At 55.5% G+C, this 268,666-nt stretch overlaps 6 protein-coding genes and 1 non-coding gene across 39 annotated transcripts; 1 reads left to right on the plus strand and 6 right to left on the minus strand.

The window, feature by feature from the left end:
• Window positions 1-17,723: 17,723 nt before the first annotated feature.
• Window positions 17,724-25,720, minus strand: NOC4L (nucleolar complex associated 4 homolog). Of its 2 annotated transcripts, XR_005022635.1 has the most exons (16): window positions 25,567-25,720; window positions 25,118-25,238; window positions 24,541-24,647; window positions 24,137-24,244; window positions 23,821-23,970; window positions 23,641-23,740; window positions 23,518-23,552; window positions 23,136-23,186; window positions 22,942-23,053; window positions 22,721-22,781; window positions 22,477-22,587; window positions 22,148-22,308; window positions 21,976-22,058; window positions 21,575-21,688; window positions 19,064-21,486; window positions 17,724-18,475 (listed from the first exon to the last, which is right to left on the minus strand). XR_005022635.1 is itself a non-coding variant. In XM_036875057.1 (15 exons), exons 1-15 carry the CDS (start codon window positions 25,681-25,683, stop codon window positions 21,367-21,369), a joined length of 1,551 nt encoding a protein of 516 aa, XP_036730952.1. In that variant the 5' UTR covers window positions 25,684-25,720; the 3' UTR covers window positions 18,844-21,366. The 2 variants fall into 2 exon arrangements, 1 of the variants encoding a protein (XP_036730952.1); XM_036875057.1 differs by lacking the exon at window positions 17,724-18,475 and having other exon boundaries at window positions 18,844-21,486.
• A 20-nt stretch (window positions 25,721-25,740) lies between these two features.
• DDX51 (DEAD-box helicase 51) lies at window positions 25,741-31,554 on the plus strand. Of its 4 annotated transcripts, none has more exons than XM_036875056.1 (14): window positions 25,743-26,393; window positions 27,420-27,570; window positions 27,881-28,026; window positions 28,113-28,184; window positions 28,280-28,386; window positions 28,549-28,657; window positions 28,735-28,880; window positions 29,027-29,225; window positions 29,301-29,416; window positions 29,497-29,613; window positions 29,802-29,903; window positions 30,017-30,080; window positions 30,180-30,314; window positions 30,545-30,712. In XM_036875056.1, exons 1-14 carry the CDS (start codon window positions 25,836-25,838, stop codon window positions 30,569-30,571), a joined length of 2,049 nt encoding a protein of 682 aa, XP_036730951.1. In that variant the 5' UTR covers window positions 25,743-25,835; the 3' UTR covers window positions 30,572-30,712. The 4 variants fall into 4 exon arrangements, with proteins under 4 accessions (XP_036730949.1, XP_036730951.1, XP_036730948.1 ...); XM_036875055.1 differs by having other exon boundaries at window positions 25,748-26,154; window positions 26,242-26,393; window positions 29,802-30,080; window positions 30,545-31,553; XM_036875054.1 differs by having other exon boundaries at window positions 25,741-26,393; window positions 28,554-28,657; window positions 28,735-28,813; window positions 29,802-30,080; window positions 30,545-31,554.
• Window positions 31,555-45,612: 14,058 nt separating this feature from the next.
• EP400 (E1A binding protein p400) lies at window positions 45,613-157,394 on the minus strand. 16 transcript variants are annotated; one of them, XM_036874513.1, is made up of 55 exons: window positions 157,038-157,392; window positions 140,281-140,442; window positions 136,508-137,859; window positions 134,880-134,990; window positions 122,755-122,845; window positions 121,242-121,349; window positions 120,385-120,734; window positions 118,006-118,299; window positions 117,230-117,415; window positions 115,144-115,284; window positions 114,258-114,336; window positions 113,512-113,561; window positions 113,107-113,164; window positions 112,164-112,253; window positions 107,867-107,974; window positions 106,739-106,929; window positions 106,320-106,497; window positions 101,542-101,678; window positions 100,353-100,522; window positions 99,811-99,985; window positions 99,441-99,577; window positions 96,490-96,676; window positions 94,053-94,219; window positions 92,429-92,595; window positions 91,341-91,583; window positions 89,310-89,474; window positions 87,841-87,996; window positions 86,030-86,124; window positions 85,252-85,523; window positions 80,088-80,290; window positions 79,831-80,000; window positions 78,175-78,371; window positions 76,385-76,496; window positions 76,092-76,235; window positions 72,933-73,076; window positions 72,654-72,737; window positions 72,208-72,342; window positions 71,998-72,042; window positions 71,731-71,884; window positions 71,371-71,612; window positions 71,085-71,258; window positions 69,739-69,875; window positions 69,548-69,604; window positions 66,680-66,758; window positions 66,318-66,575; window positions 65,229-65,274; window positions 65,039-65,148; window positions 59,199-59,406; window positions 58,926-59,089; window positions 57,084-57,302; window positions 54,949-55,144; window positions 54,464-54,588; window positions 52,749-52,895; window positions 47,026-47,103; window positions 45,613-46,245 (listed from the first exon to the last, which is right to left on the minus strand). In XM_036874513.1, the coding sequence occupies exons 3-55, from the start codon at window positions 137,822-137,824 to the stop codon at window positions 45,973-45,975; spliced, it is 9,324 nt and encodes a 3,107-aa protein (XP_036730408.1). In that variant the 5' UTR covers window positions 137,825-137,859; window positions 140,281-140,442; window positions 157,038-157,392; the 3' UTR covers window positions 45,613-45,972. The 16 variants fall into 16 exon arrangements, with proteins under 16 accessions (XP_036730408.1, XP_036730410.1, XP_036730409.1 ...); XM_036874515.1 differs by lacking the exon at window positions 140,281-140,442 and having other exon boundaries at window positions 58,926-59,083; window positions 157,038-157,393; XM_036874514.1 differs by lacking the exon at window positions 140,281-140,442 and having other exon boundaries at window positions 122,755-122,842.
• LOC118880408 lies at window positions 78,658-78,785 on the minus strand. The gene has a single exon (XR_005016284.1). It is a non-coding gene; the product is annotated as a small nucleolar RNA SNORA49 (small nucleolar RNA).
• Window positions 157,395-157,695: 301 nt separating the features above from the next.
• On the minus strand, window positions 157,696-178,539 carry PUS1 (pseudouridine synthase 1). 3 transcript variants are annotated; one of them, XR_005022587.1, is made up of 8 exons: window positions 178,522-178,539; window positions 176,773-176,888; window positions 175,766-175,997; window positions 173,772-173,909; window positions 169,882-169,984; window positions 166,278-166,969; window positions 164,510-164,748; window positions 157,696-158,012 (listed from the first exon to the last, which is right to left on the minus strand). XR_005022587.1 is itself a non-coding variant. In XM_036874326.1 (7 exons), the coding sequence occupies exons 1-7, from the start codon at window positions 178,522-178,524 to the stop codon at window positions 164,701-164,703; spliced, it is 1,332 nt and encodes a 443-aa protein (XP_036730221.1). In that variant the 5' UTR covers window positions 178,525-178,539; the 3' UTR covers window positions 164,461-164,700. The 3 variants fall into 3 exon arrangements, 2 of the variants coding, with proteins under 2 accessions (XP_036730221.1, XP_036730222.1); XM_036874326.1 differs by lacking the exon at window positions 157,696-158,012 and having other exon boundaries at window positions 164,461-164,748; XM_036874327.1 differs by lacking the exons at window positions 157,696-158,012; window positions 176,773-176,888; window positions 178,522-178,539 and adding an exon at window positions 176,305-176,729 and having other exon boundaries at window positions 164,461-164,748.
• A 200-nt stretch (window positions 178,540-178,739) lies between these two features.
• On the minus strand, window positions 178,740-203,595 carry ULK1 (unc-51 like autophagy activating kinase 1). 9 transcript variants are annotated; one of them, XR_005022586.1, is made up of 29 exons: window positions 203,268-203,595; window positions 202,835-202,927; window positions 202,711-202,752; window positions 194,886-194,918; window positions 194,516-194,552; window positions 193,670-193,843; window positions 193,513-193,586; window positions 193,117-193,218; window positions 192,004-192,062; window positions 191,834-191,916; window positions 191,364-191,414; window positions 190,917-191,005; window positions 190,012-190,153; window positions 189,265-189,325; window positions 188,974-189,063; window positions 188,337-188,462; window positions 187,738-187,886; window positions 187,527-187,613; window positions 186,804-187,072; window positions 185,941-186,134; window positions 185,500-185,609; window positions 185,269-185,412; window positions 184,698-184,891; window positions 184,417-184,589; window positions 184,218-184,336; window positions 183,663-183,820; window positions 182,735-182,961; window positions 182,113-182,642; window positions 178,740-178,757 (listed from the first exon to the last, which is right to left on the minus strand). XR_005022586.1 is itself a non-coding variant. In XM_036874322.1 (28 exons), exons 1-28 carry the CDS (start codon window positions 203,376-203,378, stop codon window positions 182,333-182,335), a joined length of 3,447 nt encoding a protein of 1,148 aa, XP_036730217.1. In that variant the 5' UTR covers window positions 203,379-203,595; the 3' UTR covers window positions 180,899-182,332. The 9 variants fall into 9 exon arrangements, 5 of the variants coding, with proteins under 5 accessions (XP_036730217.1, XP_036730215.1, XP_036730219.1 ...); XR_005022584.1 differs by lacking the exon at window positions 178,740-178,757 and adding an exon at window positions 180,899-181,699; XR_005022583.1 differs by lacking the exon at window positions 178,740-178,757 and adding an exon at window positions 180,899-181,733.
• A 30,665-nt stretch (window positions 203,596-234,260) lies between these two features.
• MMP17 (matrix metallopeptidase 17) lies at window positions 234,261-255,913 on the minus strand. 4 transcript variants are annotated; one of them, XM_036824096.1, is made up of 12 exons: window positions 250,717-250,745; window positions 250,360-250,559; window positions 249,543-249,644; window positions 245,694-245,826; window positions 244,751-244,880; window positions 243,900-244,183; window positions 242,767-242,943; window positions 241,148-241,247; window positions 239,402-239,484; window positions 239,150-239,302; window positions 235,965-236,222; window positions 234,261-235,199 (listed from the first exon to the last, which is right to left on the minus strand). In XM_036824096.1, exons 2-12 carry the CDS (start codon window positions 250,531-250,533, stop codon window positions 234,886-234,888), a joined length of 1,908 nt encoding a protein of 635 aa, XP_036679991.1. In that variant the 5' UTR covers window positions 250,534-250,559; window positions 250,717-250,745; the 3' UTR covers window positions 234,261-234,885. The 4 variants fall into 4 exon arrangements, with proteins under 4 accessions (XP_036679991.1, XP_036679992.1, XP_036679993.1 ...); XM_036824097.1 differs by lacking the exons at window positions 249,543-249,644; window positions 250,360-250,559; window positions 250,717-250,745 and adding an exon at window positions 255,690-255,913; XM_036824098.1 differs by lacking the exons at window positions 250,360-250,559; window positions 250,717-250,745 and having other exon boundaries at window positions 249,548-249,644.
• Between the last annotated feature and the right edge of the window lie 12,753 nt (window positions 255,914-268,666).

Genomic DNA, 268,666 nt, shown 5'->3' on the forward strand with positions numbered 1-268,666 from the left:
ACACTCCTTTAGCGATAATTCCCGTCTCAGAGATGCGTGAGGTACCGTGCTCGCCACCCACGGCACCTAAAGGACAGAGCGGGGACCCGCAGCCTGGGCGCTCAGCTGACGCCTTTGTATCCCGGACGCTCCCCTCCCAACAACCCCTAACGCTCCCCACTCCCTGCCGGCATCTCAGGGCGGCTGGACCAGCACGCGTCCACCGCCTTCAGGGGCTGCAGGGCAGAGGTCAGATCTCCTGGTGGCCGAGGATGTCCACGTGGAGACTGCACAAGGATGAGGTCCACCCGGACTGACAAAAGACACGAGATTATAGAGGAAACCAGTTCTACTGGAATCCAGCCAGCTGTCAAAGTATTAAAAACAAACACGAGTGTGACAGACAGAATCGCCTGATTTATTTGAGCTTCAGCTACGAAGATGCAGCCGCGGGCGCGAGAGCTCCTCAGTGTCACAGCCGTGATGAGGCGGGAGATTTCTGCAGCGGCGGCAATGTTGAGGATTGAAACTCTGAGATTTCCGCTGACACGGCGCCACCCACAGGCTCCTAACAAAACCGAGGTTTGCCGCCGCGCAGCCGCCCGTGTCATTCGCGGATTCTGTATCTGTGATTCACCTGCTTGTAAAATCTCCCTGTAACCCCAACGTCAAGAGTTGGGTGCTTTCGTGGGTGCTCAGAGCGTGGCAGAGCAGGAGAGACGTGGCCGGCCCGACGTGCGTGTTCCCGGCGGGGGCGGAGCCAGGTGACGCTGTCTCGTGTCAGCTCTGGGGCCGGGAGCAGGTGCCCTTTGCATCTGTTTAGGGCTTTTCGCACTGTTGTGTTTTGTTGGTGGTTTTGCTGTTTAAATTGGCCCCAAGTTCGGAGCTGAAGTGCCATCCAGTGTCCTAAGGACAAGAAAGCTGTGCCGTGACACGGAGAAGGTGCATGTGAGACGGGCTTGGTTCCAGCGTGATCACAGCGCTGTGGGCCCGAGGTCCACGTTATGAGTCAACAACGTAGATTAAATGAGGTGTCTTTAAACAGAAACACATCGAATAAAGTTGTCTATCGATCGGTTGACAAAATATCGTGCCCAGAGGCTCCCAGGACCCTACCTAACCCCGCATTTTCCCTGGAGCAGGTTTGGTAACCACTAATTCCGCGTTCATGTGACTTCACAGCGCGGGACTCCTGCAGGTGATGAGAACCGAGCATGTCTATAACTGAAGGAAACACTGCTTTCCATTTAGAAGTTAGCGAGGACGAAGATGTGGTGTCTCCCCCTCACGGTCACAGGCCCTGGGAACGGCTGCCACGTGCTGGCACTGTCACCTCCCGCGACCGGGCTGGCCCTCTTCTGGCTCCTGTCACGCCCTGTGCGGCCATGGGAACTCGGGCCCAGGGGAGGGGGATGAGGAGCCCCTCGAACTGGCTGAGATGCGTGTCCCCCACTCCGAGGAGGGGCCTCCAGCGCACAGAGGTGTTTAGAGCGGCCACGTTCCATTCCTCGGGCGCCTGGACCCAGGGAGCGCAGTCAAGCTCGGACGCCCTCACGTGCATTGGGCTCCGGGAAGCAGGAGGAGGGACCAGCCCCAGGGGCTCGGGGTCTGAGGAGGGAAGAGGAGAGGGCGGCCAAGGGCTGCGTGCTGGAGATAGGGCCGATGGGGCGTGAGCCCCCCAAGCCGCTGGGCCCCAGAAGAGCCACAGCCGCAACGGAGAGGGACCTGCAGGGTCCGGCCCAGCCGTGCTACTCCCTCTTCTTGATAAGAACTGCTGCCCAGGCCGAAGTTAATTCAACTGACAGCCTTGATAAGCCGCAGGGGTAACTGCTCAGGGATAAATAAGAGGAGACGCCTTGTTTGTTATTCCTTCTTGCTCTTTTAAGCACCCAATAGACATTTTAAAATTAAATCAAATGGCTTATCTGGGCTAATGCAGGTGGCCGGGGTGATCTTCCTCCAGCGACTAAGTGGTGGCTGATAGTGTTCTCACCCCGCAGGCATCACTCATCTCAGCGCAGCTTCGCCTGGCCCCGAGCTTCCAAGTGATGAATCTCAAAACCAGTGCTGTTTTCTCCCTGAAGTTTACAGTTGAGTGGGCTCCAGGTTTTGTCCTTTCTCACCTGAGACCCCGCCTTCACGGGGTGTCCAGCGCGGGGTCCGGAAGCCACAGCAGTGGGATCTGCTCCCAACGTGCCCGCAGAAACAGGGACATCCTTGTGGCGGGCTCGCTCCTGTTTCTGGGCAGGGCTGTGGGGCTGCAGGAGGGAAGACCCCGTGCCCACCATCAGGACCGCACGGCGGTCCGGCTGCCCCTCGTCCTCCCCTCCTCCCACAAGTACAGCCAGAAACTCAGAACATTCCGGAGAGAGACCCTGGCGGGTGCAGAGAAGAGCAGGCTGGCCTGGGGCCTCGGGCCTGAGGAGTGACAGGTGAGGGGTGCTGCTGAAACTCGGCCTCTGTGCACCAGTGCCAAATAGAAATGCGGAGACAGAGTTCTGGGTGACAGAGAAAAGAAATAGCTTGATTGCTTTGCCAGGCAAAGGGGGCCACAGCGGGCTCCTGCCCTCAAGACTGTGTGTCCCGACCTGGAGGGGGTAGGGAGGAGCTTTATAGCTACGGTTCAAAGAGGAGGGCGTGGTCAGCTCGTGGACCTTCTTCTGATTGGTTGGTGGTGAGGTAATCGGGAGTCGGCACCATCGACCTTCTGGTTCCAGCCGGTCTGCGGTCTCCGTGCTTGTGGGCAGCAGACAGTTAACTTCTCCCACCTGGTGGGGATCTCAGTATCTGCAAAACAGCTCAAAGGACACGGCTCAGCATAGTATCTACAGCCCTTGAGGAGGAACGAAAGGTCCCTGACTTTGTTTAATGGCCAAAAGTATTATTATTTTGTCTCACTTGACTGTTTTCCTTTCTTTCTGCATCTTCTCACTTCTCTGATTAAATTTGTTATTTGACTAAAGTCTTTTCTACAGACCGAGGGCAGGCGGAGGAAACGGGCAGGGTCTATTCTGGGAAGGCCTCACGGGGTCCTGCGTGGGGACAGGAGTGGGTTTCTTCTTGCCGCGTCATCCCACGCTGACTGGGAGCCTCAGACGCCAGCAACTCAGAAACCACAACGCGCCCAGCAGACAAAGCCTGCTCCTTGCCAAAGGGCCAGGAAAGGGGCAGCTAGCAGGACAGAAAACTCCCAAACCCTGACTGCTCTCCTCCACCCAAATGCCGTGGAAGGTCTGGGCCTCACACCCACGCACGCTGGCCAAGGCCCGACCGTAGGCTCAGCGGAGGCCACGTGAGGAGCCAGCACCTCTGCCCCCACCTGCAGTACCAAGCCCTCCTGCTCCTGCCAGGGCCCTCGGCACAGAGGCCAGCGGGGGCTAGGATCCCCCGGATGGAGACGGAAACAAAACATCAAATGTGGGGGGCATTTGGGACGTGCAGCCCCCAACGCTCACAGGAAAGAGAAACGTATCAGATCCGTCATCCGAGCTTCCAGCCCAAGAAGCTGCGAAAGAAGATCAAAATGAGCCCAGAGCAAGCAGGCAGAGGAGAGAATAAACAGCAGAAATCAGTGACCCTGAGAAAAGGAAAACAGTACAGACCATCAGAGTGCTGGTTCCGCGAAGAGACCAGTAAAGCGGACAAATCTCTAGTGAGAATGACAGAAAGAAAAGGTGGAAGACAAATCACCAGAATCAGGAATGCAACCAAGACACCACTACCGACCCTACAGACGCTAAAAGCATCAGGGAGGCAGGGGACGGCTTGTACAGATGTGGGCTCCCCTTGGCACCTGGCCCCGTGGTGTCCTGCTCTACCTTCTGACCATTTTCTGCTGGCCAGGCTCCTGGTCAGTGTCGTGGAAGGGACAGTCTTCCCGGGAGGGGCCAGCGATGTCATCTGTCACCTGGAGTTCTCCAGTCCTGACACCCGGAGCTGAAGGTGTACTCCGGTGAGGCCTCACGCTCGATCAAGCCCCAAACCCCCTGGCGGGCTCCTGAGAGCAGACGTGGGGCCACTCCCAGAGCTTCTGACTCGGCAGATCTGGGCGGCCCTGAGAATTTGCACTTCTGGCAGGTTCTCAGTGGATGCCGATACTATGGGTCCAGGGTCCCCACCTGGACAACCTCTGACTAGATGAAAGCTGGAAATAGGATGTAGGTTCAAGGAAGATGGAGTCACGTCTCTTAGATGCCTCCATGGAGGATGGAAACCTGCACACACGTGGGAACGGAGAGCAGATAGCGATGGCAATGGTCACAGGGGGCACCTGTGAGCTCTCGCTGTGCACAGCACTTTCATACCTTAGTTCTTTAATCTTCACAAAGAGCCTGTGAGGGAGATGCCATATTAACTCCCATTTTGCAGACAGGGAAAGTGCAGTAGAGAGAGGCTCGGTAAATTGCCTGAAGTCACACTGCCAACAAGCGGTTATAAGAGTCAGGGTTCTCCAGAGAAGTCGAACCAATACGATAGATGGATAGGTGGATGGGTAGATGATAGATAGATGATAAATGGGTAGATAGATAGATAGATGGTAGATAGATAGATGATGGATAGATAGATAAATAGATGACAGATAGATGGATAAGCAGACAGATAGAAGAGACTTATGAGGGATTGGCGCACATGGCTATGGAAGCTGAGAAGTCCCAGGACCTGCAAGCTGGAGACCTAGGAAAGCAGGTGTCGTTCAGCCCAAGCCCCAAGGCTGAACTGAAGTCAGCGGAGCCACTGTGGGGGGGCAGGAGAACACGGCTGTCCCAGCTCACGCAGAAAAAGCAAATTAGCCCTTGTTCTCACTTTTGGCTCTATTCAGTCCTTCAGTGGATTGGATGATGCCCCCCCGCACTGGAGAAGGTGGGTCTCCTTATGCACTGATTCAAGGGAACACCCTCACAGGCCCTCCCAGAAACAGCATGTTACCAGCTCTCTGGGCGTCCCTGTGGCCCGGCTGAGCGGACACCTGAAACTAGCCATCTCAGTGGCCCAGCTGAGCTCCCTCAGAGCCCACACTCCCAGGGCGACAAGCGACACGTCCTGATCAGCGTTTGGACGCCCGATTCCCTGCTGAAAGCGGGCAGAGGGCGGGAAGGCCCAGACACATGGTGGTGTTCTCCTCGGAGCCCCCCAGCCCCTGCCCCTGAGACAAGAGGGCTGCTCAAGGCACTGACAACCCTGGGCCGCTCGCTCCTGAGCCGGCGGGTCCGAGGAGGGAAGCGGGGCGACGCAGAAGCTGCAGAGATCGCCTCGTCCGACACACACTCTGCCCGGAGGAGGCCTCCCGGATGGTGAGAGGGAGCTCCTGGGGACCGAGAAGTTAATTTTGTGGAGAAACAAATGAGAAGTGCTGAGGGGATAAACCTCACAGCTCCGGGGACATCTGCTGGGGACAGGCGTCTGTTCTCAGCCTGGGGGGCACGCCCGGGTCATCAGGCAAAGCCAGGACCCCCAGGCCCGCGGAGGGGCCTCCTGAACGTGGGGGACGGGGGCCCTTTGAGAGCCCTCTGCCCCAGCTGGGCCGGCAGGACGTGGCTCCTCGGCTCCGAGTGGCACAGACTCGCCGGTCGCCATCCCGCCCCTGCCTGGATCCCACCGTCAGGCTCGCTGTGGACGGGGAGGCCCAGAGCCGGCGTCAGGCAGCCCCCGCGAGAGGCACAGGCTGCAAATGGGACCCACGAGGAGCCCAGAGTGAGTTTAAGGAGAGAGTCATGTCTTAGATTTGCTTTTCTGCTCTATCTATAATAAGAAAACAATATTCTACCACTTCCCATAATTATAATTGTGGTTATAATTAATATCTATAGTAATTATATTAATAATTTTATTTAATTGTTAGTATAATAGAAATTATTTAAATGATTATTAATTACATAGTGATTACAACTAAAACTATATAATTTATAACTAATAATTAGTATCTATTAATTATATAGTTATAATTAATGATTATATAGTAATATAATTAATAACTATGTTATTCATTTAAAATAGTTGAGTTATAATTAGTTATAATTATAATTTCTATAGTTATTCTATAATAAGATAATATTCCGTGTCAAGAAATGATTATTTCTTTGTGCTTTTTAAAAATATTTATTTATTTTGGCTGCGCTGCGTCTTAGCTGCGGCATGCAGGATCTGAGTTGCCACGTGCAGGATCTCTTAGCTGCGGCATGCATGTGGGATCTCGTTCCCTGACCAGGGATCGAACCCTGTTCCCCTGCATTGGGCGCGCAGAGTCTTAACCACTGGACCCCCAGAGAAGTCCCAAAATGATTATTTCTTAAATCAGGGATGAGTTGGGTGAGGGCCCAGGGATCTCTGCTGGGCTGAAGGGACCTGAAAAGTCACCTTTGGGCCCATTGGCAGCTGTGCATCACCGAGACCACCTGCTGGGCAGGGGTCCAGGCAACCCATCCTGGGTCCCTGGCTGGTGCCCACCTGCGACTCCGTGCAGGGCCCACCTCGTCCCGGGGAAGCTCAGGCCTGCGGGACTGAGTGACGACATCCTCTGAGAGAGCCGCCGCCCCTGCAAGGGGGAATGGGCAGCAGGATCCTCCAGACCCAAGACCCCACCTTGCTGCTCAAAGGCAGACCTAAAAGCCTCGGGTCTGGCTAGCGGGGCCCTGACCCCGTCCTTACCGCCCGGCTGGCCGCCCCCCATCTCCAGCCGGACGTTTCCAGTCTTCCCGTCCCCAGCCCCCTCAGGACGTCCTCTCATTTAATTCCGGGTCCACCCCACAAAGCGAAGCGTAAGGGCTTTAGGCAACCTCGTGCCCCTTGCCGTAAGAGCAGGTCTACGTCTGCCCCACGCCAGCCGGTAGGCAAAGCGATGCCTCTTACCAAACTCTGCACCGCCCGAGACAGCACCCCCTGCCAGCCCGCGGCGGGAGGGCCCCAAGCACGCTGGCGCCTCTAAACTGGTGCCGCTCGCCCTGGGGGCCTGTGTGAGAGCGAGGCCACCCCACCCTTGGAGCTTCCAAGCCACGTGAGGCCAGAATTTGCATTTCTTTTCTTTGCTTTTAGGGCAAGAGATATTTTAATACATATAACGAAGAACCACAACCAAAATGTACACAAAGAACATCTACAAATCAGCAAAAGTTAAATAGAAAAATGGGCAGGATGCTTGACCAGACTTCTCAGCACTAAAGACACGTGTGAAGAGTGTAGATCTCACATTAAGAGTTCTTATCACAATAAAAAGTGCTTTAAAATACTCATACTAATAATTGGCGTTTCTAACAAGTACCCAAGGTGCTGCTGACGCGGCTCCAGGGACCCCACTTTGAGAACCAGGGGTGGGAAGCAGCCCCCGCTCCCTGAGAAGCTCAGGTGTGGCCTCGAGCCCAGGAAGACACTTCTCTTGTTACTGGGACCTCATTACAACGAGCGTAAAGGTGAGTTCATCAGATGTTCATTCTGAGACACGTCATCACGGTCTGGGCAACTTCTGTTCATTTCACTCTTCTGCACCCCCCTCCCCAGGTGTCCCCTCTCCAGCATGTCTGATATTTATCTTTAAATAGACACGTATCCTTGCAAAATGTGTAGGATTGTTTTGTGTGTGTTTTCCAGTCACACCAGTGGTATTGTGTTTCCACATCTCAGTCTATTTCCTCTCCGTTTTCTCATCAAACCCTGCCTTTCACCATCTTTCCACGTTGCTGTCTGCGTATCTGGTCCCCGCCACTGTGCCCACCACATTTCACTCATCCATCCCGTTGTTTTGAACGCTCAGCAGGCCCCCAGCTCTCGGTCCCTCAAACAACAACCAGCACATAACCTCATCCCTTCTTGGACGCGTACAAATTTACCCAGTGCCGCAAAGCCCAGACGTCTGAAAGTGTGTCCCTGTGGCCCAGCATCCTGCCCCACCTTCACACTCGTGAAGCAGCACATCCGCCCTTGCGCTGGCCGAGGATGGAGAGGCCGGCTACCGGCCCGGGACACCACGGGCGCCGGCAGCACCAGAGGCTGGGGCGGCAGGGGAGGCAGGGAGGCTCCTCCCCTAGAGCCTCAGGGTGACGCAGGAGATGGACGGGCCCCCGCGCTGGACAGCTGGGGTTCGCCCAGTGGAGGAGCACTAAGCTTGTTCTCACCCAGACGCCCCAAGGACAAAGCTGGTGGCAGAAGCTGAGCTCTGCTGGGATACAGAGATGAGACGACCCCTCCCGGGGTCCGGGAAGCTGCCCTGTCTGCACATGCGCAGGAAGGCTTCTTGGGGGTCAGAAAGGGAGGGGGCACCACCCACAAGCCTCTGCAGGGGGATCCATGTTGGAAAGAAGCTGCGCACGCGTGTTAGGGAGGGTCCTAGGGCAGGGCAGGCGTGGAGAAAGAAGCCCGATGATTGGCCAGAGGTGAACAGAGACCCGGAAGAACTGCCCTACATAAAGGCTTTAAATCACCTCTTTACCGGGGTCCTCCTCATTAGAGAGGACGCCCACACCCCTTCTCGCTGGGTCTTGCTTCTGTCTTAATAAACAGTTTCTCTGTGTGCTCTCCCATACGTTGCCCTGTGTCTCTAATAATGAACTTTGTACCTGTTTTTACAGTTTTTCCTCCTTGAAACATTCTTGCTTTCAAACGGGGAAAAGAGCCAGGGCCACCGTGCTTCTAGCCTCGAGCCCCTGGTAGTCTAGCGGCTAGGATTCCTGGTTTCCATCCAGGCTACCCAGGTTCAGTTCCTGACAGGGAACTAAGATCTCTCTCTTGTCCTGGGACTTTTGACGGGGCTGTCAGGGTCCATTAATAACCCAGACTTGTGGGCGAGGGGAAAGTTCAGGCATGAACGCTCGTTAATCACCAGTGTGCCCAGGGGAGCCCCGGCCAGGCCCTTGATGGGAGAGGGACGGAGACCCGTCCCGGAACTTGGCCCTTCCCTGCGGCTTCGTGGATGCCAGCCTGGACCCAGACCCAGGTCCCCCTCTCCCATCGCTGTCTGCTCCGCCATCTTCCACCTGGACCACTGCAGCGCCTCTAAGAGTTTTCTGGGGCAGCTGTGACAAAGCACCCCAGACTGTGGGCTTTAACCCAGAGCTGGGTCTGTGAGGGGCACCACGTCTTCCCCATCCAGGCCGCATGGGCAGGGCAGGCGGTGACTTCAGGGCCGCAGGGAGCGGGGAGGGGGGCAGAGAGGGGGTCCCTGTCTCTGCCAGGGCCTCTAAGCCCTGCTAAGGGACACCAGGTTCTCCTGGGACCGGGGCCCCTCACCTCCCTCGGCTGGTAGGGGTCAGGAGGGCCTGGGGGCAGGGGGCAGGTTCAGGAACGGAGACCCGGAGTTGGTGAAGACGTGGGGCAGGACCTGCAGCATGGGCTGAGGGACGGCTCAGGCCTCTGTGCAGGGAGGGAGCTGGGGAGAGGCACCCCTCACTCTCCCCCCACGCACACCGAGCCCCAGGTACAGCCCCTCGGGGGCTCCTGGGCGTAGAGCAGGCGTGAAGGGCGGCTGTGGAGGGGCAAACAGATGCTCTGATGCCCGTGAGGGGGAGAAGCCAGGGTGCCCGCCCTGCAGAGCCCAGTGCCCCGGCAGCTCAGCCCAGAGGCTGGAGGCGCTGAGGTCCTGGAGGACCAGGGCTGGAAAGGCAGGCCAGCCAGGGCCACCTGCAGGGCGGGGACCAGGCCGGGAGCCTGTGCGTGCTGAGCAAGCTCCCCAAACCCAGACGCACCTACCCTCGGCCCCGGCTGGGAAAACGCGTCGGGAGAAACTGCCCCCTGCTTCTCGCCTGCCCGGTGTCCCCTGACCTGGGCCACTCATCCCGCTCCTGGCTGGCTGCCGGCTTCGCACCCGAGGCTGCTGAGTCGCAGACGGTGAGAAGAACCCGAGAGGCAAGCCTCCACTGACCCGGGGAGCGGGGCTCAGCCTGGGAGCAGAGGCTCCCACCCTCTGCCTGTGCTGGGCCCCCCAGATGAAGCCTGTTTCCCAGGCTGTGAGCTGAGAGCACGCAGGGACCCGGCAGACTCACCCGACCTGGCTACTTGCCCGGGGAAAGCTGATCCTGGCACCTCAGCCTGGGAACCCCCCGGAGCCGCTGCTCTGGGGACCCTCCCCAAGACCCTCTGCTCCCTGCGCCCCCAAACAGAGGGAGACGCCCTGTGCTTCCGGTGGTCGCCCTGCCCCGCCCTGTGTTCAGGGCTCCAGCCCTCAGCCTCGCCTCCAGCCATGCACGGCTTTTCCTGTTGCCATTTTTAGTCTGTGCCTTTCACTGCAATAAATTTTGAGTGAATCATGAGTATACTGGCTTCACCGAGCAATGTCGAGCCCTTCTATCGAATTGTTGAACCTCAGTGTGGTCTTGGGGACCCCTAAGCTGCAGAACCAAAGCATTTTCACATGATTTCTTGGAAGGAGGGGTGGGTCCGGCTTCAGGCACAGCTGGATCCAGAAGCATGAATGAATGATCAGGTTTCCCCCCATGCACTGTCTCTGCTCTGCCCTGTGTCCCACCTGAGCCCCATGCACTGAAGAGGCTCCCTTTGCTCATGGTAGGTAGTACGGAGCCTCGGGGGCAGGGCAGGGATACCCCAGTCCTCCCACATCTCCCACCCCAGATGGTCTGCTGAGCCCTGTGGGGCAGAGATGGGCTGTGCAGTCCTCAGGAGGCTACAGTCCGGGGCTTACTCGCTGTGTGACCCTGGGATCCCTCAAAGGGTCCGTCCTTGATGGGATGGGTGCAGCCGGCCCCTGGCCATTTATCCATCAGAGATGGAACATCATCCAACTCCAGAGGCCTTGCTGCCCGTGCGAGCAGCCTCGGCAATGACTTCTGGCTCTGTGAGTGAGGCTGCGACACTCTGAGGCCTCAGGGCGGCGTCTTCTGGGGATGGCCCCGCGCTGTCCCCATCCCTCCGGGCGCCGGACAAACTCAGAGACTAGCCTCTGTGGTCGGTTCTGCACAGCACCGTGAGTAAGTTGTGGGTAAGTTGCTGGCATTTAAACTCAGGAGAGACCGCAGGCGTGTGGGGGGAGGCGAGGTGTGACGGTGGTGACAGCTCTGGAGCCTGGGGTCTTCCCGCAGCCCCTGCCCACCTCAGCCCAGGCAGCAGAAGACCCCTTCTGCCCACCCGAGCCCCCTGCCGTCTCCCGAGGGGCCCGAGCCCGTCAGTAACCCTGCGCGAGTCAAGTGCGTTTTCGGGAAAAGGAAACGTAAAGGCATCTAAGTGCTCCCACTTGCCAAGAGGTGCATCTGTCAGCACAGCGTCATTTAGGAGGCCCCGGGCTGGGTGGGTGCAGCGAAGTGGGCTGTCAGAGGGAGGAAGGGCCAGGGAAGGGGGGCTGGAGGGGGAGAACATGCAGAGGGAAACAGACACAGAGTGAGACGGAGAGATCACAGGAGCAGGAGAGAAAAGCAGTGAGCCAAACAGCAATGGAGCCGGAACCCCTGAGCAGACGCCCCTGGAGCCGCCACGTTACAGCAGGACAGGTAACGAGGGTCGGCCCTGAGGCCCAGACGGAATAAACAGCAAATTCAGAGATGATTTCCCGGTCTTCCCTGAAAAATTACTAACAAGGCCATTGCCCAACGGTGAGGAAACTGGGGGAAGGGATATCCCAGGAGCCACTTTGGAGACCAAGACCCGACGAGACGTGCCCCTGCCCCGCCCTGGGCCCTCGCGGGTGGGCCGCGTCCGCCGTCCGCCCGGTGCTGGAGAAGCAGGGCAGCGGCCGTGGAGGTAGTGAAGGAGCCCTGCCGGCCCCTACCTTCCCCTTTCCAGCCACCGCTGGCCGGGAAGACGGCCGTGCCGTTATTGCATTTTAAACGAAGCCCAGCTCGACTGTGGAGGCGGGGGAAATGTTTCATGACACAGTAATTTTTCCTCGGAGTGCAGTTGCTAATCCCATGAAAATAGCCAGCTCCGGAATCAGGCAGTGGTGCGGGGCCCGCCTGGAGGACCCCGCTTCTGGTCCTGGCCCCACAGACCACCTGGCCTCCTACCTTTTTCTTCCAGACCCTCCCACGCAGCTCTCCCCAGGGCTGGCGAGCTTCCTGGCGGCCTGGCATCACCCAGGGGTGAGTGATGGAGAGAGAGGACACCGCAGACCGAAGCCGTGGTCTTTCACGCCGAATCTTGGAAGCGACACACCATCTCCTCTGCCAGGTGCTTTTGGTGACGGTGACGCGGCTCCACCCCGGTCCAAGGCTGCTCGGGCAGGGATCACTGGGGCCACCTGCGGGCTGGCCCCTCACCCAGGAAACGCTGGAATGTAGACTCTAAGATGGCAGTGACCTCGTGGGAGCTGGGGTCAGCACAGGCAATGGCCATAGGTGTTGAACCGCAAGGGGCTGGCTCGCTCAGCCAGCCATGGACCGATGGCTGTGTAACAAAACATCCCCAGTCAAAGGTGCAGAACAATTGCTTCCTTACGCCATCGGTTCTGTGGGTCAGGACCCGACAGGACACAGCAGGGCTCTGACGCAGGACCGGTGGCCTCTGCTGGGAAGCTGACTCCATGTCTGGGGGCTAGAATCATCCAGAAGCTCGTACACTCAGGCACCCTCTCAGGACCCCCTCCCCTGGTTCCCAGGAGCAGGCAGAGCCCCCCGGGGGGTGGCCCCCTCTACCCCGATCACCACGGCCACCCTGGCAGGCCCAGAACTCTGCAGACCTGGAAGTGAGACCCGTCCCTGTGACCCGACACCCTTATCTCTTGATTACTTCTCTTGGCTCTCTGCCCGCGGTTTTCGTTCTCTTCCGCAGCTGAACCCGGATGGCATGGGGTCAGCTGGCCTGCCCACCCCCGGCTCAGCCCCCAGCCACACCGGCCTCACCCGACAGTCCTGTCAGCCGCCTCCATCGGGCCACGGTGACGACGCTTACAGCGGCTGCCCGTTGCTCATCCGCCGCGCCAGACCCAACGCCCAGGCCCCAGTGACAGCAGAGGGGCCCGCAGAGCCCACCTGAGCTGGGCCTTGGTGCCCAGTGCGGGGATTTCGGAGTGCCCTGGACTTCCGTGTGGACAATGCCTGGGTCCATGGGGGGCGGGGAGAAAAGCTGAGAGAAGGGGAGCCGTGCCCGCCCCCCGCCCAGCCCACCTGCCGTGTCCTAAACCCAGAAGCCTGTGCACATGTCGCCTCATGGGGCAAAAGGCACTTTGCAGATGAGATTAAGTTAAGGGTCTTGCGATGCGGAGATTGTCCTTGGAGACGGATCCGTGAGCCCAGGGTCATCCCAAGGACCCTGATAAGAGGGAGGTGGGCCTGAGGAAGCAAGCAGAGGCTGGAGTTGTGAGCTTTGAGATGAGGAAGGAGCTGGGAGCCCAGGAACACAGGCGCCTCCAGAGGCTGGAAAAGGCTGGGAGCGATTCTCCCTGGAGCCCCAGGGGGACCAGCCGTCCCACACTTCATTTCACCCAGCAAGACTAGTGTGGGATTTCTGACCTACAGACTATAAGATAGTAGGTTTGTGTTTACTTCAAGCCTTTAATTTCCCACAGCAGCCAGGAAGCTCTGATACTCTCTTCCCAGCGACTAGGCCTTGGCCTCCTGTGGATGTGAGCTGGCCCGAGGTGGCCGTCACTTGCCGTCAAAGGGTCCCGGCCAGTTCAGAAAGGGGGCCCGCAGTGCAGTGCTGAGCGGCAGGCCAGAGGCTGCCTAAGTCCAGGAAGGAGGTCAGCGGTGGGGACTGTCCGTCGGCAGCTGAAAAGCCACAGGCCTTGGGACAAAGGAGCCAAGCTGTCACCCCCCCCAAAGTGGGACTCAGACCACGAGCCACTGAAGCCAGAGGCCCCAGGCGCATGGTGACAGACGTCTAGGGGCCGTGGAGAGAGAGAGAGACCAGGGATGGCCGCTCTGTCGGGGGAGGGGCAGCGCAGTGGACAGCTTTGTGGAGGCCCTTCCTGCCCGGGACCCCGGTCCAAGGCTGCTGCCGCCAGAGAATCATTTACTGCAAAAACAGCTTCTCTGTCCCGCGAGGAACATCCCTCAAGCAAAGGCACAGAAGTGGGGGACACGGTGACCAGTGAGGTTGGGATGTAGGGGACCGGGGGGAGGGCCTGCCCTCCTCCCTCCCGATGGCAGGTGCCACAGCCTGTGCGTGAAAAGGCCCGTTCTGGTCTCACGGCCAGAAGCCCCACGGGCCCCCCGGGTGACGTGCAAGTTGGGCCACTGGCCCCCTGCCCCCTTCCTTTTCCAGCTTCTGGAGGCGCCCATGACCCTGGGCTCGCGGCCCCTTCCTCCATCCTCAAAGTGCCTCCCTCCAGCCTCTGCTAATGTCTCTTTGCCTCTGTATTCTGACTCTGTCCCGCCTCATCCTCCTCCTAGAAGTCATCCCCCCTGTGATGACACAGGGCCCCTGGACCATCCAGGGCAGGCCCCCATCTCAACATCCTTAACTTAATCCCATCTGCCCTGTGAGGTTCCATCTGCCCTGTGAGGTTCCAGGCTTAGGAGGTGGACACAGCTCTCTGGGGACACAGTTCAACTCACAGCGAGATCTGCAGAATGGCCCCAGCCCCTGTTAATGGTGGATGAGGGAGTCTTGTATCTTCCCCTCAGGGAGAATCTGCATGTCAGTAGGCGATCCTGTACCCTGATGACACCAACCACAGGCCAGGAGGACAATTTGGAAGATAGACGGTAGCGGCATTTTGGTGCCCACCAAGGCACACCTGCGGGGATGCTTGGCATTGCCGCCCCCCCCCCCGCCCATGCCGACCGTGACCCTGGTGGCTACTGCCCCCGGCAATCCTAAATCGTGGCCGACTTCACTTCCAGCCTGAAATTAAAGCTCTGCCTTGTTCTTCTATCGACCAACGAGCCCAGAGCAGAACAGCTGCAGGCCCAGCAGCCCATCACGGCCTCCTGGTGAAGTCAGGGCACCTTCCAGGCAGGCTGCCCAGCTGCCGCCGCCAGAGCTGCTGTCCCCTGGGGAAATCAAACCCCAGCCCCACGCCTCCCTCACCTGCGGGGCCCCGAGCTCACTCGTCACCTCTGCAGAGGTGCCCGAGAGCCAGATGGAATTCTAATCAAGCCACAGCCTGAGGACACTTTTTTGATGTCCAAAGCCTGGAAGTCAGTGGAACTGGCCTTCAACCAGATTTCTTAAGGGGCTAAAGCTGACCAGTCCAGGCGAGGAGAGGCTGCCCCAGCCAGGAAGCAGGGTGGAGAGAGGCCAGGCCCAGCCTCTGCTCACCCAGCGTGACCATCTCTGGGTCACCTCCCCACAGCACTGATTCCTTGAGCTGGACACTGGTTACCATCTAGTAAATGCCAGCTGGGTCAGGGTTTGCACTGCAGTGGGTTAAACAGAGTCTCCCAAAAATTCACGTCCACTTGGACATCAGAAGGCGACTTTATTTGGAAATAAGGCCTTTGAAGGTGTAAGTAGTTAAGATGAGATTACACTGGAGTAGGGTGGGCCGTGAATCCCATATAAGGTGCCCTTATAAAGAGAGACACAGACACACAGGGAGAAGCCATGTGAAGATGGACCCTCCTCTCCAAGAGACTGGGGGGATGTGGCCACAACCAAGGACCATCGGCCATCACCAGAGCTGGAAGAGGCAGGAGGGCCCTGCCCTAGAACCTGGGGGCGGGGCGGGCGTGGTCCCGTGACACCTTGATCTTGGACTTTTGGCCCCTAGAACCGTGAAAGAATAAATTCCTGTTGTTTTATTTTGTTTAATATTTATTTATTTATTAATTTGGCTGTGTCGGATCTTAGTTGCAGCGTGCAGGATCTCTGATGTGGCATGAGGGATCTCTTGTTGCGGCACGCAGGATCTCTTGTTGCGGCATGCGGGATCTCTTGTTGCGGCGTGTGGGCTCTCTTGTTGCGGCGTGCGGGATCTCTTGTTGCGGCACGCAGGATCTCTTGTTGCGGCATGCGGGATCTCTTGTGGCGTGCAGGCTTCTCTCTCTAGTTGTTGTGCTCTAGAGTGCATGGGCTCAATAGCTGCGGCGTGCGGGCTTAGTTGTCCTGTGGCAACTTACCTCCCTCACCAGGGACTGAACCCACGTCCCCTGCCTTGGAAGGTGGATTCTTAACCACTGGACCACCAGGGAAGTCCCAATTCCTGTTGTTTTAAGCCTTGAAGTTTGTGGTGTTTGTTACGCGGCCCCAGGACACTAATTCCCCCAGTTCTTCATGTACCCCTCGTCATCCCCCATGGGACGTGTGCTGTTCTTGTTCCCACTTTACAGGTGGGGACCCTGAGGCCCAGCCAGGCCAGGTCACTTGCCCACAGTGGCAGAGGCGGGTCAGCGTTTCCCTCCATGCACAGCCCTCCTCCCCATGCCTGTAAGAGGAAGGACCTTCCCTCCTCCCAGCCCGGGGCCAGCGGAGGCTCCGCGGTTTGACAGCCTTGCAGTTCAGAGCTGAGGTCCGTGTCCCCTCCCTCGAGTCTGGGAGCACAGCTGGTGGCCCTGGGTGACTTCTGAAGCAGGGTCATTAAAGGCCACGCAGCGTCCACCTGCCCTCAGAGCCCTGGCCGCTCCGTGGAATCCACAGGCCCGAGGCCCCCAGAGCCACAGAACCAGCCCTGGGAGTCCAGCTGCCTCCAAAAGACCCGGCCCTGCCATTGAATCACTGCCAGGCTCCCACCGTCCCGCTGGGGCCCAGACACTGTGGAGCGAAGTGAGCCATCCCAGGGGGCCCTGTCTCTGAATTCCTGACCCAGAGGACTTGGGAACATAGTAAAATGCTGTTTCTTGCCACCGAGTTTGGGGGCGGTTTGTTTCACAGGAACAGTAAGGGGAGGCATAGGAGGCCTGCGGGGAAATGCGCACATCGTCCCAGAGACTGTCAGGGCCGCACCCTGCTTGGGGAGGCTCGCCTGGAGGCCCCGATCACACAGCTTGCGATGGGCTTCCAGATCCCAGCCGGCATTATGCGGGGAGGGGAGCAGCGCTGAAGTGCTTCGCCCAAGAGGGAGGCCAGGCAGGGGGTGGTCCACAGGGTGGGGAGCGGGGGGCAGGGGCCCCTTCTTCTGGTAAGAGATTCAGATTTCCGGGCAAACGCTCACCTGTCTGCCTCCACCACATGGGGGTGGGCACCAAGGAGAGGCCCTGCCACTCGGGACCATCCCTCCCCTCTGCCCCCCAACTGAGATTGGTTCAGCAGCAGCCTCTGCAGCTTCTGGGGTGGCGAGGATGCAGAGGGAGGGATACAGAAGGTGTCACAGCACAGACACTGTCACGTTCTCCCGAGAGAACACCTGGTCACACGTTTAATATTTAATCCACTTCCCAGGAATCTGTTGTGCCCAGTAATACTAGAAATTAGTAACGGCCTCTCGGAAATTCAAAGAAATTCAAACAAATTCCTCACAGGTCAAGAAAGAAAGGGGGAATCAATACTTCAATGACAGACATTCGATGACAATTCAATACATCACAACTCAGGGGACATGCGGGGCGGCCAGTCGAGAATGCCACGTGCACACACTGTGTCGTCATGTTTCCGAGGCAGAGGGGTGGCCGGGGCACACGAGACCTGTGATGTGATGCTGGGATTTTTCATTAAAGGGGTGCTGGGGAGAGGGCAGATATGCACCAAGCTGGCAACCATGGTCGTGTCTGGGACTGGGGTCCCGGGGACTATTTTTTAAATATATATAAATTTATTTATTTATTTATTTTTGGCTGCGTCGGGTCTTCGTTGCTGCGCACAGGGTTTCTCTAGTTGCGGCGAGCGGGGGCTACTCTTCGTTGCGGTGCACGGACTTCTCATTGTGGTGGCTTCCCTTGTTGCGGAGCACGGGCTCTAGGCGCGCGGGCTCAGTAGTTGTGGCACGTGGGCTCAGTAGTTGCGGCTCGCAGGCTCTAGAGCACAGGCTCAGTAGTTGTGGCACACGGGCTTAGTTGCTCTGCGGCATGTGGGATCTTCCCGGACCAGGGCTCGAACCTGTGTCCCCTGCACTGGCAGACCTCAGGGGAGCTCAGCCCCGACGTTCCAGCCGCCCCAGCTCCTGCCGAGGAGAGGAGAGACCAGCTGTTCCCCGCAAGCCCTGCGCAGGCTGCAGACTCATGAGCGAAATCGATGTTGTAGTAGCTTCATGCCTCTAAGTTTTGGCTCCTACGCAGCCACGGCCCCTGGAACTGCCCACTTTGTGGGTGAGAGGACTGGGGCCTGGAGGGGCCGGGCAACTTTCCCGAGCGCAGAGCGGAGCACCAGCCGATGGGCACCGAGGCCGTGACCTCACCGGGCCATGATCAGCTGGGAGCAGGGGTGGGGCCCCGGGCGGCTTCCATTAACCGCCGATGCCCCACGGAGGAGGGCGGATCGGTGCCATGGGGCCAGCTGCTGCCCCCCACCCCGTGCCCCCAGCCCAGCGGGAAAGCCCTGAGGGGGGGTGCACATTCCCCAAGGTCTACGCCCTGACTGATGTTTCAGGAGATACCCCTCTGACATCCAGTTCTCTGCAGCTTGTTTGCTAAATGCCAATTAAATGCTTGAGCATTCCTATCGCTGGAGAGGGTTCTCCGCGTCTCGTGACACATTCCTTATTACGTGTGTGACTATGACTTAATCATCCAACGGCCCCATTCATCTCCTGGAGGGAGACAGAGAGACAGACAGGGAGAGGGAAAGACAGACAGGGAGACGGGACAGAGGGACAGAGGGACAGACAGGGAGAGTTTTGCTCCAGAGACAGGGCTGGCCTGTTTGTGCAGCAGGAACAGGGGACGGTGCCCCGGGCACACAGCAGGCAACCACCCCGACAATGGGCCACCCCCGCCCTCCCTCCAGGCTTTTCTGAAACTCTGGACCCGACAGCCCTGGAGCCCTGGCATCGTGCAGCGGGGCAGCCAGCGGGGGCCCGCCGCAGATGCAGGAAGGGCTCTAGGCGCACGGGCTTCAGTAGTTGTGGCACACAGGCTCAGTAGTTGTGGCCCGCGGGCTCTAGAGCACAGGCTCAGTAGTTGTGGCGCACAGGCTTAGTTGCTCCGTGGCATGTGGGATCTTCCCGGACCAGGGCTCGAACCCGTGTCCCCTGCGTTGGCAGGCGGATTCTTAACCACTGAGCCACCAGGGTAGTCCCTGAATCATGCATTTTACAGTGGTTAGCTTTATGTTTTGTGGATTTCACTTCAACTTTTAAAATTTAGTGCATCTCAAATATCAAGTGGGGCATACTTACGCTAAAAAGGTATTCATTCTGTGTCTGAAATCTTTTTTTAAGCAGTCTGTAAAAACTGGACCTAGGAAACAGCGTCCCCAGTGCCACAAACAAAACATCTACATGGGCAGGTGGAGGGAGGCTTTGGGCAGGTGTACCTGGCCTCTCCCCCGGCGCGGGCAGCATGAGGGTCTGTGTGGGCGACCAAGTGGCGGCAGAGGGGAGGGTGGGTTACGGGACTGGGGACCGAGCGGGCTTCCACGTCTCCCCACACGCCCACCCTTTCACTTGAGTTCCTAGTTCGGCTCATGCTGCTTTTGTAATTTACAAACGACAAAGAAACTGGGGCAGAGCTTCAGTTAAGCAAAAGGCGGCTGGCTTCCCCTTCCTCCTCCGAGGGAGCCGGCGGAGGCGTGAAGCTGCCAGCAGCCGGTTCACTGGTGCCTCTTTTTCTTCTTAAACATATAAACGTTTACTCTTTCTAAGCGCCTGCATTCTCGTCTCTGGGCTCAGAGGTGGGTCGCTCACAAGCGGCTCAGGACGGTCTCCTGGTACAGACCAGGGAGCCGCTATTTCCTCCACCCCCCTGTACACTTGCCCGAGGCCCTTCCCTCCGCCTGCCCACGTAGACATCTTATTTGATCCCAGGTGGTTCCAAAGCTCTTGAAAGTCTGAGCTCGTACCTCCTCCGGAGCCAGGAGCCCTGCAGTCAGACCCATGTGCCCCGGAGGCTGTCCCGGCCACCCCTCGGGCTCCTGAAGGACAGGCAGAGCCCCAGCGGTGCCCCAGCCCCCCTTCAGTTCTCGCCTCCAACCCACCACGCAGCCTCTCAGCCAACCTCACAGCCGCTGGGAAGGGCACGCTCACCGCTCTTCCCCCACGGCCAACCAGGGCCAGAGGACAGGAAATGGGGACCTGCCGGAGGTCAAACACGGCAGAGTGCAGCTGCCCAGGGACCAGAGTGGCTATGGGCCACAGCAAAGACCTACGGGAGCACAGGACGCCGAGTCCAGACACGACCTCGAGAACCTGTTCAAGTGTTTCGTAGTCTGTAATTTTTTTCACATAATGGTATTTTTCAAGAAAAGCGGGAGGCCTCAGGCCGTCCAGCACTGCCCCCTGGCATCCCCACACAAGGCCACGGCGGCCTCTGGCCCACTGGACACTCCTGGTGCCAGACGGCCCGGCTCTCTCAAGACTGCCCACCCCCACCCCCCGCTCCGGGCAAGCCCTGCGCCCCAGGGACCAGGCGGTTTCCAGGTCAGTAACGAGCATCCCCTGCTGCTCGTGGGAAGACGGCTGAAGGGCAGCGGGGCCACGTGGTGCGCTGCTGCCAGCAGGGCGTGCTGGGAAACCGGGCCGGCGGGGGTACCTGGACACCAGATTGGCGGAACCCTTCCCTGCTGGGACTCCCAGGGTGCCCGCCACGAGCTCCCACCCCGCTCCCCGGGGGGACGGGCGGGCTGTGGCCAGGAACGGGGCACAGACAGGAGGCGGCGGAGGGTAGCAAGGTATCTCCCTGTGGGCTGCCCCACCCCCGTGCCCCCGTCAGCCCCTGCCAAGCGCGGGCCGGCGCCAGGCGTGTGCCAGAGCGAGTGGGTTTTTTAAAGGAAACGGGATCACCGCCAGAGACAGAAAACCCGGCACCTTTGGTAGAAAAGAAACCACGAAAAGATAACCCTGCAAACACAACGGGGCTGCCGGCCCACTCCGCGCAGGGGGTGGAGGGACGGGCCGGCCCGCCTGCAACCCCTGCGCTGGGGCAGGCGCTCACCCCCGGACTCACTGCGCTTCTGGGGACAAAGGTGACCTCAGTAGGGCCTGGCCGGACACAGCGAGCTTGTGCCCCTCCCTGCGCTCCCCACTGAGACTGACCGGGGCACAGAGCCCCCCCGATACTCCCACGTCACAGTCTAACTGCAGCAGAGAGGCTCTCGCGGCTGCCCTGGCGGAAGCGAGGCCCGTCCCGTGTCAGGAAACACAGCGATGCAGAGGGCCTGGCGCGTCTGGTGGGGAATCGCGGGGGCCGACAGAAGCCACGACCCGGCGCGCTTGTAACTGAGGCCCCGGAAGCAGGGGCTGCCCTGCAGCGCCCCCCATACCCCACCTCGCCCCTCCCCACCAGGCCGCAGGGAAGGGAGGGCCCCGTGCAGCACCCTCCGGCGAGGCCAGCAGCAGGGGGGCGGGTGGAGGGGCGGCGGGTGGACGGGAGGGCACCCCAGGGGCACAGGTGAAGGACCTGCACCTCCCGAGACCCCCGCCCACCAGCGCCCCCAGCGGCTTTCCCACGAGACCACCCGTCGGGGGCAGCAGGGCGTGCAGGGTCAGCTCAGCGTGAAGTGCTGGGCACAGAGGTCGGCCCGCCGGCCCAGCAGGCCGCGGGCCGGGATGAACTCCAGCGGCACTGGCTCGGGCCCCTTCTTCTCCAGCTCCCGCTCGAAGATCTGCGGGGCGGGGACAGGCGGCCAGTCAGGCGCCCCATGCTGCATGGCCCTCACTGCCCCAGCCCCCCGGCCCGCCTCACAGCCTCACCTGGAAGGCGGTGAGCTCCAGAAGCGGCGCAATGCTGACCTCGGCCTCGGACAGCGCCTGGTTAATGGCGCTGGCGGCCTTGGACACCTCGGGGTGGTAATGCCGCTGGAGGGCCTGGAGGGGCACGTGGGATGTCACCGCCCCTCGTGGGCAAAGCGAGGGGCACAGGAAGCACTGAGCAGGGGAACATCCCACCGCCTCCGCAGGCCAGGGACGGGAGAGACGGACGCAAAGCCTCCCCTGGGTGACCGAAGTGACAGGGCAAGGTGGGATCCTTGGGGACCTGGCAGAGATGCTGGCAGGGGCGTGCAGGTGGGGCTGGGTGGGTGGCCGAGGGGGAGCACCCAGGTGGGGCGGCTCCAGGAAGCCCAGGGAGTGACCAGGAGGCAGGGCGTCCTCACCTGCAGCTCCCACAGGGAGCTCTCCAGGGCTCGGCTCTGGGCAGGGTCCTCCTCTCGGGGGTCATAGGGGTCGGCGTCCAGCTCTAGGAACGAGACCCAGACTCCAGTCTGCCACCTGCACCCACGTGCTGGGCTCTTGGCCAGGCCTCCCAGGGGCTCCGGCCGCACTCACCAGGGCCCCTGGGGCGGTGCACGAGGACGCGGCAGGCTGGGTGTCTGCGCAGCAGGTTGCAGATGAAGGGCAGGACCGTGAGCAGGGCCTCGGGGGGCGCCGTCAGGGCCAGGCGGGCCAGGCGCTTGGTGAAGGCGGCCACCAGGTAGGCCGGCAGATGCCTGGGGAGGCGGGGGTGGTGGTGGTGGTGGTGTGTAAGACTCCACCCCTCCGTGCCAGCCCCCAGCTCCCCGTCCTGGCCTGCGGCCGCAGCCCCACAGGGATGGGTGGGGCCCAGGCGGCCCGTGGCTCTGAGCCAGGCCTGGTGTCCCCAGCCCCGCCCCACTCACGAGGACGACAGGAAGAGGTCGGCCAGGTGGAAGAAGCGGGCCCGGTACTTGACGTGGAAGACAGACGGGTCGAGCAGGCCATACAGCTTCCGGTAGAAATCAGGGTACTCCCTGGCGGGGTGAGGGGAGTGACGGAGCACGTGTCGGGGTAGAGCCACAAACAGAACAGATCAGGAACCCCGGCCCAGGTCACGGCTGAACGGGCAGAGCTGAAAAGCCCTCAGACCCCGAGGTGGACACTCACAGGTTGTGCTTATGAATCAGGATGAAAAGTCCGTTCAAAGCCAGGAGGCTGACGGCTCCACCTGCAGACAGACGCGCAGCCGTGGAGCCCAAACCAACGGCACAGCCCGGCCCCGGGACGCTGGTCACAGCCCCGCCGGCTGCCTGGCCCGGGGCTGCAGAGCGCCCCTCCGCACCCCAGTCCCGCTCCGGCTCCGGGCCCGCCAGGCGGCCCCTGCTCACCGAGGTCACAGGCGCGGGCGAGGAAGTCGATCATGAGGCTGGGCTGTGCCAGGTGAGGCAGGATGGAGTCGTGCGTGATCACCAGCACCCTCTTGCAGATGCGGAGAGGCAGCTGCCGGAAGCAGCAGGTCAGGTCGGGTGCGGCCCGCCCCGCTCGCTGGAGCCGAGCCCCGGGGTCCCTCCCCCACCCCTACCTGGTGCTTGAGGAAGCCGAGCCACATCTGCTGGAAGGCCTTCCTGTGCTCCTGCGGGGAAGCGGCAGGGGTGGACGTCCCCCGCGCTCCCGATCCGCCCACCCTCCTCCTGCCTCCGGTAGGGAGCCAGGGCCTAGGAAACCCCAGCGAGAGAACGCCTCCCTCTCGGCCACAGGCCCTGTGTTCACAGCCACCCCGGCAACGACACTCAGCCCCAGGGAGGTCTGGGCAGGCCGCCTCTGACCTCCGGGAACCGTGCCTGGGCCCTCGGGGCCTCCTGTGACCCCGGTGGCTGACAAGGCCAGGAAGGGGGCGCTGGCCCAGGATTCCCAGGGAAACCAAGGATTCCCGGGGAAACCACCACCCACCCAGGGCGCCTCACCCTCAGATGCACGACCTTCCACTTGTCCGAGAGCTCTGCAAATAAAGCGAGGGGTCACCTGACACGGGAGCAGGCCAGGCCCCTGCTCTCCCGCCCTCCCGCCCTCCCAGCCCCGGCGCTTACCCGCGTGCTTCACGTAGAAGCTGGAGGGGGCGCGCTCCTGGCGGGGCAGGCTCACGGAGGACAGCAGCGTGAAGGCGTTGTTCCAAAAAGTGAGGGGCACCTGCCGCAGACCTGGCCTGAGCGCCCGGACGCCGCGTGCCCACCACCCCCCTCCACCCTTCCCGGACCCAGGCGGCTCACCTCAGGGCGCCCATCAGTGGCCCGGGCCACAGCGTCCGTGGCGGCCTGCATCGTGTGGTAGCGGATGTCGTCGTGTTCCAGGTACTCCCGGAACTGACAGAGCAGCAGGGAGTGGTCCTCGTCTGCAGAGAGCAGGCCTCCTACCACCGACTGCGGGGACGGGGAACAAGGCGGTGAGCGCCTCTGACCCCCAGGACAAGCGGCCCAGGCGTGCAGCTCACACAGCAGAGTCTAGGGGGGGGCTGCGAGAGTCCCCCCAAACCCCACAACCCACGGGCAGCCGGGGCGACCCCCAAGCGGGCAGCCGGGGCCTCACCTTGAAGAGCTGGTGGGGGAACAGGTAGTTGCCTTCCCACTTGGGCTTCTCCAGGGGGTGCTCGCCCTCCAGCTGCACGAACTTCATGAGCGTGCTGAGGGCCAGCTCCTAGAAAGAGGAGTGGCAAAGGGACCGCAAGGCTCCCGCCACACGTCACCCCTGCAGACAGGCCCACAGAGCTCCCCCGGCCCTCAGGCCTGAATACCCGCAAAATAAAGCTCCTGTGAGAATCAGGAAGCAGGACGGACGCAGCCACACCCAGAGGAACCAACCACAGAAAGAGACAGCACCCTCACCTAGACCGGCACCTGCAGCCACGGCCCCAGACCCCTCGCAGACCCCTGCTGTGCGGAGAGCCTGGGGTCGGGCTGCGCAGGCAAGCAAGGCCAGCCGCCCAGACTCACCTTGACCTGAAAGGAGGAGCGAGCCAAGAGCTCCCCAAGGCAGTTGCAGCAGCTGTGGTACCGGTGTCGCATCCACACCCTGTACTTGCGAGTGGCCCCCCGGGACCCTGCAGGTGGGGCAGGGCGGTCAGCCCACACCGACGCCAGACGGGACCCAGCCCCACCCTCCCCCTGCCCTCTACTCAGCCCCGCCGAGGAATGAGTGAAAACGAGTCACTGCGGCTCCAGACCTGGGGCAGGACCAGCACGTTCCCCCAGGCAGGATCCTTTCTCCTTTCACCCCAAGACCCAGAAGCGCCAAGGACTGAGACACGTAACTCTAAACTTCCATGGAATTAACAGTCAACGATACGCAACATCAAATCCCACAAGACACACAAAACAAGCAGTCACACCCCACCCAACCTTTCCTTACACCTGGCTTCAACGTCCCTATTACCCACCCCTTCTCCCAAACACAATCTCCCGATCCCACCGACCCGCATGGCCTGTGATGGAGTTTTGGGGGGGGCCTCATCCCATGTTAGCAAGATCCCCCTCTAACCTTATCAGAGACCAGGCCCTCCTGGACACTGACCTGCCATGACCATCTCCTCAGAGGGCAGCTGGCCCACAAACAGCTCTCCGCGGGCCAGCAGGGCCCCGAAAAGTCGGCTGCATGCGCGCACTGCTTCCTGGATCTCCTCCCGATCCTCAGACTGCGGGGAGATGCCGGTCGCGGGGTGCCCCGCCTGGAGCTGTGGCCCCTGCCCCCTTTCCCGACCAGGACCCCAGCCCCATCCCACCCCACCCCTGAGCCCGCGTGACCCTCCCATCCCACCTCTGCCAAACCCCGCACCAGATCCTCCCACCTGTGAGCCCTGCGAGATTGGAGAAGACCCGCAGTATAGTCCTGAACTCCGGTTTGCAATTATCTGCCCGCATCCGAACCCAAGTCCCATCTCGTCCGAGCCCGAGAAGGCCCCCATTCTGGTCTCCAACCCCGGGACCCGGCCGCGACCCCCGCCGCTCCCCACGGACCCCCACCTGCAGCACGGCCAGGATGTCGAACACGGCGTTGGCCTTGCCTCGGTTTGCCAGCACCGCCTCCACCAGGCGGCCCAGCGCCCGGCGCGCGCCCCCAGGGCCGGCTTCCCGTTCCATGCCGCCGCCCCACGCGGCAGAGACCAAACCAGCCGCCCCCCGGCTCCGCCGCCCGGCGCGCCACTGACGTCACCTCCGGCGCCTGATGACGTCAGCGCCCCGCCCGGCCGTCATCGCGGCGCGCCGGGCCGGAGTGGCGCGCGGCGGCCGGCATGGCGCTCTTCCACGTCACGCGGTACTCGGGCCCCGAGGCGGCCGGCGCGGAGGCCGAGGCCGAGGCGGACGGCCGGGCTCGCGCGCTGCTAGAGCGGCTGCGGTGCCGGGCCCGAGAGCGGCAGCTGCAGAAGCAGCCGCCGCAGCAAGAGCCCTCGGAGCCTGCGGAGGCCGCGCAGACAGCGCAGGCGGCGGGGAAGCGGCGACGGCGGCCGCGCAGAACGCGGAGGCGCAAGAGCGGCGGGGCGCCGGGGAGCCCGCACGCACCTCCCTGCAAGCGGCGGAAGGCGGACGACGAGGATGAGGACGCGGGCGCAGGTGGGGCCTCGCGGGGTGGGGCGGGGCACTGGGACTCGGGACCGCGTGGGGCTGACGCGCCGCCCCGCCCCCGCTTCTGCCGCGCAGAGAGCAGCGAGGAGGCGCCGGCGGGGAACAGCGTGGGAGCCGAAGCCGCGGGGTCGCCGGAGGGCCAGGGCGGACCGCCCCCCGAAGAGGCCTCTGGTCCCCCAGCCCACGCCCTGGTGCTCGGGGGCTTCGGGAGGAGCAAGGCGCCGAAGGTGAGCGGCCCGGGGGGAGGCTGCAGCGCTGGGGTGGCTGTCGTTACCGCGGCTTGTGTTCGTGGGACGGCTTGGAGGACGGTGCTTGCGCCTGGTGGGTGTATGGTTTGTGCTCGGTGAGTGAACACCTGAGCCGGCCAACTGTTGATGTCTTAGCAGCCTTGTTTACGGTTTGAATCTTGTGCGAAGTCGGCACTTCTACTTTCAATTTTAAGAGTCCTCTTTTTTTTCCGAAATTAGCGGGTTGATTTGGTTTCCGTGCTGCTGTCACAGAGATCTCTCTAAACAGCTTCGCTTCCTTGGTGCACATTTAAGGAGCTTCTAATCTAGCGTGCTCACCAATCTAGCAAACAAAATGGGAGATCCAACCAGGTCTACCAGGTTCCTGGGCGAGTTGCAGATTCACGTTAGCATAAGAGGTTTCAGTAGTCGAATACGTGAGCTAAAGGATGTGTGGAGGGTGAGCCTCATCACAAAGAATAAGAGAGGCTGGGCACAGGGCCCTTGGGGAGATCCACTCTGAGTTGGAATCAGAAGACAGGGATCAGCCTGGTTAAGGTGGGGTGGGGGCAGGGAAGTGTGTGCCAGGGAGAGGGCCGAGTTGGGGCAAAGGCCCCGAGGTAGCAATGAGCTTGGTGTGTAAAACGACAGAGGGTTTGTATGGTTGATGCAGAGCCAGTGATAGCAAACAAAAGCGCGGGCAGGAGAGTGCCAGGTCACGGGCACCTTGCAGGTGTAGTCTGGAGCACAGATGTCATTGAAGTACGGGTGTTATTAGGTGCGAAGGTGAGCCCCTGGGTGGTTTGGCTCAGGGAGTGGCGCTTTTCGGTAGGTATTTTTCACGCCCTCTAAAGGCTTCACGGAGAGTGAGACGAGGGCGGTCCAGGAGAAGCTAGAAAGCTTGTCTCTTTCTTGCAGCGTCTTCAGCTTGAGTGTTTTGAGTGCTTGGCTTCTGGGGCCTTGCTCTGCTGGCCTGGCGGGTTTTGGAGTATTCACCTCGTCTCTTTCTCTTTCCCTTTGTGGTAGGTCCAGCCTTTCCTGCCAGCGTGGCTGGCTGAGCCAAGCTGCGTTGGAAAGAATGTCACCGAAGGTCTGGTGTCTATCGAGGATATCCCGGAAGTCCACCCGGACCTGCAGAAGAGGCTGCGGGCTCAGGGCATCTCGTCCTACTTTCCAGGTGCCCCTGCCCTGCGCAGGTGGGGTGGGGGTGGGAGCAGCGTTTCCTTCCAGAGCATCTTCTCCCGGAGCCGTGCAAGGCCATCGCTCAGCAGCTGCCCACATAGGCAGCCTGTGCACACGTCCGGTGGCAGGTGTGGTCTTGGCCTCAGCACCTCCAGACTCTCAGCGCTCCGGGAGGCTCCGGTGCTGACCTTGAGCGAGAGCCCAGCCCAGAGGTCACAGACAGGGAGGCGGCCGTCTCCGGTGCCTGTGCTAGCACTGGGTGTCCCTGCACCGACGTGACGTGCGTCTCGCCGTTCCTTCTCCAGTGCAGGCAGCAGTGATTCCCGCTCTCCTGGAGAGCACAGCCAACGGGTTTCTGGTAAGCCGAGGCGGCTACCGGCCTAGCGACCTCTGTGTTTCTGCCCCAACGGGCAGTGGGAAGACCCTGGCCTTCGTCATCCCCGTGGTGCAGGTGAGCGCAGGGAGCCCTCGCCCTCCAGGCGGCTCTGCAGGCAGGGAGCGGCCCTGCTGACGCAGGTGGCGGTCCTCCCCCCGCAGGCCCTGCTGCGGCGAGCCGTGTGCCAGGTTCGTGCCCTGGTTGTGCTGCCGACCAAGGAGCTGGCCCAGCAGGTACGTGGACCCCACGCCTGGAGGTCAGAGCCAGGGTCTTCGTCACTGCGGCGTGGGGCCTCAGGTCACGCTGGTGATGACTGCTCTTCTTCCAGGTGAGCAGCGTGTTCAGCGTCTACGCAGACGCCACTCCTCTTCGGGTCGCCCTGCTCACCGGGCAGAAGTCGCTGGCCAAGGAGCAGGAGAGCCTCGTGCAGGACACGTAGGTCCCTCCCGTCTGTGGGCGCCTCCGAGAGGCGGGCCCGCTCTGTGCAGCCGCGTCGTAGCCATCTGGCCCCGGGGAGCGGAGCGCTGCCGTCCACAGGGTCCCCACGTCGGGGGCGTCAGTGCGGGCGGCCCTCCTGAGCCACTCTCCGCTCCGCAGAGCAGACGGCTTCCGCTGCCTGGCAGACATCGTGGTGGCCACCCCTGGCCGCCTGGTGGACCACGTCGAGCAGACCCCAGGATTCAGCCTCCAGCACCTCCGCTTCCTGGTAGGTCGCCCCCACGGAGGGAGGCCCGGGCCCAGACCCGAGGCTGACCTGCCCCCCCCCACCCCCCCGCCCCGCAGGTCATCGACGAGGCCGACCGCGTGATAGACAGCATGCACCAGTCCTGGCTGCCGCGGGTGCTGGCCGCGGCCTTTCCCAGTGAGGGCACTAGGGACCCCTTTGCTCTGCTCCAGAGAACGCAGCCCCGGGCTGTGACTGCAGCCAGGTACCGGGCCCTGCACTCTGCTCTGCGCCCAGTGGGGCCGCCCTGAGCTGGTCCCCTCCGCTGTCCCCCGTCTGAGACGCTCTCCCGCCAGGCTCGGGTGGGCTGGTTGGGCTGTGCTGCTTTCCCAGCATTCCCTCCCCTTTCAGCGTCTGCTGCCCCCAGATGCCACTGCAGAAACTACTCTTCTCGGCCACGCTGACCCAGAACCCCGAAAAGCTGCAGCAGCTCGGCCTCTACCGGCCCCGGCTCTTTTCCACGGGGTCGGTGCACGGGGGCCCCAGAGACGCCGACGTGGACGGGGACGGGGACTCGGGTGGGAAGTACACCTTCCCTGCGGGGCTCACGGTGAGCAGGGCGCTTGGAGGCGGGGGGGCGCGTCTAGGCACCGGGCCGTGGCCAACCCCGCACCGTCCCCCGCAGCATCGCTACGTGCCCTGCAGCCTCCGCCTCAAGCCCTTGGTCGTCCTGCACCTGATCCTGGAGATGAATCTCTCACGGGTTCTGTGTTTCACCAACTCCCGCGAGAACTCCCACAGGTGAGGCCGGCACGGTGCGGGGGCCGGAGGGGAGAGGAGGTGGTTCCCCCCGCCCACCGGCTCCGGCCTCTCCCGCCCAGGCTGTTCCTGCTGGTCCAGGCTTTCGGGGGCGTGCGCGTGGCTGAGTTCTCCTCCCGCTACGGGCCTGGCTCCAGGAAGCGGATCTTGAAGCGGTTTCAGCAGGGGAAGATCCAGCTGTGAGTACCTGGGGAGACGGGCCGGGGTCCTGCTCCGGGGAGGGCGCTCGCGCCGCGTCAGCCTGGGGTCCTGAAGGGCGCCTCGGGCCCTCCCCAGCTCCGTGGCGGCGTCCCCAGCAGGGCGGGAAGGGGCGTGTGTCCCCGCTCCCGGCCTCAGGCAGGGCCCGCAACCCCTCGTGTCCCGCCAGCCTCATCAGCACCGACGCCACGGCCCGCGGCATTGACGTGCAGGGCGTGCAGCTGGTGGTGAACTACGATGCCCCCCAGTACCTGCGGACCTACGTGCATCGGTGCGGGACTGGCCCTGGGTCTGGGGAGGGGGTGGCCTGGGGAGAAAGCCTGGTCCCAACAGCCCTCAGGGGCTGGGGGCCACCGCTCTGGAGGGGGCTGTGCTCTGTTTCAGGGTTGGAAGAACCGCCCGTGCCGGAAAATCCGGACAGGCCTTCACGCTGCTCCTCAAGGTGCAGGTCAGCCTGCGTGGTCTCAGCAGGAGGTGGGGCGCGGGCTCGCCCTGGGGGCCCCGGCGGGGCGGGAGCGTCTTCCCCTCACGTGCTCCTTCCGTGCAGGAGAGGAGGTTTGTCCGGATGCTCAGGGAAGGCGGGGTGCCCGGGCTGGAGCGCCACGACGCCCCCAGTGAGCTCCTGCAGCCGTTGGCCCCACGGTACCAGGAGGCCCTGTCCCAGCTGGAGAGCGCCGTCAGGGTGAGGCGCCGCGGGGGCTCGTCCCTGGACGACCGAGGTGGAGGGAGGAGACGGGCAGGCGAGGCCCGCGGCCCGGAGGGGCCCGGCGCCGCACTCGCTTTCCGAGCAGGAGCGGGCATGGGGTGTCTCTGCCCTCGGGGGTGGAGGGCAGGGCCAGCCGCAGGGAGTGAGGGGAGGGCGGCGCCTGCCAACCCCCATCCCCCCCCCCCACCCCCACCCCCCTGCTGCAGGAGGAGCGGAAGCAGAAGGCAGCCTAGGCCGGGGCTCGGGACAGCGGCGAGGGCTCCTCCCCTCCTGGCGGGGGGGCCGCCTCCTTTCCGGAAACATCCTGAGCACCGGTTGCCAGACGCACGAGCAGGAGACGGGGCTCCCTCAGCTGAGAGAGCCTCGGTCCCCAAGCGCGCCGCTGCCCTGGGCCCGGCCCCCTGGACACACGGCTCTGGCCCAGGCCTGAGACCTTCCAGGGGGCACGAGGTCAGCCCTGTCGGGTGGTCTTTCTGGAAACAAGGCTCCAGCGAAACTGTTCACACTCCCCCGGAACGGACGGCGTGGCGTCTGCCACGCATTAGGCTGTAAGTCGGGGATCAGCCTTGAGGTACCTTCAGGAATTCAGTTTTTCTAACAGCGTGAGCCACCACCCTGCGTGGCAGAGGTGGCCCTGGGTCCCTCGCTGTCGGGGTAAACCGCCGGCCGCTAAGTAGCCGTTCCCCGCGAGGCGTCGCAGAGACCGGAGGATCATCGCGGCTGTACTTCATGATTAGTCACCGCGCGTGTAAGACGAGCGTCCAGGAAACAGGCTTCAGAGTGCTGACCGCCGTCTCTGAGAAAGCCTCGTTTCCAAAACTCACGTGTTAACAGAGCCTTAATGGGAATGAACCGCGGCTCCTCGTGTCGGCAGAATAACCGCCCATGAGTCCTGGCGTCCCATGTGCTCGCTGTCGCCCGAGTGGGCGTCATGGGGCAGAGTGGGCAGCTTACGGGAGAGCACGCGGACCAGGGCTCGGGTCGCACCAGCCCGGACCTCTCGGGGCTGTAAATGCACTCTGCGTACCGAACCTACTCACATTTCAGTCCAGGCTTCGCACTGGACCCGGGGGGGTGGCACGGCCATGCACGGCCTCTGAGAGGCGGCTTCCCGGTCTGTGGATTGTATCTCAATAAAGCATCTGTTTGTTTAAAAACAAATATGGACTTCTTCCCTGGTGACGCAGTGGTTAGGAACCCGCCCACCAGTGCAGGGGACACGGGTTGGAGCCCTGGCCCAGGAAGATCCCACATGCCGCAGAGCAACGAAGCCCGTGTGCCACAACTACTGAGCCCGCGTGCCACAACTACTGAATCCTGCATGCCTAGAGTCCGTGCTCCGCAACAAGAGAAGCCACCGCAATGAGAAGCCCGCGCACTGCAATGAAGAGTAGCCCCCACTCGCCGCGACTAGAGAAAGCCCGCGTGCAGCAATGAAGACCCAACGCAGCCAAATAAATAAATAAATAAAATTATTAAAAAAAATAGTGAACACACACGTGCCCCTGGGTGATAGGATTGCTGGAAATACCAGATTGCCTCCTCAGCCTGCCTTTTTCTTTACATTCAGTCACGCTTGTGCCAGAAGACGGGAAGAGGCCCAGGCAGGTGACTAAAGACCACAGCTGAGCCTTTTGAAGTTTTGTAATATCGATAAATGCTAACAGAACAAAGAATTCCGATGTCACCTTTACTGAGTATTGCAGAGTGGCCAGGCGCGTGGGGACAGGAGAGAACCTGCAGCGCGTGCAGTGGCCCCGAGCCTGTCCACAAGTTCTGGGAAGAGGTTCAAGTGGAGGCTGGGGGCCGGGAGCATGCAGGCATTCACGCGGGGGCCCACAGGCGCTGTCTGCTGCCGAGGGAGACCGAGCCAAAGCACCTCGGCTGTGGCCTGTCCCGAGCCTTCCTGCGCCCTCACTTCTAAGGGGGGGGGGGGGCCTCAGGAGTAGCAAAATGACCACCAGGCAGAAACGACATTGCCTGCTTTAGCCCTTCACTTTGAACTTGGAGATACAGGGCCTACCCTGCACCTGCTGGGTCTCTGGGGCCTTGGGCATGTGGGAGACGGGCAGTAGTGGTGTCTTCAAGGCAGGCTGCGGTGTGCAGGTCACTTTGCTGTTGGGTTTCAACAGCGACTCGCTGGGCATTTATCTGGAAAAGAAGAAGACTTCAGAGAAGAGTGAAGTAGCAGGAATTAACAGCGTGTAAGCCAATCAATCAATCATACTGCAAAACAAACTCATAGAAAAAGAGATCAGGTTTGTCATTACCAGAAGCAGGGGGATTGGATGAGACGGTCAAAAGGTACAAACTTCCCTTTATTAGATAAATAAGTACTAGGAATGTAGTGTATAACATGACAAATATAATTAACACTGCTGTAGGTTATACATGACGTGTATGAGAGCTGTTAAGAGTAAATCCTGGGGCTTCCCTGGTGGCGCAGCGGTTGAGAATCTGCCTGCCAATGCAGGGGACACGGGTTCGAGCCCTGGTCTGGGAAGATCCCACATGCCGCAGAGCAACTGGGCCCGTGAGCCACAACTACTGAGCCTGCACGTCTGGAGCCTGTGCTCCACAACAAGAGAGGCCGCGATAGTGAGAGGCCCGCGCACCGCGATGAAGAGTGGCCCCCACTTGCCGCAACGAGAGGAAGCCCTCGCGCAGAAACGAAGACCCAACACAGACAAATAAATAAATAATAATTAAAGGTGCTAATAATTTAAAAAAAAAAAAATCCTGAGTTCTCACCACAAGGAAAACATTTTTTTTCTATTATTTAATGTTCCATCTGTGTGAGATGACGGACGTTCACTAAACTTATGGTGATAATCACTCCATGATGTGCAAGTCAGATCGTGACGCTGCACACCTTAAACATATGCAGTGCTGTATGTCAATTACATCTCAATAAAACTGGGAGGAAAAAGAAGGAAAGAGTGAAGGGGGTGCGAACGTGGCAGAGCAGCCTTGCTGGCATTCCTGCTGCCACCGCACAGCAGGGGGGGCACAGGTGCTCTGTGCTGGCAGGAACTGAGCTCGCAAAGGCTCCAGGGGGACCTCAGACCCCGGAACTGCATCCCCCCCGAGGGTCAGAACTGAGCAGGGTTAGGACTGAGCAGGGCCGGGCAGGGACCCACCGGTCCAGCAGCTGTGCTGGTCGTCTGACGGCCCTGGGCTGGTTGTTCGGCCCTCCTGGGGGGACCCCTCGGCCAGGCCGGCCCACGAGCACCGAGGCACGCAGATGACAGCGTGGCTTTGGTGTAACCATTCTGCCGCCCTCACCCCCCTGGGCGCGCGGGGCAAGGATGGGGAGCGAGGCACCCGCAGGTCTCGTCACCCAGGAAAGCCCCAGGTGCTGCCTCTCCGAAGGCTGGAGGGGAGGTGCCATTCTCTGGTGCAGCGAAGGCTCCCTCCTGCTGAAGAGCAGTCTAGAATGTGCCCACCGGTGCTCCTGGGAGCGTTCCCTGTCACGTGTGTGAAGGGGGTGCTGTGCCCTGCCAGCTTCTCCTCCCCCGGGCACATCGACGCCTTCTGGTACAAGAGACAGAGGAGGAGGATGGCGAGGCCATGGCCGCAGCTCTGGACACATGTGCCGTGTCTGCGAACCCGCACCCCCAGAGCATCACGACAGAGCCAGGCATGAAAAGGCAAATAAGGGGACTGCCAGGTACCATCCAATACTCCATCTACGACTGGACGCTGGCCATCACCCCACACTCCTCTCTGTGAATCCCTATTCCCGCTCCATCCCCCCCACAGATCTATGTATTTTATGCTTGGAATTATTTTATAGATCACCAATCATGCGTCTCTGCAATAGAAATGTGCTCCAGAATTGACCACAAGGCTCTAAGTGTTCAAAAATAATAATCTTCTGGATTGAGAAATCAGTACAATTATTATTGGTATGCAAGTAATCAAAATGACACAAGTGTATTACAGTTATGGTAAATAAATACTAAATATAAAAAGTAAAATTTAATAGATGGAGAGGGCTAATCTGTTTTCTTCAGTTAGTTCCTATGTCCACAAGGCTCAGCGTCAACTCTATTCTTATTATTTTTCCAATTCATAAATCAAAACACTGAAAAAATCCCATTCCCATAAATAAACTGATGGCACGAGAAAGAGCTTTGTTGTCGAAACGTCACTCGATCCTTTGGTCCCTTTCTGAGCTCTGTGAGGTCTGTTGCCAAAATCTACGTCCAGCGCTCTCTCAGCTGGAAGGATGGGTCCTCCAGGTCGTGCTGAGACACAAAGCAGAAGCTGCCACCTGGAAGCCGCTGCATCCCTGCCCCCAGCCTGCCTGAGCGCGTCCTGTCCTCAGACGTGTGCCCACGGCGGGCGGGCACAGTGGGTGGAGGGACACCCTGAAGAGGCGGCTCCCCTGAAGCCATCCGCACGGCACCCCACGGAGCCTCTGTTTAGCCCAACCCTCGGAAGAACTCTCCAGTTTCCGTAGTTACCACTGAGAAGTTAGCCATTGGTCTAACTGTCCTTCTGCAGGTGATCTGTGTGTTCCCTCCACTCCTGTGACCTCTCCTTGCCTCCCGAGTTTACCGTTGGCCTAAATGTGTCTGCGGGGAATCTTTTCTTTATCCTGTTTGAGACTTTCTGGCTTTCCTGAATCTCTGGATTGGTACCGTAAGCCGGTTCTCGAAAGTCCTCAGATATTACCTGTCACGCATTCTTTCTGGAACTCAACTCCGACATTAGACCTCTCACCCCTCTGCCATCTGTCTCTCCACACATCTTTCTTCCTGTTCTTTGTGTTGCAGTAGGCCAGACCTCTCTGTCACTAATTCTCAAATGTACTGTTTACTCTCCCATGAAGTTTTTAAAAACTGCAGTAGAATTTGCATACAGGGGACCTCCCTGGCAGTCCAGTAGTTAGGACTCCATGCTTCCACTGCAGGGGACACGGGTTCGATCCATGGTTGGAGAACTAAGATTCCGCGTGCCACACAGCTCGGCCAAAAAATAAAATTCAAAATGTTTTAAATTAAAAAAATTTTTAAATAATTTGCATTCAGTAAAAATCACCACCCCCCTTTTTTTTTCTGGCTGCACTGGGTCTTTGTTGCTGCACGCGGGCTTCTCATTGTGGTGGCTTCTCTTGTTGCGGAGCACGGGCTCTAGGCGCGCAGGCTTCAGTAGTTGCAGCACGTGGGCTCGGTAGTTGTGGCTCACGGGCCCTAGAGCGCAGGCTCAGTAGTTGTGGCGCACGGGCTTAGCTGCTCCACGGCATGTGGGATCTTCCCGGACCAGGGTTCGAACCCGTGTCCCCTGCATTGGCAGGCGGATTCTTAACCACCGCGCCACCAGGGAAGTCCCCCAAATCACCCTTTTTGATGTATAGTTTTATGAGTGTTGACAAAGGCCTGTGGTCATGTAACCACCAACGCAATCAAGAACAGGACATTTCCATCACCCCCCACATCCCCAATGGCTCTTTTGAGGTCAGTCCTTCCCCCACCCCCGTCCCCATCCCACCCCTGAGACCCCTGAGCTATAGTCTGACCCTATAGTTTTGCCGTCTCCAGGACGTCATGTAAGTGAAGCCATAGAGTATGCAGCCTTTTGTGTCTGGCCTCTTTTGCACAATACACTTGAGATTCCCCCTGCCCTCTGAGCACCAGCAGCCTGGTCCTGCTACCTGAGTGCCATGTCATCGTCCGGAGGGGCCATGGTTTGCTTCTCCATTTGCCAGCTGAATGACTCGGTTGCTTCCAGTTTGGGGAGATTACGAATAAAGCTGCTATAAACATTTGCATACAGGTTATTATGTGGATGTGTGTTTTCACTTCTGTGTAAACTGTGAGAAGTGAGATTGCTGGGTCGGAGAGTAAACGATTGTTTAAGTAAAACATATAAGAAACTGCCAAGCTGTTTCCAAAGGGGCTTTACCCTTCGGCATGCCTACCCACAGAGCGTGGGACCAGGCTGCTCCACACCCTCACCAGCCACGCTCTCCACTGTTTAGCCATCCTAACAGGTGTGTCCTTGCATCTCCTTGTGGTTTGTTGTTTTTTTTAAATATTTATTTATTTATGGCTGTGTTGGGTCTTCGTTTCTGTGCGAGGGCTTTCTCTAGTTGCGGCGAGCGGGGGCCACTCTTCATCACGGTGCACGGGCCTCTCACTATCGCGGCCCCTCCCGTTGTGGAGCACACGCTCCAGACGCGCAGGCTCAGTAGTTGTGGCTCACGGGCCCAGTTGCTCCACGGCATGTGGGATCTTCCCAGACCAGGGCTCGAACCCGTGTCCCCTGCATTGGCAGGCAGACTCTCAACCGCTGCGCCACCAGGGAAGCCCCTCCTTGTGGTCTTAATTTGTATTTCCCTAATGAAAGGATACTGACATCTTTTCATGTGCTTATTTGCCATTCTTAGAGCTTATTTGGTGAAGTGTCTGTTCAAATCTTTTGTCCACTTTTAAAAATGAGTCTTCTTTCTTTTGTAAAAAAAAAAAATATTTGGTTGCACCACGCTTTACTTGCAGCAGGTGGGTTCCTTAGTTGCAGCTCATGGGCTCCTTAGTCGCAGTTCGCCGGCTCCTTAGTTGTGGCATGCAAACTCCAAGTTGAGGCATGCAAACTCTAAGTTGAGGCACGCATGTGGGATCTAGTTCCCTGACCAGGGATTGAACCCGGGCCGCCTGCATTGGGAGTACAGAGTCTTAACCACTTTGCCACCAGGGAAGTTCCCAAAATGAGTTATTTTCTTGCTATGGAGATCTGACAATTTGTCAAAAAAATAAATTTATTTTATTTATTGTCATTTTTGGCTGCGTTGGGTCTCCGTTGCTGCGCGTGGGCTTTCTCCAGTTGCATTGATTGGGGATTACTCTTTGTTGCAGTGCACGGGCTTCTCATTGTGGTGGCTTCTCTTGTTGCGGAGCACGGGCTCTAGGCGCGCAGGCTCAGTAGTTGTGGTGCACGGGCTTAGTTGCTCTGCGGCATGTGGGATCTTCTCGGACCAGGGATCGAACCCGTGTCCCGTGCATTGGCAGGCGGATTTTTAACCACTGTGCCACCAGGGAAGCCCTCTGACAATTCTTTACTGTGAAATGACAAGAAATATATATTGTATATTGGTCTCTGCCCCCAGCTCCTGACACAGAGCTCCTAGAACCCTTGGAATCCCCTGAGTGGCAGGGGTGCCAGGAGGGTCTTTTGTTCCAATGAGGTGACTCGTGGTGGGCTCCTGGCTGGGGGCTGGTCACCAGAAAGACCAAACTATGATCAGACGCTTGGAACCTTCAGCCTCACCTCCCCCCCATCCTCTGGGGAGCAGAGAAGGGGTAGGCACTGAGGTAATCATCAATCCGGCCCATGCAATGGAGCCTCCACAAAACCCCAGAAGGACAGGTTTGGGGGAGCTTCCCGGTTGGTGAACACATGAAGATTCTGGGAGAGTGGTGCCCAGAGAGGGCAAGGAAGTTCCACTTCCATTCCCCACACTTTGCCCTATGAATCTCTTCCATCTGGCTGTTCCTGAGTTATATCCTTTTATCATAAACCACTAACCTAGTAAGTAAACTTTTCCTGAGTTCTGTGAGCCGTCCTAGTGAATGATCCAACCCAAGGAGGGGTTGTGGAATCCTCCAATTTATAGCCAGTTGGTCAAAAGGACAGGTGACAACCTGGCACTTGTAACTGGCATCTGAAGGGGGTCGTCTGTGGGGCTGGGTCCTTAGCCTGCAGGCTCTGTGCTAGCCTCGGGCAGTCAGCATCAGAACTGGGCTCTTGTAGGACAGCCGGTCCATGTCACGGAGACCTGGAGAACTGCTTGGTGTGGGAGACCCCCATGCAGCTGGTGTCAGAAGTGTCGTGAGTAAAGGAGATGCATTTTTTCTTTTATTTATATATCCTGATTACATGTGCTTCATTGGCTGCGTCTTTTGCAAATGTTTTCTCGCAGTGGCTCTTCATTCTCTCAATAATGTTCTTCACACAGCAAAAATGTTTTTAATTTTAATAAAGTTCCACTTTTCATTTTTATTGTTTTATAGATTGTGCTTTGGGTGTTGCAGCTAAGAAATCTTAATTTAACCCAAGGTTACAAAGATTTTTTCCTGTGCTTCAGAACTGTGAGTTTCACATTTAGGTCTCTGATCCATTTTGCATTAATTTTTGCATATGGTGTGAGGTAGGGATTGAGATCACTTCCACTAAGTTTTAAATTTCAATTGTTTTATGTTTAATTTCTAGAAGAACTATTTGGTTCATTTTTTTTTTTTTTAATCTGCTTGGTCTCTGGTGACCCCTTGTTTCTCCTCCATGCTTGTTATTTCCTCCTTTGTTTCTTTAACCATATGAAATACATTTTGCATTTCTTATTCCAGATCCAGCAATTCTGGCGTCTTAACGTCTCTACAGGTGTGAGTCTGACCCTCACTCCTGAGGCCTCTTCGCCGTGTACGCTGTGGTTTTCTGTCATGAGCAAACATTCTGGGGGCCGCTGGCTGGAGTTCCTTGAGGCCTGGAGTTGAGGGTTCCTCCAGCCAGGCTAACATTTTCCAAGGCCAGTGCTCTGGGCTCAGACATGTGCTAATGGCTTCCCATCCCTCACTCAGTGATTATCCATGAGAACACCACCAGACCAATCCCACCGTCTTCCTATCTGACACCGAGGGAACTGAGGACGAGAGGGGAGCACCCTGCCCGAGCCAAGAGGCAGCTGGTGTCTTCAGCCCCTCCGCTCCATCACAACTCGGGACTAAAGCCCAGAATACAGCTGATTCCCCATTTCCAAACATGTTTCTATAAAGTACGTGTATTCTACAGACAAATGTGTTTTATAAGAGGCTCAGATCTCATTGTTTTCCATCATAATACATCATATAAATTCAGGGGAAACAGTTAAAAGTTTTTCAAATCACATGATCCTATATAGAATTTCTATCCAGAAGAATTGTCAAACTCAGTTTGAAGAAAAACAATTTTTTTAAAGCATTTTTTAAAAATTAATTAATTAATTAATTTTTGGCTGCGTTGGGTCTTCGTTGCTGCGTGGGGGCTTTCTCTAGTTGCGGAGAGCGGGAGCCACTCTTCATTGTGGTGTGGGGGCTTCTCACTGTGTTGGCTTCTTTTGTTGCGGAGCGCGGGCTCTAGGTGCGCGGGCTTCAGTAGCTGCGGCATGCGGGCTCAGCAGTTGTGGCTCGTGGGCTCTAGAGCGCAGGCTCTAGAGCGCAGAATTCTAGTTGCTCCGCGGCTTGTGAGATCTTCCCAGGCCAGGGCTCGAACCCGTGTCCCCTGCATTGGCAGGCAGATTCTCAACCACTGCGCCACCAGGGAAGCCCCAGTATATGATGTTAAATTGTGAATTAGTGGGACTTATGATGGAACAGCATATCAATATTTGAAGATATTGGTACTTGCTATCCTGTTAAGGAAAATTTGCTTCCAAATTTTAAGGTGGAAAGTCACTGGAATAACTGTTCAGAAAAGAATCACAACTACATGATTTTTTCGATTTTTGGTATGTATGTTAAGAATTGTGTGCAGGGACTGCCCTGCTGGCACAGTGGTTAAGAATCCGCCTGCCAATGCAGGGGACACGTGTTCGAGCCCTGGTCCGGGAAGATCCCACGTGCCGCGGAGGAACTAAGCCCGTGCACCACAACTACTGAGCCTGCGCTCTAGAGCCCGTGAGCCACAACTACTGAAGCCCACGTGCCACAAGGACTGAAGCCCGCGCACCTAGAGACAGTGCTCCACAACAAGAGAAACCACTGCAATGAGAAGCCCGCGCACCGCAACGAAGAGTAGCCCCCGCTCGCCACAGCTAGAGAAAGCCCACACGCAGCAGCGAAGACCCAATGCAGCCATAAATAAATAAATATATAATTTAAAAAAAAAGCTACCCCCATCTATGGAATGTTCAGCTGACACCGAACACAGTCAAAGCCTCCCGTATTCAATATCCCACTATTTTCTGGTTGTACCAAAAAATAACCAGCCAATGATTTCACCTAAAAAAAAAAAATTTTTTTTTACACTTAAGAAATGGGATGAGGGGGGATTCCCTCCTTTAAAAAAATGTTTCTAGGGCTTCCCTGGTGGCGCAGTGGTTGAGAGTCTGCCTGCCAATGCAGGGGACACGGGTTCGAGCCCTGGTCCGGGAAGATCCCACATGCCGCAGAGCAGCTGGGCCCGTGAGCCACAACTACTGAGCCTGCGCGTCTGGAGCCTGTGCTCCGCAGCAAGAGAGGCCGCGACAGTGAGAGGCCCGCGCACCGCGATGAAGAGTGGACCCCGCTCGCTGCAACTAGAGAAAGCCTCGCACAGAAACGAAGACCCAACACAGCCAAAAATAAATAAATTAATTAAAAATGTTTCTAGAGCTACTAAAAAACTGTCATTTACAAAATAGTTGATAAAAATATTCCTCTGGATTGTGCAGGAAGAGAGACAGGGACCACTGATAGGACCAGGTGTGTGACACTAACCAGACTTGGCTTCTCTCTCTCCTACGTCAACAGAGGCTGGGCTGTCTTCGTTTTTAGTTTCTCCATTTTCTGCAGGTACACCTTCTTTAGTCTCTTGGTTAGCCGCTTCCGCCTGTTTTCCCTTTGCTCCCCTTTTCCCTTTTGTTTGCACCTTTTTTTGTCTGAAGATTTATTCTTTCCTGCCGCCTTTTTGGGCTTCGTTTCCACTTTTGCAGCCGGTTTAGCTGACAACCTTTAAAGGAGAAAGTCGTATTTCTCTTGCTACCTTGATGTGAACATTAAGTAGACGCTTTTATAAATAAACGAACATCCTGGTTACCTGCTTGGCAAAAGGTTACAGAAATGCGTGCGCAATACCTCTGTGTCACCGTGTAGGCGTTGGGCATCCCCACTCAACGCACGAAGCACCCAGGAATCGTCAAGACCCAACACCACAACTGGAAGCCAGTCACGTGGGCTGAGAGGTGCTCCACCTTCTCACGTGTCATTGGCGGACGCCGGCCCCGTGAAGCCCAGGGAACAGACCGGGGAGCTGGGGCTTGGCGCGCCAGCTGCGAGCTGCGCGTAGCCAAAGCCGTTTTCGGCGAGGAAGGGATCCTCACTCAGCTCTGGGGCCGGGTTGTGAAGTGTCTGCTAGGCCGCGCGGTCTTCGGGCTTGAGGGCAAAGCTGAGCGCCGTTCTCGCTCTCCGTCCTGGGAAAGGCCTCCGGGGGCAGGGGTGGCGAGGCGCCTCTCCCGACAGACGCCCCGGCGGGGCCGGCTGAGGAGACGCCGCAGCCCAGACTCCACTCCGCCTTCCGGGTGTGGGGCGGGGACACCCCGACCAGCGGCCCCTCCAGACACGCGGCGCCGGCGGCGTCAGCACCGCGGACAGCGGCCTCCCGGGGCCGGCGGGGCGGGAGTCAGCGGCGAGGGTCACAGGGGCGCGGGGGCGTTGAGGGGGAGGTGGACCGGGGGAACGCGGGGGCAACGGGCGGGCGGGGAGGCCGAAGGAGAGCCGCACGGCCCTGAGCGTCCGCCCCCGCCCCGGCGCGGACAGGCTGCGGGCCCTCACCGCGGCGGGCGGGCGACGCGGCGGAGAGTGCCAGAAGGGGACGAGAGCGGCGGCGGCCGAGGGCTGGCCCGACCCACCCGACCGGACCCGACCTAAGCCGGCGGCCAGCCTGGCCCCAGTGCGCAGGCGCGGCGCCGGCCGATCGGCGCGGGCAGGCGGGGCGAGGGCGGGAGGACCGGAAGCAGCGGCGGCTGAGGCGGGACCTGCGCCCGAGGCCTCCGGCCCGCGCCTGCGCACTCCCCCGGCTTCCTTCGCTGGCGGTCACCTGCGCGCAAGCCTCCGCTCGTTCCTCCCGTTCGCCTGCAACCTTCCGTCCACCCGTCCGTCCGCTCCTCCCCTGCCCGCCCACCCCCTCATCGCACACTTAACTGCCTGTTGCGTTGACCAAGCACGTCCTGTCCTTGCCCTGGCAGGACCTGCGGTCTAGGGAGAAGGGGGCACACGTCGGCAAATGGATGCCCGCTTAGAGGAAGTAGGGCCGAGCGGCTGAGAAAAGGAGGTGGAGGTTGAGTGCCCATTTTAGGTTGGGGGGCGGCAGTCAGAAAATGCCTCGTAGGCTGTCGAGCTGGGATCTGAAGACCCACAAGGATGGCTTTTCCCCCTGCTTGTGACCAGGGAGATGGTCCAGCGGGTCTGTCCCTGGTTTCACTCTGGCTACCTTCAACCACCACCTCCCCTGCAGACACGGGGAGCTTTCAAACTTGTGTCAAGCTGTCTTCCAGGCTTCTGCTTAGCATGAAGTCCAGATCGCCGGCCGTGACCTTGTCCCTGTTCCTTCATGGTGCTGACACCGTTCTGAATCATTTTATCGTCTGTCTGGACTACTAGAATGTAACCTCCTTTTCTACTTTGCTCGTAGCTATAGCTCCAGGGCCTAGACACACAGTATGCACTCAGTAAGCATCAGCTGAATAAACCAATAATTTACCCATCTATCTCTCATTAGTTTTGGTTTTCTTGAAGAGCCAAGTGTTGCTTTTTCTAAAAAACTTCCACCGTTAGTGATAAAGTTGGCATGTAATATGCTTCAATAAATACTCACTGCATAGGGACAGAACCACAGTGCAGCTGAGGAAGTGCTGCTGTCTTGTACAAGGTAGTACTGGAGAACAAGAACATTACGAAGAAAAATAAAACGCACCGGGTCCTTCCTCCTCGTGTGGCTTTGGAACACGGCGGCCAGGTGGACACGGTCTCTGCGGAGAGAAACGGTGATTTCACTGAAAAACTCCATCCCTTCTAGTTCTGCCTACCGTCTGGGGGAGGAGCGAGAAGAAAACCTCCGTTCGCAACACTACTTGGTTTCCCTGTGTCTTGTTTTCTCTTCACACAAATGAAATGAATACGACTGGTATCTTATTTTAACTTGAACAGTAGCTTTCTATGAAAGACAAAAGAAAAAAGCATATAAAAAGGTCAATTTATTATACCTTTTGTTTGGTGGGATATCAGTGCCCTTTAAAACCCTACTATTCAAGTACAAATGATTGTTTACAAAGTATTTACAATTTCGGTCTTCTTCCTTTATATTTTAAAACACAACAGCTATCTGGTTACAAGTTAACAGAAAGCCCTGAAGGTGGCCAAAGGGAAAGCCTCGGCCTCAGGAGGCTGACTCCAGCCTCGTGCTTCCCCCGCCCCTGATCCTCCAAACACCACCCGGCCTCCCTGGAACAAATGTCTCTGAATTAAAGAAAAACCGGCTGACTGCTTTCCATGGTGGCCAGTTCCAGTTTGACGGTGTTTTTGCCTGCTGTCTTTATATTTTATGTTCTGAAGATTTCTCTCCATCCTTACCATGCACTGGGTGCGAACCCTGTTCTACAAGGCAATGCGGGATTCTGACCACAGCAACAATCTGAGGAAGCCTGGAAAACATCGTCCTAAACTCACACTTATTCTTCAATATGGAAAGTTTAACCTTTAAAACAGAAGGCGAAGAAAACAATACACTGGACCCTTTACCTAAATGACACTGTAGAATACTATGAGGTCAGTGCTGACATCTAGATGTTACTAAATCGACTGATACCAGTAACACTATTTTCTGTCCCATATTTTGCAACAGGGAATTGCTGAAGAAAACACACTTCTTTCACTCACATAGTAAGACAGGGCAGGAGTCCCACACTGCAAATATTCAGACCCTAGTTCTGTTCTTAGAAAGCTTTTGAGAGATTTTTCTGAATTCTCTTCTAGTGTTCTAGATTAATAGAGGACTTCTACTCAGGCAGCTATGTCTAGGATATTCTAAACACTCAACACTTCACCATCATCTACAAAGAGACCGTCAACACCCCATGAAGGGTAAGAACAAAACCAACAGGCTGCACAAGTTAAAATAAGCTGAAAAGGGGAATTCCTTTTTAGTTCTGCACATTTGCGGATTTAAAAAGAAAAAAAGTAGGAACTCTCCTCAGTACCCAGATACGAAGCCCAGAAAGCCTCCTGCATGCCGTACTCTCTCATTACAGCACGTGCTGAACCCACAATGAACAAGTTAGAAGGCAAATTATAGTGTTCTGTTTTGATATGTTCAATTAACTAGAACGTTAAATCCCGTCCACTTTGAACAACTGGTCTTTACTTTTTTCCAAATTTCTCACCAGGAACTCAAAAATGAGCTGCCCGGTTGACTTCACTAAGGTATCAATCACCATATTATTGTCCACATATATTGATGGGAAACAAAAAAATTCGGGACAGGACACTTTCCTTTGTGTCATATAAAGTGATATAAAGCGGGGGGAAACAGATTGATTAAAATTAAAAATCTCTCAGTATGCCGGAACTGTTCCTAAGTACACACAAACCTAACACAACCTGATTTCCTGGACCAAAGCTGTAAAAGAGGCACAGAGACAGAGCAGAGAGGGTGTCATTAGACACGCGCCTTTTGCTTGGTGGACACTTCCAGGTAAGCAGACATCGTCAGCCAATCAAGCCCTTTGCAGTTGCCACAGTAAAAAAATAAAAACAGCAAATACAGGGCCTCATCTTTGCCCCTCAACCACGGGCCCCCCACCCCAAGTTGCCTGGACGGCTCTCTGCTTTACGCAGAACCCCAAGTGGGCGATCTACTCACGTACGAGACATGACAGTCTAGCATGAAGAGTTTACCACACCCATTTCTGTGGGTAATACTTGTAGGTGCATACACACACCACCTGTACAAGGAGGCTTCTCACCTCTGCACGTCACGCCTGGGCTGGGCACGAAAGCAAAGGGGTGATGGCAGGCCGCCCCCTTAGCAAGAGTCGCACCTCACCGAGCACTCAGCAGTGCCATCTGCAACGTGACAACACTTGCACAGCACTCTGGGCCCCGAACCATTCCCAGACAGGAGCCTCACAAAGTTTGCTGGCGCTGCTTCAGTAGTCTAAGTCCAATTACAAGTTTATCCGAAACCTGGGGAAATATCGTGGATGTGCTGGGATGGGGAGCAGTCCCAAAGGTTCCGTTTACATGGAAACCGGTCACTCTGAGGGACGCCGCACGGGATGCTCTTTGGAATGAAAATTCAGTCACAGATCATTCCCCTTCAACACAAGCTGGGAACGCGTCATGAATGCGCTTCAATGCATGTCAGTACTAAATCTCTCCTTTAAGAGTCCAAACGAGTCACATTTTAGGAGGGAGGGAAGAAAGCACCTTGGTTTTCCCTGATCTGAGATGACCTACCTTTGATATTAGACAGTCTTTCTCCTCTTGAGGGACCATACTGCGTTTTCAGTTAGGAATAAAGAACCAGGCAGAGACAGATGCTGTCAGACCACATTTTAGCCTCATAAGGTCTATTTTATGACTCACTGCACCTTCCAAATGGCTACTTGTGATGTGCAAAAAACACTGTACACTCACAGAGAAATTCTAAATGGCTTTCAAGACCCAGCACTACTGCTCTGGAGGAGAAATTAAAAGGTAAAACATCTAGGAAAAATTGCCACTGTCACGTTTTCAATCAGTCACATAACACATGAAAGGGGGGTGTTCGCTGAGGATCGCTGCTCCAGGTGCTGAACACCCTGCATGACACTGTCCTGGGGTTCAGTAGATAAAGTCTACCCCATCTTGGCGGGACGGTGGAAGGCACGGGTGGCCCGCCTGGGGCCGCCCCGCTCTCCCGACTAGGGGCACGGAGGCTTGGTGGGCGTCTTTAGCCTGACGGCAGGGACTCTCATCTGGAGCTTGGGCTGCTGGTTCGGGCTGTCGGAGCTGGCCGGCACCTGGGCTGGGCTGGGAACCCCGGGGGTCTGCAGCTGGGCCGCCGCCGTGGTCACAACTTGCTGCTGCATGAGCTTCTGCTGGACCACCTGTGCTGTCGCTGTCACTGCGGGGATCATCTGGACCTGCTGCCCGGCTGCTGTGGCCTGGGTGAGGGTCACGGTCTGCGGGGAAGCCTGAACCAAAACAGAAACACACCCCTAGAAAACGCAGATCAGGCGACACGAAAAATTAGACATCCTTGGGGGTGGGGGTGAGAAACTTAACTGGCGCGAATGCTTCCGTGAAATGTAAAAACTACCCGACCTATCAAAATAGGACCTCTGGTTTCTAACCAAACAAAAACAGAAAACGAAATTATTGCTGCTTTTAGCTACAAGTGGATGCCTGTGGGGAAATGATGACCGGGGACTGGTGCTGCTGGTGTTCGGCTTCTAATACTATCTGGTTTCTTGAAATCTACATGCCAGTGTGATTCTGAACAAACTACAATTATTTTAAAGCACTGCTTTTATACAGCCACATTTTTAGCAGTAAAAAAACCGGTAAGAACCGAAAGCTAGGCTCTGTTGGGAAGGTAAGTCCTGGCTGTCGCCAGTAGTATTTCTACGCTAAGACCCAAGGTCGATACGAACGGATTCTGTTTTCTTTCTTCGTTTCCCTAAAACGAAGGCGTGGTGGCTTCAGCAGGCACGAGGCACCTAAGGTTTACTGGCTGAAGGAAGGAGCCCAGAAATGAGCCCCTCAGCACGTGTGACACTGAGTCCAAACACGTTTGTTCAGGTTTTTTTCCTGCTAGTCTCAAGATATCAGGTGTTTTCCCCAAAGTTAATTTTCTTTTCTGTATTATGAAAATCACAAGCGGTTCTCTAGGAATTAAAATCCTATTTCCTCGGATGAAAAGCAAGAACTCTCTTCGTGGGAACCCCCGACAGCTGCGGGTCTCCAGGTCCTACCTGTTGGGAAGCAGAGGCAACCTGCTGGATGCTGGCCACGGGTGTCTGCTGCTGGACGACTTGAGGGAGTTTCGCAACCTTGGACAAAACAAAAAAGCCAAAGGGAGACGCCAAATGAACGTGTGCGCAAAAGAGACTTCTCGCCCTCTCTCCTTCTCAGTTCTTAATGCAAAAAAAAAAAAAAAAGACGACGGTGGTCAGACGACACAAAATAGCAGTTCTCAAAAGTGTGCTCGCCTGGAACCCCGAGAGAACCAGTTATTTCACCTTTGCACTGAGTAACGACTGCCTTCCTAATCTGTAATCACATGTAATTTGAAGCTTATTATCGGTCTCGTATTTCAGACAGTCACATTTTTCTTTTATAAAAATCGCTACAAGTCATATGACAGAGTGACATGGAAGATGGGAGTGCCTGGGCACCACCCCACGTGTGCCCCCACTGTCAGGGGACCCAGACCAACACCAAGGTTCAGCCCTAGTCCAGAGACATCTACGCCCAAACTCTAAAGTGGTTATTTCATCATTTTTCTACATTCTTCTTCATCATGATTGAGATCTTCCTGTTTATAAAACAAAGCCTTCCACCCAATGGTCACTTTTTGTAAACCTGCCTATCTTGCTGTCCTGCTGTAATAAGACGGTTCAGGCCACTCGTATCTACTCAGGGCTTCGGGGACACCAGATCACAGAAGCAGAAGGGGCTCCCGCGTGGGTAGCTGCTGGGGGCCGTGGAAAGCCCCCTCAGGTCTCTAACTGGCGGAACAGGGATGAAAATAAGTCTTGCCCAAGATAGTCCTGGAGGAAATGTGAAATTATATGATGTACTTGCAAATGACAAGCTCCCAAGTAAATATGAGTTCTCATGGAAATTAAAATGAATCACTGTGAACCGCATTCACTGACATCAAAGGAACCCCTGAGTGAGCCTGTGCGAAATTTCCTGACGGGAGAGACGTTCGGTCAGCTACCGCAGCGCACGGGCCACAGCTCAGATCGGCAGCCACGAAAATGCTGAGACGCCACGCATAACACCAAGGTGACGTCTTAAAATGCATCGATAAACTTGCAGAAAGTCCAGAGCTCCCAGTGCCAAAACTTAAGCGAATGGGGGACCCCCGAGCCGTGAGAAGGTGCTATGGTAGCTCGTGCCCGAGACCACATGCTGCAGGGGAAGCCTTGCACTGGGTTTTCATGGCCTCCCAGGTGCAGCAAAGAGACCAAGTCCAAACCCACTCAAAGGAGGAGCTAACAAGAGGGCCGCCCGATGCCCCCTGCAGCTGCGATCCTGGCACTCAAAGGGTCTGTGAGGAAGCCGCCTGCCTTAGGCCTCGGTGCTAGGCAGGGGAGGGGGAGACACAGGCTGGCAGACCAAACCCTCAAGCCACAGCTGAGGTGGTCCTGATGGCACCCATGGGAGCCCAGTACAAGGAAGAACCCACCTTCAACCCAGACCTCAAAGCCTTCCCACAAACAGAGCTTCAAGGGAAACTGGCTCACAAGAAGACAACTCCTATAATGACAAAAACCCCACAGTTCCTGAAGCAAGAACAGCAGAAACAAGTAAAATGAGATGCACACGGACTTCAAATAGAGGAATTATCAGGCACGCACAAAACAGTGTGCTGTCCTGTGCAGCCTGAAAGCACGTATGGGAACAAGAGACTACAAAGACCAAGCAGGTTTGAGACAAAAACAAACAGAACTTTGAAGAATAAAACACTTATAATCACCAAAATTAAAATTCAATGGACAAGCTTAACAGCAGATTAGATCTAATGAAAGGAAAACTCAGTGAAATGGGAGACAGGTTAGAGGACATTACTCAGAATGCAGCACAGAGAGACAATGAAAGGAAAGCACAGAGACTGAAGAGACACGGAGGGCAGGAAATGGGGCAGAGGTGGCATCTAAAGAAACAGCGGCTGCTCATTTCCTAAACTGACAAGAGAGATCAATGCCCAGATTCCAGACGATCAACAAATTCCAAGCTAGAGCATCACAGCATTTATAAAATGCCAAAGACAAAGAAAAGATCTCAAAAGGAAACAGAGGGAAAAAAGACAGGTTACCATCGAAGCAGCGACCCGCTGGACAGACATCTGACTTCTCATCAACAACAAAAGACCAGGAGCCAGGGAGTACTGTTAATGTGCTGAGAAAATAAATGTCCATCTAGAATTCCATACCAAGCAGAAGCATCCTTCAGGAACAAGAGTGAAATACAGGCATTTTCAAACACTATGGGAAACTCCAAAGGGTGTACTTCAAGCAAAAGACAAGTAATTTTACATGAAAAGTGAAAATGAAACAGGATAGAAGGAAACTGCGTGATTGCAGCAGCATGTGAGTTGGGAGGGCCAGGGAGCAACGGCGTTGACAGACCAGTGCTCGAGAGCAGAGCAGAGACGGTGGTTTGTGCTATACTTTTTTTTTTTTTTTTAATTTATTTATTTTTTGGCTGTGTTGGGTCTTCGTTTCTGTGCGAGGGCTTTCTCCAGTTGCGGCAAACAGGGGCCACTCTTCATCGCGGTGCGCGGGCCTCTCACTATCACGGCCTCTCTTGTTGCGGAGCACAGGCTCCAGACGTGCAGGCTCAGTAGCTGTGGCGCACGGGCCCAGTTGCTCCGCGGCATGTGGGATCTTCCCAGACCAAGGCTCGAACCCGTGTCCCCTGCATTGGCAGGCAGATTCTCAACCTCTGCGCCACCAGGGAAGCCCTGTGCTATACTTTAAAAAGGTAAATCTGCACATGGAGATTTTAGGATGACCACTTAGAGAACAGAAAGAAAACATGTAATTTTCAAACGAGTCAGAGGAGGAAAAAAACCCAGAATGACAGAAAATAAATACATAAGTGGAATAAGAGAAGGCAAGTAAGGCTGGAAAGAGAAAACAGAACAAGTTGAAAACCCAAACAACATGGAGGCTGAAGGCCGCCCCTCCCAGGCCTCACCATAAAGGGAGTGGACGCATCACAGGTAAAGGACCAGAACCAAGACGCGGCACGGTGAGAGTGAGGTGGCGTCCAGCCGACTGTTCCCGTGACGCACGGGTGGAGTTCTCGGTAGGAGGCACAACAGGCTGCCAGACCAAAACAGTACTTCAAAATAATAAAATTTAAAATTTCAATTTATGTGCAGCTAATAATAAAGCACCTAATATAAAAAGCAAAAATAGGAAGGAATATAAGGAAAAACGGATAAACCCATAACCAGAATGGGAGGGGTTTTTTTCCTCCATTTTTTGGCTGTGCCAGGCGGCATGTGGGATTCTCAGTTCCCCGACCAGGGATGGAAGCCGCGCCCCGGCAGCAGAAGCGTGGAGTCCCAGCCACTGGAGCGCCAGGGGAGGCCCAGAATGGGAGATTTTAACTCACCCCTCTCATAACTGACAGAAGCAGCCTACTAGTAGGCACAACACCCCGGATAAACCCGACCTGGAGGTGACAAAGGGACCCCACGCCGCCACAAAGCACGTCTCAGCGCACTTCACCGCGGGATCCGTGCTGGGCCGGGTCTGGAGCGTGAAGAACAGCGGAGGGTTTGGCCCAGGCAAGGCTGAAGCTCAGGGAAGACAGAACTGCTGTCCCAGAGCTGGAGGAGGAAGGGCTCAGGTACCAGAGGCACACACCTCCAGGGGGCCGTCCAAAGGCAGCCAGGGTTAAAACCCTGGGCGGGATGAGAGCTGGCTGCAGATGCGAATCTGGGCTCGTGGGCACAGGGATGGGCTCAAAGCCTCGAGACTGGAGGTGGGCACAGGGATGGGCTCAAAGCCTCGAGACTGGAGGTGGGCACAGGGATGGGCTCAAAGCCTCGAGACTGGAGGTGGGCACAGGGATGGGCTCAAAGCCTCGAGACTGGAGGTGGGCACAGGGATGGGCTCAAAGCCTCGAGACTGGAGGTGGGCACAGAGATGGGCTCAAAGCCTCGAGACTGGAGGTGGGCACAGGGATGGGCTCAAAGCCTCGAGACTGGAGGTGGGCACAGGGATGGGCTCAAAGCCTCGAGACTGGAGGTAGGCACAGAGATGGGCTCAAAGCCTCGAGACTGGAGGTGGGCACAGGGATGGGCTCAAAGCCTCGAGACTGGAGGGACCACGAGGCGAGGGGTGCAGACAGAGGGCTTTTAAAAAGACAAAACACCACAACCAAAGGAACAAAAGGTTGTAGCAATCTAGATAAAGAAGAGAATTTTCTTACTGTGCTGAAGGGTGATTTTAAAAACCCAACCCCGCAGAACGACCATCAGGAGAGCGATGTGGCCGAGCTTCCTGTCTGCACCTGTCACACTGCCTGGCGGGCGTCCCCGGCATGATGAGGCGGGAATAAGAAAGAGAAGGACGAAGGGGAAGATGCCGGCCGCCAGGACTCACAGGTGATGTGATCGACACAAAGGAAACGCAAACCAACTAGAACAGATTGAGGCTGCGGGATTCAAAAGTCAACATACAGTGTCCTAGAGACACAGACAAAAAGAGGGAACTTAGAGCAGAGTATCAGAAAATGCCCATTACTTAGGAATAAATCTAATACACGCAATAAGATCGTTACGGAAAAAAAACTCAGAAAACTTACTTAAAGGGCATTAAAGAAGATTTAAACAGCAAATGATGTATTATGTTGGTGAACCTGAAGTCAAGGCTGTAGAGATGTCCACTCTCCCCCAAACTGATCTACAGAGTCAACGCAGTTCTAACAAAAACCCCATCAGTTTTGACCACGGTGTGTATACTAAATAAGCTGACTCAAAATCGATACGGAAGTGCAAAGAACCGGGAAAGCAGGACGTTCCCGACAGCAGGAGGTGGATGCCGAGAATCATCATGCAGCAGAGTGACAAAGAGAGGGCAGTGTGGGCTCACAGGGACCGAGACCACGGTGCTGAAGAGGAGCCCCCGAGGAACCGCACGCCACGTGTGCCTGGTCACACGGTGGGTCGCGGGAGAGAAGGGACTCCTGAATGAGTAGTGTGAAAGTAACAGGGCATTGCGTTCACGTGGAAAAATTAAACTGAACCCCTATTTTTGGATCATCTCCAAAAACCAATTCCAGGAAGGTTAAAGACATAAATGTGAACAAAAAAATTATCAAGTTTTTAGAAGATGATCTAGGAAACAGCACCATGACCTCTGGGAAGGATTTCTTAAGCAAAGCACAAAAGGCACTATTCAGACACAAAGAGATTGATAAATTCCAATACACTCAAATTCAGAAGCTCTGTTCGTAAAGTGAGTGAGCAGATAAGGCACAAGCCGGGAGAAGTGTGACACACAGACCCAAAGGCAGATGCCCGGGACGTACAGCCCCACCGGGAAGCCCCCCAACAGGCTCGTCCCAAGGGAGGGGCCCCGACGGTCAGCAGATTCGCACCGCTGCCAGAGGAGGGCAGACGGCAGGCCGGCACGGGCCGCGGCTGAGGGACCACAGGAGCTCGGCGGGTGGGCGTGCCCACAGCCCCGCACCCCGTCCCAGGCGTCACGCGTGTGGCGGGACCCAGGAGGTGGGCGATGCCGGGCAGCCGGCGGCAGCGGAGGGACGACCACGAGCCCTGGAGGAGCCTCACAGCAGAGCCAGCCACCGCAGCAGGACCTGAGCGCGGCCCCCCGGCCACGCTGCAGGGCCCCACGATGCTCTCCATGGGGCGCTGGTTGGCGGCGTCCCCTGCTCTACCTCCGAGCGCCCGCCGCGTCTGCTCCCAGCCCTCGGGCTCCCCGCTGCTCACCTGGATCTGGGTCTGCACCTGCTGGGTCCCAGCCAGTTTCTGGGCCTGGGAGATGGGCGTGGTGAGAAACTGGGTTTTAAGGGCTGGCTGGGTGGCATAGGTGACCTTCTGTGGTTGGCCCTGAGCAGCAATCTGCTGTGCCGTGATCTGAGGAAAAAGAGGCCGCCCAGGGTTAGAGCAGGCAAGGCTCTGTGTCCCCTTCTCAGAGCCACCGGGCCTCCTCCGTGGGCCCCGACTGCCCCCAGACGCCCGCAGCGTGACCACCCCGGCTCCTGGCCCTGCCTGCCCGCTGCCCTGGTCTTGCTGCTGCCCCCGCGGGGTGCCTGGTCCTGGGTCACCTCCTCCCCTGCTGGGAGGTCCCCTCACAGCCAGGCTGGGCTTCATCTCCCATCTTCTGAGGCACCTGGTGCCACGTCTGCTCATCACGTAAGTTAAGCGAGTGAACTTGACGATACAGAAAACACACACAGTTTCCAAATCTAACTTTAAGAATTTGGCATATACTCAAAACTATTTAGCACAAACAGAAACAAACCTGTATGCACAATCTTTACACATCTAGTCTGATTTTCAGTTTTCCCTGCCAGGAGCATTTAAATACTATTCAGAAAGCCATGCGCGTATGTGGCCCATATATTCGGTTTACAAAGCCACAGCTCTGGACAGTTTTAACGTCTCAGAAGTCTTCTTTCAAGTTACGTGAACATACCAACTGGCACTTCGGCTACAGCCCTTCTCCTTCTCTCTTTCAGACGCTGGCTAAGCCTCCGTGATGACCCAGCCCGGTCTCCGTCCTGTCACACTGCCTCCCAGCCCGGCATGGCCCACCCCAGAAGTCACTTCACGTCTCTGCACGTCGGTCAGTCTCTGAGAATGGGCACCAGCCGCCTGCGAAGCCCTCAGCACACGGGGACGGTGCGCCGGCACGCTCCGGTTCAGAAAGCAGCGCAGATACAACACGGCGTTCAAGAGCCAAGACGTCATCACCTGTACGCCAGGCTTCGGGCCACCAGGGGGCAGACAAGGCAGAAGCCCCGGGAAACAGAGCGCCTTGCCTCTGCTCCTGCTCGTCAAGGCGGCCCCGAAGCCCCGCCTCCGAGGAGGACTCGCCTCTGGGGCCTGAATCAGCTCAGAGCTGCCGCCCCGCCTTCCGAGTCAGGGGGTCGCTGACGGCACTCCTCTCACAGTACCCTGTCCCCTCTCGCCCCTCCCTCCGTCCATCCTCTGATGGCGAGCGCATGTGTATACACGTACACACACACACGTACACACACACACACACACACACGTACACACACACACACACACGTACACACACACACACACGTACACACACACACACACACACACACATGGAGATGGTCCTCAGCTGGCTCCTGTGCACCCAGATGGGTCGCACACCAGGAGCTACACCTGCTTCCCCGAGTCCTTCCGGCCCCTCCCAGTCATGAAGTTCAACACCCTGCGTCCTTCACAGTTGCCCCCATGAGCCCGCAGTGCATGGGGGCTCCCCCTCTCATGAACTGTGCCCTCCCTCCAGGGCCAGCCCCAAGGCCGTCCTCTGTGCAGCCCAAGGCCACAACCACGGGGTCTCTGGTGCGTGGAGGCCAGGCAGCCAAGCAGGGCCGGTTCAGGACCCTCTCCACCTCCGTGCATCCCACGCTTGGCAGCGGGGCCCGACTCACGTAAAGAGGGGACAACCGGGAACCCAGTACCTTCTGCTGGACGGCGGCCGGGCCTGGGGCGGCTTGCGGCTGGATGGCCTTCTGCTGCTGGACGGCTTGCTGCTTGAGCTTCAGCAGCTGCTGGACGTGCACAGGCTGGGCCACGACAGTCTGCCCTGAGAACACCGATCAGGTCATTTAATCACAAGCGCCAAGGAGGGACAAGGTCTCAGGGCTCACGGTGAGTTCAGCTTCGGTGATTTCTGTGCAGAAAACTACACGCTGAAATAACGCTGAGCTAAATAAAGCCTCCCTTACATCTACTTAAAATGTTTCTAGGTTTACAACGACATTTGGACAAAGGCTGGGGAAGTTAAGAAAGTGAACGGTTAAATCGAGGGACACTTCTGCTAAAATAAACCGTGACACACCCGAGATGAGTGCGGGCCACAGCTACTAACTAGACAAGGCTTGTCAGCCCCACTCAAGGCTGCATGCAGAGCGGCGGGGGGCGAGGGGTGGCATGAGACAGGCACCTGCGGCTTTCTGCGGCTGCCCGATGGCCACACTGATCCCGGCGACGTTCACGGGCAGTGTCGTGACGCCCGGCGAGGAGACCACGGCTGCGGGCACCGACACCACCGGGGGCTTCGCCAGTGCCACCTGGGCTGGCTGGGGCGCCGGGGCCTGCATCTGCCCTTGAGCCTGCAGCTGTGAAGTGGGGACCCGGGTCTAGACAGTGAAAACAATGGGAGAGTCCAGAGACATTCAGCATTCCACACATCTGCAGACATTTCCCCACCAGCGGTCAGGTGGTGAGAAACTGACACATTCACAAAGGTGCCGCGTGGCGGTCAGCTAATGGAAAACAGCTCACTGTGGGTCGCCTACGTGCCCTGACCGTCACCAGCGGACACAGGGAGCGGGGCTCGGCAGCCCCCGGACGCCTGGGCGCACTGCTGCTCAGATGTGCTCCTGTCCCACAGCGAGCGTCTCTGCCTCCTGCATCTCAGAGCCTGACAGCATCCCGCTCCCGCCACACTTCCTACGCTCGTCTCCTATCCCTCAGCGGCCACGGAAGATCAGCCCGAAATTATGGCCTCAGCCTCCCACCAAGGGCCACCCTCGGTCTCCACCTCCTGCGACTTATCACTCGGCTACCAAGCACTTTTTTCCTTAAGTTATATTTTTTAAAAGGAAAATGGAAGTAGATCCGTTTTTATACATACAGAAACTCAGACTACCTAAGAAAATACGAGGAAGTAAAAATCAGCCATAACCCTAAGGTGCCCACATGTGAACGTGGAAATGATACCCAGCCCACCAGACCTTGTCCTTATCTGTGCGGCTTGCCAGGACAGTGTGTAAAATGGGATGAATTCTAGACATTTTGTAATCTGACTCTCCTCCTTTTGCAACAATCCTTTTCCAAAGCTGTGTACTATTCCACTGTGTGCATGCTGTACAGTCTATTTAGTCAACTCCTCAGTAACGGACAGTCAAGTCTCCCCTGATACAAGTTTGTACGTTTATTACTTTGTACTTGTTCTATTATTTCTTTAGGCTATAGCAGAAATAGAATCACTGGGTAAAATAACGGGCACATTTCTTAGCTCAACTGACTCTAAGCCTCTCCAGAGGGAGCCGGTTCCCGCTGGCAAGCCCCGCCCGAGGCGTGGGCTGCCCCAAGGCCATCGTGCGTGATTACTACTCTGCTCATTTGAATTGGCATTTTCTTGTGAACACAGGTAACACCAAGCTTGCTTTCACAGTTTTTATCCACTTCTAGCCCCTCTCTTACAGACTTAAAAGTGGAGTGAAGCACACGGGAAGCGGAGCCTGGGCCCCCAGAGCTCCAGATCACAGCTGTGTTGTGGGTGACAAGCTGTAAGATCTGGGTAAGTTACTGAAGGTGTGTGCCTTGGTTTCTGCACCTGCAAAATGGAGCTAGCATCAAAGCACCCACTCCTGCCTCAGCACCAATCAGGTGACAGGCGGAGAGCCTACGGCAGCACCTGACCCAGAGCAGGATCCCTAATGCTAGCTGTCGCCAGTGCCAGAAAGGGAGCCGCCCGCGCTGGGTACTGGCCTGCCTGATGTGACAGCATCTGGGCTCCAGGACACCGCCTCGACACGTGCCGAATGTAGTTGGCGTTCCCAGACACCCCTTTCACCACACCATCATCCCCTCCTTCAGAAACCTTCGATGCCTCTCCGGGCCCGCAGAGCACCGTGACCCCTGAGCCTGGCTCTGGGGCCTCGCTCGCCCCTCCACCTCCCCTCTGCTCTGACCACACGGGCCTCGTGCCTGGCCTCTGCCCCAGCAGCACCGGGACACCTTCCAGGGGCCACATCTCGCCCTCCCGTCGCCCCCCCCCCCCACGTAAAGCCTGCTCTCTCTCTCCGTGGTCGGGCTCGCTCCCCAACCCCCCAGCCTCTCAGGCCACCATAAGCTCTGCGACACCGACATTCTGGAAAGCGTGACTGTGTAAATGTCTCCCACGTGCTGTTTCGCCCTCTCCGAGGAGAACTTAAGTTCCTGGGGGAACGACCGTGCCTTTACTTGTCACTCCGCCATAATACCTGCAAGGGCCTGAGCGAGCAACAACGGTTCAGTTAAAACGGAAGGAGACGCTGCTCTGGAAAAACAAGCGTATCGACCGGAACTTACGAGCCGGGCCACCTGGAGGTTGGCCACGGTGGTGCCCGTGAGCAGGGCGCCGGGCCTCGGGGCCGTGACCGTGGTGAGCTGGGGGCTCTGCTGCTGCGTGGGCTGCGGGGGCTGCACCTGCACTTGTGCCGTTGGCTGCGGGGGCCCCGGCGGGGCCTGTGCTGGGGGCGCCTGCTGGGGCAGCTGCAGTTTCTGCTTCTGCATTTTGATCAGGTGTTCCTAAAACCCAGATAAAGTAATCTTTTCATCAACGTCAACCGTATTCCATTTCGTATATATCTTGGTTTTAAGTTACTGTTCTACTACCCGTTCAATGTCGAAGAAAACAGTTGCTGACGTGCAGTGTGCAAACCATCCTCCAGGCCTTGCCAACATTTTTGAAATGTTCCCTTACCACTGATGAAAACTAGCAACAGTGATTCTCACAGATTAGCAAATTCATAGCAAAATTTCTGGGTTCTTATCGCTTACAAGCAAGGCGATTCAAATCTGCAGCACCACCAAAAATTCTTTAAGTCTTAAAATCGTCGTCCCTCTTGAAATTTTAAAATGTGCTGTAAGATAAGCATTAGCTCTAAATTTTGTACTCCAACTGTCTCCAAATGAAAGTTTAATTGGTAAATAAACCCATGTCTTTAAAAGAAGTCAAAATATCAAGACAGAGATAGCTCAGGAAATATTTTAGGGAATAAAAATGTTTTAAGGAAATTTATATTGAGTTATTCACGACCGTCCGATCTCGTTCAAGGTGCTGAAAAAGAAAAGGACTTTGCCACTGGTTTAGGAGAGGGAAGGGAAGGGAGTAACAGAACCAGGCAAGTGAGCCGGTACGTGGGGCTCTGAGCAGCTGGAAGAGGGGAGCAGGGGCAGCTGAAGGCCCCGCTGCCTTAGAGCGGGAGGAGCGGGGAGGTGGGAAGGCAAGGCCGTGGGGCGGGAGCAGCGGAGACCAGCTCTGAGAGCTCGCCTCTGCCGGGCGGGGCAACCCTAACTCAGCGCTGTCTGCTGTCTGCCAGCTTCGGCGGCGACGGACACGTTCTGGAGCTGGGCTGTCCAATGTGGCAGTCACAGCCATGTGTGGCCTTGCGCCCTTGAGCTGTGGCTGGTGTGATGGAGGACGGAACGCCTCGTTTCCCTGGCGCGCGTTCGGGTGCCTCCGGGACGAAGAAGTCTCAGCTGGTGCTCGCACGTCCTCACCGCCCTCCAGCGCCCTCGTCCCCTCTGTCACCCGCAAGGGGCAGGCCCGAGGCCAGGTACTTACTGTGGCAGGCCTGACAGCTAGCTGGAATTCTGAAGTACCATCTTGCTTTTATTACACGTTTTTCTGGTTACTTTCTATGGTGAGTATGAATGCTTTTCCATTTGTGGCAGGAATATAGTATTTCCTTTTAAAATGAATGTGTTTACTTAGGTAACAGTACAGGTCGTACACAGATTGGCAAAATTCAGGAACATCAGCACTCAAATGAGAGAAACAATACTGCAAATGAACTATTCCTCAAGAAACCGAGTCTTCACCACCTCGTCTCTTAAAACTGCCGAGGAACACTTTTCACTGACACTTTCTCAGGTTGGGAAAAGGGTCCCTGGAGCCTGAGCACAGAGCACAAGCAAGCGAGTGGGAAGATCCATCCGGAAACAGGGATTAAGGCCTCAGAGAGCTGTGAACAAGCTGGTCGCGTGATCGTGGAAGCGGCCCTGTGTGCAAAGTGATTTCTAAAGACAACACAAACACACTTCCCACATAAAGACGATGGCAGATTGTGCAAAACACACTCTGAATCACATGGCACATCAAGGCATCATCAAACAGGGTGTGCATTCGGTTTTCTAGGGGACGCTCACCGGTGTCAACTTGCCCACTGCCTTGATCTGCGCCGGCGCCTGGGCCTGGCCCTGGATCTGCGGGACCTGCACCTGAGAGGCCGCCTGCTGCTGCTGCTGCTGCTGCCGCAGGAGCTGGAAGTGCGCGGGCGTGATGGTTTTCCCCGGCAGCTGGACCCCTGTGGCTGAAGAGGTCGCCTGGTGAGACTGCAGCCCCGCACACGCGTGCAAGCCTGAGCCCTAAGGAGCCTGAAGAGCAGGGCAGGTCACACAGGAAACCAACTCTGCCTTTACCTTGGGACACTTGAGTCACCAAAGACCGCGTCGGGGTCTGCACCGGGGTCAGGCTGGTAGTGACCACAGCCGAGGCCGTCACCGAGGTGACCGCTCGAACGCCCTGAGTCGGTGCCAGGGACACCATGTCGGACGTGGCCGTGGCCGGGGACCCAACTGCTCGAGGCTGGGCGTGGACCACCTGGGCAGGAGCAGAGCCTCCCGAGGTCTGGAAAAGGCGAAGAGAAGAAAACTGTCAGGCTGCTGCGCGACACGCAAGACTCTTTCCCGTCATCGGGTGCGGAGAAAAGGGCACCGAACTCTAAATCCTGGAAGACGAGGCACATTCCAGATGCTGGCCTTCTGACAGGGTGCTGAGGGACTGTTCCCCTTGTGAACTCCAAGCCTGTGCCTAGGGCTAGCGTGGATGGGTCGCCCGCAGAAGGGAAGATCGCGACGCTGCCACCCCCAGTCCAGAACACTGCCTGTCCCCGTCCCGCTGTCCTCACTCAAAAGACCTTGTGGTCCCAGGAACCATCTAGATGCCCGTGTTTATTCCCCGGAAACGTACAGGCCCCTAACCCCCCGCGGCCACCCCCAGCCAGGTGCGCAGGCTGCAGCCCTGGACCACGCGGCGTCGCGACCTGGCCTCGCCTGCAGCGCAGAGCAGCCTCGCCGTGTCCTCGTCCCCCGGGGCCACGGCTGCCGCAGCCCCTCCGCAGACTGGGCCCAGCTCCACCGAGTCCGCCTCTGAAAGCACCCTGAAACATGACGCGGGCCCCTGCTGGCCCCCAGGTGCGGCCGGTCATTATGTTTTCCTGTCTAGTTTGTCCCTAATCTTACATTTCATTACCTACGTATTTGAATCCAAATCCAGCATCTTATTCTGTGCTTCCTATTCAACTCACCCGTTCCGTATTTCTCTTAATCACCTTTCTTGCCTTCCTGCAGATTACTTTCTTCTCATCCCACTTTCCCCTCCCAAAGTTTGGAAGTTATACTCTATTCTTATTCTTTTGGTGGCTTGTCTAAAAATTGTATCAAGAACTTGCAAAAGTCTAATCCATAATTTCACACTTTTCCTGAACAATAAAGGGATTCTGGAATGTTTCAACATCCTGAGCCCTGCTCATGTCATTGTATCGTGTGTGTTATGTCTGCCTTTGTTGACCCTACAGTAAGTTACTGTTGTTTGTAAAGTCCGTTTTCACCTCAATTAGTTCATTTAGTCGAGATCTATAGGGAATTCTCTTAGGTTTTGTTTGGAAATGTTTGTTCTTCAAGGTATTTTCAGGGCTGGCAGTTATATTCTCTGACTACAATGAAGATGTCATTCCATTCCAGGAGCTGGTTCCTGGCTTCATTACTACCACCGAGAAGCAAGCAGCTGTACCTCTGAAGGCGACCTGACTTTCTCAGGCTGCTTTGCAGACCTCCTTGTCGTTGGCATCATGTGCGTGTGGAGTCCCTTTCATCACCCCTGACCGGGATTAGTTGAGCTTTGGTGTATATGGATCAGGGTCATCAATCAGTTCTGGGAAACTCTTACATCTTCACGTATTGTCTCTGCTCAACTTTCTCTCTGTCTGGAACTCTGATTACATCCTCTCACTCCATCTTCTGTGGCTTTCAATTCTCTTCCGCTCTCCCACCTGCTGTCTCCCAGTGCTGCATTCGGGAGAAAACTTCTTCTCATTTATCTTCCAGTTCACTAACTCTCTCTTCAGCCGTGTGGAAAGTGATATTAAGCCCAATTATAAGATATTTATTTTTCAATACTGGTAACCATACTTTTCATTTCTTAAAGTTCTCTGTATTCTTTTAAGTACAGTTTCCTGGTTTTTACAGACATTCGCAAGCTTCTTTTATTTCTTTAAAATAGAAAGTATCATTGTTTTCTAATCTACGCCTGATAACCCCACCATCTCAAGTCTTTGAGGATCTGCCCAGTGGCTGTTGTTTCTGTTGGTTCTCACTTGTGGTGCCTTCTTTCCGTGTGTGTTTGGTTATCTTCTATTATATGCGGCTCATTATACTTGAAAATCATTGTGGACATTCTAAGAAGTCCAGGATGAAGGCACATTCCTCCAGAAAATCTGCATTTTATTCTGGCCACTTACCCAGGAACACTGCTCATCCAGGTCTACGTCACAATCTGAGGGGCTTTGGGAGCCCTTTTGGGGAGCCATCAACGTGAGATGCAAACTGACAGCTGACTTGGGGCTAGAGCTCCACAGGAAGAGCCCCCGCCCCACCCTCTGCTCAGCATGATGGATTTTACTTCTATTTCACCCTGCCCTAAGGGCTTAGCCATTTGGGGGCCTGCCTCAAGGCATCAATGCCTCCTTTTAGACTCTCCACCTGGGTGAGTCGAGCCTTGGGCTTGAACGGGGGGGGTCCCCCTGCCTGAGAAGGTGAAGTGTACTCCAAGGCGGACACAAGGGCACCCTGTGTATCTCTCTGGGTTGCCTCTTCCCTTAGATTTTGGCCTAATAATTATTTACTCTTTTGTCAGCTCCTTGAAACTTTGAAGAGGATATTTAAAAATTTTATCCAATAATTTCAGTTCTTTTCATTAGGAGAGTGGTATAAATAACTTAACTCACCTTATCACCAGAAACAGAAGTCCTTTCCTGCACTACTGAAACAGCTTTCTCTCTAACCTTTTCTGCAATCATCTACTCTACACATAAAACATCACATGAATTTCCCTAAAACACACCTCTGCTCAAAGATTTTCAAGGGCTCCCCATCGCCTGGTGAATGAAACCCACATTCTTCAGCCTGAAATCCAAACCCCATGACAGCCTAGGCTCACTGTCACACAAGACCAATCACACGCAGCCGCTCAAGAGCCTCTGAGAGGTTGTGGGAACTATCGCTTCTCTGCTAATGCATCTTGTGCTCCGTCCAAACAGAACCGCTTGCTGTGCCCAGTATACACCATTCACTTTCCCACCACTAAACCTTTGCTTGTACGACTTGCCCTGCCTTCCAAAGAGCCGTTTTTCTGGATGACATCTTCCTATTCTGTGGAAGCCCAATGCTCCCTTCTCCAGAAAACCTCCCTGTTATCTTTACCTCCCTTTACCTCTTTTAGGTGCGGCCACAGGACTGACTGTAAGAACCCCATGAAAGCAAGCCGTGTGTTCGAGTCCTACTTCTAGCCCCACATCACCAGGGAGAGTATCTTGTCTGTAAGAGCTGTTCAAAAAATACATTGTGGATAAGTGGCTTTATCTTTTAAAAATATGACCACAGAAATAGGTCTTTTCAAAATAAAATACCAAGTGCAATGATGTGGGCTTGCCAACCTCACAGAAGGAGTGACACTGGTCATAGGAAATGATCCTAATGCCACAAGCCTAACTAATAGCTTCTGTATTCAGTGAAGCGGCTGAGTCTAAAGTGGTTTATTACAAAGTAGAAAGAAAAATAAATGAAATAATCCGGTCACATCCTAGAAAAACTGTTTTCATATTTACTCTACTGCTTAGAGTATTCTAATTTTTTAAACCCAATTTATTGAGGTGTCACTCACATACAGTAAAATTCACCTGTTTCAGGAATACAGTTCTATGAATCTTTATAAATGTATAAGGCCGAGTAGCCACCAGATACAGAACATATTCTGTTTTCTGTCCCTAAAGCCTTGCCTTTTCCACGTGGTTTAAATGGAATCACACACGTATGAAGGCTTTCAAAACTCCTGTCAGCCAGCACAACGCCACTGAGATCCGCCGTGCAGCCGCACGTGCCAGCAGTCTCCTGCACCGCCGGGCAGGGCCAGATGGGACGGGTGCACCATCTTCCCTTCTGCTCACCTGCTCAAGGACATTTGGGCTGTTCCCTTATATCGTAATTATGAACACAGCCACTAAGTACATTCATGCTCAGGTTTTTTGTGCAGATGTGTTTTCATTTCTCTTGGGAGAAAACCTAGGAGTGGAACTGATAGGTTGGAGAGTAGGTGTACGTTTAATTTTGTAAGAAATAAACTGTTTTCCAGAGTGACTGCTCAGGTTTTGCTTTCCCATCAGCAATGAGAGTTCCAGCTGCTCTGCATCCTCACCAGCATTTGATACTGCCAGGTTTTTCTTTTTTTACAGCCGTTCTCAGAGATGTGTAGTAGTAGTAGATCACTGTAGTTTTAATTTACATTTCCCTAATGACTAACAATGTTGAACATCTTTTCGTATTTATTTGCTATCCATACGCTGTATATATAAATATATATATCTCCGTATGTATCTTCCATGGTGAAGTAACTGCTCAAATCTTTTGTCCGGTAAAAAAAAATTTTTTTGTCCACTTTTAAAAGTTGTTTGTTTTCTTATTATTGATTGAAAAATCTTTGTATAATCTAAGTACCAGTCTTTTTATCAGATATGTTCTTCAAATATTTTCCATGCCTTGCTTTTCATTTTATTAACAATATCTTCCAAACAACAGAAGTTCTTGATTTGATGAAGCCTCATTTATTAATTTTTTTCATAATTTGTAGGCTTTTGGTATCCTAGGATATCTTTGCCTAAAACCAAGCAAAGACGTTCTGTGTTTTTTTCTAGAAATTTTATAGTTTTGGGTTTTACATATGGGCCCATGATCCACTTTGAGTGACTTTTCATATACAGTATTAGTAACAGTTCAAAGTTCATTCGGCTTTGAATGGCTCCCCAATTCCTCCAGCACCATTTGTTGAAAAGACTGCCCTTTCTCCATTTAAATCCCTCGGCACTCTTTTGTTTTTCTTTTTAAATTTTATTTATTTTTGGCTGCATTGGGTCTTCACTGCTGTGTGCGGGCTTTCTCTAGTTGTGGCGAGTGGGGGCTACTCTTTGTTGCCGTGCGGGGCTTCTCATTGTGGTGGCTTCTCTTGCTGCGGAGCAGGGGCTCTAGGGGCGCAGGCTCAGTAGCTGTGGCACATGGGCTTAGCTGCTCCGTGGCATGTGGGATCTTCCCGGACCAGGGCTCGAACCCGTGTCCCCTGCATTGGCAGGCGGATTCTTAACCACTGTGCCACCAGGGAAGTCCCTCCCCCGGCACTCTTAGTAAAAATTAATCAACTGTGTACACATGGGTTCATTTCTGGACTCTCTATCCTACTCCATGGATCTATGTGTCCATCCTTCTCCCAACACCACACTATCTAGTTCACTACCAACAACACCTTCATAGGAAAGACATTTCTCAGAACCCAACAGGGACGTCACTCTATTTGCCAAAGCACTGCTGACTTTGAAGCAGCTTCTCACTCAGGGCACACGCTGTCTTTAGATCTGTGACTAAACTGGAACTCAGGATGTAAATGTAAACTCCTTAATTTCAGTTGTTTATCGTTGTTTTCTATGGTGAAACACCACAGACGGGCAGGCGTGTCCTCTGGTAAGTGCCCTGCCTCCTTCTGGTCACGCGCTCAGAGGTCTCGTGGCTCTGCGTGGCTCTGCGTCTTTCCCTCTGCCCAGGTCTGGCCCCTTCCTGCTTCCCGCGCGTGGGCCTAGACACCCATAGACACACTGCCCTGCCTTGTGTCCCGTTGTGCGATGGCGCCACGTCCACACACACGGGCAAACCTGCCGCTACGGCACGTGGGCACCCTGTCCGTGGAGTTGGAGACGTGCCCTCGCACCCCCTCCCTCCTCCTGGAACCACGGTGGGGGACTTCAACACTCTCTCTCCCAGAAAGCACACGTGGAAACCATCCTCTGCACCCCTCAATGTCCTCGGTATTTTATGAAATGCAAACTAGATCAGGACTTTCTGTATCAATGGAACGGAATTTTTTTTAAGAAGCCAACGGCTACTGCAGCGTCCTGGGTCATGCATGCCACCAAAAGCGCCCAGGAGCAGGGGCAACTCACAGTCAAGGCTCCAGGTGCCACGGGTGAGGCGAGGCGCTTGTTAATGGACTGGAAGGTGGCGGCGGGGACGCCGGCGATGGTGTTCACGATCACGTTTCCGCTCACCGCGCCTGCGGGGAGAGGCCAGGAGGTAGGAGGACAGGAAAGAACGCACCTCCAATCGCGCCATCTCGCCCGTGTGACTTCTTACCCGTGGGCATGCTTGTCCCTGTGACGGATGTCTTGATGGTTCCCGCCTGCGGAAGAAAGAAAACCATTTGAATTTCAGGTCAAGCTCTGCCCCGTGTAAACACTCCAAAGCCTTCCACCTCATCAGGATCAAATCCAAACTCTTGGTCACGGTTACTCGGCCCGCAAGGCTGACTTGAGCCCCCTCTCCCCCCACCTCCTCCCACGGTGCTGAGTCCGTCCCTCGGTCACCAGGCTCCGGCCACACTGACCCTTCTGAGCCCCACGTCTGCCAAGTTCACGGCCTCTGTGCTGGCTGTTTTCCATTCTTTTCTGACTAATGTCACTTGGCCGCAGCCCAGGGGTCAGCCCTGCAGAAGGTCCCCTACTGACCGCCCACCGCTGTCCTCCTGGGCAGGCAGCAGCCCTCACGCCAGGCAGGTGCTTAGTTTCCTGAACGATGAAGCACGGAGCCGCCAAGTGCACACCGAATGCCACTGCGGCAAATGTAACAAAGAACATGGGGTGGAAATGACCCCATACGACAAGACCGTCCCGTGCCGGGCAGCAGTGCTTCCCCACGTGGGACTCCGACGTGTCACCAGGCACACGCAGAGAGGGGACGCGGCAGGGCACGGCGGCGACAGCGCAGGGTGCGTAAGATCGACACAGCGCCTTTCTTTTTTTATGCACTTTACCACCTTCCTCTCACGGGCACTGAAGACGCACACGCGCGTGCACAGCTCTGAGGGAAAGCGGGGCAGGGTCGGGAGAGGGCGGGCTGCACTAACAGTACCTGCTCTTCGAGTCTGCAGGGACAAGAGAGGGCGACCTCTCCACGCTTCACAAGACCCTAGTTCCACACCTCCCGCTCACCTCCACCTAGAAGAGTGGCCTCGTCTCCCACATCGCTGCCCAGTTAACCCAGCCCGGAGGGCGGAGCTGACCCAGCACGGGAGAGATGGGGTGAGACACGTGCTTCCTCGAGGGGGGAGACTGGGGGAGACTGGGCCGGCCTCCCACTTCCTCTGGGAGGAGGGTCCGCGGGCTGGAAGCCGCAGGACCCTGGACAGGGGCGCGCTGGAACCGACCGCTCCGTGTGCCTTCTCACCAGCACTGCAGCGCTGCCCACCGTCGTGATCGCGGGGGGCGCCTTCGGCGGGGGCGGCGGGGGCGGCGCCGGGGGCTGCGCCTGGGCCTGGGGCTGGACGGCAGGCGGCCCCGCGGGCTGCTGGCTGCCGGCCGACGGGGGCTGGGGCGGCGGCGGGGGCGGCTGCTGGGGCGGCGGCGGCTGCGGCTGTGGCGGTGGCGGTGGCGGTGGCGGCTGCGCCACGGGCGGCTGCTGCGCCTTCTGCTGGTCGGCCAGCGCCTGCGGGGCAGGAGGGAACGGAGCGTGTGGAGGAGCTGGCCCGGGGGGCCCCCGGCCCCCGGCCCCCCTCGCGGCCCTCCCGCCGCCCGCTGTACCACACACACCTTTTTCTCCTTGGCGATGCGCTCCGCCCGGAGTGATGCGACCTGAATAGGAGGCAGCGGTTTGTCGTAGTTGATTCCACTAAAGACAAAAGAAAAACGAGAAATAAATTGCAAGTTCTAAGTAGACAAACGTGCTAGAAAGCCAAAGCCCTCATTTCCCACGACGCCAGGTGCCCGGATGCCAAGGCCGGGGCCCAAGCGGCTCGGCCCTGGAGAGGAGAGGCTGCCACTCTGCCCCAGACCTCGGCGGCTCCCATTCCCTCACGACAAGGACCGCCTGCCAGAGGCGGGCCTGGGCCTGGTCCCCGCAGCAGCGGCACTCGGCACGGCGCCCGGATACCACGCGTCCCCGAACACGTGGGGCAAGAAAGCCCCTCGGCGCCGTGCTCCTCACCGCAAACCAGCCGCCCCCGCCCGCCAAAGCCAGGCCCGCCCCCGCCCGCACTGAGCGCCAGCCCTCACCCCGCGGAGAGCAGCCGGCCACCCGCCCAGCGCCGTGAGCGCCCCACAGCCCTCCGCACGCAGCCTCTCACAGAACCCTTGCTTCCAGGGGCTCCTGGGCTCCCACCCCCCGACGGTCACCTACCAGCCTTGAGTCCTGCCACGGGGAGGCTGGCTCTGCCCTCGTGCGCCGCCTCTGCATTTCAGGGCGGCCCAGGTGCCGGTGCTGCACCTGTCTGGCCCCTCTGGACACCAGCCCTCCCACGTCACGTGCCCCAGCTCGCGCAGTGCGTTCTCTCCCATTCTCTGACCTTGCCCACGTCAGTCCACTCAGCCCCCCGACCCCCTGAGGAAGTCGTGCAACCCGGCCTGCCGCCCGCATATTCGCATGCTGGCCCCCCTCACCCCGTGTCTCTCCATCACGCCTGGTGGCAAAGCCACAGCCTCAGCAGACTCCCCACTCCGCCTGCCCCAGGCCTCCACCACTGGGGGGAAATTCAATCGCTGGGCGTGGCGACGGTCCAGCCGCCCCAGCCCTTCCTGCTCCACACCCAGCTCCCTCCCGGGACACACGGCCTGGCCTCCCACCGCTTACAGACCCTGACCCTGGCCATTTCCTAGAGGCACCCCCACGGCACACGTGGCCTGCACGTGGCCAAGGCCAGCCCGGCTCCACCCGCATCCTGTCCCCCGACCTCTCCCACCGGCGCCAGACACGCAAGAACAAAACCGAGGCACCGAGACGCCCTGCAGGTCTGCACTCACCTTGCAGCCTCTCTCCAGCTCACTCTGGTCGGCCTCACACCGCCCCTGCTTCCGCCCAAACTGCGGGCCACCCCTGCGCTGCCCTGCTCCCCACTGCGGTGGTACCATCCCCAGACCTCCTCCCTCCCATCCTGCAGGCCAGCCTTCTATTCGCCCACCCTGCCCTCCATGCCCTCCCGCCCGCCCCGTTCTCCTCCGCTCGGCCAGGCTAGGTTCTGTCCCCTTCAGGACGAATCCTCGCCCTCCGTGAGGTTCACTCAGAGTCTGTCTCTCGTGCGAGAGAAACGGGAGGGCAGCACTGGGCCCGCCTCGTTCACTGCTGAACCCCGGCCCAGCGTGCTTTTCTTGTTAAGAAAACCAATTAATGAAATAATCATCAATTTGATCAATACGCACATATGGAACATGTGCTCTGCGCCTCTAGCCTCTAGAACCCCTACGTCCATGGAGCTCATGCAGACGCTGAAGGGGTCAAGTAAAAACACAAAGACGATCCGCTCCAGGAAGAAACACAGAGAGAGGCTGGGGCGCGAGTACCAACAAGGAGAAGGTGACGTGTGAGGGAGGGCCTGGTGGGGGGCCGACGGGTCCAGAGAGACAGTCCCAGACGGAGTGACCCGCAAGGCAGAGCCAGCCGCCAGGCGGAGGAGCAGGCCGTGGAGGCCAGGGTGCACGGAGCGGGCGGGCAGCGCAGGCCTTGGTCCTTGGTGCGGCCGGGAGGGGCCGGGGGCCCTCAGCAGGCACGGGCCCATGTCAGGCGTTATCTGCAAAACCTACCTGGTGACGAGGAAGGCTTGAGCCAGAGGAGCAACTGGGTTCCATCCGAACATGTGTTTTTTCCCGATATTTTATTACAAAAAGGCAAACACGCAGGAAGTTGCAGGGATTTTATAGCAAAAGTCAATGTGCCGAGCAACTCAGACCGTACAGTTCTCTTTCCCTCTGTCCGCTCTCTCACACCTACCCATCTCTCTACCCATCTACCCAGTCATTTTTCTTCCTTTGCAAAATTTCAAGGCAAGAACACTCACCCCAGGTCTTCCCTGGTGGCGCAGTGGTTGAGAATCCGCCTGCCAATGCAGGGGACACGGGTTCGAGCCCTGGTAAGGGAAGATCCCACATGCCACGGAGCAACTAAGCCCATGTGCCACAACTGCTGAACCTGTGCTCTAGAGCCCGCGAGCCACAACTTCTGAGCCCGTGAGCCACACCTACTGAAGCCCACGTGCCTAGAGCCCATGCTCCACAACAAGAGAAGCCACTGCAACGAGAAGCCCACGCACCGCAGCTAGAGAAAGCCCACGTGCAGCAACAAGACCCAACGGAGCTAAACATAAAGAAAGAAAGAAAGAAAGAAAGAAAGAACACTCACCAGCACCCCCCAACCCCGGTCAACTGGGTACATTTCTAGGGCGGGGCCGAGCAGACGTATGCCAGCTCAGAGGTGGCACAGCCGCTGTGACGCTGTCAGACTGCAGGCAGGACACCCCATCCCGTGAACGGGGACACAAGTGTGCCCGGCCCGCCTCACCTCGACACCACCCCCAGCTGATGCCGGGACACGCCATTTGCACAACAATTCACTGAACTTGTAGGGTTTAAGAAAACACTAAAATGAAATCATTTCAAATGATGAAAACCGTGTCACAAATACAGAAATACCTTTCTGCCAACACAGAAGCGTGCTTGGGGTTTTTCTGAAAGGGATTCATGCCAAGCCTGTAACACAGAGAGAGAGAGAATTACTGAAGAGAGGAAAATGCACTGAAGAAGGAAGGGAAGGCCAACGACAAACAGTGGAAACCAAGCCCCCCTGACTCCGCAGAGCCGGCGTAGGGGCACGGGACGCGTACAGAGGCTTGATGGGGGGGCTCCTCTTGCCCGCAGTCATCTTCATCAGGTCAAAGTGGCTTGTGTACAGCTGGGTGTGCGTGGCGTTCTCGTCCTGAGCGTACATCTGGCCCGTGCGCAGAGGACGGTTGTTCTTACTCTGAAACAGGATGGGGGTGGCACAGCAGGGTCAGACGCCGAGCCTGCCAACAGGGTCCCTGACTGGGAGGTCTAACGTGACATGCCCGGCTTACACAGTGAGTCCCTTCTTCCCGCCCTTCTCTCTGAGACCCAACACAGATGGAACAGCGACGACACAGCGGCCGTCGTCCACCGACCGCGAACACCCTCCCAGCCTGGGCAAGGCCTTCCCGCCCGCCCCGCCTCCAGCTCGGCAGGCAGCGGTGAGGCCGAGTGGCCGGGCTGACACAGCCAGCGGCCCGCAGCCAGCGCGCCTTCACCCTGGTCGGCCCCGGGGCACCAAGCGGCGGCTGGCCCCCAGTTTGGAGACAACTGTTTCTAGAAAATTGAAAACCGAGATTCGTTAAAGAGTGCTTATAGAAAGAAAGTTAAGTAACTTCCATGAATTAGAAACCCGGGAGCAAACTTCATCGAAGCCCAGGATGTCTGCCGCTGCCCCGCAGGCCCTGGCCCGTCCTAGGCAGGAGACGCGGTCATCGCTCCCACCCTACAACTGGGCGCCGGCCACAGGCACACGCCAGCCCGACGCCGCATGCACAGGCTTTCTGCATGGAGGCCACAGACACCCTCCAAGGACAGGCGAGGAGCTGAGAGGCAGCAAGGCGGGGACAGAGCAGACGGAGAAATGGCAAGATGCAGCTCAAGGGAGACAAGAAAAGGCAGCGCCCCGGAGACCTCCTCAGCAGCCACGCAGACTCGTGGGGCCTGGCCGCCCCACAGGTGGCCTCCTGATGACAGACACCACGTACCCGGCTGTTCTGCACTCAGAGTGTGTGACGCCCGCGGCTGGGACCAGAGTGTCTGGCGCCTGTCAAGCCGCCGCAGCGGCCAAGGCCCCGGGAAAGCACAGCGATGCAGGAAGGGGGAGGCACCGAGAGGCCCTCCTTCAGGGACGCTGAGAGCACAGAGCAGTGCCCGGCTACACACGCAAGCCGGGAGGCAGGACGAAGCGCCAGGACGGCGCCGGGCCACAGGCAGCACACAGGGTCTTGCGAATGACGCAGCAGCGCGGATGCTCTGTACCGGGCAAGATCTCGGCGCAGGGGCTCCGGCCGGCGGGAACCGGGACTGCGGCCGTGTCTGCCCCAGCCCAGGGCCGCGCCCAGCTCCCCGCGCCCCTCCCTCACCCTGGCCGAGCCGCGTGCCCCGCGGGAAGGGGGGGCCTCACCTTCCCCTCCTCCCTCGGGATGAGCACATTCTCGTAGCGGCTGCGGCACTGCTTGGAGGAGCGGTAGATGCGGCTGCAGGAGTTGACGACGTCGCTGACGAGGTCCCAGTTGGGCGTGTGGGCCGGGGACACGATCGTGAGGTTCAGCGGCAGCTCGAGGAGCTGCTTCACGGCCTGGAGGACCAATTTCAGGCGCCGCGGGTCAAGGCGCTGCGCAGCGGCGGGCTCCCCGCTCCCCAGAGGGCCCCGACGAGGCGGCCGGCCGCGCTCGAGGCCCAGGTCCCACCTGCAGCAGCGCCCAGTCCTCGCTGATGAGCCACTCCGGGTTGTCGGGAGCAGCCTCGGCGGCCGGCTTGGCGAAGGTCGGCAAAGGCTTGGCGAACTGTGTCTGCTGCTTCAGCAGGATGTTCTTCTTCTGCTCTTTCCCCTCCCGGCGAACCTTCAGCATGCCGGGCGTGGCGCGGTCAAACAGCGACCGCGGGGGCACCACGGCCTCCCCGTGACGCTGCTTCTTCTTCCTGCCTGCGGCTGCACGGAGAGGCGGCTTCAGCCAGCGGGTCGGCAGGGAAGGGGGGCAGCAGGGCCGTGGAGGAGGGTTACCGGGGCCACAGGGAGTGCCAAACCCTCTCCCGCCACAGGAACCCACCTGAGGGGTCCGTCTTGTGTCTCCGGCGCTCCTTCCTCACGTACACGGGCGGCAGCTTGGACTCCGGGATGGGAGTGGTTTCGTACATGAGACACATGACCGAGTCGATGTAGATGTCGTTGTCGTCCTGGGGGGGCGTGGGCGGCGTCCAAAGCTGCGTGCGGGAGGGAGAGCCCTGAGCCGTGTGGCCTCAGGAGCAGCCGCCCGGCAGGGCGGGAGGCGGGAGGCGGGAGACGCGCCCAGGGACACGGGGAGGCGGGCACTCACCGGCATGACCTCTGTCTGCCCGTCGGCGCCCTCACACACGAATTCCTGCAGGAGAACGGGAGCTTTTCAGGTCCACCCAGCCCTGGCTTCAAGCTGCAGCCGCCAAGCATCTACCCTGACGCCGGTTAAGCCTTGAAAACAAGCTGGCAGCGCGGCTGCGCAGAAGCCCCAGGAGGCGTGGGCGGCCCGCGCCCCTCCCGGCCCACGTACCGCGCCGCAGGCGTCCTCCCGGGTGTAGGTGAGCAGCTCCTCCTGCTCCAGCTCGCGCCGCGCCCTGGCCTCCCGCTCCCGCAGGCTCCGCGCGTTCCGGGCCTCCCACTCGCCCACGGCCGCCAGCACGGCGCCCTGGAGAGACAGCGGTTGTGCCCGTCGCCGCCCGCGCCCCCCACCCCCCGCACTGCCCCCGGCCCCCCCGGCCCGGGCCCTCCTCGTTGTTCCCAGTGCATGACCCTCTTTCGAGCACCAAGCTGCTTCAGGACCGAGGAGAACTGCACCTGCAGGTTCCTGAGGCTTCTCCCTTCCAATCAGCTTGTACACGGGTGGGTTCGGGATTATTCCTTTAATTCTAGGCAAGTCACACTTAGTTCCAACCCAGTTTAACCCGGAAGAATTTGAGATTCTCACATGTTAAGATGGTCAAAAGTTCATTCTCTTACCTCACTAGTTCTCTCCTTTTCTTGCTCAGTGGAAGTATGGAATAATTCCAGGTAATTCAAAGCGTATTTTTCAATTGGTGTGAGCTGTTCCAAGATGTATTTTTTGAACACGGTTAACAGCAAGTTCACAAGGATTTAGTTCCTCTTATAACCCCCACCAACACTTGAATCAAAACAGCGACTGTTCTTGGTCAAGATGAACAAGAAATATCTCCCAGAAGGGTCACATGTTTAAAATATTTAGGTGCCAAGAAGCAAACGAAGTAGAAAACGCCAAACCTGCCCCATGAAGTCCGCTAACTCCTCCAGCGGCGAGGGCTCCTCGTCCCACCGGGAACCGTCTGGGGGCCGAGACCCGGGCGCCAACTCCTCTGCCGGCTCGTGCGTGTCCTCCTCCTCCAGACGCTCGATGCTCCTGAGGGCCTGCGGGAAGTGTGCCCTTAGTGGACGTGACTCGGGTGCGCTTTGAGCACTTGAATTGAGGGGTACGGCCCACACAGCCGACTACATGCCCACACCGTACCGAGCCTCCCACGGTGACGCCTGCTCTCCTCGGCCCCCCCTCGCACGCCTGAGACGACGGCGCCGCGGGCACAGGGAAGACGGGCACGCCCTCGAGGAGAGCCACAGGCACGCAGGCGGACACGCACAGCCCGGCCCCCAGACTCAGAGAACCGAGCAGGACGGGGTGTCTGGCTCCATCTCACGGCCACCCGCCACCCGCCCCGGTCCTGACCGTGAGAACAATGCTTCGTCGTGCGCGAGATACAGGCCGTGGTCCGTGGTGAAGACAGAAACCAAGCCCCCAGAAAGCGTGCTGCAGACGGCGACAGACACGTAAGGGTCAGTGTCACCACAGTTCAAGAAAGGCCCATTAGACTAGCAGATGCCGCGTGCGCCTCTCCCAACACCCGACAGCCAGGGGCTGGCAAATTTAGACACACGTGCTCACATCGGGGCCGGGGTTGGGGGGACCACGCAGCTGAGAGGATGTCAGTTAAGAACCGGAACCTCTTTCCAGGGCAATCGGGCAACATCTGCAAAGTTTAAAATGTAACCCTGCCTCACACGATACCCAGAAAGTAGTTCCAGACAGACCGTACGTCTAAGTATGAAGAACAAAACACTGAAACACGTAGAAGAAAATAAAGAAGAACCTCTCGTAGAACGCAAAAGCACCAACCACGCGATGGAGATGGTCTGCTGGGTGGCACTAAGACCAAGAATTTCTGCTCGCTGAAAGACGGCATTAAAAAAGGCGAACCACAGGTTGGGAGAAGACATTTCACATGTACCCCACAAAGGCCTCGCATCCAGAATACAGAGGAAAAGCCAACAAGCCATTAAGGAAAAAAGACAATCCGGTTAAAAAAAAATAGGAAAAAGACACGAACGAGCACTTCGTAAAAAAGTATCCAGGCTGCCAATGAACACAAAGCTCACCAGCCAAGAGCAAACTGCAATTCAACCCGAGACGTGCCCACACTGTCCCCCACGCCTGTACCTCTGAACTGGCCCCCAGTCCAGTGTCAGCGTAGAGCCAGGTGATGGTCCTAACCTGCAGGTCCGCGGGCAACCCGTCTCCATCGCCCTCGTCCCCCGGCCACACCTGACCCCCACTGTCCGGACCCGGCGGTGCTGCCCTCCGGCCCTAACGCTCCTCCTGGACACCGCACGGCACACCATCTCCGCAGGGTGAGGGCGTGTCACCTCTCCTGTCACTAGAATAGAAGCTGTGTGGAGGGCGAGAGTTCTTTCTCTCAACGCTATACCCCTTCTGCCTACAGCAGTGCCCAACTCACAGTAAGATGTTCAGCCAGAACACTTCAAAGAACCTGTGTGTTGAAACACCACACTGTGCCAACATCTCAGAGACGCACTGAGAAAGAACAGCAAGGGTGTGTAACACACTCAAATCCCTCAAACACACGTGCCTTCAGGCCTCACGTTTCTTCCAGGATCCACGTAAGATACGTATTTTAAAAATTTATTTATTATTTATTTATTTTTGGCTGCGTTGGGTCTTCACTGCTGCACGCGGGTTTTCTCTAGTTGCGGCGAGCGGGGGCTACTCTTCGTTGCAGTGCGCGGGCTCCTTATTGCAGTGGCTCCTCTTGTTGCAGAGCGCGGACTCTAGGCGCACGGGCTTCAGTAGTTGTGGCACGTGGGCTCAGCAGTTGTGGCTCACAGGCTTCAGTAGTTGCGGCACGTGGGCTCAGTAGTTGCGGCACGCAGGCTCAGCTGCTCCGCAGCATGTGGGATCCTCCCGGACCAGGGCTGGAACCCGGGTCCCCCACACTGGCAGGCGAGTTCTAGGCCACTGCGCCACCAGGGACACCCCATAAGACTTTTAATAATGGTTGAGTGGTCACCTCCAGGACAGGTAACCTACTGTTTCCCTATTATCATTTCTGTTATGAGGTTTCTACAATCATTTCTGTTATGAGGTTTAGGTCATGCTGTTTGACGTTTTTTTTTTTTTTAAAAAAACAAACCTGATGCAGGTTTGTTATCTAAAAGAAAACGGTACATCTATCTGTCCCTCCTGATACCGAAACAGCTGTAAGGTATTTCTGTGCAAGCGGCATTATACACAGACAACTCCTGGAAGAAAACGTGAGAGAGAGCGGACAGCGGTTGTCTCTGAGAGGGCAGTGAGGGCCTGGTGCAGAACATTTACTTCTCCTTATAAATTCTTGAAGGTTTTTACCACATGCATTTCTCACTTCTCAATCACTGGACGGTCAAGCTCCAAACACAGGGGAGGAGGTGTCCCGCAGCCAAAGGCCCCCAGGAGGCAGGACGGGAGCAGGGCCTCGGGGGGGAAGCGAGGGGCCTGACAGGCAAGCGTGTGCCAGGCCTGCCCAGCAGCACTGCCCCAGAGCAGCAGCACGCGAGCCAAGCGCGCAGTCTGCAATCTCGAGTGTCCAGGCCGGAAACGCAGGAGGCAAGATTTCAGTTAGAATCCAAGGCACCATCACCTCAGCGGGTAAGCAACGCAGGAAGGCTGAGTGAGACAGCTGCTGTTCTTTTTGGTTCTGTCCTGAGTGGGACGCGTATCTCACACTCACGCCGGGGTTCCCTGCAGAGCGGGGCGTCCTCCCCAGCAACGCTGTGACAGAGGAGGTGCTGACACAGCAGGGTCGAGGGGTCGGGGCACAGAGTCACACAGGACGGCGAGGGGTGGCCCGAGAAGCGTGGGTGAAAACGGCGACGGTGGCAGGGTGGGCAGCAGGCACGCGAGGCCCACACCGCTCTCTCGCGCGTCCTTCGCCTCTTTTTACAGCGAAAATCCCCCAAACCCAAAGCAGGGAGGGAGGGGCTGACAGTCAGGCTCGAGCGACTGGAGCCTGGGGAGGGGGCAGCGGTGCCGCAGAAGCAGCGGGCAGACCCAAAGCTCCGGACCCGACGCTGCAGGCCGGCGCCGGCCACCCTCACCTCTATGAAAGGTCTGGCAATTTTGGGTGCGATGGTTTCTGTGACAGAAGGTTCCTGAGAAAGGACGACAAACTCCTCGGCTTTCACTGGGAAGCCAGTGTCATCCATGGGTGGATAAACCTCAAACAGCTCCTGGATCGTCCGCTGAAACAAAAACGAGTACCACTGAGCTTGAGACCTCCGCGCGCGGAACACCGCCAGCGGCCGCCCCCTCGACCGTGACACCCGCCCGGCTCCCGTCACCGTGTGGCAACCCCGCCCCCGGCCCCAGGCCTCCTCGTGGACGAAGGTACCTGCGTGAGGAACGCCATGGAGTAGTCGTTTCCCTGCGCAGCCACTTCTCGGATCAAATCTTTGGTTCCATTTTTCAACAACTTCTCTTCAATAGAATTGCCGCTCACGAGCCTACAAACCAAATACGCGACAGCTAAGTCCCCGGGAGCCCAGGACAGCACGAGTGCCACGGTGCCTGGACCACCCGGCAGAACGGCGCCTGCGTGGCGTGGCTTGTGAGCCCCACTCTGCGCTGCTTCCTTCCTTCGTGTGGTGCCCAGAGGTGACCATGCCTGTCCCGCCTCCCACATGGCAGGAGGGCGGGCCCCGGAGGCCCGCAGGCCACCCACGCTGGCCGTCCACGTACCCCACCGGCCTCCGCCTGGAAGGGCCCCCGGGGGCCTCCGGGCCCTCGAGCCCCGTCTCCTTCAGTGCTGACGGTGGCGGGCGGGCGCCCCCGCGTCACTGTGCACCTCTCTGCACTGCGCCCCCAAACGAACCCGTGTCCAGTGGCTGCGGCCCAAGGATGCGCGTCCCCTGGCTCCTGCTTTGTGCCCCCGGAAAGCTGCAGTGACCACTCCCACGCCCATGATCAGCGCTTTCACTAAAAAACGATGTTAAACTTTACTAGCGCTTTGGGGAAACTTCACAGTTTTATGAACCAGGTCTTCCTGTCTAAGAACAGAGCACATCCTCCCGCTGGGGACATCTCTCAGCTTATGCCCTTTCACGATTTTACACTCTACTTCCTACACATCCAGCACCTTTACTGCTAAGGTCATTCCTGAGAGTTTATAGATTGTGGCTCCTGAGAATAAAACGTTTTCCCCATTTCTAGCTAGTAACTGCTAAAGGGCCAATGATAAGGAAGGGATTACACAATGAAACATTATTCATTTATATAAACAATGTACCAAATTTATATTTATTAACACAGAAACACACTCATAATATACTGTTAAAAGAAAACGGGATTACGCAGTAAGACTGCTGGCATGAGCCATCTAAACAACTCAGGGAAATGTCTGGAAAGACACACACCCAACTGCTACTAACCGCAGTCTGGGCAGGGTACTTATTTTCTCCACGTGCTTCCCTTCTGTTTTGTTTTCTTTTTCTTTTTCTTTTCAATGAACAAGCGATACATTTATAATCAGGAAAAAATTAAAGTTATTTAAACACAGTGTATGGATGACAACGTCTTGATGGAAACGGCGAGGGTTATGCGTGTGGGCTGGGGTCCCCGTCCCAGGCTGGCCGCCAGGGACCGCACCCTCGGTGCCGATCCCGCCCAGAGGTGGCAGGAGCGCAGGGGAAGGGGCGCGGCGCGCGCCTGGCACACTCGGGCACCAGACGGGCAGCCAGCGGGGCCGAGTGCTGCCGCGCCCTCCCAGTCAGCACTCCCAGGGCCCAGAAACAACGGCAGCGCCTTCTCTGCTTTCCTCAGCTGCATGTGGTTGGCCGCTTATAAGATGTAAATGCTTCCAATAGGGAATTTACAAATTGCTAACAGTAAGTTATGACAATTTATATCTGAAAATACTTGAAACAGCCTAGAACATGAAGCGCCCTCTTAAGGGTCAGGGACTGCAGGAGAAATACACGTACACGTCGGAAGGACAGCAGTAATGTCTCAGCAGCACGACCCAGCCACCGCTGCAAACAAACTCAGTTACGTCCCAGGCAGATGCTGAGTATAAAGAAAGAACAGACAGGACGGCAGGAACGTGAGCCTGCCTGAAGGCAAGTAAACAGAACGTGGCGGAAGCTTCTGCAGTGCGCTGCAGCCCCGGCCCGGCCGCCGCCTCACCTGTATATGTGCACGTCCTTGCGCCGCCCGATCCGGTCGCACCACTCCTGGGCCTTGGCGTCCATCACCGGGTTGAGGTCGTGGTCGTAGAACACCACCGCGTCTGCCTCCACCAGGCTCACGCCCGTGGCACGGCTGTGTGTGGAAAGGAGGGCACAGAAGACCCGCCGGTCCCGGTTGAAACTCCTCATCAGGTCCTGAGGTGAAATAAAACCCCGAGTTAGCATTCCTGCCAAACAACAGGAAACCTCTGACGTGTTCTGCTACTTATCAGTTAGAAATTATTCCATAACAAAACTGTTCGGTTTGCGTTTCCTTTGACGCAAGCTCCGTGTTCCAATTACACTGGACTTTAGCATTTTATTCTGGCTCTTCGGGCATGTGTGGCATCTCTCACTTACTGGTTGCCAACGCCTCTACCCTGTTTAAGCGTCGCCAGTCAGCAGGGACAGAAAGGAAAGTGTCCGACCCCACCCGACCTGTGCTGTCAGCTCCACGAGTGGGCCCCACAGGACGGCAGTCTCCCTGGGGAGGGATGCGTGCTCGTTCATGTACCCTCCGGCAATGCCAGGCGCTTTACAGCAAAAGCCCCTGGAGTAAGGCCGAGGGAGCAGCCGTCGGCCTCCCCACTCCCGCAGGGCCGCCAGCTGAAGTGGCCTCATTCCCACTTCTCTCCTGCAATGACTTCAGTGCCCAAACAGGCCTTAGCAGGTGTGATCTGCCCTCTTCCTTCAAGAAATTCTCTATATAATTTGTTACATCACTCCGGACAGAACCTGTTACTAAGACTGTGGTGTACTCCTTCCAGGCCTTCTCAGCATGGGGATGGCTGCCTGTGCTGGACGGCATGAAGTGGGTAATGCGATACACAGGCCAGCAGCTTGTCTGCACTTGGGAACGCTCTGCCTTGATACTAAAACCTGTCCTGAAACGCCGCTGAAGATGGCTTCCTAGTTCACGCCGCGGGACACTCGGGACAGGGCCGAGCCCTGCGGCGCGCAGACCACTGCTGACCTGTTCCCCTACTCCTGGACTGGGGCTTCGCCCCCGACTGGGGCTTATCACAGACATCTCCACCATCAACAACTGGGCATGTGCATCTTTGAGTGCCGCTGAAGGAGACAGCCCTAGATGCACAATTAGCAGGTCAGCTGCATACCCTTTTTCAGGCTCACAACCCACACTGTCAGCTCGCCTTCTAGAAAGTTGTGCTAATTTGCGCCCCACCAGCAGCACACGAGAAAGCTGCTCTCACTGTGCCTGATGGAATCAAGCTACCCTTAGCTAACCTGACAGGTAAAGAACGGGCATGTTATTTTAACCTGTAATTCTTTAACCGGAGATCAGTCTGGAGAACTTCCCTGTTTTCACGTGGCTGCCTCCCGAAGGACACCCATCTCCTCCTTGTAAGGACTGCAGGTCACCAATTTTGATTCTGAGACATCTAGCCGACTGCATTTCCCAAGTAACAGGACTTACGAAAAAATATCAAAGGATGGAGCTAAAGTCCAAAGACATTAAGAAGTTCTTCCCCTTGTTTAGAAAGCAAGACAACACTGAGTTTGCACAGCTCTGAGAAACCAGGTTAGAAACTGGCGATCAAAGTTAACCCAACTGAGTCATAAACGATAACAAAAGAAATGATTTCTTTCCTACCTGCCGTTGTTCACTGTTGGCGTTTTCGTCAATTCTTATATAGGTGAGATAATGGAAGTTCAAGAACATTTCTAAAATGTCTAACATGAGAACCATCTGCGATAAAATCAGCACTCGACGTCCTTCAGATTTCAACTTCTGAAGTAAGATAGCTAATGCTTCCAGCTTTCCTATGAAATGAGTAACATCAAGAGCATCTCATAATCCAAAGCAAGTGAATCCGACACAGTCAGCAGTACAGACGGGATGCCTCGTACCTGAGTCAAACTGGACCAGTCTCAGCTCGGGAAACCGCAGTGAGCACAGAGCCGTCACCCGCTGCAGCTGCTGGGCAAAGGGCGCCATGTGCTCCCGCAGGCGGTGTCTGAAGAGCCTCATCTTGTGGCTGTAGCGGGAGGGTGGCCTTGCCACCCACAAGCACGGGGGCGCGGCCACCACCGGCGGGATCACGCACACCACCCTGAGAAGCAGAAAGCACACGTGTCACAGGCGGCGCACCCGGGGCGTCTCCACCGAGCGGCCCCTCTGTCTCAGGCAGCGAAGGCTCGAGAAGGAAGAGGGCAGAACCACCTGGCAGTCGGGAGTCACCAGAGCAGCCACAGTGCCTAGCTCCAGTCACCGGGCTGCTGGACCACACTATCACAGCAACCACGGGGGTGGGTCCCGACCAGTCCCAGCCAGTGAGGGCTACCCAGATCAAAATGAACAGCGCAGGGCACCCCCCAGGGCAGAGGGATGGGTGCAGAGGCAGCCTGCCGTCTTCTGACGGGAATTCTGGAATGCAGGCACTCTGTCTCCTGGACGGTCTAGGGGAGGATGTGAGCCCTGAAGCTGCTACAGCCACTGTGCCACCAGGAAGGCAGCCAGACTTGGGAGGAGGGGCCCCGCAGAGAGCAGCACCATGACGACTCAGATGAGCCATTACAGCCAACCTGACACCCACCTCCCAACCTGCAGACACCACCTGCTACAGAAAAGCCCTTGTTCTGGGACTCAGCACAAGCTGGGCTTGCATGATGACTTGCTACCAACTACATGCAAACTACAAAACCACTTATGACCAAAGCTCTGATCAATGAAATCAAAGAAGCACTAAATAAATGGAGAGATATTCCATGTTCATGGACAGGAAGATCCAATACTGTCAAGATGTCAGTTCTTCCCGACTTGATTTAGACATTCAATGCCATCCCAGCCAGCTATTCTGTAGATACCAACAGACTGAATCTAAAATTTATATGGAGAAGCAACTGCCCAGAAGAGCCAACACAACACTGAATAAGAAAAAGGTGGAGGACTGGCGCTACCTGACTTCAAGACTTACTAGAAAGTTACAGAATCAACAGCGTGATGCTGGCAAGAGAACAGACAAACAGATCAATGGAACAGAACAGAAAGCCCAGAAAGAGATTCTCATAAATACAGTCAACTGACCTTTGGCGAAGGAACAAAGGTAACACAAGGGAGCAAAGACAGTCTTTTCAACAAATAGTGCTAGAAGGCTTCCCTGGTGGTGCAGTGGTTAAGAATCCGCCTGCCAATGCAGGGGACACAGGTTCGAGCCCTGGTCCGGGAAGATCCCACATGCCGCAGAGCAACTAAGCCCGTGCGCCACAACTACTGAGCCTGCGCTCAAGAGCCTGTGAGCCACAACTACTGAGCCCGTGTGCCACAACTACTGAAGCCCATGTGCCTAGAGCCTGTGCTCCGCAACAAGAGAAGCCACTGCAATGAGAAGCCTGCACACCGCAACGAGGAGTAGCCCCCACTCGCCGCAACCAGAGAAAGCCCACGCGCAGCAACGAAGACCCAATGCAGCCAAAAATTTAAAAAGTAAATAAAATAAACTTATTAAAAAAACCCAAAAAACAAATAGTGCTATAACTACTGGACATCCACGTGCAAAAAAAACGAATCTAAAAGGGACAACCAGACACTATGTCTTCCTAATGGCAGTACACAGTAACACCTGTTCTTCAAAAAAACAAAAAACAAAAAATAAAAAGCCCACAAAATAACAACAAATAAACCTGAAGTTGATCAAGCCTCTGGATCTAACGAACAGTTTACAGACAATACAGGGAACAAAGCAGCATGTTAAATTACACCTTGAGGGATCAATCAGCAAATCCAGACTGTGGGAAATTCTACATGGCAAACCACCAGGTTTTCTCAACAAATAAATTACAAGGAAAAAAACGGAGAAACAGACATAGAACCTACAGATTAAAAGACACATAAGAGATATGAATTGACGGCTGTATATCTACCTCATTGTGACTCTGGTTTGAGATATAAAAAAATACTTATGAAATAATCAGAAATGTGAATATGGATAGACATTTGATGATATCACAAAACATCTGCTCTGTGAAAGACAGTCAGGAGAGTGAAAAGACAATCCACAGACTAGAAGAAACTATTTGCCAAAAACATAACTGCTAAAGAACTGTTATCCAAGGACTTCCCTGGTGGCGCAGTGGTTAAGAATCTGCCTGTCAATGCATGGGACGTGGGTTCAAGCCCTGGTCCGGGAAGATCCCACACGCCGCAGAGCAACTAAGCCCGTACACCACAACTACTGAGCCTGAGCTCTAGAGCCCGCACGCCACAACTACTGAGCCCGCCCGCCACAACTACTGAGCCCGTGCGCCTAGAGCCCGTGCTCCACAACAAGAGAAGCCACTGCAATGAGAAGCCCGCGCACCGCAACAAAGAGTAGCCCCCACTCGCCGCAACTAGAGAAAGCCCGTGCGTGCAACGAAGACCCGACACAGCCAAAATAAATAAATAAATAAATAAATATTAAAAAAAAAAAAGAACTGTTATCCAAAATACACAAAGAACTCTTAAAATGCAACAATAAGAAAACAAACGACCTGTTTTAAAAATGGGCCGAAGACCTTAAGAGACGTGTTAGCAGAGGTAGACAGACGACAAATAAGGACGGGAAAAGATGCTCAGCGTACGCATCATCAGGGAAGCGCACACTGAAACAATGAGGTACCACTACACGCCTATTAACACAGCCAAAATCCAGACTGCTGACAGCAGCAGTTGCTGGTGGGGATGTGGAGCAACAGGAACTCCCATTCAGCGCTGGTGGGGATGCAAAATGGTGCAGCCACTTTCAAAGACAGTTCGGCCGTTTCTAACAAAACGAAACATTCTCCTACCGTATGATCTGGTAATCACGCTCCTTGGTATTCGCCCAAATGAATTAAAAACCATGTCCACACAAAAACCTACACATGGATGTTTATAGCAGCTTTATTCATAATTGCCAAATCTTAGAAGCAACCACGTTGCCCTTCAGTAGGTGAACGTTTTTAAACAAACTGTGGTGCTTCCAGATAATGGAATATTTATTCAAGGCTAAAAAGAAATGAGCTATCAAGCCATGAAGAGACAAGGAGAAACCTTAAGTGCACATTCCTACGTGAAAGAAGCCATCTGAAAAGGCTGCCTACTCTATGTCCCAACTATCTGACATTCTGGAAAAGCAAAACTAGGGAGACAGTGAAAAGATAAGTGGTTGCCCGGGTTCCGGGGCGGGGCTGGGGGAGAGAGGGACGAATAGGCAGAGCACAGCGGGGTTTCGGGGCAGTGAAACTACTCTGCATGATCCTCTAACGGCGGGGGCGTGCCATTGTACACTTGTGCGAGCCCACAGAACACCCAAGGCCAAAAGCAAACCCCCCCCCCCCGCGCACCGCGGACCCTGGGCGCTGACGATGAATCACTGGAGGCGCGTGGGCTGTAACGAGTGCGCTCCTCTGGCGCGGGGCGCTGACGGTGGGGGCAGCTGTGGGAAGGCGGGAACCCTGCGCGCCTTCCCCTCGATTTTGCTGTGAACCCGAGACTGCTCTAACAAACAGCCTTGGTCTTAAAAAGTCATCTGTAACGTCAGAGGAAAAGGAGGAAAGGAAGACAAGTCAGCATCCGAAGCAAGACGAGTGCATGGAGGGCGGCAACCTCCCTACACAGAGAACGCAGGAAAGAGCTGCGCGTGGAGGCGGCTCCCAGTTCCGTCATTTCCATTATTGCTGTTCCTGATCTGAGAGGCCTAAAGTGGACACACCCTGAAAGCCGAGCCAGGGCAAACAAAACAGAAGGGAGAGAAAATACCCTCAGGCTGAACCTAAAAATCAGGCCAAAGCAGTGAATGAAGCTGCAAGCAGGGCCTGACACTCTACATGGGGCAAAGAGAGACCATGACCTGGGTCTGGCGGGGGAGGGGCTGATACGGCAGGTGGGCCCCAACAGCGTCTGGGCTTCTGTTTCTCTCTCTCTCTCTCTTTTCTTGGCCTTACCGAGCGGCATGCAAAAGTTCCCGGACCATGGATCAAACCCACGTCCCCTGCAGCAGAAGCGCGGAATCTTAACCCCTGGACTCTTAAACACGTTTCTCATCATGCAATGGTAAATCATTCCTGTGGTTTCTTAATAAAATATTGCTACTGGGCTTCCCTGGTGGCGCGGTGGTTAAGAACCCATCTGCCAATGCAAGGGACACGGGTTCGAGCCCTGGTCCGGGAAGATCTCACATGCCGCGGAGCAACTAAGACCGTGCGCCGCAACTACCGAGACTGTGCTCTAGAGCCCGCAAGCCACAACTACTGAGCCCACGTGCCACAACTACTGAAGCCTGCACGCCTAGAGCCCATGGTCCACAACAAGAGAAGCCACCGTGCTGAGAAGCCTGCACACCAAAATAAATGAGAAGCCAAAAATAAATAAATAAATAAATTTAAAAATAATAATTTTTTTTTCTTTTTTTTTTTTGGCTGCGTTGGGTCTTCGTTGCTGCATGCAGGCTTTCTCTAGTTGCAGCGAGCGGGAGCTACTCTTTGTTGTGGTGCACAGGCTTCTCATTGCGGTGGCTTCTCTTGTTGCAGAGCACGGGTTCTAGGCGCACGCGGGCTTCAGTAGTTGTGGCACGCGGGCTCAGTAGTTGTGGCTCGCGGGCTCTAGAGCACAGGCTCAGTAGCTCTGTGGCATGTGGGATCTTCCCGGACCGGGGCCCGAACCCGTGTCCCCTGCATTGGCAAGCGGATTCTTAACCACTGCGCCGCCAGGGAAGTCCCTAAAATATTATTTTAAAAGAGCAAAATGGAGAAAGCGGTCTACAACACAATGGTCTGGCCCCCAGCCCTGAATGAGCGCGGTGCTGTGCTCTGCACACAGGCCCAGGCAAGTGGGGTACAGAACTGACCCGCAGGAAGGGGCACACAGGCTCCCGGAGGGTGGAGAGGCCATCTGGTGCCAAAGCTGAAGACTCTGAAACAGATTTGGGACAGACTCCAAGGGACAACCCGGGGAGAAACTCAGAGGAATGAGATGAGTGTCCACAGAACAACAAAAGCTGCTTGGGTGCGACACAGCGACCGAGTAAAGAACGCTTACAGCACGCTACCTTACCTGTCCATGACGTCCTGGAGGGATTCCTGACGTTGAGTCAGCGACAAAATCAGGTCCCTGTGACTTGTCGAGGGTGGCGTGTACCGGCTCGTGGGCCCAGCCCCCTTCCCATGACCTCCGTCAGGAGCCCCGAGCCAAGGCACCTGCCCTCTGCCGGGCAGGGAACAAACCCCCAACAGGTCTCTGCCGTAGACGGGGGTGCGAGAGCAGCGCCGTTCGTTGACAAGATAAATCTGGTCCAGCCGCTCTTTCAAAAGTCTGGTCTTTTCCTCCTTCATCAAAAACAGGGATGAAAATGGTTACTGAGAAACAGCACGGCCAGTTCCCAGCCTCACCGAGCCCCGTGCGTCCCTCACGCACGGTGACCGGCTGCAGAGCACGCGTAGACGTGCGGGGCCTGGCTCCACGGGAAACAGGGACAGAAAAGAGAGCACAGCAAATGGGCGCCGTTTTCTCGGCCAACGTGTAAAGTATTTCTTGAGACACAGTGAGCGTTTCTAATGCCTGGAAGACCAGCAGAAGAATACAAAAAAATGTGAAAGGTGATTTTTGCAATCCTAAAGCCTGGTTTCATTTCTTTTAGTAGGAAAAGCGTCTTTAAGATCAAAATTCTGTAATTTAGAGAGACAGTGTGTTTTTAGCAGCAAATAAACTGATGCCGCCTCGCAGAAGCGGTTAAGTATCACAACCCTCCCGGGTGACAAGCAGCTCCTGAGAACGACTTCCGTGCATGCAGGGGTGGCGCTGGCACCGTGTGCTGGGGTCTGCTGCCCCGTACCTGGGTCGGCCCGGCGACGGGAGAGGCTGGCTTGGAGGCCACTCCAGGTTCTCCTGCGGCCAGGGGACTGACTGCCACTCGGCCGGGCACACCCACTACAAAGGCAAAAACGAAGGGTTGGCACACAAAGCTACCGGCACGCCCTCCGGAACGTCAGCTTTCACTAGCACGTTTCTGGAGTGGGTCAACCGTTCACAACCACCAGTGACGTGCTCCCGCTCTCCGGCCAGGGTCTGAGCTGAGCGCCGCGATCTGCCTCCTTCCTTTGGCAGCATCCGGCGTGACCTCAGACCCGCGGTCACTTCCGTCACCGCGCCAAGCAGCAGCCACGCGGGCCCAGCGCTCCGCTGCCCTTGGCATCTCGGCAGCGCTGACCTGCGTGCCCGGGACAGAGGGACGCCAGGGCCCCACGCGGCCTGCCCCCGTCGGCCACGCCACACTGCCCGTCTGACAGAGGCTCCTCCGCAAGGGCCTGCGGAAGAGGCGACTGAGGACCGAGAAGGGGCCACTTGCGGGGAGCGACAGGGAAGGGTCGAGGTGACTAGAACCCAGCGGCCGGACTGGTGTCAGGTCGGGAACCTGGGGCCCGCAGAGCAGGACTGAGCGCCCTCCAGGGAGGGTGCCGGCGGCTGGTTCCAGGAAGCAGGGAGAAAGCCTGAAGAATAGACCAACCGAGTAGAGCTGCGCAGCCTGGTTGGGAGGTAGAGCGGCCGCCAGGCGATCCTGCCAGCCTCACGGCTCCTCCAGCACCCACCCACTGACAGAGCCCTGTGGGGACGGGGTGCAGAGGCCCCGCCCCAGCGGCACCACAGACGACCCAGGGCCCGGGGCTGGGCAGTGACCAGGGATTCCAGTCGGGAGAGGTCCCTGCCGCTTGCATACATCAACCCGACCCAAGTGCCCGCGCCCGATGTTTGCAGTGTGGGTGTGTCTGGAGAGCAGGGGACCCTGGCGGGAAGCAGGCCGCGGGACAGGCAAGGAGGAGCACTGGCCGCAGACAGGTCCAGGTCCAAACCCTGCTCCGTTACCTGTCCAAGAACTTCTAGAACGTTCCCTAAATGTATCTGTAACATTAACAAGCAAAGTTTCTCATGATTCCAAGTTTCTTGTCAGAGAAAAACCAAATCAAACATCTAAAGACTGAGTGAGGGTGGGTATGTTCAACCAGTACCTTTGGGAACAAAAGAGAAAGAAAAGAAACCAAGCTGACACGGGCCATCTGTGGAAATCAGAGGCGGCCACAACTGGGACTACCGGTTCTGAGGCATCACAGAAATCATCCGCGCTCCCCACTTGCCTCACAAGCAAAGAAAAGTCAGAAAGAAGTTCCAGGGACTTCCCTGGTGGTGCAGTGGTTAAGAATCCACCTGCCAATGCAGGGGACACGGGTTCAAGCCCTGGCCCAGAAAGATCCCACATGCCGCGGAGCAACTGAGCCCACGTGCCTAGAGCCCATGCTCTGCAGAAAGAGGAGCCACTGCAACGAGAAGCCCGCGCACCGCAACAAAGATAAATAAATCAATTTATAGAAAGAAAGAAAAGAAAGAAAGGAAGAAAAAAGAAAGGAAGGAAGAAAGGAAGAAAGGAAAGGAAGAAAAAAGGAAAGAAAGAAAGAAAGGAAGAAAAAATAAGAAAAAGGAAAGAAAGGAAGAAAGAAAGGAGGAGAGGAGGAAAGAAAGGAAAAAAGAAAGGAAAGAAAGGAAGGAGGAAAGGAAGAAAGAAAGAAAGGAAGGAAGGAAGGAAAGGAGAGGAAAGGAAAGGAAAGAAAGAAGTTTCAAAACCAAGTCTCCTTCCGGCTCACAGCACTCTACCTGGCGGGGTCATGGGCGCGGGGCTTGGGCCGCCGGCTGGGGGCTTGCTTCCCAGGGCGTTCAGGGCCCCCGCCTGAGACACTGCCTGCATCACCACGGGGCCTGGAGGTCGCAGGTAGGACTGCCCGGGCGCGGACACAATCTGGAGGACGCTGCCTGCAATCACACGTGCACGGGGGTCAGTCACGAGCCGAGTGTGCCTTCAACCCCCGGGCTACACCCACTTCCTAAGGTACAGAAACAAGGCAATAAACCGAAAATCCAAAATCAAATTTCCTCCAATGAGGCAATGCCAAGTTCAGTTACTTGGAGAAAAATGAAACTATTTCATTCACAGTGAAGGAAAACGCCGAGGATCAAAGTCACTTGGCTTAACGTCAAGAGAAAGCTCCTCCACTCCTTGCGATGCCTGACTGATTTCGGGTAACGCGGCGAGTACCCGCTCAGCATCTGTCACATCTGCTCGAGGCCTGAGCCAGTCACGGGTTGGAAGGTCCCAGCTCCCAGATCACATACTGGGTGCCTGCCAACCAGACAAGCTGGATGAAGACATACCAAAACACTCGTTTTTTCTTAGCCCAAATGCTGTGGCTCTATAGCCACTGTTCCAGGAGCCTGCCATTTTCAACCTCTCTGTGATTACGTCTCCTGGCATCTTTTACTCCGGAATCGTCCTCTACAAAAACTGGAGTTCACCAGAAATTTTAAGAGATGACCTCGCTCCTTCGGTCAAAAAACCAGAGGAATATGGAATAAAACCAAACGAACCCGTTTCTTTGCTGCGGGTTTCCTGGGGGCCTCTGCTCTGCTGAGGTGCATGTCCCCAGCGTCCACAAAGAGCACCCCAGACCTGGCTGACACCTGCACCTTCCGCCCCGACGAGCGCCGTGAACAACGACGCGTTGGGGGAGGCCGCCTGGGGAGGTGGCCGGACCCCCCCCCCCGCCCCGGGTCCTACCCTCCAGCCGAGCCACTGAGGGTTAACATGAGCTAAACCGCATCCCCTCGTTTCCTCCGAGAAGCACTTACTACACGAACGCAGGGTTCTCAGCCAAAGGCTTGGGAGGGCTTTGGTCTGCAAGTTTTAAAATCTGTACGTAAAAGAAAATAATTTCTCCTACATAAATTGCTAGACCTTTGGCATTTTTAGGACAATTTACCTCGCAATGAAATTTGAAAGGAGCAAATATTTCTATTTTGATTTTTAAAACAGGGAACTTTATTCAAAGGGCAGATTTTATTTAAAAACGACTATCCTCTATTTAACATGTGTCAAGGGCCAGGCCACCAGGTGATTTACCCGTTATCTCCCAAGTCCTCTGAACACCAACGAGGTGAGACTCATTAAGGCCGTTTACAGGTGAAGCACCTGTGATTAAGGGGGCCAAAGTCACAGCTGCAGGGGGGAGCCGCCGGGATGCCCCGGTTAAAGCCTTCGTGGGTCACCACCCGTCGTCAGCGAACCCTACCTTGGAGCTGCAGGGGCTGGCCAGCTGTCAGCTGCCGCAGCTGGCTATGTGACAAGGTGAACTTGTTGCCCTGGAACTGAAGCGTCACGGGGCTCTCCGGCTGGGCGACTCGGCTCGGCGGGCCCGCGAGGGAAGCCAGCTGGGCTATTTTGACCACCTCCCCACCTGCAGAGACGCAGAGGAGACGAGAAAGAAAACTCTTGGGAAGAGTTTTCGATTGCTATACTGACGATCACTTGTCACAGAGAATGACCGTCTGTAGCAAACTGAAGTGTCACAAACATTTATTAGGTATTGCTTTCTAACACTTTCAGAAAATATTTTAATAGAAAAGGAAAAACAATTAAAATTAACACCAGATTTTAACGGTTAACTTCATCATAACTGGTAGAAATTTTAGAGTATCAGGTATTAATATAATTAACCAAGCCCTTAAGGAACATTTTGCTTCTCCTTCCAGACGATAAAAAAGTAGCAAACATCAGAAGTAGCGGAAATGTATTGGTCATACACTTTGAAACTCTCATATCAACCTCTTAACTTCAGAATCCTTTCAGAACGTGAGAAAGTACATGTCCAATTTAGCTCACAGAGATAAACAAGATTTTATCACTATAGATACAAAATAGAGAACTAGCTTCAATTATACCCATATTCTTTTCAAAATGTGGGAATGTATTTAAGTACATAAATACATCACACTTTACGATACAGTGTTTCACACTAATTTGAGCTAGATCGTAGGATTCGGTCTGTAATTTTAACTGAAAAAATGCAAGATTTAACATTGCTTAAAGCATTTTTTTTTTTTTTAACAGAACTCAGATGGAGTCACACACACCTAACTCAACGAGGCACCACCTTCAAGCTGTAACCGAATAATGGCTGTAAAGGCTTTTTTTTTTTTAAACCCAATGGTTGATATTCGAGTCTAAATGTTCCTCCCGTGAAAATTCAGGCCAGAATTAGTAGTGATGCTATAAAGAGGATAGTTAGCAAAAGACGAGGAAAACATCCAAGGATATCTTGCCCACAGAAACCATAAACAAGGAAAGGAAAACGGAAAAAGAGACGCAGAGATCTGTGCACAGAACTACGACTCTCCCACGAGCCCTCCTCAGTCCAGAAGTGGAGGCGTGAAAGGCGGCCTGGCCCTGCGCCCCCCAAGCACGGCTCCTGGGTACACCCCCGGGACTCCTATCCCTGGCCAAAAAGAAAGAAAAACCGAAATGTATGCAAGGGCTCTCCTCCCCTGGGCAGTGAACCAGGATAAGCGCTTTGCGTTTGCTGGCACGGAAGACAGGCTCATCACAAGAGAAAACTAGCCTGAACCCGGTGTCTCCTCGCGACACTACTTCTCTCTCTCTCCTGTCTCTCCAGAAAGGCCTCAACACAACTTGTGCCAACAGATAAAGTGCTCCAGGTGGCATCTGAGAAATGGTGTAGCCCAGGACAGTTTCCATCAGGGTACTTCCAACAGCAGGATGGACAGAGGTAGTACCCTAATCGCGCTGGTCACAATAAAAAGTTCTATTTAAAAAATGTAAGAAGGTTGCGATGTTTCAGCGAATTATTACAAAATGTCTCACTTGAGCAATAGTCATTCCAGATTTAAATTTGGTAATCAGCAAGAGACTAAAAGGAAGTCGGACCCTAGTTCACAAGGCTTTCGTTTTATTGCCCTTTGCTCTCCGAGGGGCCCTGGAGGCTGACGGGACAAACCCGCAGCTCACTAAGGAGAAGTGCCGTCCTTGGCCACCGAGGCAGAGCACGAGCACAGGAGAGAAGCAAAGCTGACGGATGGGGTCAGAAGGAAGGACAGAGAAAGGACAAGAGCCTGGACTCTGGCCCTGAGCGAGCCCTCCCTCTGTAGATTTAGGGCTGGAAAGGACAGCGTGGCGAAAGGCAGCACCGGACACGGGGTCGGGGAGACAAAGGGAGTGGACAGCGAGGCTCTTCACACGCCGCTCGTGTGAACGCAACGTCCTTGCGCAAAGAGGTGGCAGACCCAGGAGAGGTGAAGCCACTTACTAGGCAGGCGCGCCTGGGCCTGCGAGGTGAGCACCAGCCCCTGAGGCAGCGCGCTCTGCCCGGCCGGGTGCGAGGGGGCCTGGGCCTGGGGCTGGGGCGGGCCCGGGGTGGAGGCCGGGGCAGTGGTTTGAGCCCGCAGTTTCACAGGATGGGCTGGGCTAGGTGCTGTGCTGAAGGTCGAGGCGGGCTGGTGTCTCGGAGCACCGGTGGAGGCCTGAGAGGTCTGAAACGGGGTTGCTGGCGCTGCAATCGATAAGGTTGGTTTGTGCAAAGCTGTTAGAGGTTCTTCAGAAAATGCAGTATTAAACTCGAATTTTAAAGAAATAAAACAAACATTACTTCACACCACCTCTCAAAGGAGACGCCCTCTCTAAAAAGGGGGGTGGGTGGTCTATAGGATGAGAGAAATCTAATTTTTTATCCGTCGTTAACTATTGGTATTTTCACTTTGAGCCACCAGTCCGCGACACGGTGCACCTCTGGAGTAAACGGGAGCGTCACAAGCCGGCCCCTGTGGGCGTGTCCGTGAGAACCACATCTTAACCACGCACGGAGGTCAGGCAGCGCTGGCGTCCCCAGCTGCACGAGGAGCTCTCGCAACAAGCAGCTCTGGCATTTATGAAGATCTCAGAAAAACAAAGTGGACTTGACATTGAGGACCCCGTGGGTTCGGATTAGAAGATAATTTTTATTACCTTTTCTGCCATTTAACCCTATCCTTCTTCAAGTAACAATCAGGTTACATTGAAGCGGTGGCAGAGAACACAAAAGCAGACTTCCTCAGAAGTTTCATAAATGACTTCGACATGCGTTTCCCGACATAAAAGAGAACGTTTCTGCCGAGGTACATCTTCACCATCACATCAACAGTAACTCGACTAAGAAGGGGATATCTTGTACAGTTCAAAGACATAAAAGCTTAAAACTCACGTGAGAACTACACACGGTCTCCTGGGCAGAGCCAGAGTGGACGGTCCCACTCCTGCTCAGAGGAGTGGTCACACGTCCCCATGGGGCCAGGGAAGCACGAGGAACTTCTTCCACAAAAACCCTCTGTGGTGCCGAGCATACCCCCACGAGAGGCATACCTTTTGCATCTGGATTTGCAGAGAACGTGGCGATGGGCGGCCGTCCTCGAACGTGGCCCTGCGGCGTGGCAGTGGCTGTGGGCGTGGCCGTCCGGGGCGGGTGTGTGCTGGGGAAAGCCACGGTGCGGCCCTCGGGCTTCTGGCCGTACTGCACGGGCTGAAACAACCTGGACGCCCGAGCGCGGGCAGGAAGACACGAGCACTGCTGAGACGCGGCAGGCACGGCCTCCTGGATGGGCCCTGGGGATACAGGGCCGCCCCGCGGGCAGTGGGGTTCCCACCCCGGGTGCAGTTTAAAGAGGGGCGGGGGGATTTCTAAATGCTGTGCTAAGAAGCAGCGCTCACCAGGGACCCTGAGGGAGGCGCTTAGTACCCAAAAATGGTACATCTACCCCAACGCTTGGGCGACGCAGGGGTGAACGTGATTAAGGCCCCGTGAACGTGGACTAGAAAAACCGCGTCTAACGCGTTAAGTCCATTCTGCGACTCTTCTGAATACGAGTAAAGCGGGGTGAAAAGTCAACGTGCACGACTAGGTAAGAAGGCAGTGCGGGAAATGGAGAGAACGGCAGAAACGGTCAAGGCGCCGCACAGGCGCCCGTGGGCGAAGCTGTGACGGGGGATCCGCGCCACGGCTGCTTCGCCCGATTTCACCTCAGCAGCGCGCTCCTCCCACTCCTTCAACCTGGAAAACCACGACGGCAGCACTTCTACACCGAAACCCCGTGCGCTGCGCAGCCGGCAGAAAGCCACTGAACGAGGCCGCGCCAGCCCCGAGAGGACTGCGGCTTCGTCGCCCGGGCCGCGTGATTAACTGAGGGCTGCAGGCTCCCGTGAGCGTGGGCCAGGCAGCTGAGGTGAGGGTGGTCGGCCCCAGTCGCCGGGGAGGTCACACAGAGGAAAGGCAACAGGAACGGGCTGCCATCTGCAGAGCTGGCCCGTTTCTCTCTAGAACACCTGTTTGCTTTCTCTTTGTTTTTAGCTGGAGCACAGAGCTGTGCACAAACCCGGCTCCACGGAGGTAGTAGCCTATCTTGAGTCACGTGTTTCGAGTTCGTCCATCTACACGCACTGCTCCTCCCAGTCTCGTGGCACCTGCATCACGTCCCCGGAGGCCCTCGATGCTGCAGTCAGGGGTGGAGCCTCTGCCAGACCTCGGGGCCCCAACCCCGCCCCCCCGCACTGCCCGCCTGCCCTCCGGCTCCGACGGCTGCCACCACACCCGCACCAGGTCAGAGGCGGCCTGACCGCCCCGCCCCTGACCACCTCCCCACGCAGAGCCCTCCCAAAGCCCCACGCTTCTTCAAGATGATGAAAAGAGCCTCTCCTGCGCCCTGAGCACCCCGGCTGTTTATCCCAGGATCCAAGGACATCTGGGCAACTTCCAGGAGAAGCAGAGAGCCAAATTAGATGATGAGCCTTTCTTTCCACAGGCTGTAGCCCCAGTTCTCGTGTGGAGCTCCAAGCCGGTGGTCCCGGGTCTGCCCGAGAGGCTGCGGGGCCGGGGTCCCTTTCAGCGGGAGGAAGAGGGGATGCCACCCAGACCCCACGACACACGACCAGCCAGGACCCAGCCAGAGCCGGCCGGTGAGCAGGAAGTGGCGCTCCACGCCCCACTACACACCTGCCGGGCTTCAGTCTGACGGCCGCTGGCCTGCCCGACGGAGGCGGCGCGGTGAGCAGGTCCTCGAAGAGCTTCCGTGTCACCTTCCTCTTACCCAGCAGTTCCGCCTCGTGGTGAGTCATTTTATTTTCTAAGCTGATAAGGTCAAATATAGAAAGGTCGGTTTCCTAAGGAGAAAAAGAAAACAACTTCGCTACAGGAGGCAGGAAAAAAACAACTGACTAGGAATCCAAGTCGATTCCAAACCGGGAAGGCCAGGCCCCTCGCAGCCGTCTTGCTGAGCGGCACCCGCCGGACCTCGGTGTGCTCAGTTACCCAACTTCAAGGTGGGAGTGATGGCACGTGGCCATCCCGAGTGGCAGTGGGAAAGGAGAGGGTGGCGCTTAAGAGACAGACTAGACTCAGCAGAGAGGGACGAGCCTGGAAAACGCTCGTCTAAACGGATGGAGATGCTCGGCCTCATCGGGGAGGCTGACGGAGAGACCCTAGCGCGCTGGTGCAGGTGCAGCGGGCGTGTGGCATGTCGCTACGTCCGGAGCCCTGGAGACGTTCACTCCGCCTGTGCTTCTCTTGGACGTTCTCACTCCCACCAGGATGGCGGGAATCAAAGAGGATGGACAGCAGGGGTGGGCAAGGATGTGGACACGTGAACGCCCCCACCCCCTCACACCCTGGTGGGGACGGGAAACCTGGCAGCCACCATGCAAGGCAGTTGATCAAAAGGTTAAACATGGACTCAACACGTGACCCTGCAACTCCTCGCCCGTCAGACATGTGCCCAAGAGGAGCCCCACAAGAAGGGAGCCCCACGCCCACAAAAAACTTGCACATGAATGTGCACTCGCAGGGGCCAAAAAGTGGAAACCACCCAAGTGCCCATCAGCTCGTGGACGGATGAACACACTGCGGTCCAGCCAGGCAACGGAGGAAGGAGATTCTGACACAGGCTGCAACGTGGGTGAGCTCTGAAAACATCACGCTCAAGTGCAGTGAGCCACTGATACAGAACACCTGGACCTGGTGAATCCACAGAGACAGATGCAGGTAAGTGGCTGCCAGGGCTGGGAAGGGGAGGGGGAATGGGAATGACAGTGCGTGTGGATTTCCTCTTTGGGGTAATGAAATGTTCTAGCATTAGTGGTGATGGTTGCACAACTCTGTGAATATACTCAAACCAACAAACTGTACGCTTCAGAACAGTGAGTTTTACGATAATGAACTACCTCAATAAAACTGTTTTGAAAAGGAAAACACAACATAAAAACGACTATCCATGAAACATCTCCCCACCCCACCGGTCTCCTGAGGTAGCCTGCTTCTGACGCATCTTTATCCCCCACGGCTCAACTTTTCTTTAACTCAACGAAAAACTCATCCCTACGTTATGAGTGGTAATCGTAAGAGTGGATGTACGTATATGTATAACTGAGTCACTTTGTTGTACACCTGAAAGTAATACTGTAAGTCAACTACACTCCAATAAAAGAGTAGTAGGCGTAGCGGTAGGAATCACATTCATCACGTAACTCACCACATACTGCTTACCAACCAGGCCCTTCCTCAGACCATCACGTACATTAACTGACCGACTCCTCACGACTTCCCGGTGTGGTGAGGAAACCGAGGCAGACGGACCAGCCGAGGCCGCACTCCTCACGGGGCAGAGCCGGGACGTGAGCCCCTGCAATCTGGCCCCAGGGTCCCTGTCCTGTCCACACCCCGACCCTGCACAAGCCTATCAAAGCCACAGAGCTGGTTCCTGTTTCTCCACGTTTGTGAGACCTCGGTCCCTGGTCCTCTGGGGTGGAGACAGCCAAGGGGAACTCAGGCACCAGCCTGCCAGCGGCCGGCCGGCCTGGGCAAGCTCTCGGCCTTCCGCGCGGAAGCCAGAGCAGGAATGACGGCCCCTGAGGGCTCGGCCCTGCCCCGCTGGGAGCCACGAGCTCGGCACGCTTGTGCTCAGAATCACCCAACCTACCCCAATCTCTTTTGTTTTAAAAATTTTGGTTTTGGAAAAACTTGCCAAAATTACCCCAAAATTCAAACACAGAAAGGTATACAACTCTACTTTTTTGGTCAAAAAATAACCGAGTTTCCCCACCTAGGGACGGTTACTAACATTTTAACAGAAAGGCCCCCGCAGGCCTCAGATGGCGCGCACCTGTGAGGACACCCCCGCGGTCCCGCAGTTCCGAGCCCTGCTCTCCTCCACACGCTCCGCCGTTTCTCATGGGCCAACGGCCAGGCGAGGAAAACTCTCCCGGCTCCTTCACACTGTGGGCTCAGCCCTCGGGGCCCATTGCAAAGCGGCTTCTAGGCCGAGGGGAAGGCCCAGCATCAGGCGATCGCGAAACGCAGGAGGCAAGTTAGTGGAGACCGCCGTTCCGGAAGCACCCGGAACAGCCCTCAGGCAGAGCCCCGCGCACCCTCTCCGTACCTTCCAGAAGTCTCCGTCGAGCGCCTTCAGGATGAGCGAGGCCGAGCGGTAGTGCAGCGGCCCCGCCGAGTAGGAGGACTCGGGCAGCCGGGGCGCCACCAGCCCGGGGTGGTTGCAGATCCGCTGCAGCCGCAGGAGGAGGCGCAGCACGTCCACAAAGTGCCCGCTCTTCAGCGCTTCCTGCGTCCTGCGCGGGGAGAGACACCAGCGCTGCCGCGGCTGCCAGCACGTGCCAGCCGGGCTCCTCGCCCCCACCGCCCTGGCTCCACAGACACGCCGTCGGCGCGCTCTGCCCAGACCTGGCTGGCATGGCAACGACGTCCGGACCCACCTCCGCGTGGCCAGGGTCCTCAGACTCGCTCACCGCCCCCGTGAGACAGGACGGGCGGCCAGAGAGCCAGCGCGCGCGGCAGACGCGAGCAGCCCTCCTCGCCTCCCGCCAGCAGGGACGTCGCCATTCTCCACGGCAGCCACGACGAGCGCCGGCAGGCAGTGGCGGGGTGAGCACACCCGGCCTGGGGGAGAAGGCCCTCGAGGGGCAGGGGTAAGAGCGACTGGACGGGGTGGTCCAGTGAAGGAGGAGACCCACAGGCCTGACACCGCGCCGGCGCCACGGGGGCCACGGTGCGGGGGCTGCACGGAGGCCAGCTGAGACCTCCAGGCTGGGGGCCCCCAAGGGCGGCCGCAGAGCACAGCGCGCCCAGCGGGCGAGGCAGGAAGGAGCCGTGGAGCGGGGCGGGCAGGGACTCGGGAGCAGAGGGGGAGGAGAGGGGATGGGGGGACGGGGGGACGGCCCGGCTGGTGGAGCACCAGCGTCCTGAGACCGGGGAGCCACGCCTGGGGAAGCCAGTCCCGCACACATGGGATCTGTGGTGCCCGGGGCACAGGTCAAGCCGCCACAGGAGGACGCGGTCAGCCCGGCGGCCCGGGCAGCTCCCGCCAGGACGGAGCGCGTGGGCGCAGGGGCGGAGCGGAGCGGGGTGGGGTGGGGTCGGGGACGTGGACGGCGCACAGGCGGTGCCAGAGAGCAGAAGGGGAGAGGGGAGGGCGGCCGTTCAGAGGCCAGTGATATGTGTCTGGATGAGACAGCAGAGAAAACGCGAGAAACCAAGAAAACGGCAAATGGAGGCTCCTGAGGGGCTGGGCTCAGCGCCCGCCGGAAGGCCCATAACAGAAACCAGGAGGAGGTGGCGCCACCACAGGCGGGTCCACACGGGCGGGTCTGCAGGGCTCTCTGGGAAGGCGGTAGAAACGTGTGACACGGCCGCCACGCAGACGGCAGGAAGGCGCTGACCGGGAGCGATGCCCAGAGCCCACCCGAGGACCCCGAGACCGTCGCGTCAACACGCACCGAGGCGTGTGGGGCACGCCCGGGAGCCGCCGTGGGGTCGGCGCAGGCCTGCTCACGTCCCCCCCTGACTTGACCAACAGGCCCGAGAGAAAGAGGTGCAGGGACCTGAAGACGGGGAAGCTCCCCGCCGCTCCATCGGGACCTTGCGGCACAGGACAACCTAGGCTCTGCTGGCCCAGTGGCTCCGGGATGCAGGGGCCTCTCCTACGGGCACACGGAGAGCATCCCACACTCGACGAGCGGGCCCGAGGTCGTCACTGCCAAGTGCAACCCAAGCGACGTCCCACGGCACGTCACCGAAAAGCGACAGGGCAAGCGTCCGGAGGACGCCGGGGCTCTGTCTGGGTGAAGGGATGCCCTAGCCGCACGAGCCCGCGCCTGCTGGCCCAGGACCCGCCCTCTGCGCACGCTGCGATTCTCTCTGGATCAGCACGGGCTGAGATAGCTGACCGCCAGCAGGCGCCAGCCGTGCCGCAGGCTGTCTGCTCCCACAGTGTCCAGGAAGCAGGATCTGTCACTGCACGTGTTGTCAGGGGTGGGGCCTCCACAGCTCCTACGCCTGACTGAGATGGTCAACGGCCTGCCGCAGCACGGCGCTGGTTGTCAAGGACTGGCTACTTGCACTCTGTCCTAACGCTGTCTAAAAAGAAGCCTGTAACACAAGCAGGCATTAACAGCAAAACCGTCTCCGGCACACTTGCTACTGCGGACGCTATTCGGACAACTTTACGCACTTAAGCAGACGACGCTCGCAGCCAGGCCCAGAGCATCTGCCCGCGTGCTACGTAAGGCTGTGCCAGGCGACCCAGCTTCCGGAGCAGGGCCACCGCCCCGCCACCTGCCTCCAGAGCCTCGGGGCCCCAGCCCGCACCTGTGCCCAGGCCTACACCTCGCCCTCCAGGTCCCGCCCACGAGGAGCGGGCAGGCGAGCCAGGTGAGCAGCCCGCCCGTCACCTGGCACAGAAACGTGGCAGCTTGCTGTGGAATGCTGAGCCCCCGCTCGGGCTGCCAAGGGTGAGTTCGTGGGGAAACTGGTGAGCTCTGCACAGAGGGGTGTAGTACTGAGGGCAAGTACATGTAAAATCTTCGAAACTTTAATCCCACGGGCTTATTTTTGTTTTTTTTTATATAAACTCAGGAATACAGAGTACATGACAAAAAGAGCCGAACAGGTCACGGGAAGGATCACGGACAGGACGGGGCCCCACCCTTCTAGGGTCCATACGGAGGTGCCCGCGGCCATCCGGTGTGGCCCTGCAGCGCCACCTGCACCGGACCACACGGCACGCGGGCCTCGGTCCCACGTCCGACCCGTGGCTGTGAACGCACGAGCCACCCAATCAGCACGGCCCCCTGCATGAGCCTCCAGTGCGGCGCCGGGCGGTGCGCGACGCCGTGCTCCTGCTGGGCCGGCTCTGGGCACAGCCTCTGACGGGGCCAGGGGGGGGCAGCCCGCCAGCCTGAGAGGAGCGGAGCCGCCAGGGCCGGGCGTGAGCATGGCCTCCAGCTGCAGAAGCCCACCCCCGAGGAGCCTTCTGGAAGGCCGGGGGGCTCGCTCTTCCCCAGGAAGGTGGCCAGGAGCGCGCAGCCCTGAACTCACCCCGGCTGCAGGATGACATCCTCGTACAAGGCCTTCTGCCGATTGGAGAGGCGGCACTTCAGGACGTGCTCGTATTTCTTCGTTAGCTGCTTCTCCACATCTCTCTTAGTCCTCCGCAAAATAAAGGGCTGTGTCACCTGAAAGAAGAAAGTCCTCCTTGTCTCCACTGCAGCCGTGGCCCGTCCGCGCTAGGTCGGGGGTGCTTCTCGGGCAGGGAGCGCGGCGGCGGGGCGGCCGGGCAGCACGGCGGGGCGGCGGGGCGGCAGGGCGTGGCGGGGCAGCGGGGCTGCGGGGCTGCGGGGCAGCAGGGCAGTGGGGCTTGGCGGGGCGGCGGGGCAGTGGGGCTTGGCGGGGCGGCGCGGCCGCGTACCCGGTGCAGCCGGATGACCACTTTGTGGTAGTAGTCCTGGCTCTCCTCGCTGGGGGCCTTCAGGGGGAAGTGCAGGTAGGGCCTGGAGAGGCCCGGGACGAGGAAGTGCACCATGGTCCACAGCTCCAGGAAGGTGTTGTGCAGGGGGGCGTCGATGAGCAGCAGACGCTGCTGGCTGCACACACAACGGGAGACGACACCTGAAACGTCAAGCTGCCCGCACAGCCTTTCTCTGCAGATACTCAAGGAGAGGGACGACGACCCTATGGAGCTAACACACACACACGCTCACACACGCTAACACACACACACACCCGCACGCTCACACACACACACGCTCACACACACACACACGCTCACACACACACACACACACACAAGCACGTCTTGAGGAACGGACTGAATTAAATGAGCGCCTTCAGTGAGGGGAGCCCTTGAAGCTGAAAGGCCATTCTGGGCGTCTGCAGTTTCCTACGGTTCCTCCAAAGAACCTTTACATCAACAATACCCAGCACACGGCATGCGGAGAGGGGCGGCCAGACCTCTGCAGGGTGAACACGGCCTCCCAGTGCCTCTCGGTCATGCCCTTCACGCGCTGCATCTCGTCGATGACCAGGCACTTCCAGCGCATCCGCGTGAAGGACGCGTACCCCTTGAAGAACTGCTTGTAGGACGTGATGCAGACGTTGAAGCGGTTGGGCTCTGTCCACCCCTGCAGCACAGAAGCCAGGCCTCACTGTCTGCGCAGGAACAAGCGGCCTGGAGAGGACTTCCGCGCGCGCTCACTACCCACCTAACCTGCCCCACCGCCATCACCCCTCCTCTCCCTTGGTAACCTGCTCTCTCACCACACAGAAAACAGCTGTTTATGTTTTATGACCTTTTTCTTTAGGAGGCTAAGCACTTGTGTGGACAAATTAAGAAACTGCTTTGGAGGCATTAACAATTGCTTTTGGAAAACAGATCAGCACACAGTATCCAGAAGTGGTGCTCACTTTCATAGTGTATCATCTTAGTGATGGAACATGTATTCAGAAGATGATAGGAAATGTGAATATCTATGTTGCAGCTGACTACATTCTAAGCTATTAAAAAGCAAATTAATAACCAGAGAGTAAAAAAAAAAAAAGAGAGAGAAAAAAGAAAAGACCCCTCAAAGCACTCACTTTTTAAGTGAATATTACTCAACACAGTAGAGTCTAATCATAAGCCAAAATTTTCTCTCAGATGAAAAATTTTGTAACATACTTTTACTTAGAATCTAGTACTAGAAACTACTGGGCAGAAAATAGAAAAATAAGAGTCCGAATTTGTTTCAGACGCTCATCTGTTTGTCACAAATATTCCTAATAAACACATCCACGGGAATTATTTTACGGATTTGTAATTCAGAACTCAGGATGCATCACAATTTCTTATTTCTGCCTTGATAACCAACAGGTCTACAGTTTAAAAGGATGACGGCACCTCCGGAGAGCATCTGAGCTCTGGGGGAAGCTCCCTCACCTCCTGGGGGGTGAACACAAGCCCTGCAGGGAACGGCCGGTTTCCCGAGCGTAGTCTATGCTTCAAGGGGGCTCTGAGCCCAGACAACCAGAAGGTCTCGTATCTCACAAACGAGTGACTGACAATAATTACACTAACAAGCATGCGCTGACACTTTGAAATGTGTCTTCTATAGAAATTAAGATGTTTTCCGTTTAGTTCTATTTCAAGTTTGAACTAACATACCTGTCTCTTTGCCTTGAGTTCTCTATGGCTGCCAACATACAAGAGCGTTTTGAGCCCCGGACACCAGCGCTTCAGTTCGAGCTCCCACTTGAGCATGTTACAGCCCCTCACAACGACCAGATGAGGGCCCCAGTCGCCTACACAGGAGACATACAAGTGCCCTCTGCAACAGACCCATCTGTCCAGGGCAGGGGCGCGGCGCTGTGCCCGGCCGGCAGGTGTGCGTGAGGCCAGGGCGCGACTAGAGCAGCCGTCACTGGGACGCGGGGCTGTCCCCGCCCGCCCTGCAGCGCAGCCGCCACCACCAGGACGGGCCGCTCCCCTGCTCCCAGGGCCACGGCAGGACGCACTCAACGAAGAGAGGCTGAATGAGTGAGCAGCCAGTAAAGTGAGAACGTATTCAAACACGGCCCCTTAACAACACGGCCCCTTAACAACACGGCCCCTAACGTAAGCAGGGGAAGGACTCCCATCTACAGCGAACAATGCTCAGAAAGGACGAACCCCCAGCCTCGAGCCCCGCGGCCAGCACGGCCCGCTGGCAGCCCCATGCTACAGGCGCTGGCCCCACACTCACGCTCATGACAGTCCCCAGCCGCTAGTCAGAACACACCCAAACCCATCCCAACCCAGCCCAAAACACACGGTTTCAACTGCAATCTTCGGAAAAGTAAGCGTTTCTTAAATTTCTGGGCAATACACACATAAATTTCAACTTCTGTGCTACAAATAAACATAAACCAAGTTAGAAGTCAAAAATGGCAGGCTTGGAAAAAATATCTGTAACACACACATCTACAGCCATTACGGCTCATAAGCAAAGTGTTACTATTGATCCTTAAAAAGAACCACCCAAAATGGGAGAAAATATTTGCAAACAATACAGCTGACAAGGGTTTAACATCCAAAATATACAAACAGTTCATAAAACTCAATATTGAAAAAACAAACACCTCAATCAAAAAAATGGGCAGAAGACCTAAATAGGCATTGCTCCAAAAAAGACATACAGATGGCTAAGAGGCACGTGAAAAGATGCTCAACATTGCTAATTATCAGAGAAATGCAGATCAAAACTACAGTGAGATATCACCTCATACCGGTCAGAATGGCCATCATCAAAAAGTCTACAAGCAGTAAACGCTGCAGAGGGTGTGGAGAAAAGGGAACCCTCCTACACTGTTGGTGGGAATGTAAGTTGGTGCAGCCACTATGGAGAACAGTATGGAGATTCCTCAAAAACTAAAATTAGAGTTGCCATATGATCCAGCAATCCCGCCCATGGGCATATATCCAGAGAAAACTCTAATTAGAAAAGATACACGCACCCAATGGTCACAGCAGCATTATTCACCCATCAACAGAGGAATGGATAAAGAAAATGTGGTGTGTACACACACACACACACACACACACACACACGAATACTACTCAGCCATAAAAAGGAATGAAATAATGCCATTTGCAGCAACATGGGTGGACCCAGAGATTATCATACTGAGTGAAGTAAGTCAGAGAAAGACAGATATTATGTTAACACTTATATGTGGAATCTAAAAAATAATACAACTGAACCCATTTACAAAACAAAAAAGATTCACAGACACAGAGGGAAAAAAAAACAACTTATGGTTACCAAAGGGAATTAGGAGTATGGGATTAACAGATACAAACTACTATACATAAAATCGATAAGCAGGGCTTCCCTGGTGGCACAGTGGTTGAGAGTCTGCCTGCCAATGCAGGGGACGCGGGTTCAAGCCCTGGTCTGGGAGGAACCCACATGCCGCGGAGCAACTAAGCCCATGCGCCACGGCTGCTGGGTCTGTGCTCTAGAGTCCGCGAGCCACAACTACTGAAGCCTGCACGCCTGGAGCCCGTGCTCTGCAACAAGAGAGGCCACCGCAATGAGAGGCCTGCACACCGCAGCGAGGAGTGGCCCCCGCTAGCCGCAACTAGAGAAAAGCTCGCATGCAGCAACGAAGACCCAACACAGCCAAAAACAAATTAAAAAAAAAACAAAACAACCGACAAGCAGTAAGGATTTACTATAGCACAGGGAACTATATTCAGTATCTTGTAAAAAAAAAAAAAAATCGACAAGCAGTAAGGATTTACTATAGCACAGGGAACTATATTCAGTATCTTGTAATAACCTATAATGGGAAATAACCTGAAAAATATATATGTAACACTGAATCACTTTGCTGTACACCTGGAACTAACACAATAATATAAATCAACTATACTTCAATTAAAAAAAAAACCACCTAAGAGGAAAATGAACAAGGGAGTGAACAGAAATTCTACAAAGGATGGGACTTCCCTGGCGGTCCAGTGGTCAGGACTCCGTGCCTCCACTGCGGAGGGCCTGGGTTCGATCCCTGGTCAGGGAACTAAGATCCCACAAGCTGCGCGGCGCAGCCAAAAAAAAAAGAAAAGAAAAAGAAAAAAGAAATTTCACAAAGGGAAAAATACAAGCAGACGATAAACTCTTTGAAGGGCATGACCTCGTGAGTAGGGAAATGCAAATCAACCCCAGGTGCCTTTCCCTCTCCAGTGAAAAACAAGTTTGTTTTTTTCACTAGCATTTAGCACATTGTTCCATTTCTAGAGAGGAGGAGCAAGTGTCTATATATGTGTTTGTGAGCATGTCTGTTGACGCTTGGACGAAGCACGGCAGGACACACACCACACTGCCCCGAGGGGTCACCGCTGGGGATGGAAGCAGGAGGACAGCTACAGACTGCTGGCTGTTTTACTTTACAAAGGAAAAAGTGGCGAGTTTGTGAGGGATCTCAGCTGCGAGCTTCCCAGAACCCCCCGCTCAGAGTCTCCTGGAGCGAGTCCCCTGCCCCTGGGGAACCGGTCAGCTCCAGTTCTACGGCTCCACAGTGAGGAGCCGCCCAAGGACACCGGGCCCCCGGGGGTGGGGGCAGACAGGGGAGCCAGGCGGGCCCCACTCGGCCCGTCCTGTGCAGAAGCAGAGCGGGCAGCACACACCCGCCCGCCCTTCCTTCGGGCCCCCCGGGCCTGCCAGGCACCTGCCTCTCCCCCAGGGCGGCAAGCTTCCCGACAGCTGGCCCTCTGAGTCTGTTCCCAGCACCAAGGAGGCCCAGTGACCCCTCCGACACCGGCACTAACACAGACCTCTAACCAGGAAGAGCCAGACCCTGCGCAGCCTGCAAGGCCCTCACCTGGCCGGCCGGCGGCCTTCCTGGCTCTGTGCCCTCTGGCCTCCGCACCAGCCTCAGCACTGTCCTGTGGACACACCGGCAACCCCTTCAGCCTCTGCACCCACCACCCCACCTTCCCAAGCCCCCCAATCCCGGTGGCCACGGCTTCCTCAGGCCTCTGCTCACAGGCTGTGCCGGGCACGCCGTACACAGTGGAAACGTGCTGCTCCCCACGTGCTGAATCCTTATTCGCTGTGCCCGCTGTGAGCCTCCTCGGGGGGGGGGGGGCTTTGTTCTGCTCACAGCTGCACCCCCGGTGCCAACAACAGTGCCTGGAACCAGGTAGGTGCTAGGTAAGCACCTACGGAATGAATAACTGATCCATTCGTTTGTTCAACCGATGAAATAAAATCCCCTACTTTTGAAAGTGTACACTGCTTCCAATTTCTTACTATTATAAATACAATAATGAACACTTTTTTCAACTAAACAATAAAATAGTAAGACAAGGTAGCTCTTCTATCTTGAGATAACTATATATATAAAAACTCATTTTAAAGTACTACATTGGACACTTTGCAGTACTGTGGGTCAAAAACAAACATATTAGCACAAGGAAATAAGGCCCCAAAGTTGATCCATTTGTACTAAAAGTAAGATCAAGTAAGCTTTCAAAACCAAGGGCAAAGAAGAGTTATTTACTAAAGACGCTAAGGTAACTGTGAAAGAATTTAGAGGGGCCGGGGAGGAAGAAACGGCCCCAGGGCTGAAGGAATCTCCATCCAGCCTACTCAGGGTGCCAACTCCCCCTTAACTCAAGGGGCCCCTCCCTGCTACTAAAGCTCTGACACAGAGATGAAGGCGATGGCCTGTGCTTCCTCAGGAGCTGGCTAAGTGCTGGAGCGTGAGGTTCCGTGCCCCCCCCCCGCAGGTGCTACGGGACACTCTCCTTGCGAGAGGAAGCCTACAAGCCCGTCCCGTGTCAGAGACACGCACACAGGCTCGCCCACAGCCCCACGGCACAGGCGGGGAGCAGGCAGGAGCCAGGCCCACAGCCAAGCGGAGGGCACGGCCTGCTGCGGAGTGCGGGCACTCCGTCCCTCTGCTGCTGCACAGACGCCGAGCCCTCACGGGGCTCCAGGGGTGGCGGGATCCAGCAGAGAGACAGGAGGGCCCGCGCCACAGCACACGGAGGACGCCGATGGGCCTCGGCAGGGCGACCGATCACGCCACGGGGGACGCGCACCCGCCGGCCCACGGGCAGCCCGAGGGGAGAGCCCGGCCGCGAGGACTCATGCCGACGTGAAGTGGCGCAGAGGCCCTGCCGCCTGGAAGTCACAAGTCCCCAGTCACACAGCCTGCTGGGTCTTACATTACGTTAGACTTTGAAAAACGGTGAGTTACTCGACCTAGTGTTTGTTGTGAACGAGTGCTTTGTTTGTTCCAGTGATGAGTGCCTCTGAGCCCAGTTCTCTGAGTCTGGACCAGAGCACGGAAGAAAGGAGCAGAGAATAAAGGCCTCTCCCCACCCTCACGCCAGATGCACTGCCTACGGTTCAGTTTCAGCAAATACGAACTGTTCAAAGAACAACAAGCTCTTACCTTCGTTACAGGCTAGGTGGGCAAAAAAAGCAATGATCTGCACTGTTTTGCCAAGCCCAGCCTCATCGGCCAACACGCCATTGAGGCTCTTCCGGTAGAGCCTGGCCAGCCACTCCAGGCCAATCTTCTGGTAATCTCTGAGGGCGCCGTACAGAAGCGCCGGCGCGCTCACCTTCACCTGCAGGGGCAGACGGGCCCAACAGGCACATCTCAGAACAGCCATTACAACTGCTGCCAGATCAGTCATATGATAAGCCTACTGGAAAGCCACAAAGGTGATTTACGGATAACAGAAAGAGAAAGATCCTTAATTGCTTTTCCTGACAACCTCTGCCGTTGGGATAAAGAGCTCATTTGGAAGGAGGAAGCTTTTCCCCTTAACAGAGACGCCATCCCTCACACAGGGCACAGCGGCTCACCGCGGTGCTGATCCGAGCACTGCCCTTGGGCAGGATGGCTTCGGCCACAGCGGTCACTTCCGCGATGTCCTTTGTGTGAGGCTTCCCGACAACCACTCTCTCTGTGGCTTTAAACTGGTCCATGATGAACAGCGAGTCGATGAGAACCACATCCTTCCGGCTCTCTCGGTCACCTGAGCAGTCTTCCATGTCTGTGATCAATGGAAAAACGGGATTTGCGAGGTTTGAGAGGCTGTGATAGTATTATGAGGCCACTTAACATGACAAAAAAAAGAGAGAGAAGAGAAAAAAGAAAAGGAGTCGCTAGAACCCAAACACTTCAAAGACAGAATTGAGCAGCAAACTTTTGTTTTTAATCCACTTTGGATAGTTAACAATGTATCCAGATAAACAGGTACAAACTCTTACGGAGTTTGTAGGACCACTCTGGAAGACCCTTGGGTGAAACTGGAAAATGTCTGTGTAGCACCAGGAGCTAGTATCACCCAGAGATTTACGGCCATCTCAGGGTTTAGTGACTGCCCTCCACCACCAAGAAAGGAAGAATCAGAAGCATCATAGTTTGGGCAAGCAAGGGGGCCACCAAGCCCTCCTCGAGTCCTGCTGCAGCGTGGGGTCCAGCAAGCCCCGGCCTCGCCGCAGAATCTTCTGGGCCCCTCCCCTGCTGCCCCCCGCAGGCAGCCCTGTCTACGGACCAGAACGGGGGGATGAAAACAAGAACACGCGGACTCTTCCGGGCGTAGTCTGTGTACCTCCTTGGAACGCCCAATAAAAGTCAGGTGAAGTCCTTAAAGTGGGTGTGTTAAATTAAACAAACACAGCACAGCCTGGATAAATGATAAAACCTAGGCCCATAAAATTTGTATAAATCTGGAGAAGAGTATTTCTACATTGTTCACAACTTGATCAAGTACTCTGATAATTATGCCAAGTTAACCAATAAAAAAAAAAAGCACAGAATTTAATGAAACTATTAATATAAACTTTCATGTTACATATATTTTCAACTTTTTATCAGACTGAAAGAAGTGAAGGTAATTCTTAAACTCTGTTTTAAGCACCCTTCCTCTGTTAAGTATTTTGGCTTTTGTTTTCAAAGCTGAATTCTTCAAAGATGTTAAAACAGACCTTCGTCTTCACTTGTCTCTTCACTGTCAGGTTTAGGTTGGGGCCACTGGAAATTCGGCAGAAAGGCACCTTCATACAACTTCATCAAATCAATTAAGGGCAATTCAGCTGGAAAGGATTGTAGGAAGAAAGATTATTTTACACCAATAGTGTCAGCTGGGAAGAAAACACAGTCAGGAGAAGGGCCCTTTCATACACAGTTGACCTTGAACAACTCAGGGGTTAGGGGTGCCGACCCTGCAGTGGAAAACCCGAGTGTAACTTAGTCTGCTCTCCTTGTACGAGCTTCCTCCACACCCAACCAACCGTGGATCGTGTACCACTGTAGTGTTTACTATTGGAAAAAATCCACGTGTAAGTAAGTGGACCTGCGCCGTTCACACCCGTGTTGTTCAGGGGTCAAATGTATATTCCTTTTCCTGGCTTTAAATTAATTCCTTGGGAAATGTATATATTTTCTAAAAGCACATTTATTTTTTTCCAAAAACTAATAATGATTGCCCATTACTGATACAAGATATATGACATTTTCTTTATAAAGATGAGAATCTTTGAAATGAAGAAACTCAACTTTTATTCATACAGGAACAAATATTCCTGAAATAATCTTAATATATGTACAGTAAAATCTATAGATTAATAAACGAAAATATAAAAATACTACTGATAGAAATGATCAGTGGAGATGATACATATAAATACAAAACATCAAGTAAAAGTCAAAAATAAAACAAAAAATGTTCAAAAAAGATGATAAAATATTGGTACAGACTTTTTTGTATAAAGAGCTCACCCTAATTGATCAAACAGCCCACCACACTAAAGCCCAATGGGCGAGGGATATGGAGCTGTTTCACACACAAAATACTCTAAAGGGCTCATAAAGTATCTCTTTAACTGAGCATCTCCAGAAACCAGTGCACAACGTATCCCCCATTGCATGGCAACCACCTTAAAACCGTAATGCTGGACGAATATAATGACTCAAACGGTCTCAACACTGTGGGTGATGGTATGAACAGGCTTAACTTTTCTGGAAACCAGTATGAAAAGCTGAAGAGCTTTAAATTTCATGCCCTCTGACGTCACTATTTCCCACTCCATGGGTCTGTCCAGGGGAGTAATCGGAAACTTGGACCCAGGTTTGTATTCAAACACAGTTCCACAGGGTGTTATATGTAACAAGGCAACGAACGCTGTGAGCTGTGTAGCTGTGATACGTAAGCCTTTCTGCATGTACACCGTATGTCAATAAAATCTGTGGTCAAAATAACAAACGCCACAGAGAAGTACCCCAAAAGAACAGTATTGAGGGCTCTCTTCGTTTAAGACTTATAATCCAGTGACTTCATTTGCTCATGATTTAAGCTATTCGTCATAGGGGGCTGATAGGTAGATACATGATAAAGCGAAGTAAGACCAGTTGTGGAAGGGAGGTGGCGGGTGTATGGGTGTTCGCAATAAGGTTCTTCAACTTTCCTGTTTGTCTGCGTGTTTCCATAACAGAATGCAGGGAAATGTACATACACATCATACAATGGCTATCAAAGTAGGAAAAAAAACCCAGCAGAAACAACTGAAAAACTACCTCAATGATAAGATAATTCAGTAAGGTGCCTTGGAACAAACTTAACTCACAGGAATCAACAGCCTTCACACATATAAACCAGTTTGAAGATATAATGGGAGAGAAGATTCTATTTAGACAGAAAGTATTTCTATACTTCTTTAGATGGAAAGTATTTAAATACTTAGAATTAAGGTTTTAAAAAATTCACAACATCTACATAAAGAAAGTGCTGAAAGGTTCATGAGGGGCACGAGAGGAGACCCAACCAGGAAGAGGCACCCCAGTGAATGGACGAAGATGTGCCCCCGGCGACACGGCTCCCCGCGGTCCCAGCCTGGTCAGTTCCCCCGAGTGGCCAGGGCTAACCAGGGTGATCGCCTGTTGTGGGGACACCAGCCACTGCACCACCCCGTCCTGAGGACGCTCGAAAGCCACCCGGAGAAGTCCCCGTGTAGGGGGACTGGGCTCGCCTGCCAACAACCACCTACCCGGCCAGCTAGGGGGCCAGCTGGGGTGGACCGGAGGCTGGGCCTGCTGACGGCCGCATCTCCGTGAGACCCGAGCCAGAAGCACCCGGCCGGGCTGCTCCCAATTCCTGCCCTCCAGGAAGGGGTAGAGTAGCTGAGGCTCCAAGTTAACACAGACTCTACCAAGTCAGGGATGCACACAAGAATCAGAAAGGCCTGCAACAAGAATGCAAGACAAGGTGTAGCTCAAAGGCTAAGAGAAGAGATAAAACAGAACACTGGATTTGAACCAAGCAGTCATGACCAACCACCACAAACTACTGCCTTTCCGGGTGAAAATGTCCCTCTCAAATCAAGAACAAGCCAAACGCCAGGAAATTCCCTGGCGGTCCAGTAGTCAGGACTCCATGCTTTCACTGCTGAGGGCCCGGGTGCAATCCCTGGTCGGGGAACTAAAGATCCTACAAGCTGTGTGGCGCATCCAAAAAAAAAGAACAAGCCAAAGGTGCCCACTATCAGCACCTCTATTTCTACACTTTATTGCAAGGAACGGTAATAGAAGGACCAGGATTATAAAGAAAAAACTGTTATTCTTCAGAGATGAAGAGGTTGTATACACACAAGTAACGCGAGAATTTAGCAGAGCTGCTGGATTTAAGATCAGTAAATAAAAATCAACTGCATTTCTACAGGCCAGCAACAAATTAAAACGTAATCTTAAAAAAAATACCATTGATTACAACTTCAAAAAATATAATGCACCTAGAAATAAATCTAATAAAAATATGCAACCATAAAATGTTAGTGGAAGCTATTTAAGGAGATCTAAGTAAACGGAGAGGCTACTTTGATCATAGGTTGGAAAAGCTCTTCATAGAGATGCAATTCTCACCAAACACCCACTAATTCAACCACATTCGAATCAAAATACCCAACCAGTTTTTCTCTGAAACTTGATAAACTGATTCTGAGTTGTATCTGAAATAGGCCCAAATTAGTCAAAACTCTCCTAAAAAAGAATAAGGCAGAAGGACTGACCTAGCTAGGCCTCAAGAATTATTATAAAGCTAGATTAATCAAGAGAGTGTGGTACTGGTACAAACTGACCAGTAAAACAATGAAGGTCCCAGAAAGAGCCGCGCGTATCAGGAAAACGTGACTAACATGTGAGCTGGCACTGAGCATCACTGAGGAAGGATGCCCTTTTCAAATGGCACGGGGAGAGTCAGTTAACCATTTGGGGAAAAAAAAAGAAACTGCACTCTTACTTCACACTAGGGACAAAAGTGATTCTTGGTGCGTTACAAACATCGAGACGAGCGTAAAACAAAAATTTTTAGACCACACACAAAGACATCCTTTTGATCCTGAGGTTAAAAAAAATTTCCTTTAAACAACACGGACAAACTCAACTACACTAAAATTAAGAACACCTGTTCCTCAAAAGGCACCATAAAGAGAAGGAAGACCCACCCCAGACTGGAAAAAGGTCACTACGACACACGTCACTGACAAGGAAACGTGTCCAGAACACAGGAAGAACACCCAGAGTCAGTACAGAAAAGAAAACCCAAAACCAAGTGGGCGAGGACAGCGGTGAGAAGACGCTGCGCCTCGGGGGTCACGCCCCCCACCACAGGCAGACAACACCAGGGGCTCCTGGGACGCCGGGGCCTGGCCCACCACTCCAACCACGGCGGGGCACTGCCCCGTGTGCGCACGCCCCGCAAGCTGGCCCCCCTGCTCTGAGCACAGACGCTCGAGCACGTGTGCACAGGACACACGAGAGTGCTGCAGGCAGCGCCGCCTGTGAGGACGAATGCAGGGAAACCACCGAACTGCCCACCAAGAGCACAACCGCTAAGCCGTGACACGTGCACACACAGACCACCGTCCAGCCGTGGGCACTGACTCTGTAGCAACACACCTCCACGGGGACGAACCTCGGGAACAGAACTGAGAAAAGGCAGCGGGTGAGCCTCCAGAGTGATTCCATTTATAGCAAGTTCCAAGACCCAAACAAAGCGGGACGTTCAGGATTCACGCAGGGGGAGGGGGAAGCTGCGTGGAAGGAATGATAAACCCGAGATCCAGGCCGCAGTCGCCCCCTGGGGCGAGGGCAGAGGCAGAATGGCGCTCTCCCCGACACCGGGCAGCGTGGCTGCTTACACCGCACGCAACCCATTGCGGTTTTCATACCTCACGTGTGTGTCTTAATAAATGTTTAACAGGGCATTCTAGTAAGCGACTCGGAGCCTACCTTCTTTGGCTAAATTCAATAGCTCTGTTTGGTGATCCACAGCCCCCTCAATCGCTTCTTCCTCTTCAATCGTCTCCTCCTCATCTTCCACTGAAACGGTCACCGGCACATGTCAGCGAGAGAGGCTCCACGGCACCTTCCGTGCAATTACTCACGGAACGCTACAAGGCTCCAAAACTGTCATGCACAGCCGTTAGAGAAGTTAAAACTCAGTCCTAATTTCTCAGGTTAAATCTGGAAGTGATAGTTTATTAAGTAAGCAACAAACCAGGGACCATCCTTTATACTTTCTCTTCCATTTCACAGTGTGAAATGGAGGCTGGTTTTCACCACATGACAGACCTACTCGGGCCAAACCAGGGAGCGATGTGAACTCCCTGTCCACCTGCAGAGCCCACTACGGAAAGACCCACAAGCACGTTGTTTGGTGTCACTACGAATTCGTCATCGCCCATTTCAGAGGCCCCAGCCCCTGCCCAGCTGAGGATTCCCCGAGCTCAGCTCCCGTCCGGCAGCTTCAGCCCAGCAACCCCACGGCCAGCTCCTGGTGGCTAAGAGTCCACCAGCACCCATGGCAGAGCCCCACCACCCTCGGGCCACCTCTCCATCTGAGCTGAGCCCTCACCACGGCAGGCCTTCCCTCTCGCTGACTCCTGCCCCCAACACGCACCGCCTCTCCTCCCGACCGACAAAAAGCACACGTGCACACACACACGCACGCACGCACACGGTCCGACACCTTCCCTCCTCCACAATCCAACTCCTCGTCTCTTCACTGCAAAACCCCGCCCTCCACCAAGGCCCCTGGCCCCCAGGAGCATAAGCCCCTCAGCCACCGGACTCTTCCGGTCCAGGCGGTACTCGACGCCCTGAGCACCGAGCGAGCTCTCCAGCGGCGCTTTCAGAGAGCCCTGCACACAGCCAAAGCGCCAGGGGGACAGACCTTCATCATCGGTTAAAGACGTGCTTGCTTTTCTTTTTCTTCCAGGTATCCCCGAATCCTGTGACACAGAACACAAATCGTTAAGCGTGAGATCTGAAAACACAGAATGAGAACCCAAAGCAGAACTGTCTACTCCACATGCACCGGGAGGACCTGGGAGGGCCCGTGCCAGGCGTGTCCACGGCAGACACCGGCAAGGCGGGGAGGAGGCTGCGGGGAAGCAAGACGAAATCCACGCCTGCTCTTCCCAAACCACCGAGGTGACACCCAGGTGAGCCTAAGGCTGGAAACAACCAGCTGTAGGCCCGAGGGGGACTGCTCCCCAGCGAGAGAGAACGCTATTCATGCCTACGACTTCCGCAGACAGACATCCCTCGCACAGCGACGCGACAGCCCCGAACTCACCACAAAGTTTTCCCGTAACGCATCAAGCCCTGTAGGTCTCGACTCTTTACCTAAAGAGACAGGTAACGTGATTCGCTTTCACTAAGGCTGTGGAGCAGGTGACGCTCCTCACACGACCAAGGGCACCTCTGCCCGCCCCCCGAGGAGGGGAGGCGAGGAGAGGAGAGGACAGCAAGGCGGGCCCCACCTCCCCTCTGCGACGCAGGGCGGCACAGCCACACCGCCACGCCCGCTCTCGGCTTCAGCAAGAACCTAGAGTCTCCAAGCTGGCAAAGCTTCTCTTTCATGATCTGCATAATCTTAGAGCTCCGTGACTTTCGACAGGAACCACCTCCTTCACCTCAGTTTCCTCATCAGTAAAAGAGAGGACTCCTCCCCGTCCCCTCCCCAGGTTTCCAGTGACGGGGCAGCTACTGCTGACACTGCGGGGGCAGCACGACGGCCAGACACGGGGACCACGGCGGGGCGGGGGGCAAAGCCAGGGGGAGTTCACCTCGCTCTCCAGGGACACAGGGGACAGGCTCAGAACCTCAGCCCTGAGAGCCCCCCCGAGTTGGCCACCCCGGGGCTTACTGACTCATACTAGCGAGTCTCAGAAGAACTGAAACGCCAGGGCCAGGCTGCTGAGTAAACGGCCTCGCTGCGGAGGCTCCGCGGGAAGCCGCGATGCCACAAGGCGACGGTGAGCAGAGAATCGAGCAAACGCAACCCGCAAAAGGGGAAGGTTTTTTAAAAAGTAATCATACCTTTCCGGGAAACTTTCTGGAAATTTAAAGCCTTTTTCCTTTTTTCTTCTAATTCTACTTGTAGTTTTATTTCCACAACCTAAATGCAAAGAGTTAAATAAATAAGCACGTTACTAAGAATGTATATTATAAAAGTTGTATACAGGAAAACATTAAAACTCACACATGGAGACCAAAAGCACAGCTGTCCCAACCCCATTTCAGATCAGAGCTGACCCTTGAACACCGTGGATTTGAACTGTGCAGGTCCACTGGTGCTCAGTTTCTTCCAGTAGTAAATCCTACAGAGCTGCGTGCTCTGCGGCTGGCTACACCCGCAGCCGCGGAACCGCAGAGGCAGACGGCAGACGATGAGCCGCGTGCAGATTTTCAGCTGCACGCGGGGCTGGCAGCCCTAACCCCCCACGCTGCTCAGAGAGAAATGTTCAGTGTGGTACTCTTTCATTATTTTGTGTCAACTGCATCCTGCCCGAATTCTGTCAGACGGTAAGAAGAGAATTTTTATGAAAAGGAAGCAAGAGACAGAGCAGCCACTCTGGAACTAAGCAGCCTTTAGTGACCTGCGCCAATACTAAACAGAACGACCTGACGGGCCCCTCAGGAAGGCTCACAGACACCACAGAGAGCGCAGGCCACGGCTGATGGGGATTTCGACGCACAAAGAGAAACACAGAGGCAGAACCAGGTCTCCTGATGAGGGAACAGCCCAGAGGCGCCCAGGCGGTGCGGGCACCCAGGTGGTGCGGGCACCCGCCTTTCCGAACGATACCGCAGGCTCTACCTGTGGGATTTCCCCACCAAACAGGCAGGCAGGGCTCAGAAGGCAGCCTCACCAACCCCAACACAGTCTATGCTCCCAGGAGCCCATCAAAATTTCAGAATTTACCTGTTCAATATTTGACCAAAAATATTCTATTTCTCTAGCAGTTGACGCAGCTATTCGTCTCAATCGGTTCTGTTCTTCTCTCCTTCCCCTTTCCTCCCGAAGCTTCTTCTCTTCATGATGACGCACTACAGTTCTGACAAGCTAGTAAATAAAAGTCCAAGAATTTTATGTTGTGCTCTGTGTCATGCTATCAGAAAACATACATAACGTTTCTTTAAAATCTTCTCAGCCCGTAGCTACATATAATCCACAGAGAGACACACCCTCACCTGCTCTAAGGGCGCATGGGAGAAATGCTGATTCCAGTGAAAACCACCCCCAACGGTCTGCTTGACTTTCCTACAAGTGTTATTTTACCAAATACACATATTTTTCTCCAAAATGGAATATTATACTGTGCTACAATCTTCCTTTCCCCCTTTAATATATGAGTAACATCTTTCCATCAATCAACACAGATCAAAATCATTTTTAATGCGTATCATTTCCACTGTGTGAATGCAGCAAAATTTAATTCCTAGGTATGAAAAAAGTTGGGTTGGGATAATTCACATTTTTTAAGGCTTTTGCTTTAAACTGCCAAACCACTTTCCAGAATCTCTACTCTTTACATCCTCACCAGCAGTACCTCCAAAAGGTGCAGAGACGTAACTCAGAAATGGACACATCCTGAGCCCCGAGCGCAGCGGAGCTGCCAGCCCCTCAGTTCTGGGATGACCCCGAAGTGGCTTCCCACCACAGGACTCCCAGGGCCTTGTCCTGGTCAGTGCACACCCCTCGCACAAAGCCTCCTGCTCCCGGGGGTGGAGGGATGGCGCGAGGAGAGGCAGCACGCAGCCACGGCTCCCGGCGCAGCGGCCTCGCAGCCCCGCTCCTCAGCGTCCATCCACAGCCCTCGTCCCCTGGCCACTGCCCTGTCCAGCCCTGCGTCCACATGCTCAGGACCATCAACGTTCGTGAAAAAGGAAATGTTTAAGGAGCGATCTGGTTTTTTTCTTAAATACACATGAATCTGATTAAAGACCCTTTACACTCAGACCCTGCTGTTACCCCCTTGGTCTCGGCTTCTCTCTACCAAAACCACACGGGGAAAGCGAGGGGGAGAAGTCAGAGGAGGGAGGCGGACAGGCAAGGCACACAGGACCAACCCCCAGTCCTGAGAGCACAGGAAACGTGAAGGCGGCATCCAGGTCCCGAGGAATAAAGACACGCAGTGACGGAGGGAGGAGCAGCTGGGCCTGGAGCTACGTACACGTACGCAAGGACAGCGGCTCTGCGCTCTGGGACCCAAGAGCCCTAGGAATCGGTCACTTTCCACACGGCCAGCTTTAGCAGTAGCCTCTCCTAGAGGTCCTACCCCGAGCTGGGTGCCCACTTTGGGAGCAGAGAGAAGGAAATAAACTCTGAGCCAGAACTGGCGAGAAGCTGGACCGGAAGGCTGCGGGCAGCCAGAAGGCCGGGACGAGCGCCTGAGCTGCTGGCCAGCCGACCGGCCTCTTCCCCCTTCCTGCTTTCAGCCTGGATCTGGGGGGCCGCAGGCATCCTCACGCCAACTGCCAGGCAAAACTGGCCAGAAGAAGAAGCCAAATCCCAGGACAGAACTGCAGCGGGAGAGCCGTGTCTGCTCCCAGCAGCCCACGCTACAGCGCTGGGGACACAGCCCTCAGAAATGAAGCAGCACAGCAGTTACTTTCTAAATAGCAGCAAAACGTTCTCCAGCTACATCCTAAGTCAAGAAACCCTTTAGAGGGACCCCCCTGGTGGCCCAGTGCTTAAAAATCTGCCTTCCAATGCAGGGGATCCAGGTTCGATCCCTGGTCGGGGAACTAAGATCCCACACGCCGTGGGGAAGCTAAGCCCGCGCACCTCAACTAGAGAGCCTACGCGCCGCCAACTGCAGAGCCCACGCGCTCTGGAGCCTGTGTGCCACAACTAGAGAGCCAACACAGCCAAATAAATAAATATTTAAAAAGAAAAAGAAACCGTTTAGAGAGTGGAGCTGGGAGACCTCCGTCTGCACACTTTTAAGCCCCTGGCGCTGCGTGATGACCCCTGGGCACCGCGGCGGCCTGTGTCTCAAACCCACCTTCTTGGCAGCGGCCACCTTCCACCGCCTCTCCTGGGCGAAGTCTGCGGCCATCCACTGCATCTCCTCCAGCAGGCAGTCCCAGTGCGATCTGGGCCGCGGCGCCTCCTGCAGCTTGGGCAGCCGCCTGAGGGACCACAGGCCTTCTTTCCTTAAATCTGCTATCCGCTGATGGATCTGGTTCTCCTGCAAGGAGCACGGGGGTGGAAGACGTCCAGCACAGTTTCAGCGCAAGCCACTGATGCACACCCCAGTCAGTGCGACCCTGCTACGTGCAAGTCTCAGCAACAAAGAAGAGTTGCTGAACAAGGCTCTACGAGAGGGCAGAGGCAAAGGCGTGCGACCTCCCAGGAGCCCCGTCCTGGAAACCCGGGACAGAGCTCCCAGATCAGTGCTCACGGCGCAGCCCTTACAAATAACTGCTCAGTCGCCCAGCAAACAGCAAGCGCTCACTAGGTGCAGGCCGTGAGCTGCACTGGCCCGGGCAGCCTCCCGAGGGCCCTGAGCTCTCAGCCTGCACCCCACGCCCCCCTCCCCCTGACTGCTGATACCAGCACAGAAGAGACCTTCTCCACACCAGGCTAGCTGCCCCTCCGGCAGGACAGGGCCAACTACGCGGTTTTAATCTTGGTTTCTCTGGATCACAAACCTTACTATCAGGTGTTCCGTCTTACACTACTGCCCCCTTAGAAAGTGAAAGCACACGCGTTCCACAGGCTGGAGGATACGGTACGCTCTCCTTGAGCACTTTCAAGAGCTTCTTTAGGTGCACTTACCAGCGCTATCTGTTCTGCCAGCTTGTCCTGAGAGCCGTCGTGGGGCGCGGCGGCATTCTGAGCAGGGCTCTGTGGTTTCGGGGGCGCCGACACAGCTGCCCCCGGGGAGCGGGCGATGACCGGAGACAGCGACTTGGCTGCCGGGGAGGGTCTGTTCACCGGGGAGGCCCGTGCAGGCGAAGGCCCCGGGCCTGAGCCACCGGCGGGGGCACCGGTCGAGGCAGAGGAGGCGGAGGGCAGGGGCCGCGGGCAGGGCTGGGCGGGGTCCACGGGTGGTCTGGGCGGCGCCGCCGTCTGGCAGGGAAAACAGGGCTCAGCGCCGTGCCCGGGACCCACAGGCCAGCTGGAGGCCCCTGCGCAACGCCCCCTCCCCTCCCCTCCCCAGCAGCACAGACCGACCAGCGGGCCCACCGTGGACCACAGGGCCACGCGCACTAACCGTGTCTACAGAAGAGAGGAAGCCCTGCTGGTCCACAAAGCCACATCAGAGCTCCCTGTAAACGGTGCCTTCACATATGGTCTTATGTCAGCTTTTTTTTTTTTTTTTTTTTTTTTTGCTTTTTCCAGCTTTTTCAAGTAATTTTTAATTGTAGAAACTTCTTAACTGAGAAGTACCAAATGCTCCCCATGTACCTGTTCTCTGAAGGGCAAAGACAAACTCCACGCAGCCCTCTGGCGGTGGGCAAGCTGTAAGGTTAGAAACCCTCCTCTGTGCCGTCCCGAGGGCCGAGCCTGTAGAACTGAGGAGCCCCTCCGCCCAGCCCTCCCCGGGCCGAAGGTGAGCTTAGATCACACGGGAATTCCGGCCGGGAGGAAGTGGGGGGACAGAGAGCAGGGAAGGCAAGGCCCTGCCGCGCCAGGAGGCCTAAGGACAGAGCGACGCACACGCGGCGCGTTTATAACCCGCGGTGCGGACGAGACAGCGCGGCCAAGGCTGGGCCCCTCATGGCGCGCAGCTTCTCCGCCCACCTCTAAGGAGATTTCCTCCACCTCAGCGGTGGTAAACTGTGGCCGGCCACACACTCTGGGAGAGTTCCACAGGCCACGGCCGCTCATCTGTGGGCCCTGGCGCTGCTCTCACCTTCAGCGGCGGAGCTGAGCGACTCAACAGGAACCGCATGGCCTGCAAGCCTGAAATACCCTTACGCTCCCTCTCTGTGGCCCTTTACAGAAGAAGTCTGCCGGCTCCGCCCAATCTGGAAGGAACAGAACTCCACGGCTTCTGTAAGGAGCTTCTCTAAAATCACATTCCACAGCTCACACCGTCGACAACAAGGGCGGGAAATAAACCCAAGAAAAACGTCAGTGCTGCGTGAGGTCGGTACCAGGCTCGATGACAGTGCTGAAAACAGCCTCACTTCCACGGAAACCGCAAGCCTGCGAAGGCCCAGGCAGCTCAGAGCCCTGGTGGGGGAAGCGGGTGCTCCTTCCCAAGGTGCACAAAAGGCTCCAGAATCAGCCCAGGGGGCCAGTCACAGCCCCTCCAGCACTGGCTGACCAACCTCGCCAAGTTATCTGGCCTCTCTGGCCTCGGTCTTTTCATAGCTAACGGGCGTGATGAAGATTCTACCACAGAGGGGTGCCAGGTAGAGGAGAGCAGGTAACGGCCCGGCAGTGCCCATCACCACGCCTTGCACCTGGCAGGCGGTGAGGGAAAGGTAGCATCCTTACATGAGAGCAAACGTCTACAATCACCAGAAGAACCCGAACTCCAAGCCCAGCTAGGAACTCCCCTTGCTAACGAGGGAGAGGGGAGGGGAAGGGGAGGTTTTCCTAAGCGGCTGACCACACGCTGCTGAGACGAGCCTCTGAAGACACTGCCTCTGGCCCCTGTGGCGCCCCAGACCCATGCTCCACAAACGCTCCTCAGGGGCCCCACATGGTCTACTGCACACGTTTCAAAACGACGTCTGGGTGAAGTTAATTCGTGGAGGAGGAGCGGCGTTATGAGCCCTGGAAACGTGTATCAAGCCTGGAAAGCAGCCTCACCCACGCGCGTGGAGTGGAGCGTCCGGGGGAGGCACCGGGAACAGAGACTGGCGGACGGTCCGGAGCTGCGGGGAGCCCCACCGCCCCCAGGCCTTCGCGCCTATGACCGCGTGTTACTCAGCACATCGGGTGGGACAAGGGCCACCGCGCCCCCTGCGTGGCTCCCTGTGCCGAGAGCAGCACGCAGAATCGTGTCGTTTTCTGACACTTTAATAACAATAACTGCGACTGCACAGTAAATTTTTGCTGCAGCTACTGAACTGACTGTTGCACGGTGGAGAGCGAAGCGCTGGGAGAGAGGGGGCTACCCAGCTGGGCACCGTCCTGTCCAGCACACAGCCTGTCTCTTCCTCCGCCTCTAACTCGGGGGACGGCCGGGGCCCGGAGTACCTGCGGCTGGGACGGGAGCGGAGGGGCCTGCATCTGCGCCTTCGCGGGCACCGGGACGTGGACGGCCGCAGGGAGCTGGCCGGGCAGGGGCGCCGGGGCGGGGGCGTTTGGCGGCTGCGTCTTCACCGGCACCGGGAGCGGGGTCTGCGGCTCTGCCGTCTGCGGCTGCGGGGGGAACTGCAGCGCCGGCGGCAGGGGCGCGGCGGGGAGGCCGGCGGGGGGCAGCCTGGCGGGCAGCTGCGGCGGCGGCGTGTGCAGGCTGGCGGCGTTCTGCACCGGGGGCCCCGTGGAGGGGTCGTACCGCTGCTGGCTCTGCTTCTGGCCGGCCTGCGGCGCGGGCGGCATTCCCCCTGCAACAGAGGGCAGACCCGCCGGCCCTGACTCCGGGGCTTGGACTCCACCTGCCAGCGCCGCCTCAGACCCTGCACTCGCAACACACACTCAAACGGGAGGTTTACCTGCTGGGAGATCTCTGTGTATTAGGTCTAACGTGATAAATGAGCACACAACAAAGGAAAGAAAGGCGCTCGGCCTTTGCGAGTTAGCACCAAGCAGAGCAGGCACGGAATAACCGCAGGGTCCCTGCCACAGCAGCAAGTCAGAAAAAACACAGGAGGGAAAACCGGAGAGAAGCTGAGGACAGTGGGACGTGCGGCTCTGCGGAAGTGCCAAGAGCTGGTCTCCGGTGGTTTCTTCATACTGTGCGAAGTGGGACTCAGAGGAACGTCCCAATGGCAGAAACCACCTCAGATATGCTACCTGGACTGCACACGTTTTGGTCTGCTGCTGCTTCCTTAAGCCCTCTCTGCACTCCCTCTTTCTGAGCTAAGAGAGCTAGTTCTGGCGCTGGGTCTTACCTTGAACTGTCGGCATTAACTGCTGGAGAGGAACTCCTGTATTCACCCCTGGGTGCTGGAAAACTACCCCTTGGTGACCCACTTCGAGTCGAGGTCTCTTAGACTGCTCTAGAATAATTTTCAGAAAAGGTGCAGTTTGATGTAAAAATAAAACCACAAAAGTAGTAGAAAAAACATGTGTAAGTGTTTTTATCATCTTTGAACAGAGAGGCCTTTCTATGCATGAACCAAAATGCAGAAGCCATAAAAGATAAGGTTGATAAATATAATTTCTTTCCGTTAAAAATTTGTAAATATAAGGAAAAGCATCATAAAAAAGGCAAAGGACAAGCGTCAACCTAAGAGACAATTATCTGCAACATACATAACGGGCAACATTCATAAAGCTCTTACAAATTAATATGAAAAGGATCAACAACCAGACAGACAAAACGGGCGAAGAACACAAACAGCGGGCAGGGGGACACATTCACAAACGGTTACAAACATGAAGCGACAACTGAAACTGTATCAAAATGAAAGAAATCCATTACCAAGACAAAGATTTTATTTTTTACCCATTGGATCGACAAAGATTAAAAGATACCTAATAAAATGGCCAAAATTTGAGAGAACCAGAAATTGCTGATGGGAGCAAAAACTGACCCTACCCTTTGGGAGGGCAACTTAGCCTCACTAATACTTAACTATGCACACATTTTGATCTAGCAATTTCACTCTTGGAGCGCTGCTTTTAGATACATGGACAGACATGTACAGAAAAAAATGTGAAACGAAATGTTCAATCAGGTTTCGATTACAACAGAAAAAAGGAGATACTAACAAATGAACGCTAACACGGGTCTGATGAATCAAGAAGGGGGCACCCATGCAGTGGGTGTATCAGAAAGAACGCGGTCCAGGACTGGGAAAGATGGCCTAGTCAGTTAATATTAAAGACATAACAGTGCATATATATATAGGATCACGTTTGAACTTTCCCAGAATGGCACACCTGTAGCAATGCCTGTCTGTGAAACTGAACAAACGTAGCCAGCTCTGTGGCTAGGGAATGGGGAAGGAATACCAAACCAGGGACAGACTTAAACTACACCCTTCTAAACTGTTTGAATCTTTTACACAAAATGTGTATTAAGTTCCTAAGTTGGAGAAAAAAATTCAGTTTGAAAAATGAATGACAATTTGAAAAGGCAGATGGCTTTACACTTAGTCATGTCATGAGGACTAAACAGCCTACAAATGCACACAGAAAATCAAACTGGAATATACCTATTCAACTGACAAATTTCTAACTTCAGTACACATAAACATGCACATAAATATTTTGTTTAGCTGACATATTTTGTTTAGCTGATTACCACCAAAAGAAAAATTAACTTTCAAAGTAGAAACTAACCAAAACTAAGTTCCTTAGGGGCCATGCTTTAGAAACAGGTGGCCACTACACTAGAATTCCCAAACTAAGACGCTAACTGGCTCCGGAGGGCCTTTCAGCCTGTGCTCCGTGACATACCTGCCGGAGGTCCCGCCTGCTGCCTCTTAAAGGGGTCCGTTTCGATCACACTGCCAGCCCCTGCCACCAGGGTCCCTGCAAGGGCTTGCTGCTGGAAAAAAATAAAAAAGGAAAAACTGAGATTTTCATAATTTAAATGCATTACAAGAATGAATATAAACTAAAACTATGATAATTATCCCAAACACTGACTTCCCTTCTTTTTAAGAAGAGAAATGTCATCTACCCAATGTATTATAATAAATATTTTAAAGTTCTAACTTACCTCTGGAGGATAAAAAAGGATTTGCATTCTGGTTTTAAATGGAATTTCAGATCAATGCAAACCTAGAGTCCTTCAGAAATGAGCTGGCTTTGCACACACAACGACAGCAGAAGCTAATGCAGGAAACATGAGTCTCATCGAGCACTACAACTTAGCCTCTGATCAGTCACACTGCCTGCCATCACTCAGCCCGCCAAAATCACAAAAGCTGAATGATAAGAAGAAAGACTGAAACTGTCTTCCTACTGGAAAATGGCACTAAAACTGCAATTAATAACTATCTAATTGACTTCAAAATGGTACTGCAGTTAGTACCCTACTTGATATATAGATGTGTGAAATACATACAGGTTATTTAAAATGTTTAAGTGAAAAGCTACTGGCAAAGACAGAAACTAGCTGACTCTGGGCGCCCTACACCTTTGACACCTCTGCACTACCCCTGAAGGGCTACTGAAGACTAAGAATGATGTTTAACAGTTGCTAATTTTTTAAATAATTCAATTATATCCACTCTACTTAGCGAGGCATTTTAAATGCAAAAGTTACAGATGTCTGAATGAAGAAACTGCCCATGAGAGTGGCTACTGACCCCAGCGTCCCTACCAATGGACACTACACTGCCAGGACCAGCCACGCTGCAGGTGTTGCCTCACATGGGGAAAGGCCTCAGAGTAATGAAACGGGGAAGTAAGCACCCCCTGTTTACATTTAACAAAGATGGGGGGAGGAAGGAAGAGAGGGGAGGAGGGAGAAGAGAAAAGAATGATTTAAAAGACAGACAATATGTGAACAGTGGTTGTCTCTGGGGACAAGATTACAATCAATTTATAATTTGTGTGTGTGTGCACTTTTCTAAATCTTCTAAATGTTTTGCAATGAACATGTATTACTTCTGTAATCAAAAAAAGGTGTTTTTTTTTTTTAATAAAAGAAATTGATACAGGGTTCTGTGTCCAGTAATGGCCAAGTACTTCCTGTTGGACTAAACACATTCCAGATAAATATAAACTCTAAAAGAAATATAAAAAATGTGAAAAAGTGGGCAGATACAGCATGGGCCTCGATACTTGCAAGGAGGGACTGAAACTAGGAGACGTTTCTGGGTTTACGGCATTTGGCACAAGGGCAGGTCCCAGTCTCAGACCCAGAGAGGGAGGGCCTCACTGGCTTGAAGACCATTCGGACGGAGAGCAGGAGACCAGAGAGGAGACAGGTAAAGGAGAATTGCCACAGGAGGCAGCAGAGATGGGTCCAAAGCTCCCCATTTTTCTGGCTGCCTCCTGACCACCCACATGCCAAGACGCCAAGCACAGGCCAGCGTAACCACACTGAGATCTCAGGAGGCAGAGTCTACAGTATCAGTCCAATCACATTAACTAGATGTGAAAGCAAACCAGCAGAACTCCTCAGAAGGATATAACAGAACTCAGGGTCTCTGCAACCTATCATTCACGACACCCAAAACCCAATTCGAAATCAATCAACGTGATACACCATACTAACAAAATGAAGGATGAAAACCATATGATCATCTCAATAGATGCAGAAAAAGGTTTTGAAAAAATTCAGTACCCAATTCTGATAAAAACCCTCCAGAAAGTAGGCACAGAAGGAACTTACCTCAACATAATAAAGGCTATATATGACAAATCCACAGCCAACATCGTTCTCAATGGTGAAAAACTGAAACCATTTCCACTAAGCACAGGAACAAGACAAGGCTGTCCACTCTCACCACTATTATTCAACACGGTTTTGGAAGTTTTAGCCACAGCAATCAGAGAAGAAAAAGAAATAAAAGGAATCCAAATCAGAAAAGAAGTAAAACTGTCACTGTTTGCAGATGACATGACACTATACATAGAGAATCCTAAAGATGCTACCAGAAAACCACTAGACCTAATCAGTGAATTTGGTAAAGTAGCAGGATACAAAATTAATGTACAGAAATCTCTTGCATTCTTATATACTAATGATGAAAAATCTGAAAGAGAAATTAAGGAAATACTCCCATTTACCACTGCAACAAGAAGAATAAAATACCTAGGAATAAACCTACCTAAAGAGACAAAAGACCTGTATGCAGAAAACTATAAGACACTGATGAAAGAAATTAAAGATGATACCAACAGATGGAGAGATATACCATGTTCTTGGATTGGAAGAATCAATATTGTGAAAATGACTATACTACCCAAAGCAATCTACAGATTCAATGCAATCCCTGTCAAACTACCAATGGCATTTTTCACAGAACTAGAACAAAAAATTTCACAATTTGTATGGAAACACAAAAGACCCCGAAGAGCCAAAGCAATCTTGAGAAAGAAAAATAGAGCTGGAGGAATCAGGTTCCCTGACTTCAGACTATACTACAAAGCTACAGTAATCAAGACAGTATGGTACTGGCACAAAACCAGAAATATAGATCAATAGAACAGGATAGAAAGCCCAGAGACAAACCCACGCACATATGGTCACCTCATCTTTGATAAAGGAGGCAAGAATATACAGCAGAGAAAAGACAGAAGTGGTGCTGGGAAAACTGGACAGCTACATGTAAAAGAATGAAGTTAGAACACTCCCTGACACCATACACGCAGAAAAACCTCAAAATGGATTAAAGACCCATATGTAAGGTCAGACACTATAAAACTCTTAGAGGAAAACACAGGCAGAACACTCTATGACATAAATCACAGCAAGATGCTTTTTGACACCCACCTCCTAGAGAAATGGAAATAAAAACAAAAATAAACAAATGGGACCTAATGAAACTTAAAAGCTTTTGCACAGCAAAGGAAACCATAAAAAAGACGAAAAGACAACCCTCAGAATGGGAGAAAATATTTGCAAACAAAGCAACTGACAAAGGATTAATCTCCAAAATATACAAGAAGCTCATGCAGCTCAATATCAAAAAAACAAACAACCCAACCCAAAAACGGGCAGAAGACCTAAACAGACATTTCTCCGAAGAAGAAGATATACAGATTGTCAACAATCACGTGAAAAGATGCTCAACATCACGAATCATTAGAGAAATGCAAATCAAAACTACAATGAGGGGGCTTCCCTGGTGGCGCAGTAGTTAAGAATCTGCCTGCCAATGCAGGGGACATGGGTTCGAGCCCTGGCCCGGGAAGATCCCACATGCTGCGGAGCAACTAAGGCCGTGCACCACAACTACTGAGCCTGCATTCAAGAGCCTGCAAGCCACAACTACTGAGCCCACGTGCCACAACTACTGAAGCCTGCACGCCTAGAGCCCATGCTCCACTACTAGAGAAACCACCACGATAAGAAGCCCGCACACCACAACGAAGAGTAGCCCCTGCTCGCAGCAACTAGAGAAAGCCCGCACAAAGAAACGAAGACCCAATGCAGCCAAAAATAAAAACAAACAAATAAATAAATAAATTTATAAAACAAAAAAACAAAAAACTACGAGGTATCACCTCATACCGGTCAGAATGGCCATCATCAAAAACTCTACAAACAATAAATGCTGGAGAGGGTGTGGAGAAAATGGAACCCTCTTGCACTGTTGGTGGGAATGTAAATTGATACAGTCACTATGGAGAACAGTATGGAGGTTCCTTAAAAAACTAAAAACAGAACTACCATACGACCCAGCCAGCCCACTACTGGGCATATACCCTGAGAAAACCATAATTCAAAAAGAGTCATGTACACAATGTTCACTGCAGCTCTATTTACAACAGCCGGGACATGGAAGCAACCTGAGTGTCCATCGACAGATGAATGGATAAAGATGTGGCACATATATACAATGGAATATTACTCAGCCATAAAAAGAAACGAAATTGAACCATTTGTAATGAGGTGACCCAGAGTCTGTCATACAGAGTGAAGTAAGTCAGAAAGAGAAAAACAAATACCGTATGCTAACACATATATATGGAATCTAAAAAAAAACGGTTCTGAAGAACCTAGGGGCAGGACAGGAATAAAGACGCAGACATAGAAAATGGACTTGAGGACACGGGGAGGGGGAAGGGTAAGCTGGGACGAAGTGAGAGAGTGGCATGGACATATATACACTACCGAATGTAAAATAGATAACTAGTGAGAAGCAGCCGCATAGCACAGGGAGATCAGCTCGGTGCTTTGTGACCACCTAGAGGGGTGGGATAGGGAGGGTGGGAGGGAGATGCAAGAGGGAGGGGATATGGGGATACATGTATATGTATAGCTGATTCACTTTGTTATACAGCAGAAACTAACACAACATTGTAAAGCAATTATACTCCAATAAAGATGTTAAAAATATATATATTAAAAAAAAAAATTACTCCAAAACACAGAGACAAGAAAACACAGCCATACTCAAAACAATCAATGGACACCAACCCCCAGACAACTCACATTCTGGAATTAGCAGCAGGGATTTTACGGTAGGTTTAATAAGTATGCCCAAGGACAAAGAAGTATGTTGTAATGAAAGACGAGAGGAAATCTTGACAGAAAAAAAGAAACGATTAAAAAACAGAACCAATCTGAAAAAGAATATATATATCGCTTTGCTGTACACCAGAAACACTGTAAATCAACTATACTTCAGTAAAAAAATAAAAATTAAAAAAAAAAGAGAATCAAACAGAGACCCTAGAACAGAAAAAGTGTCTGAAATTTTAAAAATTCATTGGATAGGCTGAAGAGTAGAGTGGGGACGCAGAGGTCAGTGAATTGAAAACAGATTCTTGAGAGAAGAACAAGAGGAAGCCTGGACTTCAAGACTCAGCAGATGGCATAGTGCTGCTTAAGGATGGACGACAGGTAAAAACAACTGAGCAGAGAGCCCAGAGGGAGACTCAAACTTACACAACTTCACCAGTTCCTAAAGACTCCAAAGCAACCCAAATGGAATGAAAAGTCTTTTCAACCAAATGATGCTAGAAGACTGGATATCCACGTGAAAAAACTGCTAAATTGAACTTCATTAAGATAAAAAACTAAGGAGCTTCCCTGGTGGCACAGTGGTTAAGAATCCGCCTGCCAATGCAGGGGACACGGGTTCAAGCCCTGTTCCAGGAAGATCCCACATGCTGAGAAGCAACTAAGCCCGTGAGCCGCAACTACTGAGCCTGTACTCTATAGAGCCCACGAGCCACAACTACTGAAGCCTGTGCGCCTAGAGCCTGTGCTCCGCAACAAGAGAAGCCACCACAATGAGAAGCCCGCGCTCCACAACGAAGAGCAGCCCCCGTGCGCGGCAACAAAGACCCAATGCAGCTAAAAATAAATAAATAAATAAAATTTAAAAAGAATAAAAAAATCAGTAGTTGGGGGATAAATCAGGAGCTTAAGCTTAAAATATACACACTACTATATAAAAATAGATAACCAACAAGGACCTACTGTATAGCACAGGAAACTATACTCAATATCTTATAATAACCTATAATGGAAGAAAATGTAAAAAAAGAATATACATATATTTATATACATGTGTGTATAACTGAATCACTTTACTGTACACCTGAAACTAACACAGCATTGTAAATCAACTAAATTTCAATAAATTTTTTTTAAATGGCAAAAAAAAAAAAAAAAATCAATAGTTGGGGTAGGGTTACAGAACTATAATTATTCATTCCCTTTAACACTATAATCACTGAAAAATAATCTCCACTTAGGATTTTTTAAGATCTAAATAACTGTAATAAAAACTATTTTAGGGAATTCCCTGGCAGTCCAGTGGTTAGGACTCAGCGCCTCCAGTGCCATGGGCCCGGGTTCAATCCCTGGTCGGGGAACTAAGATCCCACAAGCGCAGCCAAAAAAAAAAAGAAAAAAGAAAGAAAAAAGAAAAAAATACTACCTCAAAGTCTTTTGGAAGCAGACAGAAATTAATATACTGTATATGTAATATAAGGAATTCTGAATTTATTTCTAGAGTTTCATTGGTCAATATAAAAATTCTACAACTGGTTGTAAATAATAAAACTCATACTGAGATTTTTTTTTTTTCCAAAGAAAACAAAGGGTATGTTTTTTCATTTCAATTCTTTCCTGACAGACTCTCCATCTTCTTGTCTCCTTAGACATCCACTAGTATTTGCGACAAAGATCTATAATTCAAAATGGAGATTCCTTGGTTTTCCTCTTTTAGGTCTCTTAAATATTTATAATATTAAATAATGTGATTTTTAAAAGCATAGTAAAATTAATCATAGAATTTTTTTTAAAAAATTTTTTCAAAATTTGAATAGGCTTTTCTCCAAAGATATACAAATGACCAACAAGCACATTAAGATGCCCAACGTCATTCATCATAAGAGAAATGCAAAAGAAAACACAATGAGACACCACTTCACACTCACTAGGATGGCTAGAATTTTTTTTAAAAGGAAAGTAAGAGTTGGCAAGGACACAGAAATATTGGAACCTTTGTATATTGCTGATGGGATGTAAAACGGGGTAGCTACTAAGTATAGTGGCATTATTCGCAATAGCCAAAAGCTGCAGACAGTCCAAATATTTATCAAGAGTGGATAAATAAAATGTAGCATACCCATACAGTGGATATACCCTCTACTATAAAAAGTTATGAAGTACTGAGGCATGCTACAATGTGGATGAACCTTGAAAGCATCACGTTAAGTGAAAGAAACCAGACACAAAACATTGCACGATTCCACACCAGGTAAATCTGTGGAGACAGAATACCGACTGGTGGCTGCCAGTGGCTGGAGGAGCAGGTACTGGGGAGTGACTGCTTTTTGGGAATGGGGTTTTCTTTTAAGACAATAAAGATATTTTAGAAACTGATATCCATAATAGTGGTTGCTTAACACTGTGAATGTACTAAATGCCACTGAATATTAGGTGGTTAATATAAAAATGGTTATGTGAATTTCACTTATTTGTGCATAATCACAGAATTTAAACAGTAGGATGTGAGTGTCCACTGAACACTGTTCAGCTTTCCTGTTTGAAATTTTTCATAATAAAATGCTGAGAATTAGAAAAACTTATAAGTTTAAAAAGTAATGATAAAGCAATCACCCGTGTACTCATCCCGAGGCTTAAGAATAAACTGTTACGCACGCCCTGGAGACCCCACTCACTCTGAAGGCATCCCCCTCCCCACCTGAACCATGTGTGAACATTCTCCCCTGGTGCCATCACCTACAGGCTTAGCTCCACGCTACGCTGTGTTTGGTTTTGCTTCCTAGTGAACTTTACCTGAAGGAATGCTGCAGCTGGGCTCTCCCATAACCCCTTCTGTTCCACAGGGCGCTGCTGAGACCCGCCCACACCGACTCACTCATTTTCACTACTGATTACTATTAGCATTCCTCTGTATGAATGTGCACGACCCACTGATCTGTTCTACTGCTGACGGACATTATGCTTCTTTCCAGTTTGGGGTTATTAGAAGAAACGATGCTGCCGGGAACATTATGAGATGTGTTCTCTGGCACACAAACACAAGAATACCTTTAGAGCATGCTGCTTGGATCAAAAGGGCCTACCCACACTCACCTTTTCCAGATCATGTGAAATGTTTCCATGCTACACTCCCGATCAACAGTGGGTAAGAATCTCATAGACCTAAATCAACAGATTCTGTCCAATTTAATTTCTGGCAATCTGGTGAGTATGACAGTAAATCAGAGGGTTTAATTTGTGTCACTGTGGAGACCATGCACCTAAGTTTACAGGCACTCCCTGCCCTCCACTGTCCCACGGTTCTCATGCAAATATTTATCAACGTGGTCTATAAACGCACTGATGTATTACATTCCTCCAAGCACTAACGGGAAATCTGTCCCACTAACAAATTTTCTGACAATTTCCAATTCAAGAAATTTTACCTTCAGTTGTATCAAATTCATTACAAGAACACCTAAATATTGGGTTCAAATTATTATTCCCCACCAAAAAGAACCCGGTTCCTTGGAGAAATGACTGATTCCTGGACTGAATCAAGGCATGTGCAAGATAAACTTTAAACATTTTGTGCCAGAATGTAAGGAAGTACTTAGAGAGTGACAGGGATGTGTCACAAGTATACTAGAGCCCGCTTGAAAGGGTCCCCATTGGTCAAATTACAGATAATTGGAACATCAAAATAAACAGTAATAGTAGAATAAATAGTAACAAACCGGGGCAGGGGGGCTGGGTAGCGGACGACTGGCAGGGCATGAGGAGACTTGATGGAAGTGGACACCCTGACACGTGGATGGGTTACACGGGCACTTGTCAAACTCAACAAATTCTAACATTTAAGATCTGTGCATTCCCTGCCTACAAATTATACCTTAATATGATATAATTCACCACTTTTACAGACCGAAAAAGAAAAATCAGATGATTATGTGAATAGATGCAGCAAATAGTATTTGACAAAATTCAACATCCATTCATGATAAATACTAGGAATGAAGGAATTTCCTTAACCTGATAAAGGACAGCTACAAAATCTACAGCTAACATCATACTCAATGGTGAAAGACTAAATGCTTTCCCCCTAAGACCCAGAAGGTAAGAATGTCGGTTCTTATCACTCCTATTCAGCATCACAGTGGAAGTCCATGCCAGTCCATGCCATTGCCAGTGCAAATACGGCAAGAAAAAGAAATAAAAGGCATACAGATAGGAAAAGAAAATATAAATCTTGCTTTCTTTGCAGACATGATTCTCTAGGTAGAAAATCCCATGGAATCTACAAAAAAGCTCCTAAAACTAATAAATGAGTTTAGCAAGGTTGCATAATCAACTGTATTCCTATATACTTGCAATGAACAACTAGAAAAAAATTTTTAAATTTAAGTACCATCTATAGCACCACAGAAAAATTGGAATAGCTGGGTATAAGTCTAACAAAACATACATAGAATTTGCATGCTGAAAACTACAAAATACTGATGAAAGAAATCAAAGAAGACAAAAATAAATGGAGAATATACCATATTCCTGGCCTGGAAGACTCAACGTTGTCAAGATATTACTTCACCCCAAACAGGTCAATAGAGTCAATGTAATCCCAATCAAAATCCTAGCAGGATGTTCTATGGATATCGACAAGCTGATTCTAAAATGTATATGAAAAGTGAAAGGAACCAGAATGACCAAAACAATTTTGGAAAAGAACAAAGTTGAAGAACTCACACTAACTGATTTCAGGACTTACTACAAAGATACAGTAGTAAAGACAGTGTGGCATTAAGCAAAAAGATAGACACAGAGATCAAAGGAAGAGAAGACAGCCTAGAAACAGACCCATACAGACAGGATCAACTGATTTCTGACAATGATGCGAAGTCAATTCAGCAGATACAAAACAGTCTTTTTAAGAAACAGTGCTCAACTAACTGGCTGTCAATATACGAAGAAATAAACTTCTACTGATGCTTGCATGTTATACAATACTTTACTCAAAATGGATCACAGACCTAAATGTAAAACATAAAACTATACAACTTCTAAAAAAAAAAAATTAGAGGAAATTTTTGTGACCTTGGGTTGAGCAAAGAGTTCTTATATATCAAAAGCACAATCCATAAAAGAAAAAAAAACGATAAAAGAGACCACATCAAAATTCAGAACTTCTGCCCTGTAAAAAACAATATAAAAGAAGAAAAAGGTAGAGCACAGAATGACAGAAAAATATTTGCAAATTTATATCTGACAAAAAGCTTATATCCAAATTATATAAAGAATTCTCAAATGCAACAATAAAGCAAAAGACTCAATGGAAAAAAAATGGTGAAGGAAATGAACAGATACTTCACCAAAGAAGATATACAAATGGGAAATGAACATATGAAAAGTTGTTCAACATCATTAGTCTTTAGAGATATACAAGTTAAAACCACTGCATACATATTAGAATAACTACAGAAGAAAACCGACAAGAACAAGTAGTGGGGAGGATGCAGACAGAAGGAACTCTCAGTCACTGCTGGCGGGAATGTGAAACGGAACAGCCACTGCGGAAAGTTTGGCAGTTGCATATAAAACTGAATGTACGCTTAGTAACAACCCAGAAACCTGTCTCCTAGGTATGCCAACAACTGGAAACAACCCAACGTCCTTCAAAGGGTGAATGGCTAAACAAACTGGGGAACATTCATACAATGGAACACTGCTCAGCAAAAAAGGAAACAATTGGCAAATTCAACAACGTGGATGAATCTCAAATGCATTATGCTAACTGAAAGAAGCCAGACTGAAAAGGCAGCATGCATATACTATATTGTATAATTCCATTTATATTTTATTCTGGAAAAGGCAAAATCATAGACAGAGAACAAAGGTTAAGGCAGGGAGAAAATCTGATGACAAAGATGTGGCATGAGGAACATCTGGGGGGATGACAGAACTCCTCTGTTTCTTGGGTGGTGGTGGTTACACAACTCTGGGCATTTGACAAAACTCACAGAACTATAGACCAAAAAGAATAAACTTGACTGAATTAAATAAACAAATTTAAATAAACAAATAAATACCGTTAATGACATATGAAAACGCACTGATTAAAATAAGAATCCGTATGTGAATATACGTAATGGAAGAAAAAAGAAGGCTCATCATTACAGTAGAATGCCAGCTAACGAATGCAGAAGGAATAATGGAGTTAGAAAATCCACTTTGCAATCTGTAACGTGACAGCTGACTCCAGCAAGATTCGTCAATAGATGACAGAATTAGTGGCCCATGTCAAACGACATTCTACAAAATAACTGACTTACACTTCTCAAAAATGTGAAGGCATGAAAGAGTGAGGAGTTTGTCCACATTAAAGAAGACCAGAGAGGCATGGCAACTAAACACAAGGTGATCCCAGACTGGGAGAAAAACAACTATACAAAGGATGTCACCGGAACAAGAGACAAAATTTGCACATCAGCTGTGGCTTAATCATAGTAAAAGTTACTGTAAAATTTCCAGAATTGATTGTTATACCGTGGTTAGGTGAGGTAACACTCGTACCTGATACCATACGCTGAAGGACTTAGGGATGCAAGTGTGATATGATGTCTGCAATTTACTCTCAAATAGTTTGGGGGAAATGTGTATGTGTGTACATATAAAAGAGAGAGAGAATGAAAATAATGCAAATGGGGCAAAAAGTTAACAACCGGTGAATTTGGGTAGAGGATATAAGGGGTGTTCTTTGTACTGTTACTGCAACTTTTATATACGTTTGAAATTATACCAAAATTAAAAATTAAAAAAAATTTAAAAACATATCACCACAAGATTCAACTGCTTTCAGAACCTAGCACAATCTACTCCAAAATGACTAGAATCTGACCTGTACTTTTAGGTTCCTGGCATTTATTAATGTAACATTGAGTGATTTAATTTTCAAAAAATTAAAAATAATCAGCTTGCATTCAATTAACATCCATTTAGAAGCCTAAGGTCCTGGTATTTTAGAAGTGTGTTTCATTTCAGTGTTTCTTCTAGCTACAGAAAATATCCAGTTATCTGTGTAATCTTTTTTTTTTCTTCTGTTTGCACTGTTCTCAAAAATACAGATAGAAGACACAAGAAAGAACCAACATTTAAAACACAGCACACAAGGAACCCTGAGCACACATTCAACAGGACTGTAGGTATTAGATGCCATGCATGCTGAAGCCACTACTGCGTTACAGGTCAACACACACAAAAAATAACGCATTAAGGTCTGTGTTGTCATCGACTCATGCAATTTCGTTGTATAATTTTATATGCAGGAAGACTTTTTTACTTTTTTAAAATAAGGAATGGGCTCTGGAAAAAAATGCTGAAGAGCAAATAGTAAATTGAAGGTTAAAATATCTGGATGAAGGAAAAGTTTCGGATGAGACTACATTTTAGAACCATCGAAAAGTACCTGAAATGGTTGCTGCTGGGATGAAAAAGCAGCAGAAACATTTGGAGGAAGCTGGGTTGCTATAGCAACAGGAGTACCAGTCTGCCCATCCTTTCCTGTCACAACCTTTACCTGAGAGGAAATATTTTGAGAAAAAAAGGCAACATAATTTTTAAGACTGCTCAAAATTTTGTTAGAATTTTATTGCTGATAGCTCACTGATGTCTGGTGTTTAAAAATGGAATGTTTTTGCATCAAATCCTGTAAAAGGACACAACTGATTTATGAAAGATTTATAATACCCTAACTCAACTGCAAATCTTGCAGAAACTCAAATTTAAGTCACAAGTGCAACGTCCTTAGATTCTGCAACTTCAAACTTTAAAAATGGGAATGGCGGACAGTCTTCAAGTAGCAAAGCCCTGACAACCTCATAGGCAGTTTACGCCCTGGCCTACTACATGCAGGTCACAATGGCAATGACAGATAAGGGGGATTGAGCCTACAGACAACATTGGTGTACAAACATAAAGATAACTGAATTTCACTATTTCATGGCAACAGAGGTGAAATCCTCAAAAAAAAAAAATCATATAAACCTTTTAGAAAATAAAAATGGTTCATCCTGGAAAGGGTGTTAAAGAAAACACCAAATGGCAAAGCCACACATAATAAATATCAATGAGGAGATGAGCAAAGAGGCCAGCTTTTGTTCATCAAAGGCTGATTTCTTTGCAGAAGAACTGACAGAGATTTACATTATCTTAGCTATATCAAAAAACATAATAAGCTCCACCAACACAGTGTACAGTACACGACACAAAGGCACAAATACAGTGCACCACGGTGCACCTCACTGTCGCCCTGTCTCATCAGCTTCCTTTGTAGGAAGTACCAATAAAGGGATCTTAGGAACCGCTAAGGTACTGAGAATCCCAATTGGGGAATTTATTAAGCACCCATTCCAGGCACCCAAAAAGTTCACTATCTAAAAAAGATTCTATCTTAAATACCATTCAGTAGCTATGTGCAACAGTGTGAGTTAAATACATGACCTCAAATCTAAGAGTACATCTAAAAATTGAAAAAATTCTCAGTTGCTTTGCCATAGTAACCATATTTTAATCATGAAGATACCTTATAAATGTATCTAGTGATTTAAATCGTAACTGATACACTGTAACAAGCTAGTGATTCAAATCCCTTCTTTAAAAATGACATTCACGGTGTTGAGAATCCCAATGGGTGGACCTACGTAAGTGAAATGTGAAACCTGGGCAACCAGCGGGAAGGTGCCCACACCCCTGGCTTCTGCAGGCCCTTCGGGGCTGGCCAATCTCCACACACCCGGCAGAGCACAGGGGAAAGCTGGGTCAGGCCAGGTTAGTTCCCCAAGCCGGGGAAGCATCCCTGTTCTAAATGAACCGGCAATACTCACAGCACCACTCTGCACCGTCCTCCCAACTAGAGCAGCTCTTTCCTTCCATGAAGGAAAAAGCAAATCCACCTTCCATTTTACTCCTGGATCAAATCCTTATGAAACTGCATCTTATCAACACCCCAGGCTCAGAGATTACTTTTAATTTACGGTTGCCTAGACGCAGACCCAAGTAGCACGGCCCGCTAATGATTAAACCGCTGCTTCTCACCTCATCATTGATAACCTCCGACTTCTCTTCCTCCTCCTCCTCCTCCTCTTCCTCCTCTTCCTCCAGGTCCAAATCATTCTGCCTGAGGTAAGCCTGTAACGGGGCATAGTGCTTCTTCTTGAAAGCTAAGAAGTCCATCATGTTCCCCTGCAGGTGCTGCAGGAAGAACAGCTCGATCAAGCACTCCCTGAAGGCCGCCTTCAGGGCCTCCATCTCCCTGCAGTGGTGGTCCAGGCACTGCTTCCTCATCTGAGCCAGCTCCGGGGAGGCCGGGGGGATCTCTTCCAGTTTCCTGGGAGCCTTTCTTATCCCCACACTCCCCACAGATGGGACAGGAAGGCTGGAGAGGCCCGAGGGCGCTGCGGTCCTGGAAGGGCTGGTGGGGGGCGGTGGGGACGTCATCCCAAATGCCGAAGTCCCCCCGACCCCGACCCCGGGGAGCAGAGGCCTGGTCAGCGGAGGCCCCGGCAGCACCTGCTGCTGCTGGATCAGCTGCCCCTGGATGATGCTGCTGATCTGGGGCGGCAAGCTCGTCGTGGTGATGTGGCCGGGGCTGGACAGGGGCTGCAGGCCGGCCCCGCCTGCGGCCGCGGGGCTCTGAGGTCCCAGGTGGTGGACGGTGCCCCCCGACTGCGCGTGGGGCTGCGAGAGTCTCCGTTCTCTGACCGTGATGGGCGCCCCCGTGTGCTGCAGCTGAACCTGGGCGCCCGGGGCCATCTGCGCCAGGCCCGAGCCCTCCTGGAACACGAAGTGGCCGCCACTGGACGGGCTCAGGCTGATCTGTCTCACCAGCACACTGGCATCCACGAAGCCCCCGGTGGGACTGCTGCTGCACAGGCCCAGGCCGGGGCCAGGGGCACCCGCCCGCACGCTCTGCAGGCCCGGTCCCAGCCCAGGGCTGGGCTGGGTGGGGCTCTGAGTCTGCACCTGCTGGGACAGCGGCGAGGTGACCTGGATGTACGATGGAGACCCGTGCTCAAACCGCCTCTGCTGCGCACTGAACTGGAATCCCGGAGAAGTGGGGCTGGGCAGCGGCAGGGGGGCCAGCGTGATCTGGGGGTTCCCTCCCACCACCGGCCCCACATTCTGAAGGGCGATGTTCACGCTCTGCCCGGCCACGGGGCTGCGGTTCATCAGCTGCTGAACTTGGTAACCGGGGGACTGGGGCGCGGACGGGCTCGCCGCCGGCGCAAAGGGCGTGGCGGGGGACTGCGGGGGATTGGGACGGGCCTGCTGCTCTTCTCCTTCGCTGCCGGCGAAGGCCCTGGACCTCTGCAGCTGGTGCTGGACGTTCTGAGGGCCGCTGCCATGGTGCATGGTCGCCCTCCTTTTGTATCCAACTTAATGCTCTCCTGAAAAATCAAAGTTAAAATCAAGTTACTTAAAGGCAAACATAACCATCTGATCACTACTTATCCTGAGTACCATTTAGCAGCACTGGACAGATGCCCTGAAGGGACGTTCCCACCAGCACCTGATACAAACCACTGTCTTACTGTCATCGAGCCCCGACGAGGGCACTGGAGACCATCTCCTTCAGCACAGAGGAGGGACGGGGCCTTCTGGCTCACTGCTGTGCCTGGGGCCAGGACGTGGCCCGGCAGGAGCAGGTGGGTGGTCCCTACCAGCTCCCGAGGACGCTAACTAGCAAACACTTGCTCAAGGCCAGCGGGGTCTGAACCTGGTGCTGGCGCTCGCGACGGGCATGTTTCTTCCGGGGAGGCTACTCCGCGGCCGGCGGCCCTGCTCCGTGCCGCCACGTGCTGGGGCGGTCCGCCCGTCTCTCCCAGTGGAGGAACGGCGCCCAGGAGGCCGCCAGTGGCTCCCACACGTGCCACCATCACGTCATCAGAACAGAACCGCCCCTCACCAGCCGGCAGTTCTCATGAGCATCTGTGTGACGCCCCTGCAAACACCCCCGGGTTACTTGAGTGTGAACACACAGAGCCCCCATCCCGGGTCAGACTCCGCACGCCTGGGGGAGAGGCCCAGGCCTGGTGCCGGCCTCGCACCTCAGCCCTCTCGAGGAGCCCACCCGGGGGTGGCGGGGATCTCCGAAGAAAACCTCAGGAGAGAAGGGAGCGGCCAGGGCGGGAGAGTCCCCGTCAGGGGTCCGCCAACTCTCTGGGAGCTGGGACACGGCTTTAAAGGGGCTCATGGCCCCAAGAGAGCTGAGGGCCGCAGACTAGGAAAGGACGCTGAGAAAGGACGGGAGAGAGCAGAGGACGGAGCGGGAGGAGGCTACTTCCGAGGTGAGGCAGGGAGACTGCTCCCAAGTCACACCGGGCTACAGCCTCGGTGTCCGCAAGGGGGCGAACCCCACGGGGAACAGGACGACAACCGCAGCCTGCCTGCTCCCCGCTGGCTGGGTCAGAAATACCCTCCCACCGTTTACAATTCTCAAGTCTTCACTGACACACCTAGCTGCCCATTTCTTGGTGTTCCTTCCACCCTCCCCGCAAGACAAGCAGGAGCAGCCTCTCCTCTTCAGGGCATCACTACTGTTTCACTGAGAAAACGGACAAGGGATGAAAAACGTTATAAACCAAAAGTTACAAGACTGAAAAGGTGGAAATACACATTTGTATGAACACTCCCACAGTCCCAGGCCCCTGGCTGAAACACACATATGTATGAAATCAAAAGCTACAGAACCCATGGGTGCACAAGTAAAGGCTGAGGAAACATAAAGATCAGTGCCTGCTTAGACTAGCAGGAGAAGGCACTCTGCCCTGATGACTGTCTCTGAAGATAGAGTCTAAAGACCACGGGCAAGCTGCAGTCAACACATCCGAACGGGAAATCAGGACCATAGCCTTAATGAGCCACCCAGGAGCCCTTTCCCACCCTCGCCCGTAGCAGAGAGCCCAGCACCATGGGTGGGAACCGTGAGCTGTGGGACACTCAAGGGCACGGGACTCTGAGGCATGCTGATTGCTTTCAAGACGAGCTTCTGGGACTTCCCTCGTGGTCCAGTGGTTAAGACTCTGTGCTCCCAATGCAGGGGGCCTGGGTTGGATCTCTGGTCAGGGAACTGGATCCCGCATGCATGCCGCAACTAAGACCCGGCGCAGCCCAATCAATCAGTCAATCAATAAATCAATTTTTAAAAAAGAGCTTTTGTTCCTGATCTTTTTAAACAAGCATTATGAGGAAGATTAGTGTAAAACAGACACAAAAATAGAATAATAAGAATAAACAAACACATTAGGACATATTTCGGATTATTTCCTTAAAATACATTCCCAGAATACCAAAGATGATCAATAAGAGAGAACAAAGGCCAGAAAGAAACTCTCTCACATATAATAATTTACAAAACCAGGGAGAAGGTAAGAATTACGGGGGGAAATACGTTGTGATGACTGACTGACCTGTTGAAAAAATGTGGAGGGAGACAGAGCAGATCTCAGAGGGCCCAGAGCTCAGAATGTGCGTAACAGGGTGGGCAACAACGGTGCGGAAGCAGGTCCCATTACCTTTGACCTACTAATCCAACCTCTGGGAATTGCTAAGGAAATTCACCTACGAATTTTTAAAATTATGCATAAAAATATTTATTACAGAATAATACAGTAAAAGTAAAAAGAAGCGTAACCAGAAATATCCAATGTTCAAGTTCTCGATGGAGACTATGTTATAAACATGGAAAAGTTTTTCAGATATATTATTAAGTGAAAAAGTAGCATACTAATTGTACAACTTAACCACTACTCTTAAAAATATAAATTAAAAAACTATCTACTGAGACACACACAAACACAAATACTGACCTTCACCTGGCGAAGGAATAAAACACCTGCAAGAGCCACACAATGCAGCCGCCTCAGCACCGTAAAGGCCGAGCTACAGACACACCCATACCACGAGGACGCCAAGGAGCACAGCCAGACGCAAGGACCACGGACTGCAGGCCACTGACGTGACAAGACATTCTGGAACAGGCAAGACCACAGGGACAGATTAGACAGACCCTGCCAGGCTGCAGGTGGGGGAGGAGCTGAGAAGGCAGGAGGGAACTTGGGGGTGTGGAACTGGTTGGACACTTGATTTGGGACGATGGTTACAAGAATGTGTTCGTTCAAATTCAAAGAACTGTAAACTGCTCCTCGACTTTCTAAAAAGTTTCCTGACTTCAGTGAGCTCACAGTCAGGTTGGAGAAACAAACCCTACCAACTATAAGGTAAAGGAACCGCTTACCTAAAACAGCACCCCCCCGAACGTGGTACAGGTGCCCCGGTGGAAAGCAAAGCCACCATCAAGGGCAAAGCAACTCCCGAACCGGCGGCGGCGGCGCTGCTAACCGTGAGGTCCGCCAGCAGCTGCCGCGGGCTCTCGGGCTCACGGTCTGGGGAGGACGCCGCCCGGGAGCAGGCCGAGACCGGCGGGCCGCGCCAGCGCACCGCCGCAACCCGCGAGGAGCGGGGACGAGCCCTCAGACCACTGCGGGCGGCGCCCACCGGGGCCACGTGGGGCTGGCGCCGTCTGTGCGGCTGCCGCTCGCTCAGGGCCATGCTGACGTCACACAGGGGCACATCTGGTGCCGGGAAGATGCCACCCTAAGAAACACCTACCTGGGCCCCATCCTTGGTGTAGGGCAGGGGTCCCCAGGTCAGAACTGGAAAGAGTGAGGGGGGAAGGGCTCGGGAGACTGGGTGCTGACAGCAGCTGCTCCCACCCCCTCACCCCCCGCTGAGGCCTGGGAGTGCTCCCAGCCCCCCAAGGCCTCCCTCCCCAGCTTCTCTTTCGGTGCTCCCAGAGTCCAGGCAGCTAGGGATTGGGAAGCCTCTTCTTCCCCTTCAACGAGCAGGGAGCTCAGGTCATGAGCCTTGCTCCCTTCCCAAACCCATCTCCCTCATCTCCCCGGACGGATCCGGCCCTCCGGCCAGGCTCCCGCTTTGGGTATTCTGTTACGTCAATAGCTCCCGGGCTGGATGGAGAGTGAGAAGGGAACAAGGAGGAGGGTGGATCAGGGCTTGGACACACGAGCATGAACTCAGGGCAGAAGGAACAGACAGAACATGATGGGAGTGAAGGGAGGAGAGAAGCCACAAATAGTGTCTGGGAATATTTTCAAGTGGAAACTCCAGAGAGCAATTTGGCAGTAGGTAATAAGAGTCTTACAGCACATTCATGTCTTCTGACCCAATAATTCGACTTCTAGATCAGCCTAAGAAAAAAATCAGAGCTGTGTTCAATATACAAGGATGTTCACTGAAATGTTATTTGTAGCAGAAAGGTGGCATGCCCAACGATAAATATCAATAAATTTTGAAACACCTACGCAAAACAGTATTAATACTGAATATGTGACAGAGCACACTTTGATGTTTCCCTGCTACCTTTCTGTGCTTCCCAAATTTGTCCTTAACTGGCTTGGGCCACAGTCATTAGCGCTCTTCACTGAACACTCCGATTCTCCCGCCAGTCACAACACTGGTGTGCTTTTCCCAGCCCTGGACGGGGTGGTCACGTGACACACTCTGGCAAAGACAGGGGCATGCTGTTTGCCACACTGACTCGGTCCTGCTTGGCAGTTCACAGGAGCACAGAGATGAGGCCCCGAGGGAGCACGACAAACAAACTAACTGCACGGAACGCGTGGCGGGCACTCCGCCCTGTGCTGGACGGAGCAGCGCCTGGGGCGCACCTGCTAGCTGCAAGAGCCAGGCATACCTTGGCTGATCCAGCACATAAAGAAAACGACACATGAAAACAGACTCACAGATACAGAGACCAAACAGGTGGCTGCCAGAAGGGAGGGGATGAGAGGTGGGTGAAATGGGTGAAGGGAATTAGGTGGTACAAACCTCCAGTTATAGAAGTAAGTCATGCGATGTAAGATGCAGCATAAGGAATATGGTCAGTGACACTGTAATAAAACTTTGTACGGCGACAGATGGCTACTAGACTCATCATGGTGACCGCTTCATAATGTGCGCACACGTCAAATCATTAGTACACCTGGAACTAACACAATATTGTACACCAACTATATTTCAATTTAAAAAAAAAGAAAACACTTTGTCATAGAAAAGACTCCACACCCTCCATTCCAGCCCATCGCACAAACCCCCGCAGTTCTCTGCCTTGAGACACAAGACCCCGCTGACATATCTGTCCCTGCCTCCCTGCCGCCTCCAGCAATGGTCCACCCGGTGAGCCTCTCAGGGTTTCGTGGGGCCCACAGATCCGTGCCTCACCAAGAGCTGCAGACCAAAGAGAAAAAGGCCTCTCACAGACAGATGCTATTTTTAAAACTCTCTGACTGTTGCTGAGATTTTTAAAATAAGAAGTCTTTTTAAAGCATTACTAAAGTTCATAACAGCTTTCTGTAAGGCTAAAGAATTATTTTTTTATCATTTATTTATTTTTTTATTTATAGTTTGGCTGCTCTTTGCGGCACGTGGGATCTTAGTTCCCTGACCAGGGATCGAACCTGCACGCCCTGCAGTGAAAGCGCTGGAAGTGCGGAGTCTTAACGACTGGACAGCCAGGGAAGTCCCGAAGCTAGAGAATTAAAATCCAAACTTTCTTAGATCGATCCATTTAGAAAAACAAAAGTCAGATCTACCCCGAGCCCCGCCCACCCCTGCACCTCACACCATTCACAAAAATTACTCAAGGGGGGAAAAATCAAACCATAAAAATATTTTAAAACATATGAGAATATCTTTATAATCCTGCAGTGATGAAGAGTTTCCTAAACATGGCGTGAAACCTAGAAACAATATTTATTTTTAAAAAGCATTAACAACTGACAACCTTACTAAAGAAGAACAATACAATAAAAAAGTGAGATTGATAAATAATATTTGAAGCCTATATGACAAAAGGTTATCCATCCTTAAGAATTCCCACAAATCAAAAAGAGCCAAACAACCCAAGAAAAGAGGCTATAAACCAGAAATTCTACAAGAAATTCAAATGACAGATAAACATCAAAAAATGCTTAACCTCATTAATAACAAAATATGAAATAAAGTGAGACAATTATTTGTTGTTTGACAGGTTAGTGAAGATCAAAAGACTGATAATACTCAGGTTTAGTAAGGGTACTAGGAAATGGTGAACCCGCCATACACAAATGAGGGAAGTAAAGCACAGCTATAGCTTTCTGGAGGGTAACACGGCATTACCTATCACAATTTTAATGTACACTGATCAAGGAACTCCACTTCCAGGGATCTAGTCACACAAATATACAGTTGTCCAAAGATGTTCATTATAATATTATTTATCCTGTCAAATTTCAAACAATGTAAATGCTCACCTATAGGGAACTTTTAACAAAATTTGGTATAACCACCCCTTAGAGGCAGTCACTAAAAGAATGAGGAAACGCTTGTATGTACTTAAATTATATAACTTGAGTAAAGCCAAACATATGTGTAGCATATATATTATATGTATACACGTTTTTTAAATCTCGACATGACAATACATATATGGGCGTGTACATATTTCTAGCTCTCTCTGTACACATTAAAAGAAACGTCTTTGGCCAAGCACAACAGCGTGTAGTGTAAGGGAGGGCTGTCTGACTGGGCTCACTGATGAACCACCAGCATCCAGAACAGTGCCTGGCATATGACAGATACCTGGTAGGTGCTTGGTGAGTAAAGGAGCGAGCAGGGGAAAAGCAGAGGAGGGGAAAGTGCTAGAATATTAGCGTGCTGAAGACCAAGGCCGAGGAGACAGACAGAGCCAGGGCTCAGAGGGCCATTACACCACACTGGGTGGGGAGTCCGCAAGTCGCTCGGAAGGAGATGCTGGCAATCATGACCGCCCTGGCTCTATGCAGACCGAAGACACGGTTTTAGTCTGTATGATGTCATCTGCTGTTTGGATTCATTTTAATTGATATTTTTAAACCAGGAGATTTCACAAAAAAAACGCAAGTTGTCAGCTTCATTCATTAAAAAAATCCAAGTACTGGCCACACTGGGCCACATCCCACCCGGCAACAAGAAGCGGGAGCTGAGCAGAAGCTCCAGGCCGCCAGGCTCACTGCACTCACCACCACAGTCAACGCGCCTCCCCACACCAAAGTCAAGGGCCAGGCACCGTTCACCACCCAGGGAACACTGCTGTTAGAGTGGAGAAGCATTCTATACTGGACCATCAAGAGGGCCATTTCTGAAAGGGAGGAAGCCCCCACGTCCAATGCGCAGCGTCTGCATCAAAGAGCCCCTCACGGGCCATGAAGATATGCAGAGGCAGAAACCAGAGAAAGCCTGGCCTGCCAGAAATAAGGCCAGCTCCACAACTTCCTAACACAATCACCAGCATCAACCAGAACCCAGGCTTGGCCTTCTTGACTAACATCAAAACCCACCAAAACACTATGACTATCTCTCTACAAGGTTGCTCACAAGTAACGAACCAAATGCCTGATTCAATTCACTAACACCTAGCCTATATTTATGAAATGGGATTTTCTATTGCAAAAATCAGTAAAACAAAGTAAAACTCCAAGGTAAGACTTGAAGCTCAATTTTTCAAGCACATTCACTTGCAAACCCATCACTCATGATGAAAGAAACATGAATTAAAACTAAGCTGAAATATCATTTCTCATCTATCAGCCTAACAAAATTCAAAAGCCAGACAACACAATCTGTTGGTGAGACTGTGGGAACCAGGCCCTCTCAACTCTGCTGTGGGATGTTAAGCTGTACAACCCTACCAAGGGACCTAGCACCATTTAACCAAAACCACACATGCTCAGGACTTCCCTCGTGGTCCACTGGTTAAGAATCCGCCTTCCGGGCTTCCCTGGTGATGCAGTGGTTGAGAATCTGCCTGCCAATGCAGGGCACGCGGGTTCGAGCCCTGGTCTGGGAGGATCCCACATGCCGCGGAGCGACTAGGCCTGTGAGCCACAATTGGTGAGCCTGCGCGTCTGGAGCCTGTGCTCCACAACAAGAGAGGCCGCAATAGTGAGAGGCCCGTGCACCGCGATGAAGAGTGGCCCCCGCTTGCCACAACTAGAGAAAGCCCTCGCACAGAAACGAAGACCCAACACAGCCATAAATAAATAAATAAATAAATAAATAAAATTAAAAAAAGAAAAAAGAATCCGCCTTCCAATGCAGGCGATGTGGGTTTGATTCCTGGTCGGGGAACTAAGATCCCACATGCCGCAGGGCAACTAAGCCCTCATGCCACAACTACTGAGCCCACACGCCACAACTAGAGGCGCCCGCACGCCACAACTAGAGGCGCCCACGCGCCACAACGAAGAGCCTGTACACCGCAACAAAGACCCAGCACAGCCAAAAAAAGAAGAAACTACACATGCTCTTAACTCTTCGACCCAGCAGTCCCACTACACATTCACCATGAATATCCACCTCCAAAATGAAAACACACAAGCACAATGTTTACTCACTACGGCATTATTTGTAAACGCAAAATACCGGAAATAAACTGCACGTCCATAATATTTCAGAGACCGGTTGACTATATTACAGTACATTCACTTAATGGAGTACTACGTAGCTGTACAAAAGAATAAGAAAGATCTCCATGAACTGGTATAAAGCAATTTACAGAACGCATACTGCTAAATCAAATAAACAAAGTGTAAAAGACTATATATGGGGAAATAACTTTGTATAAGAAAGGGGAAAAGAAAAACAGACAGATGGACTAATTAATGGAAGGACAGAGACATACCTTTCCTGCATTCATTCATTCATTTATTTTTATTTTTATTTGGCTGTGTTGGGTCTTCATTGCTGCACGCAGGCTTTCTCTGGTTGTGGCGAGTGGGGGCTACTCTTCATTGCGGTGCACGGGTTTCTCACTGCAGTGGCTTCTCTTGTTGCAAAGCATGGGCTCTAAGCGTGCGGGCTTCAATATTTGCAGCACGCGGGCCCTAGAGCATGTGGGCTTCAGTAGTTGTGGCACATGGGCTCAGAAGTTGTGGCTCACAGGCTCTAGAGCACAGGCTCAGTAGTTGTGGTGCATGGGCTTAGATGCTCCATGGCATGTGGGATCTTCCTGGACCAGGAATCGAACCCACATCCCCTGCACTGGCAGTTGGATTCTTAACCACTGTGCCACCAGGGAAGCCCTATCTGTTTATTTTTGTAAAAAAAGAATGCAGGGACACAGGTTCGAGTCCTGCTCCGGGAAGATCCCACATGCCGCAAAGCAACTAAGCCCGTGAGCCACAACCACTGAGCCTGTGCTCTAGAGCCCATGAGCCACAACTACTGAAGCCCGCACGCCCAGAGCCCGTGCTCCGCAACAGGAGAAGCCACCACAATGAGAAGCCTGCGCACTGCAGTGAAGAGTAGCCCCCACTCGCTGCAACTAGAGAAAGCCCGCATGCAGCAACGAAGACCCAACATAGCCAAAAATAAATAAATAAATAAATAAATAAAAAATAAATAAACAGATACATTCCAACAAACAGAAGTCCAGGACCAGACGGCGTCACTGATGAATTCTACCAAACATTCAAAAACGATTTAATGCCTATCCTTCTCAAACTCTTCCAAAAAAATGAAAATGAGGCAACACTCCCAAATTCATTTTACAAGGCCAGCATTACCGATACCAAAACCAGATGAGGACACCACCAAAAAAGAAATTACACGTTAACATCCTTGAGGAACACAGATGCAAAAATCCTCAACAAAATATCAGCAAACTGAATTCAACAATACATTAAAAGGATAATACACCGTGATCAACTGGGACTTATTCCAGAGATGCAAGGATGGTTCAACATCAGCAAATCAATTAACATGTTACAGTACATTAACAAAATGAAGGATAAAAATCATATGATCCTCTCAATAGATGCAGAAAAAGCATTTGACAAAATTCAACATCCATTTAGAATAAAAACTCTTAACAAAGTGGGTATAGAGGGAACATACCTCAACGTAATAAAGACCACATATGACAAGCCCACAGCTACATCATACTCGACAGTGAGAAGCTGAAAGCATTTCCTTTCATATCAGGACAAGACAAGGATGCCCCTCTTGCCATTTTTATTCAACACACTTTTGGAAGCCCTAGCCAGAGCAAGTAGACAGGGAAAAGCAATAAAAGGCATCCAAGATCAAAAAGAAGTAAAACTGTCACCATCTGCAGGTGACACGATACGATGTATAGAAAATCCTCAAGACTCCACCAAAAACCTGTTACAGTTAATAAATGAATTCAGTCAAGTTGCAGGATACAAAATCAATATGCAAAAATCTGTTAGATTTTCATATACTAAGAATTATTACAGAAGTTAAGAAAAAAACCCATTTACAATTGCATCAAAAAGAATAAAATACTTAGGAATTTTCTGGCCAAGGAGGTAAATGACCTGTACACTAAGAACTGTAAGACACTGATGAAAGAAACTGAAAATGACACAAGTAAATGGAAAGATATCCTGTGCTCTGAGTTTAGAAGGATTAATATTGTTAAAATGTCCATGCTACCTAAAGCAATCTACAGATTCAATGCAATCCCTATCAAAATCCCAAAGGTATTTTTCACAGAAATAGAACAAACAATCTAAAAATTTATATGGAACCACAAAAGATCATGAAAAGCCAAAGTAATCTTGAGAGAGAAGAACAACGCTAGAGGCATCAAGCTCCCTGATTTCAAACTATATTACAGAGCTTTAGTAGTCACAACAGTATGGTACTGGCATAAAAACAAACCCACAGATCAATGGAACAGAACGGAGGGTCCAAAAATAAACCCACACATTTATGGTCAATTAATTGATGACAAAGGAGGTAAGAAAATACAATGGGAAAGAAACAGTCTCTTCAATAAATGGTGTTGGGAAAACTGAACAGCCACATGCAAAAAAATAAAACTGGACCACTATATTACACCATATACAAAAATTAATTCAAAATGGATTAATGACTTGAATGTATGACCAGAGACCATAAAACTCCTAGAAGAAAACACAGGTGGTTAAGCTTCTTGACATCTCTCTTGCAGACTTTTTTTTTTTTTTTTGGATCTGACTCCAAAGGCAATGGCAACAAAAGCAAAAATAAACAAATGGGAGACATCAAACTTAAAAGCTCTGTGCAACAAAGAAAACCGTCAACAAAATAAAAAGGCAATCTTTTTATAGGAAGAATAGAAGAAGACATTTGCAAATCATATATAAGGAGTTAACATCCAAAATATATAAAGAACTCATGCAGCTCAATAACAAAAAAACAAACAATCCAATTGAAAAATGGACAGAGGATCCGAATAGACATTTTTCCAAAGAAGAAACAGATGGCCAACAGATACATGAAAAGATGCTCAACATCACTAATCATCAGGCAAATGCAAATCAAAACCACAAGATATCACTTCACACCTGAAAGGCAAATCGAAACCATGAGGTATCACCTCACACCTCATACCTATTATCAAAAAGACCACAAATGACAAATGTTGGCAAAGATGCAGAGAAAAGGGAACCCTCATGCACTGTTGGTGGGAATGTAAACTGGTGCCGCCACGATGGAAAACAGTATGGAGGTTCCTCAAAAAAAATTAAAAATAGAACTACCATATGACAATTCTATTACCAGCAATTCCACTATATCTGAAGAAAACAAAAACACTAATTTGAAAAGCTATATGTACCTCTATGTTCACATGCACCATTATTTACGATAGCCAAGATACAGAAGCAACCTAAGTGCCCATCAGTAAATGAATGGACAAAGAGAATGTGAGATATAAAAGAGACAGATATAGAGATATATACAATGGAAATTACTCAGCCATAAAAAATAATGAAATCCTGCCATTTGCAACAACATGGATGGAACTTGAGGGTATTATGTTAAGTGAAATAAGTCAGACGAAAAAAGATAAATACTGTATGATTTCATTTGTATGTGAAATCTAAACAAAACTCACAGATACAGAGAACAAATTGGTGGTTGCAGTGGAGGTGGGGTGGTAGGCGAAGTGGGTTAAAGGGGATCAAAAGGTACAAACTTCCAGTTATAAAATAAATAAGTCCTGGGGAAGCAGAGCTTGGGAACTGTAGTCAGTAATATTGTGCTGCATATTCAAAAATTGCTGAGAGTAAATCTTTTTTTTCTTTAATTTTATTTATTTATTTTTGGTTGTGTTGGGTCTTCGCTGCTGCACGCGGGCTTTCTCTAGTTGCGGCGAGCGGGGGCTACTCTTCGTTGCGGTGCGCGGGCTTCTCATTGCGCTGGCTTCTCTTGTTGCGGAGCACAGGCTCTAGGCGCGTGGGCTTCAGTAGTTGTGGCTCGTGGGCTCTAGAACGCAGGCTCAGTAGTTGTGGCGCACGGGCTCAGCTGCTCTGCGGCATGTGGGATCTTCCCGGACCAGGGCTCGAACCTGTGTCCCCTGCATTGGCAGGCGGTTTCTTAACCACTGTACCACCACGGAAGCCCCGAGAGAGTAAATCTTGAAAATTCTCATCACAAGAAAAAAAAATTGTAACTCTGTATGACGACAGATGGTAACTAGACTTATTGTGGTGACCATTTTGCAACGTACACAAATGTCAAATCATTACGATGGACACCTAAAACTAATATAATGTTGTATGTTAATTATATTCCAATAAAAGTAAGCAGATACATACATATCTGTATATATATTTTTTTCTTAAAAATATATTTCCTAGTTATGTCCACTAAAGAGTCTGGAAGCAATAACACCCCATAAATACCTGCTTACTTTTGCCAAAAAGGAACTCAGGAAGAATAAGCCAGAAATGAAGGGGGTGGGTGCAAGCAGACTGGCAGGACAGCGAAGGAAGGGGCGCTTCTGAGGACACCATCTCATATCATTTTGACTTTTAGAATCATGTTAAAGTGCTACATGTTCAAAAAGCCAAATTAAATCAATAGGGATGAAGAACTCCCTGAAACTGAACGCACACAGAAGCAAATCTAACTCTGGAAAGGACAACATAATCACCAACGGACCGGGGAAGGAAGGCGCGGATCAACTCCATGATGCTGGGTAAGAACAGGGAGTCAGTGTCAACTCATGGTTCTTCTTTAAAACACATTTCCTGTCTCCTGAAATGGCCTAAAAACAACGCCATCCTGGCAGACGGGAGGAAAACTAGGGGCAGAGAGCTCTGCAGAACAAGCAGCAATGTACACAGCCTCGCCGGGGGGTGGGGGGGTGACGGAAGACAGAGAGAAAGGTTAGGAAACGTTAGGACAGTGGTTCTCAGCTGTTTCATCTCCATATTTGAAAAAAATAAACTCATGCCGTCGTTTAACACCATTTGTATTTCAAAGTCAAGTCAACAATGGGACTACAAACAAATCCAAGACTAAGTAAAGCTTCTCCTTTCAACCTGGGGCTCTCCTCAAACAGAGATCCTGCTGCACACACACTCACACTCTGGAAAACCAGCAGAGTTAAGGCTGGAGGCCTAGTGACAGGCACAGGCGGGTTAAGAAAGGCCAGGGTGACGGGCGCCACTCAGGGCACCGCGGGGGCCGCGTCGCCACACAGCGCAGGCCTCTGCGGGGCTGAAACGCAGGCAGCGTCGGCCGGGGGAGTCTGAGGTCCGCGAGCTCCAGGCACCACCACCACATCTCAGTTTTGTGAGAAAGCGATTCAGGGGGAGCCCAGGCGGGGATGGAGACTGACCCCCGTCAGCAGAGCGGTGGTAGCTACACCATGAGGACCTTCACCCCCAGACACCCCACGTCTAGCCAAATGAAACCTCCCTCTTTTCCTGAAAAAGCACTGCCATCCTCCCGAACTTCCCTCTGCGGAGAATGCTCTCTGCCCTCTACTCCCTGGTAACCTGTATTCAAGGGCTTTTTATAAGTTGTCTTTGTGCTGCCCTAAGTAACTTGATAGACACCCCAAAAATGGACCAACTACATCTGCCAGAGGAAGTTAAAAAAAGGCTTAAATTAAACACATTAAAAACAATGCTTTCACTCATCTTGAATTGCTCCCCCAAATTTTTTAAAAGATGGATGGATACATGGATGTGTGATAAAGCAGGTCAGTAAAATGTTAATAATAGAAAACTAGGTGGTGGGTATCTAGGTGTTTACTGTAAAATTCTTTCAATCTTTGTGTATCTTTTAAATTTTTCATAGTAAAATGTTAGCATCTATTAAGATGGTAACACCAGATGTCACTTAACAAAAGTCCTATTGGCTAACAAAACATTGATTCTTCTCCTACCTCAGAGCAGGTTATGAAGGTTCCATAGTAGTTCCTAAAATACGTAAGTTCCAAAAGATACAAAATGCACTAAACTGAGTTTTAAAACTGTCTAGGGTGCATTACACCATGTGCTACTACAGAGGCCTGACCTCTCTGGGGCTGCAGTGGAAACGGAAGCCCAGACTTCATGTCCCCAACGTCCCTTCTGATTAAAATCATGGTGTTGGTGGTGGGTCCTTAACCTGATGGGCCAGCGCCCCCTGTACTACACCAGGTGGGATCTATCTCAGCTTGAGAGGAACATTCAAGACAAACTGAAGAAGTGTTTCCTTAAACACCAGCGAATAAAGCTACAAACGCCCAATTCATTATTCTGCTGCTATATCTCAACCTTTTTTTCCCCATTGTCTCCCTAAGAAGCCTATTTAGGCATTTCTCTCCCAATCGTCCCCCATGAAGTTGTAAACCATAGCTATACTGTATATGTGTGAAGTACTATGACCCTTTGGGATGCCACAAACCACTGTCATACTTAATTATTTCTCACCTTCCTCTCAAGAACCAATTCTGATCGCCTTGTGGGAGATATCACCCTCACAGAGAATGTAGCTTCTAATACATAGAAAGAAACCTATTTTTGCAAATTTTCTGTACATCTAAGGTTATTCCAAAGTGTTTATTTAAAAATTAAATAGAGGCTTCCCTGGTGGCACAGTGGTTAAGAATCTGCCTGCCAATGCAGGGGACACGGGTTCGAGCCCTGGTCTGGGAACGAAGATCCCACATGCCGTGTAGCAACTAAGCCCGTGCACCACAACTACTAAGCCTATGTGCCACAACTACTGAAGCCTGTGCACCTAGAGCCCGGGCTCCGCAACAAGAGAAGCCACCGCAATGAGAAGCCCTCGCACCACATCCAAGAGTACTCCCCGCTCACCGCAACTAGAGAAAGCCTGCGTGCAGCAATGAAGACCCAACGCAGCCAAAAATAAGTAAAATACATTTATATAAAAAAAATTAGGGCTTCCCTGGTGGCGCAGTGGTTGAGAATCTGCCTGCTAATGCAGGGGACATGGGTTCGAGCCCTGGTCTGGGAAGATCCCACATGCCGCGGAGCAACTGGGCCCGTGAGCCACAACTACTGAGCCTGCGCGTCTGGAGCCTGTGCCCCGCAACGGGAGGGGCCGCGATAGTGAAAGACCCACGCACCGCGATGAAGAGTGGCCCCCACTTGCCGCAACTAGAGAAAGCCCTTGCACAAAATGAAGACCCAACACAGCCAAAAATAAATTAAATAAATAAATAGCTATTAATTAAAAAAATAAAAAATTAAATAGACCAAATATCAAATAAAAATCTTAAAGTCACAATCTAGATTAAGAAAATAAGACTCAACTATATGCTGTTTACAAGAATACACTTTGAAAAGAAATGCATACAAGGGAATTCCCCGGTGGTCCAGAGGTTAGGATTCGGTGCTTTCACTGCTGAGGGTCTGGGTTCAATCCCTGGTCGGGAAACTTAACACCCTGCAAGCCACGTGGCATGGCCAAAAAAGAAACAAAAACATTTTTTTTAATTTAAAAATAAAGAAAGAAATGTATACCAAATCAGTCAGTTTGGGGAAGTCAAGGACGAGGAGAAAGAGCCAAGAGGAACCTCATCACACTTGGGGCACTTCCGTCCTGTCCGACTCTAACGCAACGTGAATCGTTCATTCATTACTTGTACTAAAAGGCTGGCAAGAATCCAAATGTCCTTCAACGAGTGAATGGATAAACCGTGGTCCATCCACGCCGTGGACTACTATACTACTCCACAAAAAGAAACGTTCTCGGTACACGCAGCAACCTGGATGAATCTCAAACGCATTACGCTCAGCGGAAGAAGCCAGACTCAGAAGGCCCCACGCTGTGTGAGCTCCTTTAGCTGACATCCTGGAAAAAGCAGAAAACACACACTCCGGGGTCAGAGGCTGCCAAGGGCTGGGGAAAGAGCTGACTACAGAGTGGCAGCACAAGGGAACTGCTGGGAGGGAAGGAATTGTTTTGTACCCCAACTGTCATGGAGATTACACATCTGTCAAAATTCTCTGAATTCTACTCCAAGAAGTGAATACTATTAAACGTACATTAAAAAAAAAAAAAAAAGCTAAGTAAAACAGCCAAGTGAGGATATGCAAAGACCTTCCCTTCCACTCAGAACATAAATGATTTTTAAAATTTATTTCTACAATAAAATAGTGCGCCTAAACAGGATAGAAATTTCTGTTGGTTAAAATAAAGCAAAACACACAGAAGGGGCGGGGCTGAGATAACAGGCCCAAAGGATGCTCTACCCGGAAGAGAAGCCTAAGGGCCAGGGTCTTGATTCCTAAAGGCAGCGGGTACTTAGTCCCTCTACACGGGCCGAGGAGCAGAAACAGGCTCCAGGGCAAGACGTGAGGCCGCAGCCACAGTCAGCTGCTTGCCCGGCAGGCGCTCACTGCCGCCACACTGGGAGTGCGGGACCCTGGGGGTGCGGGTCGCTGCGCAGAGAGAATGCCAACGAGAGAATTCAAGGCATAAGACAGACGGCCCCTGTGAATGGTCCACGCGAAGGACACCACGCTGCCTGTGCAGGACGTCCAGCTTCACCCAGGGCCCCCTGAATGCAAGATCCAGCAGCTGAACCCTTCCTTCAATGGCCTCCGGAGCTCCCATCTCCAACTGCAGGAGTCAAATTCAATTCTCTTTATTTCTACCTACGAAATCCAAACCTCACCTCGTGCGTAAGTCTCTACTAGAAAAGCCAATTTCCCTCCTCTAACTCACAGCATGCGAAGTCTATTCCTCAGCAACCCCTATAATTTTTAATTACCCCTGTGTGCCTAGGTCCCTACCAAATCCATCTGCTTTAGAAAAGAATGTGTCCATTAACTTATTTACTCAACAAATGTTTATTAAGCACGTACGCCATCAGACACGATTTGAAGCACCATGTGTACGAGAGCGAACAAAGCATAGTTCCTGCCCCATGGGGGGCAGTAAGGCAATGAACAAAGCAGAAAGTGCCAGACCATCAGTGCAGTGGCAAAGCTCAGGGTAAGGGATGGAGCATGTGGGCGAGTGGGCAAGGTGCTGGGTTATCCAGCAGCCTCTCTGAGGAGGGAACTTCTGAAAAGAGAACTCAGTGAGAGGCAGACCCGTGGCATGTGGGGACCTGATGTTTCAGGCAGAGCCCATGCGTGTCCAGGCCTGAGCTGGGTGTGGCTGGAGCCAGGTGACAAGGAGTGGGGTCAGGACATGAAGTCACAGGGGCAGCAGGGACCTGGGCACAAGGGGCCTCATAAACTGCCTTAAGGACTTTGGCTTTTTTTCTGAGGGAGATGAGAAAGCATGGAAGGCTCTGAACAAAGCAGTGCATCACCTGAATCTGTGCTGAGAGAGTCAACTGCACAGCAGCTCAGCTCAGGTGAGCAGAGAACAGGGAGGAGGTCACTGGAATAATCCAGGCGAGATGACCCGGGGGGCTTAAATGACAGCTGTAGCCAAGAAGGCAGTGAGAAGCAGTCAGGTTTGAGATCAATTTTTAAAGTGCCGACCGATCAAATTTGGAACGTGGAAGGAACGCAGAGACCACACAAGGAGCTCTGTCCTGAGCAACAGGAAGAATGGAGCTGCCTCTGACTGAGACGCAGCACTGTATAAGCAGGTTTCACACATGTAAAAGTGGCTGTTTGGAAGATCCTGCCAGGAGATACACATTCAGGGCGTGTTGACAAGTGACCTAGTCGTGACACGGGATGAGATCACCCAGTGTACAGACCAGAGAGGAGGTGGGAGGACCACCTCGAGGCATGATACTTTGTATAAGTTAGGGAGATGAGAAGGAACCAGCAAGGAGGCGGAGGAGAGCAACCATCAAGGTAAAAGGACAATCAACAGAGTTGTGTCCCAGTGCCACCAGGGGACAGCGATTCAAGGAAGCCATGGGAGGTCCAGTCAAAGGCTGCCAACAGGGGGACTTGGCAATATGGTGTCACCTAACCCCAAGAGGGGCTGTTTCAGAGGCGAGGTGGGACCAAAAGCTTAGTTGAACCAACGTTCAAGAGAAATGAGAAGAGGAGGAAGTGGTGATAGCGAGCTCGCGATTCTTCCTAATTCTGGTATAAAAGGAAGCTAAGCCCTAGAAAAAGTAACGGTAGCCGGAGGAGTTGTACGTTGATGAGAATACTCTGAAGAGAAGATAAACTGAAGGCAAAACAAGAATATTAAAGCCATGGCCTGGGACAGGCAAGAAAGAGTGGATCCAACACAAGAAATTAAGTAGATAATGGTTCACTGATACTACCCCACTAACAGCAACTACTGTAGAGGATTTCATGGCACCTGCTCGTGCTAACTACATGTTTTTAAAAGCACACAGAATTACACTGTACAATCCCCATTATTAAAAAAAAAATTACATGAATAGAACAAGGGGCCACAAACAAACTGCTAAGTGTGCTTATCTTTGGGTGGTAGAATGATTTAGAGTTTTAAGATGTATTTTTACATTTTTTTCCAACCATTCAGAGAGCATATTTATATTTCATTGGTTCCACCAAAAAAAATTACAAAAACCATTTTATTGCACATATCAGGTAAAAAAAAAAAAAAATCACCAGAAAATACAAGTAAGCGAAGAGAATAAAACTCATCTATAACGCCCGGGATAAGCACTACAGCCCGCCGCTATGTTATTCTTCTCCGACTGAGGAGGTGGCGTCTGAGCAGAGATGCGGGCGGCAGACCTCTGCGGGAAGCTGTTCCGGGCGGAGGGCGCGGGCAACGCGAAGACCCCGGGGGCGACAAGCCTTAGCCAGCCGAGGGCTGCAAGTGGGCGAGGGAGGGGGGCTGGAGGCGGCCGCACGCCGCGGCGCCGCAGGGCTCCCTGGCCGACGCGTCTGACAAGTCACTCTCCCTCGGCACCTTTGCCCACACCTGCGCGGGACACCTCGCGCGAAGGAGCGAAGCCGCACCATCCCCATGCTGCGGAGAGGGTCGGGCATCGAACCCGGACCACCACACCAAAAGAAAGCAACAGACCTGACTTGAATCCCGCGCACGAAAAACAATGCGAGGCGCCCCGCGGCCCCACGGCCCACTCACCGGGAGGAACGGGCCGGCCCGCAGCGGGCCCGCAGCGCCCCCGGCCGCCGCCGACCCCCCTCACGACCGACCGGTCCCGGCGCCGAGCCCGTCCCGTCCCACAGCCAGCGCCGCGCGGGGCCTCCTTCCCCGCGCCCCGGGCCCCCGCCGGGGGGCTCCAGGGGGAACCGAGGCCGGGGCGCAGGCCATAAGACCCCCGGCCCGTCGTCCCCGCCGCGCCCACACCTACCCTGGGTCTGGGCCGCGCTCCTCCACGTCGGCCTGGGGCTGGGGACCGGGCCCAGTCGGCGCCGTTCCGCTCAACACATCCGGGGCCCGGCCGGAGGAAGCGGCGGCGCGCCTGCTACGGCGAGCCGGAAGGGACGCGCGCCCCGCGCTCGCAGCTGCGCGTTGGCGCCCGGCGTGACGTCGGCGGAGCGGGAGGCGTGGAGACGGCGGCGAGAGCTAGACCAGCACGGCGAGGGCGCGGGCCGATGGGCCGGCGGCGGAGCGGGCGCCGGGTTTGTGGAGAGCGGAGGTTGCCCTGGGGGCGCTGCGAGGACGAGGGCGCGGGTGTACGCTCACTCCTCCCGCCGCAGCGTCTATTGCGCGCTGGCTGCTGGCCTCCGGAGGAGGTCCCGGAAGCCCGCGGGGCCGCCCATCCCGGGGGGGCGGGGTCGGCTGCCGGCGCTGTGGGCGGGGCGAGGGGCGGGCAGGCGGGCTGGCCGAGCAGGATGAAGGGTCAGCCGGAGGGCGGAGTGAGGAGGCGGCGCAGAAAGGGGGCGGGAGCCGAGGAAGTCATCCCTCAGAACCAGACAAACCGTGCGGGGAGACGGGGTGTCCACTGGTAACTGTTACCCAGCTCACCTTCGGCTGCTCGCTGCTCAAAGCCAATAAACGGGAAGCAAGAGTCAGGAGAAAGGAAAGGTGCTTTAATCAGAAAAGCCGGCAGTCTGGGGAGGAGGTGGACTCGCGTCCAGAGATAAACTCCGAGGATTCTGCTCAGCCATGACAGTTTCTAAAGGGAAAAAGCGGGGAGAATCTCAGGCAGTCATCGAGGCAGCAGGGTGGGTTCTGCGTCCTTCTCCATTGCGTGCAGACTGGCTGACTCTTCAGATGTTATCTTGCCTCAGTGATCTGCCTGCAGGATTGCTAAGGGGGCTGCTGGGGGCAGAGAGCTGGTCATTCTTTAACTGCTTAACTCTTCATTCTGACTTCTTTTAATCTAGGGAAAGAATCAACAGCTTAGGCAAGGCATGTGTGCATTCAGGAGAGCATTAGTCAGGAATTAGTTTAAATTGCCTAGTGATCTCATTCCTATAATTAGGTTCTTTTAAGGTTAGAGGGGAACAGAAATGGGCAAACAAGAAAGGGGCAAACGAGCTGCTTTCATAAAGAATGGAGTTGGACCACAGCCTCACACTATATGCAAAAGTGAACTCAAAATGGATCAAAGGCCTAAATGTAAGTGCTAAAATTACAGAACTCTCAGAAGGAAACACAGATGCAAATCTTCAGGATCTTGGATTAGGCAGTGGTTTCTTATGACACCAAAGACAGAAGTAACAAAATAAAACATAGGTTGGACATCATCAAAATTAAAAACTTGTGTTTCAGATGACACCATTAAGAAAAAACAACCCAGAGAATGAGAGAAAATAGCTGCAAATCATATACCTGATAAGGGACTTGTATCCAGAATAAAGAACTTGCAACTGAAGAGTTAAAAGGCAACTAATTTTAAAATGGGCAAAGGGATGGATTAACAACAAGGTCCTACTGTATAGCACAGGGAACTATGTTCAGTATCCTGTGACAAACCATCATGGAAAAGAATATGAAAATATATATATATGTATATGTGTATAACTGAGTCACTTTGCTGTACAGAAGAAATTAACACAACATTGTAAATCAACTATACTTAAGTTAAAAAAATTTTTTTAAATGGGCAAAGGACTTGCATATATGCCTCAAAAGAGGATGTACAAATAGGCCCATGAAAAGATATTCAACGTCATTAGGGATTGGGGAAATACAAACCAAAACCACTAGGATGGCTTGAATCAAAAAGTCAGGTAGGGGCTTCCCTGGTGGTGCAGTGGTTGAGAATCTGCCTGCCAATGCAGGGGACACGGGTTCGAGCCCTGGTCTGGGAAGATCCCACATGCCGCGGAGCAACTAGGCCCGTGAGCCACAACTACTGAGCCTGCACGTCTGGAGCCTGTGCCCCACAACAAGAGAGGCCGCGACAGTGAAAGGCCCGCGCACCGCGATGAAGAGTGGCCCACGCTTGCCGCAACTAGAGAAAGCCCTCGCACAGAAACGAAGACCCAACACAGCCAAAAATAAATAAATAAATAAATAAAATTAAAAAAAAAAAAAAAGTCAGGTAGGGCTTCCCTGGTGACGCAGTGGTTAAGAATCCACCTGCCAATGCAGGGGACACGGGTTCGAGCCCTGGTCCGGGAAGATCCCACATGCCGCAGAGCAACTGAGCCCGTGCACCACAACTACTGAGCCTGCGCTCTAGAGCCCGTGAGCCACAACTACTGAAGCCCGCGTGCTGCAACTACTGAAACCCACGTGCCTAGAGCCCATGCTCCGCACCAAGAGAAGCCACTGCAATGAGAAGCCCGCTCAGTGCAATGAAGGGTAGCCCCAGCTCGCCACAACTAGAGAAAGCCCGCGTGCAGCAATGCAGACCCAAGGCAGCCAAAAATAAATAAATTAATTAATTAAATTAAATATTAAAAAGACATTGTTAAAAAAAAAAAAAAGGTAACTGCACCTTTATCTTGGATAGCCCTGAATGAGCCCGTGTGAGCCCCGAATGTAATTGCAAGTGGGAGGTAGAGGGAGATTTGACTCCAGAAGAAGTAGGAGAGGAGATGAGAGAAGCAAGAGGCTGGACAGGTACGACTGCTGGCTGTGGGCTGTGATGCAAGGAACGTGGGTAGAAGCTGAAAAGGACAAGGAGATGAAGTCTCCCCTGGAGCCTCCTGCCAGCACCATGATTTTAGCCACATGAGACCCATTTTGGACTTCTGGCCTGCATGACTCTAAGATAATAAATCTGCGTTGTTTCAAGCCAAAAAAAAAAAAAAAAAAGGTAACAACAAGTGCACAAGCCTATGGCGAAATCGGAAACCTCATACACTGCTGGTGGGAATTTAAAGTGATGCAGCCTCTTGAAAAAACTGGTTTGGCAGTTCCACAAGAGTTGTTAGGAGTTAACATATGACCCAGGAATTCCACTCCTAAGTATATACCCAAGAGAATTAAAAACACACAGCCACATGGAAGTGTGTATGAAAATATTCTTAGCAGCATTACTCATAATTCCCAAGAAATGGAAACAACCCAAGTATCCATCAACTGATGAATAAACAAAATGTGGCATATCCATATAATGGAATATTATTCAGCCAAAAAAAAGGAGGATGAAATATTGACACAGGCTACAACATAGATGAACCTTGAAAAAAACATTACACTAAGTGAAAGAAGCCAGACACAGAAGGCCACGTATCACATGATTCCATTTATATCAAATGTACAGAATAGGCACATCCATAGAGATGGAAAGTAGATTGCTGGTTTCCAGGGGCTGGAGGGAGGGCACTGGAGTGACAGCAGCTGGGTGCCGGGTTTCCTTTCAAGGTTGATGAAAAAGGTGAAATTATGTAGTGCTGATGGTTGCACAACTTTGTGAATTTACTAAACACCACTGGATTGTGCACTTTGAAAGGATGAGTTTTGTGGTACGTGAATTATATCTCAATCAGAAATCCATCTTAAAAAAAGAAATGCAGGCTAAAGTGATCAACTCCTCAGCAAAATGCAGATGCAAATATCCTCTCTGATATTAAACACACAGAAAATTCTAAAGAGAAAAAAAAACTTGACTATAAAAGGGAGACAGGAGAGGGACGTGAAAGGGGATAAAATTAGTTGGATGAAAGAGGGGAGAGATTTCATGTTTCTAAGTACTGGCAGGGAGGCCCTTTCAATCTTCACTCCACCCTCCTACTTAGCAAAGTTGGAAAGTTAAAAACTACACCTGCCAGATTCCTTGGAGGTCAGAGCCCCAGCCAAGACTTGGGCCCCTCCCGCTTGCTGCATCTGTGCATGTCTGGGGGTGGCGGGGAGGTGCCCTCCTTCCTGCTGCTCCTGGCTGCACTTGCTGCAAATATGAGTTGACAAATTTGAGTCTCTCCTGTAAGGGAGGTCCGGTGGTGGGTGGCTTCTTGACCTGAATCCCTGACCCTGGACGCAGCTCTGGGCCTGCCATAACACATCTCCAAGTATGGGGCTACTGGGGGTCCTGGGTCCTCCCATCCCTCTTGGCTGCAGAGGCAGTGTCAGCAACTGGAGGTGCCTTGGGGGGTCAGTTCTGTTTTGTTTTGGGAGTCATTCCAGGAGACCCAGTCCAAACCAGGTTATTAGGCCCCTCCAACAATGCACAAGCCCCAGACTTCCTGTAGAAAATGTCTGCCCAACTAAATCTGCAGAGTGGTTTCCGTTTCCAGAAGCAGACTGTAACATTTTTCCTCTTAGACCCTCTCAAACTGCAGTTTCAATACACACAGATCAAAACTGCTTAAATGTAAGCTTTAAAAACTGTGAACCGCTATATTGTATACCTGCAACTTATAGAATATTGTAAACCAACTATACTTCAATTAAAAAAAAAAAACGCTTAAATGATTTTCCCACTGTTTTCTTGGATGGTTGATTCCTGTGCACATCTTACGTGCTGGCCAATGTGCGAATCTGCGGGGTGGCCGGGGAAGGCTGGCATGATGGGCCGCCAAGCTCCTCCCTCAGCCAGGAGGACTGGGGCAGGGAAAGGAGGTGCCAGCTCAGGCTCTGCTTGCCCTCCTGCATCAGAGGGGATACACTGCTTTTCTGTTTTTGTTTTGTTTTTTAATTTATTTTATTTATTTATTTTTGGCTGCGTTGGGTCTTCGTTTGAGCGGGGGCTACTCTTCATTGAGGTGTGCGGGCTTCTCATTATGGTGGCTTCTCTTGTTGCGCAGCACGGGCTCTAGAGCACAGGCTTCAGTAGTTGTGGCTCGCGGGCTCTAGAGCACAGGCTCAGTAGTTGTGGCGCATGGGCTTAGTTGCTCCGCAGCATGTGGGATCTTCCCAGACTAGGGCTCGAACCCGTGTCCCCTGCATTGGCAGGCGGATTCTTAACCGCTGCGCCACCAGGGGAGCCCTGCTTTTCTGTTTAAATCAGCCAGACTCAGTCTCGGTTGCTGACAACTGAGACCCTGACTATGCAGGCCCCTGACTCTTTCCTGAGTGTGCTTCCCCACTCAGGCAAGGGGCACGAGACCCAAAAGAAGGCCGGCCCCGAGATCAGGTTTGCTCCCTGGTGTTGTGGAGGGTGGGGGAACAGGCATTGTCTTATGATACTGGCAGGGATCCAAGGAAACACTTCTACGGCGGACAGGGGCTGTCAGAATTAGGTAGCCATTAGAAACCCGCCAGACCACCGAGTCTGCATCTAGGGGTGCTCGCACGTGGACAAGGATGTATAGGATGGTCACTGTGTGCAAAATCAAAGGCTGGACACACGTCCACGAGCAGGCTGAGTAGTATGGACCGCGTACACCGTGGGCCACCGGCAAGAACGACACAGGCTTTTGTGATGGCAAAGACCACCACCGTCTGTGTGAAGACAAGGGTCAAACATGCTCATATATGCACAGAGATCTCTGGAAGTCACAAGAAAAAAGTAAGAGTAGGGGCCTATGGAGAGATACTGGGAATTAGGGAGGGAGGGCAACTTCCGTTTTTTTGTACTCTGGTTGTTTTTCCAAGTACATATTTTATTTTATCTTATTTATTTTTTTGGCCGTGCCATGCAGCATGCAGGATCTTAATTGCCTGACCAGGGATCGAACCCATGCCCCCTGCAGTGGAAGTGTGGAGTCCTAACCACTGGACCACCAGGGAATTCCCTCCAAGTACATATATTATTTTAAAATATCACATACCCATGGATCCTCCAAGGTGATTTAAATGAGTCACCCAGGGACTTCCCTGGCGGTCCAGTGGTAAAGAATCTGCCTTCCAATGCAGGGGACGTGGGTTCGATCCCTGGTCGGGGAACTAAGATCCCACAGACTGCGGGATCCCTCGCACAACAACTACTGAGCTCACGCGCCTCAACTAGAGAGAGAAAACCCACGCCCCACAACTAGAGAGAAGCCAGCGCGCTGCAAGGAAAGATCCCACATGCCTCAACGAAGGTCTCGTGTGCCGCAACTAAGACCTGATGCAGCCAAAAAAATAAACAAAATAAGTTTTTTTTTTTTTTTTTTAAAAGGAGTTTGTTCTTTGCTAAAAAACAAAACAAGAGTCACTCACTAATTGCCTGGAGTCACACTTGGGAATTGTCTACAATTTGACCCTGAAACCAAGACCATGTAACCTTTCATGGGGAGAACCCCACAATCCCAGCAGTTCTTAGGTTACTTTCTGCCCTGGGAAGTGACTTAAAAAGCCCTATCACAGGTAAAATTAACACGCTTAAAGCCAAGCCCAAATATGTCTCCTTCAAGCCCATCTTGTTCCTAATCACGCCACCTGTTAATGGCCCAGCTAGCTCATCAATTCCTGAAACCCAAAGCCCAAGTCAGCCTCGAACCCTCCCTCCCATCCCATCCCAGCCCCAGGCCACCCGGCAGCGGCAACCACTCGCTACGGTTTCTCGGACCCAAAGGCACACCTCACTTGGTCTCTCCCCCACGTCACTGCCAGTCTTCCTGATTCTACTCGCCCCACCCGCTCTGTTCTCCGAAAGGGAGTGCTCCCTCGAGATTTGCCCAGCCACGTTGTACACACGTGTGCAACCCACCACACGGCATTTGCACATACATCACACCTGCACACGTACCCATGCAGACACATCACCTACGATCACATCACATAAATACACGTGCACAAACTGCTCACACACCAAACGTGCGTCCACGTGGGCACACACATACCACACAGCATACGCACGCGTGCGTCCCACGTGCACACACACCACGCGTCTCCTGCAGCAGACTTGCCAACTGCCTGCCCCCCCGCCTGACCCCTCTTCCTTGGTAACAGAGTGTCGCCTTCTCCGCAGGGCGCCACTTAATAAAAGCATTTCCCTGCCCCCCTTGCAGCTGGACGTGACCACGTGACACACCTCTGGCCAGCGAGGGGATGAAGTCACTGGCGGGACGTCCCGGAGGGCTCGCTACGGGACACAGTCAACGATGTGCCCCTTCCTTCTGCCCTCCCTCCTCCCTCCCGCCCGGAACGCGGACGGCGCCAGGGATGCACGGACCAGGATGGGAGCTGCGTGCTGCAGGGGGCCGGGTGGACACCCAGGAGCCCGTGTCCTCCAGCGCCGGGGGCTGCTACCCCTGGCCCAATGGCCCCCCTGTTCTGTCCTGGTCTGCGCCGCTGCCGGGCCGCCGAGCCCCACCCTGACAGCCAGTCCTGCCAGGAGCCGCCCGCTGTCCCGCCCGCTCCGGCCTCCGCCCAGGCACGCGCCCCGCCAGGTCACCCGTTCCCGCCGCTCGCTCTGCTGCTGACACAGGGCCCGGCGCTCCTTGCACCTCGCTCGGTGGAAGACCCGTGGAGAAGACCGAGCAAAGGTAAAAGAAGTGACTGAGCAAGGTTTGTACTTATTTAATAAGAAAATCGCTTCTTTAAAAAAAGTGTCTTTACGTGCTGAGTTGTGTGTAGTCAACGCGTGCGCTGAAAACGGATTCGCAGCAGGTTCTCCCCGTGACGGAAACTCAGAAAGATGCAGGTCTCAGGACCCTGAGGTGAGGAGGCCGGGCGTGGGCTGTCCCGTCCGGGCGAGGCACGCGGCCAGCAGCAGCTGGCAGGTCCCGGCGTGCGTGTCGTGGGCCAACTCAGTCACTGCCCCCGTCCCCGTCACTGCCTTCCAGGGCGCGGGGGACCTGCAGAGCAGAGCAGACAGGAAACGGCTGTTGGGGAGCGCTCTGCCCGGCGAGGGCCCTGCCCTGCCCTGCACGGGGGCTGCCCAGGGCGAGGCTCAGCCTCACCCCGTCTTTCTCTTCACTGATTCAAGAACCTGTCTTGAACGGGCAAAGCCAAGGGCTGGGGACCAGAGGGGGCCTTCATCGGGCCCCTTCACATCCCCAGAGGCTTCAGTGACCTTGGGGACATAAAACTGAGCTACTGCAAAGCTGGTCAAGTACAAGCCCCTCGGCGCTACGTAAAGACGGCAGATGGCCCGAGGCCTCTCTGTCTGTGGGAATCCAGCAGAGGGCAAGCCTGGCCCCCAGGCCCCATCTGCACACGTGCTCCATTTGGCCTCACAGTGCTGGGAAAATTAATAACCACCAACATTTAAAGGGTGGACTATTTCACATACAAGTCTGGAACCCCAGTTTCTCCTGAGAAAAGGTAAGCTCCGCCAACACTCGGGCCCACCCTCCACTGGCTGGCGCTGAGCTGCAGGGGCCCTGCCGGTGGAACAAGAGCTCTGCCGTTTCCCACAGTCTCCACCAAGTCCCATCTCCTCCCCGACGCTGCTTGGAATTCACCACCCGACCTGCAACCCCTGCCTTTCTTACACCTGGCCCACCTTGCTTGCTCCTCTCACCTGTATGCACATGGGTTTACAAGCCCGGCTGGGGAGGAAGGACAGTGTTTTTCTAGATACCTAGATAATGGGAAGAAATCTCCCAGAGCTCCAGGTGGGAATCTCACCCTTTGACAGCCTGCTGGGACACCATGAGAGAACATGGGCTTTGGGGACCCCCCTCGCCCCAGGGTAAAGAATTGAGAACTAAAGTAAAATGTTAACTTTTAGCTCCAGCACCTCCAGTCGTGGATGCTCTCCTCCTAACGTAAGGTTGGCAGTTAACTCACAGATGAATCACACTTTGAGCCAGGTCCCTGGTCGGTATCGGACAGCAGGGCTCTGGGAGAGCGGGGCCGAAAGCACCGCCTGCACCAGCCTGTGTCCCCTCCCAGACGGAGGGGGGCACCGCGGGCCTGCACAGGAACGCCGCCCAGAGGGCGAGGAGAACGACGCTTGGCCGCTCAGCGTCCCTGGCGCCTGTCAAGCGACCCCATGTTCTGGAGCCAGGTACGTGCCAACTGACCAGCAGCATCAGCCAGAGGAGGACGTCCTCCTGGCACCTCCATCTCACACACGGGAAGACGGCCACCGAGCATGCCCCTCACCCAGCGTCACTAGGTGCAGAGCAGGAGAGCTGGCCACCAGGTCCTAGGCCCTGGCCCTGCTCCTCCCACTGCTGTGACCCCGGGGCAGCGACAGGCCTCTTGGTGCCTCAGCTTGCTCATCTATACAATGGGTACAGTGACAGGGGGCAGAGTGGGTCTAAGCTTAGCCACGGACAATGACAGGTGTGGACAAGTGCTTGGCTGAGCTCCTGGAAGGGCCAGCGTCAGCCCCCGTGGCTCCCCTGACCTCCGGCCCCCGTGGCCCCAGCCCCACCTTGGTGCCCGGGCCGGCGGCCGCGTGGGCAGTGGCGCTGAAGTCGTGCACGGGCAGGGTGCTCAGCCACTGGGCCATGGACCTCTCGTGGCGCTCGGTGCTGATGATCGTGGGGTAGATGTGCTGCTCCTTGAAGGCCGCGACCTCAGCCTCCTCCCGCGCCCAGTCCAGCGGCTCGTGCAGGCCGTCGTGGCCGAAGCGCTGGTTGTACTTCTCGAAGTGCACCCGCTCCAGGACCAGGCCGAGCCCCGGCGCCTTGGGCACGTCCACCTTGGCCTCCCCCCAGCAGCGCTCCAGCACGCTCTCGGGCGCGTAGCCCTTGACGACGGCCACCACCAGCCCCACCATCTTCCTGATCTGGTGCGTCATGAAGCTCTGGCCCTTGACCTTGATCACCGCGAACTCCATGCCTTCGCGCACGAAGGGCTCCTCGCAGAACATGTCGAGGATGTAGCGCCGGGCGCTGGGCTCGCGGGGCCCCTTCTGCGAGGTGAAGTTGTGGAAGTTGTGGGTGCCCCTGTAGCAGGCCAGGAGCCGGTTCACACGCCCCAGCGTCTCCGCCTGCAGCCGGTACGTCTCGTCCTGCGCGTCATGGTCCTTGTGGGCGAAGGCGAACGTGGGCAGCATGTAGAAGTAGGTCCTGGCGTCACACTTGTTCTTGGAGTTGAAGCCGCCCGTGACCCTCTTCAGTCCTGGGGGCAGAGGAGGCGATGAGGACAGACGGACGACACCCTGAGCAGGTCTGAGCGCCGGCACCTCACCTGCCGAACCCGGACGAGCCCGAGGGGGCCCCGGCTCCGTGCGCTAAACCCTCAGCTAAACCCTGTCAAACAAACCCCGGGGTCGGCCAAGGTGCGGGACATCCTGCTCTCGCCTCACAGATCCCGGGGGACCCACACGGACTAAAGCACCAGCCGGTGACCCCGACCCAGAAGCCTTGGATCAGAAGCCACCCTGCAGGTGAGGCCAGGGCCAGCAGCGTGTTCAAGCAGCAAAAGAAACTGGAAACAAAAAGTCCAGCAACAGGGAAACGATCAACGGCTCTTAGACATTAGCAGAATGAACCAAAAGCAGCCCCGCAGAGCAGGCACCCGTCCCCAGGACCGGGGGCCGCACCGCTGAGCACTCACTGTGCCTGGCCAGGGCTCCCGACAGACTTCTTAACCGTTAAGTGAAAAAAGAAAAGCAAAACGAAGAACTACATGCAGGCGGATTCCCTTTGTGAGAGAGATACAAACATACGGATTACGTCTGTATTTGTATAGAAAATTTCTGAAAGAATCACAACAACTGTTGGGGGGGGTGGTTTCTGGGAACTGGGGACCAAGAAGCGCCTTGTGGCCCTGGGTGCTCCGTGCTGCGCCGCTGTCCTCACGCTAAAGTCAAGACCGGGTCGCGAGGACTCAGCCTCTCAAGGAGGCTGATTTAAAGGTCAACTTCGGCTTCGTGTTACAAGGACTGATTCGGACACCGCCCCGGGGCTGCCACTTCAAGGCTGCATCTGCGCCGCCCTTCCCGTCTTCTGTCTCTGCTGTCGTGTTTGATTTGGGGTAATCTTATTTTTGTGTTTTGTCTTGCTTTAAGAATTCAATTTCACCGACACAGAGCATCACAGGTATGCTTTGTGCACCTAATTTCCGTCGTGCGGAACGTTAACTGCCAAGAAAAGGCTGAAAGGGGCCGGCAGCCGACCACATGGCTGGGCTGTTAAAGAGGGAAACACAGCCTTGCTGTGTCATGTTACGTAAGCGGTGCTGACGGCTGGGAATGGTGTCGGGTTTGGTATTACTGTAGCAAAAGCGGGGAACCACCTGCGGGATACATGAGAACATTCCCGTGGAGTGAATGTTGAGAGGCATCACATGGGACTTTCAGAGGACTGGCTCCCGGAGAAGGTCTTCAGGAGGGAATTATCCTCACCAGGCAGAGAAAGACCACAGGACAATAAAAATAAAACCGTGTCATGCCAATAATAAATGCAGAGCCTTCCCTGGCGGTGCAGCGGTTAGGACTCCGTGCTGCCACTGCAGGGGGCGCGGGTTCCACCCCTGGTCGGGGGACGAGATCCCGCATGCCGTGCGGTGCAGCAAATAAATAAATAAATAAATAATTTAAAAATAAATTCAATAGTGGGCAAAGTAACCAAAAACAAGGGTTGTGACTTTGTGTTGAGAACCCTATTTATACTTGTACCAAACGCCCATGGCAGTTTCTTTTTGTAACAGCCCCAAACTGGAAACACCCGCAGTGTTCCCCACCGGGTAACTGGATAAACAACTGGAAACCACGCAGCGATGGAAAGGAACAAACCGGATACACCCGACAACGTGCAGGAATCTTTAACCAGGCTCAGTGAAAGAAGCCATTCCATACGATCCTATTTACATAAAACTCTAGAAATACGAAGCCATCTGCAGTGAAAGAGAGCAGATCGGTGGTCGCCTGGTGAGGAATGGGGTGGGAGGGACGTGGGGAGGGTTACAATCTTCTAGGGGTGACACAGAGGGTGACTCTCTCAAGTGGGCTGGTTTCACAGGTATGCACACATATCTCAACTTTTTAATTGTATAACGAACTACGCAGTTTACCGTACACTGGTTATACTTCAACTTTAAAAAGCATTTAAAAGTGTTTTTAATTCTCTGGTTAAAGAAAAAGTAACACCGTAGCATGCGGGCGATAACACAGGCAGACCCGAAACACACGCCGCAACAGCAGGACAGGCGCAAGTGCGTGGTGCAGGTGTCAGGTGCGTGCAAGGTGGCCTGGCTTCACGTGAGGGCAGCTGTGCTAACTGGCCCATGGGTGCTCTGACCCCGGGGCTGGCAAACAGCGGCCAAAACCATGGCCGTTCCTGCACAGCTTCTGAGCTAAGGCTGAAAGGGTGGTTAACAAAAGAAACAAAGGAGAAGAATATGCAACAGAGACAGCAATCTATGTGGCCACAAAGCCTCAGAGAGTTTACTACCTGGCCCTCTACAGAAAGACTTTGCCAGCCCTTGCTTTAAGGGCTGGCAAAGTAATCACTAAAAAAAAACCATAGCGAGTCATCACATTAGCTAACCAAGGTGATAATGAAATGCAATGATAAGAAACATCAATTAATCCAAAAGGAGGGAGAAAAGGAAGAGGGAAACAAATAGCAGATGGGACAGAGAGAAACGGAAGGCAAGAAGAGCTACCCCCAGCCACCCCAGTACCACATTAATTATCAGTGGCACATATATGCCACTTAAAAGGCAGCGAGGGTCAGACTGGATATCCCATTATCAGGCCTGTTACAAAAGGGAGTCATAGCCCCTGTTTTAATTTTCTCAAATCTGGACTTCCACATCCAAGCATTTGGTTAAAACAAGGCACAAGTAGCACCAAGATGCTGCACCGAGGGCCTTTCCAAGTCTGTCTGTCTGGCTGTGTCCCTGTCTGAAGGAGGCGGGAATACTGAACCCTTTCTCACAGCTGACTCACAACCACTCCTACCAACTGCTAAGCAACCACGCTGTTATCTCCGCTCCGCGACAGAGAAATTCGGTGAAAGAAGAAATTTCGTGTCCCTGTGAGACCGACCACCACCCAGCGTGCAGCCCAGCGCTGCAAGGCTTACCCAGTATCCGAATGTGAGACGGAAGGTGGCTGTTAATCTTTTCTAAGAGGTCGTCAATCAGCCACACCTTCAGGGACACGACCTGGCCGGCCGCAGACACACCCTGCAAAGGAAGCAGACATGGGAGGGCCAGCTGGGCCTTGCGCTTGGAGCACGACACTCTGCAAGCTGGTCTCTTCAGCAGAAGGACCACACGCACGCTACACCTTTCCGTGGAGGAATTCTGCTTTTAGAAGTGCATCTGAAGGGAATAATCAGATACAAGAACAGTGCTCTATATACCAAGGGAGTGAGTGCCACATAACTTATAAAAAATTACAAGTGAACTTCAGAGCCCAACAAAACATGGGAACAAATACATGAAATCCTGCAGATAGGAGATAAAGTCCCACCTTGGATGTGCCTCTCAAGGACTCAGGAAAAAAGAAAATGCAACTTAGATGACAGAACTCTGGAGCTGAGCAAGGAAGAGGTCACCATCCAAGTCACAATAGCAGGTATCCTGTGGGGATGGGGTGCTAGTGACACAGGTAAAACTGATCAAGCTCTGCACTCAAGAAGAGTACAGTTTACCATTTGTATATTATACCTTTTTTCTAAAAGCAAGTTTTCATAAAAGGCAATATGGCAGTAAGGTCTGGGGGAGGGGAGCGGTGTGATTCAGAAGGTGGACGAGGAGGGCTCCTGGGATGCGGGCAGAGACCCACATGTTGACCTGAGTGGAGATTATCCAGGCGTTCACCGTAGAATCACCCGTTTCACTTTACACTGACGCTGTATGCACCTTTCTGTTTACTACACTCATACTTTCTAAAAAGATTTTTTTAAATGTAAGCAAAGAAGATAGAGTACCGTGTAACACATGTGACACTCCGGCCGAAAAATTTCTTTAGTCTGAATCTAGTCATGAGAACAATCAGACAAATACAGATGGAGGACATTCGTCAAAATAACTGGCCTGAACTATCCAAAAACATCACGTCAGGAAGGACAGAAAGGAGGCGAGGAGACCATTTTAAAGGAAACTCAAGGGCTTCCCCGGTGGCACAGTGGTTAAGAATCCGCCTGCCAATGCAGGGGACATGGGTTGGAGCCCTGGTCCGGGAAGATCCCACATGCCGCGGAGCAACTAAGCCCGTGCACCACAACTACTGACCCTGTGCTCTAGAGCCCATGAGCCACCACTACTGAGCCCGTGTGCCACAACTACTGAAGCCCGGGTGCGCCTAGAGCCCATGCTCCGCAACAAGAGAAGCCACCGCAATGAGAAGCCCGCGCACCGCAACGAAGAGTAGCCCCTGCTTGCCGCAACTAAAGAAAGCCCACGTGCAGCAATGAAGACCCAACACAACCAAAAAAATAAAGAAATAAAAGAAATAATAAAAGAAATAGAAAAAAAAATTTTTAATTAAAAAAAGAAGGAAAGTCAACAGACATGACAACTGAATGGAACCATCAACCCTGGGTTAGACACAGGATCAATAAGAAACGGTGTATCAGTGTTAAATTTCCAAGGGCGACAGCTACGCCGAGGAGTTGCCAGAGGACGCCACTGCTCATGCGACATATTTTGGGGTGAAGGGTGATGACGTCTGCAACTTCCTCTCAAATGGTTCCATTCAAAGGCACAAAAAGGAAAACAAATATGGCAAAAGTTTAACACTGCCGAGTCTAGGGGAAGACTAAGGGTGTTCATGCATTGTTCCTGAGACTTCTGGAGGTCTGAAGTTTTTCCAAATAAAAAGTTGGAGAGATTTTTGTAAAAAAGAAGAAAGACAAAAAATAAACTGGTGAGATGGAACACAGGCCGAATCCACTGTTCCCCAGGCAGACACCCTCCAACACGGGGGCATCTGGCCACGAGTGGCTACTGACGGCATAAAATGGCTTTTCTGAAATGAGGTCTCAAAGTCTCAGTACACGAAAAAGGAACAGAAATAACATCTCATTGCTAATCTTTTTATATTGATTACATGTTTTTTTGTTTTTTTTTAATTTTTGGCTGCGTTGGGTCTTTGTTGCTGTGCACGGGCTTTGTCTAGTTGCAGCGAGCGGGGGCTACTCTATGTTGCGGTGCGCGGGCTTCTCATTGCGGTGGCTTCTCCTGTTGCAGAACATAGGCTCTCTAGGCACGTGGGGTTCAGTAGTTGTGGCACACGGGCCTAGCTGCTCCGCGTCATGCGGGATCCTCCCGGACCAGGGCTTGAACCCGTGTCCCCTACACTGGCAGGCGGATTCCTAACCACTGTGCCCCCAGTGAATCAGGGAAGCCCTGATTACACGTTGAAATGAGAATTTTCTGGATACGCTAGTGGAGAGGTGGGCGATAACTAAAGGGTCCAGGGAAGTTTTAGGGATGATGAAAAGGTTCTAAGCTTGACTGTGGTGATGGCTGCACAACTGTGAGAAAAGACTAGAATCAATGAATGTACCCTTTACATGGGCAAAATGTGTGGGAGTGAATTACAGCTCCTTGAAACTTTTTTTTTTAATCTGAAACAAAAATTAACAAAATATTGTCACTTGTTCGTCCATGGGGATGTTAGTATCAAAGGTTTTCTAGATTTCCCAAAATGTAAGAAGGAAAACATATTCGAATAAAACCATCTCTAATAACAGTGAAAACTGAAATAAATGCTAGCCCTATATTTGGAAATGCTGTCTTCATTAGCTCAGGCAAATGTTTACTTTTCTTCTGCCTTGAAAACAACCAGAGAGCTGTAAGTGGGAAAGTTAAAAAGAAAACGAACACCACGAAGAGCCCCAGTACTCTCTACCTGGACCAACTAACATGTGACTGGATCACCCACGAGACTGCCAGGCGCCTGTTTTTGTTCTCAGCTGTCTGTGCGTGGCTCTGGTTCCGGGGTTCTGGCCTAGGCCTGTGGATCCCACGGGACGCTGTACCTTTGAAACTCGACGTTATTCAGATTCCTGGGACCCTGACCTGCAAAAAGCTACGTGTACCACAGACTCCCAGTGACCTTAGGTGGCCAGAGAGATGATTTCAGGGCCCGGGTCCGAGAGAGCAGGCTCAAAGGTGCGCGGGCACTTTGGGTTTTTTATCTCCTGGGGGAGAGCTTTACGTTCTCCGTGGCTGCTTGTCCCACCTGCCTCGGCGACGCCCTCCCTTCCTCTGTGGGGAGACCGTGCTCGCACCAGCCCCACACCTGGGAATGTGCCAGGGTGGGACCCGCCAGCGACTGGCCTGGGACGCTGGGAGAGCCAACCAGACAGCAGGACGCAGTCTCACGAGCATGAATGGGCAGTGCTGGGTCACGGCCACCCGAGACTCCTGAGTGTGCAACTCCCGCGGGGCTCCAAAGACTTGGCGCTCACACACGCACGATGGAAACTATTTCCCGTTCATCGCTTTTTATGTTGATTACACGTTGAAAGGCGACTACCTTGGATACACGAAGTTAAATAAAATTGATAACAAAACCCAGCGTCACCTGTTTCCTTTTCCCTTTTGGCTGTGGCTCCTAGGAAGTTTAACATCACACGCGTGGCGGGCCTCTGTGGCCACGCGGTCCTACTTGTATCGCGAGCCTGAGATGGATGGATCTAAGGCAGCTGCTGTGGCCACCGTGCCACCCACAGGAGCGACGGAGGAGAAAGCACAGACGGAGAGGACGCCAGACCTTGTGGCCCCGAGCACCTAGGTCCAGCCACACCTGGGCCGGAAATGCCCCAGCTTCTTGGCCACACGAGGCAACAACTTGCTTTCCACTTACACTAGTCTGAGCTGTGCATCTGTCATTTGTAACCAAGAGAATCTTGAGAGATAAAGATGCTAAGATGGAAAGTGGGACGAGGACAAACACAAACCACAGACCGGCGGCTTCGGTGCTGCTCGCACCTGCAGGGGACGTGGGGACAGCACCTACCTTGTCCGTCCGGGCGCAGCGCTGGAAGGACATCTTCCGCATGTCCTCCCCGTGATTCTCAGGAATACAACCCGACCGGACCAGGGCGGACACCAGGTCATCTTCGATGGTCTTGAATTTCGAGGACCCAACATTCCTCTGAGGAAAAGAGAAGAAAACTTGTTTTTCACTCAGTCACTACCCACAGCTGGGGCCCTGGGCCGTGGCTGATCCAGGTAGGGGCATGTACGTGTGCCCACACCCGGCAGGTGGGGACCGCACCTGTGGGCATGGAGAGACCCTGCAGCTCGTCCCCCGACCCATGGGAAGCAGGAAAGCCACCTGTGGGTACCCGCCGTCCTAGACACTTCCCACCCTGGGCAGCTGACAGTGGGCATCACCTGAGACATCATTTCCCCCTACCTGGTCAGATGTGAGACCAGCACCCTCCTGCTGCAGACCCATCTGTCTGTTGCACCCGGCCAAAGAGGGACTCCCCTCCCTCAGCACCCCCAGGGGTCTCCCTCCCTCACCACAGCAGGGAGCAGGCCCTCCTCCATCACTACAGGGAGGCAGGCCCCCCCACTGGAGGAGGAAGCACCCCAGAGTGCCGCCAGCACCTAGTGGGTGGGGATGCAGTGTAATCACAGTCCTGGGCCTGCAGGACCCTGCGACGTCAGTGAGATCACCACCCTGACGCTGTCAAAGAAAATTTTGCCAAGCAAGGGACACAGGGCGACAAGCACTTCACCAAGACGCACCACAGTGGGCGGGTTCTTCCCAAAGTCTACCTTACAGTCCCCACTGCAGCTTAAGTCCAATCCCTTTACTCAGCAAGAAGCTATAAATGCTCCTCCAGCGATCGGAATGGATATAAAGAAACGGGGATAACAACCCTTCCCCACATCCCGCTGTGTCCTTCTGTCACCCTGTGAGCTACCGTCACTCTGTACCCCCCATCCATTCCCCTGATGGGGAAACTGAAGCAAACAGAAGATGATGAGACACAGGCAAAATTCTCAAGACAGCGCGTAAGGCAACAACACACGTAATCAGTCACCCTCAAACAAAAAAGCATTTAAACATCCGCAAAGAGCAGCGGAGGTGGTTTATTTGTTCCACTAAGTGAGACCGAAGCACTGTTTCCACCATTGTCACAATCTACCCGTGGTCATCAAAGGTCATCAAACTGGTTTCACAGATGCAACCCTATACTTAATAAAAAATACTAAAATAGGATACGAAGTATCTCATTACAACTATTATTTACAGTAAAGGTGACCACAGCACCTGGTAAGGTTGGGCACTGTTTTCTTAAACTTCCGCTTCAGTTAGATACTCTACACAGCAGTGAATTCCTCCCTGCGAGTCAAGCTTAAAGAAGTTTAAAGAACAAGGCACCAAAGTGTAAGAGCCACAATGCTGACCACAAGAAACAAGAAGAAAATCTACGTGCATCTGCTGGGGTACCGGGGCTCTTGTGCCTTTCGGGCAAGGGTCACAGGGCTGGGCTGGGCAGGGAGTTCTCACGTGCCTGCGTACCCACAACTGTCACCTTCACGTGTCTAACGAAGAGTAACAGCTGCCTCTTCTGAGCACCCCTGGCGCTGCCCCAGTTCTAGCGTGCAGTCTCGGTCAGCCTAATGACTCTTCATGCCCTACAAAGTCAGCACCGTCATCATAAAGATGAGGAAACGACGGACTGAGAGCTCTAGTCACTTGCTGCCTCTGGTCATCGGCAGGCCTGGGCCTTTAACCACCTCGGGAGACTCATGAACACCTCCCCCCTGCAAGCATCCAAGCAATGCATGGATGAAACAGGACTCAAAGCTGCTTCAATCTGAATCTAAACCTTGCTTGACGGGACCCACACGATACAGGAGGTGAAGAATGAGACCCCTCTTTCTGCCACTTCCCAAGATGGCTCACTGGGGAACTGTCACTCTGAGGTCCCTGGCCCAAGCACGCGGGCCTTGAGAGAAGTCAGAGCTGCCCAGCCCCGCGGGCGCCCTCACCTGCATGCCGTGGTAGCCCTTCCCGGAATAGGCCACAAGCAGCACCACCTTCCGCTTAGGCAGCTTCCTGTGCTGCTCCCCGTCCTCGCTGCTCTTGAGCTTCTTCGCCTGCTGCTCTGTTTCCTCCCAGATCCTGGCCGTGCCCTGCCAGCCACGCCGGCCCTTCCTGTCCTGCTCCTGCTGGGTCCCCACGGGCACGGGGGCCTCCCCATTCCCTGCCATGGGGGGCAAACTGAAAAGACACGGTGGCGAGGGGGGGTGGGGTGTGAGCAAAACACAGAAGGAAGCGGCCCAGTGAAAGACTGACGGTGGCAGCATGGTCCAGTAAACACCCTGGGCTGACCACCGAGTCCAAATCCCAGCTGGGCGCTAACTGTAGATCTTGCCCAACCACCAACTTGGCCTCGGTTTCACTGTCCAAGAAATGGAGCAGTGACAGCACTTTATGCGATTAGGGCTGGTGCTCGCCGGGCATGCAGTCGGGCTCAGTGGGGGTCAGCGTGCTACCCTGGGGTCACGGACAAGTGCACTGTCATTACCAGAGGAGGCGCGGTCCCAGGCGCGGGGTCCACGGTCCGCAGGCTCTCCTCAGGGCCCAGGCCGCCGCCCGCAGGCTGGGGAGTCCCATGCAGGCCCGGGAGGGGCGGGGGGGGGGCACGCGCCCGACCCCTGACCTCCCCCCGTACGCACCCACCCGGGCCCTCTAAACCCCTAACCTCCCCGGGGCCCCTACACACCAGCCCGCCCCTCCTTAACTCCGACCACGGCCACGCTCCAGCCCCACCCCTTGTGAACTCTAACCTTCCCGGGACCCTCTCACGCTCCAGCCCCGCCCGCGGATAACCTAAGACGTCCCTGACCCCCAGGCTGACCTCTGACCTCCCCAGTCCCTCCTGCTCCCCCCTCGTCCTCTCGCCCCGCCCAGCCGGCTCTCTCTCGGGAATCGGGGAGACCCCGGCCACCCCCGCCGGGACTAGTGGGGCGCGCCCCGACCCGGCCCCACTCACGGAGCCGCGGACTGAGCCCGAGCCGGACCACGTGGGCGAAGGCGGAAGCGGAGCGCGCGGCCGGACGGCGGCCGGACGTGGACAAAAGTCCTTCTGGGCGAGGCGGGCCAAGGCGGCTTGGGGCGGAGCTTGGTGTCAGGGGCGGGACTGAGCGGGGCTTCGGGGCGGGGCCTGGCGCCGGGAGCCCGGTTCCCCGCTGTCAACTCGGGGATGGTTTGAGGCCGATGCGGATGCGCCCTCTTAGGGCGAACAAGTCGTCCTAACAACTACGCTTCCAGGCTCTGTTCCGTGTTACACGTGTTAGCTCATTCAGTCCTGTCGCCTGCCTTAGGGAGCAAGCACCATAAGAGCAAGCACGCTACTGAAGAGGAACCGGAGGGACAGAGAGGCTGAGCCCACGGCCGGAAGCCACAGAGCACCAGCCCCGGCATCTGGAATGACAGCCTGTCTTTCAACAGTGTGCAGACCAGCGCCTTCCCACAAACGTCTCATAAGAAAACACTTGCCATGTGCCAGTGCCAGGTGCTGCTCTAGTGGCTTTATGCCTGTTAGCTTATTCAATCCTCATGAAGCCTTGAGGAAGGTTCTCTTGTCCCCATTTTACAGATGAGGAAGCTGAGGCACGGAGAGGGGCCCAAATGCCAGGGAGAGACTGGGTCATGCTGGAGCCGCCTGTGTGAGAGCTCCAGGGAGTGAGGACCTCCTGGAAGCTGGTAGAAGACAGATGGGAAACTCGTCCACACATGGGGTTTGGGAGGCGGCACAGATGTCACCACAGCTGGCGGGAGCGAGCGACAGACAGCCCGCAGAAGGCGGAAGGAAGTGCGGCTGGCGGCACGGGACTCAGACCTCCCTGAGACGGCCACTCGGTCAGTAGCTATTTTCCGAGCACCTACTAGGTTCCCAGCGCCTGCAGAGGCTGGGAATAGACTAGGAGCAGAACCCGTGCCCTCGGGAAGCTTCCATTCTACGGGGGACAGACAATGACAGACCAACAGCAAGAGAGTGTGTGATCAAGTATTAAATGCTGTGTGAAAACGACTCAGAAGTACTGACGCATGCTACGGCTGGGGGTGAACCTTGAAAACACATTCAGTGGAGACGCCAGGCGCAGAAGGCCACGTCGTGCGTGTGATTCCATGTACAGCTGACCCTTGAGCAACACAGGGTTGAATGCGCGGCTCCACCTATACAGAATTTGTTTCACTAAATACAAAGTGCAGGACTACTCAGTCTGCCAGTGGCTGAATCCATGGATGCATAACCACGGACACGGAGAGCCAGCTGTCAAGTTATATGTGGATTTTTGACTGCGTGGGGGGGGGGGTGTCTGTGCCCCTAACCACCACGTTGCTCACAGGTCACCTGTATACGAAATGTCCAAAACAAGCGAATCCACAAGAAAGAAGGTGGATCAGTGGCTGCTGACAAGGATTCTCTCCTTGGACCAAATTCTACGCAGCCGCCTAGTTGGAAAAGTCAGGCTTAGCTGGAAAAGAGCTCAGGCAGGCGGGAGGGCACAGCTCACCGGTGCTAAACAACCCCCCAGCACAGCCCACCCCTCTGGGGAAGGGAAGAAAGAGCTGCCCCAGGGTTCCAGGCATGAGGAAAGGTCAAGGTCACGTGTGGTCTGGGGAACTCAGGTGGCTGAACAGCCTTAGGAAGCATCGGGGCACCTTCACACAGAGCACCCACCTTCACCCAGAGCACCCCGTCGCACAGCACCTACCATCACAGAGCACCCCTTACCATAGAGGCTCCTTTGTCGTGGGACACTCCTTCCCTGCCCTCGCCCGCTCTGGCACATGGAGGTGGACATGGGGCCCAGGCTGAGGCATCCGTGTGAGCGCACGACCTGGGCAACAGTGACGGCTGGAACTAGAGCCGCCGAGGAAGGCAGTTGAGACTGGATGATGGGACTTCGGGTTGCGCCCCGGGAAGCAGTCCATCTCCCCCTGCCCGTGTGAACCAGGAAGCTCCCGGTGCTGGAAGAGAAACCCAGGCGCCGGGTGAGGGCAGTCTCAGGGGCAGGCCCAAGACCCCAGGCTGTGCCGCGGGCCAGCAGGTGGGGAGGATGGAAGCTTGGGGCCGTGCTCCGAGGTCCTGTGTCAGGTGAGAGAATGAAAGGAAAAGACCACCGAGGGGCCTCCCTGCAAACTGGCCATGGTGGCACCGAGCCGGACCCAGCAGCCCCGATCCCACATCTCTGATCTACGGAGAACAAACTGAGGCCTGTGAGGCTGGGACAGGTGCCCAGGGGGCAGTTGGAAGTGGGGCAGGCACCTGAGCCGGACCTCCTGGCCGAAGGCCCCCTGTGAGCATGCCAGGAGCGTGCAGGGCAATGGGAGCTCCGCAGGAAGGGGGGAGCCGGTCCCTCCCGTGTGCCCGCTGTACCCCCGGCCCAGCCAGCCCTCCTGGGCCCTCCTTACTGTCAGGCTCCTACACAGGGATGTTTACAGCAGCTTTACCCATAAATACCAAGACTGGGAAGCAAGAGGATATCCTTCAGTAGGTGAATGGATAAATAAACTCAGTACCCCCAGACAGGGGAGTATCGTTCAGCATTGAAAAGTGAACCATCAAGCCATGGAAAGACCCGGAAGAAGTCAATCTGAAAAGGCGTGCACTGTGTGATCCCAGCATTCTGGAAGAGGCGAAACGATGGAGGCAGTTAAAGGGACAGGGCTTGAAGTCAGGGGAATGAACACAGAGCACAGAGGATATTCAGGGCAGTGAAACTACTCTGCATGACACTGAAATGGTACGGGTCATCATATGTGTGTCCAAACCCACAGCACGAGCACCAAGAGCGAATCACAGCGTAAACATGGACTCTGGGTGATGCTCATGTGTCAGGTTTATCAGTTTATCAGTGTAGGTTTATCAGTCGTAACAGATGAATCCCACCCATGCAAGGTGTTAACAGGAGAAGTAAAGTGGGTGGCAGGGGGCGAGGGAGTATTTGGGAACTCTCTGTACTTTCTGCACGATTTTTCTGTAAACCTAAAACCGCTGTAAGAAATGAAGTCTATTAACTTGACAACAAAATGCCACGGTTGTCTTAATCCTCTTTTGGCATTTCTTTGTGTAACATACTGGGAGCCCCACAGAGCGGAAGGGGCTGCATCTCCGCCAGGCACGGCCCTTCCTGTCTGCAGAGCCGGGAGCACGCACTCCAGGAAGCCAGACTGGAGCAGCCCTGCTGGGACCTGGCCTTTTGAGGCCCCACCTTCCACTTCCTCTATCACTACCCCTCTGCGAACTTTCGTTTCACATTGCGGTTAGCCTTTTTGGTAACTTAATGAGATACTTTTAACCCATTAAAACAATATGTAGGGCTTCCCTGGTGGTGCAGTGGTTGAGAATCCGCCTGCCAACGCAGGGGACACGGGTCCGAGCCCTGGTCCGGGAAGATCCCACATGCCGCGGAGCAACTAAGCCCGTGCGCCACAACTACTGAGCCTGCACTCTAGAGCCCGCGTGCCACAACTACCGACCCTGCGTGCCTAGATCCCGTGCTCCACAAGAGAAGCCACTGCAATGAGAAGCCCACGCACTGCAATGAAGAGTAGCCCCCACTTGCTGCAACTAGAGAAAGCCCACGTGCAGCAGTGAAGACCCGATGCAGCCAAAAAAATTAAATAAATAAATTTATGAAAAAATAAATTAAATAAACTTAAAAACAGATAAATAAAAAACAACACGTAGTCTAAAAAATGCAAACCTTACCACTCAACAACAAAAAGAGAAACCATCCGATTCAAAAACGGGCAAAGGACTTGAATGGATATTTCTCCAAAAATGATCTAGAAATTGCTGACAAACACATGAAAAGATACTTGAGGTCACTAACCATCGGGGGCGGGCACATGAAAACCAGAGCCTCTCACACCCACCCAGAGGTGGAGCGGGGGACCCTCCTGCGCCGTGGGTGGGGATGGAAGTGACGCGGCTGCTGTCAAGGTCTGGCACCCGGTGAAGCCCTGGAGGACTGAGCTCCCAGTCTTGCCCCGAACCTGACCTCCAAACTCCAGCTGCTGCTGCAGCACATGGCGGGGCGGGGCGTGTAGTCCAAGAAAGGCGACGGGAGAAGGGCAGGCCGTGACAAACCATCAGTAACAGCAGCCCAACAACTCCAGAGGTTTATTTCCTTAAATTGATGTTACACAACTTAATGCAAGGGGTTGGGGGGGGGGGGCGGGTGACACAAACGTCTTGTAAGGTAGACCAAGGGCGGAGAGCTGTGCTGTGGACAGGCTGGGCGGGGCGGCACTCACCCCGCACCCCGGAGGCCGCCCGCGGACAGAGCCCGAGGGGCCCCTACCACGGCGCCGGCCGCCCAGAGGCCCTGGTTCCAGCCAACCGTAAAGCAATAAATACGGACAATTTCTGCGCAGGAGGAGAAGCTCAAGTCACCGGTGAGGAGACAGAAACGAGTCCCAGGGCTGCTCTTCTTCTTCTAGGTCCAAGCACAGAGGCAAGATTTCAAGTATCGCAAGAGAGAAACACGTGGGGTCTTCGCCTGGGCCTGTGGTGAAACCTCAGCGCCGGGGGCGCTGCACTGGGGCGGCTCCCTCTGCATCCTTGAGGACACATTCGAGAGGGGCTCGGCAGAGCTGGGCAGACCAGCAAAGGGACCCCCCCGAGCCCGGAAGGTGGCCTCCCCGCCGACCCCCCGTGGCAGCCAGGACCTGGTGAGGGGACAGAGGGCTTGACATCAAAACCTACTGTGAGAGCTGGACGGGGAGGTTTACGCACAAAAACGGTCCTCAGCTGCCCGCTGTCTTCAGGCAGGGAGCAACGGCAGGGGTAGGGCCGCCCTACAGGCGGGAGGGCGGACGGCCACGCGCAGCCCGCACGCGCCCAGCGCCACCGGCCCCCCGGGTCTCAGCATCGCTGCCGAGGCTGCCCCACTCCTGCCCCCGTCCTTTCAGAACAAAACGTCAACTCGTATGAGTTTTCTTTTTAAAAAAAAAAAAGAAAAAAGAAAAAGAGCTGCAGAAGATAAGACACATCTTAGGAGTAAGTGTGAAAGACGGCAACAACGTCTGTGCTGGGTTTTGGAAGCTCGGTGCTTCGTACTGTCCGTCCCTAAAAGAACATTTAAATAAGATGGCTGTGTCGCCCCGAGAGCAACCCGGGCGGCAGGCACAACACACGCGCTCGCGGAGCTGTCTGCACACGGATATGTGATTACGGGTGTGTAGGCGCGCCTGGTGGTGCAACAGCCGGGACCGAGCGGCAGCCCCGGGTCCAGTCCGCCTGCATAAAGTGCTGGGTGATTCACAAAGCTGGGTGGTGCTCTCGGGGAAGGGAGAGGAGGGAGCCAGGAGGACACACCTTTTCCTGGGTGGATCCGCCGGGCAGGCCTGGCGGCTTTGGCTTGAGTGGGCGTCACGGTCTCAGGGCCTCTGCTTGCCCTCAGGGAGACAGCCCTGGGGTCTGGGCGGGGTCGGGGGATGCCCACGTGTCCCCACCTGCCGCCGAGGCAGCCGGGAGAGAAGTTCTGATGGCCGGCTGGGCAGGGAGCTCTGCCCGTCAGCCAGGCCAGGGGACTGGCCTACGTTGAGGTTCTGTGCGGGGCCCTCCAGCGCCTTGAGGTCCACGGCCGCGGAGCCCAGGAGACAGAGACGCGGCTTGAGGCCTGGCTCCGGACGCTGGGTGGGGAGCCACGGTCCTTCCCCCAGCACCGGCGAGCGGTGTCATGGCCGCGGGCTTGTCCCTTCGAGCCCGGCCAGCACGCTGCTCCCCACCCCATGGATGGGCAGCGAAGGTCCAAGCCCCGTGGGCGCCGTGGGCCGGGCCTCCAGGAGGTCAGGCACAGATGCCGGTCAGCAGGGCCGAGAGTCTCCGCTCGATGCACAGCTTGCCTGGAGGGAGGGAGGGGGGGGGCGGGCACCACGGTGAGCGGGCTCGGCTGCCCCCTCCCGCCCCCGCACCCAGGGGCCCAGCGGGCACTGACACTTGGCGATGTTCTCCACGTCCGCCTGGTCCGAGAGGATCTGCTGCAGCCCCTCCATGAGCAGCAGGGCCTTGTGGTAGCGCTGGACGCAGTCCTCCCGGCGGTGGAACATCTCGTCCAGGGCGGCCGACTGCACCTGCCGGGTGAGGGCGGAGGCTGGGCCCAGCTGCCCCCCACAGAGACGGGGGACCCAGGGCTGACGGCCGCACGAGCCATGGCGCCGCACGCTGTGGGCGCCGCCGGGGCACGCGCAGTCTCGACAGAGGCTTGTTCGCCGCCGGCAGCCGGGGTTACAGGGCAGGCGACCGGCCACCCGCACCGGGCAGAGCACTCCCTCGGTCCCAGTCACGTTAGTGATGGTCACCCCTGGGGGAGGGGGAGCTTGGGGACGAGGAGGCCGACTGTTCCCGAACGTCTGTTCGGGCTGAGTTTTTACTGCACGAGTGAATTTTCTCAAAAACAGGCAATGCCTCAGAAGCACCGCTTTTTGGGCACAAGGACCCCAAAGCAACAGACACAGAGCACTGAGCAGGGCCCCTCCGAGCCCCTCCTGCCTTCACGCCGCAGTTCCCAGCTGGGCTGCCTGTGTTGGTTTCCTCTAGAGAAGAAGGAACCAACTCACCTGCTAAGAGGCTTGAAAACCAGGTTCCCCCTTTTCCAGGTAAGGAACCCGAGTTTCAGGGAGGGACACGCCTGGGCCGTGGAGCCTCACAGCGAGGCGGAAGCCCAGGTGAGCTCCGGGCTCCCCGCCGGGGCTGGAGGGGCCCGGGTGACACTTGCTGGCTGAGGGGACGGCGTAGTGTCATCTCCCACTCCGGGAGCGGTGCCCCCTGAAACCCGGCGGAGCTGTGGCCGTCAACGCCCCCCGCCCGCGCCTCAGCCCGCTCGCCCCGCCCGGCCCCACGCGGGGCCCCGCCCTGCGGCGTACCGTCTGCACCGCGTGGCTGAAGATGAGCTTCTCGGCGCTGACGCTCTGGACGCGGTCCAGCAGCCGCTGCTTGTCCAGGAAGAAGCGCTGCAGCCGCAGGCTCAGGCCTTGGCAGGACACCACGCTCGTCTTGTACAGCTCGTTCAGCTTCCGCACCACTGCGGGAGGCGCCCCGGCAGCTCAGGCCGGCCCCCGGGAAGGGGACCCACGCGACCAGCGGGCAAAAGCCCCTCGCTCCTTCCCCGGGGCGCTGCCCGACCGCACCTCCTAGGTGCTCTGCTCCAGCAACTCACGCCGCGCCTTCCCGCCCCCCAGACACGTGGGGGCCCTGCTGCAGGGCCTTTGCACCTGCCCACGCCCCCCACTGTCCCTCCCCGGGCTGGGCCTGCACCAGGTAACCTCCTCGGGAGGTCTCCCTCGTCACCTCTTCCTCGCTGACCTTCTTCTCCCAGAGATAGTCATCCCTCCCTCCCCGACCCCCCTGCCATGAGTTCAGGGTCTCATGCCCCCAACGCTGCTGCTGCCGCCGCCGCTGCCGGCCGAGGCTGCCCTCACCCTGCTTCACAGTGGACGACAGGCAGAGCTTGCCGGCCCGGATCTGGCCGATGGCGGTCTGCAGGCCCGAGGAGAGGAGCTCGGCCGCCTTCAGGTAGAGCACCAGCTGCTCCGCGAAGCTGGAGGGCGGCAAGGCCGCGTCAGGGGCGGGGCCCGCACCCCCGCTGCCTCCCCGCGGGGCCCCGCTGGGCACACCCACCCCCACTCGCGGCTCAGCAGGCTGATCTGGTCGGCCACCACGCTCTCCTGCAGCTGGAACTCGGGCCCCCCGGCCGCCTCACTGGCGCTGCCCTTCAGGGCCGCGATCTCCAGGACGTGCTGGACAAAGACGAGCGTGAAGCGCAGGCTGTGCAGGATCTCCGTGTGCTCTTGCTGGGGAGACGGGCCGACTGAGGGGCGCACCTCGGCATCCCGCGACCAGCCCTGCCCGGACGCCACGCTGGGCCTGGCGCCTGCCCCCTGCCCCCGCCCGGCCCTCACCTCCATGAGGGTCTCCTCGGGGAGGTCGGGGGCCTCGAAGGTCACGGCCCCCTCCAGGTTGGCGGCCACGGGGTCGGCAAAGCTGCAGCAGTGGCCGGGGGCGGGTACCTCGAGGGGGGCCTCGCCGTAGGCCCCGGGCGCCAGGTGACGGGCGGAGGAGGAGCCCGCCGAGCTGAGGGGGCTGGAGGAGCCCACTGTGGGGAGAGGGCCGGCCGCCCCTCCCCATCAGTGCTGCGCCGCTGTGACACGGGGCCCGGTCCCCGCCCGCTCCACTCGTCTCCCTCTGCGAGCAGGCGCCACAGCGGAGGTCTCAGCCCTGCCGGGCCCCCGCCCACTGTAGGGGCACCCCGGAGCCCAGAGGCCGGGGCTGCAGGGGCCTCTCTGTGGGAGCTGTGCCCCGGAGACGGCCCTGAGCCCGGACCCCGAGCCTCCAAGGGGGACCCTCCCAGGGCCTCGGCGTGAGGGTAGCGCCCGGCTCAACTCCTGACTACAGCAAGGGCCCCTCCCGCTTCCTGACGGACGGCGCGGGCCGCTGCCCCGCTGCAGCCGCGAGGCCAGTGATGGTCCTCACCTGAGAACACGGTGGCACGGGGGCCCTGGGGCGGCGTGGTCCCGCTGGGGGGCGAGCCCACCGTGAACACCACGGGGGAAGGGCTGCTGGCGCCCCCAGCGCGGGCTCCCGGGTGCACGTTCCCTCCGAAGCCAGCAGACGGCGCTGGGAGAGCAAGAGGAGGGGCTCAGGGTCTTCCCGCCGCGGGGGCCCCCACTTCCCAGAGCGCTCCCCGGCGGCCCCCCCGCGCACCGGTCTCCATGGGCTTTTCCTGCAGGCTGTCCACGCTGCCTGAGTCAGGGGCCTGCGTCCCAAAGGCAGCCTTAAGGAGCAGATCCGTGAGGCGGCCGGCGCTGAGGGACCTGCAGGGTGAAGGGTGGTGAACACGTGCCCTGCGCCACCCAGGGGATCCAGAGACGCAGGCACCAGGCCACCCGCTGCCCAGGGCCGGCCCCCCGTCCCCCCCAGGCAGGGTCTGGGGGCCTCGCAGCCTGGTCAGCGTGCCCAGCCTTGCCCGACTGTGCTGGCCACTCGGTCCTCCCACCCACCCCGGGCAGTCACTGTCACCCATTGAACAGACGCACAAACTGAGGCTCAGAAGGGGTTGAAGAGGGAGTGAGGTGCCCGCAGACAGCAGGCAGGGCTGGGTCTCTCCTCCCGCAGGCCACGTCGGGGGAGTCCCCACCCACTCACCTGCCAAAGGGGCCCTTGGCGTCCTCGGTGGGCCGCAGGCCGGGGCCCAGCTGCTGCCCCTGGAAGGGCCCCGCCTCGGAGAGGTCGGGCAGCGTCCGGTTCCGAGGCGGCGTCATCACCACGCCCTGCCGGGCCAGGAGAGTCAGCAAGTTCTGGGAGCTGGGAGTCTTGGTGAAGTCGAACGCGGGCACAGCCTAGGAGGAGCAGGTGAAGTGCTGAGAAAGACCCGCCACGGTGACATTAACATCCCAACGGGGTCAGCAGCGCTGGCCTGAGTCTGCAGGGCCCCACGCCGCAAAACCCCAAACTTCCACGACCCAGGTCTTCACAGCAAAGGTGTGAAGGCAGACTCCACCCTGTGCTGGAGGACAGCGATACGCGCAGACGCACGCGTCCGACCCAGGGCACGCACGTGTGCACCTATGCCCTCACAGAGACACCACGAGGTAGCTGTAGGTTCTGGCCCCATTTCACAGGCAGGAAGACTGAGGCAAGGGATGAACTAAGCAATGTACCCATGGTGGCAGCCTGGGTTCTCTGGGGCTCTGGATGCTGGGCCAGGGTCGGGACGCTTCCGGTCAAGGGCCAGAGAGCAGATGTTTTGGCTTTGGGAGCCAGTCTTCGTCACAGGGACGTGGCCACCCCACACACGTGAACGGGGAGGCACGGATCCAGCCACCAGCCAGTGCAAGAGGTCTCAGCACAGAGGGCAGGCGCAACTGTGCTGGAGCACACCAGCCCTGCCTCTGGCTTCCGGGGCCCCTCAGGTCCTGTGGGAATCTCACCAGGCAGAAAGCCCGGCGGCCCGAGCACATACAGAACCACTCCCCACCCACGCCCCTGGAGGCCCACGGCCCCATTACCTTGGTGGGGGAGCCCAGAATAGGGGGCAGGGGGTTCCGCTGCAGGAAGTCGGGCAGCTTGGGCGAGCCGCGCAGGGGCCGGCAGGACTGCAGCCCGTGGGAGGGCTGCGGGGGGCTGGCTGGCGGGTGGCCGAACGCCACCCCCAGCGGGTCCGTGGGGGGCTTGGGCAGCTTGGGACGGACCACACGCAGGTCGGACAGGTTCGGGGCACTGTGCAGGCGGCAGCCCAGCCCGGCGCTGTGGGGAGAGTGCTCAGGTGCCGAGGAGCCTAGGGCGGGACAGGACGGGCCCAATCACAGCCGTCCAAGGACTGCCTGGCCCCGCCCACAAGACCAACCAGGACAGTGTACGGAGACCCCCACGCCTGCTCAGGATTCCCTTTACCCTCGTGGCCACCTGTGCCGCACTGCACCTACGCTCCACTGCGCACCTGAGGAAACAGGCACAGAGGAGCTGAGACACCTGCATGAGGTCACACAGCATGGCGGGGTCGGGGTGGGATTTGAGCCCCACAGTGGGCCTCCGTAAGCTGAAGGCTTAAGCTTGTTAAAATAGTCTCATGGAGTTTCCTGCCTTCTTTTAACGCGTGAGAAATGACGGTTGTGAACCAGGAAAATGGCCACTATCCCAAGCAGCGACAGGCCAGCCCAGGGAGGTCAGCCCAGCTCCTCCGCCCCTCCCCAGCTCCACCTGCACACCCACTGGGCCGGTGCTGCACCTACCTGGACGAGGGGACCTGCCACCCCGCATCTCGGCTGCTTGCGGGGAGGGCGCCCCACTCCAGCCCGGCCGCTCGGGGATGGTTCCGACTTGGGGGCAAGAGGGGTTGCCAAGGTCAATGTGGGACAGAGAATGAGTCCCTCCCCCGCCCCCCGCGTGGAGACGCCCAGTCCCAGCTCCGAGGCTGGGTCCACCAGCGGCGTGCAGGCTCACCCTGGGGAGACGGCGTGTAGGGCCGGCCCCCACCCAGGGAGAGCTTCCTGGGCAGGGCGGCTCCGTGCTCGGCGTGAGACGGGGGTGACAGGCTGGCCCGTGCAAAGCCCAGCGGGCTGGTGCTGCCTGACCCGCGGATGGCAGAGGACCTGCGGACGCAAGCAGGCACAGGGTGTGAGGCCCCCAGCCATGCCCAGCCAGGGCCACCAGCATGCGACGTGTCTGTCCCCCTCCATTCAAACAACGGGCCTCACCAGCAGCACAACCCGGTGGGAGCCGCCAGACCCCACCAGGGCAGCCCCCGACCCACAGGGGCTTCTGTGAATTACAAAAAAAGGAGCCCTCTCCTCTTCCGAAACTTACAAAAATCGACTTTGGTTTTGTGGACACAAAGACACTTCGCTGACATCTACCAGAAAGCAGTCACGGCACAGCTTGAGTGCCAGTGTGTCCACAGAGCGGTGGCGCTGACAGTCACGCAGCGCGCAGTCTGCACGCCCGTGCACGTGATGGCCCTGCACCGTCCCAGTGGGCTGCACGGGGTTCTCGTTACAGCCCTCCGGGACGCGCCTGGCCACTGGGGGGCCCCGCGCACTCACCGTGCCGTCCGGTACTGGGTGGGTGACTGAAGGTTTTGCTCGATGCGCTGGTAGTTCTGCACCTGAGTGGGGACCGGGATGGGGACCGAGGCCCCGCACCTGCTGCTGGAGAACGCGCCGGCCCGGCTGCGTGGGGAGAGAGGCCGGGGTCACCGCAGACGGGGCGCTGGGCTGAACCCCAGGCCCTCACACGCGGGGGCAGAGGCCACTCCAGGCCGCCTGCTTCCTGGTCTCTGCGCGCGGCCAGCACTGCCTCCCTGGCACCCCACGCCCCCCACTCTCTGCACCCAGGTGGCTTCTGGTTGGGACCAGCCAGTAGAGGGGGGGACAGAGGACAGAGAGGCTGGGCCAGCTCCTGCTGGCACTGGGACTCACTGCCCACTTCGCCCCACAAGCTCGGGGAGGGGGGCAGGGAGTGACGACACTGGTCTCTGGTGGTTCCGGTAACCACCCCTGGGCCCCAAGCCCACCCTGCGTCCCTTCCACCACAATCCCTTCCTTCCGCTGGACCACCCACAGGGGCCTGGCGCCCTGCCGGGCCTGAATGAAGGCAGGGCCTCTGGACGTGACCGCTTCCTGCAGGATCCGACTGGGGCTGGGGCGCTGTGATGCTGACTGCACCCCGGGCCCCGCTTACCCTGAGGGGCTGAGGGAGCTGCTGCAGGGCGGGGAAGGAGACGGGGTCCGGCCGCGGCTCTCCAGGCCAGCAGAGGCCGCCAGCGAGCTCCTGGCGGGGACAGGGCGGCGACAGGGCCTCACATTCAGGCCAGACGAGCACAGACTCTGGCCCCTCCTCGGGACCCCGTCCTGCACTGGGCACAGCAGACTTGGCCCTTCCCAAACTGTCTGACCAGGCAGGTCAGGCGACAGCCTGGGAGCAGGCGTCGCCCTCCCCGCAGAACCGGCGGGGCTCACGCTGGGGGCTTACCCGCTGCACATCAGGCTGTCCGGTGGCGGCTTGGCACCGACCGCCTCGGCCACCAGGTCACCTGTGGATGGGAGACGGGTGAGGCTGGGCCCAGGCACCTCTTCCTGGGGTGGGCCCGGGCCACGGTGAGGCACTCTCCCGTCCCTGCTTCTGTCGCTCGTGCTGACAACCCCCTTTGCCTGTCTGGACCTCATGGCACTCGAAGGAGACCCTGGTACCCTCCGCACACACCAGCCTTCAGCGAGCCCCAGGCTGGGTGTCCACACCTCCCAATCTGGGCCTCACCCCTCCTCCAGGACCGCTGGGTCCCCACCTTCCCACTGCCCTCCTTGTGCTGCCGGCGGCTGGGTACGGGGCCTCTCCTCCCCTGCGGAGCCAAGCCGACAGGCTCAGGGTGGCCCGTCGGACACCAGGGCCCGCTCCCACCCAGCCCCGTCCCGGGAGTCTCAGGGCAGCCAAGGCCATGAGAGAAGTGCCAGCATCCGGGGTCACGAGGGGAACTGAGGACCCGAGAACAGAGCTCTGCGGGGTTGGGGGGGGGGGCGCTGCAGCTCAGCAAACACAGCGAGGGCAGCAGCTCCCCCCTCGGAGCAGGCGCCCTGGGCGCTCCGCGGCGGGCAGGACTCAGCTCTGACTCTTTGGCCAGGCTGATCTGGGGTAGAAGCTTCCAGAAGCCCCTTCTTAGGGGTTCCGTCTGGCACGTCTGCAGTGATCCCCCTGCCCACCCCTGCCTGATGGCCCCCGGACCTGGAAACTGGGCCGGGACCATGACGAAGTCATCAGTGTCACAGGACGAGTCCTTGCTGCTGCCGCCCGAGTCCCGGGAGCCCTGCAGGAAGCCGGCGGCCTCGGCCGGGGAGGTCAGGGTCTTCTGCATCTCCCCCAGGGACTGGGGGTCAGAGGGGAGGCCGCTGAGACCCGGCCCCAGGGCCTGGGTGAAGGGGGCCGTGGGGACAAGGCAGAGGCTCTGCACGTTCTCCTCCCCCAGGGCACTCCTTCTCCGGTGACCTCCCCACAGGAGCGGTCACCCCACGAAGCCCCCTGCTGCCCAGCACGAGGAAGCGCTTGGCCCCCAGAGGCTCCAGCGACCCCGTGTCAGGCGACACCCGCCACCCCCCGCCCCCGTGGCCCTGCACTGCGTTCAGGAGGTGAGGCGTCTGGAAGGTCTGCCTTCGGGCGTGAGAGAGCCGTGCTCTCCGCCACCAGCCTGGCCCTGGCCCCCACCTGCCAGGACGGACAGACGGACGGACGGACAGACGGCCCAAGGGAGGTTCACGCCCCAGTGCCCCCGCCCCCGAGCACAACCTCGGCAGACCTCACCCCAGCCCTGTCCGGGGACGCGGGCTGCGGGGCAGGGGGGCTCCCAGGACACAGGGTCCCCGCCCAGGGCCACCCGCGCGCCCGTGCACACGCAGGCGCGGAGCTGACACGGTGCTGAAGAGACCGACGGGACACAGGGACCCTGAAACAGGCCTCCACCCGCTTCTAACTCCGCCACATTCACAAGCAGAACGTGTCTGAGTCTGGCGTGATGAGACCAGACGACACAGCAGAATAAAGGCGCGAGCTGGGGTGGGGTTCCTGCGGACGCCTGCACGCCCCGAAGCCGAGGCGAGAGGAGCCCGCAGCCCGCCGCCCTGCGCGCGACTCACCGGTGGGGAGGCCAGGTGTGAGGTGGAGCTGCTGCTGGAGCTGCTGCCGGACCCCGAGCTTGGGTACGAGGGCACGGGCACGGGCGGGGCTGGCAGAGGGCGCGGGTCAGCACCCGTCAGCATGGGATGCTCCCCGTCCGGGCCCGCGCGCTCCCACCCTGCCCACGTCAACCCCACGCCGAGCACAGCTGCCGGCTCAGGACGCCCCCCGCCCCAGAGGAACCCGGGGACCGGGAGGGGACCTGCGCGAGGGGCCCGCCCTCACCTCTCCAATCCCACCGCACCACGTCAGCTGAGCTCGAGCCCACCCCCTAGCCTCGGGGGCCCCTGGGGACTACAGGCTGGAGGGGGCTGAGGAGCTGGTAGCCCCCAACCTTCCGGGGTGGGGCTGGCAGCCCACAGGGAGAAGGCGGGGCGCGGGAGTGCCGAGACCCTCAGGGGACTCACACTTCTTCACAGCGGCACTGGCGTCGAGGAAGGGGTGATGGAAAAACTCATCTGCAGGAGGAGGGATGGGCCCGGGCTCAGGAGGGTCCGACGCCAGGGCTCCCAGGGTCGAGGCCAGGCCCCACTGTCCCCTGGGGCCCGAGCTCCAGCTGGCTCTGGGCCCCGTCTCCGCTGCCTCACGCCAGGAACGGAGGGAGGCAGAGCCCCAGCTGGCGGCTCTTGAACGCATCTGGCGCCCCCAGTGCGGCCCAGGCCCGGATCCACCCGCCCGGCCCACGGTTTTCCCAGCAGTGCTGCCCATTGCAAAACCGGGGATTTTACCGTCTCCGCTGCTGGGAAAGGAGCTGCGGGCCCCGGGAAACCCACTCACTGCCGCCACAGGGCCCCTGGGAGCGGGCTGTGCAGGACACGGGGGGCAGGGGCGCAAGCCAGAGGGCCCTGACCCCCCAGGCCTGTCGGGCGGTGCTCACCGAAGTCCATGCGGTCTCTGTGGTTGCGCTGAAGCAGAGCCAGGAGCAGCTGTCTCAGCGGGGCCGAGGTCTCCCGGGGGATGCTGGGGGCACAGGGCACGACGTTGACAGGGCAGCCTGCCCGGGGGTGGGGGGGCGGGGTGTCTGTGTCTGGCAGGAGGGGCACTCACGGGGGGACCAGCGTCTTGTTCTTCTCATAGAAGAGGCGGAGGTCCTGGGGGCTGCTGGCCTGGAAGTGGGGGACAGGGGGCCAGGTGTGAGCGTCCCCGCTGCTCTCGGCCACTAGCCGCTCAGAGCCTCTGTCTCCCGAGAGGCCTCTGGTCCAGCACTGCCAGCCTGTCTGTCCAAACACTGAGCGCCCTCGCATGCTTCCAAGGAAGGGGCCCCCCTCCCCCCAGCCAGGCTGTGGAACCACGGGGACCAAACAGGGGGGCCAGGGGGGCCAGGGGGGCCCAGAGCAAGGATGCTGGCTGGTCCCCCTTCCCACCTGCTGCGGGTGCATCCTGGGTATCTGGTGTGACCGGTTGTGTGCTTCTTGAAATTAAAAAGTGGCCCGTACACCCCACCCCAGCCAAGGGCCCCAGAACAAGCTGGCCCCCCCAGTGGGCCCCACCCACACGCCTGTTCATGTGTCACGCGCTCAGCACTGCTGTGTGCCAGGCACTGTTCAAGGCACAGGGGGTACAGCCAAGAGCAAGACGGCTCCTGCCTTCCCAAGGCCAACACGCCAGCGGGGGACAGCCCTCGCTAGTCACTTGCTCACGTGCAGGAAACGGCAGGCAGGGAAGTGCGGGGAGCAGGGATGGGGGCAGCCTAGGTCACCGGGCAGGCAGAGGGCGCTTTGGGGCAAGCTGGCGACAGTGGAGAGCTGCCGGGTCGGTCCACGAGGCCACTACAGGACGCGAGAGCCTGCGGCATGGGCTCAGAGCCCTGGACCCTTTGGGGTCCAGCACACAGCAGGCCACTGCCTTCCAAATGCAGGGTGTACCCCACAGCTTGGGGTCCTGGTACCAATTTGGTGGGTCACGCCAGCCCTGCAATGGGCAGGAGGGAGGCCACGAAACTTGGTTCAGACATACACGTGGACACACACAGGTGCGCCCCAGAGCCAGTGGAGACTCCGGCCTTGGCCCTGAGCAGGACAAGGCCCTGAAGTGACTGCACGGTGGGGAGCTGGGCGGCCACGTCACTCCAGCGAGGGGAGGCTGCGGGACGGCGATGGCCGAGGACCGCTGGGCTGCAGAGCTGAGCGCGCCCACACCCTCTGCCCGGGGGGCCCTCACCTGGAAGGGCGCCTTCCCCGTCAGGCACTGGTACACGATGGTGCCGATGCTCCACAGGTCCGCCTTCCCGTCGTAGTGCTGGGACATGATGACCTCCGGGGCCTGCGCGGGTACAGTGCGGTCAGCGCTACGGCGAGAACGGGCGCTGAGCGTGCGCTGAGCGAAGTCTGGCTCCAGCCAATCAGAACAGACGCCAGCCAATCAGAACAGACGCCAGCCAATCGAAATAGACGCCAGCCGACTGCCACAGACGTGGTGGGAAACGGTACAGGCACGCCGGCTGCCACCCGAAGTGAGGCCACGGGATGGGGCTCCGCTCGGGACACGGGAGGGAACCCCACCGCGCACGCCCCTTCCAACAGGACGGGGCAGCAGGGGCTGGGGTGGCCCACCTACCATGTACATGGGGGAGCCGCAGAGCGTGGCCGCCATCATGTTGCTCTGCAGGTACCGGGCAAAGCCGAAGTCGGCTGCAGGCGAGGAGAGGCGTGAGAGGGGCGGCCGCGGCCCCCGGGCCCCCGCCGGCCTCCCCGGGCCCCGGCCGCCGCCTCACCGATCTTGACCCGGATGTTGCTGGGGGTGGCACGGCGCCCGCCAGGGTTGGACAGCAGGAGGTTCTGGGGCTTCAGGTCGCGGTGTATGATTCCCTTGCTGTGCAGGAGCCGCATGGCGCCCGCGATCTGCTGCAGGAAGAGCCGGATGGTGTCCTCGCTCAGCGTCCGCATGGCTGAGGGGAGACGGGCTCAGTGGGGCGCAGCTCACCCGGGCGCCCCGAACGGCTCCCGGGCCCCTCCCTGCGGTCTCCAGGCCCATGGGCCACGCCGTCTGACTCTGAGCTGCCCCGGTGTCCCCTCCCGACCTGCGAGCCCCGCGCTGCTGCCCAGCACAGCCCGCCCCTCCTCAGGTGAGGACCACTTCCTAGCAGCTCCCTCTACCTCCTGCTCACAGCACACAGCACGGCCAGCGGCTGTGCGATGAGCCCCAGGCCCGGCCTCAACGGTGGTCCCCCACCTGCGCCAGGGCCCTGCGGAGGCCCGCCCCCTGTGGAGAGCCGGCCCCCGCTGGGGCCCAGGACAGGCCTGGCTCCCGCAGAGCTGCCGACCGGCGACTGGGACCCTGCCGGGCACCACATCCACAGCGGGCCGCACGGGGCCCCGCTCAAGAGTGACCCTTGCAGACCAAGTCTGCCCTGTGAGGCCATCCCTCGTGGTTCTGACACAGCATGTGTCCCCAACGGGGCTCCACTCCCGCTTCCATCTTTCCCAGCAGGCGCCAGGGGGATGGGAGGATCCGCCATCACCATCAGGCCCAGGAAGGCTCGTTCACGCCAGGCCACCTCTCAGAATGGGTCAGGGTGAGCCTCGGCGGGCAGCCCATCCCGCCGCAGGTGTCCACTCACCGTGCAGGTAGTCGGCCAGATCGCCGCCGTTACAGTACTGCAAGAGACCGGCCACACGCCTTGGTCAGCGGCCAGGGCACACCCTCCAGCCCTGCCCAGGTCTCCCACCACCCCACCCCTGGACGCCTGCTCCCCGGGCACTTGGTGCCCTGTCTCCAGCCTGGGGCAGACATCCCCCGCAATCCATGCTTGAGGAGGTCAATGGGGGTGCTCACCGCCCCTCCAGCACCTGCTGCGGCCGCTGGGCCTGCTGGTGAGGTGGCCCTAAGCCCACGGACATGAAAACAACTTCTAACCCCAAGGTGACAAGGGGCCTGAGAGCCGAGAGGGCCCAGCCTCCCTGTCCTCACAGCTGGCCTCCAGGACTCACCTCCATGACCAGGTAGACGGAATTGGCCATTTCCTGCAGGACACAGAAGAGGCGGTGAGAGGTGGAGGGGAGCACGCCCTGTCCCCCCGTCTGGCAGCCGTCTGGGAGGCCTGGCTTGGCCCCAGTGTGACCTGGGCACCCGGCACCTGCAGCTGCCCTCAACACACCGCCTGGGCTCAGGCAGGAGAGGCCAGTGAGCGTGGACACTGGCTGGCCTGGCGGCCCTGGGGCCTGTCACGCCGGGGCTTAGCTAGCTGCTCAGTGGCCCGGAGATGAGGATGTCTGAGGGCCAAGTGGGCTGAGTGACAGGAGAAGCAGCCAATCAGACCACTCCATTTGTCAAGTCTGGGGAAGGGACTGAGGACCCAGGAGAGGTGTCAGGGGTGGAGCAAGGACCCCACCTCCCAGGGAGAGCCCTCAGCAACCCAGGTCTCCATCAAGGTCAGGGTCAGCCCTGGCCCTGAGGTTTTGACAGGGCTCAGCTTGCTCTTCTATGAGTGGTGAGTCCTGGCCAAGGAGAAGCACTTAGTGGGGGACCCAGGCCCCCAAGAAGGGACACAGCGAGGGTGTGAGGGCCTTGACTCTCAGGCCACGGAAACTGCTCCTGGCTCCGGAATCAAAGATGCCACCAGCACTACAGGTTGGCGCCGCCAGCCCACTGCCGGCCAGCTTCCGGCTCAGCCCGTGGCCACCCATGGCCTCGGGGTGCCACCAGCGTCCTCAGCTCGGTCCACGCCAGCAAGACCCAGGAGCCCGCTGCTCAGGCCAGCACAGAGACACCCTCCCGCACCCACGGCCCCGGCGTCTGTCCAGGAGGGGCCCCTGAGATCCCCAGGTCACAGATGAGCAAACTGAGGCCGGCAAAGCCAAGTCAACCAGGCAGGCGGGGTCCTAACCGCTCTGCCCTCCTGCAGACAGTGCCCTCCCCTCTTCCCCAGGCGGGGTCTTCCCTAACTGAGTGGCCCTGCCAGCCAGGAGCAAGTCCCCAAGCCCCTTCAGCACCAGTACGTTGCTGGGCCTTGGGGACCAGGAACAGCCCCTGCCCGCCGCCCAGCAGAACGCCCCGAGTCCCCATTCCCCACCAGCACGCTGCTCACGGGCAGCTCCAGCTTCTAACCCCCACGGGGCAAGGGGGCAAGTGCGTGAGCTGGCCCCGAAGCTCTCAAGGTATGGGGGGGAGCCCCGAGGGAAGCCTGGGTGGGAGGAGGGAGGTAGCTGCAGGAGGGACATTTCTCAGTGGCCTTTGGGGGAGGGCACCCGAGGGCCAGACAGACTTGATCCCCAGCACCGGGCCACCGCCTTCCACCCCTGCTCAGGTGCCAGGGATGCCCCCGCCACCCCGACCGGGCAGGACAGAGGACCCCTGATCAGTCACCCTACCCCCAGGAGGTTGGGCCTGGGCTCAGACCCACACCAGTAGAACACAAAGCCACTGGGTGACACCCCAGGTGTAAATGTCAGCCCCCTGAAACAAGAGAAGACCCCCCATGGGGCTGCCCTGGTGGCGCAGTGGTTGAGAATCCGCCTTCCAATGCAGGGAACACGGGTTCAAGCCCTGGTCCGGGAAGATCCCACATGCCACAGAGCAACTGAGCCCGTGCGCCACAACTACTGAGCCTGCGCTCTAGAGCCCGCAAGCCACAACTGCTGAGCCCACGTGCCACAGCTACTGAAGCCCGCACGCCTAGAGCCCGTGCTCCGCGACAAGAGAAGCCACCGCAGTGAGAAGCCCACGTGCAGCAATGAAGACCCAACGCAGCCAAAAATAAGTAAATAAAATAGATACATTTATATTTGAAACAAAAGAGAAGCCCCCATGCCTCCAGAGCTCCCCCAACAAGGGGCTGTGGGTCCAGGATGGGGACGCCCCGGGGAGCAGGGCTGAGAGGTGGACGCTGAAAGCTCCGGGGCTGGAGGGGCCGCGTGCCCCACCCTGCTTCCCCAGGCCCTCACTCAGCCGCGTGTCTGGCAGGGATGCAGAAGCCTTCCCAAGCGCCCAGCCGGGCTCCTCTGGGAGGGGGTGGGCTCCGTCCACCGAAGCAGGGAGGCCCAGCACGCAGGCCCCGCCCTCCCGGGCCAGCTGCGGGGAGAGATAATGCAGGGAGAAAGTCCCTGGTCACGCCGCGCCCGCGACTGCGACCGACTGGCGGGGTGGGCCCAGGCCAGCGGGGACAGAGGGGGACCAGGAAGAGGGAGATCCCAACAGAGGGAGGCTCTGAGAGCCGGGCGCAGAGTCGGAGGCTCTCGGGCAGAGGGGCCAGAGATGAGGACCCAGGACTAACACAGGAGGTAGAAGCAGCCACTCCCCGTGACACCGAGGCCACCTGTTCCCTCACCTGCCGTCACCCTGACCACGGCCACCGCTGGGGACGTGCTGAGCAGGCTCCCGACTTCCCCCGCCAGGGAGCAGCCCTGTCCTGAGTGGCCCAGAGGTGCCACACCGCCAGAGGGCAGGGCAGGGCTCAGGCCCAGGCACCTCCAGCTCTAGCCTGCCCTCCCGACAGGCCCCCTGCTCCGCAGGAAAGCCTCCGGTCACCCACCGAGCCAGGACGGGCAGGGGCCGGATGACAAGGACAGGAGACAGATAGGGCATCCATGCCCCCCGAGGGTCCCCGGGGAGTCACCCAGGGCTGGCAGCACCGTGGCTGGATGGGGACGAGGGGCCTGCCAGCTGGGAGGTGAGTGCCGCGCACCCTGGACCCCACGACCTCCTGCCCCAGAAAGGAGGCGCCTGTGCATCAGTGACAGCATACAGCCCTTCGTGCCCAGGAACCCATGGGACCCCCGCACAGGACCCCCACACCCACTCCAGCTGGGGGCGCTTCCAAACACCAGGCCAGACGCCCTCCCTCCCGAGGGGCCACACCACGGGGCCCGCCGCCCGCTGGCTCGGGGCTCCTAGCCCTCCCCGCTCCCTGACACCCCAGCCCCCCGAGACCTCCCTGAAGCCTTCCTGGCGCCCCCCAGGCCTCGGCGAGCCCTCAGTGAGCAAAGACCAGGGGCTCTGGGGCCAGGCGGGGCTGCAGGGGTCCAGGCTCCTCTCCTCCCCCGACCTCTCTCCCTTCACCCCGTGGGTCACCCAGCAGAGACCGAGGGTGTTGCCCGCAGGCCCTACTGTGCACGGAGCCCAGAAGGTCAGGGCCTGAGGGGGAGAGCACGGCAGGGCCGGGCCGGGGGAGTCGTGCCCACCTCTCCTCACCAGGTGGGATTCGGGCCCGCGGAGGCCCGGCCTCGGGGTCCCCCACTGCCCTGGCTTCAGAAGGCCCCTTCCCCGCCCGCGGCATCAGCTTGTTAGGCGCTAACCCCACGGGCTGGCACGAGCCTCGGCCACGCCTGCGGCGCCCCCGGTGCGGCGGTCTCCAGGACGGCTGCGTGCCCAGGCCCCCCTGAAGAAGCCGGCTCTCCAGGCTCCCCGGCGGGGGGGGGAGGTCAGCGCGGCCTCGGTGGCACAGCTGGTCTGCCCCTGGCAGCCTGCTGCCCACCCAAGACCCGGAAAGGTCCCGCCTCGGCCTTCCTCCTCGTGAGCTAAATTTGGTCTCCACGAGCTCCCCCAGGCGCGGGGACCAAGTGGACAGCAGACAGCACGCCGCCTCCTTAGGGGTCGGTCCAGACGCGGTCTAGACACTCGCAAGGACCAGGACTGCTTCCTGGGGCTGCGGCGACCGCCGAGCCAGAGGGCTCCCCTCCTGGGGGAGGCGGATGAGGGGGCCTCTGGCCGCGCTCTTGTCCCCAGGAGTCCGTCACGTTACTAATGCAAAACCACCAACACGGCCGAGGCGCCGGCCCGCCGGGCCCCTGGCCTACAGGGAGCACACCGGGGTCACCCCCATCCCGCCACTCACCCCCGGCGCAACTGAGGACCGGGCAGGTCCCATCGACGTCCCAGCCGACTTAAGGGGAGGAAACGGGCACAGAGAGGTCCTGTGATTCTGCCTGTCATACAGCTGGCGACGGAGGGGCAGGGCCGGGCACCAGAGTCCTGGCCACTCCACCGTGCGTGCGGCCCCCAAGGAAGGGGGTGGGGAACCCTGACCTGCACACCTCGAGAGGACAGGCGAAGCCCTGAAGGCGGGATGAAGCGGCGCCCTCTCCGTCTCTCAGTGGCGCGCCCACAGGCCCTGGGGACCAGGCTGGCCCGGATGTCGGGGCCAGGTGTCCCAAGCAGCCTGGCACGGGCGCCCAGGCACGCAGGAGGCCGCCCTGCCTCCACAGGGTGCTAAGGTGCTTTGCTTAAGAGGATCCCAGCTCCCGGGCTCGGCCGAGCCCACTCTGTCTGGCGATCCTGGGCTGGGCCTGGTGGGCAGGTGGGTGGGCGGGCGCTGACCTAGTTAACTCCTTGGAGTGGGCCGTCTTGGCTCCAGAAGGTGGCAAAAGCCACAGCCAGGGCCGGAGCACAGCCGCCCATGGGAGCCGCGGCTCTCCCTGCCCCCAGGCTCTCCTGGACAGCGCCCAGACAGGAAGGGATGCCCAGCCCCACCCTGAGGAGGAAGCCCACCCTTCCTCAGGGAGCCTCCTTCAGCTTCCATTGTGTGCCTGTGGCTCCCGGGGCGCGGGGAGCCGGGGGGAGGCCAGCTGCCCTCTCCAGCCCCCTTCTTCCCACACACCGGGCCTGCCCCTGACTCGGGAGAAGCAGAGGACACTTCCAGAATGGAAAACACAATCGACACGTCCCTGCCCGGGACCCACCAAGCCCGCCTGGGTCACGGTGCCCACCACCGAGAGCCAGGGTTCTGGAAAAAGCAAGGCCAAGGGTTGGCACTGTCCTGAATGACCCCACAGCGAGGCAGACCTCTCCCCTTGACTGAGGTGTCCACCCACCCAAAGTCACTAGGGGTGGCTCTGTCAGCCAGGCCGGGAAGTGAGTCACCCAGCTGTGGGAACCAGCTGGACGGCGTGCTGGTCTCAGGAAGGCCCTCGTCCCAGGGCGCATGCTGGGCAGGGCTGTCCCCTGACCCCTGTGATGGCCACTCTCCCCAGAAAGAGCACACTCAACCATGGCCCAGCAGGCGAGGGCAAGACCCAGAGCCAGCCGTCTGCCCCTCAAGGAAAGGAAAGGCCAGGGGCTCCCGCTGCCTGCCCACATGTCTGCGGGCCACAGAGCAGAGCACCACCCCAGAGGCCCCACGCACACACCCACAGCGGCCTGACAACAGTCACTATTCCGTATGGCCACGAAACAAAACCTCCTCAACAGACAAGAAGCAACCTGAGGAGGAATATTTGCAACCTATCACGGAAGGGCTTTCCTTAATATATAAAAAGTTCCCACCAACCAATATTTATATAGCACTTACTAACTAACAAGTACAGATCTAAACACTTAACATAGACTCAAGCTGTCATCACAACCACCCTACGACATAGATGTACTGTTATCATCTCCCATTTTCTGGGTAACACTGAGGCACCAGGAGGCTGAGTAACCTGCCCAAGGTCACACAGGTAAGTAAATGGGCGAGTTGGGCTCAGAAAGGCAGTAGGGCGCAGGGCCCATGCCGTTAACCACAGTGCCGTCCAACCTCGGTAATCACAAGACCCACAGGAGCACATCCCTGGGTAGGAGGCATTCCTGGTGTTCACATGCACACAGAGAGATGCTGAGCCTCCCCCAAAGGTGAAAAACAGAACCATAAGAGATGTCATTTTCCACCTCTCAGGCAGGCCAAGATGAAAGTCTGACAACCGAGCTCCTGGCAAGGATGTGGGGAGACAGGCCCTCCTGCCAGCAGCGCTGCTGTGTCCACGGTCCATCCTCTATGGACCACAATCTGGCAACTGTTCCAAACTAAAATACGCATCCTCTTACTTCTAGGAATCCACCCGGCAGACACACAGTCATGGCAAAGGTGAATCCAGGAGAGTCACCACCACACTGCTGACATGTCAGAATCCCAGAATAACCCCACGTCCCTCCAGTGGGGGACTGGTGAGGTCAACTGTGGAATATAGGGCCACGGAACACCACACAGCTGCAAATAACACCACGGTCACAGTCGTAGCAATGTCAGCACACACAGTGCTTACGAGGACCAGTTTCAACCAAACAACTCCAGACTCTCTGTTTTACAGAGAAAGACATGGACGCACAGACAGATTAAGACACTTGTTCCAGGACACACAGCTCGTTTAAGTGGCAGAGCCAGGACCGGAACTAGGTCACCTAGCTGCAGAGTCTGCACTCGGAACCTTGCAGAAAGAATGGGGGATAATTTCCTTGGGAGGAGAGGGGTGTCACTTCTCACATATGGATGGAGTTCGTGTGGAGAGACACAGACCTTCTCAAAGACACACACTTAAGTGAAAGATGCCACAGTAGAACTGAGGATGGTGTGGCAGCACAGAGGTACGTGAGGATGTGCCACTGTCCCCAGAGAGACCCGCTGGGGGAGATGGGGCTCACTGGGACACGGATGGTAGAGTCACCTTCTTCCACGTCCCTTTTGTACTGTTTCTTCATTTTTTTTTTTTTTAAGCCAAATCATTAACTGTTTTTAAAAGCCATGATTTCCTGGGTCCCATGTGTGTCTCAGACAAGTGTCTAAGGACTCGGGGAGCCACCCCACACCCCGAAGGCTGAGAGCACAGAGCCCCGCGTGGGGGGCCTGGAAGGGAGGGGCTGGCTGGCCTCTGAGCACTTCCTCTGCACAAGGGAAGCCACAGCACTGCCAGCCCTGGAGGAAGTGGCACTGCCCACAACCAGGTGTGTGGCCCAGCCAGGATGGGAAGGAGGCGAGCAGAGGCGGGGGCAGGGGACAGGGAAGGGTGGGAGAGGAGGAGGGGGAAGGGGGCTGCCCTCGCGGCCCCAGAACACAGCTTCCAGGCACTCCCTGTCGCTGTCACACTGGACCTGGGCCCTCCCCAAGTCACCTCATGTCATGCCACAGCCCCCAAGGCCACAGCCCAGCTCTGAAGGGGGAGGGAGAGGACAGGGAAGGAGGGAGGAGACCACCAAAACACAGACAGCCTGGCCGGGAACTCCCTCAGCCAGGGGCTGGTCCCGTGGCCTCAGTAAACAGGTTTCAAAACCATTAGTCAGCACTTTGGCCCTCAGATCTGCTGCCTCAGGTTCCTGGTCTCCAAACTGGGTCTCCAGGGTCCCAGGCCTGGGCCGAGGCTGGGCCTCCCCCGCCGCCAGGCCTGGGGGCCCGGGGTCACTGGGGGAAACAGGCCGCGGTCTTCTGGGCCAGCTAGGCCTGAGATGGCCTCATCAGCCGGGCACCCGCCTCCCTCCTGCCCGGGTGGCTGGCCCCAACTGCCAGCAAGAAGGAATCTCCCTTAGCCCCGCCCCTCCCCCAGTCTGACACAGGGAGACAGTGGCCAATGCCGGGCCGCTGGGGTAATGTCAACAAACAATCCGCTGGCCCAGACAGGTGGTCCAGGCCGGCAGGGCTGCCCTGAGCCTGCGCTGGGGACAGGACTCACCGTCGCGGCCACTGGGCCAGACACCCCCGAGGGCCACGCTGTAGCCAGACCTCCCTCCGTGGAGCAGCGCTGCGGCCCGTGGCACTCAGGTGGCCGGGGAACGTGGGAGCTCTCCCAACATGCCCAGAGGAAACCCAGGCCCAAGAACTGGGCTGAGGGTGGGGTCTCCAAGGTCCCAGCAGGCCTCCGACGCCCATCCACACAGGGGGTGCCCAGCTCCTTCCCCCAGTACGAGATGCTAGCCTGGAACAGTCCGCTCCTGGCCAGGGTCTCCAGCACTTGGCTGGACTGGGACTTAAGTCACCGGGGCCTGAGGCTGTACTGGGGACAGTGGGGGCGGGGTGGGGGTGGGGGGGAGGGGAGCACACCCCCTCCCCACCAAGACGGCGGCCCGCAGCCTTACCTGGAAGTCATACAAAGCCACGATGTTTTCATGTTTCAATTCCTAGGACAGAAACCCAAGTTTCCCGTGAGTGAAGCGGACTCACCCATCACCCTCTCCCCTCCTGCTTCTGAGGCCAGCTCACCTTGAGGATCTTGATTTCCTTCCCCAGGAGAGTCTGGGACTTGGCGAGGTTCTTCTTGTTAATGCACTTGACAGCGACCTCCAGGTCGTGTTTCTGAAAACCAAGCGCAGGTGTCCCTCAGGGGTGGGGAACCCGGGAACCCCTTGAAGGCCTTGCCCAAGCCAGGTAAGCGCCCAGCAGGTCCCTGGAGATGAGGGGTCAGGAGAGCATGTGAGGGGGACGTAGGGTCCCGGGGCTGTGGGGTGAGACGAGGGGCGCCCGGCTGTGTTCATGTGGGGTCTCCAGCAGGATGAGGGGGCCTCTGGGGTGTGGAGCTGGGCCGGCCGGCGGTGGGGATGAGGGGGGGGTCCCTGGAGCGGGGGATGGGGAGAGGGACCCCGGGGCGGGGGGGCCGCCCTCGCCGGCGCTCTGTCCGGGCCGGCCGGCCCCTCACCTCGCGGTGGCGCCCCTTGAAGACCACGGCGAAGGCGCCATGCCCAATCAGGTCCTTGCGCGAGAACTCGAACTTGCCCACGGTCTCCAGGCCGCCGCGGCCGGACTCCATGGCGCGGGCCGGGCCAGGCAGGCCGGGGCTCAGGCGACGGCACGGGCCGGGGGTGGTGGGCAGGGGGCGCGCCCCATCGGGCAGCCCGGGCTGCGGACGCGATCCGACTCCAACCCAGTCTTGACCTAGGCTCCGACCCTAGCTCAGGATCCGGCTCGGGCTCCGGCCGGGAGACAAAAGAGCCGCGGCCGCCGGGCCCGGGAGCCTGAGACGCCGGCGCAAGCGCACAGAGTGCCGGGCGGGGCGGAGCCTGGGGGCTAGCCTGGCTGGGGCGGGGCGGGGCCTGCCGGGCGGCCGCGCTCAGTGGGTGGTGGCGCTGGCGGCGGGGCGGGGCCTGTTGGGGCGGGACCAGACGGTTGGGGCGGGGTCAGTAGCAGGCCCGCCTCCTTGGGCATGACAGGGGAGCTGCAAGCCTGGGCATGGGCCAAGGGTCGCCCTCCAACCAGTTCTCCTGCTGCAGCCTTACCCTACGTCCCTTGTCTGCGCATCTGGGGGGCGCACATGTGCCATAGCCGCCATTAATACCTGGGACGTGGCCTGTGTACCCCAGGGCTGGAGATTGGATAGAATAAATTCTTAGAAAGGGAACGACTGCGTTGCAGGTTATGCATTTAAAATTGCGCTCGATAGTTACAAACTGTCCCCCAAACTGCACCAAACCTAAGAAATAGCCCACACGTCCTAAGGTTAGGTAAATCCTGGTGCATCCTTTCTATGGAATAATACACAGCAGATTCTTAGAGGCAGAGGTGCTCAGATAAAAAGTGCTCCAAGGGACTTCCCTGGTGGCGCGGTGGTTGAGAATCCGCCTGCCAATGCAGGGGAAACGGGTTCAAGCCCTGGTCCGGGAAGATCCCATATGTGTCAGAGCAACTAAGCCCGTGCACCACAACTACTGAGCCTGTGCTCTAGAGCCCGCGAGCCACAACGACTGAAGCCCAAGCGCCTAGAGCCCATGCTCCGCAACAGGAGAAGCCACCGCAATGAGAAGCCCACGCACCGCAACGAAGAGTAGCCCCGGCTCGCCACAACTAGAGAAAGCCCCCGCGCAGCAACGAAGATCCAGTGCAGCCAAAAATAAATTAATTAATTAATTAAAAAATAAAGTCACTGGAGAGAGATGTGTGTATACCATACCTACATATGTATATAGTTTTATGTGTGTATATACATATATAGGGTACCTAGTACTATACTACGTATGCATATATAGTACATTGGGCAATTATAACAGCTATAACCCATTGCTTACCATGTGCCAGGCAGTAGTCTTTCCATATATTAACTCATGTATTCCTCACAATGATCCCATGAAGTACTTGCTATGATATCCCTATTTTACAGATGAGAAAATTGAGGCCCAGAGAAGTTAGGTAAAAAAGTCACACAGCCAGCAAGAGAAAGAGCCCGGATTCTCACAGGAGAAACTGTTAGCAGTGGTTGCTTTGGGAAGAGTCGGTCCTTTTCACTTTACACCTTGAGTGTGAATTGCTCCTATAGCCTTCCATTATTGCTTTTGCAAGTGCAGAATTCTAAACAATCCTCCCTGCCACCCCCAGTCTTCAGTCATAGCCCTGGATGGTTGCACCAGCCTGTGGGAACACACTTCTGAGGGGTAGGCTCCCAGTCACTCCGTACCCCGGACTGAGGCCAGAGACCATCAGAGCTGGAAGGGACAATGGGTCTCCTGGCCCACCATCTTTGTTTTCCAAGGACGAGGTCTTGCAGTGCCACGTGGTCAGCCGTAGCCTGCCCTCACCTCCTCATCCATCCCCTCACTTCATCCAATGACTGTGTTTTCAACACCCAGAGTTGCCACAGAAGAAAAACACAGAATCCCCTCCTTCAAGACCTGCCTGTTCAGTGGTTGGGGTCGGGGGACAAGACGGGCAATGATTGGACAGACAGTTGTAAAGTTTCAACCCAGGAAAGTGCAGAGAACGGGCAGGGCAGACGGTGGGAGCCAAGATTGCTAGACGGAGCCTAGTTCCCCTGGAGACATGCCTCCAGGAGCCCAGCGCACCCTGGGAAGGAGATATTCGCCCTAAACTTGGGAAGTGACAGGGCAGAAGTTAGGAAGGAGGCAGATGAGATGGGATGTGCGTTTGGAAAAGGTTTCTGGGCCCTCGACGGTGGAAGAGAAGGGAGGCAAGGTATGCTCAATTCCCCTGGCCTTGGGCCCAGCTCAGTTGCTCAGGCTGCCACCCTCCTCTGTGTGACACGCCCACCATGGTCTGTGCCAAGTCCATCCTCGTGATTCAGATTCCATATCTGCGAATTTGCCTATTCGCTAAGTGTTTCATGTAACCCCCAAATCAGTACTTCACATGCTTCTGTGGGCAAAATGTTTGTTGCCCCAGGCCCTCTTTCCCAGCTGAGGGTGAGGGAGGCCACTGCCTTGCATCAGCAGCTCTTGTTCTGCAAACAAGGGTCCTGTGGGCTATTTAGGGCCACATCTGTCGCGGTCCAAACGCAGGCTGGAAAAGAATTTCCAGACACAAGGCAGAACGTAAAGAAGATAGAATTTATTGGAGGGAAGGGTCGCTGCCAGAACAGCGGGCCGACTTCCTAGCAGTCTGGGAGAGTCGAGCCTGAACATGTGCTATTGATCAGTGTTTATAGCCAGGAAACAAAGGAATGGTCCGAGGTGAAAACTTCGTTTACTGATTGGTCGAGGCACATATACCTTCCTTCTGTAGGGTGGCAGTGGGACAGGGCAGATGCCTTTCCTTATTTGGGACAGGTCCCTGTTGCTCAGGTGGGTGTCGCCCAGGTGGGCTCAGGAATTTTGTAACCATCGCAACAGGGTGGGGAGGGCGAGTAAGGGTCTGGTAGGGGCTGTGACGCTGACACCTTTTCAAGCAGGGTCGTCCTTTGTCCTTGAAGCACCACAACATTCTTCTTCGGATCTTTGTGCTTTTTGTTGGTGATTTCGCTGTTCAAAAGTAAACAATGTTAATGAATCAACAGCATATATTAAATAGGATGTCTTTTACACAGAAACACACATAAACACACAGTGATGTATTGAACGGTTGACAAAAATGTTGTGACCAGAGGGTGGCAGGAACCTAAATGTATTTTTCCCGGAGCAGGTTCAGAATCCACTAATCCTGTGCTGGTGGCAACGTTATAGAGCATGAGTACTTTGGACTGAAAAGAATGCACAACCTAAAAGCTCAGAGTTATGCTTTATTCGATGGACAAAACTAAGGACTTGAGCCTGGGACACAGCATCTCAGAAACTCTGAGAGACTGTCCCAAATGGGCAAGGGGCAGGGAGCCAGGATCCATAGGAGTTTTTGAAACAAAGACCAGGTAGTCGGAACATTGAAAGATTACTGTTAAATAAGGAAAACCAGACATCACAAGTTAAGGAATTTAGCGCTTTGCTATGTATGGGAAGATGCAAAGTCTGGTCTCATTGAAATCATTCCTCTGATATGCACCTCAGCTCTCCGGGGCCAGTGTCCTCTGCTTCTCACCTTGAGTCTCCTCAGGGGGCACCGTTGGGGCGGCTGTAACGTGATGGCTTCATGGCTGCAACATCCTTTGTTTACTGACATGGCAGGAAACATTCTTCGTTCACAGTACCACGAACAGTGAGAATCAACTGTCCTTGCTCTGTGCAGGCAACTCTCTTTACAGGAAGTAACTCTTATGCCCACGTCAACCCTGGGAGGTAGATTCCTATGGTTACTCCCATTTAATGGGGGAAGAAACTGATGGCCAGAGAATTGACTTGCCCAAGGTCATACAACTAGGAAGTGACACCTCTCCACTGCAAGCACTTGCTCCTCATCCTCCTAGGTCTCCAAACCTCCCGAGGCAAGGACAAAATCCTGTTCATCTCTGACCTCTGGTGCTCAGCCCAATGCCCAGCAATCAGTAAAGAATCCTGTGGAAAGGATGTCGAGTGAAGAAAACCACCCCTGACTTGCTTACTCAACAAGCCAAAAAACACCACCTTCCATGGAGGTGCCACCTGCCCACCCAGACAGGCCTCCAGCACCGCTGCCCCCTTCTGTGAAAGGAATGGTGAACGGGCGTCGTTTCAAAGGGCCTGGCGGCAGCTACCCAGAGTCTTAAGCTTAAGGGTTCTTAAGAGTTCTGAGAGTTCTGTGATGGATTAGTAATGTCTGTCACAGGTGCTGGGAGTGGGGGGTGGTTTGTGTGCCTTAAAACAGACAGAGGGCTGCATTCCTGTGTCACTGTGACTTCACCAGTGTAATTTTCAAGAAGTTAAAAACTAACTCTCAGGGACTTCCCTGGCAGTCCAGTGGTTAAGACTCTGTGCTTCCAATCTAGGGGGCGTGGGTTCGATCTCTGGTCAGGGAACTAAGATCCCACATGCCGCATGGTGTGGCCAAAAAATTAAAAAAACAAAAAAACAAACTCTCATATGAATATGGAGCAAAAAGTGGGCTAGAGGTTTAGCTAACTCAGTAAGAAGGGAACGAGCCAGACAGTAAAGATGATTCCTGGGTAGAATTTGAGGAATTGTTTATTTATAGGGATTTGAAAAGAAGAAAGTTAGAGTAAGATTGGTCAGTCAGATTCAAAACTGGTTATTGTTTCCCAGGGCAAAACATTAACCTTTGATTATCTTTTCTATCTCAGAGAAATCATCTGTCTTCTGTTTGACAAAAACCTACAAGTTAACATGGAGATAATGTCACAGACTCAGAGCTTTGAATCAATTGTCAACAGAAAGGTAAACACGGGTGCAGAACCCCTGCATCAAGGATCAGCAAACTTATGGTCTAAGGGAGCAAATCCAGCCCTCCTCTTGGTTTTTTCCTTTTTTGTTGTTTTTCGTTTGTTTGTTTTTTTGGCCGTGTCCTGCGTCACGTGGGATCTTAGTTCCCCAAGCAGCAATTGAACCTGTGCCCCCTGCAGTGGAAGTGCAGAGTCTTAACCACTAAACCACCAGGGAAGTCCCAGTTTTTTCTTTCTTTTTATTTTTTTAATATTTGTAAAATACACATAACTTAAAAATTGCCGTCTTAACCATTTTTAAGTGTACACCTCAGGGTGTACAATACATTCATATTGTTGTGCAACTGTCACCACCATCATCTCCAGGAATTTTTCATTTTCCCAAACTGAAACTCTGCCCCCATTAAACACTAATGCCATCCCCTGCAAAAACACCCTACTCCCTCTTCCCTCCACCCCAGCACCCACCCTCCCACTTTCTGTCTCTATGGATCTGACAGCTCTAGGTACCTCCTAAAAGTGGAATCCTACAGTATTTGTCTTTTAATGTCTGCCTTATTTCCCTTAGCATAATGTCCAAAAGTTTCATTCGTGTTGTAGCATGTGTCAGAATTTCCTTACTTTTTAAGGCTGAATAATATTCCATTGTACGTATACGCCACATTTCGTTTATCCATTCATCCATTGAAGGACACTTGGGTTGCCTCCACATTTTAGCTATTGTGGATGACGCGGCTATGAACGTGAGTGTACAAGTATCTCTTCCAGATCCTGTTTTCAATTCTTTTGGATATATATCCTGAAGTGGAATTGCTAGTAATTCTATTTTTAATATTTTGAGGAACCACCATACTGTTTTCCACAGAAGCTGCACCATTTTACATTCCCATCAGCAATCACAATTTCTCCACATCTTCACCAACACTTGTTATTTTCTGCTTTTTAAAAATAGCTATCCTAGTGGTTGTGGTTTCTCACTGTGGTTTTGATTTGCATTTCCTTAATAATTAGTGATGTTGAGCATCTTATTTGCTTATTGGCCATTTGTTTATCTTCTTTGGAGAAATGTCTACTCAAGTTCTTTGACCAGTTTCTAATTGGATTGTTTGAGTTGCAGTCCTTTATATATTCTAGAGATTAACTGCCTACTTTGGTAAATAAAGTTTATTGAAACCCAGCCACGCCCACTTGCTTATTTAGTGTCTCTGGCTGCTTTCAAGCTGCACCTGGAAAGCTAAGTAGCTGCAAAGGTGACCGTGCGAACTGCAAAGCCATATTTGCCATGTGGCCCTTTACAGAATGAGTTTGGTGACCCTGGCCTTGAATTATTAAGTAATCCTTCAGTGATGCTCCAACTGGACCACGAAAGAGCATGCTGAAGTCATTACTTACAAGTTCTGGATCATTCTTCCAAACAGCGGTAGTGGATACCAGCAAAACCTAGGCGTTCCAGTCTCTATCACCCCAGTCCACGATGCCCAGAGGTGAATCCACTCCTCAAATGCCACTGAAACACCACGGGTGTGTGTGTTGGGAGGACACTCCTCCTCCAGCCCTGACTCCTCCCCTACCATGGGCTGGACGGCAGAGGGGATGAGTGCCTGGGTGGGTCCCTTCTAGGCACAGCGGGGAAGCCTGCGTAGCCACCTGGCTTCTCTGTGCCTAGGTTATCTCACCTGGGATAATAAAGAGGATTAACTAGAACAATGGAGACAGCCAGCTTCCTCAAGAGGAGCTCCCTAGAACACCACCACCTCCCAGTCCCGTCCCAAGCTAATTCCAGCCATCAGGAAGCACTGCTGAAGGGAGAGCTGGTGATCTCATCCCGAAAAGGTCTTTGTCCTCCCCTAGGGGACTTTAGGCAAAGCTTCTCAGGGCCTGGGCTCAACTCAAGGACTTCAGACTTTGGGGCAGGATGGGAATTTGCTTCCTGGCTCCCAGAAGGTTGGGATGGTGACAGCCAGGATTCTAAGGGGGCTCTGGGCTGGTTTCAGCCTCGGGTAACCTCAGGGCGCCACCCACCTTGGCCTTGCAACCAGCCCCTTCCAGCCTCAAGCCCAGAAGGAAGGTCTGTACCTGCGTCCCCCAGGCAGGGATGGCTGAACATAAACTTACAACCCAGCAATCCCACTCCTAGGTGTTTACTCAGGGTGCCTGATGAGAAATGTTCATTACAGCTTTATTCAGAGTAGCCCAGAGCTGGAAACAAATGTCCATCAACAGGAGAAAGCAGAAACAAATGGGGATATCCACACTCTGGAGTGGAGAGAATAAGCATCTTGTCCACGCAGCAGCGCGGGCGAACCTTGACGCCCTGTATGTAAAGCGAGAGAAGCCAGACCCAGAAGACCTCTGTTGTAGGGATTCATCCTGTGTGGGATTCATCCATCAGAAACGGATCACTTGTTGCCTGGTTGCCTGGGCTGGGGGGATTGATTGGGAAAGGACACGCAGGGCTTTGGAGGTGACAAGTATTCTATGGTGATTGGGGTGGTGGTGGATACATGGCTTTATACAGTTGTCAAAACCCTTGAAATGCGAGTATTTAACTGTGTGTGAATTATACCTCAGTAAAGTTAATTTTATTTTTTTATTTTTTAATAAATTTATTTATTTTTGGCTGCATTGGGTCTTTGTTGCTGCGCGCGGGCTTTCTCTAGTTGCGGCGAGCAGGGGCTACTCTTTGTTGCATTGCGCGGGCTTCTCATTGCGGTGGCTTCTCTTGTTGCGGAGCGTGGGCTCTAGGCGTGCGGGTTCAGTAGTTGTGGCACGTGGGCTCAGAAGTTGTGGCTTGCAGGCTCTAGAGCACAGGCTCAGTAGTTGTGGCGCACGGGCTTAGTTGCTCCGCGGCATGTGGGATCTTCCCAGACCAGGGCTCGAACCTGTGTCCCCTGCATTGGCAGGCGGGTTCTTAACCACTGCGCCACAAGGGAAGTCCCAAAGTTAATTTTAAAAAGAAACACTGGGAATTCCCTGGCGGTCCAGTCGTTAGGACTCCACGCTTCCACTGTAGCGGGTACAGGGTTGATCCTTGGTCAGGGAACTAAGATCCCTCAAGCCGCGTGGCGTGGCCAAAATAAAATAAAATAAAAAGAAGCACTGACACAGTCTACAGCGTGGGTGAGCCTGGGAAACATCCTGCGAGTGAAAGAAGCCAGATACAAAAGGCCACATCTTGTACAAAGGCATTTACGTGAAACATCCAGACAGGCAAATCCATAGAGACAGAAAGAGGATTGGCGGCTGGCAGGGGCTATGGGGAGGGGGAGGGGCAGGGACTGCTGAGGGGTAGGGGGCTTCCCACCGTGCCCGCGGCATGGGGGGCTGTGCTGGGGGCTGGCAGCTCTGGTCCTAGGAGACACATCGGGTGCCAATATCCTCCTCGAAGGCCTGGAGGGAGAAGGAGTGAGTGAGTGCCGGGTCCGGGGACCAAGCTTTAGCCCGCATTTTCCCAGCCCCAGAGGGCTCCAGCCCTTGAAGTCCGCAGCTCCTGAGTGAGAACCCAGCTGGCTCAGAGCCTGCGGCCGGCCGGACTGGTTCTTGCAGAAGTCAAAGCAGAGTGCCCCAAGGCCTTTGCCTCCTGCCAGGTGGGTGACTCAGCCGGACACCGACAATTGCCACCCCGCTGATGGACGACAGAGAGCTAGGAGCCCTGCGGGACATCTGAAAGGCACGCAGAAGCCCCTGCCAGGCCTGGAGCAAGGATCAGGACTCGGCGCTTCCTCTCAGCGCCTGGGCCCCCGCTCCAGAATCCTGTGGTGTCCTGCTCTCCCTCTCGTCCGCGTTTCAAGGGGCAGCCAGGGGTGTCTCCCTGTGATGCGCCTGGCCCCCCGCCTCCCTGCCTCAGCCTGCTGTCCTCCTCCCCCCCAGTTCCAGCCCTGGCCGCACCCCGGTCTAACCGACTGTCTGGGGCCTCCTGGTCGGCACGCTGCCCGGAGCATGGCTGTCTTCTTCCCTCTTCACCTCCCTCATCCAGCCCCACTCGACCCACCCCAGCTGCAGGGCCTTTGCACTGTCCGGCTCTCGGTCCAAACGCTGGCTTCAGCCAGTGTCTCCTCCAGAGGCTTTCCCTGACTGCCGTTCCATCTAAAGAAGCCGGTCCCCTCTGGCACGCTAACAAAGGGGACTGTGGGCCAAGGAGCACAGTCAAGGGTCTGGGAAGGGGGATGGGAGACACACTTCCATCCTTATTTCGCTCACCTCCAACAGAAATTTACTGTTCACCCTCTCCAAAGTGCTTAAGATTAAAGAAATTAAGAACTCCTCAGCCCCACATCATTTCCTTCCTCACTTATCCTTATGGGAACTCTCCTTGTTGATTTCTTATTTTCTAGCTCCCTCCACCAATGTGGAAGCTCCAAAACAGGGAGCTTGAATTTGTTATTAGCCTAAAAGGGACTTAGGCAACCTTCAATTCGTTATTGTTATTTATTTATTTATTTATTTGGTTGCGCTGGGTCTTAGTTGTGGCTCGAGGGCTCCTTAGTTGTGGCCTGCGAACTCTTAGTTGTGGCATGTGGGATCTAGTTCCCCGACCAGGGATGGAACCCCAGCCCCCTGCATTGGGAGCGCAGTCTTAACCACTGCGCCACCAGGGAAGTCCCCAGTTTGCTACTGTTGAATGAATGAATGAATGAATGAGCAAATGAACAGGGCACAGGGGCTGGGCGTGTCCAGGCACCCACCTTCCATCCTGGAGACCCTCCTCTCCCCTCTGCTGTGGGAGCCTTTTCCTGTTCCTGCTGAGCCCCCTCCAGGCCTGTGCCCTGGACACACAGACACTCACACTCACACACACACACACACACACACACACACACACTCACAGAGGACAACCTATGATGTTTACAGCAGTAGTCTTTTTTTTTTAATCTTTTGACTGTTTGAATTTTATTTTACTTATTTTTTTATACAGCAGATTCTTATTAGTTGTCCATTTTATACATATTAGTGTATATATGTCAATCCCCATCTCCCAATTCATCACACCCCCCCCCACCCCCTGTCCCTTTTCCCCCTTGGTGTCCATACGTTTGTTCTCTACATCTGTGTCTGCATTTCTGCCCTGCAAACCGGTTCATCTGCACCATTTTTCTAGGTTCCACATATATGCATTAATATACGATATTTGTTTTTCTCTTTCTGACTTAACTTCACTCTGTATGACAGTCTCTAGATCCATCCACGTCTCTACAAATGACCCAATTTCGTTCGTTTTTTGACAGCAGTAGTCTTTATAAAAGGAAAAATACTGAACCCTTCCCTCCCCAAACCTCTGTTATAAACTGTTTCTGCAATGGACTATTACCCCGTAGTGGAAAAAAAAGAACAGATGCCAACTTCCTGCAACAACAAAGATGCTTTTTACCGACATAATATGCAGTGGGAAAAAATGAGTCCCAGAAGATGACCTATAACATGACACCCTTTCAACAAAGCTGAAAACAATTAAAACGCAACACGACATTGTGATGCGAGTGTGGTGAATATCTGGGTGATTGTCCATTTGTGTTAAAGCTGCCATCCAACAAAGGTGAGGTGACAGCACAAAACTCAGTGGTCCCTGGGAGGGATGAGAAAGTGTGGGGCACAGAGGCGGGTGGAGGTTATCATTGATGCTCTAGTTCTTGGGTGGGTTGGTGAACTCACGCATTTTTATGTTATAAATAAGTCCAGGCTGATGGTGACAGCGCACCACGAACTAAGATTCATCCGAGCAGTGCACCTGGGGTTTGTTTAGAATTTTTTTGAAAAGGACAATTCATATAACCATGTGGAGACATATTTTTATTTTCTCATCTCCCAGCTGCCTCAAATGAGGGAAAGTCTAAGGTCCCATATCGCAAGTGGTCCATTTATATGAAACATCTGGAAGAGGTGAACCCACAGAGACCGGTTGCCAGGGCCTGGAGGAGGAGGGGAGAGGGAGGGGCTGCTAACGGGGATGGGCTTTATTTCAGGGTGATGCAATGTTTTGGAACTAGACAGAGGTTGCACGGTATTGTCGACGTGCTAAACGCCCCTGAATTGTTCACTTTAAGGTGGGTAATTTTGTGTTGCGTGAAAAAAACATCTCGAGGGGCTCTGGCTTGGGGACAGGCACCCCGAGGGCTCTGTGGATGGACGGGTAACACAGCGCGCCGTCCAGGCCCTGCTCTTAGGGTGCCACGGAAACCCACCCACGTCCTCCTCGCCCCCAGCCCCAGGTGGGCACCATTCCCTTCCCCATTCTACACGTGAGGAAGGAGAGGCCTGGCTGGCCCAGAGCCACACCCTGGCAGGTCCTGGAGCCCGGCTGTGGACCAGCACACACGCAGGTCAGCCTGCCTTGCGGGCAGTGCACAGCGGTGGCGCCTTCGACGTCCAACCACCCCAGGCTGCTCTTCCAATCTCTGCACCCGGAGGCAAGCGGGTCAGGCAGTACTCCATTTTTCTTTTTTTTTTTTAAACGTCTTTATTGCATTTGTCTTAATTTAAAAAAAAATTTATGTTATAATTCACATAGCATAACATTCAGGATGTTAAAGTGTACACTCCAGGGGTTTTTTAGCATGTTGAGCTGTGCGACCATCACCACTATCTCATCTCAGAACATTTTCAGCACCCCAGAGAGAAACCCCACACCCACCAACAGGCTCCCTCTCCCCCAGCCCCGGCTGACCACTAGTCTTTCTGTCTCTCTGGATTTGCCCGTTCTGAACATTTTGTATGAATGGAATCATACGATGTGTGGCCTTTTGTGTCTGACTTATTTCTATTTCTTTTTTTTCTTCTTTTATTTATTTATTTATTTATTTATTTTTTGGTTTGTTTGTGTCTGGCTTCTTTCACTCAGCATGTTGTTTTCAATGTTCATCTACGCCGTAACATGTATTGGTGCTTCATTCCTTTTTCTTGCTGAATGATACTCCATTGCTCGGATAGACCACATTTTAAAATTTTTATTTACTTATTAAAAAATATTTATTTATTTAGTTTTGGCTGCGTTGGGCCTTTGTTGCTGCGCGCGGGCTTTCTCTAGTTGCGGCGAGCGGGGGCTACTCTTCGTTGCGGTGCGCGGGCTTCTCATTGCGGTGGCTTCTCTTGTTGCGGACCACGGGCTCTAGGTGTGCTGGCTTCAGTAGTTGTGGCTCGCGGGCTCTAGAGCGCAGGCTCAGTAGTTGTGGCGCACGGGCTTAGTTGCTCCGCGGCATGTGGGGTCTTCCTGGACCAGGGCTTGAAACCATGTCCCATGCACTGGCAGGCGGATTCTTAACCACTGCACCACCAGGGAAGTCCCTAGACCACATTTTTTTCATCTATCAGTTAGTGGATTTTTTTTTTAACCTACCTTTGGCTATTACAAAAAAAGGCTGTCATGAACCCTCACTCCGTTTTCCAGGTGAGGGAACTCCAGCCCTGTGGGGAGAGGGGACCTGGTCCAGGCAGGGTCAAAGCACCTGTGTGGACATGAGCTAGTGGCAAAGTGAGCCAGGCAGAAGGACCCGCCAGCGCAAGAGCCTTGGGGCCCGTCGGGGGGGAGGAGAAGGCCCAGAGGCATCCTGAGGGCAGGTGCAGCTCTCTCCCCACCCCCCAGGCTTCCCACCAGCTCCAGGCCCTGCCGTCTGAGGTTAGGGTGGTCTGGCCTGTGAGGGGACTTCAGGGGCCAGGGCATTCTGCTCACTGAGGGTCTTTGAGCAGAGCCGTCCTGCTGGGGGCACGGCATGGGGCATGGGAGAGGCAGGGACCTCTGTGTGGGCAGCCCCAGCCCGGGGGCGTCTTGGCTGTTTCCCTGCTAATCTCGGGACAGGGTTGGCAGACGAGCAAGTCCAGGTCACACTTACTGGAGGCTTCCCCGTAAGTAAAGGATGCCAGCTCCATCCTTTGCGCTGCTCAAGCCAGAACCCTGCAGGCATCCTCGACCCGCCCTTTGCAGCACATCTGGAAGCCCCGTTGGCTCGACTGGAAACAGACCTAGAATCCTGCCATTTCCCGCCACCTGGAGTATCCTAGGGCTGTTGTAACAGACGACCACACACAGCTCTGGAGGCCAGAAGTCCAAAGTCGAGGCGCGGGCAGGGCCATCTAGGGGAGGAGCCGCCTGCCTCTGCCGGCCCCGGGGCTCCGGTGCCCTTGTCTGCGGCCACATCCCTCCATGTCTGCTTCCTGCGTCATGCGGCCTCTGCCCCGTGTCTGGGCATCCTCTCCTCCAGTGACAATACCAATTGCGGGATTTGGAACCCCCCTAGCTGAACATGACCTCAACTTAAGCGCATCCAAAAACCTTATCTCTAAATAAAGTCACATTCTTTTTTTTTTTTAATTTGTTTTTTTTATTTATTTATTTTTGGCTGCACGAGGGCGCTCTGCAGCCGCGACGAGAGGGGGCGGGGCCAATCCCCGCTGGGCGCGCATGCCCCCCACCGCGGGGCCCCTCCCACCACGGAGCTCGGGCTCCGGGCTCACAGGCCCCAGCAGTTGCGGCAGGCGGCTCAGCAACTTCGGCCCACAGGCTCCAGAGTGCAGGCCCGGCAGCCCTGGCGCACGGGCCCAGCTGCTCCACCGCACGCAGGATCCGCCAGGACCAGGGATCGAACCCGCGCCCCTTGCACCGGCAGGTGGACTCTCAACCACTGTGCCACCAGGGAAGTCCAAGGTCACATTCTGAGGTCCCCGGTGGACATGAATTGTGGGGACACCACGCAGCCCAGTACAGCACCTAATCCAGGTGGGAGGTGCTGGCCTCTGCCACCAGAATCTCCCTCCTGGGCCGCATCCCCAGCCTCTAGCCGGCGTCCACCACAGTCTCTTCTCACCTGTGCAGGCCCACAGCTCTGGAAAATCCAAGTCAGAGCCTGCAGCTCCTCTCCAAGGACGCGCAGGTCACTGCGAGCAGGAGCCCATGTCCTCACGCTCCAGGCTGGACGCCCTTGCCTCCCCCTCCTGGCCTCCGTGCTCCCCCTGAACACACAGGGCATTCATTGCCCCTGCCCCAGGGCCTTTGCACTTGCTGTTCGCTCTGCTGGGAGGGACCCGTGTCGCCCAGCCTGCCCCCCCACGCCGGGTCCTGACCTCCCTGTTTAGAGTTATGACCCTTCCTGCACACGCGCGCCCCTTCCCTGTTTTTGTTCCCTCTAGGAAACCCAGCACCATCTAACAGACCTTGTTTAATGGCGTTTATTGTCTGTCTCCCAGTGGAACGGGAACTCCGTGACGGAAGGATTTTCCAGAACCTCAGGCGGTACCTGGCCCTCAGGAATCCCTCAGTCGAAGTTGTTGTGTGAGTGGTCCCAGCCTAACCTCCCAGACCTCCCTGGTGAAGTGACCATTATCAGTCAATATCCTGGCGGGAGACAGAATTCCACTCCGCAGGGTCTCACTGGACGTTAATGAAGGGAGTCACAGGGCTGTGGGGACCTGGGACTTCGCCAGGCCTGCAGGGGCTGCTGGAGCTGGGTGGGGGGCCTGGGTGGGAGGTGGTCATAGAACTCACAGCTGTGGAGGAGCAGGGGACTAAGGGCCTCTGCTGGGCCAAACCCAGGAAAAGCCAGAGGCCCCCGGGCGACGCAGCCTCCAGGGCCCAGAGCCTGGTCTGAGTGTGGGGCACCGAGTGTGTGCAGGACACGCCTCTCGAGGGGGAAATGGAGGCCCGGGGCTCCCGGTCCCAGCCCTCATCACCAGCTGCACAGCCCGCCGGGGACTTGGGGCGCCTCCAGGCTAGGAAGCAAGTGTCCAGAGGCAGATTCCAGCCTCAGAGGCAGATGGGCAAAACGCTTCTGCCCTGTGTCATGGGGCAGGAAGAGCAGCCACGGCCACCACGCCCATCACCATCCTTCCACCGAGGCCTCTGCCATCAAAGCCCGAGTCCAGGCCAACTCTCCCTGCCTTTCCAGTAACCAGGTGTGAGGCCTTGGGCAACTTACTTTTATCTTTTTTAAACTAGTTTTCTCATCTGTAAAATGGGGCCACGATGCTACTAGGATATTTCCAGCTTCCCAGCTTCTGGGCACCCAGTGGGAAGAAATTTCCTGCCCTTCTTGTGGTTAGAGCCGTGCGGTCAGTTCTGACGGATGAGTTGTCAGTAGAAGCTTCCGGAATGGACTCCTAACGGCCCCTCCTGAGCCCCCCTGGTATGGCAATGTCAGACGGTCCCACATTCATTCTGGAGCCCCTAGCCAATACTGGGATGGATCGCCACATAGCAGAAGCAAGAAATAAGCCTGCATGGTTTCGAGTGGCGGAGCTTTTCGGAGCAGCTTGTTACTGCTGCAGAGCCTAGCGGGTCCTGACTGACAGTCCGGAACTCACTGGGCTGTCGTGGGGACCGGGTGGGCTGACCACATAAAATGCTCAGTGCAGTGCCCAGCACGTAGCACATGCCCAGCAGATGATTCACAGATATGGGCGGTCATCCAACTGGAAAGTCTGTGCCAGCCTTTGTCCACTGGCTCGCTCACTCCCCATGACCCGCTTCCCCGGCTCCTCTGACTGCACTTCTAGCCCTTCCTCCTGCTCGCCCGCCCACTCTGGCCTCCACGCTCCACCTCAGACATGCTGAGCCTGCGCCTCGCCCCTGCTGGGCACACCCTCCCCCTAGAACTTTGCGTGGCTGGCTCTTGGGTCAGCCCAGATGACCCCTCCTCCGAGAGCGTCCCTGACCACTTAAAGCAAAGCCACGCCCCCTCACTCCATCTCCATCACTTCACCCTGGTCTGCCTTGTCTAAAGTACCTGTCTGGGACAAATATCAAATGATATCACTTATATGTGGAATCTAAAAAATGATACAAATGAACTTATTTACAAAACAGAAACAGACTCACAGACTTCAAAAACTAAAATCTTGTGGTTACCAAAGGGGAAAAGTGGGGACAAGGGGTAAATTAGGAGTTTGGGATTAACATACACACACTACTATACATAAAATAGATAACCAACAAGGACCTACTGTATAGCATAGGGAACTATACTCAGTATTCTGTAGTAACCATATAAGTTACGCCTGAAACTAACACAACATTGTAAATCAACTCTACTCCAATATAAAATAAAAATTAAACAAAAAAAATAAAGTACCTGTCTTGGGAAAATCAATCCCAGTTGCTCATCAAGTTAAGGGCATGGGGAAAATAGGGGTCTGTTGTAGATTAAGAGATTTACAAATGCAACCGTGGTTCTGGACCAGGATTGATTGAACAAATCCACTGTAAAGATATTTGTGGGGACAAGGGGGCAACGTTGAATATGGTCACGTAGGAAATGACATTAGGGCATTATTGTTAATTTTGGGAAGTGTGACAGTGCTGTCTCTGTCATGCAGGAAAATGACCTTTTTCTTTTAAACTGACTTATAATTGACATATTAAAATGTCTGTATTCTCATACAAGGTACTTAGGAGTAATATGTCATTATGTTACTTTATTTTTAAAAATTTTGGGGGGGTATATGTGTAAATATTTTATTTTACTTTCCAAATTGTGAAAGCAAGGACCAAGTCTCATGCAACTGGATTTCTTTCTTTCTTTCTTTTTTAAAATTTTATTTTATTGGAGTCTAGTTGATTTACAATACCTTAATTGATCCAGAAAAAAGCAAGTCTACTTTCTTGTAAAATGCAGTAGAAATGAAACAAGGAGGTCTATTTTACTTTAAAATTACTTCAGCAAGACCAAAAATAAGTGAAGCATTATGGCAAAATGCTAACAATAATTAAATTTAGGTGCTGTGTATGTGACTGCTCATTGAACTATTTTCTTTTCTAAGCTTGAATTTTTTCACGACAAATGGAAAGAAATACTGCATAAGAGATATAAAAAAGTATTTATTGTTATTGGACATCCCTATATGTTTACTTTGAAAATCTTCTTTATTACCATTCAATACATACAAAATAATATCTGTAGCACACATGGAAGGCATAATCAGAGCATGAACAACCTTGAAAACCATGCCAAAGAGGGGCGACATGCCTGGTAATTTCCATTTCTGTCCGTGTTCATCCTTCCGCTCGACCCCTCAGTCAGAGTTTGCCAGTGCCTGAGTTTCGTGTTTATTATTCCTTTGCTTTAACTTTTAATTGAGGTGTAACTTACACGCAGTTAGTGCACTAATCTTAAGGATATGGATTCATTTTACAAACGTCTGCACTTGTGTAACCACCGCTCAGCTCAAGATGCAGCGCTTTCCCAGACCCCAGAAAGCTCTCGGGTACTGTTCTTCACTGCTGACAATAGAACCACTACCCTGGCCTCTTTCTCCACAGATTGGTGTTGCGTGTTCTTGAACATTATAAAAATGGGTCATACAGGGACTTCCCTGGCGGTCCAGTGGTTGAGACCCTGAGCTTCCACTGCAGGGGGCGCGGGTTCAATCCCTGGTCAGGGAATTAAGATCCTGTGTGCCTCATGGTGTGGCCGGAAAAAAAAAAAAGGATCATACAGAGCTCAGTCTCTGTGTCTGGCTTCATTCAGGAAGAGGTATGTCCATAAGATTCACCTATGAGATCACATCCTTCCCTTGCTTTTGCAAAACAATCTTAGCATATATATATATATATAATATGTGTATGTACGTATTTGTATATGTATATTCATATACGTAGACATTGTGTTTTGCTTGTTTTTAAGCTTTATAAAACTGACATCTTAGTGTACAAAAAACACAACACAATAGCATAAGAAAGCTGTTGGTGAAGGTAAATATATAGACAAATACAGAATATCACTGTAATGGTGGTGGTAAATCACTTTTAATTCTAGTTTAAAAGTTACAAGACAAAAGTATTAAACAATAACTATAACTAATAAACGTGTTAAAAAGTACACAGTATGTATGAATAGATATAAATTGTGACAACAATACCATAAAGTGTGTGTGTGTGGTGGGAATGTAAATTAGTGCAGCCACTACTGAAAACGTTATCGTGGTTCTTTAAAAAACTAAAAATAGAACTACTGTATGATCCAGCAATTCCACTCCCAGATGTATACCCAAAGAAAACGTAAACATAAATTTGAAAAGATACATGCACCCCAATGTTCATAGCAGCATTATCTACAATAGCCAAGATATAGAAGCCACCTAAATGCTTATCAAAAATAAGTGGATAAAGAAGATGTAGTATACACATATAAAATGCAATATTACTCAGCCATAAAAAAGAATGAAATTTTGCTATTTGCAACGCATGGATGGACCTGGAGGGTATTATACTTAGTGAAATAGAGAAAGACAAATACTGTATGTTATCATTTATCTGTGGAATCTAAAAGATAAAACCAACCAATGAATATAACAAAACAGAAACACAGATATAGAGAACAGACTAATGGTTCCCAGTGAGGAGAGGGAAGTAGGGAGGGACAAGTTAGGGATAGGGGATTAAGAAGTACAAACTACTACAAATGAAATAAAGACACTACATGGATACATTGTACAGCACAGGGAATATAGTCAATATTTTATAACTTTAAATAGAGTATAATCTATAAAAATATTGAATCACTATGTTGTACACCTGAAACTAATATAATATTGTAAATCAACTATACTTCAATTAAAAAGAAATATGTGGGGCTTCCCTGGTGGCGCAGTGGTTGAGAATCTGCCTGCCAATGCAGGGGACACAGGTTCGAGCCCTGGTCTGGGAGGATCCCACATGCCGCGGAGCAACTAGGCCCGTGAGCCACAACTACCGAGCCTGCGCGTCTGGAGCCTGTGCTCGGCAACAAGAGAGGCCGCGATAGTGAGAGGCCCGCGCACCGCGATGAAGAGTGGCCCCCACATGCTGCAACTAGAGAAAGCCCTCGCACAGAAACGAAGACCCAGCACAGCCAAAAATAAATAAATACATAAATAAATAAATAAATAAATAAATAAAAAAGCCAGACCCTTAGCTCTAAAAAAAAAAAAAAAAGAAAAGAAAGAAGTATGTGTAGGGGGGAGGTAACCATAGGGCTTTTGTATGAAACTGAACATAAGTTGTTATCAGCTTAAAACTGGCTTTTATAACTATGATATTTTATGTAAGTCCCAAAGTAACCACACACAAAAAATTAACCTATAGAGTTATACAAAAGAGAAAGAGAACGGAATCAAAGCATATCAATATTTTAAAAATCAACAAACCCAATAAAGGAAAAGAGATTACAAGATGAACTGAAAGCCATGAACAAAATGGCAAGAGCAAATCCTTCCCTATTAGTAATTATGTAAATGGATATATGGAAATCCATAGATGCAAAGGGATTAAACTTCCTAATTGAAAGTCATTGAACGGCTGAGTGGATAAAAAACCCAGACCCAACTGTGTGCTGCCTGCTATGTGCTGCTCTCTTTAGATTTAAGGACACAGGCAGGCTGAAAGTAAAGGAATGGAAAAATATTCCAAGGGTCAGTCACATACCCTGTCGCTTCAGGTGCTTCAGGGCTATCGGGATTTGGCCTTCCGTTGTCTCTGAGCTGTTTTACAACTCATTGTAAGTTGCACGTAACTGACAGACATGGGAATTCTTTCTTATCCACAGAGGTTCCCTTATCTTCCCTCCACCCCAGGGGGAAAAATACAGATTTTCCTCCATTTACATATGCATTTTGATACTCCTTATCTATAAAGGTGTCTTTTTCTTTTCTTTCTTTTCGTTTTGGCCGCACCTTTGGGCCTGCGGGATCTTAGTTCCCCGACCAGGGGCGGATGGAACCCGTGCCCCCTGCAGTGGAAGCTCGGGGTGTCTTAACCACTGGACCACCAGGGAAGTCCCTCTTTATTTTCTTTTGAAGTTTCTAACAACTGCCTGGGTCCCTCCTTGAGCAAAATCTTTAACACCTCTTCTTTTTTATAGCTCTGAATCATGATTTTTCCTTTTTTGATCACCTTTAACAACAGCATTTGTAGTCCTTTGCACCTTGCCCTTCTCACTAAACATTGTGTCACTGAGATCCGTTCTGCGTTGTTCAGCAGCAGCTCATTCTCCTCAAGGCCGCCTAACACTGCCCTGTAAGATCTGTCCCAGAACCATGATCCGCGCTGATGATGGGCATGTAGGTTGTTTCCGGATCTTTGCTGTTAGGAACAGGCTGCTACAAACACTCTCATTCATGTCTCCTGCTGTCCCCTGCCAGAGTTTCTCTGGGGGACATACCTAGGGGTGGAATTGCAGAGTAACAAAGTATGCAAAGCTTCCACTTTACAAAATCATGCCCATTTATGCTCCAAAGGGGTTGCAAAGGGTTACACACCCACCAGAGTCGCCTGACTCATGGGTCCTCCCTCCTAACACCAGCCCGTGGCAGCACTCACTACTGGACAGTGTCCAGTTCAAAGAGCATCTCTTTGTTGCCTCAAATTGCAGCTCTTCCAGCCTCATTTGTGAAGTGACTGCTCATATCGCAGCAGGTCAGGCCAGGGTGGAGGAGGGGCTGCCCCTGGGGCTCAAGTTCTCTGCCATCCCCTGTGCCTGGAACAGAACGTGGAACGGAGTAGGTGCTCCACAAATAGTTCTGCGGTGAATGAACACTGGGGTGAGTGCCTACTGAATGCATATGCGTGCAGGCAACGTTTCCCGAGACCTCAGGCACCTCTGCTCTGCGCTGCCCAGGTAGGAGAGCAAAGCTGGGGGTCCTGGGCCACCAGGCATCTCTAGCTTGGGGTAGGGGCGGAAGGATGGAGCTCCTGTCCTTCCCAAGTCAGTCCTACCCCCTCCCCATCCTTCTGCTTGCCCAGGGCGAGAGCCCACAAGCTGTTCAATGGCCACTTCATTTGTGCTTTGGGTTAGGAGTTGGAAATCACATCTCCTGTTTAGCTGTTTGGGGGTCTCTCGGAAGTGACTGATCCCTGACACTGTGCTGAGTGGCGCCTGTAGGGGACCTTGCTGGGGGCTCTTTGACAGTGCACTTCTCAGATGGGCTAGTGTTATTCTGAAGAATGGCTTCTGGGGGAGGTGGTCCTGGGTTGTCCCTGCCCAGGGACACCAACCAACCAGTTGACTGAAAAAAAACACACACAACCTGAAAGTTGAGAATTATGTTTTATTCGGGGATCTTACTGAGGACCATAGCCCGGGATGGCAGCCTCTCAGATCGCTCTGAGGGATTGTTCCAAAGAGGTCAGGGAGGAGCGAAGATGTAGAGGAGTTTTTTGCTGGAAAAACACACACAGGTAGCAAAGCATCAGCAGATTACTGCTAATCACAAAAATATCAAATTAATGATTTTAGTGCCTTTCTTTGTATGGGAAGATACAAGAGTCTGGGCTGATTGAAAGCATTCCTTTGATATGCCTCTTTTTTTTTTCCTTCTCGCGCTCTCCCTCTCTCTCTTTTTTTTTTTGGATCTGCATCTTAACTGTCTAGGGCCAGTATCTTGTTTTTCTGCATCTTGAATTCCCCTCAGGGTGCACCATAGGTGCAACTGCAGCGGCTGTTGGCTTTATGGCGGCAACATCCTTGTTTACTGAAAAGGCGGGCGACATTCTTTGTCCACAAACTGATGGGGATGAGAAGTTTTAGGACCGCATGAAATCAAACAGGCATCTGTACCAAATACCTAAACCACATTCTCCAAACCCTCTCAGAAGGGCACTCTCTTATCTCCTGCTAGTTCCCTTCTTGATAAATGATAAACTTTGGTACAGGCTCCAAATCAATTTGCCTAATACGTGGCTTTTGTAGGGTAATTACCTCAGGGTCCCCGCAGGTATCCGCCTGGCTCTGTGCTCCTGGGGACTCTCCCACTCCTCACCCCATAGCCGCCATAGCTGGTGACCCCAAGGAAACAGTCCAGCCCAGCCACACTGCAGAGTCCACACCTGGGCATCACTGGACTCACCTGGAACAGGTGGTACTCAGCCTCCAGGACCTACCTGATGGACTTTTGCAGGAACCCCTTTCCCCTCCCCAGACCAAGACAGGCCCCCGGGTCTCAAATCCAGACGCCCTCAGGGACACGGCAAAGCCTCTGCAGGAGATGCAGGGTGCAGGACATTGCACACGCCCCGGGCAAAGCCGTCACATGCATTTATGCTTTTGAACAGCAGACTGTCTGGTAAGCTGGTGGATTGGAACTCCTCAGCTCCAGCCTAGAGGTCAGACCCAGTCAGCACCCCTTACCCGGGCACAGCTTCTGGGTCGCGGTTGTGTTGCAGGAAGGGGGACCCTTCCAGGGCCCGAGAGTGGGCTCTTGTCGAACACTCGGAAATGAATTGTCCGAGGAGACACACGTGCTGACGGAGCAAGAGACTTTGTTGGGAAGGGACGCCCAGGCGGAGAGCAGCAGGGTAAGGGACCCCAGGAGAACGGCTCTGCCACGTGGCTCGCAGTCTTGGGTTTTGTGGTGATGGGGTTAGTTTCCGGGTCGTCTCTGGCCAATCTTTCTGAGTCAGGGTCCTTCCTGGTGGCGCGCGCATTGCTCAGCCTGGATGGATTCCAGCGAGAAGGATTCTGGGAGGTTGGTAGGACATACGGACTGGCGTTTCCTCTCTCCTTTGGGCCTTTCCCGAATTCTTGTGGTTGGTGGTGGCTTGTTAGTTCCATGTTCCTTACCAGGACCTCCTGTTGTAAGATAACTCATGCAAGTGGTTACTATTGGGTTTGGCCAGGGCAGGGGGTTTCGGTCAGTGGTTCCCCTAACAGCTGGGTGGAGGGGCGCGGGAAAGGATGAGGGCTTTACTCTTCCAGACCTGACCCAGGCTGGGTGAGACAGCATCTCACGCATCTGCACCCCTGCTGTGCTCTCAGAAGCCCACTCGGGTTCCCCGTAAAGCCTGTGTTAGACTTCTGTGTCTACACCCTGGAGGACTAAAGCCGGGGCTCAGCAAACACACACACCCACATTCATAGCAGCGTTATTCACGGTTGCCAACCCTGATGTCCGTGTACGGATGAATGAATAAACCAACGTGGGCCAGCCGTGCGAGAGAACGTGATTCAGCCGTGAGAAGGAATGAAGCTCTGATTCACGCTGCAACACGAATGAACCTTGAAAACATGTCACATTAAAGAAGCCAGACACAGAATGACGACTGTTGTATGATTTCCTCCCAGATGAGGTTCCCGGAATAAACACATGCACAGAGACTTAAAGTAGATTCGTGTTGGCTGAGGGCTGGTGAGGGGCTGGGGGTGACCGCTCGGGGGCACGGAGATTCCCTCTGGCGGATAAAAATGTTCGGGAGCTGGGTGGAGGGCAGGGTGGGCACCGGCAGTGTACTCAGTGTCACTAATGATAAATTTTGTGTCATGTGTATTTTAGCATACAGTTGTTGAAAAAGGTATGAGCTGAAATAAAGAATGGATAAGTGAAAAAGAACGTCAAACCTACATTGTCAGAAACAATACAACAGTTTCAGTGGGAGGTGAAATAACCTGAGGTGTGAGCTGCGGTGTGGCCAACGCCCCCGCAGTTGGGCATCTCATCTTACGGGGAGGGGCCTGGGCTCAGAAGGGAACAGACCCTTGAATTTCCCTCCAGCTCCGCCCCCAATGCCCAGCTGCCTGTTTCCACCTGGAGGGCCACCTGGCCTTGGGACACCATGGGTCTGAGCGTTGCCTTCCTCAGGGACGGTCAGAGGTGCATGAAACTGAATGTAAGATGTGCCTCTGCCGGCCACCCTCTGTCCCCTCCCGGCCACCTGCCGCCCCCTGCCTCCCAAATGCCCACGCCCAGAGCTGCCCCCCTCTCCTCCTCTTCATCCTGCCACCAACAGCCAATAACATGGTAAGTGCAGCTGGATGTGCCTGGGACCTGGGTTCAAATCCACCTATTGGAGCCAGGTGACCTGGGTCGGCTACCCTGACCTTTGGCCTCTTTCTGTTTCCCCCGCCTCTCAAGTTGGCTCCAGCCTGAGACCTTTGGCTGTTCCCTCTGCCTGGAACACTGCCTCCATGCCCTCCCATCATGGAGGTCTCACTCAAATGTCGCCCTACTCCAAGAGGCCCTCCGGGACCACCTGGTCTAAAGTGCCCCATGCCCACCTTGATCCCGGTTGCTGTAATATCACCACTTAAACCCTCCTTTTATTGACGGCGGCACTGACTTCTCTCTTCTCCCTCTGGAATGAGAGCTCATGACGTCTGCTGGCATCTTGGAGTCCCTGAGACCCCAAGAAAGGGGCCAGGTGTCCAGGGGCTACGGTGCCCATGGTGCAGCCTGGGACCTTCTTGGGGTCCCCGAGCCCAGGCACTGTTAACGCCACTCCTGGTTCGCAGAGCTCTTCCCCCGCTTCCCCTCCGTGGAGTTTGTGACACCCTGTGCTCTCGGGCTTAGTAATGCTTCTTTGTTCAGTCAAATCTAAACGCCACTGATAGTAAGACCCCCATTCATTTATGAGCTGCTAGAAAGAACACAATGTTGTGGGTTGTACCTTTGTTTTTTTTTTTTTTTTTTTTTTGGCTGTGCCGTGCAGCATGTGGGCTCTTAGTTCCCTGACCAGGGATCGAACCCGTGCCCCTGCAGTGGAAGTGCGGAGTCTTAACCACAGCACCGCCAGGGAAGTCCCTGTGTTGTACTTTGACCCTCCATCAGTTTTAAGACACATCCTGATTTCACGTGAGAAACTGTTCATCGAGGACTCAGTGAAATTCAGTCGTAACACAAGCAGGCTGTGGCACTGCACCTGTGCCCCGGCCGGTTCCTGTCCTCCGGGTGTGGTTGTCCGTTTAACCCGGCCCACCGGGCAGGTGCGCTTATCCCCAATTCACAGACGAAGCAGCTGAGTAACTAGTCAGAGTCACAGCGTCAAGAAGAAGAAGAGCAGGTGTGAACGGGGGCCTGGCCGGGGCACCCACGCTCCCGACAGGCGCTCCCGACAGGCACGCACCTGGCTCCTCAACCCCCGGGCCGCTTGGCAGGTGGGAAAGGAAGCCTCGAGGCCGCCAGTGACTTGCTTGGCACCGCAAGGCAATAACCCCAAGTGCTTCTAGATGGAGCCTGGGAGGAGGGGGCAGCTGGAGGCTGTGCTGGGGGCCGGGGCCCCCGGAAGGGCAGAGTCCAGGCTGGCAGGCCAGCAAGGCCACACGAGTCCAGGCAGAGGATTGCGTCAGGGTCCACGCTGCTGTGGCCCGGGCTACCTGGGGCCTCGCTGGGGTGATGCAACCCTGGCCGGTGGCCACCTCCCTGGGCGGTGACCGTGATGAGGGCGGGCCCTGGGAGCTCCGCATTCCATGACCCTCTGACAGCTCTCAACCCTGGCTGCTCCGCGCAGACCCCTGGGGGCTCCGTCCTTTCCGGACCTCCCGCCCCCGGCTCACGGCGTGCCGTCAGCACCCGTTTTCCTTGCTATTTACTCACTTTCCCCACAACCTGCACCCACCTGGACTCCCGCCCCTGGAGAGCATCCGTCTTACATTTACCCGTTGGTTCCTGGGCGCGATTGTGAAACGGGTCTGACGGTAAATGCCACAGGGCAGTCTGTCTCGGGGGCCCGCCCGTGTCCTCTGTGGGCTTGGTCAGCACTTTGCGTCCTGTGCCCCCGTGTCTCTGTGACAAGGACCCTGCTGGGCAGGGAGTGGCCGCATTGTTTAGGAATCCCTTGTTCGTGTCTCACGTGTTATCACTAAACGAAGGGCCAGGAGGCCTTGAGGCTGGTGAGCTGCGTCTGTCTGAGTCTGCTCCGTCTCAGGCGGCTTCTCGTGCCTTCGCCTGGTGCTGATTCGAGGTCCTCGTGTTGCTCTCCGCGGTCAGCCGGGCGGCCTCTGCTGCCCCATCCCTGGGCCTCCCGATAGCTGACCGCAAGAGGCTTACCTCTCGCCTCTGAAACCAACACTGGACGGAGAGAGATTCAAACACCACGGACCCCAGGAGGGAGTCATGATTGAGGGAGGCTCCGGGAGTGGAGCGTGTTTCAGTCCCAGGGAGTCAACCCCCGAGTCAGGCGCTGCACTCCTGGTCTGGCCTAGAACGAGGGGCCAGTCGTCCAGGTCCATCCAGGACAGTCCTGGTTTTCATCCGAATTGAGCGGCCGCCCTCCCAAAGGCCACTTCCTGGGCCAGGAGGAAGAGGGGACTCCTGAGATGGCACAGGGAAAAGAAGGCCTGGCCCAGCCGCCAGCATGGGGCCTGGGTCCACCTGCAGCAGTTCTGTCATTCGTTTGTTCACTCGACAAACATTTAGTAAGCCAGAACCACGGCGTTGAACAAAATAGGCCAAATCTTTATACTCTAGTGGAGAGGAAAGACAGCCGACAAAATACAAGCTGAGTATATAAACTGACTGTAGAGTGGTTCAGATGGTAGTGGGTACCATGGAGAAGATAAAGGAGGGAAGGGGTGTGGGTGCGTTTATGGGGAAGGAGGGCTGTTTGCAATTCCAGGGAGGTGGTCAGAGAGGCACTACTGCAAAGGTGACACTGGAGGCACCTGCGTGTGCAAAGGCCCTGAGGCAGGAGCTGTGGTCTGGGAGGGGCTGGGTCAGAGTGGCTGGAGTGAGGTCGGGGAGGGGAGATGGAGGACAGGGATGAGGGGCCAGACCTAGGCCATGGTAAGGACGGGGTTTGTACCCTCACCCTCACTCCCTAGGCCAGGGGATCCACGGGAGGGTTTGGAGACCAGAAGGATCTGGTCTGATGAAGCTTTCCACGGGTCCAGTGGTCGCCGTGTGGAGAACAGACGGGAGAGCGGCCAGTGCGGATGCCGAGGGCCGTGAAGAGGCAGAGCGGATGGCGGCTGGCCTGGGGGTCAGAGGGGCTGATGAGCCGGGCGGGAGGAGAGAGCAGGGTGATGAGGTCCCCGCCTGAGCCACGGGGTGGCCTGCTGTCCGCCTGCGGAGGAGCAGGTCTGGGGTGCTCAGGCCCTTGGTTCTCCCATGCAAAGGGGAGCAGTGTGGCCAGTTGAGTTTTCCAAGAGGGGCAAAAGTCCTTGGATCTCACATGGTTTCTCAGACTGTGGACTGACACTTGTCGCCCACTGAGAGGTGGGGTCTGTCCCCTTCCCTTGGGGCCAGCGGGCCTGAGACCAGCAGAAGTGACCTGTGGCTTCCGCTCAGCCCCCTGGGACTCCTGCCCTTGGCACTGGCCGCCGCCGGGTAAGGAAGCCCAGGCCAGGTGGGGGCTCCAGAGACAGCCAGCATCACTGCCACAGGGCCCTGGTCACCACCTGGCTGCAAGTCCACAACGGCCCCGGGTGAGAACCCAGAAACGGGAGAGGGCGAGGGGAGTGCTTGCTGTAGCCTCGAGCTTCCCCGGTGCCTGCGGAGGCGGGGGAGCAGGCAGCTGAGCTGGGGTCCATCTGCTTTGGTTTCCTCTCGTTTCTCCGGACGCACCGGGGTCCTGTCACCCTTTGTCCACTCAGAGAGGGCAGGGGCTGCAGAGCCAGCGGGGCCCAATGCCCGGCTGGGGTGGGAGGCCCACGGGCGCACAGTCGCGAGGGACTCCTGGGAGCCGGGAGGACACCGGCCCAGCGCTGGCCTGGCCCCAGAGCCCTGGAGGAAAACCCGCTCCCCGTCCTTGGGATTCCAACGAGGGGCACCCGCGCTGCTGTCCCATAATCACACGCGCTCCCCACCCAGGGAGGGCCACACAGCTTGTGAGCAGGACCCCCGGAGCAGGGCCATCAGGGGTTCACTCCCAGCTCCCCCACCCACTAAGCGCCCGAGCTTCAGCAAGTCACTGCTCCTCTCCAGGCCTCAGTTTCCGCATCTGGAAAATGCAACTAAGCACATTCCCTCCCTTGTGTCTGTGAAGTGCAGAACAGTACCAGTAACTGTATCATCATGATTACTCTTCAGGGTGAGTCACCCAGAGCCTCCTAACCTCCCATAATTTGCTCCTAGGAAAAGTGGCAGGAGGGGATGAGGTGTGGCTGGAATCTGGGTCTGGCCTCGGTCCCATCCGAGGGGCAGCTGCTGTGCTGGGGGCCCCTCTCCCTGTGTGTTACAGGTTGAATGTTTGTGTCCCCCCCGAAGGTCGTATGTTGAAGCTCTAACCCCCAACGTGATGGTACTTGGAAATGAGACCTTGGGAGGTGATAAGCTGAGATGAGGTCATGAGGGTGGGGCCCTCACGATGGGCTTAGTGTCCCTATAAGAAGAAGAGACCAGACTTTCTGTCTCTGCCATGTGAGCACACGGCCAGAAGGTGCCGTCTGCAAGCCTGGAAGCAGGCTCTCACCAGGAACCCAATCTGCCATCACCGTGGTCTTGGACGTCCAGCCTCCAAGACTGTGAGAAATAAATAACTGCTGTTTAAGCCTGCACTGTGGCTTTTGTTATGACAGCCTGAGCCAAGACCAGAGCCTCAGTTTCCCCACCTGTAAAATGGGAGCTAGAGCAGAGACCTTCTGGTCCCAGGGGTCCCTTGTGCAGACGCGTTTTGTATACTTGACACCCACGCACACAGGCATGTGAGTGCTTGTCTGCAAGGCCCAGTCACGCCGAGCTCAGCCAGCACCTGGGCCTCCACGGCGGACCTCGCCTGGGGTCTGGGCTCTCACCGGTGTGGTGTGAGCCCTCTGATCTCCTCCTGAGGGATCTCTCTGGGTCTGTCACCATGGCTGCAGGCTCCCTGGGGGATCCACAGCTCCTCCAAGTAGGGCCAGCACAGCTTGGGGTGAAAATAGAGACTTTTGACTGAAAACCCAAAATTTTACATGAAAGCTCCAGGTGTTTAAATAGTGACTCACCTAAGATTGAAAATTTTATGTGAGCATAATATCATTCTGTGACATTACTACCAGAGATGCAGAACCGGAATTGAACCATAGGGACACTTGAGGCCGCTGGCATTGAGGAACAGTCTACAGGACAGCCAGCCCGTGACCTTCACGAGGGCCAAGGTCATGGAGGTCAAGAGAAAACCAAGGCTCAGGGAGCATAAAACCTCGGGACAGCTGAGTGTGATGCTGGGTTGGGTCCTGTCAATAAAAGATGTTGCTGGGACAAACTCAGAAACCAAGTGGGGTCTGATGTGTCCTATTATTTCTTGATTTTACAGAGACTTGAGAGAAAGTCCTAGTTTGCAGGAAATACACAGAAAAGTGTCCGGGGTCGTCAGTGTGCTCCCAAATAATTTAGGTAAGAAAAAAAAAAAAGTCTTGTACCCTACCTGCATCTTCTCTGTACATATGAGACTATTTCAAAATGTAAAAGCACGTGTATTTATAAAAAGATGGGCTCAAGCCAAGTATTTCCATGGATTTGTTCAGTGCCCAGACCCCTGGTTTGCAGCCCCTGGTGGGAGCAGGTGTTGTTGCTACTACTTTTACTGCTAATTTGTCCTTTAGGACTGAACACAGAGATGCACCACTTCTGTGTCTACCGTTTACTTCATGTGAGACAGAATTAGTGGGAACGTTTTATAAAATGGTCTTTGGCTTTAACACAAGAGTAAGACCACCACCCACCATGAGAGAGCCTGGGTTCTTGTAGACCCGGTCCACTGCCGGCTCTGACCCACGGGCTGTGTGCCCAGGGGACCTGGGGCCCCTATCATGAGGGCCTAGGACTGCCCCCCCCGCCCCCCCGCAGGCTGCTGGAGGATGAAGTGGGACCACGGGGGGGCGTCCTTGATGAGCAGAGGTAGCCTGTTCCCCCAGGAGGGACCTTTAGTCCATCTGGTGTGGTCGGATGGGCGGAGGCCCTTCCTGGGTCCAGGGACCAGATGGCGGACAGACGGATGTGAGATGGGGCCTGGCCTGGCTCAGTGAGCATGGGGCCTGGCCTGGAGACTGCCTGCCTGGCATGGCATCCACTCATCCCGGGATGGGCCCTGAGCCTGCCTCTGCTACCTGGGCATCAGGTAGGGGTGGAGGTGTGCAGCTGCAGGAGCCTGAGCTCTCTTCTGAAAGTGCGAATGTTTCTGCCTCACCCTAGAGCGGGGCGGGGGGGTGATGACTTCCCACGATGCAGGGAATGAGTCCCAGTGCCTTCGAGCAGCCTACAATCCCCCACGTGGGCTGGCCTTGCTCGTCCCGCTCTCCTCCTGGAAAATCTCGAGGATGCAGGGTCTTCTGCTGGAGCAGGCCCATTGCACCCCAGGACGTGTGCACCTGCCCTCCCCCCCGTCCCTCCACCCCGGCCGGCCTCTTCCCTCTGATCGCTGCACAACCAACTCCTTCTCCTCCCTTTGTTTCTGCTCATTCCCCTGTTCAGGGCCGCCTTTCTGGAGCCCCCTGGAAAGCAGCTGTTCACAAACTTCCCCGTGTGTCACACTTACAGAATGGGGGGCGGGTAACCCATGGCCAGCCCCACCCCCAGCCTTCTGATCAGCAGGTAGGGCCAGGCCCGAGAATCTGCATTTCTACCGGCTCTGGGCGAGGCCGATACTGCTGGCTGGGCTCCCCGCCTGGAGAACCCCTGCTCTGAAGCGGCCCCTGCAGGGGCTCTTCGCACCCCCTTATGGCCTGATGCTCACCTCACCTACTCTCCTCTTCCTAACCGACACCATGTTTGCTGCAGGTGTTCACCTCCCCCAGCCCCAGGGAGGCGTGGTGATTCCTCTACACCAGAGGTTCTCAACCCAGGTGACCCTACCTTTGGGGTTATCTAAGGCCGCGACCGGGATGGGCAAGGACCGTCCCACCCCCATGTCCACGCACCCCCAGGAGAAGCACTGATCAACCACTCCCTGCCAGGGGGAGTGGGCAGGCAGCCAGGGCTTCTGGGAAAGGTCGCCCTCCCGGGTGAAGGGGGTCCAGCTCCCATGCCTTGCCCCTCCAGGTGGGAGGGCAGTGGCTGCCATCCTGGCCTTGGAGGCCGGGGCAGAAGGAGCAATGGGATGCAGGCACCTCCCTGCACTTCCTGTTGGGAGGCCCTCCAGGGCATTCGGGGTGGCAGACAGCGTCCCAGGTGCCTCACCCAAGACCTTGTCTCGTTCTGCACGTTCCACACTGAGAGCAGTACCTGCACGTGCAGGTAGGCACTCCGTCCATCAGGGAGGGTTGGGTGAACGTGCCAGAACCCCAGGTCCTGAGACCTGACTCGGCCCAACCCCTGCCTGCGGGCAGGAGGCTCGTTTCCCTGAGCTGGGCCTCAGCTTGTCCATCTGTGAAATGGGTGTAATGACCCAGGGGTCATGGAGTTGTGAAGGAGGCGCTGGGCAGGAAGGTGTTGGTGACCACTGCACAGGCCTTCCTGGAGGCCCCCCACCCCAGAGTGCAGGTGGTCTGGGGCCAGGGCTGCAGAGCCCCTCGAGGCCCCGGAGGACGCCCACGCTCGGACCGCCTGGGCGCGTCAGGGAGCCGAGCCTGAGCCGTTACAAAGCAGGAAGAGATCGTGTTTGTCTGAAACGCGTCACAAGGGAAGCCCACCACGGCCCCAGCTTGGGGGCTCGCCCGTGGAGGCGGCTGCCCTGGTCAAGGCAGCCGGCAGGCCCACTGGGACCGGGAGAGGAAGCCCCACGGGCGGGCGGAAGCACCAGGGGCGGCTTTGCAGCAGGTGATGGGGAGGGGGTGCCCGTGGGCCTCCGGGCTGCTCTTGCCAGGGCCTGCGGACCTGATGTATCGCCCCCAGCCCTGCCTACCCCTGGCTCCTCGGTCAGTCTCCGTGAGATTCAGTCACTCGCTCGCTGAAAGGACGGCTCCCGGCCCCGATCCGGCCGGGACGTGACGCAGTCTCCCCAGCTGGCAGAGGGCAGGCAGGCCAGGCGGGCGCTCCCCCTGCATCCGCGCCCGGGGAGCAGCGCCCTCTGCTGGCCTCTGCCGAGCCGGGGAGGCTGCACCCGGTGGCCTCGGCCCGGGGGCTGGTGGCGCCGTCCCCATCTGCAAGGCGGGGTCCTCTCTGCAGGGACGCTTGGCTCAGGCGCTGGAGGGGCGGGCATCAGTCCTTGCACTTTGTGGCTCTGGGCCGTGGTCCCTTCTGTCCTGTCGCAGGCCAGCGCCGAATGTCATAGCGCCAGGGCCCGGGCCGCTGTCCACAGGAAGCTCAGCAGCGCGGCCAGCAGTGGGTCCGCAGCCCGTGGTGCTGGGGCGGCGATGGAGGTGCAGGAGCAGACCTCGTAGGCGTCCTCTGAGCGGCTGTGGTCGCGCTGCCCCGGCCGGGCGTGGGCCCCGGCCTCTCCGTCTGCGCCCTTGGGGTCAGCGGGCGGGGCTCTGCAGACTAGCCAGTCCCGGGCCGTGGACTGCGGGCACCCGGGCGCCACCTCCAGCTCGCCGTCCAGCACCTTCCAGTACTCCGTGCCGCGGAAGAAGTAGGCGGCACCTGGGGGAGAAGAGGGCAGGCAGCTGAGCTCCGGCCGCTGCAGCATGCGGGATTCGGTCTACACAGCGGGAGGACGGGATGCAGAGAGCTGCGGGGCCAGTAGGGAGGACGGGCGTAGAGTGTCTCAGGTGAGAGCCAGAGTCTTGGTCTCAGCCTCCGGGGAGCCCATCTGTGGGCACTCAGAGCATTACAGGCCTGGGAAAGCTCAAGGAGCCGCCTGGAGGCAGGGGGATGGATGAGATGACCTCTGCTTTTCCCCTACTATGTATTTACTGCGGGCCTACTATGTGCCAGGCTGTTCTAGGTACTGGGGACATGGCTGTGCAAATAGAACCAACGAAACTTCCCGTACGGGTGGAGCTGCCCCTGTGGGAGGGTGGTGTACTTCGCACTGCAGCCAGGGGGCGCTGCAATGACGTTTGGGCGGAGGCCTGAACCCGGTGGGGAAAGTGTTGGGTGGGGGACGCATGGCAGGTGCAAAGGCCCTGGGGTGTGTGTATATGTGTGTGTGTGTGTGTGTGTGTGTGTGTGTGAGACAGCAGGAGGCGAGGCTGCTATGGCTGGAGGGGTGACGGGGGCGAGGAAGGGAAGAGGGGATAGGTGAACAAGCGCCAGAGGGGACGACCCAGGGGCCCCTCCGGGGGCGGGTGGTGTCCGCGGCACGGGGGGCGGGGCAGACGCACGCATGTGCCCCTGGGTCCCCGCTCCCCAGGTGTGGAGGCCGAGGCAGCCCCGGACTCGCCCCTCCCCCGGCGCCCGGCTCACCATCGGACCAGCGCATGGCAGCGTCGAGTGTGCTGGGGACGCCCCTCCACGGGGGGCTCTGGGCGGGGTGGCCAGGGTCCATGCGCCGTGTGTGCTCATCGTAGCGCCAGTACAGCTGGTCCTTAAAGAAATAAGTCTTGTCATTGTGGGCCCAGGAGAAGGCAGCATCGACGCCGCCCGGCGGGAGGCCGAAGTCCGAGATGGGCCGCGGGTATCCTTCCTCTACGTTATTGTCCTTAAACACCCAGTATCTGTCTCCTGGGGGCGAGAGAAAGAGCCGTGGGCCCGGGTTCGCCCAGCGCGCCGGGCGGGGGCCCCAGCCCTTGCCCCTCCCGCACACGGACACCCCGATGCCCAGTGCCCACGGTGTAACTCCCAGGAGGGTTCACTGAGCGCCTGCGGTGCTCCCGGCAGGGGTCCCACACGTGCCAGCAGCCTGGGGACGCGGGCCCGGATGAGGCGGCCACATCACAGACGGGGGCAAGACCCCCCACCCCCACCCCGAGAAGCCACTTTGGTCAGCGGGGCCTTGTCCGCTTCTGCCGTGAGGCGGGCTGGGCAGGAAGGGCACTGGGCCAAGGCCCACCGGACCTGCACGCGTGCTGCCTTGTCAGCTTACACAGAAGCAGAGGTTGAGAAATCACCAAGAACTTCAAATCTGCATGTAAAGCTTTTGGAAGATGGTGTGATTAAGATCCTTGTTGGGTATATCCTTGACTGTGTGCTCTGGAAACTTCCTTAGCTGCTCTGCCGCAGAAGGTGGGAATTAAAATTGGGTGTGTGTTGTTGTGTCCCCCACTCCCACCCGGGTTTAGCAACAAATCAAACCCTGTTATTTAGAAAACAAATGAGGGCATTCCCTGGCGGTCCAGTGGTTAGGACTCTGTGCTTTCACCCTGCAAGCTGCAAGGTGTGGCCAACAAAACAAAACAAAACAAAACAACAAATGAAAAAAGAAACAAATGAAACAAATGAAAAAGAAGCAAAACATTAAAAAAAATCTTTGGCTGGACAAAGGACTGGAACAGACATTTCTCCAAGGAAGATATTCAAATGGTCAGTAAGCACATGAGAAGATGCTCAACGTCACTAGTCATCAGGGAAAGGCATGTCAAAACCATAATGAGACACCACCGCACGCCCACTAGGATGGGCACGATCAAACCCACCCCCAGAAAACAGCAAGCATAGGTGAGGATGCGAGGAATTGGGCACCGCTGGTGGGACTGTAAAATGGGAGCAGCTGCTGTGGAAAAAAGTTTGGCAGTTCCTCAAAAAATTAAACATAGAAATAGTGCAGGATCCAGTAACCGCACCCCTGGGTATATACACAAAGGAATTGAAAGCAAGTTCTCAAAGAGCTACCTGTACACCCATGTCTACAGCAGCATTATTCACAATAGCTAAGAGGTGGAAGCAACCCAAGTGTCCATCGACAGATGATAAAATGTGGTCCATCCACACAATGGAACACTACTCAGCCTTAAAAAAGGAAGGGAATTCTGACACCTGCTACAACGTGGATGAACCTTGAGGACATTATGCTCAGTGAAATAAGCCCGTCACAAAAAGACAAATCCTGTGTGGTTCCACTATATGAGGTCCCTAGAGCAGACAAATCCATAGAGACAGAAAGCAGGATGGTGGGTGCCGGGGGTTGGAGGAGGGGGAGGGGGAGTTAGTGTTTCATGGGGACAGAATTTCAACTTTACAAGATGAAAAAGCTTTAGAGATGGACGGTGGTGATGGTTGCACACAGTGTGAAAGTACTTAACGCCCCTGAACTGTACACTTAAAAATGGTTAAGAAGGTAACTTTTACATTGTGTGTGTGTTTTTTTTTTTTACCACAATTAACAATAATTTCTAAAAAATCATCTGTCAGAGACTGGCAACAACGGAAGGAAACGACGGCACAGCTGCAGACAGGGCCCTGCGCAATCACAACGAGAAGGGCTGTGAGGCTTTCCTCTGAGTGGGCACACACGTGGGGTGACGTTGACAGGGCAGCCCGACCTACTCCAGCTGACACTGCCAGGCAAGTGCACAGGCCCCAAGTGCCCACACTGTCTCATATTTCAAGTCTGGAGCTGTGGTTTCTCATGGGGATCTCCCGATTTTTAAATGTTAAGAAATAATCCAAGTTACTTAGAAGATGCCAGACAGGCCCCCCCCCACCATGACTGTGGCCGGCCCTTGACATCCAGCCTGGGAGACGGTGATTCCACTGTCAGGGGGCGCGCCAGGGTGAGTGTGGAGGGGTCGAGCCCGGGCACCACACAAGGGAGGCCAGGCTGGACAGCCTGGGTCAGGGCAGCAGGGTGGCTTCACTCCGGGGACCTACAGACCCTGCACCCCCAAAACACAGCTGCACGTACATACAGCAGTGCGTGAGGCTGAGGAAGGCTCACAGCCCCCGAAGCGCCCACAGAATTGGCCGGGCTCAGTCTCCTGCTGCAGGCGGGGCACCTTGCCTTCTCCCCAGAGAGACAGCATGCTGCCCAAGAGCAGGAACCACCTCCCCAGCCCAGCCCGGGAGCGGGGCTGTTGAGGGTGAAGTGACACCCCTCCTCCAGTGGACCTGTCACCCTGGACTGAGACGGGAGAGCAGTTTCCCCCTGCTCTTAGACTAAATCCAGCTCCTTCCCACGGCCCCTCGGGCGTCGACCTGCACTTCCCACCCCCGCCTCCTCACCCTTCACTCTGATCCAGCCTCATCACCCTCTTCCAGGTTCTTTCAATCAGCAAGGTTGTTCCTGCCTCAGGGCCTTGGCACTGGCAGCTCCCTCTGCCTGGTACCCGTTCCCTCGGGTCTGTCTGAAATTAACTCCCGCGTTACTTGCAGGTGCTTATTGTGTGTCCCCCGCCCCAGAATGAGGGCAGGGATTTTCGTGTCTTGCCCACTGTGTGCCTGCGGGGCCTACCACAGTGCAGAGCACATAGCAGGTGCTCAATAACTACAAATCGGCTGAGTGCACAGATGAATGGGATACTCTCTGCTCTGAGCTCCGGGCCCGCAGAGCAAAGCACAGGACCGGCCTCCCACGTGGACGCGAGCTTCGGGCCCGCAGAGCAAAGCACAGGACCGGCCTCCCGCGTGGACGCGAGCTTCGGGGGTCCTGGGGAGCGCGGGCTGCGGCCCCGGTCAGCGATGCCCGGCAGGCACCCAGATGGGGGGGCGCCCACCTTTGAAGAAGACGATCTTGTGGTCACTGGTGCGCTCGTACACGGCATCCACGCTGTCCAGGTGCAGAGGCAGGCCCCGCCAGAAGCGGTGCACCTGTGCCGGCTGCAGCGACACCAGGTGCCGGTCCCGGGTCAGCCGCCAGAAGTACTTGCCTGGGGGGACACAGGGGGTGGGGCTGCAGGTGGCCGGCCTGGGGCCCAGAGTGGGGTCTGCTCTTCTGCCCGCCGGCCGCTGGACCCCGAGGGGGTTACCTTTGAAGAAGAAGGCCTCGCCTCGGATCTGGGCCACGGCGTCAAAGTGGGCGCTGCATCTGTGGGGCACATCCTTCCTGGGCCTGGGGGCAGAGAGAGGGCCGGGCTGGGAGGCAGCCCCACTCCGAGCTGCCCCGGGGAGCTGGGCTGGGCAAGGCCACGGGGACAAGCATCCCCGAAGGACCCTGCACGCCCGCATCACCGCCTGCAGGTCCAGCGACCACAGCAGTTTAGTCAAGAGAGAAAAGCAGGTGAAACTGAGCCCCATGCTCGCTGTGCAGGTTGGAAGGTGGATCCCTGAGCGAGCGTCAGGGAGCGCTTGGACGAGCAGGCGCTCTCAACGCCGCCAGCAAAGCATCGAGAAGCCAGCCGGGCACTTTCTACAGAAACGCTGAGCGTGCGTGCCGGGACCCCGATTCTGAGTCTGGAGCTCTGTCCACGGACAGGACTCACAGCAACATCATTTGTGACGACAGAAGGTCAGGAACTTAAACGCCCACCGATCCAGGACTTGAAAACAGGGCAGGGCACACGCGTACCGCAGGGCAGCTCAGCTCAGAGGCCTCCACGGGCCCTGGGGCCAGAGCCGAGGCACAGAGCAGCGTAGGAGACATCCCACTGGGTTCACGCGTGTACATCTACACGCTTGGCTTTCTATACACGTGTGGAGTCTCTCTGGAAGGACACGCACACGCACAAATGTTTGCCGCAGGGAGGGGACCGCTAGGTCAGCGGTGAGGACTAACTTCTCACTGTGAGCGCTTTTTGTGCCTCCGGAATCGTGTACCGCTGGCAGGTGTTACTTATTCAATAAATAAGTGCAATGAAGAACAATAATAACACAAGTTAGAGCAACATCTGTTGACCTCAGTGGAAATTCACCACATACAGCTGAGTGAGAAAAGCATAAAAACATCCCACGTTTGGAAAACCAAACCTCAAAACAAACCAAACCACGGAAGCCTAAATACACAGATTTCTGTTTGTATTTCTGTGTTTAGTGTTTTGTGTGAGGGTGAAGGTGGCAAGGAGGCATGCCAGGCTGTGAGGGCAAAGGTGGGAGGGGTGGACGGGGACGCCCCCCTGCAGATTCTGTGGCACTTGTTCCACTGGGGGTGGGGGGTGAGAGTAGGCGGGCTCTGACCGCTTTCACCACAGGGTTAGACGAAGCCAAGGCTGGGCCTTAAAAGGCAGACAGCTGCTGCGGGGCCTCCAGCACTGCCAGCCCTCCGGATGCTCCCTTGGGACAGCCTCTCTAGGAATCCAGCCTCCGGCACGGGACACAGATGGTGCCCAGCTGAGCCCAGCCTTCGAGTCAGCCCAGCCCAGGCACCAGACCTGAGTCAAGATGCCCCCAGACGATTCCAGCCCCCAGCAGATGTTCCCAACACCGTGGAGCCGACCCCCGACCCCCGACTGTGCCCTGTCCAAGTTCCTGACCCACAGAACCCACGCGCCCAATGATATAGTGGTGGTTTCATGCCATGAGGCAGGGCTGCTTGTTACGCAGCCGTCGATGACTGACTGGGACGAAGGGTGAGAGGAAATCGCACGTTTGAAAGTCAATGCCTCTGCACGGTTCTGGGCTGGGGTGAGCAGGGCTCCCCTCCACTGTCCGTCCATAAGAAAAGAAACTAACTGTCACTCAGGGCTCAGCTGGCCCAGAAGAGCCACGAGCTCCGAACTCTGAGCCGCTGCTGGGGGCTGTGCCGGCTGCAGAGTGGAGACGAGGGGCCCACGGCTTACGGGCTGCTAGAGCGATCGTCAGGGGGCTCCGGCAGGAGGGGCGGCTCCTCGGGCTCCGGGGTGTCCGGCTGTGCCGTTGGGGACACGGACTCCCGCACGCCTGTGGAGACAAGGAGGCTGCATCGGGCCCAGCACACCCGCCTCCCTGCAGACCCCACCACCCTTCCTGGAGCCGCCAGGACGGAGCCGAGGCCATCGGGTGGGTGGCACTGCGTGTTGACCGAGCCGAGCGCCGGGCTGTGGCGGCGAGCAGGACAGGGGGGACTCCCGTCCCCGGAGCCAGAGCATCGTGATGCGTGAGAAGGCACAGGTGCCTCACTGACTTAAAGGCGTGTTTATATCCCCCCCCCCGCCCCCCAGCTCCACTCCTGCGTACAGACCCAAAGTAACAGAAAACAGGTGTTCAAACACAAAGCTGTACGTGATTGTGCACAGCAGCATTATTCATAATGGCCAAAAGGTGGAAACAACCCAAATGTCCACCAACGGAAGAATGGATAAACAAAATTCTTCAGCTGTCAACAGGAATGAATTACTGATGCATGCCATGGCGGGGATGACCCTGGAACACACATGCTAAGCGAACGCAGCCAGACACAAAAGGCCACACACTGTATGATTCCATTTATGTGGAATGTCCACAAGAGGCAAATCCAGAGAGACAGAAAAGTGACGAGTGTTTGCCGGGGGCTGGGGAGTGGATGGGAAGTGACTGCTAATGGGTGAGGTGGGATGGCGGGGGGCGGGATGAGAACATTCTGGAAGTGGAGAGAAACGGTGGATGGACAACATTGTGAATGTACCAAATGTCATTGAATAGTTTGCTTTAAAAGGGTAAAAATCGTAAATTTTACTACAATAAAAAACGTCCACAGATGTCAGAGGGTGGTAAGCGCTGGGGCAACAGTGAAGCGGTGGGGGGGTCCAGGCGGAGGGGAGAGGCTGCAACGTGGAATGAGGGAGGCTGGCCTCCGTGGTGAGGCACTCGATCCCGGGCTTTAAGAGGGCTGCTCTGGCCGCTGTGGGTAGGCGCAGACTGGGGTGGGGTTAGGGAGACCAGCGTGGAGAAGGGGGGTGACTGGGGGAGGGTTCATCACCCCCGCCTTGCTCTTGCAGCTCCCAGGACAGACCTCCTTCTGCCACATTGCCTGATGTGTCCCCAGCAGAGGGGGCCCCGGAGCTGGCCCTGGGTCCGTCCTGGCTCAGCGCTCCCATCTCTCAGTGGGGACGTGGAACCTACTTCACAGGTTGTAAAGACTGGATGACTTAATACATGTAAGTGCTTTGCGTGGGCCCTGGGTCGCCATCAATGTCAGCTGTCACAACCTGAAACCGTCTGGGGATTGGACGTGGGATCTTGCCCGGGGCTCTGAGATGAGCTCCGTGGAAAGGGCAGCGGGGCCCCAGGTCCTAGGGACCCCTGGCGACACAACTCACCTGCTTATTCATTCCACACACACTGCGGGGCAGCCAGCGTGTGCCAGGCGGTCCCAGATGCTGAGCACGCAGTGAACAAGACAGAACCAGCCCTCTTCCGTGGGGTTCTGTGCTCTGGGGGTCCCCGGCACTGCTGTCCCCATCCCCGGGCGACCCGTGACGGCTCTGGGGGGAGGACTCACCGTACAGCTGCCAGACGCGCACCCTGTCCTCATAGGGGAGCCCGTAGCGCAGCGGGTCGCCCACCGGGCCCTGGTAGTACGGCTGCATGATGGAGCGTGTGGCCGCCACGTGGCTCAGCCCGATGGCGTGGCCAAACTCGTGGACAGCCACTGCGAACAGGTCCATGCCGTGGGCATCTGGGGACACAGGAGCCAGTGAGCCCAGGGAGGCACCGCCAGCTCCTGCGGGGCCCCGGGGACGGGACCCGTGGGGTGGGGTGAGATGAGTCCCCCAGGCTGGTTACAGAGGAGGCCCCGGTCCTGGACAGACGGGTCCTGTGGAGTCACTCAGGGCTTGTCTGCTTCCTAGGAGGCCCTGTGGAGTTCACAGGGGCCTCTCGGGCCCTGGGGGTCTCTTCGTCCCCCTCATCTACCACGTGCCCCTCACAGTAAAGTTGGCAAACTATTCTGTACAGGCCACATGGTAAATATTTCAGGCCTTGCTGGCCATCAGGATCCCAAGTTATAGGGGTCACTGTAAGCTCCCTCAACCCCACAGCACTGAATAGATTCTCCAGGCCCCATAGGACGGGCCTGGGCTCCCATCAAGGCATAAAACCCACAGGTTCTACGGGGCCACTTCTGGCTCCTCCAGCTGGGATGGGCTCCCCAGCCTGGTATACAGACTCACCCCGCAAGGTCCCCGTCTTCCCCGCCCGTACCCACAGCCTGTGCCACGCGGCTCTGCCCCTCATCCCACCTTGAAGCTAGGGGCCTGCGACTCCTTTGGACAACGGGACTTAGCAGAAGTGATGGCGTGCCTAGGCCTGCAGAGGCCTTACAAGCTTGCACTCCCTCTTGGGAGCTGGACCAGGGCGAGGACAAGCCTGGCTCACGGAGTCACGTCCCAGGCCTGCGAGCCCAGCCCGGGTCCGCCAGGTGGGTTGCCCGTGCCAGAGACGGCTGGTGAGGTCAGCCTGGAGGAGGACGCAGAGCTGCCCTCCCGAGCTGGACGGGTGCCCACGGCTTTAGGCAGGGGAGCCGTAGCGGTTGCCTCTTCCTGGGGGGCTGGCGTGGCCCCCTACACCATCGTGGGCTCCGCCAGGGGCCGGGGGTTATGTGGGGTCCCCGGGGCCACCCCAGCCTGGACGCACCTGAGGAGCGGAACGTCCAGGCCTCGTCGTCGTCAAAGTGGGTGTCCCCTGCGGTGTGGTGGTCGCCCGGGAAGAAGGCGTGGGCCACCGCGCCGCCGGGGCCGTCGAAAGGGTAGCGGTCGTTGTGGTCAGCTGTGGAGAAGTCGATCTGGATGTCGGCGGCACTGCCGGCCACCTCGTGGAAGTTCAGGGGCGTGAGGTCGCTCCAGACTTTGAGCGCGTAGTGCATGAGCGCGCGTACCGTGTCGCGGCCCAGGGGCGAGTCCCGCGGGAACGTGCGGACCCTGGGGCAGGCGGGGTCAGAGCTGGGTCGGTCGCCGGGTCGGTCGCGGGGACAGGCCCAGTGCCCCCGCCCCAGGCTGGAGTGCGCTCCCTGGAACAACTTGCCCCGGGAGGGTTGGGGGGGGCACACCGGGGCCCTTATTTGGAAATAGGGTTTGCAGACGTAACTGGGGCGAGGATGGAGACGAGTGCATCCCGGATTAGGGCGGCCCCTAAATCCAGTGAGTGTCCTCACAACAGACAGAAGGGGACACAGACACGGAAGGAGGACACGTGAAGATGGAAGCAGGGAGCAGAGCCACGGGCCCAGGGCTGCTGGCAGTGCCTGGACAGGGGCCGGGCCGGATTCTCCCTCACAGCCTCCAAGGGACCTGGGGCCCCTGGATCTCGGATTTCTGGCCTCCAGAACCGAGAGGATAAATTCCTGTCTCTTAAGTCCCGGTCTGTGGGTGCTCATGTTGGCCGTCCCCCCCACCCCGACACCCAGACCCCCGAAAGGCCAGGCCAGGTGGAGCCCCGCCCACCCAGACCCCCGAAAGGCCAGGCCAGGTGGAGCCCCGCCCGCCCACCTCCATGACAGGTTCCTCCTGCCCCACTTGGTCGGGGCCGGAGCCTGGCGCCTCCTTTGAGCCGGGGCTGCAGCTGGGAGGTCAGGGAGGGAACAGCGCGGGGTTCTCATCAGCGCCAGGGTGGCCTCATCTGCAGGGCGGACGGGCGGGCGGGGGTCAGGCCCAGCGCACGCTCACCCCCGACCTGGGATTCCCAGCAGCCCCCCGAGAGCTGGCACCGACGCCGGTCCCGTCCCCCTCGCTCCCTGCACCGGGTCTGGGGGGACGAGGCCCAGGCCTCCAGCTGTGTCGGGCCCCCCTGCCAGGGGTACGTCCACAGACCAGGATGGGGGGCTTTCCAAGCATTTACTAATGTACGGCAGGGCCCTGAGCAGTCGGAGGGGGCATGGCCCCAACTCGGACCGTTGGCCAATGTCCCCTGCATCTCACGGGACACACACCTGACCGGCTCTGTGTGTGACACACGTGTCTACTCCTGAGAGGCCTGGGGACAGACATGTTCTGATCAGCTGGCCCTTCGAAGAGTCTTTACAAAATTGGAATTTGTGGCCAAAATGTAAAAAGTGGGGTGCTCACATAAACCCCCCAGATTTCTAGTTTCTCTTGGAAAGCGGGCAGTTTCAACAGCACAGGCCTGGCACCCCAATGGGGCGACTCAACTGGGGTGTGGGTGGCCAGACCTCACTCCGACAGTTGGCCTGCCTGGCCCGTGGCATGGAGTTTGAGACCCCACTGAAAGTGTGGAAAGGGGGTCTGGGTGCGGCTGGTACACACTCACCCCCTGCTGTGCCCACGGCCAGGGGGACGGGGAGGGGGATGACGGAGGGTTCCCATGTGGCGGGAATCCTCCCTCCCATCCCAGGACAGCAGGGCAGGCTGGAGGGGGCAGTTAGGAGGAACTGGGCTCAGCTCACCCATCTCCCCCTGCACCCTGAGAACTGACCCAGGACGCCAGTGGCCTCCAGGCCTCCGAACCGCTGCATGGCCACGATGGCCTTGGACAGCTCCTCTGGTGTCTGCAGCTGCCCCGTTTCCGGGTCTGCTGGGGGCAGGTAGCCGAACCTGCTCAGCCACTCCTGCGGGCAGAGAGTACAGTGAGGGGTGGAGGTGGGGGGCTCAGCCCCACAGAAGAGCCGCCTGCCTGGGGCCATCACTGCGGGGAGGGGCAGGCCTCTCCTAGCCCAGATCAACACTCCAGCCCCTGCCCAGTAGCCCACAGGGGGTCTCATGCTCCTTCCTTGCCTAAGTGTCTTAATAAACTCGATGGCCCTTAGATGGGTGGGCTTGAGCAGTGCACAACCTGTGCGACTGCTCATGGCAGCCTGCCCCACCTCACTCCTCCTGAGGCAGCAAAATGCCCAGGGGACACTTAGGAAAGTGAAATTTTTAAAAGGTTATTTAACATCATGAGTGCCAAATTCAGGCCCTGAGCTGGCTTGTGAGGCAGCAGTTTAGGACCCAAGGTCTGAAACCCACGCTGAGAAGGGCAATGGGCTCAGAATCTGGTTTTAGGAATCTGGTTATGAGCTGCATGTGCACAGTAGTTAAGAGCCCAGACTCTGGAGCGAGGCTGCCTGGGTGCAAATCCCACCCAGCCCCCTCCTCACTGTGCAACTGAGGCAAGTCATATCCCCTCTGGGCTGTTTCCTCGCCTATGGATGTGAGGATATAAAGAGTTAGAACGTGGAAATGCTCACATCAGCCCTGACACAGGTACCCTCCATATAAAGTGCATGTTGTCAGCAGACAGCTCTGTAGCAAAGTGCCCCAGTGGGGGTCCTCTGAGCCAAACAGGAAGCAGGAATGGGGGGCAACCCTTTTTACCACGGACACACATAGAACCCCTTTACCATCTGTGGGGGGCCAGGGGACAGGGAGGCACCAATGCCATCCGTGGGGACCTCCTGGGGGGCTTCTGTTTCTTCAACTGCCACACGGTGTTCATGCCCACGCCCCAAGCTGTGTGACAATCCCATAAAAAGCACTCAGCCGGCTTTCCTGGTGGCTCAGTGGTTGAGAATCCGCCTGCCAATGCAGGGGACATGGGTTCGAGTCCTGGTCCGGGAAGATCCCACATGCCGCGGAGCAACTAAGCCCGTGCGCCACAACTACTGAGCCTGCGAGCCACAACTACTGAGCCCACGTGCCACAACTACTGAAGCCCGCACGCCTAGAGCCCGTCCATGCTCTGCAACGAGAGGCCACTGCAGTGAGAGGCCCGTGCACCGCAGCGAAGAGTAGCCCCCCTCGCTACAACTAGAGACAGCCCGTGTGCAGCAACAAAGACCCAACGCAGTTAAAAAAAAAAAAAAAATGTCCTAAAGGATAAAAAAAAAAAGCACTCAGCCATATGGACGCAGTGCCGGGGGTGGGCTCATCGGCCAGCTTCCGGAGGACCCACAGGTGGGTGGAAGGCAGGGTTTTGGAGACTCTCTGAGCTCCACCCCTCCCAGACCAGGCTTCAAGAAATGCACCGATATGCAGGTCTATTTTTTTTTTTTTGGTGGACATTTAAAAAATCCTTGATTCATTTATGCTACCTGCAGGGCCCCCAGAAGCTTGCAAGTTTGCAGCCCCTGCCTGAGGACTCCCCGCCCCGGGGATCTGCCCCCACAAGGGGCCCAGTGGGAGGGGGTCTATCCTCCTGGAATTCCCAGGGAACGCAACTGACCAGAAGGGTCCTCAATGATTTGCATATAATTTGCATACACCTGCAGCAGACTAGCTGGATTCCCTCCTTTTCAGGAAACACTGAGTCCTTGCTGGGGTCTCCCTGTTCCTTTACCTCCTCCTCAACTCCTGAAGGAAGCCCCCAGAATGCGCAGAACTGGGGGACCCGGGAGACCCCCCTCAGGTCTGGGGGTCCCTCTTAGGCCCAGGCAGGACAGTGAAGAGCAAGCAAAGGACGCTCCCAGTTGACACCCCACACCGACATCCTGTGCTCAGACGAGGGGAGCACGGGGGCCGGACAGGCTCACCCCTGACCGACATCCTGTGCTCAGACGAGGGGAGCACGGGGGCCGGACAGGCTCACCCCTGACCCTGGGCTCTGCCCTCTGTGGCACTGAGGCCTCTGCCACCCCTGAGCACCCTTCTTTCAGGAGGACCACCCTTCACGTCACTTCAAACACATTTAAATGCATCCCGTCAGCCGGCAACAGGATTTACTGGGTCCCCTGGCTAATCACTATCTGGGCCCTGGAGATGCCCAAGAGAGCATTCCAGGTTACAGACGTGTATTTGTATCCACTTTGCTGTACTAACAGAAACTAACACGACACTGTAAATCAAATATACTCCAATAAAAATCATTTTAAGAAATGTGTATTTGTGGCTACACATTTTGGGGGAAAGTTTTCCATGTATTTTAAGGTTTTGATTCTGCCGTTTTCTTTCTGAAAGTCAGAAAACACACACACACATCTTGCAGCTCTTTGTCAAGATGGCAGGACTGAGCTACAGAGCCTGGGGGCGTCCAGTACCACGCGGAGTCCCTCTGGAGCTTCCTCAGACCGTTCACGATGCTGGGTGAGCACGCCGTCCCCACTCTCCTTCCCAGGTAATGGTCCACCCAGGCCAGTGCCTTTCCCCACCCAGGCCAGTCGCTGTGGGTGGGCGGGGGCTGACACCCCCTGGGAGCACCGCCCGCCTCCCGGCTGTCCCCTTCTGACCGCAGCAGACCCCTGCCCCCAGCCCTCGCGGGGCTCCACGGGGTTCACGGAGGGGCTGTGCCCTCTGCTGCTGGGCAGCCTGGCCAGAAGGCCACGCGCAGCTTTGGGCTTCAGGCCTCAAGAGCACTTCAGGTGGCTTGGAAATGTTTGCTAACGTTGAAAAGCGGGAGGTTTTAGCCGCAGGTCTGAGTGGCTGGCTCTGTGTCAGCTTGCAGCACGAGGGCAGAGCGGAGGGCCTGTGCCGGCCTGGGACAAGCACCGCTCTGACCACGGCCAGCAGGGCCCTGCCCGGGCCCTGGGCACTGCAGCGCGCAGCCCATTCCCACAAGAATGGGACCAGATCTGAGCGGCTGGCGGGAGGGAGGGGCTCCCCCCCCCCCCTTTCCCCGCAGGCTTGGGCTCAGACATCCCACCTGGCCCCAGTGCAGCTCCCTCCCCCGTCACAAAGCCAGTCCCCTCTCTTCACACCCCCGGCCCACCTCCTCCCCGGGGCCCCCCCCAGTGGTGGGGGGCTTCTGTGTCGATTCCTGGACAGCTTGCTGGGGGAAATCCTCAGGAGGTGTCTGACAACAGGACGAGCCCCTGGTGGGTTTGCTGGGGGGACGCTGCATGGACCGGGGAGCCTGAAGAGCCCATGGGGACCCTAGCTCAGCCCTGAGCCATCCTGTTCTCTCGCCTTCAGTGGAAACACAAGCGTCCGCAACAAGAAGCCCCCATCCCTGCTGGGAAGGAACAGTCAGCCCGTGAGCCCTGGGAGGGAGGGGGCGTCTCAGACAGCCCCTTTCCCTCTCTCTTCCTCTCTCCCTCTCGACCTGCCAGCTCGTCCCACTCTTCAGGGGAGACAAGCAAATTCCCAAAGGGCCGGGGTTTCATGTTTTTTCCTGGTAGTACGTACACGTTGGAAGATCACAGAGGAACCAGGCTGAGAAGCCGTCCTCAGGGCCGGGGTCCTTGCATGGGGCAAAGGCTGACAAAAGCCCCGCCTCGGCTGCCCCTGGAGCCCATGCAGCCCCGATCCCTGCACCCACCACAGTGGTGCCTGCGTCAGGACGGCCCCTGGGGTGGGGGCCCAGACCTCTGCCCCCCAGGTGTCCCCAGCCCTGCCCCTCGCCCCCCAATACCTTACAGAGCCTGTGGGTCGCCTGGGCCAGCCCCCTCCTGTGCTCATCCACTGGTCCTCCCTTCACTGTCACCACGGTGACCGTGTCTCCAGGGCAACGAGGCTGTGTGGGCGGAAGGTGAACTTTCCAGAAGGCTGAGGGGGGGGAGGGGGGAGCGAGGGGAGCCCCAAACCCGCAGGGGCCGCCCCGCCCTCGAGAATCCCTGACAGACAAGGACATGCTCTCACCCTCCTCCCCGCAAGGACCCCCGTGAGCTGAGCCATTACTGCAGATGGGGAAACTGAGGCCCAGAGAGGTGGGCGTCCTGCCCAAGGCACTGGCAGGAAGTGGGGCGCCGGCCCCTCCCGCGAATGCAGTCACCTACCATCCCTCCCGTGGCTTTCCCGTCCCCCCCGCCCAGCCCCCGCCTGGTCTTGTTTTTCTCTGCGTCGTTTATCGCTGGTTGACACAACGTGCATTTGTTCACAGCGCTGACGATGTTTAACGATGTTTAACGCACACACCACAAAACTCCCTCCTGACCTCAGCAAAGTCACAGGCAAGCGGGCCATCGCCGCCACGGAGCGGCCTCGCGTTCACGTCTTGGCGGCCCCTCGGCCCAGCAGGTGAGCCGCCACGCGCAGGCACCCGCGGCCTCGCTGCTGGCTCCCAGGGGGCGCAGCAACCAGCCTTCCGCAGACGGGCGGACCCGTGGGCGAGGCAAGGCCGCGCTGTGCTGTGCTTTACGGCGCCGGTAAACAAGAAGTGCCTACTGTGTGCAGTGCCCCCGCAGGTCCTTCCCATAGCCCCAGGCCTGGCCACTGCTCTCCCCACTTACAGGTGGGGAAACGAGGGCTCGCCGGACGTGCTGGCAGTGGGAGCAGGACTGGAGCGAAGCCAGCCGGGACCCCGGGACGCCTGTCGGCTCGCCGATGCCCCGTGAGGGGCCTGTGTCTGGCCGGGACGGTGGGGACGGACGGCTGAACTGTCGGCGCCCCCCTTCGCCCTCCATCTCTAACTGGACTCCGCCAGCCTCGTCTGTAGGGGGTATGGAGAGCGGGTGTCATTAGCGCCACGGCACAGTTGAGGAAATGGAGGCCCGGGGCAGTGCAGACACCGTCACAGCATTGGGGAAGCGGAGGTGGGCGGGCAGTGGCTTTAGAGCACCCACCCCCAGACCCAAATAATAACAGACCCTTCAGCACCCACTGCGTGCCGCTGGCTCTGCACCTTCACCCACTCATTCCTCAGCACCCACGAGGGCGGTGTCACCATCACCTCCACGTGCAGCTGCGGAAATGGCTCGCGGTCACAGGGCGCAGCTCTGGCTCAAGACTGTGTCTGACCCGCTTGGCCGTCCGGGCGCTAAAGACCCAGAGAGAAAGGAGTTGGTGGCCCCCCGGCAGGGTGGGTCTTCCTCCAGGGGCTGCCGGCGGTTGGGATGACCCCTCACCCCAGCATCTTCCCCAGGGGGATGCTCCCAGAACCCCCTCTGACGGTCCACCCATCCATCCGACACCCTCACCGAGGGATCCCTGTGCCAGGTGCTGGGGGGACAGGGAAGATCTGGGGAGACACCGTCCTGCTGTCTACCCAGGAGGGACAGTCTCGTGCGGGAAGCCAAAGATAAACACGTGATATGTGTCACAGATGATAAATGATAAGTGATCCTAATGGCCAACGATTATTGAGCGCTGCTCAATTACTCACAGCACCCACAGGGGAAAGCTGTGAGAACAGGGGTCTGTGGGGTTCAGTTCACGCTTGGCACACAGTAGGCGCTCAATAGAGAACTACTGAAATGATCTTATAGGTGGGTGCTATTATTATGACCATTTTACAGATGAGGAAACTGAGGTGCAGAGAGGTCAGGACACTTGCCCACGGCCACACAGCCAGACAGTGCAGAGCTGGGAGGGGAACCCAGGCTATCTGGCTTCAGGGCCTCTTCCCAGGACCGCTGTGCTATGAGGGGAAGTGAGACAGGGTGGAGGGGCTCCTTAAATGGGTGCTCGGGGGGGGTGGCACCTGAAGGATGAGAAGGAGCTGGCCAGATGATGAGCCGAGGTGAGAATTCTTGGCAGCGGGAACAGCTAGTGCAAAGGCCCTGTGGCAGGAACCAGCCTTGGAAGTTCAGGGAGCAGAAAGGAACGAGTAGGACTGGGACACAGAGGGAAGAGAGCATGGAGGAGTGGGCAGGCGGGCCAGGTAAAGGCGGGAAGTGGGCTCCGCATCCTGCCCAGGCCACTGTCCATCCGTCCCGAGAGCTGGACAGTGCCTGGGGGGGACACAGCAGGCTGTCGGCTAGCGTGTGACAGACGCACCCGTCACCCCTCCCGTGCTCAGCACAGGCCCTGCACCCACAGCATCTCACTGGAAGCTCCGAGCCACCATTAACCGAGAGGCAAAAACCACATGCACGCAAAGCACCCTCGGAAACCCCCAGGAAGGCACTGGGTCAGGCAGGACCCCGGTGAGCCCTCAAGCCCTTGTCCCCGTGCCGGCACCCCCTCCTCAGAACACGAAGGCAGCTTACTTCCTGCAGACGCTGTGGTGAGAGATTCAGGGGCATCACCCAGGGAACGTCCCCACTGCCCCGTTCTCATGGCCCCGCTTTACAGACGAGGAGACTGAGGCCCACCACTCAGATCCCAGGCTGTTAGCAGCAGCCTGGGATCCACAGCCAGAGGCTGGTCCCAGAGCCCCTTGAAAGAGCAACGACATTCCCTCAGCTGCCAGGCTGGTCGCCAGCCTGTTTAGTCAGTATCCACAGTCCCGGGGCTCAGACCACAGGCGGCCAGTGTGGTCCTGCCCACGCCACAGGCCCCCGCTACAGGCCCCCGCGAAAGCACCACAGAGACTTCTCAGTCATCCAGACCCCCAAGGCCATGAGTGTCTGGGAAATGAACTCACTTGTTGACAACGTGCCTCCAGGGTCGGGGAGGGGCCCAGCTGGGTCCTAGGACCGTCACATTTAAATTCAAGCTCTGGGAGGGGAACTGGGAGCCGAGGCTCCCCTCTTGCCGGCTCAGTGAGATCATCCCTGGTCCCCTTGGTTGGGTTCCCTGACTGCAGCCAAGAGAGATGTTCCTGGCCCCAAGCCAGGTCTGATACGGGTCCTGAGTGCACCGAGGTGCCAGAGGCTTGCTGGGGTGCTGGCACTGAGCAGCGGCGACCCAGAGGCGACTGGCTGAGGCCAGGGTGACGGTCACCCCCGCCACCCCCCTCCCTACCCCCGGGAGGGGGATATGTGCTCACAGATGCTCCAGCCCCTGCCCAGCCCCCTGGGCCGCTGAGGGCGCTGCTTATTCCCGGCCACCTGCACATACTCTCAGCCACAAACCACTGTCACCGTCTGGGTGTCAGAGATCAAAAGACCTGCCGACATGCGTGGTACAAGGCACAAGAGCTCACAGACTTTGTTGCTGAGATAGAAACCTGAGAACAAACTTTAGAGGACGGTGGCATATCTGCCAACATACGATACATTACGTGCATGCCTGTCACCTGGGCTCCCCCAGGGCTGGGTCCCTCACATACTCACGTCGCAGTAAGCGGGCGTCCTGGCAGCTCCTGGCTATGGCGCAATATTAGGAACAGCCTGCACGTCCGTGCGGGGGTCTGGCTAACGGATGTGACATCCGTGCAGTGAAATGCGACGGGTGGGCAGAAAGAACCGGGAGGACCTAGAGGTTCCCATACAGCCGGTTCTCCAGGCTAGACTGGGAAGTGAAACCAGCAGGGCACACAGCAGTGGACAGCAGGCTGTCATCCGTAGCAATAAGGGACCGAGGTCCCCATGCCCTTTTACGTGCCCAGACAACCTCTGGAAGGATCCTCAGGAAATGAGGGAGACAACGGCCCCTGCAGACCCTTCTGTACGACCTGAATATTTTGCTGTGGGTATTACCTACTCAGAAATAAAATAATGAAAACGGGCCCAGAAGGACTTGCGGCTCAGTCGACAACCCCAGGAGGGCACGGGGCTCTTTTGTCCCGCTCCGCCGAGGCCGAAAGCCCACCGTTGGACGGCGAGGCAGGCCTCAATCCGCTGCTTTGTTCTCTGAGGCTCGGGCGGGCTGGGCTGGCGAGCCCCCTCCCGGGGACAGCCAGCGCACAAGAGACCCGCTGGGCACGGCTCTGTCTGGCAGAAGCTGGGTCACACTTACAAAGGGGCCCTTCTCCTCACTGGCAGCCCTAGACCCGAATATCCAGAGTCAGTGGGCCCCTGGGGGCAGCCTGCAGAGCGGGGTGGAGAGGAGTCCTCCCTCCTCCCCGCAAATCCCTGCTGGTCTCCCAGCCTTCCTGCACCTCCGGGTCTGATGCGCTGAGGTGTCATTCCCCCGAAGGCCACCAGAGACCGCCCTCGGCCCACAAGTCGGGGGCAGGAGGCAGGAAGGTTTCTCTCACTCAGGCTGGAGGGGCCCCAGCCTTCCGTGGGGGGGGGGGGGGGGGGGGGGTGGGGGGGTCTCCCTGGGGGGGGCAGCATCCTCTGCTCTTTACGCGCCGGGTCGGATACCAGGGCCCTGCTGTCTCTGCGGCTCCAGGCTGGGGAGCCACGTCCCCTGCCCAGTGCCCCGGGTGCCGGGGAACCCAGGGGAGCAGGGAGAGGAGGAGGCATGGAGGTGCGAGCCAGGAGCAGGAGTGTGGACCTGACCCGCTTCCTCTGGGTGGGCGGCGAGAAACTTCAGAACGGCACTGGGTGTGATACACGAACTTGGCTGGGCCCGGAGCTCCACGTCCTGACTGTGCGGGCCTGACCCCCAGGAACCCTCCCGTGGGGCCCCTCACAGCTGGAAGGTGGGAGCCTGGTTCTACTACCACCCAGCCCAGACCTAGAGACTTGATGCCCTCAGAGCATGCGCCCCAGGAGGGCATCCAGGACACCCCAGGGCCCGGAGGAGGTGGGTAAAGGCACTCCAATTTCAGAGCAGTTTGGCTGGGAGGAAGCGGCTCTGGGGACCCTCTGGCGCCTGGATGCAGACAGCAGGGACTGTGGTTGTTCCCCCCCAGGCGGCTGCAGGGGTTGCGGCAGCTGGGCGGGGGTGGCCCAGCCTGTTTCTCATCCAGAAACTGTGGCCGAGTCCTGCCAACCACGGGGCTGCGGATGCCGCCCAAATGCCTGCACTGGCCTGAAAGCCACCTGGAGCTCGAGAATGCCACCGGCCTGGGAGAGGAGCCTTATCGCACCCCTTTAGGAGACTGCCGTGGGCCGGGGGCGGGGGCAGGGAGCCAAGGTCCCCGGCCCTGTCCCTTCATCTGTGCAAGTGAGGGCAACTGCAGGGGCGGAAGCCTCAGAAGTAATCTGCTTAACCCACCGCCCTGCTCTCGCCCTCGCCTGGCCTCGCGGGGCCCGGGGGTGGTGAGACCCATAAAGTCTGATCTAAATCTTCCAGGTCCCGAACAGGGGACTCCAAGCCTGGCGGGCTGAACGGGGGAGGGGTTGCGGGAAGAAGCCACTGCGCAGTCCCCAGTATGGTTTCCAAGCCAGTGGGACAGCTGATACTGAGGGAGGGGCGCAGGAGAAGGCGGGACGGCGACATCCGAGCCTGGGAATGGGAGGGGGGACTCCACCAGGCTCAGGACAGGGACAAGGGTGGCAAGGCAAGGCCGGCCACCCTGGGGGTGGAAGGGGACAGGGACTAGGGCCAAGACCCGTGCCCAGTGGGGGGCTGGGAGGCCGGCTCCCTTGCTCCCCAACATCTTCAACATCTCAACGGAGCAAACTCGAAACCACCGACTTTCCGGGGCGCCCACACTCAGCAGCCCTGTCTTTTTCTCGGTTGTGGGCGCGCACCCCTCCCCCCCGCCACTCCCACTGGGAACGCACTCGGGACCGCCCTGCTCTGGGCGGCTGCGACTGCTGTCCCACCCGCCTCAGGGGCCCCTTTGGGGCTGCACGGAGCCGGGAACGGGGCTGGGGCCAGGTGAGCCCCCAACCTCCGCGGGCTCCGGCGACTGCGGCGGGCTCCGAGCGCACGGAGCCCGGGAGGGACCCGCCGCCTCTTTCCCAGACCCGGGTGCGCGCGCGTAAGACAGCCTGTGACCCAGCCTCAGCCTTGCCGCCCAGGAAATGGGTGCAGGGCGTCCGAGTTCCCGCAGGCACCGAGGCGGCCCGATGGGGTCTCCCCGGCCCGCGGGAGCCCCGCATCCCGGCCGCACACTCACCACTCCCAGGCTGAGGTTCTCGGCTCGGGGCGCGGGTGCGGCGCAGCCCCCACGGGCGGCCAGCGCGAGCAGAAGCAGCGGCAGCGGCGGGACCCGGGCCCGGGGAGGCGGCGGGCTGGGCCCGCGGGTGGCGCGGCGCCGCATCGCGCTCATAGGGCGGACGGCGCGGCGCTTGCAGTCCCCGCGCCCGTGTGCCCCGCGCCCGCGCCAGGCTGCCTGCCCGACCGAGCCCCGCGCCGCCTCCCAGCGGCGGGGCGGGGCATGCTAATGTATGCTAATAACCGCCGCCGGCGCTCGCCCCGCCCCCGCCTTAAAGGGCCCGCGCCCCGCTCCCGCCAGAGTCCCGCGCCCCCAGGAGGATGCTCACACCTCACCCACGCCCCGCCCGGCGAGTCCACACGGGGACCTTGGCTGCGGCGGCCCGAAGGAAGACACTTCCCGAGTGTCCCCAGACGGACCCGGGGCGGCGGAGGCCTGCAGGCGGGGGCGCAGTCCGCGGCTCTGTGCCGACCCCCGGGGAACGGACCCCGCCTCCCGCCCGACCGCGCGTACGTGGACCCCGCGCCAAGCACGGGTTCACGGTCGGGGCTGGGGACCCGGAGCGGCAGCCGCAGCGCGCCCGGCGGGCGCTTGGGGGAGCCTTTGCACCGTGGTAGAAAGGAGGTGGGGTCGGGTGGCGGTGGAGGAGGGAGGGTGGGAGGGGTCGGGGTAGGGGTGGGGGCAGGGAGGGGCTGGGGGCGTGGGGGGAGCCGGGCTGCAGCGGGGCTGGGGGTGGGAGCTCGGGAGGGACTGCGGGAGGGGGTGGGGTGAGAGACTAAGAGGGGCGCGGGCGGCGGCCCTGACTCTGGTGGGGTCTGGGCGCAGCTGGGAGTCAGCGAGGGCCGCGGGTCCGTGGTCGCTGTGGGTTTGGGGAGGAGAATGATAGTAGGTGACGTGTGTTGGGAGGTCAGTGCGCGCCCGGCACAAGCTCAGAGCCTGCCATATATAATCGTTCACTTCTCACAACATCTGTCGTGATAGAAACTATCATTGCCATTTTTCAAATGAGGAAACTGAGGCCCAGAGAAATTAAATAACTTGTGGGGGGTCACAGAGCCAAAGGATCCTGGGCAGGGCGTTCAGATGCAAATGCCCCTACACCTTAGTTCTGTTTCTACAACTGCTCCCCTCCCCCACCCCTTCACGCCTCCCCTCCCCCCATCACAGCTGGTGCTATCAAGATTGAGGTCCCATTCTACGGACAGGGAAACTGAGGCCCAGGCGCTTCTGCTTGACCCACATTCCCCCAGTCTGAGGGGAGTGGTGGCCCCTCCACCCAGGTGAGGGCTCGGTTTTCGGGCAGAGCCTCCTCTCCACTGTCCTCCCGTGGCTGGGGTCTTGCTCATCCTACTCTGTTACTCTCCAAGCCTCAGTGGCCTGTTCTGGAGCATGGAGATTCTGCACCTGCTCAGAAGACCGTTATATTGACCCGCTGAGATCACTTGCAGTGAGGACCCTGCATACGATGACCATTCACAGGCACATCCCCCAGCTTTGCTCAATGCTACTGGCAAAAACCTGGCTCAGACTGGCTCTGGTCAGGGAAAGGAAATTTATGGGCTCATTAAACTAGGCCATCTCAGAGCAGGCTGACGTCAGGCAAGGCTGGATCAAGTTGCACAAGGACGTGATCAGAATAGGGTTTCTCTCTCCATCTCTGTGTTGGCTTCATCCTCAGGCGAGATCTCTCCAAATGGCAGCAAAGACAGAGCGGGCAGCTGCACCCGACATTCTTCCAGTTTAGCAAACCCGGCCGACCGACTCTCAGGCCACAGTCCCAGGGCCATCTCTCATTGGACGCTGTGGGCCGTGTGCCCATCCCTAACCAAGCATGTGGCTGGGGGGGGTGGAAGTGAGCAGAGCCACCTGCACTGATGGTGGGAAGGAAGGGGTTTTCTAAAGGAACTGAGATGCTGACGTCAGAGTAAAGGAGGGTGGGTGGCAGCCAGGGCTGGCTCAAGGGGCTCGGAAGAGATGCCGGAGCAGTCGACCCCATGGTGTAACAGTTCTTCCTGCATTTGAGAGGGGACGCTGGCTGAGGAGCTGTAGGCGGCACTGAAGGCGGTGAAGAGCCATGGCAGTGGCAGTGGCAGGGCCACAAGCATAAGAAGCGGCCGACAGACAGACATGGTTCTCCCTAGGTAGGTCCAGATGGTGCCTGGTGAATGGTGCGGGAACCAAGGATGCTTGGCTAGATGTCGGGGGACATGTCACTTCATGGTGGGTGCTGTGTGGCACCACAGCTGCTGTTTTCTCCTCGAGTCTGCCACTGCATTCTGGCATTTGAATGTGGCCCAAATACAAGCGCTGACGAGAGGCCACTTTTCACCCATCAGATGGGCGACGTTGAGAAAGTCATCTATCATCACTCACCGAGGAGGGAAGGGGGACTTTGGTGCTCCTGGAGGGGGTGCCAGCTGGTACAGCCTCGCTGGGAGGCCATCAGGGAGCAGCTATTAAAATTTGAAACGTACATTTCCTATGGCCCAGCATTCTTGGTGTCTGCCCTAGAAAAACACTCGCATCTTTGTACAAGACGGCTGATGCAAGATGTAATAGTTAACCAAAAAAACCCCCAGAAACTGCCTAACTGTGTGCGCTGGTGCTGGCCGTGGTCAAGGACACGGGTGACGGGCAGAGTCCCCCTGCGCCCGTTTGCCGGCCTGTGTTTGCTGCGGTGGGGTCATGTCCCGCTGCAGAAATGGGCACCTCTTCTAAGACCCGCAGGTGCTGTGTAAGCTGGTGGCTGGCCTGGGATGACCACACTGGGACGTACCCCAAAGACGGAACACCACACTGAGTGAGAAAGAGTGGACTAGATCCAGGTGTACCAACGAGGCTACTCAGACGTATTGTTGAGTGAAAAGGAAAATTATGAGAAAAAAAGCAGAGAGCAGAAAAAGCCCACGAAACAACTACATAGTTACATTTACCATGGGTACCACGCACAAACATGTGTCATCTCTTCTGAGCTTGGTCTGCTCAGGGGACCAGATGAGGACCAACAGGTAGGTACCAGGATGTGAAGGGACCAAGGCCTTCAGTGTCTCAGCACGGTTTTACATTCTTACCAGGAGCAGCTATTCCTGGTTTGCTTGTGTAACTCAAGGTCAGTGGGAAGAGCAGGGTACAGGTGTGTGTTGGATGGGAAAGGTCAACTTGCTCAAGGAGGTCCCTCCTCCAAGATGGGGTCCCAAGGGGAGGTGGTGCCCTTAGACCAGGCCCCAGGCCTTCAGTCTAGCAGAGCGATGGGGCACTGGCCGCATGCCTGAATCCCTGCCCTTGTGGGGCTGACACCCGGCGGGGTGGGCATAGATGAATCGGGTGCAAAGTGGAACAGTGGCTCCCAGAGGTTCCAGGCCCCATCCCTGGAATCCACGGATGTGTCCCCTTATGTGGTAAGGGGAGCCTTGCAGATGTGATTAAGTTAGAGATCTTGAGATGGGGGTGGTCGCAGTGTCCTCACAAGGGCCCTTGAAAGAGGGAGGCGGGGGAGGCTCGGAGGCGGGGGAGGCTCGGAGGCGGGGGAGGCTCGGAGTCAGGGGAGGAGGCCACGTGGTGATGAAAGCAGAGGTCGGAGTGATGCAGCCAGGAGCCGAGGGACGCAGGTGCTTCTAGAAGCTGGACGAGGCGAGGAGCAGAGCCTCCCTGGGAGCCCCAGAAGGAGCCAGCCCTGCTCACACCTTGCTTTCACCCCAGCAAAACTGTCTCTAGACCTCCGGACTCCAGAACGGTGGGAGAACAAATGTGCCTCACTTTGCACCACTAGGTTTGTGGTCACAGTTACTGCAGCCACAGGAAACTCCTGTGCATCTTATGGGCGGGATCGGGAGGATGGGATGTCAGCTTCGCAAAGGCCTGAGGGAAGAGCAGTCAGCCAGGGGGCCAGCCCGTGCAAAGGCCCCGGGGCAGCCTCTGTGTGTTGGAGGTTCAGGCATGGGGCTGGAGTGCCGAGAGGGGGAGGTGGTTTTAAAACTTGTCCTTGGGACTTCCCTGGTGGCACAGTGGTTGAGAATCCACCTGCCAATGCAGGGGACACGGGTTCAAGGCCTGGTCCAGGAAGATCCCACATGCCGCGGAGCAACTAAGCACGCGTGCCGCAACTACTGAGCCTATGTTCCGCAAATACTGAAGCCCGTGCGCTCTAGCGCCTGCGTGCCGCAACTACTGAGCCCGCATGCTGCAACTACTGAAGCCTGCGCGCCTAGAGCCCGTGCTCCGCAACAAGAGAAGCCCCTGCTCGCCGCAACTAGAGAAAGCCTGCACGCAGCAACGAAGACCCAACACGGCCAAAAACAACGACAAAAAACTTGTCCTTGAACTCTTGGCTATGCTTCCCAGCAGGGGCTACACCCCTGGCCTTCGTGTCCACCTCCATCAGCAGATGGGCCTGAAGGGCTCACGTGATGACTTCTGAGCCTGCCTTAGGAAAGGCCACAGGCTTCCCTGGACCCCCTGGCACTCAGTGCAAGACACTTGCCATCTCAGTGGGGGCGGAGAGAGGGAGAGAGAGAGAGAGGACGCACAGGAGCCCCAGCTGTTCGAGCCGGCCCTTTGCGTCTTCCCAGCTCAGCGGCCAGCTTGCGGGTGAAGAAGCTTCGGGTGGTCGGGGGGTGGCTGCAGGGAGGCCTTGGGGAGCACTGCCCAGCCGAGCCCGGACCGCCGCAGCCATGGGCGATAGTCAGGATGGCTGGGACGTGTTTAGTACTGCCACATTTGGGATGTTTTTGCTGGTATCTAGATGCCGTGTGAGTCTGCTAGGGCCGCCGTAACAAGCACCCAGACATTTATGGTCCCGTGTCCTGGAGGCTGGAAGTCCGAGATGGAGGTGTCGCAGGGCTGGTTCCCCCGAGGCCTCTCTCCTGGGTGTGTAGACGCTGTGTCCTCCCTGTGTCCTCACATGGTCGTCCCTGTGCGTGTCTGTGCCCTGATCTCCTCCTCCTATAAGGACACCAGTCACACTGGACCGGGGCTCACCCTATGGACTCATTTTACCTTAATCATCTTTAAGACCCCATCTCCAAGTACAGTCACATCTTGAGGTGCTGGGGGTCAGGACGGAAGCATCCAGATTTTGGAGGAACACAGTTCAGCCCATAGCAGATGCCCAGATGGAGGGAGAGGGGGTTGTAGCCAGAGGTGAGAGGTCGTCAGGGCGGGGACCGGGTGCGCAGGGGGTTGTGCGGCCGACTGGCCATGGGGGCCGGGGTGGGGTGTCGCTGGTGTCCCTGGGCCCCGCCCCACTCAGCTCCCAAGTGCAACTCTTGGTCCTGGAGCTGGACCCTCTGCCCAGCCCGTGCCCCCGGGGAGCACCCCAGCCCCTCCCTCTCCGGGGGACCTGCCTGAGAGGGAGGCGGGTCCCCGTGCCACGGCCTCCAGAGAGGGCGTTACAAGAGAAATCAGTTCCGGTTCAGAAGACTTGTATTCACCTCTTAGTATTTGAAGAGAAGCTGCTCTAACTGCTGGGATCGTCTGTGGGATGTGCTTTCCGGCGCTCCCCGTTGTCATCCGTCCAGGACGAGTCTCTGGCCCCCTTGGCCCCATTGGTCCCTGTGCAGGAGGAACTATTTCAGGTGCCTCCGAGAAACCCAGCTTAAGAGGGAAAATTAGAGAGGTGGTTTCAGGCATGGCTGGTTCCAGGGGCTCTGGGCCCAGACTCTGCTTCCTCCCTTTGGCTGACCTTGCGTGCTCCCCCACCCTTCCCAGAAGAGGAGGCCCTCCTTTTCTTTTGGCCGTGCCACGCGGCACGCAGGATCTTAGTTCCCCAAACAGGGATCAAACCCGTGCACCCTGTGCTGGCAGCTCGGAGTCTTGACCACTGGACCGCCAGAGAAGTCCCGAGGAGGCCCTTTCTAACGTTTCAGGGAAGGTCCTGGGTTGTCTCACTTGGGTCTTGTGCTCTTCCCTGAGCCCATCACTGGGCCAAGCAGAGGTGAGTTCTGATTGGCTGGCCTGGGTCTTGGGCTGAGGGCCTGTCAGCCCCAACCTTACCACATGGGCCAAGTCGGGGAGGGGTGGCTTTCCAGAGGAAAATTGGGGCGCAGGTGCCAGAAAGGGGTGTTGGCAGGAAAGAGGCCGACAGTGCATGTTCCTGCACCCTTTCCAGGCTTGTCGTCCGGTTGCTGTGCTCTGGGAACTGATCTAAGGACGTACAGACCCAACTCAGTGAATTCTGGCTGCCCTACTTGGAGGCGATGTAGCTACTCCCAATTTAAAAAGAACCAAAGCTGAAAACCTATGTCCACAGACAAACTTGTGCATGAGTGTCCGTTGCAGCATGATTCATAATGGCCAAAAAATGGAAACTGCCCAAATACCCATTGACCCGTGATGAATGGACACACAAACGTGGTGTATCCACACAATGGAGTATTATTCGGCCCTAAAAAGCTATGAAGTTGTGATGCATGTTGCAGCATGGAAGAGCCTGGAAAACACTATGTAAGTGGAAAAAACAGGAAGGCAAGGCCACGAGGTGTACGATTCCATTTATAGGAAATGTCCAGAACCAGCAGATCCAGAGAGATGGGAAGCAAAGCGGTGGCTGCCAGGGGCTGGGGGAGGGGAAGGGGGGCGACTGGTAATGAGTAGGTGGTTGGTTTATTTTGGGGTGGTGGGAATGTTCTGGAATTGGATAGTGGTTGATGGTTGGACGGTGCTATGAGTGTACCAAAAGCCACTTTAAAGGGGTGAGTGGCATGGTGTGTGAGTCACCGCTTAAAAGGAAAGATGGGGATGACGGGTTAGGGGCTCTGCTCCAGGCCCGCTGGTGAAGGGCCGGCAGGCCAGACCCGCCTGCCCCGTCTGTGCTGTGTGGCCGCTGCTCTTTCGGCCCCAGCTGCACAGTGGACAGCTGCTCGCAGGGGTCAGCAGGTTGTGAAACTGAGAAGAAGCCAAGTTACTGTGCATCACTGAATCAGCGGTACCACGATCTCAGAGAGCGCGAGGAAGGGGAAGGGCCGCCACGCACACGGTGACGGGCTGCTTTGTCACGTGCAGTTGGTTTCCGACTTATGGGAAGAGCTTTCTAGACTCAGCAAGACACAGCTCTTCACCGTGCATCCCTATTAAACACACATTAAAGAACAAGGAAAGTTAAGCAGGCTGGTGAGGTGTTGGAGGCACTGTCAGGTCCGTGCTCTGTCCGTGTGGGGGGGAGGGGTGGGTGGAGGGCGGGGGGGGAGGGGGGGGGGGGGGGGGAGGGTGGGGGCAGGGGAGGGGAGGGATGGGGGAGGGCGGGGGAGGGGGAGGGGGCGGGGGGAGGGCGGGGGAGGGGAGGGATGGGGGAGGGTGGGCGAGGGGCGGGATGGGGAGGGGCGGGGGAGGGGGCGGGGGGAGGGCGGGGGAGGGGAGGGGTGGGGGAGGGCGGGGGTGGGGGAGGGATGCTCCTTCTTAAATAGTCCTGGAGGAGCGCAGCCGGCTGGGAACGCACGGAGAGCGTCTGACGCCCACACTGCCCTCAGCCTATAGCCGAGTGTTCCTCGGAGCTCAGGCCTGCCCCTGCACAGCATCTGGAGTTTCCTTCCAAGGCCCTGTATCGGGGCGAGTGGTGTCCCCCCAAACTCACGTCCACCCAGAACCTGAGAATGTGAGCTTATTTGGAAAGAGGTTGCTGCAGATGGAATCAAAGCTGAGGCTGGAGATGAGCCCATCCTGGATTGTCCGGGTGGGGCCTGAACCCAGTGACAGAATCCTTGGAGAGGAGGTGAGAAGGCGGGAAGCACACGGGCAGGTGGCGGCAGGGCCGGGAGCCGTGAGGCCACGAGCCAAGGACACAGCAGCACCCAGGACGCCGGCAGCACCAGGGGCGGGACGAACAGCAGCGCATCCGCCCTCAGAGCCCCGGCCTTGCGGCACCCGGGTCTTGGGCTTCTGGCCCCCAGAACTGAGCGGACAAACTCCTGAGTTTTCAAACCCTGCTTAGTGGTGGTTTGGGCGGCTGCCCAGGACCCTGACACACCTCCCAGCTGTGCCCACCCTGCCTTCCTGCTGTTCGCTAAACCAGGGCCGGGGCGACCTTCGCCACACGTGGAGGGATGGTGCCACCTGCCTCAGCGTCAGGGGCTTCCGTTGTGCTCGGGGGACAAGTCCCAGCTCGCACCCCAGCCCGTGGGCCCAGTCTGCTCCGCCCTCCTCCTTCACCCCAGGCCCCCCGCCCCAGAGCTCCCCCCGACCCTCATTACTTCCCGCAGGTCTCGCCCACGCCTCTTCCTGAGAGGTGCCCCCTGGCTGAAGCCTTTGCAGAGCAGCCCCTGCCCTCGCCCCACTCCCCGCTGCGCAGTCCCCACCACCCGCCGTCTGGTACCTTCTCGTCTGTTCATTCCGGGCCCCCCTCAAGGCCGGGGGCTTTGCTGTCCTGCCGTCAGTGGCTCTCAGCAGCACCATGAGGGCCTCAGGAAGGATCCTCCACCTTCGAGGGGAGGCTGTCCCAGCCCACCGCCAAGGCGGCGAGGAAGTGAGCGAACCAGCCACTGCCGGGGCTCCAGAGGCCTGGTGTCCCGGGTCCCCCGGGCCCTCAGCTCCCCCCGCCCAGCCCTTCGTGCGGGGCTCCCCAGAGGCTGGTCCTGGGTCGCTCTCTCCCTGCTCTGCTGCCCGGCAGGCTGACTCTGGCGGCTCCAGTTACCAGCCACGTGCCGCGGGCACGAGGCCCGTCTGAGACCTTCGGCCGGCAGCCTCTTGCCTGGACAGTCCCATGGATGAGCCACGCCAGGCAAACCCGTGTGTCCCCAGCGCGGGTGCGTCAGCTCCCCACCACACCCCCTGCACTCCTGACTCCGTGGCAGGTGTAGCTGTGAACCCCGAAGCCCAGGCTGGAAACCTGGGCGTGATAGTTATTTCTGTAGAACTGCTTACTGTGTCTTTAACCCAGAAGCGCTCATTCTGAACAAGTCTGTTACAAATAATGGCAAAAGGAAATGCAGCTCTTCACCTTGACTTGATTGAAGTCAACAAGTATTTCCTCTGGTAGCGTTCGAGCCCCTAGTTCCAGCTCTCTATTCACACGACGTTTTGGAAGATTAGCTCTGGAGCCCAGTCGAAGGGCACCCGCGTTCGGATGGCAGCCTCAGCAGCAGGCGACGGTGCCCACCAGGCGTTCTGCATACGATGGACGCCGTGTGTGACTGAGGCCACTCTTCCCGAGTGACGCCCCTGTCCCCTCCCCGCCGGACTCTGGGGCCCAGGGTTCCAAGCGCGCTGGGCGAGCAGGTTTGACGGCTTATGTGTGCTCACCGCACAAGCTAACGCGCGTTCAGAACGCGGGCGTTCCTAGGTGCCGGCTTCAGAAGGCAGAGTTTGCATGTTTGAGTTTCTCTTTTCTTCTTTTTTTTTAAAAAGTAAACTTTGGGAATTCCCTGGCGGTCCAGTGGTTAGGACTCTGCTTCCTCTGCAGGGGGATCCCTGATTGGGGAACTAAGATCCCGCGTGCCCCGCGGTGCGGCCAAAAAAAGAAACTTTAAAATTTGGAACAGTTTTGCATTTACAGAAAACTTGTGAAGACAGTGCAGAAAGGGCCCGTGTGCCTCACACCTACTTTCCTGTGCTGTTAACATCGTACGTGTTGTGGAGCGTTGTCACCAGCAGTGAACTGATGTCCACGCATTATTATTAACTGAGGTCCCTGCTGGATCAGACTTTCTCATTTTCCCCCTAACGTCCTGTTTCTGTTCTGGGATCCCATCCAGGTGCTCCTGGGGTCTCGTGTGTCAGCTGAAAGAAGTATGTGTGTGTAGTAACCCGCGTGTGTAGTAACCTGGGTGCGCGCACATATGCATAAACGCTTCTACATGCAACCTCCCGTAGCTGCGTTCAGCTAAACGTGCGCTCACGCTGAGGTCTCCGCATCTAATCCGTCACCACAGGGATCATCCGGCCTCTCACCTTGCCGACCTGGGACCCTGGGAGTCACTTTGGGCTCATCTTTCTGTGTCTCTGTCTGTCTCCCTCATCGGTCACTGGGCCCGGAAGGCCTGGCCCCGCCCCCATTCCCGCCCTCTGCTCTGCGTCCCCTCTCCCCCAGGCCCACCGACCGCTGCCGTGGACCAGGCTGTGTCGTCGGGCCTCCCGCTTCCAGGGCTTTGTCATCACCTGGCCCGTGTGCTGAGCCTGGGCCCACGCTGGGCTGGAGGGCGCTGGCCCCTGGAGTGGGTTTTGCGCACCGAGTTGAGAGCTGGGAGGCCCCGTGCGCCCACAGAGGGTCTCCGCGTTAGAGGGCGCAGCCGGCCTGCCCTCCGCCCGCCCCCTCTGTCCCGGGAGACCCCGGCGCTGGTTGTGCAGCTTGAACGTCAGAATGAACGGGGAGCCGCTGGCCGTGCTTCCTCAAACCCCGCTTAACGCCTGACCCCCCCCCAGCTCCCCTGAGCTGCCCGCGATGAGTAGCTCACGCCCCCCGAGGTGGAGTGAGTTGGGGCCCTGCCCTCGCACGCCCGTCTGTGGAGGCAACGCGTGCCAGCGTCCTGTCCCGCCAGCCCTGCGAAGCCGGAGCCCGACGCCTGCTGGCTGCGTGGACGGCGGGGCGGCCTGGTCTGTCACGGGGACTCAGCACCGGCCCCAGATGCCAGGCAGGCAGCCCCCGACCCGCGGGCACGGAGCGGGGTGAACGGCTGGCTCTCGGAGGGCCCGGCGTCCTTCGCACCTTCTTTGGGCAGCCGCGCCCGATTTCCCTGGGGCTTGGCCTGCGTCCCTCTCTCGCCCGGGGACCTATGGCCACGCCGTGCCCGCCGAAGCCCGTGCCGGCGCTGAGCCCGGACAGAGCTGGAGGGAGACCGAGAAGGGCAGCCGCTCGCCTGCTCCCTCGCCGGGAGGTGGAAGGGCCGCTCCTACTCGGGCTCCCCCAGCCCCACGCCGGGAGCCGCCCCGCCCGACTCCACCCGCGGCCAGGTCAGCGGAGACGCCCTCTGTCGCTCCCCCCGCCCGACGTCAGGGACGGGCGGTGAGGGCCCCCCGAGGAGGAGCTGGAGGCGGCTGGAGGGAGGGGCGCCGGTCAGAGGCAGGGCGGTCTGAACGCGTGGGCGGCAGGTGACGGAAACGGATCAACGTCGGCCGGAGAGCGACACGTGTCCCTCCTGTCGGTGCAGCGAACTGTGCGGGGTGAGGGGTGCTGGCCGGCCTGTGAGAACTTTCTCCTCATACTTTTTCAATAAATCGAAACGTGTTCTAAAGCTTATTACAGAGAAGATAAAGGAGCTTTCTGTACAGATACAGAAGTAGCTCCAAGACGCAGAGTAACCGCAGGCGCAGGGGAAGCAGGCGCGCAGTTTGCTTTTCTGTGTGTAGGAGACGCGGATGCGGACGTGGGCCGGGCGGAGGAGACCATAATTTCCCACTTCCTTGTAGTTGTAAAAAGCAACTTGGAAGGACACACAAGGAAGTAATATTTAAGCAGGTGGAGGACTCACTTATTCAACACAAATGGAACCCCAAACTGCTGAAAACCGCCTGTCGGTTCGGCCGGCCGTCGGGTTGAGCTTCCAGCCCCTCCTGGCAGCAGCCCGGCCCCGGCGCTCTCTGCTTGGCTCTCTCCCGCTGCCCGTCGTCTCTTCTCTCCGGGAATCTGGGTCACGGAGAGCGAGCTGATCTGGACGCAGGTCTCCCCCGGGCGGGCGGGGACATCCAGGCAAAGCCTCACTGGAAGCTGGTGGGAATGTGTTTTTTAAAAAATATTTATTTATTTTTGGCTGCGTCCTGTCTTCGTTGCGGCACACGGGCTCAGTTGCCCCGCACGGGCTTAGCTGCCCCGCGGCATGTGGGATCTTAGTTCCCCGACCGGGGATCGAACCTGGGCCCTCGGCAGTGAAAGCGCTGAGTCCTAACCACTGGACCGCCGGCACATTCCCAAGGAGAGAATATTTTTAAAGGGGAAAAAGTATTTAGCAGAATGTTGAGAACATGGGAAGCTGCCCAGTGACAGGAGGGCAGTCCATCCCCGGGGGCCCCGAGTTCCCCATCCCCAGTCGCCCACAGAGCACATCCCGGGGCCGGTGTGCGTGGCTTCGGCAGCAGCAGGGATGACTCGTGCGTCATACACACCGTGAAAAGCCCGATTCCCTGGCATTTTTAGGTGCAGGAAGCTGCCACGCCTGCCCCACCTCCCGCCCGGGATCCTGCCTGGACCAGGGCCGACCGATGGGAGACCGGACTGAGGACCTCTTCTCCTCCAGTTCCCGCGGCGGTGATGGTGGTCGCCAGTCTCACGGACCCTGACACCGAGTCCATGGCAGGTGTCGTCTGGGCGACGTCCGTGTAAAGACCGCGTCTCCTCACTGCACCACGAAGCTCCCCTGGCAGCTTGATGTCACCCGCCATCACCCCAGCCCGCTTGGCTGCAAACAGAAATGTCCGCCGTGTTAGACGGGGCCTGACAGACACCGGACGAAGCCCACGGCCCCAGCCCGGGCGTCCTCTGCCAGGGCTTCCCCGCAGCTGACGTCGGAAGATGCACCCCCATGACAGAGGCCCGCTCCACAGCGCTCGGTCAGTGACTGTCCTGCTGGTGTCGGCCCAAGTGGTCATTTTCCTGCCAGGACTCTTCCTCTGGCTCATAACCCCCGTTCCGTCACAGTGGAAATGATGCAGCCAATCGACGGCTCTGCACAAAACAGCAAAGGCGCACAAGTAGCAGGGAGAGAGAAGGTCACGGTCGGGGCTCACCCGTCTTGTCTAAGGACACAGAACCCATACGCCATGAGAAAAATGAAGGACCGTGTAAAAAAAGCAATTTTTGCAGGTTAAAAATATAAAGTCAAGAGAGAAGTGACAAACTGGGAGAAAATTATTTACAAAATAAATAATACAGAAAGGAGCGCCTATAGTGCAGTAAGAAACTCAATAGTAATAAACAGCCAAAGTACAAGGTTGGTTTACAGAGGAGAAATACAAATGGATTTTTAAATACAGAGAAGTTGCTCAATCTTACTCATGATTAAAGAAATGAAATTAAA

The sequence above is a fragment of the Balaenoptera musculus genome, chromosome 14, assembly GCF_009873245.2.
Source record: "Balaenoptera musculus isolate JJ_BM4_2016_0621 chromosome 14, mBalMus1.pri.v3, whole genome shotgun sequence".
Taxonomy (NCBI): Eukaryota; Metazoa; Chordata; class Mammalia; order Artiodactyla; family Balaenopteridae; genus Balaenoptera; species Balaenoptera musculus.

Coding starts and splice junctions, on each gene's coding strand:
- NOC4L (XM_036875057.1), bottom strand. CDS start 25,683: ATGGAACGGGAAGCCGGCCCTGGGGGCGCGCGCCGGGCGCTGGGCCGC. Junction 23,553..23,640: donor CTTCTACGTGAAGCACGCGG/GTAAGCGCCGGG, acceptor CTTTATTTGCAG/AGCTCTCGGACAAGTGGAAG. Junction 21,487..21,574: donor TGGAGCTCACCGCCTTCCAG/GTGAGGCTGTGA, acceptor CCCGCCCCGCAG/ATCTTCGAGCGGGAGCTGGA.
- DDX51 (XM_036875053.1), top strand. CDS start 25,836: ATGGCGCTCTTCCACGTCACGCGGTACTCGGGCCCCGAGGCGGCCGGC. Junction 28,027..28,112: donor TCGTCATCCCCGTGGTGCAG/GTGAGCGCAGGG, acceptor CTCCCCCCGCAG/GCCCTGCTGCGGCGAGCCGT. Junction 30,081..30,179: donor CGCTGCTCCTCAAGGTGCAG/GTCAGCCTGCGT, acceptor CCTTCCGTGCAG/GAGAGGAGGTTTGTCCGGAT.
- EP400 (XM_036874512.1), bottom strand. CDS start 137,824: ATGCACCATGGCAGCGGCCCTCAGAACGTCCAGCACCAGCTGCAGAGG. Junction 118,300..120,384: donor CGCTCCCGTCCCAGCCGCAG/GTACTCCGGGCC, acceptor TTTCCCTGCCAG/ACGGCGGCGCCGCCCAGACC. Junction 55,145..57,083: donor ACCTCCAGGTGGCCCGGCTC/GTAAGTTCCGGT, acceptor TTCACTGTCTAG/ACCCGGGTCCCCACTTCACA.
- PUS1 (XM_036874326.1), bottom strand. Junction 173,910..175,765: donor AGGGCTACCACGGCATGCAG/GTGAGGGCGCCC, acceptor TCTTTTCCTCAG/AGGAATGTTGGGTCCTCGAA. Junction 169,985..173,771: donor GCTGCGCCCGGACGGACAAG/GTAGGTGCTGTC, acceptor CTTCCTTTGCAG/GGTGTGTCTGCGGCCGGCCA.
- ULK1 (XM_036874320.1), bottom strand. CDS start 203,378: ATGGAGTCCGGCCGCGGCGGCCTGGAGACCGTGGGCAAGTTCGAGTTC. Junction 185,413..185,499: donor GGAAAAGCCCATGGAGACCG/GTGCGCGGGGGG, acceptor TTGCTCTCCCAG/CGCCGTCTGCTGGCTTCGGA. Junction 183,821..184,217: donor GTCGTCCACTGTGAAGCAGG/GTGAGGGCAGCC, acceptor CGCCTCCCGCAG/TGGTGCGGAAGCTGAACGAG.
- MMP17 (XM_036824096.1), bottom strand. CDS start 250,533: ATGGAGGGCGAAGGGGGGCGCCGACAGTTCAGCCGTCCGTCCCCACCG. Junction 249,645..250,359: donor GAGCCCTCGTTTCCCCACCT/GTAAGTGGGGAG, acceptor CCGCCCACACAG/CCTCGTTGCCCTGGAGACAC. Junction 239,303..239,401: donor CGAGGCCTTCTTCTTCAAAG/GTAACCCCCTCG, acceptor GTGTCCCCCCAG/GCAAGTACTTCTGGCGGCTG.